Raw genomic sequence first — 258,886 nt, 5'->3', positions numbered from 1 at the left:
TGTGATGATAAATTGATTATTAATTTCTAAAATCAGGATACACTTCACAATAGTCTTTCCTATACACAAAAAAAATCATGGAAGGGTCTAGACATTATTTCCTTATATATCTCATTTACTCCTCAATATAAGTTCCACAAGAGTGCGTATTTTGCCTGTTAACTTACTGCTGTTTTCTTATTTCTTAGGATTGTGTCTGGAACACAGTAGGCACTCAAGAAAAGTTTGTTGAATGAGTGATGAATAGTCTTTGCCTCTAGGTCCTATAGGATTTCTGGGCACTTAGTATGTCCTAAAGAGACTAATGCCCAGCAGTGGCATGAAAGATGCCCAAGATCCTGAATAGTCAAGTCTAAGGGTTCAGGGACAGGACTCAGGCCCTGGCTTCCTGAGCCCACCACTCCTGAGAGTCACCTGGACTTGCTGCCTCCACCATGAAGTCTCCCAGCCATGATCTTTTTCCTTTACTGTATTCAGAGGGTATGTTAACACCATGGCTCCCCCTGTTAAGGTCACTTTTGTCCTTGTTCCCTCTTTTTTTCTGGTGGGCTGAAGAGTCCTGCATGTCCATACCACCCCAGTACCCTCAGAGGCCTTTCGAATGAATGAGTGAATGAATGAATGAATGAATCAACAAAGGCATGGTGCTTTCATAAAGCACACTTCTGTGCCCATTGCTGCCCATAAGGTTAAAGGCCCAGCTTGGAGTCAGACTGCATAGAATCAAGTTCTAAGTCCATGGCTGGGTGGTATGTGACCTCAGCCTATGTTTAAGAAATCTTGCAAATACTTTGGGCTTTAAAAATAAACACTCATCTCAATCTGCTTATGAGGCAAGATGAAAGGAAAAGCTAAACTCAGGATGCCAGTGGAAACATTTAAGATTGTTTGCTTAAGATATGTCAGTAGATACCTGCAGATGTAAAGGCTTACAGGGACATGCAGGTCTTTTGGGGAAGAGTTTCAATGTGGTTTACATTTCAGCTTCAGCATTTATAAATAGATCAAAATCCGGAGGGAAGGAGCCTAAGAAGATAAGCCTTTAGGTAAATAGTTCAGGGGGCACCAGAAGCTGTTTCCTGGGATGGGCCATTTAGGCTTAACAGTGGGGGTGGTGGGTACCACTGGAGAGCAGGGCAGGGAGGAGGGTGGACTAGACCAGGATCTGAAACCACTGCTGCTCAAATTTTAAAATGCATGTGAGTCACCTGGGCATCTTGTTAAACTGCTGCTTCAGATTCAGAAGATCTGGGGTGGGAGATGGGATTCTGCATTTTGAACAGTACTCTGGAGGATGCCAGTGCATCTGGTCTCTGCCCCACCCCCACTTTGAAAAGCAAGGGATTATAATATGAAAGCCGAAATATGAAATAAGTGCACACAGGGGCTAGGGCTTTGTTTTTATTCTCATCAGGCGGGTGTCTTAGAGACAGTATATTAATACAAACAGCTGTGAAAAATGCTCGTAAGGTTTGTTTATTTGCTCAAAAACTATATAATTGAGTGTCTGCAAGGGACCGTTCAGAGTTCTGTGGAACAGTGGTAAGTAACCACGATAAGGTCCCGAACCTTGAGGGACTTGTATTCTGGTGGGAACACAGACAATGAACTCATAAACCAGTTAAAAAGTCCATAGGCAAAAAAGATGAAATCACTTCCAGTTGTGGTAAATGTCAAAAGAAAATTAAACATGGTTATGGGTTAGAGTGTGGTTTGGGAAGAAGAGCTGTTTGGAAGGAGTGAGAAGTAACCAGCCATGCAAAGTTCTAGAGGGAGAGCATCCCAAACATTAAGTGCAAAGGTCCTAAGTTGAGAAAGAGATTGGCGAATTTGAGGGACAGTAACTCAGTATGGTTGAGGCATAGTGACCAGTGGGGGAGGAATTAGGAAGAGGCCAGATGATGATAAGGAGCTGGAATTTGATTTTATAATGAGTTAACCTTGGAGGGGCTTTAAGCAGGGAGTGATATGAACATGTGAAAAAGGCTACTCTGTGATTGGTCTGAAAATCATTAATAGTGGCACAACTAGCCACTATGTGCCTCCTAATCAAATAGGATATGAAGAACACAGCATTGCCTCAGAAATAAGTCTTGCTGAATATAGTTAAGCCTTTAGATCTAACTTCTAGTTGACAGATAACAAAGGAGTTAAAGGAACAAGATAAAGGATGCCACCAGGAAGCTCTCAAACAAATCCAGAAGGTGGGGCATTCTACAATGCCACTGGCCTCCTTTTTTTTCAAGTCATAGCATGAAAAAGGGAGAGGGTGCTCTAGATTAAAAGAGAGTTCAGAGATATAACAACCAAATTCATACAGTGTATGGGTCTTTTTTGGATCATGGTTCAAATAAACCATCTGTAATAGATATTTTGGGACAACAGGAAGCACTGTAAGATGTAAACAGGATCTCAGGTGAAAATAAGAAATTATGTTAGATGTCACAAAGGTATTGTGGTATTAGGGATGAATACAAGAGAATTTAGGTGAAAAGTTGATGTCTGAAATTTCCTGAGACTTGTTTCTAGTGAATACAATGCGGCAAAAGGGATGGGATGTCACTTCTAACATTAGGTAATAAAAGAACGTGACTTCCACCTTGCTGGCATGCCATTTTGAGCTCTTCCTGCTGGCTCACTCTGATGAAGCAAGTTGCCATATGGAGAGCAATATTACAGAGTCATGTGGCAAGGAACTGAATCCCATTGTGGTGGTTTGGAGCAATGTACCCCAGAAAACTGTGTTTTTAAACTTAACTCAATCCTGTGGGTATGAACCCATTGCAAGGAGGACCTTTTGATGAGGCTACTTTAGTTAAGGTGTGCCCCTCTCAATCTGGATGGGTCTTAATCCTATTACTGGTGCCCTTTATAATTGAATGAAATTCAGAGAGAAGAGGGAAAGCCATGGGAAGCAAGAGCTAAAGGTATTTGGAACTCAAGAGAAAGAAGCAAGAGGCCAGGAGAGGCTGCCATGTGCTATGTGACAGAGTTGCCCAGGACCAAGGATCCCTGGCAGCCAGCCCTAGAATGCCAGTCTTTAGGAAGAAAGCATCGCCTTGATGACACCTTGATTTGGACATTCTCTTAGTTTCAAAACTGTGAGCTAATAAATTCCCACAATTTAAACCAACCCTTTGCATGCATATTTGCTTGAGCTACCAAGGAAACTAAAACATTCGCCAACAACCAAGGGTGTGAATTTGGAAGCAGATCCCCCTTCACTCAGCACTAACCTGACTACAGCCCTGGACAAAATCTTGATTACATTCCTGTTAAGTCCTGGATAGGTCTCAGACCAGCTGTGCCAGCTTGAAAATATTATGTACCCAAGAAAAGCCATGTTGTAATCCTGATGCAATCTAGTAGTAGCCGCCATTTCTTTTAATCCTGATTCAGTACTATAGGTTGGAAACCTCTGATTAAACTATCACTATGGAGATGTGACTCACCCATAATTGGGTGTGACCTTTTGATTAGATGGAGATGTGACTCACCCATTCCAGGTGGGTCTCGATTAGTTTATTGGAGGGCTTTAAAAGAGGAAACATTCCGGCAAAACAACAGTTGACAGAAACCTTAGAGCAGAGCTGACAATGATGCTGACACTTGGAGAACAGAAACACAGATGTTTGGAGATGCTTGGAGCCCAACAGACGTCATGAGATGTCAAGTAAGCTAGAACTTGGAGAGAGCCAACAGAAGTCAAGATGAAAGCCAGGTCTGGAGAGGCAAAGTAAGGAGCTCCCACAGGAATAGAGGCTGAAGGTAATGGAGCCCAGAGCAAGGGACCAGCAGATGCCAGCCATGTGACTTCCCAGCTGACAGAGGTGTTTCACACACATTGGCCTTCCTTGAATTAAGTTATCTTTACCTGGGTGCCTTAGTTTGGACATTTTTATAGGCTTTGAACTATAAACTTGTAAGTATAAATTTCTAACTTGTAACTTATTAAATTTCCTTTTTAAAAGCTGATCCATTTCTGGTATATCACATTCTGGCAGCATTTAAGAAACTAATACACCAGTTAAACTGTGCATGGATTCCTGATCCACAGAAACTGTGAGATACATAATAAATGTGTGTTGTTTTAAGTTGCTAAATTTGGGGGTGATTTGTTAGAAAGCAATAGATAACTAATACACTATAATTACTATAATTATATAGATTTACTATAGTATATCTTTACTATAGTAAAGATTTACTATAGTATAGATTTACTATAATTCATTTAACCTGCACATTGTTAAGGGACATTTAGGTTAGTAAGAAGACTTTTGCTAGTACAGATACAGCAATAACCATCTATCAGTCCTGTCATACTTTTAGGACAATAGTCCTATGGTGAACTCCAAGTTTTGAGAATTACTGAATTGTCCTCCAGAAGTTTGCACCAATTTATATTCCCATCAACACTGCTTAAAGCACTGAAGTGAACACCTCTGCAAATATAGAGTTTTTCCTCACTTACTAGATGAAAAAATTTCTTATAAATTCAGGGAATGAGGCCTCAATTGGGCAAGTGGGTGGAAAATATTTTTCTCACAGTTGCAAGTTTATCTTTAGACTTTGTTTATGGGTTTGTTCATTATTCATATATGCACTTTTTTAACTAAATGGGTAATTTTTCTTCTTTAGGACTTCTGCATTTTATATCATTCCTAAAAAACTGATCTTACTCAAAGATATTGATGATGAGAATAATGATGGTGGTGATGGGGCTTGGGGAAAGGATGATAGACACTTACTTAGTTTTTTGTGTTCCAGTCACTGTTCTAGGAGACTTATGTACATAATTTCATTTAACCCTTGAATTACCTTATGAAGGTAGGTGGTATTATTACCCCAAATTCACAAATGAGGACACTGAGGCTTAGGGATGTCAGCAACTTGTCCAGACTTTAGAGTTTCAATCTGAACCACCTCACACTTGCAAAGACTTTTTGACGCCATTCCTCAATGATTTTATGCCAGGACTGAGCACTTGGGCTTTTGTGGCCACTAAGCCAACTCCATTTCTTGGGTGCTGGGGATAATTATAATGCTTTTTCATCACCAAGGAAACCTTTTATTCCAGAGAAAAATGGAGCCATCAATGATTTTGCACACACAAGGAGGCAGAAATGGAAATCGTTGCTGAAAATCAGCTCCTATCTGTGCAATGGATTGGGACAGGAACAGAAGTGTGGCCTTTCAGAATTGCTCACATCCTATACCAATTAAGTGTGTGGGGTGCTGACAATGGCTTCCTGATGTGGAAATCACTTTGAACCTGGTAGGCTGGTAGTTAAAGCCATTAGCCCCACTTGGGCTTCAAGGACAACTATAAAGAAAATAGTTTGAAAATTGCACAAGACGATGGCTTTGTCAACCCCTAGGTTAGCCCAAACCAGTCAAGAAATTGCTTTTAACATTTTATTTCCTAAGTGGACTAATCATACCTGAGGGAGATGGAAAACAAACCTCACTTCAGAAAGAAAACATATAGGGCTTCTTAAAAGCCACAAGTTTCTCTGAATCAGACAGCTTTCGAGTGAAGAGCTTGACTCTTTTCTTGAACAAAGAGTTTTTTGTTTCAGATCCAAGACTGAGGGGATGCAAATGAACCCAGAGCCTTTTACCTGACTTTTCCTCATTGGAACCACAGACAGCTGCTCCAGCAGAAGGCCAGATAGGACACTGCAGCAGACATTTCTGAGTGCTTCTAAGGCAAATTATAAATTGAGCTGCGAAGAGAAATGGAATAGGAGGAATGTCAAGTGCTATCTGGGAATTTACTTTTTCTTGACTTCTTGGGTGCAGTGGCTCTGACACACTGGTATCTAGGACAAAATATAGCTGAGCCATCACAGGGAGTGTTCCAGTTGGGACTGTTTTCTTCTTTTTCTTTTTGCTCATGTGTAGGGAAGCAGCTCCAAGATCTTGTGGTAGACAATGACTTCTTAGTCTTTACACCCAAAGCACAAGCATCAAAAGAAAATACAAAGGGACCTCATCAAAATGAAAAAGTTTTGTGTGTTAAAGGAATTTGTCAATACAATACCAATTAAAACCCCAACAACCTACTTTTCAGAAATAGAAAAGTGAAAAGACAACCTACTCATTGGGGGAAAATATTTGGAAACCACATATCCAATGAGTTTTAATATTAAGTTGCATTGGCTTGACCAATTTATCAAAGGTCAATTGTCTGTAGATGAGAGGGTCTCACATCTTTGACATTTGTTCCCCTATTATTTATATATAACACAATATATATACCATTGCTATGAATATCAAGGTGCAAATATCTGTTCAAGTCCCTACTTTCACTTCTTCTGGGTATACACCTAATAGCGGGATTGCCAGATCATATGGTAATTCTATACTTAGCTTCCTGAGGGACTACCCAAACTATCTTCCACAACAGCTGCACCATTTTATATTCAAACCAGCAATTAAATAAGCAATTAAATAACACAACTTTAATATTAAGAACATATAAAGAAATTCAACAACTCAACAATAAAAAGCCATTGAACCCAATTTAAAAATGGGCAAAACAACAAGACAAGCAAACTCACTGCCCTCCCCCTCTCTACGTGGGACATGACTCCCAGGGGTGTGGATCTTCCTGGCAACATGGGACATAAATTCTAGAATGAGCTGGGACTCAGCATCAAGGGATTGAGAAAGCCTTCTCAACCAAAAGGGGGAAGAGCAAAATGAGACAAAATAAAGTGTTAATGGCTGAGGGACTCCAAACAGAGTCGAGAGGTTATCCTGGAGGTTATTCTTGTGCATTAAATAGATATCACCTGTTTAGTTAAGGTGTAGTGAAGAGGCTGGAGGGAACTGCCTGAAAATGCAGAGCTGTGTTCCAGTAGCCATGTTTCTTGAAGATGATTGTATAATGATATAGCTTTTGCAAAGTGACTGTGAAAACCTCGTGTCTAATGCTCCTTTTATCTACCTTATCGACAGATGAGTAAAACATATGGATTAAAAATAAATAAATGATAGGGGGAACAAATGTTAAAATAAATTTAGTAGATTGAAATGCTAGTGATCAATGAAAGGGAGGGGTAAGGGGTTAAAAAAAATGGGCAAAAGACTTGAATAGATATTTCTCCAAAGAGGGAATACAAATAGCTAAAAAGCACATGAAAAGATGCTCAACATCACTAATGATTAGGGAAATGCAAATCAAAACCACAATGACAACAAACAAACAAACAACGAGATATTGTATCATACCCACTAGAATGGCCACTATTAAATAAACAGAAAGCTACAAGTGTCGGAGAGGATGTAGAGAAATAGGAACACTTATTTAATTGCTGGTTTGAATGTAAAATGGTGCAGCTGTTGTGGATATAGTTTGAGTTGTCCCTCAGGGGACTATATGTATAGAATTACCATATGATCTGCCAATCCCGCTATTAGGTGTATATCCAGAAGAAATGAAAGTAGGGACTTGAACAGATATTTGCACTCTGATGTTCATAGCAATGGTATTCACAAATGCCCAAAGATAGAAGCAACCTAAGTGTCAATTAATTGATAAACAGATACACAAAACGGTATATATATACATATATACACACACACTGGAATATGTTCAGCTATTAAAAGGAATGAAGTTCAACAAAGTACTCACAAATTAAATCCATTAGCACATTGAAAGAATTATATATTGTGACCAAGTAGGATTTATTCCAGGTATGCAATGCTAGTGCAACACAGGAAAATTAATTAATGTAATGTACCACATTAATAAATCAAAGCAGAAAAACCACATTAAGATCTTAATTGATGCAGAAAGGGCATTTGACAAACTTCAACATCCTTTCTTGATGAAAATACTTCAAAGAAAAGGAATAGAAGGGAACTTCTTCAACATGTTGAAGGAAATTGATGAAAAGAAAAAAAAACCACTGCTAACACCATACTCAATGTGGGGAGACTGAAAGCTTTCCCTCTAAGATCAAGAACAAGACAAAGATGCCCACTGTTACCACTACTATTCAACATTGTGCCAGAAGTTCTAGCTAGAGCAATTACTGGGCAAGAAAATAAATAAAAGGCATCCAGATTAGTAAGGAAGAAGTAAAACTTTCACTGTTTGCAAATGACATGATACTATATGTAGAATATCCTGAAAAATCTACAGCAAAACTACTAGAGCTGATAAATAAGTACAGCAAAGTGGCAGGGTACAAGATCAATGCACAAAAATCACTAGTGTTTCTATACACTAATAATGAACAATCTGAGGAGGAAATCAAGAAAAATTCCATTTACAATAGCAACCACAAGAATCAAATATTTAGGAATAAACTTAACCAAGGCAACAAACAACCTATACACAGAAAAACTACCAAAAAAATGCTACAAGAAATCAAAGAAGACCTAAATAAATGGAAAGACACACCATGTGCATGGATTGGAAAACTAACTATAGTTAAGATGTCAGTTCTACCCAAATTGATATATAAATTCAATACAATACCAATTAAAACCCCAACAACTTACTTTTCAGAAATAGAAAATGACCAAAAAATAAATTTACTTGGCAGGGCAGTGTGCCATGAATAGGTAAAAAAAACCTTGAGAAAGAGGAATGAAATTGGAGGTATCACACTACCTGACCTTAAAGCATATTACAAAGCTACAGTGGTCAAAACAGCATGGTACTGGGATAAAGATATATACTGAACAATGGAATTGAGTCGAATGTTCAGAAATAGACCCTCTCATCTACAGAGAATTGATCTTTGATAAGGTGGTCAAGCCAACACAACTGGGACACAGCAGCCTCTTCAATAAATGGTGCTTGGAGAACTGGATATCCATATCCAAAAAAATGAAAGAGAACTCCTGTCTCATATCTTATACAAAAATGAACACAAAGTGGATCAAAGACCTAAACATTAGAGCTAAGAACATAAAACTTTTAGAAGAAAATCTAGGGAAATATTTTAAAGATTTTGTGAGAGGAGGTGGCTCCTAAACTTTACACACAAAGCACAAGCAATGAAAGAAGAAATACATCTCCTCAAAATTGAACGTTTTGCATATCAAAGGACATGGTCAGGAAAATAAAAGGGCAGCCTACACAATGGGAGACAATATTTGGAAACCACATAACAGATAAGAGTTTAAAACCCAGATTTATAAAGAGATAATACAACTCAACAACAAAAAAACAAACAACCCAAATAAAAAATGGGCAAACAACACAGACATACACTTTGCTGAAAAGGCAACATATGAAAAGATGCTCAATTTCATTGGCTATTAGGGAAATGCAGATGAAAACCACAATGAGATATCATCTCATACCCACTAGAATGACCATTTTTAAACAACAACAACACAACAGGAAACTACAAGTGCTGGAGAGGAAGTAGAGAAGGAGGTACACATTTGCTTTTGGTGAGAGCGTAGAATGGTGCATCCACTCTGGAAGGCATTTTGGTGGTTCCACAGGAAGCTAAGTATAGAATTGTCAGATGATCTAGCAATCCCATTGCTAGATATATATTTGGAGGGCTCGAAGGCAGGGACACGAATGGAACTTTGTATACTGATGTTTATAGCGGCATTATTCACAGTTGCCAAGAAGTGGAAACAGCCCAAATGTCCATCAATGGATGAGTGGTATATACATGTGATGGATAATTTCACAGCTATAAGACAGAATAAAGTCATGTCACGTGCTACAATGTGGATGAACCTTGAGGACATTACGTTGAGTGAAATTAGCCAGAAACAAAAGGACAAATACTGTATGGTCTCACTAATATGAACTAACATTAATGGGCAAACTTTGAGAGTTGAAGTTGAGAACACAGGATATCGGGAGATAGAAAAAGGAGAGATTGTGCATTTGATGCTGAAGGAGTACAAAATGTACAACAGGATTGATTCTAAAGATCCAGAACTATCTGATGGTAGCACAATATTGTAAGTACACTGAACAGAGCTGAGTGTGAGCATGGATGAAAGAGGAAGGCTGAGGGCATGTATGACACCAGGAGGAAAGAGAGAAGATAAAGACTGGGACTGTATAACTTAGCAAAACCTAGAGTGGACAATGATGGTGATTAAATGTACAAATATAGGAATGTCTTTACATGCGGGAGAACACATAAAGGTCAACATTACAAGGTATTGAAAATGGGATGGTATATGGAAAAAATACAATCAATGCAAACTAGGGTCTATAATAACAGCAACATTGTAATATGCTTCCATTAAATGTAACCAAGCTAACTGTCAGTAAGTGGGGGACATAAGAGAGGGTATGGGGTTCTTGTTGCTTCTCCTTTTATTTTTTATTCTTCATTTTTCTTCTTCTTCTTTCTTTGTGGAAGAAATAGAAATGTCCCCATATAGAACATGGTGGTGAATGCAAAACTATGTGATTTACCAGGAACCATTGTTTGTTTACTTACAATGGATTGTATGAGATGTAAATAAAACTGTTTTTATTTGCGGGGGGAAATGTGGAGAGAGAGAGGTACCTATTCACTGTTGGCAGGGAGGCAGAATGGTGCAGCCCCTCTGGCAGGCAGCGTGGTGGTTCCATGGGAGTAAGAAAATAAAAACAAGCAATAAATAAATAATAGGGGAGAATAAGGGGTTTGGGATGTTTTGCATGTTCTTTTTCATTTTTATTCTTTTTTTTGGAGTTATGAAAATGTTCAAAAATTGATTGTGGGGATGAATGCACAACTATATGATGATACTGTGAACTACTAACTGTATACTTTGGATGAGTATATGGTATATGAATATAACTCAGTAAAATTTCATCAACAAATTAAAGCAACGCCACCAAAAGGAATGTAGTCCTGATGCATGCAACCATGTGGCTGAACCATGAGGACATTATGTTGAGTGACATAAACCAATCACTAACGCGCAAATATCACTGTTATTAACCTATTACAATAAGAAACTCAAAGAGTTAGACTCTAGAATATAGGTTACCAGCAGACCGACTGGGGTTAGAGAATGGGGAGCTGATGCTTAACTTGTATAGAATTTCTATTTAGGTTGATGATAAAGGCTTGGAAATGGATAATGGTGATGGGAGCACATCATCGTGAGTGATCACAATTCAGTGATCAGCAGCACTGAACTACAGAGGTGAATACGGTTAAAAGAGGAAACTTTAGGATGTATATGCTACTAGAATAAAAATGAAAAGATAAAACATAGGACTGTACAACACAGTGAACCCTATTGTGGATGATGAGCTACGGTTAATAGCACAAGCCTAAGAATGTTCTTTCATGGATTATAACAAATGTATACATAGCAAGGTGTTAATAATCGGGTCGTATATGGGGAAAATACACCTAATATAAATTATGGATGATAGATAATAGTATGATTTTAAGAACCTTTCATCAATTGTACAAAGGTACCTACTGTTAAAAATAATACACTTATTTTTTTAAAAGGCTGTCATCATTTGTGACAATCATTCCACACCAATGCAAGGTATTGAGGGTAGGGTGATATATGGGAATTTGACATTTTATGCATGATTGTTCGATAAACCCACAACTTCTCTAATTAAAAAAAAAAAAGTATCCTGGCCCATCAAGAAAGATGAAAAGGGTGGGCCCCGGTGGCTCAGCAGGCAGAGTTCTCGCCTGCCATGCCAGAGACTCGGGTTTGTTTTCTGGTGCCTGCCCATGCAAAAAAAAAAAAAAAAAAAAAAAAAAAGATGAAGAAGGCACTGCTGCCAAGCACACCCATGGAAGTTTCTGTACTTAATAGGGGCTCATATCCTAAAAGGTCATTGTGCCATCATTAGAGAGGCCCGACAGGCGTAGGACAGAACCACAGGAGAAATGCAGCATTCTGTGAGCCATCACTTTTGTACCCTAAGAACCCTGTTGTCCTAGGAAGCACAGGCACACTTTGGAGATGTTGTGGGTTTGGTTCCAGACCACCACAATAAAACAAGTATCGCCATAAAGCAAGTAGCATGAAATTTTTGCCCTCCTAGCACCTATAAAAGTTATGTTGACACTACACTGTTGCATATTTGTGGGCTATAGCATTATGTCTAAAGAAAAGCAATGCACATACCTTAATTAAAGAGTGACGTAGACATGAAATGAGCACATGCTGTTGGAAAATGGTGCCAATAAACTTGCTCTATGCAGGGTTGCCTCAAACCTTCACTTTGTAAAAAAACAGTTTCTGTGAAATACAATAGAGTGAAGTGCAATAAAGCAAGGTGTGTCTCTATGGGGAAAAAATACAAAATTCTTGACAAAGTCAAAGCAAAAAGACATTCATATATATTAATATTTCAGGATAAAACCAGTCAAGTGATCAAACTGTTGCAGCAAAAAAATTAGACGTGTGAAATTTGATTCCAGGAATGTAGGTATGGGAACAATCCCTCTTGAAGTTAAGGGTCATTAACACACACTCCACTGTGGCCCACTGAGGAATTGGACAATATGGTCAGCATCTGGTCAATATCTCTGGTCCTTAAGTGTGATGAAAAGCTATGGTAGAGAGATTAATGGCCCCCCCAAAGATGTCCAAATCCTAATCCCCCAAACCTGGAAATATGTTTACTTACAAGACAAAAGGGACTTTGTAGATGTCATTAAATTAAGGATCTCAACATAAAAAGGAAGTTCTCCTGGACTATTGAGCTAGGTCCAATGTACTCACAGCATCTTTAAAAGATGGAAGAGGGAGGCTCCTGAGTCAAAGAAGGAGATGTGATGAAGCAGAGGTCACAGAGCAAGAGAGATTTGAAGATGCTACACTGTTGGCTTTGAAAATAGAGGAAGGGGCCACAAGCCAACAAATGCAGGTGACCTCTAGAAGCTAGAAAAGGCAAGAAAACAATTCTCCCTTGATTCAGTAGATTCCATGTCAGACTTCTCAACTCCAGAACTGTAAGATAATAAATTTGTGTTTTAAGCCACTCAGTTTGTAGCAGTTTGTTATATCACCAAAAGGACACTAATTCTAATGGCATCCATCACATTTCCATGGGATGATCTAATAGTTTCCTTAGAATGAAAAGAATTGCCCTGGGTGTCTGCCCCTCCAGATCTTATACCAAAGAGGAATCTTGGAATCTACAACAAGTTGTACAAGTACATAATTTTTATTCATGCCAAGATTAAGACTCAAAGTATAAAGATGTTTAAATTAATACCATACAGAACCAGTGTATTAATACTTTTGTGTTAAAGAATACACGAAAACGTCATCATTTATGTATTGTCATATTTTTTAGAAGTGGCCGCTTTTTAGAAGTGGCAGCTTCTAATGCCAATTTAGAATGTCATAGAGAGGGCAGGCCATGGTGGCTCAGCAGGCAAGAATGCTCGCCTGCCATGCCAGAGGACCTGGGTTCAATTCCTGGTGCCTGCCCATGTAAAAACAAACAAATAAACTAGAATGTCATAGAGTACTTGATATGATCTTATGTTAAAACCTACTAAGTCAATTTTCCATTTTGGAACTCTTAAAAGAACTTTAGGGCCACTGACTTATATTCACATTATATTTGTGTATTTATAAAAATCATTTAAGTACTCAGGAAAGTTTAAGTCAAACAACTGAAGGACTTAAGACAAAAAAAATTCATAAATGTATAAATGCTGAAAAAAATATTTGAAGGTCTTTAATGAAGTAAGTTATGAATGGAACACAAATTATTGAAAGATTTTTTAAAAAGTAATTGCTAAAAACTAGGCTAAGTAGAATAATAGGATTTATAAGCTGAACTCAAAAGCCAAAGGAAGAACTAGGTTTTTGAATTGTAAATATGGTAAACTGGATGTTGTCTTCTCTACACACAAATACCAGCATTGTAACACTCATATCAACAGTCTGTAAGGCTATTGGATCCTAAATCCTAACAAAGTGACACAATACAGACTGCCTACAAATGTGCACATTTCTGCACAAAGTTATAGTTCATCTTCTTTCCCATCGTAATTGTATGCCTGTCTTATGAGCACTTTGAACATTTGATCCTTTTGTCTATCATTTATGATGTAAAACTAACTGGATCACCTACCAGACAAACAAAATATGTACCAGAGGCTACAGCAACGATGGTCCACAAAAGTTTTGGGGGGAAGATTTGATATTTAAAAAAAAAGTACACTTCATGTCAAAAAGACTAAAATCAATCTCTCATGTTATTTTTAATTTTCAGTTACATATTCGAGGGGAGTAGCATCATCTTTTCGGGGCTGAGAACCTCTCAAGGTCTGATGCACACCTCGCACAAACACCTGTAAAATAAGCAGAAGAAGCTGCAGACTTAATGTGAAGGTCTAGGCATGAGACTAAAAGACAGCAGGTGCTCTCTCGCCATCTGTTGGTGACAGGTAGAGTTTCCCACGTTGGGTTGTTAGTGCCAGACTTTTATGGTGACTCAGAGTTTTGTAGCTCAGGAAGTTTGCAAAGGAGAATTTTCTGACCACCCTATTTTAAACAGCAACACGCTCACCCCATAGCACCTGGCGCTGCCTAGCCCTCTTCCCTTCTTTATTTCTCATCATAGTGTGTATCGCTCTCTTGACAATCTGGGTCTTACTTGCGATTTCTTTTGTACCCATCGGAAGAGAAAAGTTCTCGGTGCTCATGGGATGACACGATGTGACATGTTGGCATTCGGATGTCCATTATGCTGCTCATGATTTTGTAGATTCACCATATCAACCCCAGATTGCCTGTCCCCAAGCTTCTTTTACACAGCAATGAAATAGACTTTTTTATGCGTAAGATACTGTTATTAGCAGTTGAGCACAATTCCTAACTGATACAGGCCTGTGCCTTCACTGATGTCAGCTTAAACTTGCCAATGCAAGTTAGAAGGGCAGCTATTTGGCCACCACTGGTGCAGGCCTTTAAAGGTTTCAGAGAACACTAATCTTGGAAGGTAGGTGGGAAAATTATCAATAGTCTCATTTTATAGATAAAGAAACTGAGGCTCAGGGACATATAGTTGCTAGCTGTCAGATGAAAGACTAGAACCTCAGGCTGAAGGATAAAAGGGGTGGGACGGTGGTGTGAGCTATGGGATTTGGAGATTAAACACAGACACATGTGCATGCACGCGCGCGCGCGCGCGCGCGCACACACACACACACACACACACACACACACACACACATACACACACACACACACACACACACACACACACACACACACACACACACACCATGGGGATCTATAGTAGATATCGGCTGCCTTTGCCTGCCTCTATCTCATCTTCCCTTTTCTGCTGACAAAACCTTCTTCCCCTTTGGGAACCATTCCTCTGCCAGCAGTAGCTGCCAATCACATGGCTTTAAGTAGAAACATAATCCCAGCCCTCTGGTCAATGTGTTTGACCCGGAAGTGGCCAGGTAGCCCAATCAGAGCCAAACAGAGTTCTCTGGGGACTGCCACTTACTCAGGGTGTGGGAACTTGGGCCTGTTCACACCTTTAAGACTCTGTTTCCTTAACCGTAAAATAACAGTAAGTCTATTTCCTGCTCTATTTGGGGGTTGTGAGGAGGAGAAAAAACAATGCAGATAAAGGGCCTGGAACACGGTAATGCCCGGTTGCAGTTGGCTCTGAGAGTTGTTTGGAAAGCTCTCATTCCCCTGAACACCATCAATCCATATTGTACAAACCGCTACTACATCAAATTAACAAGTCAGCCCAAAGACCTCCATTTAATTACATGTCCTTTTTTGTTTGCTCATTTGTTTCCTGTCACACAGAAAGGGGTTTATGCCCCTGATTTCTACTGATTTGGGTGGTGAAAAGACAGACCTTGGGACAGTCCCCATTTCTTACTTTGTCTCAAACTGGCAATTTTAGAAACTAGAAGCATCTTCATTCTAACTTGAATCAAGAGTCGAGAAACCATGTGCAAAACAAAATGTTTGGATGTGGTCATGGTATTTATTCATAATATATTTTCACAATGTATTAATAATGGAGATAACACTTTTTCATAAACTGAGTATAACTGTTCCTGGAAGATTCTGGAGTTAGATCCAGTTATAGGAGACTGCCAGGATTTTCCTACTCTCTTTGGTTTTTGGAAGTGGGCAGGGCTTCTCCAACCAAGCATCTTCCATGGGCCACTGGTGATGACTGCCCTTTCAATCAGGCTGGAAGGGCAGAAAGACTGTGGATTCAACAATTCCATTTTGGAAAGAAGTAGCAAAGAGTAGATTAATGGAAGATGAGGAAGACTCGGGGATCTCGTACTCCATAGTTCATTTCTTCTCAGAAATGCCAATTCCTATGGCAATCTTGAAACCTGGCAATGTCTTAGGCTCCTGGCCTTAAGAGAAGTCATGTCACCAACCAATGTTTTCCTGCAAAAGACCATCCTGATGACCTAGAACCTGGTTCTGAACTTCTCCGAGTGTGCTAGGCATGCCGAAGGCCACCTCCATCCTGGGCATCCTCTATCTTGATAATGGTAAACTCGGATGCCATTTTAGAAGGTTTGATAAGAACAGTGGAAGGACATCAGGTTCCCAGTGCCACACTGTAAGGCAGCTGCTTGCAGCAGTCTCCACTTAATCACAGGGAACCAAGGCACCATGGACTGAAGAGAGCATATTCATCACAATAACAACAATAAGAACAGAGTCCAACTCTCTTCCGAAAAAGGCATGTCCAAAAATAAGGGTAAACAGCTGGCTTAATTTATCCAAGTGATTCTGTCCATTGGAAACTGTCCTTCCATTCCTCCCTTTTATTAAAAGTGTTTACATTTCTAAGTCTGAAGATCACTTAAATGCATACAATATTAGCACCAAGGCATAATTTTTTTCCCAGAGATCACATGAAACTGAACAGTTAACATAATGAAGAGTTGTTAAGAGTTGTTACAATTTGCGACACCACTAACTCACTTATTGGCTAATGGTACTTTCCTAGAAATGCCAAAAATACCCTTAGACAACTCTCATAGCACCTTGATGGCGGCTAGGTTGTTTTCAAACACAAATGACAATTTAAAAAAAAGTATCAATGAAACATTTACAGAGGGAAAGTAAACAATAGTGTACCGTGATAATGAAGGATCACTTTTTGTCATAGTACTACATATAATGTAGAGTACGTAAAATGCAGTGGTCTGACTGCAACGGACAAAATAATGCAAAGGCAGTCGTAATAGAATCATTTTACGTACAAAAATATTACATCACAATAAATAATTTCAAACATAAATATTAAACTTTACATCATTAGGATATTTCACATACACACATACATATATGGATATGTATGTGTGTATATATATGTCTATATATGCATATGTACACACACACACACACACACACACACACACACCAGCATACAAATCTTCACACACACACATGCACCCAGATTTAAGGTGGAGGTATTGCATTATTATCCTTCATCCTTCCCATAATGGCTTTCTCTTCAGAGCACCTGGAAAAAAAAACAAACAAACTGGAAATATAAATCTTCTACCTCAAATGCCTTAAGTCAAGAGCAGGTAAACCATAAATTTTTACACATAGAACTTAAAAGTTACATTATTTTCTCTAGACTGTAAAAGCAATGCTTGTCTGCTGTATGGAACTTGGAAATTTCAGTGAGCTATAAAGAATTAAATAAAAAACCACTAGCCTGAACTCTATCCACACAAGACAATTGCTCACCAAATATTGGTATATTTCTTTCTAGTATTTTTCTATATAGGCAAATTTAGATATGTAACTACATCTATAAATATTACTACGTAGAACCTATGAATTTAAGTTTTTTTTTACTACATGTAAAATGCATGCAAAATTATTATGTATCAAGTTTACAAAATATATCTAAAAATGGGGATACATAGTGGCTATCTGATTTTGCCGGCTTCCATGCCACCTGCGCTTTTCTGACAACACAACCCTTCTTCTCCTTGGGAACTATTCCTCTGCCACCTGAAGCCATCCATCACCTGTCTCAAAACACGTGATATCAGCTGCCTGGACACTGATTAGTTCAGAAGTGGCCACATCACCAATCAGAGACCAACAGAGTTTTGTTTTGTTTTAGGGACTACAATGGATGCTGGGGGTGAAGAAACATTTCTTTGAGAACATTAGCCGATGCAATGATGCCAGCCCAGAGCTGCCAAGGACCAGGAACCACGATGAGGAAGAGATGGGCTCCTGGAGGATGAAGCTATTGGCAAGCTTCGCCAAGGGATGGACAACAGAAGGGACCCAATGACTCTTTTTGAACCTCTGCAGCCAGCCGTGCCTGAAGCTAGGACCACCTTCTGCACAGCTCAGTTATTTAAGACAATAAATTCTTTTCTTTGTCCCCACTGCCCCTCACAAGGGAAATAATCCTAACTTAGGACCATAATTTAGAATACGGGTATTTAATTAAACATGAAAACAATGGTAGGTAAATGTCAAATGGGTAATCCTGTTTCAGGATCTTGAAGATCACTTACAGGGTAACTGGGACTGCCAGAAGCTTGAGGGAAGCTGTAAAAAGTTACCCAAATTGTTTGAGCTGAAGGCACTGGGGTCAAGGAAAAGAGCTACCGATTCAGACTTTTGGCCAGCAGAGGGCGCGCTTGCTAGTGTAATGTCTCAGGGAATGTCAAACTTGAATGGCTCACCTAGGGATTTTGCTAAAATGAAGACTCTGACTCAGTAGGTCTAGGGTGATGACAGATTCTACATTTCTAACAAGCTCCCAGGTGAGGCTGCTGATTCTGGTCCTCAGGCTACACTGTGACTACAAGAATGTAGACGAGTGTGGTATGGAAAGCCCTGGCTTTGTTGTAGGACACTCCTGGGTTTCTGCCAAGGGACTTTATTGTGACCTCGGGCAAGCAACTTAATTGTCCTGGGCCTCATATATAAAATAAGGATGATGACAGTTCCAACTTGCAGCTTTGTCAGGAGGACTCAATGAAATAATGCTGGTAAAGTGTTCTCTGTGGTACCTGACAGTGAGGGCTCAATAAACGCCAATACTATTATTATAATGCCAATACTATTATTAAAATACTTCTGCGAAGTTCTCCAAAGATGATCTGTGAGTCACCCGCATCAGAATTCCCTTCAGAAAAATACAGATCCCTGGGTTCAGCAGAGATCTAATGCAGAAGAATCTTGGAAGACGAAGCCCAATAAGCATTATTTTTAATAAGCTCTGCAGAAGAACTGGATGCAGGAGACCTAGGGATCTCACCTGCAAGTCTGGAGAATGGATGGTTTCAGTTGTGTGAGGACAAATGAACAGGAGAGAAAAGGTAGTAAAGTACTGGGTCAGCTTCAAGATGCTTCACAGTCACTCTGTCTGGGGGAAAGTGATCCACCCATTTTGCTTCATCATTAAGCAACAGAGAGAATATGAGAGACAAGTAGGACTTACCTTAACTATAAAACTCGCACCTCCAGGCCAGTGCCAGAGGACGGAGTGCATTTTCCACAGTAACCACCGCATTTCCCTACCACTCGGGTCCCGTCCTGCAAGGAAATGCATCATCTTAGACCATCTGCTTAGTTAACATTTTCAGGTGTTTGCACTGGCTTCTTGGGAAATCATTCTTGTCTGCTGAGTAGGAGCTGCTGGGGATTGAACCATGTTCCCCACAAAACGCATGTTCTGGTCCCAACCCTTGCAGCTGTGGGCGTGAACCCATTTGTAAATAGGACCTTTGGAGACATTATTAGCTAAGATGTGTCCAACTGAATAAGGGTGGGTCTTAATCCAATATGGCTGAAATCTTATAAGCAAAGGAAACTGGCCATAGAAGTGGGAGCCATAGGGAGCAGTCAGCAACTGGAAGTCAACGGAACCCGGTAGAGGAAGAGAAGACTCTGCCATGTATATTGCTAGGTGACAGAAAAGCCAGGAACCAAGGATGGGCAGCAGCCATCCCCAGAATGTCAGTCTTCAGAGAGAAAGCCTCGCCTTGCCAATGTCCTATTTTAGACATCATAGCCTCAAAACTGTGAGCCAATAAATTTCTACTGTTTAAACCAACCACAGCTGGGAAACTAAAACAGAAGCAGAACCAACATCCTCACCAGGGTCTAAGCAGGGTGGGAAAACTGTGGCCTGTGAGCAAAATCCAGCTCATGACCTGTTTTATTTTGTTTTGTTTTTTTCACCAGGGCAGGCACCAGGAATCGAACCGGGGTCTCCGGCATGGCAGGCAAGAATTCTGCCACTGAGCCACCATCACGCCGCCCTATCACCTGTTTTTCTATGGTTCACATGCTAAGAATGGTTTTTACGTTTTTTAAAGGGTTGAGAAAATCCAAACAAGAAGAATATTTCTTGACAAGTGAAAATTACACGACATTCAAATTTCTGTGTCCATAAGTCAAGTTTTATTGGCGCATAGCCACCCTCATTCATTTACCTAATGTCTCTACGACTGCTTTCATGCTACAACAGAGCTGTTGAACTGCAACAGCTTTCTTCGCTTCCCACTGCCATTCAGTGGACCACAAATCACAGTGACAGTTTCACTTGACTGTGTTTTGAGTGCCATGTGTGTTGCTGTACCATAACATTTTATTTACATTTTTGTTATCAGTGTATATCCAGCATGTCAAAACAAGGAAAGTAGATTTCGAATGTCGTGCTTTTAAGGTACAATGTGTGGACTGTTTTGTCAAATGAGATGGCAAAGCACTATGTTTATTATGCAATGACACGATAGCTGCGCCCAAAGAATGTCCATCAACATTACCACACTAAGTCCTCATCACGACACTCCCAACTCACAACAAAGCAATGGTGAGAAATCTAGAATATTTAAATGGGAATAAAACACAAAGCAGAATTTCTTCACACACACACACACAAATAGAAAGACGCTGTAATGAAGTTGCCAAATGGCTCATTTGTTAGACAAGCAATGAACCCTGCTTAAGGTGAATTAACTGAATCATATCTAATTTCAACAACTGAAGAGATGCATCCAGAGAAGATAAACTTTTTAAAGACTATTACCCTTTTGGCAAGAACAATCACTCACAGAGTTGATGACATTGGGAACAGCATAAATAGTCTATTTAAAAACAAGGCAAAAGATTTTAAGTGGGGTTTTTTTTTTTTTTGGCTCTTGATAAGTCAACAGATATCACTGATACTGCTTAGTTGTTTATTCAAGGAGTCAATGCCAAGCTTGAAGTGAGTGAAGGGTGAGCCTCTTTGAATAGCCTTCAAGGAACAAGCACAGGTAGGGGATATTTTCAAAGATTTTGAGGAAACTAGTGAAACAAGTGAAGCAGAATCTGCTAAGACATGTTGCAACTGATGGTGGTATAATGTGTGTGGGGCACAAAAAGCCTTATTTGGAAAAATTTTCGAAACTTGTGAAAATGTAAGGTGTTTAAAGCTTATGGTTATTCACTGTATTATTCATTAGCAGATAATTTGTGGAAAATATTTGAACGTATCAGGTGGCATTGAACCAGAAGTGTCAATGATGAATGCCATTTGCTACCAAGGACTTAACCATCATCAGTCTTAGGATTTTTTTTTTTTGTCATAAATAGAAGCTGCAAACCCTGACTTGTCCAATCACACAACAATTCAGTAGCTTAGCAGTGGTAAGGTTTTATCGTGATTCTTTAGCTCAGGGCCAAATCTGAAATTTTTCTGAACAGGAAGAACTGCTCTCAATCACTATTATTGAGCATTTAATGGCTTTGGACATTAGCTTTTGCTAAAGACTATAATGTTTCTTAATAAATTCAGCCTAAAATTACCAAGCAAAACTGTACTTGTATGCAAAATTTATGGTAAAGCATAGTAAAACTTGTGGTAAAGGTATTTCAGTGACAATATTTTATGAATCCTAAGTAATGTTAAGCTCCTTTATATACTTCTCATGTTGCCAAAAGTTAAGAAGCCATATCTCCATTCCACACAAATTTACAGCAGATATATTTTATTTTCTGAGTCAAACTACATTTCTAGCAAAAGTTTTCAGACTTTGATGCAAGTGCAAAGGAGATTTCCATATTTCAAAATTCATATAACTATGCAATTGAAGGGCTTCTATTTCACTTTCAATTGGAAGTGATTTATGTGCAGTGCTAAAAGGCAAATATCAAGAGAAACATCTAGCAGAATTCTATTAACGCCCATCACACAATAAATATGTTCAATTAGATCTAGGTTTGTGGACTGATATCAGTATTTGGCAAAACCTATCTATGTAAAGAGACGTTTTCAATGATAAAATGCATAAAATTTCATTTTAGATCAGCATTAACAGATAACCATTTGCAATCAACTCTGATATTAGAGAACACTAAATAAGCAAAGGGTTATCCTCCTCTCTACATCCCATTCCTCTCATGGCAGACCTGTACTAGCCCTGTACAGAAAATGTTTGCCAACCTCCAACCTAAGGCCCTGCGTGGTCGTTCTTGGCCGGCCTGCTAGGCGCATCTCCTACCACTCTCCCCTCTGCCAATGCCCGTATTTCTTTGGGTTGCTTGTCTGACATGCCCCTTACAACACAAGGCCTTTGCACATGCCATTCCTTCTCACTGGAACACTCTTCCATCTGTCTCTCCAAAGGCATTCCAACATTTGCCTAGTATTCATTAGAATACAGCTCAAAGACCACTTCTGAGAAGCCTCTCTGATCGCGTTACCTGCTGCACAGCACTCTACGATTAACTATTTAATATCCGTCTTCCTGCAAGAATATGCTCCATGATGGCAGGACCAATATCTTGTTAAAATTCATGAGTATTCAAATCCTAATATCTGGTTCATAGTGGCCCTAGGTACATGCTTGTTGAAGAAATGAATACATGAGTAGATGATAAGGGCTGAAGTTGATGTCCACTCTTCTTTCTGAACTGCAATTCAGACTGCCCTCAGCGTTAGTTTCCCTAACGCATTACCACACTATGAAAACCCCCTGAATGGTGGCATCATATTCCACTGTGCAAATTCACCATGTCACATAATTGCACTCCTGATATTTGGCATTTGAGATGTTTCATATTTTTCACTATTGGTAATAACATTGTGATGAACTTATCTGTGCCGTCATTTTGGGTTTATATGTTTGGGCTACGTTCCCAGAACTGGGTCAAAGGGCATGATGATTTGGTCCATATGGAAATTTGGTCCATCTTGAAAGCCACAAGATACATTGTTACAGAAAGGAAGGGGGGGGGGAGAAAGGAAGGAAAAATGTTGCCAATTAAAAAAATAAGAAAAAATAGTTTCTTAGTTTTAAAATCTTTCATGCCTTTGCTTCTGAGTGAGTCTGAACCTGGAGAATTATTTCTGTCACACTGCTCGGTCCTAGTTTTAGGGGCCCACAGCAGTTCTGGTGCCAGCCCATAGCATCACAAACTGGTCTTCGAGCCAGGAGCCTTCCCCTCAGCTTAAGTCCAGAGCTGGTGGCCTTGCAAAGGCCGACAAGCTGGGAATGTTTTCTTTCTTGTCAAAGGTTATGCTTCACCCAAATTCTCTCTTGCCCCTGCAGAGGAGATACTTAGAGTCAAACTGTCTGAGTCATGTATTTTAACTTTTAATAAACTCTTTAAGCCTCAGTTTCCTCATTCATCTGCAAACTGGAGCTAACAGTCTCTATTCAAAGGTTTGCTATAAATGAGAGCATGCACGCCAAGTGCTCAGCACACTGCTTGGCCTAATGTCCATGCTCAGTACATATTAGTTGTTATTATCATAAAGGCATTTTTTTACATGAGCTCTCCAACACAGTCTGTTCTCAAGGAGATGAAGAAATTATAAAGTCTTAGATATTGTCTTTACAATGTTTGTGCTATCTCAGTAAAAAAACTGTCACAGAAAGTTATGTATTTCAGAGAAAAAAGGTGTTTTCTAGCATTTTAGAAATACCTACACACATACAGCAAAACACTAATTGTAAATAATTTTTATTTCTTCATTAAAGCAGGCCCACTCTTTTCAACGAATATTTTGTTGGCCTTATTTGGGCTGTTATATAAAATTAAAATAGACAAATCTCTGTTTCATGAAGAATAGTTTATATTTCATACTTTGCACGAATTCTGCTCTTTTTCTCAATCTGACTAGAAGAGTTTAGCTTATATGATTTAGGAAGATGAGCACATCTTATACTGAAATTATTTAATTTCTTTGGAGTGTGGTGGAAGGAAGCTGGCCTTGAGGGGGTGGGGGCTGTGCTAAGAAAATCCAATGAGATCATAATGAATGGAGAAATGACTTTAAGTCCTAAAATAAAATGTCAGGATGAAAATCATGGATGGTGAAATTTACCCTTGAATGTCCCTGAAACTACCCATAAATCACAGTCCATATATTTGTTTTCAAATACAACTTTAGACAGATACACATGTATGAACATATGTGTACATGTGTCTAATTTTTGTAGCTATGTACAGAATATAAAGCACACATTTACATAAAATGTAACTGTCCAATATTTTACTACACTAGTCTGTAACATGACTATTATAGCAGATGGTAAGTTGAATTTTCGTAAGTTAATTTGCATTTAGAAGGCAATTCATGGTGGATAAATGAGAGCTGTCTTTAACACACTCACGCGGGCACACACACACACACACACGAACACGTATGTATCTCAGGTTGTCTTAAGTCCAAGGGAATGTAAATGATTTGGGAGATGGAAGTTAACTACAACTTTCATTAATTTTTCATTTCCAAGTAAGTTTTTGATTTTCAACCCTTTCCCCAGCACAAGAATGCCCATTAAGCCCTTGGACCTGGTGGCTAGGCCTTAGGAAATCAGGTCCCCAGTTCCAGCCTGACCCCACATATCCCTCAGGGACACCAGGAAGGCAAAAAGACCGTTAGGCCGTCACACCCAGCCCAGCTGCCTGCGCTTCTGTCATCCTGGTTCCCGAAGGCGCTTCCGAACCTCCTCCCCGGACAGGGGCGGACGGGCGCGCATGGCTGGGGCGGGACCCTGCCTGGAGCTCCTGGGTGCTTTCTGCGCCCCAGAGCCTCCGTGAGCTGCGGGCACACAGAGCGCCTCGCGTCCCCGGCAGAGAAGCAGATTTCACACGAGGACCGCGGCCCCTATCTGTCTCTGCCTCTCACAGGGATCCGAGCAGAGTAGAAACGCAACAGACCTCGAGCCGGGCAGGTGCAGCCTCGCTGTTGGTCTCGGGATGAAAAAACGTCCCAAATGACGCACTCTCCAGGGCCGGAGGGCGGCTCGGCCTCGACCCAGACCGCAGCTCCACAGCCATCTCAAGCAAGTTCTCTTCATCACCTTGGTCAACTCCTGAAACCTGACGCCCAGCCTCAGTGCGATGAGAATGTTACAACGCTGAGAGCTAAAGCTTATATCGTGTTCATGCTATTTGCCAGATGATGTGCGTTCAACAGCTTTACGCCATTATTTCATTTCTGCTTCACAGGAACCCAGTGACATAAGGGCAACCCCGACATCCCCACTTTGTGGATGAGGAAACTGAGGCCCCCGAGTGCAATAACTTGCCCAGTTCAGGCAGTCCGACTTGGATCCTGTATGCTGAACCACTGTCCTCTGCGGCCACTGTGAGCTTTCACTTAGGCACCAGGGCTGTCTGCTGATGGCAGGTAAGACTGATCAAACCGAAGCAACCTTGCACTCTCACTGTCTATCCCCCTTCTCAATGTACTCTCCCAAGGCTTTTTATCTCATTCTCATTTTTACTGCCCAAATTCCCGGGTAATGGGGGAGCAGGGAGGAATTACAAGAATTTAATGCATTAAGCTGCTCAGTAAATAGTATTTTATTCATAACAATTATTATTTTTATTATTGTTAAAAGTAAGAGTAGGCTTCTTTCCATTGCATACAAGACAGCTAACAGTGAACCTAACACTGATACCTGTTTCTACCAGTTTTGCCCCTAGTACTGAGACAGTGTCTTATCCTCAAAGTGGTACTGGAGATACCATTTTACCCTAAATGACTACAGTTTTTCTTTAGTTTTGCCTGGGGAAAACACTTTATTGTCAAGCAGGTTTGGAAAATTGAGGTTTTCATGGAGTTTTCCTTCTGCAGCTCCCAAAAGAAAATGAGCGATTCTTTGAGGCCTGAATCAAAGCATGGCTGTTCAGATTAGAATTGATGAGGTTCTGAGGGTCTCACTGGACCTCTGTACCCCAGGGGTAAAATGAGGGCAGGTAGTAGGAGCAGGATACTGCACAATTTTCCAAAGCATCTTCCCTGAAACACTTGTTGTGCAGGAAATTTAAAAGGTATAACTTTGAAAAGTAGGTTCTGTGGTTGGTTTAATTTAGGCCAGTGGTTCGCAAAATGGGGTCCGCAGGGGCATCAGATCAGCTGGGGAACTGGCAGGAAAGTAAATTACCAGGCAACTCCCCACATCCACTGTGTTTTCACAAAACAGCAGCCAGTCTTGGCGGAGTAGTGATAATTCTCTTCAGAAGGTGGCACACTCAGCTTTAATTATCTTTAGTTTCTTGGTGAAAACTGCAATATTGACACTGGGGCTGAACAAACTCAACTGCAACTTATGTTACGCCATTTACATAAAGAGTTTGCCACATAATCATGCTTCAGGAATGACCACATTTTGGACAGTTAATTTTTTGTTCCTCTGAGCCACTGAAGCATAATATATGTATCCTGAATGGTAGGGGTGGGGGAAAACTTAATTTGAGGCACATTCCACAGCACACATTGCTCCTTCTCAACTATTTTTATTTCTTTTGCTGAAAGGACAATGATGATTAATTAACCAAGCATTAATATAACCATTTAGCTAGTCAGATCTGAGGTATCTGATTGGTTTAGACGGAGAAAAGTAGAACACATTTTTTTTTTTTGCAGACATTATCAAACCCTGGCAGCTAAGAAAAGGGAACAGAAAATACTGGGATATTCCTGGGAAGTCATATTGGATGTTTCCTCCTTCCCGGGGAAGCAGGATTGAACTTGTCCTTTATAGTCTAATTTTGCTTAGGTGGAAACATTTTTATAGAGTTGTCAAATAAAAATACATGATGTCTGGTTAAATTTGAATTTCAGATAAGCAACGAATAGTTTAAGTATATCCCATGCAATGTTTGAAAGCTACATAAAGTAAAAAAGAAGTTTCTTGTTTATTTGAAATTCATATTTAACTGGGTGTCTTGCATTATATCTGGCAACACTACTTTGAAATAATACCCCACTTTCCCAGTTCTCTTCTTCTTTTTCCCCCCTCAGCCCATATTTCTGAGAAGAACCAGTGGCAGGAGTCATGGCTGAGGCAGGCTAGGGAAATAGACCATATTTCCAGTAAGTTCCGTATTTGTCTGCAAGTCGCATCCTGTCCCTCCGTTCTCAGAACGAAGGAAAGACTGTAAAGGGCATTTTCTGCCTTAACTATTTTAGAATCACCTGAGGAGTTTTAAATTCCACCCCATCAGGGCCCCACCCCTTAGAGATGCCAATTCATTAAGCTGGGAGGGGGGTCAGAGTAAATGTATTTTTTAGTTTCCCAGGTGCTTCTCATGCACAGCTAGGCTGAGAAACAGTATACAGACCACGTGCTTCTCAAGCTGTACTGTGCACGAGTCACCTGGGCCCTTGTTAACGTCAGAGCCTGATTTAATAGGTCTGAGGCCCCCAGAGCCTGCATTTCCAACAAGCTCCCAGGTGATGCCCATGGTCTGAGTGGACCACACTTTGAGTAGCCAGGATTTTTAGAGTACAAAAACCGATTATTGTAGAGACAATGAGTGTTTCTAGAGCTCACTGGAATCTTCACCTGATAACTTTTCCTCTCTTCTAGACCCTTTGGTATTTCAAATTTTATTAAAAAAGAAAGAAAGATTACCTTCCCTAAATTTACAAAAGCAGATCACAGGTGAGCTGAGTGCAAGGTGTGTGAGCCATACACTTGCTATATACCTCTCACTGCGTTCAGCTTCCTGCCTAAGCAGTTCTAATTTCTTGCTGGGTCACAGCTCCACCTCTTGAGGTAAAATTCACCTGAGTTCACAGGTTTGTTCTCCCTGCTCCGCTCACATGCACACACTTCGGCCTCGATTTATTCCCTAAATTTTCTTCCTGACACTTTTCAAAATGGCTTGAGATGGTGGGCAATTCCCCTCGTTCCTTTCACATCACCACCAGTTATTAAAAGCAAAGCAAAGGGGGTGCAAAGAGAGCTCAGTGGTAGAATTCTCGCCTGCCCTGTGGGAGACACAGGCTCAATTCCCAGCCCATGCACTTCCCCAAAACGAACACGCAAACAGAAGAAAGAAAACAAACAAAAATTCAACAAATGATGCTGCAATCACAGGATACTCACATAGATAAAGAATGAAATGTCACCCCTGACATCCAGCATACCAAAAAATAAATAAATAAAAAAGCGAAAGAACAGAAAAGCAACCTTCAACCAAACTGGAACTTACCCGTGACTTCTTAATGTCCGAGACAGCATAATTCCCTTGTGATATCCACCTGGCAGATTCAGTTAAAGACAGGCCGGTTCCAAAAAGGTTGACGCTAAAACGACCCTGGAATACAGGACCCACGAGAACGAGTTTTAGTTCACTTGATATCCCAAGCAAAGGCAATACTGACACGATGAAAGATACCTTGGAAAGGATATGCATTACATCAATGCTACTCATATTGATGCGCTCTCCTACCTCTGCCCTGCCCTTTACAAGTATCCTAGCATTTATCTTCACAAACGCTCAACGAAGGGGGTATTCTTTACCAGTGGGGAAACTGAGGTCCAGCCCAGGTGGTTAATTTCTCCGGGACTACAGTAAGAGTCCATTTCACAGCTACCTGACTTCAAAGTCCTCGTTCTCAAGCGCAACTATTCTGTCTCCCTTAACACAGCCCTCCTGGTGTTTCTCACCATTATCAGATTCCTTCAGGACAAAAGGCTACAGTGTAATTTTTCTGAAAAGACCTCGCTGCCAAGGCCTCCTGCTTCCCAATTCTCTGTGGTGTCTACACCGGGCGCGCTAAGCACAGCAGGACGGGACTTCAAAAAGGCGCCTTCTCGGAAGCGGCCAGCAGAGGGCGCGCTTGGCTTGCTCAAGACACCTGAGGTGGGGAGGCGTGCTGGGGACAGCTTCTTCCAGGCCCGAGGACACCAGATCGCGGAAAAGACTCCAGCATTCCTTCCAAAAACATGGCCTCGGGTGTTTCAACGTCCTTTTTAAGGAGAGGGTGCAGCAGAGAGATCCTCTCTCGCTTTCTCTGTCTCTGTTCCTGTCTCTTTCATAAATGACTCCGCAGAGGCATCTGAAGGTTTTTTCTTGAGGCTTTCCCCGCACAGCCCTCTGTTTACAGCGTAAGGCGCTTCCACCGCCTCAGTGTCCTAACTACTCCCGAAGGAGCAGTTTCGGAGTTTAAAAGGTTCTGCAACACAAGGGCTTGGTGACTGCTTCCTCTGTGAAACTTACAATCCAAAACTTTCTCAAAACAGTCTTTCAATAAAATAAGGAGAGCAGGGAGGAGCCTCGGCGGATCAGACCTGGTGTGAATTCAGCTGTCACGTGATTTCATCCCGAAATAGATTGTTTTTTAGCCTCTCAGAACCTCAGTTTGCCCATCTGTAAAATGGGAGCTTATAAAAGTACCCCCCTCAAAAGTACTGCAGTGATGACCAAATGACATGAACCACGTCGCTTGCGGCTGGAGCTTAGAAGGTACTCAAACATATTGGATGTCTCGGGTTTGCTCACTGTTTTGTAAATGTTAGCTTTATTTCTCCAGTGTAATAGCTCATTGACAGCAGGGACTTGGCCTTGCTTTGTGTATCGGTTTTGGTTTATAACAAGGACTAGGCAGTTGCTAGATTCCCAACGCATATTATATCCCATCTAAGACTTTACAGTTGAGACTTCTCTGGCTAACTTGGTATGATTTGGGGGTTTCCTCTCCATCCATTTTTACTAACAGTTTATAAACCCTTTGGCAGCCTTGCAGCCCACATCTGTAAAGCAGGGACCAGCAGGATTCCCCCTCCTAGAGGAGACAGGAGGATTTAGTCAGTGGTTCTCAACACGGGCTGCTGCTTCCCACAGAGGACATTTAGCAATGTCTGGAGACGTTTTAGGTTGGCACAGCCCGAGCACCCCACACTGCCCAGCCAGCCCCCCACAACAGAGAGTCATCCAGCTCAGAGGTCAGCACTGCCGGGAGGGCCGAGCTCACCTGCGGGGTTGCGCAGCGCCTGGGCTGCGTCCCCCGCTGCTGCCCTTGACTGAGAGGGCCGCTGGCGTGGCCCCGCGTGCCCAGCTCAGCCCCTCCCGGCCCTGGCCGCCGCAGAGGACAGCTGCCACATCTGCCACCGGTGCAGGATGCCGGCTGTGGTGGGGATGGGTTGGCGCTGGCTCGCTGTGCTGGGCCGGCACATCTGCAGAGCCACCATCGAGCGCTTCTTGGCCTCCTCAGCTGCCCGCTGCTTCCCCAAGTCCCAGGGGCCTGGGGATGATGGTGTCCTGCTGGGACCCTCAGATTCACAGCGGCCAGGTGACCGTGAATCGGGTCACTGTCCGGCCCACATCTCCAGAAGTTCTCCCCGCGAGGGCCGACAGCATCTTGCTGCCGCTGCACCCGCCTGCAAACCTCTCTACCCACATCATCCCCGCTGCCCGCTCATGGGTCCTGCTGGAAACCTGGTTGGGGGCTGCTCGGGGAGGGCAAGTTCCCTGTCTTCACCGCTCTGCCCTTCAGGAGGGAGAGGTCGGCATCTTAGCTGGTCCTAGAAAAACTTTCCAGCTGCCAGCTGCCAGCCCCCAGCAGCCATGACACCTGTCTGCCGAGGAGATTCTGGGGGTCTCCGCATCTGCCAGCTGGACAATACCAGCTGCTGGTGAGAATGGCCAGCTGGAGGCTGAACTCAGCCAGATGCTGAGACCCAGGGTTGCCACAGGGCCACCTGCTCCTCCACCTGGATCCACGAGGTCGTGGATGGCCCCCAACCCTGCTCTGGCTCCTCTCCAGGGTAAACCACCTCCTCTGGGCCACCCACGCTCCACGGCCACCATCCCCCACTGTCACAGACCTTCCTCCTACTGCCCACCTCCCCCAGGACGCCGTGACAACACTGGGCTCCCAGCTTCCAGGAGAACTCTACACCCTCCCCACTGGGGTTCCTCTTCTGGGCGCCCTTGTCCATCTGAAGCCACCCCCACCCCCAGGCCTGGAAATATAGAAACATTTTTTTAAAAAGGTCCACAGTGCCAAGGAAGAGACACCGTGGTATAGAGGATGGATTTATGCTGAATCCTGACTCCTCTACTTTTGTGGTGACCTTAGGCAAGGGCCTTAACCTTTTTGAGCCCATCTGTAAAATGGGTTAGTGACACCTGATCTGTGCATAGAAGGGGGCCAAAGAGGCACAGTGCAACTCAGTCATTACCTGGAAAAGAGTGGGGTTTAATTATTTATTACCCTGGAAATCACTCTTATGGCGGTACTACACAGATGCTAGCGGCGATTACGGTTAGTGGCCTCAACACCCAGGGTTTGTAACTATGGCTACACTGAGGCCCAGAGGCCACCCTGCCTAGCTCTGCAGGGGCTGGATTCTGGGTGTGGTATGCTCCCACCTGGCCATTTTCTTATCTTACTGTCATCACTGCCACCCTTCTCACAATGCCCACGTCTCACAGCACTGCTGCCGAGCACTGCTCTCTTTCCTGCCTCACTGTCCTGCGTCCCTCTCAGCCTGCCTGCCCACTCCAGGACAAGCTGGGCTTAAGCTGCTTCAGCACCGACCTGGCTCCAGAGGGCCTCCAGCTGAGCCAGGTGCCCCGTGTCTGCCCAATAACTACTTCTAGGTGGGTGTGTGCTCTCAGAAGGGGCCATAAGCCCGAGTGGAATGGGTCTTCTTCCTCATTCTCTAGCTCAGGGGCATTTTTAGCCAGCATCGCAGCTGGTCATTAGCACTCTAAAAGTTGAGTGCTAGATCCTTTCTAGTTCTAGTCTGGGACACCTGTGCCCCTAAGGGCTCTTCTTCAGGGTCCAAAGGGCACAGACTTTTTATTTGCACAAGTAACCACTACCTCCTATTGCTAACTCAAAACAGTAAAAGTAATTGAGAGCTATGTATGCAATAGGTGCTCCATGAAGCTTTGCAGATGTGCCTTAGATCAAAGGGGGATCTTGTTTTCTTTTGGACAGTGGAAATGCTGGGGAAATCGGGCCTGGAAACAGGATTGGACAGACACCTCTACGCCATGGATTTGGACACAGACCCACTGGGGATTAAAACCATCCTCTACTGAGCACCAGTTGTGGTTTTGGGCAAGGAACCCAACATCTCTGTACCTCGGTTTCTCATCTATAAAGAGAGGGGCACTTTACTTCATCAGGAGAATTATTCCGGCTTAGAAATGCTGAGCTTAGTGCCTAAAGCATAGCCAGTGCTTGGTAAACACTAGCTATTGATAACAGTCAATAATAAGAACACAGCATCTCCTGTGATTAAGATTTAAAAAATACATTCCGGCTCTATCCTGAGGTGAGGGATATCCCCTGAAGCTCTGGGGAACCCACCTTTATGGATAAATAAATCCCCAAGGCAGCAGTAATGGACAAGAAGGAAGAAGCAGATTCTCAAACAGAGCATCCTCCGGTTTTGATTTCAGTGTCACCATTAGGTCAAAAGCCCTTCCCTACAACCATCTGGACCACGGTGCTTTCTACAAACCTTTTCCTGAAAGGTAGATGTGAAAAACTCACATTTCCCATCAACGTAGTTTTGCTCATTAAATGTCTAAGGAATTGAATTCCAAAAGTTTCCAATATAGTTTGAAGAATGGATTGGGGAAAAATTACAAATCAGCCTCTGGTTTTGGGTTTTCTCATTTAGCAGTTGCTTTGGTGTCAGGATTTAGCAAATCAATCAATTCGTTTGTCTCTGAATTATTAAAATAAATGAATGTAAATTACCTTTCATTTATTCACGCTTTCCTGAGGAAGCACATAAAGAAACAGAAAATCCCAAGACAGTTGAAAAAGGTAGGACAGGGCTAATCTATTAGCCATTAAAATGCAACTGATACCAGTGGCGTGTTTGAAGCCATCAACTGCTTTAAAGAAACTGCACTTCAAAAGTTTTCAGTTCCTGGGTAAAGGAGGAAAAGCCCCCTTTTATCATTATGTTCTTTGTTTATTTTCTTTCTCCCCGGAGAGCTTTCTTTTCAGTTCTCTAAAATGTTTAGCAATGCCCTGCTAAAGCTTGGGGCTGAGAAAACATTTTGTTAAAAGAAAATTCCGATGTTTGTCTCTGGATGGTCCCCATGTTTGGGAGTAAATCCATCCTGCCGAAGAAGGTACCTGGAATTCTGAATGCATCACCGGACTGGGATCCCCAGGACTTTGAAGGCACACAGGCAAAGAAGGAAAACTCATGGATGCAGACTTTTAAACAGCAGCTTTGTGGAGACCTTGTGCAAACCAAAGAAAAAAAACTGGAGCCAAGTTCTTGTGCCCACATTCACGTAACTTATTATGTTTGTCCTGCCTTCTAACTGCAGAAGCCTCTTGCAGACACCGATGTCTGCTTTGCACATTTAGCCCAGGCTGGTCTTTATTACAGTGTCTTTCTAAAAGGAAGTCAAACCTGCCTCAATTCTAAAGCTGTGGAATAGGCAGAAAGATTGTCGTTCAGTGCGCTTCGGGGAAGAGTGATCCAGGAGAAGATGACAAATTTGCATTTCTTGGTCTGAGCAGTGTGCAATTTTTTTATAGATCTAAAGTAGGGGTACTACATTGACTCAATTGCCTCTGGAAAGCCCTGATTCATTCCCAGATCTATACATTCCTCGGTTCTGCAGGACTTCTAGAACATATCACATCACGGTTATTTATTTATCCGTCTGTCTCCTCAGTAGGCTATAAATTCCTCAAGGCACTGACGTTCGTGCATCTCCAATAACAAGGATGGTGCCTGGTACCAAGTGAGCGCCAGGAAACGTTGGCTGATTTGTTAAAACTATTCTAAGAGCCATTTCTGGCTACAATTAAGGAATCTTGCATATTTCGGGATCTCAAAATCGGATGTTAATTTCTTTAAAATAAAAAAATCTGTTTCATGTTTATTTGGAAAAATTCAGAAAACCTAGCAAAGTTAAAAAATAATAAATAAATAAAAATAAAATGTATCAATATACCCCATTGATATTTTGGTGTTTCTCTTCCAGACTTTTTCTCTATTTGTACATTTAAAAAAAAAAAATGGAAAGGATCATGCTACATGCGTTGTTTTGCATCTCGTTTTTTTCTCCTTAATTTCATAAGCACTTTTCTGTAGCAGGCAATATTCAGAACTTGCAGTGGCTGGCCACGGTGAACTGGGGCTATCTTCTTCCAGCTGTCGGGAGCCAATTTTGAGCCTCTCGTTCCAACTCTGTGTTCAGTAACATCATGTTGACAGCCTGACATCAGTCATGGGGAGAGTATTTACACCACAGAAATCGGCAAATGCTACAAAAGCAGGGCGGTTTTTTTTTTTTTTGGTCTCTGTGAGCCAGTCACTAAAACATTTTACCAGCACTCTACCGACAGCGTGATACTTATTTTATTAACTAACCACCATCATTTGTTTAACAAAGCCCTCTCCTCAAAGTTGTTTTCTGAATTTTTACCATTATTAGAGATGTGTTTTACCAAATGCACACATTTTGCAGGTAGCTATGATCACTTCCTTAGGAAACACTCTTAGGCATGGAATTACTAGATTTAAGGCTGTGAACACTTGTAAGGGTCTTTATACATGTGTCCACATTGCCCTCCAGAGCAGCTGTTTTGTTCGCACCCCTAGGGATGGCTGCAGCCAGGGGTGCCACCGGGAGTAAGGTGGGAGGGAAGCTCCCAGAGCAGGGCAGGCCCCGGGACACACCTGTGGGCACTTGGCGGGCACATACCTGTGGGCACTTGACAGCGCTGTAGCAGTCCCCGGCTGTGGCAAAAGGGACAGGATGCCCTTCATTTGTCCTTGCAAACTGTAAGTCCGTGGCTATGGGGTGGAGAAAGGGGTAAAGAGAGGGGAAAGGTGAGAGTGCCAGAAAGAGGTCGGGAAGAGACAGAAGGATATTAACAAAGAGACAGAGGGGGGAAGGAGAACAGAAATAACAAGAGGGAAAGGGACAGAAAGAAACAATCCCAAGTATGATTAGTGTACGAATGGGTCCAGATGTGCACTTACTTGCTTTTTCCTCATTAGATTTGTGGTTCTGGGAGCTTCATGCCCCAGATTTTATCAACACTGACTGCCTCCTCACACTATGCAAGCCAAAAAGGGGGTTTACCATGACTTTGGAATCTATGCCTACATAAATAAACCTGTGAATCGCCTCCCTTAAATGTAGTATCATTGAATGGATTGTGACCCCCTGTTACACTGCACCAGAGGCTGAAGGACAGGGGAAAGAAACCAGAAGAGCATTTCCAACTACTTAGGAATAATTCCCTGAGGTTTCAGCTGTCCTCCCATGGCCTAGGCACTATTACTGCCAAAATGTGGAGCAATTAGAACCCACATCTTGAAATTATTAATGGTAGTCTCTCAAGTTTGGGGGCAGGCTTGTAGTATTAAAACAAAAATTCTAATAAAAATGCCAGCCCCAAACGTGGGTTTTTAACCCTGTTGTGCTCCTGAGACCAGCTTTGGAAATGGTTCAGGAGGAGGCAAACTGAGAATCCTGCAAAAGTTTCCTGCTAGTAGGACTGGAGCCTGGAATTTGTTTTTTTTGCCTTGGTGCCTTATCTTTGGGGAATGGCAGCAGCAGCCCTTCGCTTTCTGCAGTTAGCCGGGCCTTGGTGGGAGGGAAAGCGGACCCCCTATTATGTAAGGAAAGGGGCCCTTGCCCATGTCAGCATGCAGGAGCTCTGAGTCTGAGCTGGGGGGACTGCACGAGGTGGAGAGACTGCAGGTCCTCCTTCTCCAGACCTAATCAGTCTAGCTGAAGGCAATTAAAAATATCTTGGTACAATCAAGTTTAATCTACCTCGAGAGGAAAGCAATGCAATACTACGGGTGCAATGTTAATGAGGGAAAATTAATTATTCATTTTTCTGTTTTTCCTCTATCTCAGGGAACATGTTTTAGACATTTCAGCCGACTTTAACCACTCCTATGATTAATGTCCCTAAGAAAAATGCAGCGTTGGCCAGAGTACGAAATCAGCCCATACACAGGCTAGCTTAGAAAAGGTAATTCCGGGCTCCAGTTTTCTTCTGTAAATCAACAACTGGATAAAATGAGATTTACGCCTGCAGATGTGTGTATGCTGTGCCGGGTGGAGGTGAACGTCGCCACATGAATCTTTGAGCTTTGAGGTTTTGAAGCTGCTGTTTCTTCTACCTGAAAAACTTCCAAGACGACCCTTACTTTCTTCACACCGACACCCCAGGCCTGGCTAAGTCCCACTTGATAAGGTACTAATTTAGGGGCCATGTTTTCTGGGATGCTGCCCTGACTCCCCAACTGCAGTGGTACCCCTTTAATGGGCTTCCATTCCCTGCATTGATTTTCCCCACAAAAATGAGGGGGAGCCTCCCCTGTGCTAGGCACAAAACTCCTGCCCTCCTGGAGCCTAGGCCGGGATCCTTCTGTTCATCTCCGTATACTCAGCTCTTCGCCCCTTGCCAGCGTGCAGTGCACACGTGCTGACCTGGAGAGAACGGACGCACCACTCCACTTACTTATTATGTGCATGGAGGTCAGGTCTATTCTGATCTTGTGGAAGGTAGAAAACCCAGCCGCCGTGTAGTCCTTCCGACACGGACACTCATCCTGTCGGCTCCCGTTATACGGACATTCTGTGGGGTTGTGCAATCTAATAGAGAAAGAATGTTCTGGTAAGAATGGGAAGGTATTTCCGGGGATCTCCAGGCATCTGGACTCTTCTGACTCTGGGCTCTCATACCTGTGCCCGTATACCTCGGAAAAATTCTCAGAGTCGCCGTGAACCAGGGTAACATATTCTTTGGGGCGGTCAGACTGCATCCCTGCACAGAATATCTGAAAAGCACATCAGAAATAATTCTCAAAGAGCAGTTCAGAAAAGGGACAACGTGAACAACAGCCACTTGCTCGAAAACTGCTGTAGAATACTTGGCTCCTGACATTCACCTTTAGGAGCTTTCCTCTAATGATCAGGAGATATTCACCATCTTCATTGGCTCCTTTGAGTCTTTTAACCTCCTTACAGTTCTGGGGTAACTCACCTAGAAAACAGAAAACACAGACACAGTGTGATGCTTCACATTGTGTGATATCTGCCTACAGAATGAATTACACTGGCACAATAAAACTTTTTAGCAAGGGGAATGATCAGGGAAAAAAAATCTATTTCTAGAAAGGGCAGGCAAACAAACAAGGAAACCCTATTCTTCATGCTAAAGAAAAATGGCTTCAAGCTGGCCAACTCACAGTTATAGATGTTGTGGCAAGTTTTTCTTTCCTCTGGCTTTAAATTGACGGGGCATAAGTGGCTGGGCTGGTCCTCGTTGGTTAAACACTGCACGGATCTCTGCATCACTCCAACACCGCAGGACACTGAGCACTGCAAGGCAAGCCGGGCAGCGCTGCAGCTCGCACGCCTGGCAGGCAGGGGCTTCTAGTGGCGTGGGACCCCAGAACCCTGATTTTCCATACAGGGTTCCGTTCTGAACACTCTTTTGCTCAAAGCAAATAGTTGATGTTCACGAGACACTTATGAACCAGACTTTGTGCTAAGCCATATATATCTATTTATACATAGATCCATACAAGTGTATATATATATAGTTTTTTCTTTCATTTATGTCTCACAATAACCCTATGAGATAGTACAACCATTGTCCTACTTTTACAGATGAAAAACTGAGGCTCAGATGTTAAGTAATTTGTTCAAGGTCACGGTGGTACCAGGATTCAAACCCTAACCCTTTACAACTGCTCAGAGACTCCAGCCTGATCGCTTTTTAAGACTGAGAGCCTCATTAGTCAAGAGCCAGAATTGTGGCAATGTTCCCCGAAAGGCCAGACTTAAAATATTCTGCCTTGCTATGCCCCTAAAGCGGTGAAGTATTCCTGATAGAGAAGGACTAGAAGGTATAGACTTCTCAACAATAGCAGCAGCAGCAACTAACACTTCTAAATTCTTGTTACCTGCCAGACGGAGTTCTATTAATCCTCACAACCACCCGTTTTGCAGATGGAGAAACTGAGACAAAAAACTTATGTAATTTACTCAAGTCATTCTCCAAGGAAATGACAGAACCAGGATTCAGATCTAGGCTATCTGACTTCAGAGTCTGTGCTTGAAGCACCCACCCATACTGCCAGACAAGAAGCGGCCCCTTCCCTTCCCATTAGCCCATAACAAATTGCTAGCTCCTGCTTCTCACCAGGGTCTCATCTGGAAGTAGAGTTACTGAGCAGAGCAGGTCAGGTAGGACAAGCTTGCCTGTGGTTTGGCGCCCGAGAGCTTTCTGGTTTGATAACCCAATACTTACGCTCCCCCAGTTGCCCACTCTCCAGGTGGCTGAAACCGGGCACTCTCTCAGGTAGCAGGGGTGGACGCTGGGGGGCTGTGTGCCTGGGCAGTTGACAGTGGTTTGGTAGCTGTACTCATAGTTTTCCTTCCCCGTGTAAATCTCGCTACAGGAGACCAGCCTTTGTTTGTAGCCCTTCCCACAGGTCACTGAGCACTGAGAAAAGAGGGATTGAGAGGAGAGGTTCAATCGGCTCCCCGGGGCAGCCCCCAGCAGGTCCCTGACCTCCCCACCGAACGCTGACCCCATGACAATGCTGCGAAAGCTCCCTCTTTATTAGCTTATTTATTCATTTCAAACCACAGGTCCTGAGCACACAGGAGACATCAGCCCTGTCGGGGAGGGGTCTTCTCTGGCCTAGTGCTCTCATTACATAGCCTGGTCCCCTCTGGTGGTAGGGGCGGGGTACCTCGAGTTCTGTCTTTGGATTTCAAGGGTGGGGATGCCCCCATTGTCATCAGTTTGGTTTGCACCTGCAGTCCAACCACTCTGGCTGGCAAATCAGGCTTTTCCAAACCTTCAAAGACCACACCCAAAACAGTTCCCAAACAGAGAGGGGGAGAAGGGCCAGAAGCCAACCCATGGGTCAACGTTTTGAGTGTGACATTCAAGCACGCAGCCAAGGCTAGGGCAGTTTTCCCTCCCTACTTGATGCTTTTTGCATTGTCATCTGTCCTCCACTTAATTCCTTCTCTTTTCTCTCTCCCTGGCTAAACATCATCACTGAAATGGTGCCCATCTATCTAAATCACATAGTCATTTATCTCTTTTTTAACAATTAGACAGCATTCAAAAATACCCAATACAGAAAAAGCAAAGGAGCATGTATGTTACTAGCTCCCCAAAACCTTCCCTGATGGGACATCTCATTGGTCACAAGATTTTATAATATAATTATATATGTTTATATGCTACATAAATTATAAATTATACAAATTATAAAACTCTCTGGCTAAGTACTTTACACATAATTTATTAAAAAAAATAAAACGGAGTTGCAATAAATTTAGCTTTTATGATTTTTTACTATGCCCTGCAAAGGTGCTACTTAAATTTAGGGTGGAGTGTCAGTATTCTCTTGACCTTCAGGAAGGGTCAGATAAAAGACCTGAAAGAGTTTGCAAGCAGGTGATATGTTTATGCTTTTTGGGGGTGGTGGTGGTGGTGAGAGACCACGGCTTTCATTAATTCTCAAGAACCACAGTGTCTGCTCTTTCCTAACATCTCCTGGGCTACTGCTTTAAGTCATGTGGTTTCCTTCTCCAGTAATTTTTTCAGAGAGAAGGCATCCCTTGAAGAGATCCTGGAGGCAGGAGAGAAGAGGCCTGGCCAGAGGCACCCACACTGTCCCTAAACCTTCCCTCCCAGCTGGCTTGAGACCTGGAAACTCTCTGTGTTAACTTCTTCCATCTTCAGCTGCTATAGTTCAAGTGCCTATAGACCCCTGTGATGCCAGGCCAGGGCAGTGCAAGTAGCCCAAGTGCTGATAAAGGCTCTGTCCTTGTAACTGTGTGTATCCTTGGAGCATCTAACCCAGGGTTCATGCCCTGATCTCAGTCTGTATTAACTTAATAAAAGAGATTGCAAGTTTGAGAATGCACATGCCAAGACCGTTTGCTCCTATAAACCAGGAGAAAAAGCAGCCAGTGAGTGTTTATGTGGGGGACACAGTGGGAGAGAGGCATTTGCTGATGAATCTGAGGCTCAAATATGGTCAGATTTTATTCAGAGGACTTCTCTCGGCTAGCCATTAACTGCATTGAGGAAATATTGACTGCCTGTGGCTTCCCAAACATTTTCAACCAGAGTTTTGAAGCATAAGAGGTCACCTCTGGGGAGGAAAGGAGCAAGGGAAGTGGGAAAAGCTCTCACTGTAGATTTTACATGCTTCAGTGTTATAGTCTGGTTACCTAGTGAGTACTATTTGCTAACAGAAAAACAATGGAAAAGCAAAATAAAACAATGAGAATGAGGAGTTCTTGCATTACTGAGACACTTCAGACCCAACCAGGGCTACACATGCATCCATCAGGGATGATGGAGCTCATCTTTGTTGATGCTCCATTCAGATGGTGTGGATCTGAGAGAATGCAGAGAACTCTCCAGGTGATAGAGGTCCTAGAGGGAAGGCGTGTCTTGCTGTGGCTCTAGCTTCTTAGTAGAAGCTTTTCGAGAGGGAATTCTGGCATCTGTCCCTTTGCTGTCTCCCCCTCCCAGGTTCCCTTCCCTGTGGCCTTTGTATTTAGGGTGCAGTCCTATCTCTAACTCTCTGATCTTTGCCAATAATTTCCAATCCAAGATAAACCTGAGAACCTGTGGTAGGATGGAAGGCTTTTTAAAATTTCCTCCCCATCTTCTCTTTTGGGGGAGTAAGGTTAAGGTTAATTAAGGTTATAGAAGTAACATGACTCAAGTCTTAGAATGAGGCCAAAGCTCTTTCAGCAACGTCACACAACATAGGAGGTGGGCTATGATGAGAATATCAATTTTGGCCATGTGAAAGCATAGAAGAAACTCCAGCAAGACAAACAGCCAACAATCAAGCTAAAATAGGAGGCCTTCAGGAAGGAAGATCAACGGAGGGAAAGAGTGAGGGTAGAAGGGACAGCTTTTCCCTACTGAGAGCCAAGGAGCGGTCTTGTGAAGCAGCCCTGAAAACCAGGAGTTAGGACCCATATTTGGTGAGATGGCGAAGGGGTGAATTGAAGAGGAGAGAAAAGCCGTGTCCAATACCCCTTCCCACCCCCACCTCAGGATCCAAATGGGTTGGAACCTATGACTTAAGCCCAAAGTAAAGGGCTATTTTGGATACTCATCTAGATTCCACATGTTGTTAGCTGGTCAAAGTAAATCTATTTCCTAATGCCCTAGATCATGGCCGCCCTCCACTTTTTAAGGATATGTAGAATTATTCAGGACATACCGGGAACATGTAGTGTTGGGGTAGAGCAGGGTTTCTCAATCTTAGCTATGATGACATCTGGGGTAGATACCTCTTTGTCATGGTCACTGTCCTGTGCATGGTAGGATGTTTAGCAACATCCCTGCCCTCTACCTACTAGAGGCCAGTATCAACCCTCCTTACCCCTCGCCAATTGTGACAACCAAGAATGTCTCCCAACATTGCAAAATATCCTCTGGAGGGGGCAAAATCACTGGTTAGAGTGAAGGATAGGGAGACATAGTTAGAAAATACTTTAGGACCAACATTAGTGCAGATGCAATTCAACACCCAACACATATATCACCTAAACACAAATACTGACCCAGTTAAAATGCGAAATTGCTGCCCTGCCAAACTTTGAAATGATCCCAATGATAAACATGCAGCCTTAAAACCTTCAGCACTTTTGCTAAGAGCCCAGATACTTCCCTTTCACATCTCTAAATTCTTTCGGGAAAACAGTCAACTTGTTTTGATGTTCTAGGTCTTTTGGTAATTGAAAATATTATGAGATTTGAAATTAATGTAGTCGTGACATTACTACTATTGGTTCATTAATAATTAAAAACTGTTTAGGATTATACAGATATCCCTTTTTTAGTTTATGGTGTATTGGAGTGGCTGGAGGGAAGCACCTAAAACTGTTGAGCTGTGTTCCAGTAGCCTTGATTCTTGAAGATGACTATAATGATATAACTTTTACAATGTGACTGTGTAATTGTGAAAACCTTATGTCTGATGCTCCTTTTATCCAGCGTATGGACAGATGAGTAAAAAAAAATATGGATAAAAAAAGAAATAAACGATAGGGGGGCAAGGAATAAAATAAATTGGGTACATTGAAATACTAGTGGTCAATGAGAGGGAGGGGTAAGGGGTATGGAATGCATGAGTTTTTTCTTTTTTCTTTTTATTTCTTTTTCTCAAGCAAATGTTCTAAAAATGATCATAGTGATGAATACACAACTACGTGATATTGTGAGCCACTGATTACACACCATGTATGGGCTGTATGTGCGTGAATTTTATCTTTATTTGTCAATAAAGATATTTTAAAAAAGTGTTGAGGTAGGCATTGTATGTAGGAGGAGATAAGAAAGAAAAAGACATCTGAGATTCCTTAGATGTTATGGAAAATCATCTTGTTCCCCTAGGTTAGTGGTTCTAAATGAACAACCCATCTGGTTTGCTTAGTGTAACATTTCAAATAGAACATGTAAGCTCACATTTTAAAATTAGAAGATTTCACATTAAAGTCCAGATTTGTGGCCTCTTGTGAAAAATCAGATTTGGTATCACTGGGTAGCATCAGCTGAAGTGTAAGAGATTCTGCTCCCTCTATACAGCATGTGCTTGTTTACCATGGTCCCCACCTCTCCCTGTTGTCTCCCTGACAGTAAGACATTTTATCAAACTTAATCTTCTTCAGGCACCTACAGGAATCTTATGAATTTGCAGCCCTGTGATAATTCCTTCCTCATCATACCAACAGGACATCAAGGAGAATTACAGAACGTATGAGTTGAAGGGAGCCTAGAGTCTGTCTCCTGCATCTCCTTCAAACTGCAGAGGGGGAACTCTGGTCCAGTAGGGCTGAGGGACTTGTCTGAGAAGACACAGACACTCAGTGGCAGAAATGGCAGATGGTCCTGAGTCTCCCTGAGTCGGTTTGAAAGTATTATATACCCCCAAAAGCCATGTTTTAATCCTGATTCAATTTTGTGGGAGTAGCCATTTCTTTTAATCTGATTCAATAATGTATGTTGGAGACTTTTGATTAGATTATCTCCACAGAGATGTCACACACACAAATGTGGATGTGACAGTTTGATTAGATGGAGATGTGACTCCACCCATTCCAGATGGGGTTTGATTCGTTTACTAGAGTATTTAAAAAGGGGAAACATTTTGGAGAAATGACAGAAATGACAGAGCTGACAGAGAGAGAGCTGACACAAATGCCAACACTTGGACAACAGAGTCACAGATGTGTGGAGATGCTTGGAGGCCAGCAGGTGTCGCTATGAGACATTAAGCAAGCCAGAACCTGGCAAGAGCCAAGGTGAAAGCCAGCCCTGGAGAAGCAAGGTGAGGAACCCCTGCAGGAACAGAAGCTGAAAGCAATGGATCCCAGGAGCAAAGGACCAGCAGATGCTAGCCACGTGACTACCCAGCCGACAGAGATGTTCCTGACCCATCAACCTGCTTGAAATCAGGTACCTTTTACCTGGATGCCTTAGTTTGGACACTTTTATAGGCTTAGAACTGTAAACCTGTAGCTTATTAAATTCCCCCTTTAAAAAGTCATTTCAGTTCTGGTATATTACATCCCAGCAGCTTGCAAACTAATGCAACTCCCCATTCCTGCCCTTGTCACCCTGTGGCTCTCGGGCCAATGCTGCCAGAAGGCAGCCACAGATTCTCCAGGACGGTACCTCTGACCATTCTCCGGTGATCCAGACATACTCGCAGGGTTGCAGACTACAGCGCTGGTGGTCCGCAGGCTGCGTGCTCACATCGCAGTGTGTTCTGTGGACCTCACCCTCATCCCCATCCACGCACACCACCTTGCGGTACCTGGAGCCTTCACCACAGGTCTTGGTGCACTGCAAGAGACAAACAACAGGGGTTTGATATGGAAAAATACGAGGTGACTGATGACATCATACCATCGTAATTATTTGTTTGCCTCTTTATATATCCTTTTAGACCACAAGGGCCCCAAGGGTGGGGATTATGGAAGAACTCATTTCTCAATTCACTCAGTTAACACTGTTCCTTGCATAGGATAAGTATTCAATAAGGGGCTTTGTTATGTGAGTGAACGAATGAGTGAATGAATAAATTTCAGGTTTGGAAAGGCCCTTAAAGCCCATGGACTTCAAATACCCACTCAAATACTGAATCTTTAAAACTTGAGGCCAAAGGGTTATCAACCTGGTGTCTAAACACCTCCAGGGTCAGGAAGCTCATCACCTGCCCAGACAGCTCCTTTCACATAAACTTACATGCAGTGGAACCCAACATGTGTCTTTTCAGATTCCAGCCTCTTGTCCTAGTATCCTCTTCAGGGAGGTCACAGAGAACAAGTTTCATCTTTCACATATAGTACACTTTCAGGTACTTGAAGAGAGCTTTCCTTGGAGTAAGCTTGGCCTTCTACAGTCATTTCTTCTTCAGGGTAAACTACTGTCATTCCTTTATTGTTCCACAAATATTTAACAAGTTCGTAATAAGTTCTTAATAAGCGAGGCCCTACTATGGGTACTGGGTAAGCAAGAGTAGATGTGAAAACACAGTCCCTGCTCTCAGAGAGGAACTTTTATTTTAACAGCAAAGATAGGCAATAAATAAGTAGATAGCTAAGTAGTTAGATTTAGCAATGACTATAATCTATAATCTCCATTCTTCAGATGAAGAAACTGAGGCTTAGAGTGCCTGAGTAACTTGCTCTAGGTCATACAACTCTGCAAAGTCAGCGAGACAGATATTTTTATTCCTACAAGCCAGATGAGGAAAATGGGCAAGCGGTATGTTTCATTCTAGAATGATGATCTTTACGCAGTCCATAGATTCATTATCTTTTTTGCTTTAAGCATCAACAAACCCCATTTTAGGAGTTTTTCCTTAGTTACCTGTGTTGCTAAAGGTTACTCAAAGCCTCTTTTTTTCTAATGCATATGAGTCACCCAAGATTTTAAGAGGCTAGATGACATTGGAGAACCACAGTGACTTAAGCAAAATCTGTGCCAAAGATTGTTCCTAGCTCCTTTTTACCAAAATTTACAAACTCTGTTGCCCTTGGGCCTTTATGTAACTACTATGAGTTTTGTTGTTAGCATAATGCTTTTTAAAATTTCTGATTTTAGTTCTCTTTAGAGAGGGTCACAGATTTCATGTCTCTGTTTAGTCACACACGCCTTCTTCCCTTTCATTACCTGCTTCACCCCAAAGGCATATGAACTTGGGATCCTGCCTTAGAAGCTCCAGCTTTACTTGGAAATGTCTTCCCTGACGTACCTTTTAATTCTTTTTATTTTTGATGGTAAAATACATGTAACATAAAATTCACCATTTAAGCCATATTAATGAGTACAATCCAGCGACTTTTAGCACACTGATCATGCTGTGCCACCAATACCACTGTCTAGTTTCAGAATATTTTCATGACCCCAAAAGGAAACTTGGTACCCATTAGCAGTTACTACTCATCCTTCTCTCACCCGCCCAGGCCTTGGCAACCACTAGCCTACTTCTTGTCTCTATAGATTAGCCTATTTTGGGCATTTCATATAAATGGAATTGCAAAATATGTGGCCTTCTGTGTCTGGCATCTTTCACTTACCAAAGTTTTCAAGGTTCATCCATGTTCTACATGTATCAGGTACCTTATTCTGTTTTATGACTGAAAAATACTCCACTGTATGGATATACCAAGATTTGTTTATCCATTCATTATCTGATGGATACTTACATCATTTCTACCTATTGGCTATTGTGAATAGAATAGATATGAACATTGGCATCCAAGCTTTTGTCTGAACACTTGATTTGAATGCTTTTGGGTATATTTCTAGGAGCAGAACTGCTGGGTCATATAGATGTCTTTTGTGAGCTAATTTGTTCTTTTAGGAAGCAGATGGGATATGTTGGTATAACCTTCTCACTTGCAACTTAATTCAAGGTTTGTACTTCTTGGAAGCAAACCTCTGTATCTACAATGTGGAGTCATTTGCAGTTTGGGAGGACAGGAGTACCATGAGCTGTGTATGGAAGAGAAAATCACTTCAAACTTGTGCAGGAAGATGGCCTGGTACAGTTCTCTAGCTCAAGGTGGCTCTGGGGTTTTCAGTTTCCCTGGAGTATGCTGGGAATTACTGTGAAGGGGTAATTCTTTCATTTCTTCATCAAAAAAAGTTACTTGTGCTGGAGAACCACTGAATATAAAAATAAAACAACCCACTTAATCTGTGACGAGTGGATATATGCAGAAGAAATATTTAACAACCCTCAGAAAAGTAATTCATTAGAAAACTTGAGTGCGGTGGCTCAGAGAAGAGCATTATTATAGAGCAGCCAAATCTGGACTAAACGTTCCAGTGTCCTTTCTTGTTTTCATTAATCCACATGGCTTTAATCCGTGTCAATGATTAACAGTTTAGAGCAGAATAGCAATGATTCCTAAGTACTTTATGCTTGTTAAGTATTTTTTCCCTCAGTCCTAAAGAATGGTTAACTATTTAAAAAATATTTTTCCAGTGGTGTAAGAGGGAGTTGAAAACCCTTACCCTGAATATAACTTTCAGTAAATAAGTGACTTGTCCAGTGCTTTAGAATTAGTCAATAGCAGTTCTGAACATCACACTTTTGCCTAAACTTCTGAAAGTTAACTTAGATATATATGCGCATGTGTTATGTAATTTGAAAACAAATCCAAACCATGCTATGGTTATTATCAGTTTTTGTTATTATTATCTTCCCTAGCCCATTATGATTTATAACTCTTTCCCCTATGCTGGAATATGATCTAGAATGTCCTGATACAGGGACAGAAAGTTCAACTAGCCTCATTTTAATTCCAAAAGGTTTTCTAAGATTTCATTATGGCTTTTAGAAAAAAATTCTACCAAGTGCATAATCAAACCACTAGCCTACTTAAATTTTGTGCACACACTATTCAATCAGACAATACTTGCAGTGCTGGACTAAATTGAGTGGGTAGCTTGTCCGTTGTCCTGCAGGTTACTTGTGCCTTTAAATGTGCCGAAATTAATGATGGTAGTGGTGGTGGAGCAGGTAACTTTCCAAATTTGAGGGTGAGGGAGATATTAGCATGACCTCTTAAGGTCCCACTCCACTTAGCCAGTAGGGAGCACATGGTGAAGGGCTAAGAGGTATTTGATGCAATGGGTAGAAACTGCCTTTCCTTAAAGATTGCAATCAAGTTGGAATCTTAAAACTTTCAAGTACATTCTTGGAGCTTCTATAACCATGAGGGGAAGAAAATCACTTCATATTCACATGCTTTACCTTTTAACGTCTTTGATTTTCTCCATCAATGAAGGAATCTGTCAGATTGCTAATACCAGATTGTCATTGTTGGATAATATGTGGACCAAAAGTCACAAAAACAAATGGTTATTTGTGTTTTCCATGTGCTATGTTGGGTTCTTACGGGACAAGGAATAACAATTGCAAATCACTTCATCTAACAAAATAGTTATCAGATTACCAATGGGTTCTATCCCCAAAGATCATTTTAAAGTCAGGTATTTAGAGTTCAGAAACTTTTGCTCCAAAATAATATATCTGCAAGGGAAAAAGAAGGCAGAAATAATACTATGGAAATATTTTGTAACTTTAAAGTCATTCACTCACTCGATAAATGTAGACAACAAGCCAAGTTCTACACAGGGTCCTGGTATACAGCCTTTCTCTCTGTTATAATACCTGTGTGGCAGCTACTGCCAGTTTAGGGTCTTAGGTGTCAGCTCAGCTGGCTACATGGTGGTCACTGGGGTTTAACACCCAAGGCTACCTCATATGGTTCTGTTAGCAGACCTGGGTTTCATAACAGAGAGGGTGAATGAGTTAGAAGACATCTGGGCCTCTGCAACTGTCACAGGTAGAGAAGGGGCAGGAGAGGTAGCAGGGATTAACCCAGATCTAAGCAGCTGAAAGGTGTTCCCAGTGTAGTGACAGAGGAGGAGGAGGAAGGAAGGAAACAATGAGTTAACTAGGCAAGGAGAGAAGCATGCATGCTCAGAGAGGCACTCAGTGTGCTTTGAGGCATGGAGGCAAGAAATTTCATGGGCAGGCAGGGAGGGAAGGTCTGCAGGTGTGCAGGTAGGGAAAGGACCACAGCAGTTTGGGGTTTTGGAGCATATGATTTGAGACAGGGATTTGTGAGCGAACAGGCGGGCAGAGGTCAAGTCATGAAAGGGGCTTGTAAATCCCCACTCTGCTTCAGAGAAAAATCCAAATCCTTGCCATGGGCCACAGGGCTGCCCCTGCAGCCCCAGTCTCATTCACCCTGCTTGCCCCCTACTCACCCCCAGCTTACTCTGTTCCCTCCAGGCTGAGCTTTAGTTGGGCCAGACTCTATCTTCCCTTGGGTTGATGTTTCTTCTACCTATAATTATCTTCTTTTGTTCTTAACTCTCTGAGCCCCCTGGAAAAGGCAGACTGGCTTGTCATTCTCCATCACCATCTCAGCACCCCTCTTTTTTTTTTTTTTCCTTTGTAGCATTTTTCATAATCAGCAATTTCATTTATGTATAACAGGTTGGTGTGCTTGTTTTCCGTCTGCCTTTCCCACAGGACTACAAACCCCACAACAGCCATTTCATTGTCAATACTGCATCCTCTGTGCCTGGTCCTGGCACTGAGCAGTGCTCAATAATATTTGTTGAATAAATTAATGAGGGGATAAGAAATAAAGAGTTACTATCGAGCTCTTGTCCATATATCAAAATCTTCAGGAACATCTTTATAACAAAATGACCAATGACCTGCTCATTTATGTCTTTTCTATGCTAATGAAGGTGACGAACTTGAGAATCAATCTATAGTTGAGCTGGGTAAAAGTCCTTAGAATCCAAATATGTACTAGAATGGCCCAAGTCCTTGTGCGGGGACAAACAGAAATAGGGTTGGCAGTTCTGCAAAGGCTCGATGTATCTGAGCACAGTTTGTCCATGGCACTGTGACAAGAAAATAAAACAGCTGTTCTTACAAGAAAAACAGAGTTTCCTTGAATGTTCTAATAGATATTTTAGTGTCTATTCTAAAGAGCTAAAAAAGGCCATCAATTAGTAGGTACTGCTCAACTTTGTTTTTCCTTTCCATCTTTCTTTCTTCACTCTCTTTCTTCCATTCTTTCATCCTTTCATCCTTTTATCCATCGATCCATCATCCATCCATCCATTCATCAATCCATTTGTCCATCCATCCATCCATCTATCCTTTTGTCCCTCCATGCATTCACAGATCCATTCTTTCAACAGGTGTCTTCAATGTTCTAGATACTATGCTAAATTTTGGGGAAAACTCAGGTGAACAAATTCCCTGACCTCAGAGATCTGATACCATAGAAGAGGGAAAGAGGAAACTGTTGTTCAGGGTGTGGACTGCTAGAAGAGCATAGTTTCAGAGAACTATGAGAGCTGAGAGGAGAGGCATCTGACTCAGCAGTGCAGGATCACGACAGGCAAAGACTTATGGGAAGAAGGAACATCTCAGCTGGGGCCTTAAGGATGAGTGAGGCAGACTGAGGTAAGGGAAGGGGCCAGGATGCTTCATCGTAATGCAGAGGTGCTGAGGAGGAAAGAGAGTACAAAAGCTAGGAAGAGGGAAAAAAGAACAGTTGTGAGACCTGGAAAATAATATTCCTTACTGCTAAGAGATAACATACATACGAAGCATAACACACACACTAACAATTTTAATTTGACGAAATGTGAATTTTAATATCAGATTATAATTATCTTAATACTGATAACAAAAATTCCTTCATGACAGTAATTTGAAACAAATTAAAATGTCTTAACGGTCTCATGCATGAACATTTAATTCTAAAGTGGGTAAAACTGAGCAGTGAGAGACCAAATGACTTTCACAAAGTTGGCAGGTGATATTAAAAGCTCAGTGTTGTGATGTGCAGGCTAAGTGGAATTGGTGGTAGTCATCTGAACTCTCCATGAGGAGGCCACTGTACTAAAGAGAAGCAGGCCTTCTTTGTCCTAGGCACTGCACTGGCCCCTCACTTAACTTCACTTAAACCTCACTGTGACTCTTTGGCAAAGTCTACCATATAATTCCCATTTTAGGAGGCGATGTAACTGGAGCCTAGAGATTTGAAGTCAATCCCAAGACACCTGGGAAGCTCTGTTTGACATCAATTGCTCTTCTGATGATATGTTGCATCCAGAATGTAAACAAAATGAGATATGAATGTCTGGATGGAGCTTTTTTCTTTTTCCCCAATTATTTTGCCCTATAACTGCAAGTCCAGGTTTTCCCCTCCTGGTATCCTGAAGACACACCACTTTCCCTTCCCCTTACATGACCTACTGGGCTCACAATGAACAGACTTGGCTCTTGGAGGTGCTCCACCATCACCAAGATGTCCAGCAACACGGCTCAAGGTCTGATGGCCAACTAACCCGACCAAGGAAGCGGGGACAGAAACCCAGGAAATGGAGTGCTGCTTTGACTCCACATCTGCAGGAAGAGGCTTGAGGAACCATCAAGAGGGAAACAGGTTAATTCACTTTAAGTGTGTGTCAAATGGGAAGCAGCAGAATATAAGGGTTCAGAGCATGTGTTCCAGAGGTCTGAGAGCTGGGCTTCAGGTCCCAGACTTACTACTTACTAAATCCATGACTTTGGATGAACCAAGCTATCTAAGTTTCCTGAATGTTTATGTGGAGATAAAAATATAATTACCACATCAGAGAGTTGTTAAAAGGGCTAAATGTGGTACTCCATATAAAAATTCTCAATGTTGTACCTGGTTCATAGCTCTAACAAGCAATGAGCTCTATTTATTTATATTTTCATCAGTTTTAGGGCTGCTGAACTATGTATCTCTAGGGGCTACCACTCACACTGTAGCCAATGGGAATGGCATCGCCCCGTCCCCAGAGTTGTGCAGCACACAACCTGTGTAGCTGCCAAAACATCCCTGATGATCATGCCATGTTGGGTATGAGAACTTGTGCTTCTCAAGGTAGATGCCTAGATCAATTCTCAAAAACAAGAGCATCCCATATGCTATGGGCCCAGTATGAAATAAGTCGTGCTGACAAGCAGGTGGATTTTAATAGCCCACAAATGGGAAGGAAAAGGGAAAAATGAACTAGAAAAGCGAACAAGAGCCCTGAATGGTTGCTAAACACTGCAAGAAAGAAGGAAACGTCCTGTAATGGCTGGGCTCCAAGGCATTACATTCAGCTCTGGCATGCTGTCTGTGACATCAGGTCGCCATGTCAGTGGATGTGGGAGGAAAGTCAAGACATGTATTGTGCAAATTAGGTATCGAGTAAAATGGGAACTAAGTGGATGCAAGAGACATTGAGAGGAAATAGAGAGAACAAGAAAGGAGGCAAGGACGTGCCTTAGGGGAGCCTGATGGCTGCTGTATTATCAAGTGACCACACAATTTACTGTTCACTGAGGATACTGTTAAGCATGAAAGTGGAAGCATCAACCAGGAACCCCCAGCAAACAGGCCACGTGGTCAACCTACCCCTGATTTGGTCTATTAAGGTGGCTGTCCGCTGCTGTCAGCATCATTCTAGTCTCGTTGCTGTAGGGAGATTCTGAGAGGGCCACCAGCATGCTTTCCAGATGGGGAACATGAAAGCTTTTCACGGGGCTTCTCCCTCCTCCAGCAACCCCAAGGCCAATTCCGTCTCATTCGAGGGCCTCCTGCCATGCTCCGCCCACCCTCAACTTCTGCAAACATTCCCATTCAAGTTCAGGCATATGAGAGAGTATATTCATAGAAGGGCAACTATTAGAATCTGCTCTTCCCATTGCTTAACTTGTCTTTTCAGTGTGAATGGTGACCCTCTGCTAAACTTCTTAAACACGGGAATAGTCAGGCTTTCTTCTGTTCTTATACTGAGTTTGGTAAAAATATCTGAGTAAAGATTTTGAAAGGTCCATTTGCACGGCAAATGCAAAGACATGAATTTCGGGGCATATTTTATAGGATCAGAGAAGAGGAATTTCCTCAGTGCATGTGTTGCAAAAGTTGTCCCATTTGGGGGGATTCAGAAGGAGCTGTAACTGGAGTTCGCTTTTGCATGATTGGCTCTAGTATTTTTCAAAAGCTAGCTAAAGCATGAGAGTTGGCTAAGATACATTTCTGAACACTCTCTTACATCCTGCTGCTGGGAGCAGTAACGCAGGGTTGAGTTTGGCATGAGATAAAGAGGGAGTGGGAGATAGAGAAAGCAGGCCATGATACGTCTGAAACAAGAATTTCAAAGCGAATCAAGAGGTAACACTGAGACAAAAACACACACACGCACACAGAGAGAGATGAAGGAACCTCTTCTTCCTTCTACATCTGAAACTATCACTACCTCCTTGGCGAGGGAAGACCAACTCCTGCAGCATTACTCCTGTTGATCTTCCAGGACAGCCTCCTGTCACTCACCCATGGAGCAAGGGATGGGAAGCATGGGTGGCTGACATGCACAAGGGTATTTCAAAACCTCACTTTTGCTCTGGGACTACTTCGACCTCCTCCCCTATAAATATCTTATGAGAATTGTTGCGCATAATGAAAACATTAAAAGAACATTTTCCTTTATTATCTCTAATTTTCTCAGAATAAACGCTGCATGGTTATTTTTATCCCCATCTATAGACAGTGAACACAAGGCTCAGAGAAATTAAGACTCCTTGTTTAAAGAAGCAAAGGTAATCAATGTCACGCTGAGATATGAACCAGGTCTGTGGAATTCTACAGGCTATGAGGGCACCCGGTATCTGGTATGATTAAAATGCAATTAATTTGAAATTTTGCTGCATAAGCCATTATCCCTGGTGGAAGGGGGAAAAAATCTAGAAAGCAAGCAAGCAAAAGGATGGACTAACTAGAGAAGGTGAGATTCCTAAAGAAAGACGACTGCAGACAATGGAAAATGCCTGCGGGAGAGGGAAGGACTGGGTTGACAGCTGACTCCCCACTGGGGTAAATAAAACAATTGTCATCTCTAAATGGCTTATAGGAACTAAGTCTTGCTTCTTCCACTGGCTAGCTATGTAACACCGAGAGAAGTGACTGACTCAGTTTTCTCACCTGTAAAAATAATAATAACACCCACCCTGCATGGCGGTTATAAAGATTAAGAGAGGTGCTATACATAAATCACTTAGCATAGTGCCAGGTTCAATATAACTGTTCCAAATTCCTGTTCTGAAAGCCATTCCTTGGCCGGGGGTAGGGGCGGGAAGAGGTGGGAGGTTCTGTCTTACATGTTATTGCCCACACCTGTGCACTTTAACCAGCACACATTTTCCATTTCATTGCAAGGTGAATGGAAAGGGCTTTGCTTTTAATTCTCTTTTTTCCCCCTTTACACAAGTTACCTCCTACCTCCTACCTTCTGGATCAGACTTTCCCCCAAGGACACTTAGTCTTTTCTTTAACCAAACATTAACTTGGAGTGGCAGAAAAAAAAAAAAAAAAGCAAAAAACAAGATCAAGTCTGGTCTACTTTTGCATATACTAAGCAGTTTCTTCAGATGACATCGTTTTTTGTAAATACTGGAAATCCTTAGCTAGCTAATGAAAGCTTCACCTGAGTGTCTTCTAACTCGCAGCCAAAGTCAGCACAGGAGGGGAAAACACAGAGCAGCCCTACGTCACGTCTGCCTTGTGGCTATTCAAACACAGTGCGGGATAACCGTCTGGATGCACATATGAAAATATCCCTCCCATTTCCCTCTCCTTCCTGAAGGTTATCTATACGCATTTGGTGCAAGGCCTATTAAAGTTTTCTTGGAGGCAGCCAGACTTGGAACCTTCAAGAACAAAGTGGGATAAAAATGAGGCGCTCTCCCACCCGATGGAGTAAAGGCTTGCCACACTCGCCATCTGACAGCAAACGTTTTGGGAAATAGCCAGCGTTGTCATCCCGTACAGTGGCTTTGCCAGCTTCATAGGAGAACGTGCGTGATGATCTCAAGGGGGCTGAGCAAAATCCCTGGCAGGTGCCCCCTTCCTGCCCCTACTTACTTCTTGCCATTCCTCTGCTCTCCACGCGTAGAGAGGACACGGCGGGGCTTGGCAGGCGCGTTCCGACTCTGGTCTGGTGTACGGGTCGCACTCGGTCTCTTTGGCTATTTTGTGCGTTCCGATCTGACAGCCCACACTCCTCTGCTGGGTGCCTCGGCCGCAGGACGCAGAGCACTGCGGAGACACAGCTGGTAAGTGAGCGCTTCGGGCCACTCTGGGGGATGGTGGTGAGGGTGGAGAGGTCGCAGAGGAGGGGACTGCATGGCTAATCCAAGGGCTTTCACGGCCATCACAGCTATTTCTAAATTCCAATGAAAGGGACCCAAGATAATGCCTCAAATCTGGAAACTCGCTGCTCTTAATTGTTAGAGGGTAAGGAAAGTACTCGATCGAGTCTGGGGGAATCTCTAAAGTTGTTGAAGCTCTTAGAGGATTGAAGGGGTAGGGAAAGATCGCCGGGAAACATTTAGCAGAACTGAGAAATAGCACTGCCATGGGAAACAAAAATCCAAAATTGATTTCTATCCTGGACAATAGGAGGTTCTTGAAAATTGGAGATACAGTACTGTACAAGAAAAATTTCTTGGCAGATTAAAAGTATAGCCCAAGAAGATTAAAATGTGGAAGGTTTTACAGCCTTATACATAGAATTATTTTCTCCAGTCTCTTCCTTTTCTTGCTCCTTATTTCTGGAGACAGGGAAACCTTTTTTGAACCATGGAATTTACTGAAGTATTTGTGTCTATTTACAACCTCAGATGATATATGCAGAGTAAAAACTGATAAGGAAAGACTGTTTCCTAGGGCTGCAAAATGCTGAAACATTTTGTTGACCAACTTCCAAAACACCATATTAAATCTGCAATTAACTTTCCTCTAAATTAATGTTTTAATGGTTTCCTTATTGCTGCGTTACATAATCTCCCTTATGGGCAGACTAAGAACCGTTGTCTTTATTAAGATTTTGACAGTCAGAAACTAAAGTCCATGCTTGATGGGAAAGAATGGCACATTATTACATTTAGTTCTTTAAACTTATCACCAAAGTTTTGTGAGATCAGCTTCCATTAATTTGTCTGGTGGTAAGAAAATAAGTTTAACATACATTAAAGCTGCATTCCTAAGAGGAAGTCCTCTTAAAGAATTAGAATCTCACTCTTTTAATTTAGAAAGGAATTCCTGTTCAATGAACCTGCCGCAGCATTCATCTCTCTCTCTGAGGCTAATGGCAATTTTCTATCAAGAAGCACGCCCAAATGGAATTCTGCTGAATATTAATTCTCCCTCCCTTTCAGATTTCAAGAAAATAGGTGATACTATTTAGAAGGAAATTTGGAAAGTCATAATTGTTTCATATGAGTCAGTGCCAGAGATGGGGCTCAAAGGCTCACATCAAAGTAGGCTGAAGAGAAGAAAATATTTTGGATCAACATGGCTCCTCTTGTTTGGGTTTAATTGTATTAATTGAATTGAATGAGTCTGTGACCCACAAGAAACCTGGCTTTTATTGTCATTATGTCCTGAGTGTAGTGGGAGGGTGCCTGAACACAAATGAGGACCTTGTCTTTAGAGAATGGCCACATAATGTCCTTGGAAGCTCCATGTATAATATTTCCCATCGGTTACATTGAAAAAGAATGAATCCTACCACAGTCTTCCAGGTGAATGACAGAAATCCCCCAACAGCAGCAGCCACAACAAACCACCACCAAAAAAACCACTGGGCCATTTGAATTTTGAGTCTTAAATATAAAAGCACATTTCCAGAACAAGCGTCCCAATAGAAATGCAAAGAAAGAATAATAGAGACTTCATCAACAAATTTGAGTTTGACATTGGGCCATCGTATACTCGGAAACTCATAATTCCTCAATAATCTAAAGAAAACGGAAAAGAAGTTAAAGACTTTTATAGCGCCTCATGTTATTCAGGCTACCGAGTATATGAAACCTCTTTTTGGTTACTGAGCAAATTACTTATGGGAATGAGCATCCAACATTAAAAAGAAAAAAAAATCACTTCCTACAACACCCGGTCATTTGTCAAAAGACAAATTAAGACATGGGAAGGTTCAATTATATGTTCTGGCATCTGATTTTCATAATGTCAAAGCCAGCCTTGAAGTAGTGCACTTAAAATCTCAACACATGCACAGCACAGCAAAGGCCCTGCCTTCCTGAATGATGCATCCATAGCAATCTTTGTTCAAAATTAGATGTGCTGCGTCAGGGTTACTTCTCTGTTTTCAACTTTTCTGCTGCTGCTATCTGGAGGAAGGCAGCAATTTGCATACAGAGACAGCAAGGCTTGCTCTGTGAATTCGGAGAGATTTGTACAGAAATCCCATGAATAACACAGCATCACAAAGACCACTGCATGTCCTTGGAGAGCTGATGGTGGTGCTGTGTGTGAGAGTGCTTAAGCAGCCTCTATTTATGCACCCTGTCCCCCAACCCCCACTCCCATAGCTATTATCTTGGCATGGTAATCTATTTGTGCAGGTTTGCAAGTAGATGTTTTTACTTCTGAACTACTGAGCTGGGAGCTATGTTTCATCTCTGTACTCCTTGCTGTGCAATGCTAGTATGCAAACTCGCCAGTTTAAAGGGACTTGAGGCTTAAAAACTTGGAAGATAATTTTATATCCTTTGTTCCAGTATTTCTGCTGAAATTATGGTGGTGGCATTATTTTAAAGGAGGGGCAACCCTGAAATATAGCTCTTTAAACCAAAATTACAAATAATGATAATAACAATTACAGTACCAGGCTTTTGCTAAGCACCTACAGTATGCCAAGTGTTATGCCAGGATTTCTCAACTAGATAATTCTATGCTGTAGGGGGCTATCCTGTGCATTGTAGGATATTGAGCAACATCCCACTAGATGTCAGTAGCACCTGCCTCCCAAATTGTGACAGCATAAATGTCGCCAGACATTGCCAAATGTCCCATGGGGAGCAAGTTGTCCGACTGAGAGCTTAGCGCTATGCTAATCATTTTACATAAAATATCTTTTATATTTCCAAATCAACCTTTCAGATAGATACTCTGCCAATAAATAAGCCCATAACAAAGAAAATCACCCTAACTCAAACAAAAGCATAAAAACAGTCCAAGTAAACTCTGTCCTAGGCAATGTGTCATAGGTACTATGGACTAGTATTATGCTCCCAGTTTTAAAATATGTTTTTAATACGATGCAGTCTCGTGGACTGTATTACAAAGAGTGTGGGTGAGAAGGCTGTATTTAAACAATCAACATCAGTGCTCACAGTTCAATTGAAACCAATACGAACAGAGAGTACAAATCAGGAAAATAACTAGTTCTCATCCCTGACCATGTGCATATGGTTTCCCTAATTTCTCAAAGGACACAAGCTACCCATATGCCGCAGACTCTCCATTAAACACTTGAAGAATACTTCAGAAACACACACACAACCAAGCTGCTCTAAATGTAATTAAAAGCAAAAGTCCTAGCCAAAAATATTTGCTAGATTCATACTAGCAATTTTTTTGCCAGTTTTGTTTTTGATATCAGCATTGAAAATTTTAAAATTAATTTTCTTATGTCATTGGATCTAAGACACCACTTTGGATTTATAAGACACACCATTATATTTTATATCATTAAGGAAGAAAACAAAGGCTGTTAATTAAACCATTGGTATTCCATTAGTTGTAAAGTCTGTCTGGTTTCAGAGATGTTAAAGGGGACCTTAAGGCTTAAAAATCTGGAAATAATTTCATATCCTTTTCTATAGTCTACATATTCCTATTCTATGGGAATATCATAAGTTCAACATTTTTACTCTGGAATGCTTTGTATCATGGAAATATAGAGCTTCCTATTTGTCAAGCTGCATTAAGAAACAGATGCTGATTTTTGTTTTAAAATTTCAATTGCATCTCTAAGCTCTTGATCAAAATTGCCTAAAAAATTGGACATGATCTTTTTTTGGGGGGAGGACCCTTAAGATTTTAGAGGGGATGTTTTCCAATGAAAAGCTAATTTCCTTAACAAAGTCAAGATTTTCAAAAGATACAGAAATGAAACTTTAAACCTGAAAACACCAATTAAGGAGAGAGATTATGAAGACTAGGCTGGCAATAGCAGCTTCCTAGCCCACTATTCTACGTCTTACTATCTGCAGACATTCTGACATGGTGAGAAATGGGCTAATTTTTCTTCCTAACTATAAGACGGGATGACAGGAATACAGCTACAGCGGAAAACAGAAGGACCAGATATAAAATCTGCTAAATATTGTTGCAAACGGACAATCATTATTCTTGCTTTAATACTGCTGTCTTAGTATCGCTACCATGGAGATATTCCTGTTTACTATCAAATCCTCAGTAAGCCAATATATATATATATTTTTAGAATATTATACCCATTAAGAAAATTCTTTATTTAATTAAGCAATAGAACCTTTATAGTTCAGTTTGTGGAATAGCGGTACATAAATTAAGATTTACTGACTTAAACAATTATTGAAAATCTTTAAAGAGAAAGTTATCAGACAGGTATTTACTGTGTTTAAGGGGTGTTTTTTTTTCTTTTTCAACATTTTGCTCCTTTATTTGAAAAGAGAGCACTAACTTTTAAAAAAAATTTTTATTGTATAGTATAACATATATACAAAAGCAAAGAAATAAAAAAGCAATAGTTTTCAAAGCACTGTCCAAAAAGGGCTACCATATGATCCTCTCCTATTTTTCCTTCTAGCTGCTCCAGAATATAGAAGGCTTGAGGGCTTAAATACATTTTTATCATCACAATGGACTTTTTTCCTTCCAAGTCAATATTCTTTAATCATGCTAGCTGTTTCTTCCCATCAGTGACTGGACCTGGTTATCTTTCGGTATGTTTCTAAATTGCACAAATCTAATTTTACCCACGCAGCATATTTTCTTGCCACAAATCAACAAATCAGATTTTTTAAAGATGGCCACAGACAATTACATAATTGTGTTTACTTGTATTTTCTATGGAGGTGTCTTGACTTTTCTAAGCAATTATTTTGAACAAGTGTGGCCTTTTCTAAGGAGGCATTTTGCTAATCCTACTTTATGTTTGTAAACCCCCAGGATTCAAACTTAATCATCCCTGCTTTGTAAGCAATTTTAGGCTTCCCATTAAAATCACAGGATACTGGAGTAAAAGTTGCTGTGTTTACCAATAAAGCATGAAAGTTTCTTTTAATTGTCTTTTTATTGAATAAACTGGCCTTTAAAATGAGCATCATTTACATGCTCTAAACTTAATATTCAAAGAGAGATGTAAATAAATAGATAGGTAGAAGTCAAGGAACATAAAGAAAAGTAACAGAGTGTGAAACTGTACAAGTGGACAAGCTAATTGGTGTGATAATTTAAATAATGTTAGCTGTATGCTTCTACATGAATTCAATAACTTGAAAAATAAAATTTAAAAAAGCTGGAAGTTAACAGATGACAGTGGTCACTTAGAGAAACCATTAAGAAGGATGAACCAGTATGAAATGCAGCCTTGAGATTCGATCCCTTAAAGAAGCCAGAGGATAAGCTAGCTCCGGCTGGCCCAGGTTCTTGGATTGTTCAATTAAAAAGAACTATTGATGGTTTATTATGATAAAGGCCTTGAGAGAGATGAAGGCTGCTGGGCTGGGGAATGATCCAAACCAAGTGTAAAATTTCTGTGAAGTGGAATATGGCTGGGAGTTGAGGGATATGGTGGGTGGGTGCGGGCAATGATCCCAGCTCAGGGACATTTAAGAAAAATTTAGGTTTCTGGAGGTGTGTTCCATTAGTCATGTTGAAATGGAGGGTTTTCAAATCCCACCCATATTAACCCACAGATTCTCTGGACCTCATCATCAGCACCCAGGCTCTGAAAGAATAAATTCCAGAGGTTATCAAACTTGATAGTAGTTTCTAATTAATTCTCAGGAGTAATCTGCTTGATCTCCTACTGCGTGGGAGTACCAGAAACACAGTAAAACTTCTCTGAATCAGATTAATGGTGAGAAGAATCAGCATTAAATACAGGATATTTTAAAAGAAAGTGAGCCTCATTGCTTTTAAGTACCTTCAAACAAGATGAGAAAATGTCCAAGTGTAGATTTGCAAGATCTACTTTAAGGACTAGATAAGAATGACTCAAGTTCACATACTATTTGTTTATAGGCTAATAGAAGCTTCTACAGTTCCTTCTTGAAGTTCAACAGGGAAACCCACACTTCACTCCTGGCTAGGTTATCAAACGTTTAGACCTGATGGAGTCTAAGCGAATGATTTCCTGGTACTTAACACCCTCCACCCCTCCCCATCCATGCCCACATCACATTAATCCAATCAAACATAAGAGCACCCTTGAGGACCTATTAGATTCAAGACCCCTGAGTGAAGCACTTGGCATTCCTCATGCATTAAATTTTCCCGAGAACTATATGAAACAGGCATTATTATCTGGGGCTCAGGAAGGTTAAACAAATCACCCAAGATCATATAGCCAGGAAATGACACAAAGCACTCTCCCTCCTGCCCTCACGTCTGTTGTAAACAGAGAAACATCCTCTAATGCTCTATATCAACAGCCCTTCTTCAAGAAGCTCAAAGTAAATCCAGACTCAATTACTGCAGGTGATCACTATCAGCCTTAGTGCGATCTGAATTTGTGATGTCGAAGTGGTAAATAATAAAAATGCCAACAGCAGAGTATTGAGGGGCTACTCTGTATTAGATATCTGATATCTATTAATTTAGAATTAATTCATACTACTAAGGCCTGAAGCCACTTGTGCAAGTTGACATGGCTAGTAACTATCCTGACTTACAAAGTCTCTTTCCTCCCGGTCCCCAAGCTCCCCCTGTGAATAACCAAAACCTTGCAGAGAAACACAAACCAACCCGCTGGTGTCAGCCACGTGGGGGACGGACATAAGGAAGCAGTCGGTAGAGAAGCATCGCTCACCTGACTCCAGGCGCCAGCCTTCCATTTGGGGCATCGTCCTCCGCGGCACTTTCTGTGCCCACTGGGCTTAGCAAGATGTGTACAGTAATCACTTTCTAAATGGCTTCCATCTTTTGCCATGCAGTAAACATTTCGTTGTTTATGCCCTCGACCACAAGAGACAGAACACTGCAATATAAAGCAATGGCAAGGTTGTTGTTTTGTTTTTTTTTATCACATGGAGTTTGATAAAAACCTGTGATTTGAGATATTAAGATCATGCCTGACAAAAGCCATCACTAGCCCCCTTTTCCAGAGCCATTTTGAGTAATAGCTCAAGGCTAAACAGGGATGGAAGGTGGTACTGGGAAAAAAAAATGCCCATAGCATTACAGCAGCAAACCTGGATGGTATTTGGGGTACTCAAGAGTGTGGGTAAATCCAGATACTTTAGGTGAAAAATGAAGTCCATGACCTGAAATAACCATCAAATTCTGAATTAAAGAAATCCTACTGTGAAATGATAAGGATTCCTTTCGCATATCTCACTCTATGCAACCTCTGATCAAGATACTCCTTCAACAAAGTGATGCATGACTCATAGATTGGGATAAAGATAATTTCCAAAACACTACTGTGTCCAATTTCTCACTTAAATGATTTAGGGAAACTTTGCAACCATTTTCCAGAGGATAAGCTCTCATTTTCTCAGTCTACAGGGAAAGAGGTGAAAGAAAGCAAATTACAAACTGAAAGGTAAACTAGCAGGTAGTTCTGTGCCAATTTTAGGAGGGGGGCAATACCTTTCAACTTTGATCTGCAGGTTCACTGAACTGTTTTAATTGTGACCTTGTCTGACCACATCTAAGAAACTTGACTTTGATTTCAGATTAGTTGTCTCAGAAAGGTTTAGGAATCAAAGTGCCCGTAGAGCCAGGACAAAAATTTCATATGACAGCTTTTTGTAGAACAGGCAAGAGGCTGGCCTAAATGAATGCACTGAGATATTCAACCTCCATTGCCTCATTAGTGATTACAGGAGTCATTTCCATTTGGATCATAAGCTTGCTGGCTCAAGTTTTCAAGGCACATTATTTCTCAATATAATGTTTTTGCTTTTAAGAGGGAATGAGTTTAAGAATGAAGAACAAATGTGAAAATTCAATGAAAATCGATTTCAAGTGTCATTTCCTCCTAGTCAGTATTTCTTATTTCCCCCACTAGCTTTGTGATTTTGCTAAATTACCAAAGTGCCCTTTTATGCTTAACAGATAAATGGCACTATATAAACATGAAGCCTGATATTAATTTAACCACTCCCAAAAAGCATGCTCAAAGTTATACCATTCATAAATGTGTCAGGCAAGCTTTTTTTAGAAAACACAAACCACTATAAAAATTTCATTTGTAGCTGATAGAGTAATTTAAAATATGCATATTAATAGGTTTGGTTTTAACTTTTTACTTTAGGAAGTAGTAACACTGCTGCTTTCATCTGAGCTCTCATGTTAGGAGCATTATGATTTGGAGTAGTCATTCTGGAAATCTTAACAGAGTATACCATGCAAAAGGAGCCCAAGTGAAGGTCTATATCCCAGTAAAAATATCCACCGTTCAACTTATAGCATTTTGATGTATAAAAAGACTTTTCGAATATAATTCTAGAAGACTGACAGAGCCAAGTTCCAAGAAGTATCCCCACATTTTAAATGTGTCCTAGTGACTAGCTGGGGAGTATGCAGGTAATCCCTATTATTAAAGACCTATTTCAATATTTAAAAACACTACTTCCATACAAAAAATACACAATTAGTATTGGGGATGAATTCATTTGTTTATTGAACAAACAGGAATTACGAGCAGGCATTATTGAGTCCCTACTATGTCCTAGACATTATGCTAATAAGTACTGGGAATATAACGATGAATAAAAGCAACACATCCTTGCCCTCATGAAGCTTACGGACCAGGGAGGGAGATCGATATGAATCAAATGCTTACCAAAACAAACCTGCAATTACAAATTGAGATGACTGCTAGGAAGGAAACAGGCTAGAGTGGCTGGAAGAGGGCTCCCTGAGGTGCTCCCCATGGCCAGACCATGTACAGCGCATCAGATGTAATCGTAAGTTTCAATTTTACTCTGTGCATAATGGGAGATTACAGTAGAGCTTTAAGTTGATGTAAATTCTACTTTGGTTACTGCCTAAAGAATGGTTGGGAGTACAGAAGAGTGGAAACAAGAAAATGCTCAGGAGGCTACTGCATTTATCCAAGCAAAAGATGATAGTGGCTTACATTAGGGTAGGCAGATGGTAGATTTAAGAGAGGTAAATTTTTTTTTAGGTAAAAATAGTAGTACCTGACATTAGATATGGCCTGGAAGGGTGAGGGCAGGATCACAGATGACTTCCAGGTTTCTGGTTTGAGCAGCTGGATAGATAGGGATGACATTTCTGAGATGGAAAAGACTGGGAAAAACAGCTTCGAGAGTCAAAGATATATTTATTTTAGAAAATAGGCTGAGTTTAAAGAATATGGAATCATGGGTGGTAATATGTGTTTGCTGGGATGAAGAAACAGTTATTATAGTAATCAAATGTACATGGATCATTTCAATTTACAAACAGCCCAAACAAGTTGTGTTCCTTAATATGGAGGGGGAGACAGAGTTGATGGCAAGAATCTAGTAGAGGGAGAATCAGAAAAGGCACAGCTCTAGTTCTCTCTTAATATATATAATACCTTTTGAACATTTATTATGGGCCAGTCATTGCTCTAAGACTTTCTGTACATTATCTCATTTAATCATCCCCAACAACCATAAAGATAGAACTATTAATGGAGGCAACTGGTATTTTCACAAAGGCACAATCACAATGTTTTCTATACTGCTTCCCATATGACTGCAGAATAAGCAGATATATGTCTGTCAAGAACAATAACAGCACAAAATAATTAAATCACCAGCAACATCAGTGATAATTCATTTGAGGTATGTCACTGGTACAACTAATAACTACTGCTGAAGAAACGAAGAGAGCTGAACTAATTTCTAAATATGACGCCTTAAAAATCTTTTATATGTCTGGATTAGCTGCATTTTGACCATTCCTATGTGTGTTTTTCTTATTCAGGGAACCGATTTGGAAAAAAAAGTGGCACTTTTCTAGGACTTACTGTACATACTATTTGCCTAAAATTATTAAGATCTGAAAACGATTAGGAAATTCTTAAGGTATCTAATCCAATAGCAAACACTTTTCATTTAATGCTTTCTGACATACCATCAAAGAAATTATTTGAAATGGAGATTTTTATATCTATCAGGTTTATAAATGGGTCTATTATGTTTTCATAAAAAAGTTGTCATTGTAATTATCAAATAAACACAAGTTTTAGCTTTTATAGTCTGAAGAGGGAAGTTTCCCTCTGATTATTTGCAGTCATTTTTCAGGTATTAACTTTTGCATCAGTGTGTATCACTGAGATATGAAGAATTAATTCTGGTGTGTCATCCAGTACATGTTAGTCATTGGCCACATATCTGAGGGTGATTGCTCTAGGAAAACATTTCATTCCTTGAACTTCCACCAGGAATAGCCTCTTACACTTTGCCAACAGGATGCAGACCTTGTCCTCTCACAAGACAACTCAACTGGCTTAAGAGAATGATTTTTTTAACCCCAACTCTGAGAAAGTCTACCAAACAACGTAACCTCCACCTGTCACTTAGATACATTAAGGTCAGCGTCCTAAATGCCTGGGCTTTCAGGTTTTTGTTTCTGTGAGGCAATTCAAAGGAGATTTCAGAAGGTGGAGCTTTGTTCAGATGTTGTGTTACACTTTGCACTAATTAAGTCTAAGAGTTTGAAATTCTTGCATTTCCTATCACCTGGGGAGTAAGATGTGTGCAATCTTTCCATGACCTCAATTAAGGGCATCCTGTCTCTGGAGAGGCAGCTCCAGATTTGGTGCACGTTTGGGACCTTTGTGCTTTCCCTGATATTAGGGGCTCCGTGCACTGGTCTTTTCACTTATATTGAGCGAGAAGGTCTCCCAGTCATTGAGGAGCCAGCATACAACTGCAGTGTGTCTGCTGAAAGAGAAGGGCTGAAGACCTAGAAATGAGATCCCTCAGGCTGCCAGGGCTGGTGAGGACCTGGACCTCAGATTGAAGATGGAGAACTGGACAGAGCTGGTAAGTCGGCCCTAAGGAGTGAAGATAGAATGGGAAAGAGAGGGTGGGGTCAGGGGTGCTCTCCAATTGTGGCCAAAAGAAAGCTTCTGATTGGGATTGAAGATGCTGGGACTTAGAGGAAGCACTGGGGTTGGGTGTGGACCAGGACGGCCTCAGCTATAGCAGGTGCCTGAAAAATATGGATGGATGGATTGCCCAAGATGGCAGCCCTAAACGAGTGCCTGGGCAATCCACAGTTCTATACATCTAGACCACTCCCATCTCTCCAAGTGATTTAGAAACATGAGGTTATGTATATATGAAATGTGCTATGGGGGATGATGGCCCATTAACTCATATTTCCAACCATGTTTTTTCCTGACAACAGATGAGAAATAAGGAAGAACTGAAAGGCCAAGAGAAATATCATATACAAGAACCCATCACCAAGCTGAATCAAGACTCTCCTGGCTGAAGGATTTCTGACAATCAAGTGGCTAACCATCATTCTGAGATGAGTGGTCAGAGTTCAGTTTTTGAGACAGGAGACTGTAATAATTATTACTGAGGGTCTTTCTCTTATTATTATTATTATCATTATTTTTGAATGGGCAGGTACCAGGAAACGAACCCAGATCTCTGGCATGGCAGGCGAGAACACTGCCTGCTGAGCCACCGTGGCCCGCCCCCTCTTATGAGTATTTAAAATATGAAAATAACATCTAGATCATTTCATTTTAAAAATGTCCACTTACATATTTTTTCATAACCACAATGAGCTCTTTTCAAACCTACTTTTATTTTGACTTTAACAAAACATCAAGTCAAACCTATCTGGAAAGTACACTTTTGCAGAAGATGTAACGTTTGTGCCCAAGGTTCAGAGCTGCCTTTGCCAATTATGGTGATGAATGAAGTACATACCGAGTGAATGTCACAGCTCTGGGAAAGGCAAAGAGATGCTAGCCTGTACCTACCGTTCCACACAAACACCCACATACAAACATACACAAAAGCCTGGTACGTTCAAGAACATAGCTTTAGGGAAAAGAAGTTTCAAACAATGCTCAATGTATGGCCTAGAAAACCATATGGATTTATCACAAAGAGAAAAGATGACAGCTGCAGCTCATACATTTATTTACTGTCTTCCATATTACAGGCAGTCAGCAGACATTTCTGGAAATGAGTGAAGTCACAAAAGCTATTGCATCACAGAAGAAGCGGTGCTATAAACTGAATGTCTTGCTTTCCTAAAGGTCTGAGAGAAAGAACCACCTGGAATTTAAACCGATTTGGCACAACAGCTATAACAAGAGCACTCCTAGGGATGGAGCAGAATGACTGAGAATGATAATAGTTACCTTTTATTAAGCTCTTATGATGAATTGGACACTGGGCTGGTGGACCACTGGTTTTCTCATTTAATCCCAACAGCAACCCATGGCTCAGGTACTATGAAGATTCCTTTTTATAGAGCTGGGACCTAAGCTTTAAAGAAGTAAAATCACTTGCCCAGTGTCATAGTTCAGGTAGCATCTGTCTCCAAGTGCTACCCTTTCCATCCTTAAGCTAAACTGAGAGAAAGGGCTAAGAGAAGTCAAGCAGCTGCTTGCCTCCACTTACCCATGGCAAAAAACAGAAAACAGGGACCTCAAAGACATGCCTCTTAAGACTATATCGGAGTCCTCTGATTCCTAGTCACCCAGGAACAGAGTGGCTATGCAAAGTAGTAGCTTTGACTTTAATACATGTTTTAATAACACTGATACGGCTCTTCACTTAGTGCCTGGGGAAGATACAGCAAAAAACAAACACATACTATAAATAAAAAACCACTATGTCCCCTTGGTCTAAGCCATGCCCTAGTTTCTCTGGCTGTCTTTGAGGTTTTATTAACTCTTGAGGGTCTGCCGGATGCCAGGTAACGAGTCATTGTTTCCATTCTCTAGTGAAAGGGTCTTTGCATGCTTAGGAATGAGAAGCTGCAGGTTGCAAATTTTGACCTGCCAATTCCCCAAGGACTAACCTCTCAAATGTCTGAGGTGTAGGGGCTCTCAAAGGTTATTCCGTTCATCTATTTATTTTATAGAAAAGAAGACAATGGCATGCTCAAGGTCACAGGGGATCAAGGTCAGAGTAAGGAAGGAGTAAACATAGGTTTAGGACTATGAGTTCTTGTCTTGACCACAGGATACTTTCCAGTGCCAATCGCACTGGGAATTTGGGGCCAGTTTCTGCTGTGCTGCAGGTTGCTTGGGAAGCTCAGCAAACCAGACCCTTGACTACTTGCATTTCAGGTTGGTTATGCTCACACAGAACTAGCACGATGGGCAGGGAATACCCACGGCTGGCAGAGGTCCTACATTCTGCTTTGAGAGATTGCCGACACCAATACACACAAGTGGGAGTGTAATGACCTCTTGTTCCAAGGTTCCAGTTAAGAACAAATCCAAAAGGGGGGCTGTGCCCACATGGCAATGACAGCTCACCACAACTCCACCTTGCTCTAAAATGCAGCACTGCAAGGCACAGGTTTTGGAGTTAGACACACCTGGGCTGGCATCCTCTCTTCCATTTTATCATGGCACCATTTGGGCAAGTCACCTAACCTCTCTGAGCTCAGATTTCTTCTTTGTAAAATGGGGAAAATAGTAATATCTATATCTAATAGGGTTGTTATGATTAAATAGGATAAAACATCCAAAGCTCTTACTATTTTGGCCTGACAGTCTAAGAGCTCAAAACACATTCATTCTCACCATGGCTACTACCTCTATTCAGTGGAGTCTTGCAGAATATCTCATGATATGCAGGGGAAAAGGTGAGTATTTTAAAAATGTATGGTAACTAGTGGAGCTTAAGATTAACATTTTAGCCCAGGCATTGCTGTGCATGGGGGGGGGGGGTGTGTGTGTGTGGGGTGCACGTCGGGGCATGGTGCTCAGTCTGGCCAAATCTCACCCATGTGAATGGGTGAATGGCTTTCCTTTCCTATGATCTCTGAGAAATCCATACAGCAGACATAAATGTTGAATATTCCTTTTCTAAGGCCTCCTTTTCTCTTATAGACTATTATGTATTAACAAGAACTCTTTTAACTGAGGCAAGAAAAAGAGGTATCTGAACGTCACATCTCTCCTCTACTCTATTATTTCCCGGTCATACTTATCATCTCAAGATAAACTTATATCACTTGTTTGTTCTCTGCTATGTTATTTTTCTTAGTATCCTGACATACATTAATTAGGCACAGACTCAGCGAGCACTGTTTCCAGATGCACAACCACTCGCTTCCCTCTTCTCAGCTTGGCTGTGGGAGTAGTCCCAGGCCTTTGTGAAAAAAGCATCATCTCCTGATTGACTGATGTGAACACACTTAGAGGGTTTCTCACAACACAAGAATGGCTCTGAACTGGGGCATCAGGGAACCAAATGCCTGAGGGGAAGGGCGAGGAAGCTTTACCAGGAAACAGGCCTGTGACTTCAGGGCTTAAAACCAGTGTTGACAGCCCTGCCTGATGGCTGTTTATGTCTAGGACCACCCTGGCACTTATTACCATAAAAAGGAGCTGAGAATGCAGAAGATTGGCAGGGAACACCATGGATGAAAGCGGATGTGGGAGTCACAGCCATGCCAGCAGGACAGAGTATTAAGCTATCTTCCCCTTTCCAGTAACCCCAAATAGCCCCAGCCTTTGCATTGCCACAAAGGTCTAAGACGGCAGTGGCACAACAGGGAGCAAAGGAACTGAGATTCACACGTCAACTTTTGGCACACACTTGAAGGCTGCTGTTAATATTATGGCAAAGTAGGTGGCCCGGCATAAACCTAGCAAGGGGGATGGTGGGTGAAGCACACAAGGAGAGACAGGGAGAGGCGCTCATGCCCTCAATCCTCCATTACCATCAAGAATTACTGGGCACAAGGCTCCCCACAGGCCCCATCTCATAGTAGAGCAGGAAATACATTCTAACATGAAAGGTAGCAGTATATGAAATTAGCTATGCAGGTTGTGAAGCACATATTGGAGTTCTTTTTGTTCTGCAAGAGTGTAATGTTATTCTCCCCATCAAGAGAGAAAGCTAAAACAAAGAGAATCTGCAAGTACAGCATTTGGAATTCTAACATGGCCACAACTAAAGGTACCCCCAGTTATTTGAGGCATAAATACACTACCCTACCTGTTACTCCTAAATTGCACTCCTCCAATTCCTCAATCCCAAGTACACTGCTCGTTTTTGTAGGACTTTTTCCTTCAAGGTTTTCCCTGATGATAATTATCTGTAACCTGACTTCAGCTAGATGATGCTGCTGGCATTGCTCAGGAAAGAAGTGAAGGTGCGGCAAGGACTCACTCTGTGCCTGCCACAGAATTATTTATGAAGGCAGTCTGGAAGACAGGGAGGGTACTAGATGAGATATTTGTTCTGGGGTCCTTATTCGTGGTGGCTACAAAGATGAACAAAGAAAGTCTGAGAAAATAATTGATGGGAAGGCTAAGGCGAGTGCGAAGAGTCAGCAAAGTTTCTTAGCACTCTGAAGGTGGACTGTGATCAAAGTCCTGGTCTGGAGGGTTCAAGGCTCTCTGGAGATGTCGTTCTGCTAGAAGACGACATTTGCTCAGGCAGACCCACTTGACATGACTTATGCTACTGTCACCAAGCAGTCAGGAACAAATGTCAGAAGCTTAAGTGCTCTTGAAAATGCTTCAGTAGAAAAGCAATCCATGCAGTTTTCTCTAGACTTTCATGTACCTAACCAAAGGCTGTCCAGCCCTTCCACTCTTTCCTCTTCTCAAAGAGCTAATCTGTTTGTCAATCAGTCATTTAAAAGACCTCTGGACTGAGTTCCTTTAATTGCTTTATCCAGTCTTGCTTTCTCTGCACAACCGGCTGTTCCTCAATGAGCAGGGTGTGGAAGGAACATCTTTACATGCCAACATGTTACATATCTTACGCTGAAAATTTTACTCTTTTGGGGAAACAGTTTATGTAATTAATTTGCTTTTGTGTGGATATTAATGCCGCCCCAGATTGGAGACACATACATACATACATATAAGGCTTATCCAGATAAATAAATATCAACACAGAGAGAAGATCCTTTTAGCCATTAATCGATTGGACTTTCATCCTGGAATGTTGCATTGCTCTCCTGGGACTTCAGTCTCTCTCATAATGCACTATACAAACCCTTTATAGCTTTTCTCGTCTTCTACCTGCATTTTGGTAAAGAAATGGCTCAAATGACCCACTATTTCGGTAAGATGAAACAAAATTCAAACCAGGAATCATGTAAAAATAGCTACAACATGACGACTTGGCATGAGAAGTGGCTAACATTATGTTCGATGTTTTTTGTCTTTAAATTACTCCTGCACTACTTCTGAGATTTATTCAAATTGAAATACAAGGCTCGAGGCAGAAGAGGGTTATAGTTTTTAATCAGTCACACCTGGTGAGTCCCCATCCTACCTCTTGCTTTGTTATCTTAGGCAAGACACTTGACCCCTCCAAGCATCCCTTTCCAGTTCAATTCAACAGAGACGTGAAATGATGAGTAAGGATCTCAAACTTAACATGTCCCAAACCCAACTCCCGATCTTCCTCCACTAACCTGTTCTTCCCATAGTCTTCCCTATTTCAGTGGCAGCTCCATCCTTCCAGTGCTCCAGGCCACAAAGGCGGGAGTTATCCTGGCTCCTCTCTTTCCTCCTCTATCCTGTACATTAAAAGGTCAACTGCTGCTTCAACATTACCCTAAATAAATACTAGGATTCCCAACACTTCTCTCCACTTTCACTGTTAACACTCTCATCTGAGCCATTGTTGTCTGTCATGTGAGTTAACGTAGGAGCCCCCAGTGGTCTCCTTGCTTTCACCTTTGTGCGTCCCACAGCCCCCTCTAAGTTCAGAAGCCAGAGTCATTATTTTAAAATAAATTCATATTCTTCCTCTACTCAAACCCCACCAATGGCTTCCTGTCTCACTCAGAGTGAAAGCAAGAATCCCTCCTATGTTCTAGCCCATTTTCCCCCTCCCCTTCCATGACCTACCTCCACATTGCCCTCTCACAATGTCAATGTCATCTTCAACCTCATATCTTTCTGCTCTTCTTCCCTGGACCCCTTCTCTACTTCAGTCACACTGGCTTCCTTGCTCTCTAAAATATACCTAACATACTTCTGCCTCCGGGTCTTGGCCATATGGCTTGCTTTTTAATTTTCCCTTATCTTGGCTTAAATGCCTTAGTAGGGACTTCCTGACCCCCACTATATTAAAGTTCCCATCTCCTCTTTCCTGCTATTTCCTGCCCACTTTCCCTACTTTATTTTTATCTAGGGCACTTATCACCTTCCTATTTAATATACATTTTTTGTTTGGTTTGGTTTTTGTTTATAGGCTGTCTCCCCCTCCTCACTAGAGTGTAAGCTTGATGAGGTCAAGGAATTTTGTCAGTTTTGTTCACTGCAATATCCCCAACAACTAGAACAGTGCCTGGTTTACGGAAAACACTCCAACACTTGTGGAATGCATAAACAATGCATGGATGAATGGCAATAGTAGCTAATGGAGTTAGAGCCACTTATTTTACAGGAATATTTAAGGATTGACATTCTGCCCAATGTTAGGTCCATTGTAAGCATCAAATAAATAACTACTGCTCTCTCCTGTCTCCTATGTCCATTCATTCCCTATCTGACAGAGTATTCTTGTGGTTTAATGGTTAATTCATAGGCACAGAAGTAAATGTTGCACAGGGGACATCTAACAGGAAGGCTATCTGAAAATGTGATATAAAAGACAAACAGGTGACATGTGGCAGCAGCCAGGAACTGAGAATACTACCCTGGCCTGCCAGCACCAGACCAATATTTGAAGTTCAGCTCTAAGCTGCAGAAAACACCACCTACTATGAGTGTAACATAATTTTGTTTCACCCCACCTCAAAGATGTTGCCTTAGAATGACATTTTTGCCAGATGGATAAATGTAGATTTACAGAATGAAAACAGAATACTAACAAATGTAATGGATAAAAATGGACTATGATAAGGCCAGGTATTTTCTCTTTCCTTTCTGGCTGGAAGCATCTAAAATTAACAAGCTGAAGATTTCTACTTCTGCCTACAAGATATACAGGACAAAAACAACAACAACAAAAAAAACATACCCAACCCCAAATTTTATAACTGTATAGTGAATATGACAGAATTAAATCAATGCCTTTGGATACACTCCCTACCATCTAGCCACCACAAGCCTCTCTATTAAGCATAGCAGTTACCCAAATATAAGGATTAGGCCATGTTTTAAAGAACAAGTTCTTAGTTCAACAGACCCTTTCCTTATAAACATACTCATTCATTCACATTCTGTAAATGTCCAAGAGGAAGCCACCCACTAAAGAGCTCTGGTCTGAGAACACTGGGTGGTCAAACCCAATTTTTTTTAGTTCCTTTGAAGGCATTCAAAGCTAAATGAAGTGTATAACGGGCCTACTCTAAGTGCAAATATTCAGCTACCTCCAATTTGTGATAAGTAAAATAAATGAAACCAGAAACCTACCTGAAAACCCTTAGGAATCATTCAGATCCCAAGAGCTTAACTTCAGAGACTTAGAAAACCAGAGAGTATTAAAGTGGTTTCCACTTGGGCAAGGGCTTATTTATTTTGTGTATCACAAGTTAAAATCAGAATTTCTAAAGGTTTTGAAAGCCCTACAGGAGAGGCAGTGGGAAAAGCATGGGCTTTGGGAGTCAGTCTGTTCTGTATTCAAGAATAACAGATTGTATTTTCTGTCTCCCTGCATCTCAGCTTTATTCCCTGCACAACGAGATGATAAAATCCATGTTGCAAGGATCATATGAGGATTAGCAGTATGGATGCAAAGTATCTGGCCCAACACATGCTCAGAAATGTTATTTCTCCAATTCCAGTCAAATCCACCCAGCCAACAATTGCAGCACGTCAGGAAATGTAAGATAGTCAACCGATCATCAACTGGTGACTGTGAGGTGAAGAAACTCATCAGAGAGGCTAGTTTTTTAAAATTTTTTTATTTTTTTAATGGTGGCTGTGGCTTCTCATTCTTAGGGAAGATTTGCATGCACTCAGATTACAGACTCAAGTAGCTGGTAAGATTCTAATTAGGGAAAAGACAAAATCCAATTTCTAATTTTAAAGACTTTTGACCTAGTTAGTCCACTGGTAATTTCAGGTTCCGATTCATTTTAGAAGGTGGCACTCACTTCCCTTACTTGAAACCACAATCTCTAACATATTGGACAGGGTATGTCTTCTTTTTACAAAAAATTTCTGCGGTCTTCTATCAAATAAAGTTTAAGCATTATGGGAAAATCCAATATTTCATTAGATTTAAGGTACCACCATAAAACTTCTGAGGTTGATGACAGTGTCTTGGATCCATTTTGCTTGCCTTTCTCCTGCCAATAGATTTCTTCTCCAAAAGCTAGAGACTCACTACTAGTATTTATGGTTATTATTAGTGACCTTTTTAAAGGAGAAGAATTGAGATGGATTTTCTTTCTAGGGCCAAGAGATGCATCATTTAAAATGTTCTCTGACCTTGTGATCTCAGAGTTATGCTTGCCATTCTGAGTGTATGTACGTGTGTCTGTGTGGTAAGGGGGCTGAGGTTGGTAAATATATGGTATTTGCCATCTGCTGGAGTAGGAATGATTTGCAAATTGGAAAAGAGGAAGTATGGAGAGAAATAACTTCAAAAACTTTATTCCCCAGAAGTTCACGTCTTGAAAAGCCAAGATAATGCCGCATATCTGGAAATGCTCATCACTTATGTATAGCTTTCTCTGATCGGTTAACAGAAGAATTAGTAGGTAAATAAGTGACTATGAAAGCTTGGTGCTCTACACAACACAAAGCCAGATTCTTCATCTTCCCCGACAGGAGAAGGGGAAAGAACTCTTTAACCTTTATAATATACTTTATAACCTAATAGACATCTCTGACTTAAAAAGGGGGGATTTGGTAACCGCTGAAGAAAATACCCACCTAATGCTCATGAGAATATGGAAAGAGAAGTTCTGCTGTCAAGAAATACATACAACTACCAGAGGGTGATTCTGCCCTCCAGGAGACATCTGCCAATGTCTGGAGACATTTTTGGTTGTCATATCTGGGGGGTAGGTGTTACTGGCATCTAGTGGGTACAGTCTAGGGATGCTGTTAAACATCCCACAATGCCGAGGACAGACCCCCACAACACAGGATTAACCGGTCCCAAATGTCAAGGTTGAGAAATTGTGCTTTACACATTGTCACAACCCATGGAACACTTATGTTCTGCTGTCTTAGTCCCTAATCAGAAACATGGTCCTCTGCTTCCCAGATTAGTCCTAGTACTACTTTTATAAAAACACCCAAAGGAGAAACCTAAATACTGAAGTCTGTCACTCAAGTGTGACCAATTTCTAGATATTGCATATGTGCAAAGTCTATCATTTACTAAGGAAGCTCTATTTGATCGAAACTTAAAATCAAAAGGAACATATATCCGAAGTGCCAGTGCTATCAGAACATCTTAATCCTACGGCCATGTTGAGGAGAAACCCTTGTTTCCTTAGAAACACCTATCCACATCATATGCCTTTCTTTCCAAAGTTGACAGGTAGGATGTCTATTCATCAGATTGGGTGCATTTATACACCTTTGCAATGTATCTCCCCCTAAAATAAGTGCTGCTGCTTATTGGTTTTGCAAATTCACAGTCTGGTAACACAACTCTGAAGCCACATATTTTTAGCTCATCCTTGAAAATCTTGTTTGGATTTGACTGTCCTTGATGGCTTCCTGGTATGTCACATATTATTTTATGAGAACTTCAACTCCTCAGAGAGAAGTACTTTCTGATAGTCAACCAGCGTCATTTCATGGGGCTTCCAACAGTGATTTTGAACGTGACCACTCCTCTCTCCCTCATCAGATGTTTCCTCGGAGTTTCTTAACCTTGGCACTATCAACATTTTGGGTGAGATCAGTCACCGTGGTGTAAGGCTGTGTTGTGCACTGTAGGATATTTTGCAGCATTCCTGGCCTTTACTCACTAGAGGCCAGTAGCTGCCCTGCCATTGATTTGTGATAACCCAAAATGTCTCCAGACCAACTGCCAAATGTCCCCTGGGGATGAGGCAAGACAGCCTCCAGTTCAGAACTACTGAATTATCTCAAGGTTGTCAGAAAGTCTTTCAGGAAGTTCTAAAAGTCGAACTGATTTTAATTGACTTACTGGGGGAGCACACAGGGCTTCTCTGTGGATGGGAGCTGTAAAGGGCCTGCTGAGCACCAACCCAAGAAGGTCAGGATTGTAGGTTAAAGGGGTTGGGAAGCCCAGTCTATAGAAAATGTGACCTGTACAATGTGAACTCTATTCCCCCACGCCATTCCAATACTCCAGTTCCAATGGACAGACGTGCTTGTCTGGGCATGAGGGGTTTCCCAGATATCTCTTATCTGATTAAAAGAGAACCAATGAGAAGGAAATAATGATGCCACTAAGAAAGGGAATAGGTGCAGAAATAGGTGAGTTGGTCGGGCAAAGATTTTTTATTAAGCTTAAGGAAAACAAACAGCACACATTTTTTGGCAAAACTTTAGTTTTCAAAGGAATCTGGGTTTGACCGGGTAGCAGTGGATAAAAAAGAGGAGTCGGTATATGGCCAAATATTTCCTGGAATTTACTGGCAAGGCTTGCAATGAAAGTCTGGATTTCCCTGGGAAAAGAGAAACAACACTCCCAGGGGCCTTTAAGTTCAGCTGCTTGAGAGGGAGGAAGAGAGGAGACAAGGAGAAGAGAAAAGTCGTGAAAAAAGATAAACAACAATGGAAAACTAGAAAGATTTTGTTTCTGGTGAGCTCTGAATGCAGCAGCTATTCATTTTATGATGGTGCTATGTTGCAATTCTGGGATTAAAAACAGCTTCCTAAAATGTGTCAAAAATTTTAAGGTCCTCATATAATCCAAACTATGCTTTGCTTCTTTGTGAAGTAAACTATACTGTCCGAATATATTTAAGTTTGCCAAAAACATCTTTTAAAGAACATATTTTGAAAAAATTTCAAACACAGAAAAATTGCAACAGCATCACAAAAACTCTCATAACCCCTCATCCGGAAACCCCAACTGCCAACATATCACCACATTTGCACCCCTCTTCTATATATTCACCATTATCATTTAATCTTTTCCTGAATCATCTGAGAATAATTTGCAGATGTAGTATGCTATCACCTCCACAACTCTAGTTTCCCCAAATCAAGTACACTCTCCTACATAAATACTATACATCTCTCCAAGTTCTATCATTATTGATACAATAACACTGCCCAACCCTATGCATTTCTTTGTAATGATTCCCTCCTATAAGTTAGGTCCTTACTGCTGTATTTCTAGGCCCATGTGATAAGGAGTTCAGCTCCTGAGCACCAGGGCTCATTCATTCATTTTTTTATTTCAACACTGTTTACTGTGTGCCAACTTTGAGTAAGTTGCCAAGCTTGATCTATGGGCCTCTTCAGCCAGAAGGAAATCGGTTTGGGTAATTAAATAAATGTTTTGGTAAACAAATTTTCTGCTTGAAATGTGGTGGCTACTTCTGTATTTCTTCCTCTGTCTTAGCTAGGAAAAAGGAAGTAAACCACTCTAATGTTTGCTTCCCTCACTTCATCATAACCAGCTCCCAAACCAGAACCATGCCCTCTTATTCAGGTGCCATATAGTTGGGGGGAATACAGCAGTGGTTGGGAGAATGAGAGGTGAAGACTAGAAAAGAATGAAGACGGGATTCCAAGTGTTTGGCTGACCCACAGGGGAACGAATAAGTTAGCATTGTCAAATGAAGAGTATAACTCCGGTAGCTTAGTTTTATAATATATTTTTTAAAGTTTGGTAAATATAAATATTTCAATGCATTTAATGTGTTTCCTTCCAACCAGAGAGTTATTAGTGTGACATCACTTTTTAATAAATTTGAATTTCATCAATTTTTATAATTTCTTATAGTGCTACAGTATATTGCGTTCTACAAAAACTTACTGTAAAAACCTGCAAATCTCCCTGTAAAACTGGCCTTAACAAAATCTATCATCCTGTTTATCTATATATCTACCTGATAAAGGAGCACTGAAGATTTATTACCTCAAGTTATTCCATTTCTCTTTGTATATTAAAGTGTCAAAATTTCACCTGATATGTGTTTAATAAAAGTTGGTCACTTTTTATCCCAGAACATATGAAGAAATCCAAACCTTGCTCGGTTTAATTTTAAGGAAACCAATTTCCTCATATTCATTCCCTTAGAGCTCTGAGCAAAATTTTAAATGGCTCAATAATTCTAGAATGTTTAAAGTACTTAAAATCTGGGAGAAAAGAAGTTAACTTGTAGGCATCCCTTTTCCTCAGAGATTGCATTTCACCATTTCACCAAGTAAATGGTGATATAAGAGGATTATATCTTAGTAAAGTCCAGAAGCTTGAAAGTCAGAAAGCCCCAGGTTCAAAACCTGGGAAAGCCACTTTCTAAAGCACTGTGACCTGGTACTAACTCCTTAACTTATGGTGCTGACTTCATCAAGTTGAGAAGATTGAATTAGATTGTGTGGGTGAACTGCTTAACCCAATTGCTAGTACAAGGTAAATGCTCCAAAATATATGATTATTACAAAAAAAAAAATCAAATTCTTCCTTAGAATTATGGGAAGAAACACTGTGTAAAATTAAAAGAAACAGTTCTTCTGTTGGATACCTTAAGCTATTAATCCATCCGATTTGTGAGTATTTTACAAGAAGGTGGCTTAGGGAGACTTATAAAAATTATTTTCCATTTTAGTGCACAAACAACCAGAGGAGTAAGCATTGCAAATTAAGAAATGAATTCTAAACAACAGACCACCTGAATGGTTGGTTGATAGCTTAGTTCATAATGTTGCCCTAAAGAAAAACTAATATATCTGGGGAGTGGAAAAAGAACTGATGATCTTTTCACTTAATTTTCATCTAATATGCCTACATAAATTTTAATTTGTGGGGGTGCTTCAGTATGGTGTTTGAATGTGAATGAATCTGTAAGGGTTTCCTTAACTGTGTGAGCTGTGTTGCAAAGTCAAATGATGATAAGTACACCAATGGGGAGATACCACCTCAACTTTCATTCTTCTGATGTCTTTGAAACAGCCTGCCAAGCTAATCTGCTCAGCCTCCACCTGCTGGGGTCAGTGAATAGGGAAAGCTGCCTCCCTGAATGTTTCCTTCAAAGAGGGAAGGAGCTCTTAGAATTCAAGTTTTTACAAGATGGCTACTTGGTGTTTTCCATTTTTGCCTTCTCCTACAAAATACCAATCAAGTCTTGCCCTTTCCACCTACCTGAACACATAAACATGCTTTCTCCTTAACTGAACTTACAGCCACGATGAACTTGAACTCTGAGATGCACAAGAGGAGCATTTGTTTTAACAGCTGCTTTTACCTCAAGGCCCCGGAATTACAACTGTCAAGACAGCTGGTTCCGATAGCCTCTTTTTACTGTCCTCTTGTGTTTTTTCTAATACCCAGCTGTCAGAGAACACCCACCGAAGTTTTCCAAAACAATGGCACAAGACAGAAGAAGGACAAGAGTATGCTTATCATCAGAAGCAAGGTCGTCCTCCATAGGGACCCTGTACACACTGACATAGGGTTTTCCACCCCAATTTATTTTTACACATTTATTGATTCCTTGGCTTGTTCATTATTCATTGCTAAAGAAATGCTGTTGCTTCCAGTTGCCTGTCCAATATGGCAGCCACTAGACATGGGTGGCTATTTAAATTTAGATTAATAAAAAATAAATGAGGGCGGGCCGCGGTGGCTCAGCGGGCAAAGTGCTTGCCTGCCATGCCGGAGGACCTCGGTTCGATTCCCGGCCCCAGCCCATGTAAAAAACAAACAAAACAAACAAAATACAATAAAACAAGAAAATGTTTAAAGATGTTTCCCTTTCTTCCTCCCTTCCTTCCTTCTCTCTGTCTTTCCTTCCCTTCCTCCCTCTCTCTTAAAAAAAAAAAAAAAAAAAAAAATAAATAAATAAATAAATAAATAAATGAAATTAAAAATGCAGTTTCCTAGTCACACTTGCCACAAATCAAATGCTCAACAGTCACATGTGACTAGAGGCTTCCATACCAGAAAGCAAAGGTAGTGGACATTTCCATCATTGCAGAAAATTCTATTGGGCTGCGTTAGCCAAGGCATAAGATCTTTCTAATAGAAAAAAGGGGATGCAAATCTGGTTAAGAAGGAGAGATTCCTAAGTTTAGCCTCTATCAGTTATCTTCTATACTTCCTGGACACAATTTCTTGACTGCCAATTTTCTATTATATAAATAGGAAGAAAGGGAAATTGTGGCCATTAAAACCAGCCATGACAGGGATTCCACTTTAGAGAAAGAAAGGAAGACAACAGCAAAGGTGGTAGGGCAGCAGGCCATGCATTCCAGGTTTTTTCTTGGTGTCCAATAAACAACAAAGGGGAAAGGTACTCCTTGGGCCATATCTTGGTTTGGGTATTGAGGACCTCAGTGGGAAGAAGGCACAAAACAGGGTCCCCCACTTATCCTGGATCCCAGATCACTGACCCAGGTTTGGATTCTAGTGAAAAGGTGAGTAGAAGCATATTCTATGATCAGAGGATTTTAAATGTTCTGTGCCATCAGCCAGGGAGTATTTATCCCTGGAAATGATTGGGCAATCGCATGCTTAAAAAAGAAAGCAAGGACTGCTAATTTATATTCATTGAGCAAGCATTATCAGCAGCCTTGAAGATATACACCCTAATAGCCACCTTTATTTTTATTTTTATGGAGGGGCTGCCAGGAAAAAAAAAGTGTCACTTCTTTAATAGTGTTTACAACTAATGGTTGGTTTAATACCAAATTTACCCTTTTTCCACTAGAATGAGCAGATATGACTTGTCCATCACTATATCCTTAACACCAAGAACAGTGCTTGGCCCTCAGTAAGCACTTAAGAATTATTTGCTGAAAAATGAATGACTTTATTTTTCTTCAAAAGGAGTTATCTGGATTTTTTTTTGTTTGTTTACTCTCTTTTCCCCCCATAAAAGAAATCTTCCTCAATCGCTTTTACCAATCTCCAGTATTACCTCCCAGCCAATTAGGCCTGGACTCAGCCTCTTCCTCCCACTCCACATTCCAAAGATCCCATTCCTTTTGACTGCAGAAGCCAACTCCAAGGACGTAGGCCAGAGGGAGGCCCTACACCTCTCCTCACAGTCCAGTAACCCTCCGAGCCCTGCCCCCAGCCCTTGAACATTCCCAGTGAAAACAGAAGTCAGTCAAGCAACCATGAAATTTTAGCTGTCAAAAGGCAGGAACAAAATCTCTGATTGACATACCATCACTGTAAGCACTGAAAAATGAAAAATAAGTCTGTGAAATTTTGTTTCCAGTGAAACAGATGCAAGTGGGTGTTCTGATTGCTCTGAACACATTTGTTATTGAGTCTTATTTACACTGAATTCAAATACATTTAGTAATAACACGTCACAATCTTTTGATAAATCTTACTTTTTATAGTCTATAATGAGAGCCAAATAATGTGCCTCTTTATTTTAGAAGGTATTAGTATGTTTAAAATTTGCCTTGATGTTAGTAAAAATATCTTATACCTCTGGAAGTTATATATCTATGTATATTTATTTACTAAGATATTCCTTATGGTCAAAACTTTTATATCATCCTCCTAATTTGGCTAATATGGTACCTTTTAATGAGAAAGAGATACTTTGCTATTCTGTAAACTTAAACAGTCTGTCTGAATTGATCATAACTTCTTGCCTTAAATAATGGGAATTTACCAATAAATTTAATACAAATTTGGGTTTTCTGTTGTTGCAATCAAATGGACAAAATGGTTAGCTAAATAATCCTGAGGTTAGAGAGAGTTTGGGTTTTAGGCATCCCCCCCCCCCTTTTTTTTGTTTTGTATGGGCAGGCACCAGGAAACGAACCTGGGTCTATGGCATGGCAGGCAAGGACTCTGCCACTGAGCCACTGTCTTACCACCCTAGGTTTCCCTTTTCTTATATATAAACCAGGGCTTAAAAATTCAGCCCAGGGAGGGCCATGGTGGCTCAGCAGGCAAGAATGCTTGCCTGCCATACCAGAGGACCCGGGTTCGATTCCCGGTGCCTGCCCATGGGGGGAAAAAAATTCAGCCCAACCATGGGCCATTTATAGCAGGATTAATAGAAGCAACACACTGACATAGAGGTCTTTATCACTGAAGTCCATTACCACACAGTCCAATGGGTTTGCAGTAGCACCTATATGTGACGTGTATTTGCTTAGGTTGGCCTGGCACATGGGAAATGCTCAGTAAATGTTACTAGAACTTAAAGATACCCTGATTTTGGTTATTTCACCCTCCATTACCATAATAAACCACAGAGCCTATAAAAACGCAGGCTCAGAAGGGAATGAGGTACCTATAGGCGTTTGGGGTCATTTTTATGATTTATGTTTTGAAAAGGATAGACTGTCTCGAGACTTTCAAGTTTATCGTTACAGTATTTTCTTATTTTTCTTCAATAAGAAATACTTTTTGAAATACATTGCAGGTGAAACTTTTTGAAATACATTACAGGTGAACAAATAACAAAACTGATAAGTGTCGCAAGCATTCTGCAGTTATCTGAACACAAAGAACAAGGTCTAATCAAATTTATGCACATTAGCTTTTGCCTGTACCTAACTTCTCTTATGTATTCAGAACCATTTCTTCTAATCGCTCTTTTTTTTGTCTTCTGGCTATTTTTTATGATTATCTGCAAATTCGATAAATGGAGCACTCATATTTCATAGGCAAGACTCAGTGAATCGGGACAACAGGATTAGTAAAGAAAAAAACAACAAAAACTCAACCTTATATATTTTTGTTTATATCACTAAGTTTCACTTCCAATTCAGATATATTTCTTTGAATATCCCTTGAAAATATACATTTTTAAACTATCCAATTACACAAAGCTTGCCAATTGGCTACTCAGATTAAGGCGGTGGGGATGGGGGTGGATGGAAGAGAGTGGTACATGGTGAAGGAAATACACAGAACTAAAATGTATCTTTTCAAAACCAAAGAGACATATACATGCATTTCTAATTCATGCTGCCTATTTGCCTTTACAGTCTGTTCATCAAATACTGATTTTTTTAAACATTGTATGTAAAATTAAATAACATGGAAAAATAAATATGCTTTATTACATTAACACACAGAAATCTGTACTGCTCAAAATATTCAGATAACACTCGGCTTGGCTGCTCAAACTGTTCAGAAAATACAGTAGCAATATTTACAATCTTTATTTTTTCTAGAGATAGATGCAGCAGTGAGGTAATAAAATACTGATATCAAGTATTTTCTCTTACTACCAACAAAAGCCGCAAACTTGAATCTGAAAATGAGGTAGTGACAAATTCATAAATTGGCCAGGCAGAAACAAAAGCACAGTTTCTTGGTGAGCTCATAAATTCTCATTACTTGGGTCGACAAGCATTATTCCAAAGCACCTAAAGCAAGGCTCAGAGAACACTTTTAGGTTTGTCATGAAAAACCCAGACAAGCCATTTCTTCCAAGGAGAATCACAGTTCCCAAGCTGGCTGGCAAGTAGTTACACAGGGGCAGAATGCAAAAGAATTCACATAGCCCATTCAACAGAGAATCATGTGGGATTTATGGCATATCTAGCAACTGATTTTTACTTTAATTATCTAGGTGAATTAGCTCACTCTAGAAAGCTTTCGATTGTGAACCTACTTTTTTGCTGTGATCTGAAGTCAGAGGCCTCTTTCCGGTTATCTTGTCATGGGACATGTGCACCTATTACCCAGTCTTTCCTGGGACTCGCTACAGGAGCTGTTTGATAGTCAGATCAATTCAAGAACCATATTTCAAAAATAAAACATTACAAAAAAAATAAATAAATAAATCGGCCAAAACAAACGAAGGAAAATGGAACTACAATAAATTGAATAGGTCCCCAGATTTTGGTAACCAATAAAAATATTGTATTATTTAAAAAATAAAAAATAAAACATTACAAAAAGAGTCCAAGGATATTTTAAAAAGGGGACAGAGAGTTTTTCAAAATGGTGATTCTAATTCTGCAATGACTTGAGCCAGAAATAAAGGTCCAAAACAGGTACTTAGGTCCTAAGTTCCCAAAAGCTTTATTTTAGAGACTTGGAAGTCATATAAACAGGAATTTCCTCAATACTGCTCTTCGGTAATAAATGCTGAACTAGGCTATCTTCAGTCTGACCTTGGAGAAGGCCTACTCACAGCAGCAGTTGCTTCTCTGCATTATCTATAGTGTGGGAGAACTTGCGGAGGAAAAACAGCCAGGCTGAAGGGCTCATTGCCACCCTCTGTCTCTTAAGAAATCAAGTTTGCTTTCTATTGAAAGCAACATGGTAGCAACGCAAGTATAAATACCTGCAAGTTCACTGTCTGTGACAACCATGAAGCACCAGAGAAGTGGTTGTTATGGCTATTAGCGCAATTCACTGAGGTATGCTTACATTTACAATTACTAAGAGACTGTACCAAGACGATCCACGGAAATCAACATAAAATTAAAATACTAAAACAAGAATGTGAAAGGCTGACCTTTCACACATAGTTCAAAGAAATAATATATTACTAATGTATCTATTTAAATAAAATGCTTTTAAATTAAAAAAAAAAGAGAGAGAAAATCACCATAAAAACCTTGCAGAGATGGCCCTGCTCTTCAACTGCAGAGGCATTTAAATATAAATTTCAAATAATGATCACATTACAAAGGAAGCATATAAGCAACAAAAATATTTAAAATCCATGTATTTGTTTCTGTGTATATCAGAGCATTAGAACTTTTTCCTCTCTCTCTCCCTCCCTCCCTCTCTCTCTCTCATGTTTCAGAAACTGTGTCCAGGCCCTGTAAGAATAACTAAATTAAATAAACTTTAAGTCTTCAGTTAAAATAGGAAGCAGTTCATATTTTAAAATTTAAGCATTTAATGGAAACTGCTCTTATTTACTAAAATATCTGGCAGGGTGGGTAGAGGGTAGAGAGTCTGTGTGAAAAAAAAAGAGCTGTATTTATAAAGTGTTCAAGGAAGAGAATGCTGTGAGTATATATTATAAAGAATATGTATATATATATATATATATATATAAAATAAAGGATATTTATATCCTCCTAGCACTATATTTTATAATTCTCTAAGGCAATGTTTTCCCAAAGAATTCTTCCTAAAGTAAAATGGGGTGATGGGGGCGGGCCATGGTGGCTCAGTGGCAGAGTTCTTGCTTGCCATGCCAGAGACCCGGGTTCGATTTCTGGTGCCTGCCCATGCGGGGGGGAAAAAAAAAAGGGATGATGGCTACAGTTATAGAGCCTGGAGAGGGAAACATAATTTCTTTTTTCACCACACCACAGGAGATCACAGGAAGAAGCTTTTTTTTTCCCCCTGGGGCTTAAGAGAGGTCTTCTCATCAAAACTGAAGAAATACTATCATTTGGAGTGCTAGTGGACTTTTGAAAACTCGTAACTCTGAGGCTGATACTGCTATTGGGTAAATGAACTGGGTGAAAATATAATGGGTGCAAGAAGGAAAATTTCATGAAAAATACCATGTAATAGGTGCGTTAAGGAAGTGGGGAACACCTGCAGCTGTTCCTAGCATTCCAAGGTTATTTCCAATCTTCTCTGAAATGTTGACGGGAGATGGGGCAGGGTGTGTGTGTGGCATGCCAGCACTGCAGACAAAATACTCACAGTGAACCATACTTCTGACTGTCACTTCTTAAGGCCTTGAATCAAATCCTTACAGCTCCGTAACAGAGCCTGGTGACATAGTACTCTCGTACTTTTATGTAAGACCAAATAGGGTAGTTTTATAGACAATGCTATACCAGCAGGGACAGGCTCAGACCCTGAAACCCTTCACTCTTAGAAGGGACAAGTTATTAGCTGTGTCCTTCCAGTTAAGCTGCTCTTCAGCTGGTCTCAGGAATGGTAAAGGCCTTTCCCCAGAACCAACAGGCTCCTGGGTATGGTAATATGTACAATTTACTGAACTTAGGTTCAGTGCCGTTAGCATATTTATATGACCATCCACTCTATTTACATATAACAGCTCTAGTGGCCCCATAGCTCAGGATACAATTTAGCTGAAGCATTTTTTCTGACAGAGTCCATCCTTCTGTTTGACCAGAATTGTCCTACGAGTTAGTATAGTATGTGCAGGGGCAAGCCCACCTGGCAATGCCAGCTCTTAGCTAAGAAGACAGCAAAGGAAGCCCAGGACAAGGCAATAAATGGTTCCTAGAGGGTTTCCTGTCTTAGTGGCAGAGAGAGAACATTTCAGACCCCTTGAAAGGCCTCAGATCATGGATTCCAATAACGGTCTTTTGAATTGTCTGAATGATTTCTGTCCATTTTGTGGGTACAACCCTTTGTGGTGATTGTCTTGAAGAGTTGTACTGAACAGAAGCAAATTATGAAATCACTGACAGAAAAACTGCTTTGGCCTCAATAAGCAGGTATCTTCCCAAAGTAGTACCATAACTTAGAAAAGGAAAGACTGCCTGCTATTGAACTGTCTGGTTAAATCACTCTGGAGCTTAATAACTACATGAAGTTGTCATTTAGTTTCTAAAAATAAAAAATGAAAAAACCACATATATAAATACACACACAGTGCATGCATGGTAAGGGTTTTACATGGACTCTAGTTCCAGGAAAAGAAGCTATTTCTTGACTTCCTTTCCAGGCTCTGGATGAGGTATGCTTTTTTTCTGTAAAGTCACTTTGGGCAAAATCATTTAAAAAAATCATAAAAATCATAAAAAATCAGCTCTGCTGCTCATTACGGATGATTTATAGCACAGTTTCCAGGCTGCTCTTGTGAGCTTGTGAACATGACAATTCTCTGCCACAGAGGAGTGTCCCAGAATACCTGGGAATGGGTATGTTAGTGAGATAGTTTGGTTAACAAACATTAAGAGTTAGGGCCGTACCGAACTCCAAGGGCCAGTGCTCCACGCGGCATCTTGAGGACAAGCGTGCGTGTGACACTGCTCACGATCGGGAGGTTTATCAAGGATTTCACAGCTCAAATCCGGAAATCGTTCACCACTGGGACGTTGACAGACCACCAGTCTTGTCCGAATCCCTCCACCACACAGCTTAGTACACTGGAAGAAGGAAAAGGAAGGCTGCAGTCATTCACCGCTAATAACATATTTTCTTTTCCTGTAAGAGAAATTTCTTAATCGAATTGTATTAAGGGGGGGAAAAAAGAATGTATTATGGCACTGGGGAAGGTACGTCTCTGATAGAAACAAGCTCTCCTAGCTTAATGGTGGGTATCTATTTCACCTACACTAGGTATGTTTTCATTATCACACTAAACGGGAGGTATAATTATTATTTTTTAATTTTTTATTGTTACAACAACGTACAAGCACATATATTCTTTTTTTTTTTTCTTTTGCATGTGCAGGCACCGGGAATCGAACCCAGGTCTTCGGCATGGCAGGCGAGAACTCTGCCTGCTGAGCCACCGTGGCCCGCCCCACATACAATCTTAACATAAAACATCCCATACATGGGGTAATTATCGCCCCCATTTTATACATGGGTAGCTATGGTTAAGAGAGATTATTTAACTCGATCAGGGCCAATCCAATAGCAAGTGCCTGGGAAAAGATTACAGTCTTTCCTTTGAGTTATATAAAACCAAAGTGCTACCACCCAGTACCTAGTAAAGGAGATAATGACTTGGCTGGCTTTATTTTCTGGCAACATATAGGAAGTTGTCACCAACCTCTGGCCAATCTCTGGCTCTAATCTCCAGAGGCTTTCCTGACGTTACCGTCTCTTACGCTATCCCCACGTCTCAGGACAACTATGACTCGTTTTTCGGGTGAATAAACAACCAGTGTGGTGGGAACGCTGAACAAACTTCTGACTCCTGGCTAGACCCAAACTTCCCAAGCAGGAACAAGTTGTATTTCTTGGACGGTGCAGCGGTGCTCATATCCAGGAATACTGACCTTCAATTTCCCTGCCGTGTCAAGGGCCAGATCTCCCAGAGAATTTGGAATGTTCTGGTCCATGCTGACAGCAAAGCAAGCATCCCAGCAAACGCATGAACTCTCCCGGCTCGGATCCAATTAGGGAAGCTTAATCACGGCCCCACAGGACAGAACTTAGTGAGGAGTTTTGGGAAACTCACAGTAAACGAGTCTTGAAGCCTGACTCGCCTCCCTTCCCTTTAGCCAAGCCCTTCAAAATGACATAACCATCAGGGGAAGTCAACACAACTCTCCCTTATGATGCCTGTGATGGCTGTGACGTGATGAATCCGTGAAATGGGAGCCAGGATTTCAGTGGGCTGCTATGTGGACTAACATGCCCATCAATCGCACTGGGGTTTTTCCCCCTTTTAGCACTTGGTTTAGAAAATAAAACATGTTAACCCTCATGTTTTAGTTCACAAATCTTATAGTTGAGACAGAATAACTCAGTAAGTTTAAATATGGGCTCTCCTTATGGATTCAAGAGCAGTGAGATATATTTTTAGTTAAACATAAAACAATAAGTGTGTAAGTCCTATACAAAACAGAGGATCAAAACCATGCTTAATAATAAGAGTCACCATAATAATCATTAATCATTATTATCATTAGTAATTATATTATTAATTAGTAATTATATAGTATTATAGTAAGGTCATTATTATAACAGTTAATATTGATTGAGGCTATTTGGCATGTGCTAGTTCATATAATAGTTATGAATACTACGAAGTTGCTGCTATTATTAACCTCATTTGCAGTTGAGGATATGGACATTTGGCAAAGTTACATTATCTGCCAAGGTCGCAAAGCTTATATGAGTCAGAGCTGGTAATGGGATTGAGTTTTGTTTTCTTCAAATCCCTTCAACGGTCAAAGCAGCCACCCCTTAAAATGGTAAGAACTGAAGAATTTCATTTATCCATGAACATACAGATAATTATTCACTTGCACAATTAAAATGCATCACCTCTGATAGGAATAGTAACACCTAATCATTCATTCTGGCTTCATCAAGGATTTGGAATATTGGAAGACATTATTCTATATGAACAAGGGTTTATCACAAGCACCCAAAAAGTACACCAGCATTTATCTGCATTCTTTCCTCCCTCACACATTAAAGCTGGTTCCATTGGTAATTGTGCACTTTTAAAACAATCCAGCAATAAGATAGGTCCTCTAATTAATTATTCCCAAATGAAGAAGCTTTTACCAATGCTAGTTCTTCTTCCTTAAAATATGAACTGCAGTACAGTTTGGTTAGCAAAATTATTCTGTTTTTTTCCAGGGAAATATAAACGGACAGTTCCTTCTCACCTCTCCCCAGCTGCCATAAACCCACTGAGGACAAGGGCCGGATTCGCAGGCTCTTCGCTCGTCAGGTTTTATTCTTTCCACGCAGTCATTCGCGGTGTATCCGTTTTCATCCTGACACACGACAACACGCCGCTGGGACCCACCAGCACAGGTACTGGAACACTAAACACATCGATCAATAAGTCAATCCCCACATAAGCTCCATCTGAGAGGTGCAAAAAAGCAGCAGGTCAGGAGGTCAGAGACCAGTGTGGTGGAAACCATTCTAAAGTCATCCAAAATGGATAAAACGCAATCTTGAGAAAAAGGGAGCTTCCTTTTCCCTCAGATAGTTTAATGTGCACATCCTCCAAACACCTGGAGCACAGAAATGTGGCGTCTCCTCTGGCATGCTTCAGGTGCTCAAGAAATGCCTAAGAAGGGATAAGGCCTTGGGACTCCTAAAGCAGTCGTATTTGTTGTCCTCCTTGATCCTCTCTGCACTCAAGCGGTACAGAGGTGTTAAACGACATCACTTGGGTCGGTTACTTAGAAATTCTTTTCAAAACTTATTTAGAACAAATATTTGACTTCCCTTTCACCACAGGGGTCAAATTGTATGCTTAATGGCCTGACAGTTGTTGAGATTAAGCCTACACATGAATTCATTTGATTATTTGAATTGAATGGCATTTAGACATCATTTCCTAGCAGGTAATGCTCCCTTCTCTCCTTTTTCAACAGCTTCTACTTCCACGGCTAATGGCAGCCAGATTTATTTATTTTTTCCTCTTATTTCCCCGATGGAACTTAACTGAATTCCATACCAACAAACCTCTCTTCAGGTGGACTTCCTGGCGAACACCCCCCCTCATGGATGTCACAGCTGTTTGTTTGCATTTCAGCTAATTTCTCACACAAGCTTCTCATAGCTCTCTTACTTATCTACATCTTGAGTGCTTTTTTTCTTTATTTAATTTCCTTATCTTTTCAAGCCAATGTGTTTGCTCATATTTCTCTTTCAGACCCTTAAATTGTAAATCAGTTTGTCTATAAAATAACATATAGTCCTCAAAGCAATGTAATCCCTACAAATTATCGAGCTCCAAACTGCTTTTGCAACACTGTTCTCAGCTCCAGGTTCTGATGGCTCATCTATCTTTGTCTAACCCCAGCTCAAACCAGTGTTCTTTCAAAATATCTTTAAACGCTGCTTCTTGCTGATCAGCTTTGGCCATATCAAGATGTGAATATTTGGTTGCTCACTGCATTGAACTTCAGTTCAACTTCTCTGCCTTGTGCTGGTCAAGCTATAAATGATTTTAAAATGTTGCCTAGTTGGCATCTACCCTGTCAATTTATATTGGGTTGGGTTTTTAAAATGTAGAGCAGGATAATAAGATATATCCATTCTGTCTGAGAAAACAGTTAGATACTTTTTGATTTACAACAATTCTACCTTTATTCTCTGAAGGGTTCTGGCATATTTACTCTGAACTTGAAAATATTTTTATTCTTTAAATAGCTTAGTGCATAATAATAAACAAAGCACTATATAATCGTAATAAGCTCTTTGTGTGGGGCCCAGAATTTAAAATGTTATGAAGGGCTTTAAATATTGTAAATAGATTTGTAATATACATTTTGACCCTTGAGTTTTTCGTTTGATCATCTTGTACCATTTCTTTATTATTTCACTGGTGAATTTTATTGTCCCAATAAAATAGTAAGTTTCTTGAGGGAAGAGTTGATCTTGTGACTTTTGACTCTGTTATCTCCCAGAGTACTGATGGCAGGATTTACTGCCCAGCCCAATCACAGTTCCTGGAAGGAATAGCTCTGTAAACCTTACGCTATCCTCCCTCTAATACGGTTGTAGGGGACAAGGATGGACAGCTGATCCAAGGCCAACCAATCCACTGGCTGCTTAGGCATCAATCCAATGTTTTCTACTGAGAATCTGACCCAAGAGATGGACACTGTGCTCAGCTTGGGCCAAACAATTGCGCTGCACAGTCTTGAACAGGTCTGCCCCCAGGACCAATCAACTGGCTAGCGTCTATGCACCCCCACAGAAAGGTGAAGTGCTGTACATAAATCCTCTTTTCTCCAAGTCCATTTCTGCCATCACTTGATTTACTGGGATTTTCAGTTTCAATCCATGTTGCAGAATTTCACTTTGGACTTCTTTTATGGAAAAATTTCCAGTCCTTTTTAGGCGACAGGAATTTTCCCAGGCAAATATTTCTTTGAACAAACCCTGAACCTGTGAGCAAAATGTAAATGAGATGTGTCATCCACAATGAACAAAACAAGAAAGAATGGCCTGAAAGGAAGCAGGGGAGGTGGACATCCATTTTTCTTACCTGCCCAGCATACTTCCCCTTAAATCTGGCAACAGCAGCCCTACATCCCTTTGAAGAACTATTCCTCCCTCCCAGTGGATGCATCCTGGTGGGACAATCAAATGCTCTGCCTTACTCTGGCAAAGGGTGGGCAAGTGGCCCAGCTGAGCTAATCAGACTTTCCTGGGAATTGGACTCCTGAAGGGAACTGGAAAGATTCATTCAGACAAAAACTCCTAAAAGGAATCGTCCTTTAATTATCATTTCATCTAGATTAGGGTTCCAAATCTAATGCTGTCTGTTTTGATAAATAAAATTGTACTGGAACATAGCCATGCCCTTTCAATTGTGTTGCCTGTAGCTGCTTTTGTGCTACAACCACAAAGCTGAGTAATTGAGACAGAGACCACATGGCTCACAAAGCTGAAAATATTTACTATCTGGCTCTTTGTAGAAGAAAATTGCTGACCTCTGCTCTAGACCCCTGAAGGTGCCCTGGTCCTTGCCCTTTCTGGGGTTAAGTGAATAGTTCTGTTGTCTGTTTTGCTTTTACTTGAAGGAGTCGGTTTCTTTTCCTTTGTTTGCGTCCAGAGACCCCTACTTGGTACACATGAAAAACCTTGCACAGGGTTCAAGTTTTGCAGAGATGCCCTGCAAAATGAGGTTCTAACTCCAGAGTTCACTGAAAACTCTGGATTCCATTCTCTAGCAGTTGTAATACTTTTCTGACTTTTCTGCTGTGGAGGGGCAGGAAGGCCAAGTATAGGTTTGTAGTTTGTGTGCTACACAGTGCAAAGCTACTGTACATCCAGCACAGGCTTCCTCGGCATGGGCCAGGCACATCAAGCTGGGGCTGAAAAATCACACTGTCGGCCTTTAGCCTCACTTAATTTAGAAAAAAAAGGAACCCCAAAACGAAACACAGGCACATTGAAGAAAAGAACGGGATTGCCCACTGTTGCAAAAAGGCTACCTAATCCTTCCTAACTGGGAACATGGCCTGAGGGCAGAATCATTCATTCTTAAAGGAATCCATCATCTTCGAATGTCTTCCTAAGTAAAAACAGCTCCCAAATGTTAAAAAAAAAAAAAAAAAAAAATCCAGTGCCATGAGCAGAATGCATGTTGAGTTCTGAATTTTTTCAGCCAGGAAAAAACATGGGACATTGAGTGACTCCCTTACGACCCTTTAACTTTTTAGAAATAAAATCTGTCACATCATAGGCAGAGGACCTTAAAGCTGTGAGCAATTGAGGAGACAGAGATGACTGTAGCAACTGGCATGGATTCTGCATATAGCACCAACACTGAAAATCCTCAGTGGGTAATTAGTATTCACAGGACAGTAAATCTAATTTATTAAAACATAACAATGGTGGGAAACAGACAGCTTCCTTCTAATGCATTTTAGTCCAGAAATAATTAAACACAATTAGTGGTACTAGACAGAAGCTAAGAGTGCACAATTAAAAAGAAGCTACCTGAGTGATCAGTAAACACCTTCTAACTACAGCTACCTTTCCTGCAGTCCCAACGAACATTTCCTACGTTCCAAAGGAAATTATATTTGCGAAAATAATCTAGCAAAAAAATTTTAAACATTCAAAAGAATACTTTTTCCTTTGATATTAACTTTTTTTTAAAAGATCTTACTAATTTGAAGGCTAATGCTAATATAGTAATAAAGATATATGTGGGCACATATGCTCAGTGTATCAGAGTACAAAAGCACCTTACTTGAACCATTTCATTTACTTCTGATCACAACCCAGGAAAGTGGAAAGTATTGTTATTCCTGTTTTACAGGTGAGGAAACTGAAGCCCAGAGAGGGGACCTGCTTAAGACCCCAGAGTTTGAAAATGTAAGTTCTTAGATGAAACCCAGGTATCACCCATCAAAGCCTGTGCTGATAGCCATAAAGCTGTGGGGCTTCTCCCCTAAGCACATATCTTTCCTAAACTACTATCCTCCAACCTCTAATCCACCACCACAATTTACACAGTAACTGAGCCACTTGGAGACTGCACTCGTCTGGAAAACAGCAAGTAGGAAAATGGCTTTCATTAAGAACTCCCTTTCAGGGGGAAAAATTCAACTTCCCCAAGTTGAATTTTTGATATTCTCACAAGCAGTGGGGACAAGCAAAGCAATAGGCTGAGCCCCCAATCTTGGGTCTTGTTCATATGAAACTTAACCCCACAAAGGATAGGTCAAGCCTGCTTAAAATTAGGCCTAAGAGTCACCCCCAAGAGAACCTCTTTTGTTGCTCAGATGTGGCCTCTCTCTCCAGCCAACACAACTGCCCTCCCCCTGTCTATGTGGGACATGACTCCCAGGGGTGTGGACCTTCCTGGCAATGTGGGACAGAAATCCTAGAATGAGCTGGGACTCAGCATCAAGGGATTGAGAAAACCTTCTTGACCAAAAGGAGGAAGAGTGAAATGAGACAAAATAAAGTGTCAATGGCTCAGAGATTCCAAACAGAGTCGAGAGGTTATCCTGGAGGTTATTCTTACACATCAAATAGATATCTTATTAGTTAAGATGTAATGGAGAGGTTGGAGGGAACTGCCTGAAAATGTAGAGCTGTGTTCCAGTAGCCATGATTCTTGAAGATGATTGTATAATGATAAAGCTTTCACAGTGTAACTATATGATTGTGAAAACCTTGTGTCTGATGCTCCTTTTATCTACCTTATCAACAGATGAGTAAAATATATGGAATAAAAATAAATAATAGGGGTAACAAATGTTAAAATAAATTTAGATTGAAATGCTTGTGATCAATGAAAGGGAGGGGTAAGGGGTATGGTATGTATGAATTTTTTTCTGTTGACTTATTTCTTTTTCTGAATTAATGCAAATGTTCTAAGAAATGATCATGATGATGAATATGCAACCATGTGATAATATTGCGAATTCCTGATTATATATGTAGAATGGAAATGATCATAAGTTAAGAATGTTTGTGTTTGTCTGTTGTTATATTTTTTAAACAATTAATTAAAAAAAATAAAAAGGAACTCCCTTTCAGAAAAGCTTCTCTGTCCTCTTAATTCCACATATGAGTTTTCTGTGGCTTCAAGGATCAATCCCCAAAACTTTTGCAGTGCCTCCCAGAGGTCACCTGATTCCATGTGACAGCAGTGACACCTCTGCCCCCACCCCACCCCCGCAGGCATACAAACAGTACTGCATAGCATCTTTGCAGAGACTGCATTGTAACTGCATTATAGTTAACCCCAAAACAAATGAAAACGCACAATGTCAATCCCTCATGACAACAAGTGCTTCACAGTCATTTCTGGACTGCCTTCCTCCAAACCCTATACTCAAGTGAAAGAAAAGAAAGCAACTCAGAAAGAGGCTTCAGTGAATACTCACTGCTCCCCAGGGGCCGGTTCTCCACTGGTTTCCCCCAAGCACGTGGGTGCGGCTTGGGCTGGCGCTTCTGGGGCGATAATCCTTGTTCTGGAAAGGATGTTGAGCTGGGCCACTGTCTGGGGTCCACTGAGGGCATGGTGGCATGGAACAGTCCTGGTTGGTTTCTGGGACATAGTCTGGGTCGCACTCTCCATGATCAACCACGTGGTCACTGTAGTTGACACACACCACTTGCCGGGTGACCCTACCTTGTCCACAAGTTACAGAGCACTAGGTTGAGCATACAGAAAGATAAAGGGTTGGCATCTGGCAATCATTAATTCACGGATGTGCATTTCCAGTAAACAGCCCATCACCCACTTGCTCAGGTCTAAAAACCTTGGCATTATCCTGGTTTCCTCTCTTTTCTTCTCACCCAATATCCAATGCATTAAGAAATTCTGTTGGCTCAGTTTTCAAAATATATCCCCAATGCAGCCCTCTTTCGCAGTATCCACTCTCACCCTGGCAAGAGAGGATGGTCCAGGCCACCATCTACTCTCGCCTGGTCCACCAAAATGGCCTTTCAGTTGGGCTCTTGCAATTTGGAAAATTGTCACCCCCCTCCCAAGTCTGATGTCCACAGATCATGAAACATGACTCTTTTTTTTTTGAAACCTGACTCTTTTAAAACAAAAGTTAGACCATGTCATTCTCTCCAGGAGTCAACATGGCAGTCCTTGCATTTCAGACTGCAGTGCAGACCTTACAAGCTGTACATACACTGAACAGAATACTTTAAATCACTAACTAAACGCAACTCTGAAATGTTACCCATCAACATTTGGGACCCGCCACTATATAGCCCCAACTCGTTCCCAAATCCCCTCCCAATTCCAAAGAATCCACTCGCTTACAGAGCTCCAGTCCAAAGCCTTCCACTGCCCACAGGGGGCCACAGAACACTCCTCCTCTGCCAGGGGTCTAGGCAGGGTCGCACAAGCACTGTCATCGGCCACAGAGCTGTCCTCATCTCGGCAGCTGACATATCTCATCCGTGTACCTTTCCCACAAGTGGCCGAACACTAGATATTGGAATGAAGCAATGCAGATACGTTATTTGACATGATTGCTTACTGGATAACAACCCCGTCCCTAAGGTCACGCCTCCCCTCCCCAACCTCTCTGGTTCTTCCATTCTATTTCTTACAGGAGTCCAAGACCCAAATCGCCACTGGGTTCTAGGAACACTGGGTACAGCTCTCCTTGGTTCCGGTGCAGCTGGGGGAGGATGACAAGATGGTAATTCACACTCCTACATATAGAGGGGGAAGAAAAGCCCAAGTTATTACCATCAAGCCAATACCCATTTAAATGGTCATGGTGCATTAAAATATAAGGGCTAAGAAGCCTAAGAGAAGAGCTCCCGGGTCTGACTGATTCTGGGCATGTCAAGTAACATCGCTCATCCCCAATTTTCTTCACCATTAAATGATTGAGTTACTTTGCATGTGCCTTGATGCAGAGCAGTGGTCTACACTTAATGGTTTTTATGACCATATTTATCTGCCAGTTCTTGTGAAAAGAGAAAAAATATTGTAGAATAGCACATAAATTGGAGAAAAAGATACCATCATTATTAATTGTTAATTTTTTTTTAATCTTGACAGTCAAATTCTGTTCTCACAGAAGAATTTGCTAATCATGAACTTGCTTTCCCAGTTTATCAAAAGATAATTCCCAAAGCCCCAGAGGTCAAATACAGATATAAGAGGTGTATTCAGTATGTCAATGCCTGGAATTTATATAACACCCCTCGATGTCCCAGAGGTGATCTCTATAATGTACTGCAGTCATTCATGTGTAGATAATATTCCCATATTTACAGATGTGAAAACAGAGGTACAGTCCTGCTCATAATTATTGCTGGCCTCAGCAGTTCACCCCTATTCTTAGATTTAGAACACATTCATCACATGCCTGAGATGTAACAGGCACGGTGATGTGACCGACGTGCCCTTGCCTTATGGATCTCACAAACTGAACATGAGATTCCTTCATGGGCCTACGGACTCTGCCTGTTCCTCTGCCCAAAGTCCAAAGAAGCCACAGGGAACTTTTCACAAACTGAAGAAATTAGGTACTTATTGCAACTGTGAGAGCCGCCCTGTCATCAGATGGATGCTATACACTAACTTGAAGAGAAATCTATGTTTGAAATCTCTAAGGGAATTGCTAAGCCCTCACACCACAACTGTCTAAGATGGAATAGCTAACATTTCCCAGGCATTTGTTACCACATGGCTTGAAACAGTTTGATAAATGATTTCCAAAAAATCACACAAGTCATAAATGTTGTTTGGTTAATTGATCAGCTACAACAATATAAATGAGATTGCCGTACTCATTTATTCCTTTTTTTAAAATGTGTTTCCCTACATATATGTATTTCTATATCTATACATACAGAGGCAGATATGTGATATGTATATCATAGGGCATTTTGTTCACAACTGGCCTAGAGTTGAACCCCAGCCTCCCACGTGGCAGGTGAGAATTCTACCACGGAATTATCCGTGTGCCCCTCATTTACTCTTTTTGACACTCCTCATCCATCAACACCACTTGTTGAAATGAGGCAAATGGACAGTGCCTGGAATGGAACCGTACAAGGCCACAAAGGCCTCTGAGTTCTGAACACAGTCTGGGTTTAAATCCTGTCTTCAACACGCAGCAAAGCTGGGAGGTGGGCCTGAGTCTTCTCTGTACATATACTATGCCAAAATCGAAGGTCCACACCACACATACATAATCCTGTATGTGTTATTTATTCATTTTATTTGGGTTATTGTGTTTTATTTGTGCTTATATGTGTTGTTTATTTATGTAATAAGTTTATTATTATAAATCTTACTGTTCTAAAGTAATGTGTAGTATACTATTTGCAAATAAGAATAAAATATACAAGACTTTATTGTAAATTCCAGCCAATTGATTCTTACAGAATGCTTTTGCTAAATTCTTGCATCTGTTGGCTGACTATGGTTGTAACTGCCATACCAGCACAGATCTGACCTGAATATAAGTTGGTATTTCTGTACATATTTAAGAATAAATTGAAAGTGAAATAATGGTGTCAAAATTTCATTCAGTCATGAACAACATGTATGATTTCTTTACTGAACCAGATTATATTTTCAAATATTGGAAGAATAGGTCCCGAATTTTTTGTGCTATTCACAATGCAACAGCTACAGATAAAAAATTCTTTTATGTTTACTGTGCATTAACATGCTCTCTATCACTTTCTTAATGTTAAACAATCAACAGAACAATAAAGTAAGCCCAGAATTGTAGCTCTGGCTGCTATGTGTGCTGTAAAAACTCCCACTATATTGATTTGAAGCTACTAACTTGAGTGCACTGAACACAGAGTTGGGAAGAGTTGTGCAGTAACACACCCTTTTGTGCTATTTCCTGCACAATGATACAATAGATGTAACAAACCTCAAAAACATAGATAACAGTAAAATGTACTAAAATAATGAGGAAGCAATAAATTTGAGTATCAGCTTTGTTTTTTATATAATTAATTTAATTATAGATTTGTGCTCAGTGTCTAACAACAGCTATGTTTGGCAACCAGCTTGCAACATTCCTGAAGATTTACCAGTTGGCTCTTCCTAGTTGGTACAAGTTGGCTCCAACACACTGCTGCTTCAACAGAAGATAGTATTTATTAAACCCCAGGTTGAAATCATTAAAAAAAAAATCTAAGTTTAAGAGAGCAGAACAAAACAACCAACATTTGCCATCCAATAAGAATCAAACCTATGTGTAGTTAAAATAAGCACAAAAGAACGCACTGGACATCAAAACAGTAGATTCTAGATGCAACAAATACCTAAATCTGGACAATCTAGTCAATCAACGGGCTGACTTACTTGCATACTTACCCATAAAAGGATTTCAGTTTTGACTGAACCTCAGGGAAGTTTTGGCATCTTAGAGGCCAAAGGCAGTAGCTGAGTGGGATGAAGGAGACTCACCTGGTTATCAATAGGTCTGGATGCTGCGTTGCAGTCGTTGTCATCTACCACGGACATATACGACCCACTGATGCATTTCACGGCTCTTAGCTGGTATCCCTGACCACAAGTGACACTGCACTAGGGGAAGGAAATAAAAACACATACAATTCAGCTAATCTCTTTTCCCATATCATTATGGAAGAGGAAAACATTTCTTTCATAATGGGCCTGGAGGCTGGCACCTAAGAAATGTGGTAAGAGCAGGCAATCCTGCTCTGACCCATTATCATGATGACACCTGGGATTATCTCTGTAGACCACTGGAATTATTTCTGGAGGGGTTCAAGTCCTTGACTGAGAACTACTGGAAGGAAGAACATGCTTCTCTATCATCTTTGCATATTTCACAATATACGTAGAAGAGTGCCATGGCCGAAAGAGGTATTTATTATTATTTGATTCCTGGGAAATTATCCTGAGGAAATAATCAGAGTTTGCATCAATATTTCCGTACAAGGATGCTTCTTGCAATATTATTTATAAGGGTCAAAACAGTGGAAACCACCTAAATGTGCACAACCAGAAGTTAGTTTAATACCTCACGGCATACGGTTAGTAAAGAAAACAATGTAGTCACATGAAGTCATATCGTTTGATTTAAAAAGCAGTTTAAAAAGAAACAGATAGAATATTATTAGTTTTTAAAATAATGGAAGAAAATGCATAAACATGCTAACACAAATAACTTCTGCATCATAGGGATTAGGAGTGGTTTGGATTTCTTTTTGCTAAATTACATTTTCCAAAATTTCTCTTAATAAACACGCACTGTTCTTAAATCTTATTTTTAAAAACAGTTTCTCCCCCTGAATTGCATTTTCAATCAAAGGAAAAACAAAGCTCTGGATATAAAATGGGTAGAACTGGCCTAGTGTAGACATGGATTAAAAAAATAGGCCTGTCACTTCTAAGAGATGTTAGATCCCGAACCTTGACAGTGACCCTGAGCTATGCTCTCCTCCTTTTATTATCCCCTAAAAGTTATGTGGTTGTAGAAGAAAAAGAAGCAGGATTTAGAAGTGTCCTTGGACTCTCCCTATTTACTCAGAGCGACCAGACATGATCAGTCAATCTGACTGGGGATGTTGTGTAATAAAGGATTCTGACGAGAATCAATGTCAGTGGTAGAAATTGTAATGGTGTGGTAATAAAACTGCTTCTGGTTATTGCATGCACATTTGGAAAGGAAGGCATAGGCTAGAGAACCTAAGGGGGCTGTGGCTGGTGAGAGCTGGTGTGGACCCACCCTTCAAGAGATTATGTATTATGTAAATGACAGCAGACAGCTGCTCTGCTTTTCTTGGGAACTTGGAGTGCTACTAAAATAGTATGCAGAACGCTTTTGCTTCTATATTAGGAAAGACTTAATTCCCAGTGTGGCTTCTCAAATGCAAGCCTAAGCCCGGGACTTTCGCTCTTTCCTTTAAGAATGGTTCAAGTTAAGTCGGTGGCACCAACAGACTAGATGACTGAGAAAAGATTCTTTCAAAGCTTGATGATTCTGCAAACTTTCATCCAATTTTGAAGAGTTTGACGTATCTGATGGAGCCACAGAGGTGAACGTTTGAATTGAGTCACTGGGAGCCAAAACATCCCTTCTGAATCCATTCCAGACCCTCCTGCCAAAGACTCTGGCGCTGGATAACATTTTATGACAGACCCGTAGAGGCACGCTAGCAGATAACATCAGCCAGACATGAAATCTGTTGTGAATTTGTTTAAATCCTCGTGTGCTCAAGCTACAGTTTTAAGCCAAAGGGTGAAGACATGCACGTGAGACTGTAAAAAGAGTAATCAGCTCCAGGAGGGTAATTCCCCTTGGAGGTGGGGCAAAATGGTGCAAGGTTTTGCATGCTTGACCTGGCTCCATCGACAGTAGAAAGCATGCCCCGCGCTGCACCGCAGTAAAATCCCCAGGGCTGGAATGCCCCTCTGCAAGCCCTCTCCAGATAAGAAGGAAAGAATGTAGTTAAGAACCTTATCATTCAAAATACCTGTCCCCAGGGACCCGCTTGCCAGGATGCACATTCCGGCTGCTGACAAGTCTGCATGGTGGCTGGCTTGGTCTCAGGGTCACAGATTCTATCATTTAATCGATCTTCGCCAAACTGACACCAGACCTGGCGGTGCTTATGCCCTTTTCCGCAGGTGACCAAGCACTGTAATGAAAAGCAAGGCCAGACAGGGTCATTTCTGAACGAGGCTGTGGTTCCTGGGGGTTATGCAATGATTAACAGGAACAGGTGTGCCTTTTTCCCACGGCAATTCCTCTCTCCCTTAGCAACTCGTCAAAATAACATGGCTTTTTTGTTGTTATTGTTTATTCTTTCGTTCATTCTTTCAACCATTCTGCATTTATACAGACTCGGGCCAGTTCAAGCACAGAATAGGATCAACACAGCATCATGCTCTAAAATACTGAAAAGCTATGGTTTTCTAGGAGACGGGCCAAGTGCAGGGAATTACGAGTTAGATCAACCTTGTTTTTAACCCATCAGAGTTAACTATGGGATACTGTACAAGTTGCATGACCTCTCTGCACCTCAGTTTTCTCATCTGTAAAATGGGGATAACAAAGTGCCTCCTACAAACGGTTGTGAAAACTAAATGAGATTTCATTTACACAAGGGCTCAGCACAGTGTTCATTCAAAAAATTCATTCATGTTCACTGCAGAACATTTGAAAAATACAGAAAAACGTAAAAGAGAAAATTATAACTTATCCAAAATCTCACTGCTCATTACCTAACAGTAGCCCACTGTTAACATTTGCTGTTTTATTCCATTTTTATATCTAAGAAACATTGGATTATACTGAATTTACAATTGATCTCCCTCTCCCTGATTTTATCAAGTTTTCTTATAAATTTCTTACAAATGTTATTTAATTTAAAATGATACTTTAACTAATATTTGCTATCTGAGTAAAATTTAAACCCACTACCTCCTTTCATCTTTTGAACCAAACAATACTAGCATTTAAGCAAAGACAGTCTGTTAGCATTGAACTAAAGCACTAGGTTTGTGGTTAATTTGTCCAGGAATCAAACACTGATTGATCACATGTGCTGTTATCTGTCTACAATTTTGAGGGGGGCTGTTAAAGTCTTCTTAAGAGTCACACTTTGAGGTTGAAAGCAAACTGTTTCTATTGCCTTTATTTGGATGGGATAGGATATGGCTATGGATGTAGTAGCTGTGGCAGGGGAATACTCTTCATTTCCCCAGATTCCTGACTTGGCCCATGAGTAGGGGAATTTTTGTCCCACTTCCACTTGCTCCCCATTATGGACGGTGGAGCAAGTCACCCACTTGGTGAGAATCTCACTGGGCTATGTTAAATCTGGGCCATGCTCAGAGTCATCGTCTTACTACTAGGAAAGCAAGAAAGAGGCTATATCTTCTTTCGCTTGCTCTCCTGGGGTTACCTGTGCTAAGCAATGGTGGGTTTGCCTTGTGCATCAAGTAAGTGATCAGAAAGTCATAAAGCTGGAATACCTCACCTGGTCCTTTTCAATTTGTTCCAGCTTTTCCACTAGAAACTAGATGGGTAAGTCAGATAGGCCACTCACTGCAGCCTACTTCTTTTATTTCAAAGCCAAGGAAGTAGGAAACCTCATTTTTACTTCAGATCCAAGCCAGTGTGGCTTTACAATTAACAAAGCCACAATTTCCTGTTAGTGACTCAGGTAGGTCTCAAAAGGAGGGAAGCTGGGAGATTGGAACTCCAAAATCACCAAGAGACACTACCATGGTAGGTGATCAAACCAAGCCTATTGTGCCTCTGAGGTCAGCAGTGGACACTGTCTCTCAACACGTACAGGTGAGTATGGGGGCTGCTGCTTTCTCAAGGAGAGGTGGAAGAAAGGGGCAGCAGGTTTAGCCTAAAAGAAGGCCAACAGAATTAGAGTATCAGAGATGACCTAAAGGAAATAACAGCCCTCCTATCTTACCTCTGACCAGTCTCCCAATTTCCACTGTGGACAAGGGAACTCATTACACCTCTGGATGGTGACTTTCTCCTGATGAGTACATTTACTGTCATCCAGCATGTCATTTTGGGTGTTGACACAAATAGCTCTTCTCCTCTGGGTTCCACCATCACAGCTTTTAGAACACTATAGCAACAAAAAATAATAATAAGTAAAACTGTTACTGAGTTTCCTCTAAAGCATGCTCAAGATTCTGGAGATGCCAGCTTTTCCAGGCCACAAGAAACTAACAACCCTGGCCAACTCTAAGATTATTTTGGGGATGTCAGTTCATGTTATCAATTTATTTACTAGGTTTATGTTGAAGTTGACATTAGTTGATCTGTGAAAATAAAGCTAGAAATGGCCTTTAGGATATGGGAAAAATTACTGGTTCAGTGTTATTCCACCATTCCCAATTTTCCACATGCCATGCCCATGTCAGACATTATAAATCAATCATGATACTTTTATCTGCAGAGCTTGAATGGGGCCAGCCAGTATATATCAACCGTGGCACTGTTTACTGTATAGTAAAGAGTGTATAAATGGGGGGGTCTCATCACAGAGCAGCAAGCAGCCACCATCAACTGTTCAGACTTGGCATTTAAGAGGGAGACTCACTTTGAGTGAGAACCAACTTACTTCAGTCCAAGCAGAGTACCGCCAGCCACCCATGTTACATTCTCCTGAGCATTTTTCCTGGTTGCTTGGTCTAGGGTGACTGCTGCAGAAACTGTCATCAACCTTCTCAGTCTTGCCATCTACTCTGCTGAATTTGGCACAGTAGATGTCTAACGTGCGGTAACCCAAGCCACAGTGGGCACTACATTCGCTCCTGCTGACAACATGCCACCTGCGCATAAACAATGAGAAGAAACCACCATTTTCTGTTAAATACAGATGCCTAATCCAGACCTGAATAGGAGTTGAGTTCTTTTTTCTTCTTAAACTCAAACACCAGGAAACCAAACGCCACAGTCAGTTACTAAGATCCATTTTCAAACCAATGTGTTCATGTGTTTTTTATGGCTGCCAATGTATACAGTAGTCACGGAGTGACAGACAGAGGTTCTACCTTTGTGAAGATACTCCCTTGATACAGTCAATCTGAAATTCAAGCAGCCAAAAAGAAAAAAATTGAAAATCAATAGAGCAAAAAAAGTAATTTTGTATTTAAAGGCTTCGTGCAACCCAGCATTACATTTAGCAAGTGGGTTTTCTTCTTTCCAGTGCTCGTAACTCACCTCATGAAACCTCCTTTATGTGAGCCTTTGCTAGAAATGGCTAAAGAAACAATTCGTGAATGAATAATTTAGACTATGCTAATTATAAATTTCAAGTGTTAAGCCCTGTGTACATTATTGTCTACGAATAAACTTTAAGTTTCTTGAAGACATGGACCACATTCTATACTTCCAGATTATATACTTCAAAAATTAGATTTGAGTCCATAACTCTTTGTCACTTTTGTATTCCCAGTAACTATAAAGACCTTTTCTTGGCACATGGTAGATGCTCAGTATGTGTTGATAAATGACTGCTTCCTTTATTGTCCCAGGAACATGGTCAGTGCTTAAATTAAAAAAAGGAAAAAAATAATAAACTGCAAACTGCATAGAACAGTTTAAACAAATGAGCTTGAAACATATTTTGTTGACTAGATTTAGCAATTCCCAAAAGGATACCTTTTGTTCATTTGATTTTATTCTTGGTTGTTAATACTCTACTGCACAGAAACTGAATGGTTTCCTGATTACCAAAGCCCCCAAGAAGTCTTCCATCCACACCTGTCTGGGGGGAGAACACTTAGGAAAAAAAGGAAGAATATTGGCTGCATGCTTATCTTGGAATTTCTTAGTAGTGTCCCAAAGTAGGTCAGAGCTGACCATTTGGCAAGTGAAGTGGGCTACTGAGATTTTCCATTAGAGTGACATGGTATTTTGGGATTTTGCTCTAACCCAGAACATGTCAAATAAGGGGCTGTAAAACAATGTTTTATCTCATCCTGTCACAGTTTAATCAGGGCAGACTCTCACTTCCCTAAGGAAGTGAGGCAAAAATGTGGATTGATTCAACAGAGGCATCTGGAACTTTCATCTGCCCTTCGATTCTTGGCTACCTTCTCTTTGCCTACATCACCATTTCCTTGGGGAAAGGTTATTTTCCATCCTGGATAAAGGAGGGAGGTGTCTGTCACTACACAAAAAACACAGCTGGAGCTCAGGCTAGAAAAGTATAGCAGAGTCTCCTGAGAGGCAAACAATCCCTGGAATATGAGCAGAGTCTTGTAGAAAGTTCTGCCAGTGGAAAAGCAGAAAGTCTTCTTTAGGCTCAATTTGTCTTTATATGTTTTTCAGCTAACAACTTTACTTTCCCAACAATCTGTAGAAGTTAGAATGATACATGTTGACAAATAGCATCTTATATTTAATTTCAGGCATGAGCATGTACCTGTCTAGTTATGAGGTTTTATAAGCTAATTTTAAACTCCTCTTATTTTCTTTCTTAATTCCTACCTCTAAGTTCTGTAACTTCTACCATACCCTAAGACATGGCCATGATTTCTTCACCTTCGTTTCTTTAATCAGTTAGAAATACTATTATCATCCAACACTGTTCCCTTAGCTGTTGTCCTCGTTTGCTCTCAGTAGAGTTTAAATGCTTTTTTAAAGTTAAATATTTAAAAAGGTGACTTTCTCAAAACGAAGACTATAGAATAGCCCTTTTGACATATCTACTAAATGAAATGAAAATACTTTAAGCCCTGGCTTTTCCTAGGTCTTGTGAGATGATTTTCAATAAAAATCAGCTATAGAATAAGGAAGGCTTGGTTACAAATTCAAGCTCTAACACTTATTAGCTAAGTAACCTACCTCACTGAGCCTCAGCTTCCTTGTCTGTGAAATGGGGGGAGGGGATAGGATTCATTTTATAAAAATATGAGGAAGGTTAAGTGAGGTAAGGCACATAGTTCTTAAAACACATCACAGTCACTCAAGAAAAGTAGCTATTACTGTTATGATTGTATTATTATTATTATTATTACTATTATATTATCATCCTCAACGTATCATTCTCCAACCAAGCTCCAAGTATCATGCAATGCCACATAAACTAATAATACAAAACTTGCAGAGAAATCCACTTGCGATCGTGCATAAGCCTACATAAAAGCCTCATGAATTCAACACCATCTTTCAATGCATTAGCAGCCAAAACCACTTGATAGCCTATGCATGGTGATGTGAAGCCTGTAAAATGCTGAAGTGTTTACTTTGCTATTTATGAATGATGAGACCTCAACACATTCTCATACTACCCCATGCTGATAATTTCTCTTCCCTAAAAGGAAGATGATACACCAACTCATCTTAATTACATTCAATTCATGTGCAGACTGTATGATGCAATCCCCAAGGTCAATATTTACTTGGCAAGTTGTAAGGATGGAATAAGAACTAGCACTTTTTGCTAGCACTATACTCTATGACTATTTTTAATTCTTAAGAGAACAAAACATCTGCAGGCCTATATCCTGGATAACTGGTTCCAGAGGAAGGGAGAATTGGCTCACGCTTATTTCACTGAAATGCAAGGAAGAGAAGTAGAGACCAACATCCTCTGCTTTGGCTCTTCGCATGCAGAGGCCTCCCACAGCACCCTCACAGCCCAGCAGTAACCAAGAAGAGAACATGGCCTCACCTCAATTCACAGTCTGTGCCACAGGGTTCGGTGACAGGTCCTGGCTGGGGCAGCCGATCGCACCTTTGATCAGAAACTGGAAGCTGATCAAATTCCCTGGTGCAAACAGGTTTTCGTTTACGCTCCCCTAAGCAGGGAGAAAAAAAATACTCAGAGAAAGTAACCCATTCCATAAACTACTGAGACAAGGGATTGGCAAACTTTTCCCAGAAAAAGTAAATGTCTTCAGTTTTGGGGCCAGACGCTCACTGTTTCAACTCCTCAGTGCTGCTGTTACACGGCAAAAGCAGTTGCTCATAGACAAGGAGTAAATGTATGGGCGTGGCTGTGTTCTAATAAAACTTTATTTACAAAAGCATACAGTGGATTGGATTTAGGTCACTGGATGTAGTTTGCCAACCCTTCATTAGGACAGAAGGAAATGAAATGATATGTAATACGATTACTAAATCCATGTCTCTGGGGAAAGTAAAGTGGCAGAGATGATTCTGCACGTGTGCAGACCTTTTAGGATGGGGAAACGCAACACAAAATCTTAATCCTTTAAAAAAATCTAACTCATCAACAAAAAAATGACCAGATTGTTTCAGAAAAAAGAGATTAGAGAAAGCAGGCAGATAGAAAGATTTATAGGTTGCATCAATTTGGCAGTTTCTTAAAAAAATGAATTTAAAAAACCAAGATGTAACCTCAAAATAGATACCTTGGCAGGGCTTGCTGCATGCTTGCCAGGGTCCCTGGCTGTTCCAGTAAAATTGCTGAGGTTTGTCTTCAATTGGAATATTGAAAGAGTAGCGCACATCGGGGTTGTATAACTTTCCCACTGACAAAACCTGGAAGGTGCAGACAAAACGGAGTGACTGTTTGCATGCCTTGAGACACGCAAAGGAAAAGAGTCATAGACTCGTGACCAAGTTTTTACCTGAAGCAAAAGTTCTTGTTCAATGCGGTCTGTGGAATTAATTCTTTCCACGACGTTGTCGGATCCGCTGTACTCTAGCACAGCATTCCCAACGCGGATTTCCCTTTTGGACATTGTGACGACGAAGTCTCCATTTAGCAAGTATTCTCCTTTACTGCTTGATAAAGCTGCAGATAAGAAAAGGGATTTCATTTACTTGCTGCCAATTACTAGTTGTTTGAAATATGACAAACCTCAATAGGCAGAGTCATAGGGCAAAGAACACGGACTTCAGAGCCAGACAGGCACAGGCTCAAATGCTACTCATGCCTGTGCCAGCTATGTGTCCGTGGGAAATCATTTTCCCTCTCCCACTCGTCATTTCTTCACTTTAAAGTGGGGTAAAAACACTTACCTCTCATCATGTGTGCAGAAATGAAATGAAATGAAACATCATGGTCCTAAATAGCCTAAGGTTCATTACGCAAATCCTGAAGTTACAGGATTATATCAGGAAGCGAAGGCACTGATACTTGAAAATACATACTAGTGAACTGACCACTTATTAATCTGGATCCAATCTTTTGATTGGAGAATTTAAACCATTTAACATTCAGAGTAATTACTGATAAGGCAGGATTTACTTCAGCCATTTTTCCTTTGTTTCTTCTTTAAGTCCTATACCTTTTTGTCCAACTTTTCTCAGACTGTAGCTTTCTCTGCTATTTAAGCTGATCTTTTATGATGAAAAAGATTGATCCCCTTCTCATTTCCATGCCATATATACTTTAAATACTTTCTTTGTGGTTATCATGGGTTTGTTATGTAACAACCTAAATTCATAACCAATTAGTTTGAAATGATACCAATTTTTAAAAATTAATTTAAAAAATTTAACAAACTAAATAAAATATTAACATATATAATCAGTAATTCACAATATCATCGCTTAGTTGCATAGTCATCATTTCTTAGAACATTTGCATCAATTTAGAAAAAGAAATAAAAAGACAATAGAAAAAAATAAAATGAAAACAGAAAAAAAAAGATGATACCTACCATACCCCTTACCCCTCGCTTTCATTGATCATTAGCATTTCAAACTAAATTTATTTTAGCATTTGTTCCCCCTATTATTTATTTTTATTCCATATGTTCTACTCGTTTGTTATCAAGGTAGTTAAAAGGAGCATCAGACACAAGGTTTTCACAATCACACAGTCACACTGTGGAAGCTATATCATTATACAATCATCATTAAGAAACATGGCTACTGGAACACAGCTGTACATTTTCAGGCAGTTCCCTCCAGCCTCTCCACTACATCTTGAATAACAAGGTGATATCTACTTAATGCGTAAGAATAACCTCCAGGATAACCTCGCCACTCTGTTTGGAATCTCTCAGCCATTGACATTTTGTCTCATTTCACTCTTTCCCTTTTGGTGGAGAAGGTTTTCTCAATCCCTTGATGCTAAGTCTCAGCTCATTCTATGGTTTTTCTCAATCCCTTGATGTTGAGTCTCAGCTCATGAAATGATACCAAATTTTAACTTCCATAAGTAGAGTTACAGATCAAGGATAATACTGGATTTGTAATTACCCATGTGGTTACTTTTACCAGCTCCAAGCTATCTACTGTCCTTTCCTTTTAACCTGAAGAATTCCCTTTAGTGTTTCTCATAGGGCAGGCCTCATGCTGATGAACTCCCTCAGCTTCTGTTTATCTGTGAATGTCTTACACTCTCTCTCATTTGTGAAGGACGATTTTGCCAGATCTAGAATCTCTATCTGACAATTTTCTTCCTTCAGTATTTGAAATGTGTCCTACCACTACCTTCTAGCCTCCATGGTTTCTGATGAGAAATACGCACTTCATTTTACTGAGGATCCCTTGTTTTGTGAAAAAAATCGCTTCTCTCTTGCTTTTAGAAGTCTCTCTTTACCACTAGCACTTGACATTTTGATCATGAAATGTCTTGGAGTGAGTCTATTTGAGCTCATCTTATTCAGAGTTCACTGAGATTCCTGGGTGTGCATGTTCATGTCTTTTGTCAGATTTGGGAAGTTTTCAGCCAATATTTCCACAAATATATGTATATACTTTTTTTTTTCCAAAGAGAGAAAGAGTGTATTATTAGGTGCACAATAGGAGAGCAGATGGTCTAGAGGCCCAAAATCTGTCTCACTGAATTCAGGGGGTTCAAGTATTTTAAGGATTTTAGCAAAGGGTCCTCATATATTTTTTCTTCCCCTTTCCCTTCTCCTCTCCTGGGACTCCCATTATGCGTATAATGATAGGTTTCATGTTGTCCCACAGGTCCCTAAGGTTCTGTTCACTTTTTTTTTTTTTAACACAGGCAGGCACCGGGAATGGAACCCGGGTCTACGGCATGGCAGGCGAGAACTCTACCTGCTGAGCCACTGTGGCCCACCCTCTGTTCACTTTTAAAGATTGCTTTCTTTTGTGTTCTTCACACCATATGATTTCGAATATCCTGTCTTTTAGTTTGCCAGTTCTTTCTTCTGCCTGCTCAGGTCTGCTGTTGAATGCCTGTGGTTTATTCCTAATCTCCGTTATTGTGTTTTTCATCCCTCCAAAATTCTATTTGGTTCCCTTTAAATATTTCTAATTCCGCATTTTGTTCATGCATCACCTTCTTTAGTTCTATAGCCATGTTTTCTTTCAGTTCAGCGAACTTATTTAGAGTTGACTGAATGCCTTTGATTAGTTGCTCCAATGTCTGTGCTTCCTCTGTTGCTGAAATTTGTTCCTCTGAATGAGCCATCCCCCTTCCTGTTTCTTTATATGACTTCTGATCTTTGGTTGAAGTCTGGGCATTTGATTATTTTGATGTGCTAACCTTGGAAGTCAGTTTCTCCCTCTTCCCTAAGGTTTTAGGCTGTGTGGTCTCTTCTTCAATGCTAAATCCAGCTCATACGGAACTCTGAGAACAGCCTGTGATTAACAGTTCAGTTTTTCTCAGGGCTCTCTGAGCCTGCATCTTGCCCTGGGTGTGTGCAGTGACTTTCAAGAATTCCCACTATATGCATTGTTTCCCCTCCAAGAAAGAGTTCCTCTACACAGCTTCTCCTCCTGGGGCCTTGGGCTGTTCTCTTAGTTCTTATTACAGTTTTTCCTCTCCCAAAGCTGCGGTCAGCTCAGGTGACTCCCACATTCTGTTCTGCTTCTTCAATCCAGCTTTCACCCCTGGGTCTGTACTACTCTTCAATGGCTTTACCCCTCCTTCTGTGCAGTTTCCTGGTAACTTCTGGGTGAGGGGACCCAGACCTGCACCCTGAGTCTGTCTTCTGTGGAGCCAGATGAGATTAATGTATAAAGACAGGTAATATTTTTGTTTAGGATCACCAGTAATCAGACACCAAAGACCTGGACTGGTTGCCCAAGTGGCAATGCAGGCTGATCTGGCTTCAGGAAACCACAGTTGAATGCACATGCACACGTGGGTGGATCCATAGTCAGAGGCCTGCCGTGGGTTGCCTGCCATGAAGGGTACATTTAAGTGAGAAGGAGGGACTTGGCCATGTATATTTGTTCCATTGCTCTCTTACTTTTTTAAGTGTATTTCTCTCTCCTTTTCAGGTTCAGCATTTGTTGAGTTATTCTCTAGTTCTGATCACCTTCAAATTTTGAGAGAGTTGATTTTACCCTTTTCTTTAGCTGCTTCTGAGGTGGTGTGTTTAACAGGACTTCCTACGTTGCCCTTTTGATGATGTCACTCTATGTTCATACTTTTAAATTAATTTTCAAGAAAATCCCAATTGCACTTTTCCCCCTTAGTATTTATTATGAAGTTCCAGCTTCTTTGTAAGCTCCATTTTCTTCCCCTAATACCATTTTTTCCCTGAATAATGAATGCTTCTCAATATTGTGCCTGATATAAAACAAACACTCAGTAAATAAGAGCTATTAAAGTTTGAAGACTGAACAAAATACTAGAGAGATCCTTTTACCTTTTGTAATTTGTACATGATGAGCAAATCTCCAGTGCTGAAGGATGCCTTGGAATGCATAGATCATCTATTTAGGTGAATAAGTGGAACAAGGTGCTATGTCTCCTAGGCTGCTTAGGCAAATACCATAAAATGGTTTGGCTTAAGCAAGGGGAATTTATTCACTCACGGTTTTGAGGATGGGAAGACGTTCAAATCAAGGCATCATCAAAGCGATACATTCTGCCCAAAGACAGCTTGCCACCAATCCTTGGGCCCTCTGTCACATGGCAAAGAACATGGTGACATCTGCTGGTCTCTCTTCTCTTCTGGGTTTCGTTGATTTCAGCTTCTTGCTTCCATGGCCTTCTGTCTCTCTGTGTGAATGTCATTCTCTTATAAAGGACTCCAGTAAGAGGATTAAGACCCATTCTGATTGCGGTGGGTCGCACCTTAACTGATGTAGCCTCATCAAAAAGTTCCTACTTACGATACATATCACACCAAAAATAATGGATTGAATTTAAGAACATATTTTTCAAAGGTACATACTGTTCCAAACCAAAACACAAGAAAATTAACTCATAGATGGAAAATAGGTCCAATTTCAGGGACAAATGTCTATCAATTGGCGATAGCCACCCCCAAAACTATGTAGAGTGGGATTCATTGCCCAGCATCATGTGTCAACATCATATTAATAATGTCTATCATGGGTTTGTAAGAGGAGGGGCCAATATGTCTTAAGTATTTGTCCCAGAGATCCTAACTGGTCTTCATTGCTTTTTGCATTCACCATGCAGTCCACAGTCAATATGCGTGTAGAAGAAATTTAGATGATTCACTTAAAATTAGGTATAAGACCCTTATACGGAGATTAAGGGCTGAGATGCAGCTTAATATTCTTTGTGGGTCAGAAGCAGCTGGATCTCTGTTTTCCTGGATATGGAGTTTACTCATTTGGAAACTGTACCAGTGCAGGGCTATTTCTTTCCAGTGTCAGAAATTAGCTGCATTTAATTCCATTCTTAACGTAGCACTCCATGTGCCAGAATTCCCACCCACAGAAGCCCCATCTTGGACCCAATGGAAGAATAAGATGCTTTCATCTGAGATGGTTGGGAAGTATCTGGTGACACAAGAGAAAGTCTGGGTTAGTTTTTAAAACCATGACAAATCCTATAATTTCTTGCTGCAAAATCCTTTGAGAGTACCTACTACCCTAATATAGGTCGCACTGTTACAGAAGACAGGTCAAACTCCTTAGCATACCTTTCCAGTGACTTTACAAATCTTATCTTGACCTATCTTTCCAGCCTCACCATCATCTCCTACCAATAAACCTAAACTCCCACTCACGAGGTCAGCAATGCCTTTTTTTCTACATGGAGGTAGAGAGGTGAAGTGGATAAGGTTGCAGGGTCCTAAGTCAGACCAGTAAGGATTCCAACTTTGACTCCCTACCTTCTGTCTAGTTGATCCTGGGTAAGTTACTTAACCACTCTATACCTGTATTTCTTTCTCTGTATAATGGGTTTCTTCATAGGATTGTAATGAGGATTAAACAAGACAGTGCATGGAGGCTTTGGTTGCTGGCAGATCACAATGCCTTCATATACAGTGTCTCCTTGTCATACTTCTATGAGGTAGGGTCTATTAGTCATGCCTAATTAATGGGTGAGAAAAGTACAATTTAGAGATTATTAAACTAACTTCCCTCAGTTGTGTGGCTTCTAATCCAGGAAGCCAGTTAACCACTCAAGTTTTTTAAGAAGGAAATTAAAAAATGCCTGTTACATGTTTAGTAACAAATATGTTACAGATTTTTAAAAATTCAGTTGTTTGTTTTGCAAGATGGCATGAGCCCCTTTAGTAAAGCAACCCTTTAAAAATCTACTTTTATAAGCTCTCATAAAGATCTCAGCCCACAGTAGGTACTTAATCACTGATGCTTAAGGAACAAGTGATTGATTGAATCTGACATTCATGACAGGAAGACCAGGGTGCTTCCGGCTAAATAACGATTTCTTAGTGTAAAACTCTGCCAACCTGTCTCCCTTGCAGCTCCTGTGGCATGAGACCCACCAACTGTCATAGAGATGCAGGAGATCCACGGCTCACTGACTGGACATGCAGTCGCTTCCTTGGCACATCAGCGTCCTGAGGTTGCTCCCTAATGCGGGCCACTTACATTGTGACAGCATGATGTGCTGCCAGCAAAATCACCCAATTTTTTCAAGTTAAACCACACGTAGCAACCCAGCTGATGTTTCACCAAAAGAGGGGAAATGAAATGTCACAGTGCCAGTATCGTAAATTCTGCTGTAATTCAGTTTTGCTGTTAACGAAAAAGCAATTGTCAATTCTAGGTTAAGTCCGGAACTCCTTTCCAATGTTTCCAGATTTCTTCTTATGCTTATACTGACAGGAGCATTTCACCCTTCACTGCATGCTCCTTATCCCAGAATACAGTAAGTAGGGAATGAGAAAGGCAGTCAAATGATGTAAGACTCCTTCCATGATTTGCTCTGATAAGCAACTCGGCTCCAGAAATCTTAAAGTCATCAGTTGAAATGATGTTCCTGTTTTATCTTGAACTGAATTGGTTCCTGCCTTCCCACTGCCACATTTAATCAAGAGCTCAGGGTACTACTGGAGACAAATTAGTAACATAGAAATGGCCACTTTTCCTCCTAAAGAAAGAAAAACATAGTGGCATTGGCTGCAACTTGGCTTTAACTCAACAGGAGGGAGGGTCTATGCAAACAGACAACCTTTGACAAGAAGAGTTTCTGCTTCGGTACCTTGTGAAAGAAATAGTTTCCTGAAAACAACAGTCTACTGCCCAGCCTCCCACTAATGCGATTAGGGGAGCTAATTTCCTGGGTTAGTTTCCCCCCCATTTCACCCATCAGAGCTGGGTTGCTACAGAGGCCCTCTCTTCTGGAAACAGCTCCCTCACCAAAACATACAGAAAGAATATGGCTTCACTGACCTTTAAAAATATATGAGGGATCAGGATGAAAATTGCTTAACAGCATCATAGCTGTGACTGGACTTGTGCAAGACGAACTGTGGGTTTAAAAACCTTCCCAGTACATTTGTTGCACCCTCCTTCAAGCCAAGAATAAACATTTGCATGCCCCAGACTTGATGACAACATCAAATTCTTTCTAAATTGTTAAGTAACCACTATAAGGTTCAAAGGCTCTGAGGTCTTTGCTTTCACACTCAGTGAACTGTGACTTCTGATCTATGTGTGCATGCTTTCCATTCGCTTCCAGAGATGTTCTTATGCCAACAGGTGACTGTCCCATAATATTTCATTAAGGAGCCACGACTTGCACAGACTACCTGTCCCAGATCACGAATGTTCTTTAATTTTGCTTTCATTCTTCCCAAGGAGATTAAGAAACCATCAGTGAGGAAGAAAAGGTTATCAGGAGTCCCTCCCTGAATTCAGATGCCTGGCATGGGTTGATAAAGTTGAATTGAATCCAAGACTACTACTTGGAGGGAGTTTATTTTTCCAAGAAAGAGAAGAACAGAAGAGACTCCTTCTCCCTTTTGAAGAGAAGAGAGGAGCAGCTCAACGTGGCTTTCAGCTCTTAGGAAATTAATTTATACAGGAGGGTTCATGCAATGCTGCTTGATTTAATTAGGAAATAGGAGGGGCACAGCCCATCACATGCTCAAATTTATTGCCAAGAGCACAGAGAAAAATGCTTGACCATTTTTCACAGCAGTGGAAGGAGAAATGTAGATTCTCAAAAAAATTATTTGCAAAGGGTCCCTATGAACTTAGTTAATTGACTTATAAAGTCACTGCTCACTTGGATATTTAAGGTGAAGAAAAGTTGATGCAGCCAATGAGTAGTTAATTCTGAGTAAGGCTTTACGGGCTTTGAAAGAGGTAAGATTCTGCCCATATCCAAGGTAACCCCACCCACCACTTAGCACATAGTAGGTACTCAACAAAGGCAGCACAAGCCATAGTTTCTCAACAATTCAGCAATTGCTAACTGAGCACCTACCACATGCAGGTTTTATATCAGGAACTGAAGATACAAAATATGGCCCCTGACCTTAAAGACTGGAGGTCACGTGGATAAAACAGAAACAAGCCTTTTCATTTCAGCTGATAGCCACTCCATGCTTTCAATTGCTCGAATCAAAACCCTGGAGTTATCCTGAGCTCTTCTCTTTCTCTCTCAGACCATATTTAATCCATCAACAAATCCTGAGTGCTCTACCCTCAAAAGATATCCAGTGTTCAACCACCTATCACTACCACCACTGCTTCCACTGCAGGTCAACTCACCAGCATCTCTCTTGGATTACTGTGATAATTCTCTAACCGGTCCCTGGGCTTCTAGCCTGCCTTCCTTCTCTCATGATTTACTCTCAACATAATAGCCACAGTGAACCTTTTAAAACACAAATACAATAATATCCTATTGTTCTTCAGCTCAAAACCACCAGGAGCTCCCCATTTCTCTCAGAATACAAGTCAAATCCCTTACAATAGTTGCATGGCTTTATCTGCTCTACTTCTGTTTTCTCTTTAGCTTCTTCCCTAAGACTCTCCCCCAATCTCTCTCAGCTTCAGCCACAGTAGCCTATACTCTATTCATCAAACAATCCAGCCACGTTTCTACTTCAGGTACTTTGCACTGGTTGTTCCCTTTGCCTCTAATGCTCTTCCCTTGGATAGCCTGTTCTCTCTCTATACAATTCACACATTTCAACTCCACCGTCCATACTGCAAGCCCAGTGTCCCAAATTCCCTCATGCTGCTCTATTATTGTTATAGCACTTATCAACTTCTTAAAGCATGTAGTTTGCTTATCCATCAAGTTATTGTTTATTGTATATCTCCTTCCATTAAAAAAGTAAACCTTAAGAGGACAAGGATTTTCAATATTTCTTTGGTCTGTTTTGTTCATGGGGCCCAGAAAAGCACCTGGTACATATTGAATGAGTGAATGAATGATGATAGATGGTAGAAAGTGCTATATTAAATATTAGCATGCTGGGCTAAAGGAATGCTATCTATATACAGGTTTTCATACAGATATCCCAAAATACAGATATAGGTTCTAACTGAACAAATAAACACTTAATAGCTCAGTATGTTAAAATGTTTGGGGCAAGCCTCAATAGAGGCTATATTCAGATGGATAAAGTAAAATTCCTGACTGGACATCATAAAAGAGAAGGTACATTCATTTCTTTTTAAAATTGACTGCCCAGCAGGACTACTCTGATTTCTTTTAGATCTGAGTGCAAGCTGTGCTGGTTTTCTTGTGGCTTAGGAGTCTAATTGTGCAAGACGTGACAACACTTCAGTTGAATCCCTTTTAGTTATTCCCTTCTTCCAACGCCCTTCTTTTATTTAAGCCATGGGTGGGCAAATTTCAGAATTACTTATGGCCATTTACAGAATGATAAATTGAAGGGATCTGAGACTGGTTGAGCAAACAGTTGAAAATCAACACAGGGTCGTTGCTGAGTTGTGGTTCAAGTATAAGGAATGGATATGAATTAATCATATGCCCGGGCTCTGTGAGAAAAGGATAAAGGATTTATAAAGTAGTAATGACATGAGAAAAATATGTGCTGTTACAGAACCTTTTGGAATGACCAGCCATAATGAAATACTGAATATATTTACCAGTGATCTGCTACTAGTTGGAGGTGATAACACAGAAACTGTCAATTAATACTCCCAATAAAACATTTGCAAGTCAGTTACCCACAGGACAGAGTTTGAAAAAGACTGAACAAGAGCAATGATTTTAGGCTAAACTGATAAGGTAAGTACTTGCAAAATTTGATGTGGGACCTTTCTGTTTTCTAAGATCCAGAGTAAATCCCTTGATATTGATTACTATAACTACTCGACCCTTAGATCAATACTCTTGAGGAAGTACGCATGAGGAAGAAATAGAATAACAAATTTGAAAGATCAACTTCTTTCATGAAAATACATGACTTTGGAAATTTCTCCCTGTGAGATACAAGGAAGGAAGTGGAACCTGTCAACATCTCCAGAGACCCAGGACTCCTGCAGGGTGTGGAGTCCCCGGCTCACCTAAGTAGTTGTCATCCTCCGATTTCCCTGAGAGGCTGTGCTGCCGCACATCGATACTGGTAGCACCAGCTGGAATTCGGACCACAGTATTGTAACCTGGGAAGAAGTCGGCAGAAATTCAGTATTTCGTAGAATGGTTCACTTTCTCCAAGCATTCATTAAAAGGGGAGCAAGAAAGGAACAGAATATAATTCTCACTAACAGACGCCTTATAGCCAGATGGATAATGCGCCGTAACAAGACTGATTTTACGCTTGACATGAAGACTTTTACGTATTACATGTGGTTAACAATTTTTAAACTTTGACCATTTTCCTTCTCACGGTACTTAGGGGCAGATACTTACCATAATGTACTGTATTGAACGTTCCTGCCACCGTCTTGCATGAAGAATTATCGCCACCACAAATCCCGCATTTATCTCTTCGTGCTTTTGAGTTTAAAACATGATCACATCCAGCTTGCTTTTACAAAGAAAACATTTGAAATAAAGGATAAGCATTATGGAGACCATAACGTGGCAAAGAATGTGTTTTCCTGAACAATGTGCATTCAAAATGACCAGAAAGTTAAGGGCCCTTAAACCTGAAAGTGGGAAGAACTCAAATCGTCCACGACCTTGCTCTCTAAGATGTGGTCTTTAAACCTGTCACCTGGGCATCACAGTGGCTGTTAGAAATGCAGAGCATCTGGGCCCACCCAGACCTACCGAGTCAGAATTGGCATTTGAGCAAGCTTCTCAGGTGATTCATCTACAGATTTAAGTATGAGAATCACTGCTCTATGAATAAGTAAAATAAATGAGAAAAGTTCATGCAGAAATGCATAAAAAGGAGGAGGGGGTAGTGGGCAGGACTGTGTCCAATTAAAGAGCTCCTGCCTCACCTTAGGGAAGCAGCCGCTGTCCACTCCAGGCTATTGTTGCCATGGAGAAATAGGAGCCTAGTGTTGACGTTTTCCAATTTTTCAAGAGAAGCTGGATAATTCGATTTTATGTGAAATCTCCCTATGTTTAAATATTGGCTCCACATGCAGGCCAAAGCATGACCGCAGACTGCCAGTTTGAGGCCTTCGGGCCCCAAGGGGCTCCTGAATTGCCTCACGTATTAATCAAATGCAGCAGTGTGGACCAGACTCTGAGAAGACCACCAGGAACAACCAGCCGATCAGGAGAACATAGTTCACATTCTTGGCCATTTTGCTCCTTTGCATCGAGTCTTTGAGGAGAAGTGCAACGTGCTATAAAATGGATGGATGAGGAAATCGGGACTTCAACCGTGTGTTGGGAAGTAGGTGGAGCTTTACTACCAAGTAGTGACTCCAGTTTGCCTTTGGACCACACAAAAGGAACAAATATCTCAGAGCATGACTGTGTTAGGAACGATTTCTGTACTGGTAAAAAAAGTGAAATGGAGTCAAGCCCTCTAGAAGTCACTGTTCTTATGCTTTGCCATCTGCCAGAGGTTTCTCAATAGTCCCCCAAGAAAAATTAACAGGCATGTCTCACATAGAAGCTCTTGTGCTTAAAATCACAAAGAGAAACCTGAGTGAGGCCAGCTTTTCCTCATGACAGCCTTCTGAAGCAGAGCTATTTATTCAATCGAGAAAATCTGTTGTCAGGAAGCATTTGGGTTTAATCTTAAGCACTGAGGTTATAGTATAGGGTAATGCACATATAAACTTTTTATAATAAATCTTCAAGGGGTGGTTTTGTGTAGCCCCCTCACTGCCACCCCCAGAGACTGAGAATGTCAAGAAAATCTAAAGCGGTGGTTCTCAAACTTTGGCAAGCATCAGTCAGGTGATGTTGAGGATATGGTCCAAGGACCACACTTTGAGAACCACTACCCCAGAGCTACTGCACAGATATCAGCAGTTGTTCGTCCATCAAGGACACCACAAACCACAACCTGGCAGCAGGGCAACACAGTGGAGAAAATGCCATCTGGGACTTACCCGGCACAGGCCTTGGACGCAGATATCGTTTGTGTCCTGGCCACAAGGAGTTCCATCTATCACTCGGTCTCGGAGCTGATAGTAGGCTGTGCTCCCTGCCACCCTGCAGAACAACTTGCACCGGTCCTTCATCAGAACTAGAGAGGAGAAACATGATGCCATGTGACAGCCGTGCCGGGACCCGGTGCCAGCCAGCCAGCCGCAGTCTCCTTCCCCCGATGCACTTACTGCCGCTGTACTTGGGGAGCCAGCGCACGTTTGGAAGCAGCCCGATGATGTTAAAATGCTTCCCATCAAAGTGAGCACACTGCTCTTCTCGGAAGTCTCGCCTCTGCTTGAGACATGGTTCTGAGTTGCAAGATTTAAACTTCATTCGACGCCCCACACAGTATTTCCCGCCGTTTTTGGGCCTGAGAAAACAGAACACCCATCGTGTATGATAATGTAGCTCTCCCAACATCACTCCCTCTTCCATGACTTCTTGTCCTCTGGGGAAGCAGAGCTGTGTGGGCAGACGACATGGGAAAGGGCAAGGACTCTGAAATCTGGGCTGCTTACATTCTGCCTTCAGCATCATCGAGGGTACATCTTCTTGGGCAAGACATTCAATTTCTGAGCCTGTCTTTATTTACATCTATTGCATGGGTTGTGGCTACCTTGTAAAGTTGTCTGGAGGGTAGAAAGAAAGGTTGTAACTTAAGGATTGATGCAAGAAGCCTGCAATCTATTAGGCTATTTCCTGTCTTTCTCACGGAACGTTCCTGGTCCTTCAATTTTAAAAATGTAGAAGGTAAAGGTAGTGGTGGGTATTTGGACTGCTCCCCCCTCTGCCTTCTCTATCTTGATATCCTCATGGCAGACCAGCCTAAAACATGCTGTTTCACCGCCATTCATTCTGTCCCTCCCCACTCTTTCTCCAGATAACCACTGTTTGGGTTTGTTTTCTTTCATAAATAAAATGGATACCTTCAGTTTCAGGAAAGAGAATATGCCAATATTTTGACTCACTGAAGAGGAGAAGCAGGAGAGAGCGTACTGGTTTCATTAACATTCGTGAGACAATAATATGGAGTGTGCCTTGCAAAGCATCACGGTGCAAATTTAATCTCAGCATGCAACCCTGTACATGGATTTTCCAGATGTGACCCAGAGAGTAAATTATACAACACATCTACCAGCAGTCAACAGCTTGCCAAATTCATCATGGAAACGGGAAGATCACAGAATCATAGGATGTCAGGGCTCACCCACCCAGGCCTGGAATAGCTCAAATTTCACAGCTACCCTAGGATAGCCCTGAAACTGAAAGAAAGTCTGCCATCTTTTCCCTTCAGAATGAATCTTTCAGAGCAATTCTGATCATAAGGAATATTTTTCGGGATTTTTTTTTCATGTTTGTGTGGGTTTGGGGAGTGTGAAATATATCTATGCCATAATGCATGGTATGAGAGGCAGTTCTAGTAGCGCAAACAGAAAGGATCTGGGATCGGTGTTGGATCTGTGCCCCTCTCTTAGATCTTTCCTTGGACCTAAATTCCAATTTTGGCCCTATCCTCGCTGAGTGACCCTAAAGGAAGTTCTTAACCTTCTTGAACTTCAACTGTTCCCTTCTTTAAAATGAGTGCACACAGTAGGTGCCTGGGAGTGCTAGCTACTATGATGTTACATGTCAGCACTACCCAGAGAACCAACTCTGAGTGATGTGAGACCACCTAGGGGAGTGTGAGCTAACACGGATTTAAATGTGCTCCTTAGATTTATAAAGTGAGGTAAGAGCATAGTTTTGCACTTAAAAGAGCATGAATTTTGCACTGAATTACATATTTGACTATGGTTAAAAGGGGATATTTTAGAACGTATATATATGGCACTAGAAGACAATTTAAAGAAAACAATATAGGACTGACTATACAACACAAATAGTGAACCTTACTGTAAGGTAAGGACTATATGGACTATAGTTCATAGTAAAATTATAATAATATTCCTTCATCAGTTGTAACAATGTACCATACTCACGTAATAAGTTAATGGGAGGGGAGTATAAACGAGGACTTTGCAATTTCTGCATGATTTTTCTGTAAATCTACAACTTTTCTGACAAAACAAAAAAGGGGGGGGAATTTGCGCAAGCTAGATGGCTTCTATGAGCTGCATTCTTCTCAAGTAAAATATCGATGATGCTGCCCACCTCCAAAGGTTTGTTATTAAGCCTTTGAGGTGGACAATATCATCTGACAAGCTCAGCAGGGAGCCTGGTAAACATTTGCTGTTATTTATCATGAAGAAGACTGTGGCTTGGGATGCAAAATCTCCAGCAGTGTCTACATTTTATTGCTTCCTCATCAGATATAATTAAGCCTATAGGCTTTTTATCTGCATTGTTCACTTGACTTGCCAAACTCTTTGACAGTGTGTTCAAGCATAGGAGTTCAGAGAAGTTAAGAACCTAGTTCAAATTCACACAGCTAATAAAAGAACAGAGCCAGGACTGGAATTCTACTACATGATCCGGCTGCTATGGTCAAGTCTTCATTTTTTCTTTTTGGTGCCATCCATACAGGCAGCCTTGTCTCCTGGATACCAGGCCCTTCTCTCTGTACCAAGGCACCCTAGTCTCATGCATAAAATATCACAGATTAGTCATGAATAATAGATCAGGCTCAGGTAAAACCTATTTTACATTTGTTACAAGGAAGACCCCCTTCAGTTTTCCCTCAGGTCAAAATTATCTTTATAGAATTTGTTTTAATGCCCCAACTTACTCATGGATCAACAATTTATTTATTGCCTGAAAGTAATTCATATTTCTTTCCCTTTGAAAATAAAAATTTTTTAAAGTTGATTTTTCATCTTTTGGTTCTCATAGAACTGGTCTTAGAAATTTACCAAATTCAGCAGTTCTTTGAGCTGCAAATAGTTACTACTTGTAGGCAGCCTCATATCCATCAGATGGTGAGTTTCCAGCTTTGCTTGATTTGACCTCTACCTAAGGTCAAATAGCCTTTTGTGACATTTTTTAAAAACAACATGGTTTTTGTGAACAACCTGTAAAAAACATGATATGTAAGAGTGAATACTTCTAAGCAGTTCTAGACATGGACACTCCAGAGTGTTTGAATCCCAGCCCTGCCTCTCAATAACAGTGCAGCCTCAGGAAAGCTGCTTTTTCTCTCTAAGCCTCGGTTTTCTCATCTGTAGATGGGTGATGATGCTCATTACCTACTTCAGAGGGCTGCAGTGAGGGTTAACTAGGTTAACGCATTTCAACCACTTAGAACAAGGTCTGGCACACAATAAGTGATCAATAAACGCTTAACTATTACAGGGGTTGGCAAACTATGGCCTGTGGGCCAAATCTGGCCTGCTGCGCATTTTTTGCATGGTCTGTAAGCCAAAATGGTTTTTACAAGTGAAAATGATTGGGAAAAAAATCAAACAAGAATAACATTTTGTGATACATGAAATTCTATCTCAGTGTCCACAAATGAGGTTTTATTGGAATACAGCCATACCCATCATTTGCATATCATCAGTGGCTGCTTTCTTCCTGTCTCAGCAGGACTGAGTGATGACAGGACCTGCAAGGCCTCAAATATTTACTACCTGGCTCTTTATGGAAACAGCTTGCTGACCCCTGAGCTATCCTCATGTCAACGCCCAATGCTGTTTTCCACTCTGTGAGGCAGATAGTAACATCCTTGTTTTACAGACCGGGAAGCTGGGTTCAGAAATGTAAAGTCACCTGGGAAGATCACAGGCCTGTGAAGTGAGGGACACTGGTACACCGGCTAAGAGGCCAACCCAGGTGGTCCTGAGCCCAAAGCCACCATCCTGCCTCTCTCCCATGCTGGCTCTCTTAAGAAGAGCTTCTTTCCATATCAAGGCTCGGGTCTGTAAATCTATTTGCTTTTTACATTAAGGTAGACTGGAATTTCTCACTGAACTGTTTATATAACCGTAATACATGTAAATTTGCCCTTTCGAAATATATGGCTTTTCTGATTTCCTAGGGAAGGCTCTAGCCATCTGAATTTACCTTTAGACTTGGAAAAATTCATTTTAAAATTTGATAACTGAGCTGGATAGGAGTATTTTTGCCAGGTGGGTAAAATGTGAAAATTATAGGAAATGTAGCTTTTTAAAAATAATAACCACAGTTGCCCACTATTAAGAGCCTTTTAAAACATCACAGGTTGAATGGGGATGGAAAGGACTTAAGAAAATGCTAGATTAAATACTAGGAAAGTATATCCTTAGCATAGCCAAATTGGATCTTTCAAGCATGTATACACAACCATGCCTGTCAATACACACAAAGGAAATTTGGGATAATGTATTGCCACACCTATGAAGGAATTTTTGCAAAGATCATCACAGGTGCATTCTACCCTCGAGGAAAGCTAAATTTTGCTCTGCAAATAGGTTTGATCAGAAATCTCAACTTCTCTGTTTACTTACACTGAATTAGGGCAGGCAATTGAGGATTAACACAAGGAAGAGATTTCAAACAATCCAACAGGCAGCCCCAGGAGGTAGGTGCTTCCTGTGTTTGGAGGTTAAGAAGGGATCTGATGTCCAACTGGGGGGTGGTGGTGCTGGAAAGGCTATTCAGGGATTAGATGGGATGGGGCAGGGGGCTGTACTGATTGATTCTTTCAAGAGGGGGCTCTGTGGTACCAGGTGTCTTCATTCATTTATAATGACTCTCCCCCAACAAACACAGTTTAGCCAAACACACTGCCTCAAAAAAAGACCAAAAAACACCCAACTTTGCTGCAGTTCTTCACAGCCAAATGAAAGATTGGTTTTCTTGGATGAAACAGACATATATCTTTAATACTCACTTTAAAGAAGATTCCACAGGCAGTCGCTATGATGAAAGCCCAAGTGGGAAATATCTAGCTTGTGATTTTCTCTTTTTCTCAAATCCAAGAGTTTATTAATATTTTTACATTTAACCTATCTCCTAATTTTAAAGCATGTAGGAAAAACCAGAAGGGGGAAATGCTTTTGCTTTTCTAGGGATCTGGTAAGATTTTTTTTGATTGGTGTAGCAGGAAGCTCAGAGCCAAATTTAGATCACAAAATACTCTGTGTAGGACTTGATGATTTGATAATGCATCTTCTTTTCTGGCCTTTGGTTTTCTTTTGGTGTTCTAAGTTATGGTTTTAGTGGTCCTGTTTTAAATTTTACATTATTACACAGTTTTTTAAGTTGGGTGACCATATGATTTATGTATCTGTTTATATACAAACATATATATGGAATATGTGTGTGTGTGTGTGTGTGTGTGTGTATACATACATATACACATGTCTGCACACATTAATTTGATCTACTCTCCAGTCCAGGACAATGTGAGAATAAAAAGGAGGCAATAACTTCTCTAGGACAACAGATGTAAACTGAGATTATAATGGCAAATAAGGACACCTGATTTCCTTCACTATAGTGTCATGTCTATCTCTTGTGGATCAACATTGGTTTCAAAAAAAATAAAGCATCTGAAGAGAAAAAATATTTGGGCCCTACTTTCAGAATAGCTGCAGCACCATCTACCAACTGAGACCAACCTTTCTTGACCACACTTACGAAGCCTGCGGTTTCTGTAACTCGATTTATCTTTTTTTTGTGGGGGGGGGGGTTGCGCTTTCAGGGAAAAAGAAGAAAAACAAAAAATAGCTGAAAGTATCTGGATGTTAATTACATTCTTGAATTACATGAAGATTGAAAAAATAAAATAATCCAATGTCCTTAACAGAAGATATAATGGATTCTAAATATGGGGCTACCCACTATATTTCAAGCACCTGTCAAACTGAGAAAAGGCCTCTTCTCAGTGAAGGGGGGACTGTTCCCACAAACTCCTTGAGACTCATGAGAGCAGCCACTTCCATACTCTACTTATGAACCATCTGCTCTGTGAATCTCTCTGAACAAGCTTTCAAACTAAATTTTAGATCTGCTTTTCCCTTTTCTAAATCTCTTTCTTTTTTCAAATTTATTTCTCCAGTGCCATTGTAACTTCATTATTCAGTGGTTCAGACACAGTCTCCCTTCTCAATTAACAGGGGCATCTTAACTGCAAATAACTTGGAGGAGTTTTAATGAAATAATGTCAAGTGCTGACACCTGAATAGGTGGATTGTACTATTTTAAAACCTCCCATAGTAAGGGGGGAGGGAGCTGTTGGTGACCACATTTCAACATTTCAGCAGCCAACTGGGAAGGGTTCATTTACCTACATTCTGGAAGAAAATGCCCAATTCCTTTGTTTCCTCATGAAATTTATTTTATTGATATGCTCTCTCAAGCTCTAGGGGGCAATGAGATAGATGACTCCAAAAACTGGAAAACAAACCTACCAGCCCCAAAGTTTGTCTCTGGTAGACAAATTTTCAATAACAAAATATTGTGGGAGAAAAATTAATATGGAGGAGCGGAGTCTGGGGATGAGAGTTTGGATTCCACTGTTGTAGCCAGCCCACGAAGGCCCTTTTAACTTGGACAGTGTACTTCAGCTACAATAATCAGATTATTCCCTTTAGGGAGTTTTGCTCTTTATGCAACAGTAATCATAGCAATGAATTCTGGGACTTACTCTGGTCTGTTGCACTCTCGAACAGCTGTTCTGATGCCCCCGCCACATGTTCTTGAGCAGGTTCCAAAGTGTGTCCAACTCCCCCAGGATCCATCAGTCACAGGGACCTCCATTTCTTTGGGAACACAAAATCCAAACTTGCAGTGCTGTATTCAATAAGGGGAACAGTGAGGCAGAGCTTGGTGCTGAGAGTCATTGCAGGACCGGCTGTCCTTTACAATATAGCATACTTGAATTCTTTTCCATGCGCTCATTCAAGTCGCTGCAGATTCATCATCTACTTAACTAATGGAAATTGTGGGGATTTTAACCATGCACTCATTGATTTTAGGCTGTGGCTTCATCTACGGCTCTCGAGTGAAACTGGCCAGTGAGCAACTGGCCCCAGGCTGGTGGGGAACTCTGAATGGCCAGCTCCAGTCAATTAGCCTAACCTGGAACAATCAGGAGTAGGAATGGACAGACTTGTAGATACAGCCAAAATGAGTTATAGAATTTGCATGGCGACTCTCCATTACTATGCGCCTAGTAAAATATAATGTCTTATTGCTCCCCAAGGATTTAAAAACCCAATTTTAATTAAATAGGAAACAGGGCAGCAGAGCTACTTACATGATTCCCATAAACTCCCACAGGACAAGACTAAAGCAAAATAGACGTTTCAGAAAGCCCTAAAGTTTATTGCTTTTTTGTTACTAATGGTTTCAGATTCTTGGGCCTAGAGCAGGAAGAAGGCTAAGTGTTTACAAGAAGGTTAAAGAAAAAAAAAAAGGAAAGAAGAGCTCCTCAGCAGGACAAGGGAGTGGAGAAGCCCATCTCAGCCCTCTGGCATTGTTGGGGTGTGAGGCCCTGACGCCCGCCGAGGTCGCAGGGCAGTGGACAAAGGGAGAGTGGCGGCAGTGGCCGCAGGAGGGTGGCGCCCTGCAGCTCTCCCTCAGATCTCTGAAGCAGAGCTGGTGGCCGCTGCCATGATTTATCCGCTGGAGGATGCAGCAGTGGAGGAACAGAAAAGAGGGCTGAGTAGGATGGGGGCAAGTTAGGACTGAGCACACAGCCAGGGGGTGAAGTCGTTGAGGGGAAAGTGGCAAAATAAGAAGCAGGTGAAAAGTTGCAATTGGAATAGCCGCCCCACAAAAGGCTTGCTGAACAATTATTTAAAGGTGCAATTAAGCTTTCTCTCTTCTGCTGTGCCTTTTCCCTTGTAATTATCCTCTTACGGTATCTAAGGCCACATCCCTTTCCCTGGGCTGTTTGGCTGAGGCTTAAAAGGTTCAGCATTGAATCCTAGGCAACCCAGTACCCAAGAAATGTGGGCAGACGCTGGAGAAACCACACCACTCCTAGAAATCATTTTATATCTGTCTTTACAGTGGTCTTGAACATTTCCTGGAATATATCACATAAAACAAATAAAGGCATCTTAGTCTAGAGCACCACTATCCAACAGAAATGTGAGTCACAAATAATTAAAAAATTCTAGTAGCCACACAAAGAAAAGTAAAAAGTAAAATGAAATTAATTTGAATGATCTTTTTTATTTAGCCTAGTATATCTAAAGCACTGTTATTTCAACATGAAATTAATATAAAATTATGAGATTTTTTTCACACTTTTTTTACTACTACAGTCTTTAAAATCTGATGTGTGTTTTGCACTTACAGCACATCTCAGTTCAGAATGACATTTCAGGTATGGCTTCTGTGGCTTGTGGCTGTATTGGATAGCATGGGTCACTCGGTTTCTATAGCTGTAAAATGAGGAACTATGTGCCCAAATCGCTTGACTATAGCACAAGATAATATATCTGGTACACAGCTTAGCACACAGGGGACCCAACTTAAATAACAATTATAATGACAATGGCAAATATATGTATAACACTTAATATATGTCAGGCACTGTTCTAAGCATGTTGTGTATATTAACATACTTAATCCTCACAATAGCACTGTGAGGTAGGTGCTATATTATCCTCATTTCTACAGAAGAGAAAAGAAAGATACAGAGAGGTTAAAGCCAAGCATCAGTAAGAGGCAGAATTGAGATTTGCACATAGATGATGTGACTCAAGAGACCACACTCTCAACTCTTACACATGCTACTTTCCAATTCTGAGGAAACTGGATACTTTTTGACATTTAAATAAATACTGAAATTTAAAACAAAGGAAAAGTTAACAAAATGATTAAGTAAGGCTGAAACTCCCACCCAACATCCAATTCTCCCCTTCATTCTTGATAACCAAATCTATATTTTCCAAGATTCCTCTGAAGATAGAAGTGGTCAAAAAATATCAGCAGAATTCATCAGGTGGGACTGCCAGGAAAGTCATTTTGCCCCTTTGTTTCTTGCCTTTGGCTTCATTCTTCATAGAATTCAGACTTGAGGCTGGAGCTCCAGCAACCATTTTGTGACTTTGAGGATGGGGCCATTTGCATAGCATATTAGAGCAAAAATGAATCAGGAGCCTGGGCCCCTGATGATTTATGGAGGCACAATCACAGTCCTGACCTGCCTACCTCTGGTTCAGTATTTTTGTGTGCCAGACAAAGACCCAATTTACTTACACTACTGTAATCGGATGTCACCTGAACAAAAACCCTAACTGATATATAATAGCAGTCATAGCTCATACCCAAACTCAACCCTCAAATCTTGCTGTAATATACCCATTTTATATATTCAAGAAGTAAGGAGAAAAATTCTGTAACTATTCATGGATTTTAATAAGAAGTTGCCTGGAAATGCCTTTTGCTCCCCTTTCAACACTTCAGACTTCAGTCTCTTGATGTCTCTATTTTATAGACTCTAATTCCATCCATAAGTAAACTCCAAAGTAATGATAATTCTCATTAACATTACTATAAAACTCAGAACAAAGAAGAACATAGGTTTATCATAGTGCTACACTACTCAGCACTATATTGAAATGTCCTCCTATGGTCCCTTCTTTACAAAACTACTAATTAAAAACTGGCCTGCAAATTAAACATTTCTTACTGGTGTGACCACTGAGGGGTATCCAAAGGAGGGAAACAATCCAAAGGAATGAGAAAAGTGTCTGACACAACAGAAGCTGGAAATGAGGGCTGTTTGGCAAATACGTGCCAAGATCATCTATTTTACTAGGCAAACTAGGCAAACAATAATTACATTCTGGAAAAGCCATTACATCATAGAAAAGCATTAAATGGCTGATGAAACCAGAGCCAAAACACAGTCAGCCTTTCCTAAAAGTGTCCAAAGTCATTTAAATGATATTTTACATAAATGCTTCTTTTTAAGAGGTTGAAAGGGGACTTGGAGTTCCATTTTGCCTCAAGGAGGCTTAAAAAGAAAGAATTTTAAACCTTAGTCTCACAAACAGGGTTAAAATAAAAATCTTAATGGACCTACCAAGAGAATGAAGAAAAAAAGAGACATTAGTGAGTCATTCATCAAAATAACATTGTGTCAGGAGCCCAAGACAGATTATTGCTGAGGAAGCAGGGCAGAAAGAAGAGAAAGAAAAAAAAAAAATAGCCGTGGCAAAGAGGAATCAGAATCCACTAGTATGTTGAGAAAAGGCATGTGGTTTTACTGCCAATTCTCTCAAAACAACAACAACCAAAACACACAAAGAATTTCTCTGCCTACAAAGTTATACCACTGACATTTGTAAAATGCATGAAAACTCTTCAAGGGAATAAACACACATATATGCTCAACTTTAATAAGAGTTGCTAGAATTGGCTACTTGTCTAAAAAACATCTGAAAACTCAACCATCATTTTTTCTGCAGAGTTGCTTCTCTACAAGTGTTCTGAATCTTTGGAATGCCTGGAAGTCCCCTGCCCTTGCCGAACCCAAGTGCACAATGGAAAGGGTCTCCTGAAGGCTTTCCTAAAGTTCCCCATTCCTGGGAAGGTATATGATTACCTTTAATCCCTTATCTTTTGCTTCTGTTGCAAAAACAGATAGATAAAGACACAAGGGATACCCTCCAAGTCCTACTGTTTTTAAGGACTGTTTGGCAACCACCAAGACTTGAAAACAATATATGTTGGACACTTTGCGTACCCTTGTACTTTTGTTATGGATTGTTCTTTTATAACAATGTAAATGTTATAAAAGTTATAAATGATGCTCTTCATTGGTTATGTTGTCAAATCATGTAACAGACGTCAGTCCCATGGAAAGTCTAGTAGTACTCAAGATACAGATTTGAACAGATTCTGGTTTTACATCATATTTATAATATATATATTTTTATTTTTAAAAATGTTTTACAAGGGTAAATAAAATACGTGGAAGGGTAAATAAATGCAAATATGGTTAATCATGGGGTGGTATATGGGAATATTTTTTACATGATTTTTCTGTAAAGCTACAACTTCTCTAAAAAGTTTTTTTAAAATATGATTTTCCCATTTTATTACTCAGCTCTATTGTCTATATGGAGCTTGGTAACTGATTCATGATAATCCTACTCAACATAATTCACTTTATCATATTACTAAGAATTCTTCTTTGTTGTGTTTTTTGTCAGAAATGGGCACAGTGGGTGGTGCCACAGGTTGACTAAGAACCACAGCACAACCCCAGTGATTTTGCAGAGATCAAACAGTCAATTGAAGCATACAGTTGGCTGCTCTAACCCAGGTTGTCAGCTAGGTGCCTCTGACTGTCCTCTCCCATCAATCAAAAGCAGCTCTCTGGACCACTGTGCATAGAAGGGCTCTGGGGCCACATCCTGATTTTGTAAGAACAAGTGCCATATCCCATCCTCGATGGCTGCCATGGAAACCTGAGCACCATACTCCCATTCAAACCTCTGACCTCTGGCCATCAACATACTAAGCTAAAGCCACAGAAAATCCAAGATCTGCTCATTTGAATTTTGCTCATTTTAAGTCAATGAAAGCCCCAAATGTTGTTATGCCAATGTCCGTATGTATAGCTTTTGTTAGGTTGTTCACAAGAAAGCTGCCTGTCAATTTCTGAGATCCTAACCAGTGAGGAGATAGAACACGAGTGAGTTAGTCACCAGTTTAGATCAAGCACAAAATCATCTTCATCAGAACCTTTTATTTTTGTACTGGACTTAGTATTTTTCAAGTAACACTCATATCTACTAGCTCATTTAAGTTATTAAGGACCCTGTGAGATGGTGAAGAAACCACTCAACCTCCAATTTGGTGACTGGAAACTGAATGAGCTCAATGAGCTTGAGTTATGTCCACTGTACTAGATCCTCCTTTAGATCAGGGTATGAGGGCAGGGAGGGGCAGGGGTACAGGTAGCTCTGCCCCCAAATGATTTGACCTTAGGCAAATCACTTTCTCTTCCCCAGTTTCCCCATCTATAAAATTGGGTGAAGGAGCCCTAAATTCCATCATCTCTAAGGTACCCTTCCACTGAAGTATTCTGGCTGCCACTGAGTCTACAAGGCAAAGTGGAAGAGAAGAAAATGAGGCGATAGCAGGCCATTCTAAGTAAGAAAATGGACAATGGAAAGAAGAGAGAAAAAAGAAAAAACATATGCAAAGTTGATATGGGACCCTGAAGCACAGCCCAGAGCTGATACAATGGGTATGTGACACAACATCACTTTCCACATGGATTAAAAAAAAAAAATCAGGATTTATGTCTAACACAGTTTTTGGCCCAATTTTTGGGGTGATGATGATGATATCAGAAACATGCTACCATTTGTTTTTAGATGGAACCTAGGTACAGAAAGTTTAGTTAATCACACTCTTCAGTGTGTGGAGTGTTGTTACCATTGGGCCATACAAGTAATAACTTTGGTTTAGTTATTAACCAAGAAGGGGGAACATTTATGACCAGTTCATTAGAATGTGGATTTGGATATATTCCAGGTAACATCATAGCTCTTTGAAGGGAAGAACACAGGTTGATAATAACCTAGCATCACTTAGTAAACACACTAAGTATACCATATTTCTTTGATTCTAAAATGCTCCATCAACTTAGTAACAGTTTTCCAGTGCCACCCCCAAAAGAGAGAGAGAGAGAAAAGAAAAAGAAAAACTACTCCACATTAAATGTTCCCACAAACTGAAAAGCACATCAGGATTTCAGAAACATTAAAATGAGAAAAACATATGCCTTAAAACTGAGGTAGTATCAATTTCATGCTGTAATGGAAGTTTTTACAATTTTTAATAACCAGCTGACTCTCCCTCCCCTCAAAAAAATGTTATAATAGTTCACTAACACGCGCTACATTTATCTTATATCCAAAACAATGGCTACTGATCACAGTTGAAACCCCGCCCATTTGGATGGAGGGGCGGACAGGAGGGGTTGTTACTTGCCTTTCCCGGCTCACACTCGGTCCCATCCGCCCAGGGTGTGTGCTGGGTCCGGCAGCCTTTATGTGCTCCATCAATGTTATGGCACCAGAGTCTTCTACACTGCATCTGCTCGATTCAGTTGAACGACAAGTAAGAGACAATGTGATTCAAAAGGTATCGAATGCTTTTTACCTAATGTTTTGCCAACAGTAGAGTCCAAGTGAGAAAGGGAATCTTTTTTTTTTTTTTTTGTACGATAAAGGGTAAGAAATTCCACGGAATATAGTGAGCAGCTCACAAGACCCATATCTGTGGCTAGCAGTGATTACTGTTGTGTAAAAAGGAAACTGCCATGCATCAGAAACATTTATGAAGTCACTTAGTCCTCAGCAGCACCAGCCTCCCCAACTCTGCCCCCCACCCCACCTGCCCTCCAATATTATAGACAAGGAAACTGAGGCTCGCAGAAGCTAATGAGCACTCCTCATGGCACACTGGACCAGGAAAGCTAGCATTTGAGTTCACGTCTGGCTTGACCACCACTCCAGTGGTTTTCCCCTACTAAGCTGTATAATAACACGATCATGTTATACATCATTCTAGAGCCTTCTTGAGGGGTTGTTAGAAAAAGAAGTGATAAAATATGATGAAATATTTCAAATCCAAAGAATATAAAAGAAAAGACAAATCATAACGGGTTCCATGTCCCAACAACCCAATTAATAAAAATAAAGCTAAAGGGATAGCTGAAGGCCCCAGTGTACTCATCCTCGGATTCCATCCCCTCCCCTTTTCTTAAGAGGTGACTATTGTCCTAAATGATGTTCACCATTTCATCATTCCGATTACTGTGATTACAAATGAATAAAAATTTACCAACAATATACCGCATTGTATTGTATGCATCTAGGCATTTTACAGCTGGTATCATACTGATATATCCTTGTACAACTTACTTGTCCCCCCTCTAAACACCATGTTTTTGAGATTTATCCAAGTTGATACATTTAACTCTATTTCAGGATGTACTTTTTCAATGTAATTTAAAAAATTCCTCTGATTATTAAAATAAGCTATGCTCACGACAGGAAATTCAGACGATACTAAAAATGTATTTTAAAAAGACAGGGAAAAAGAACCTCAAACCAGCCTGTCTTTTCTGTAGCCTTTTCTCCATTTTATAGTTGAGAACATACTCTACAAAACAATAGTTTATCCTGTTAACTTAAATTTATATTAGGAGCACGTCCCCATGTGAAAATCATTTTTAATAGCTGTGTAATTTTCTACCAAACAGAGATACCATAATTTGCTTAACTATTCTATTGTTGGGCATTCGGATTACTTTTAATTTTTTTTATCATGAGAAATTCTGCAATGAAAATCATAATGGATAAATATTTATTCAAATGTTGTGGATACTTCCACAGAATCTCTGTAGTTCCCAACTCACTATGCTAACTCTGATGTCTCTCCCGGCAATAAACACACACACACCCAAAGGGATGGAATGGGGCAGTCCCCATAATCAGTTCTACATGCATACAACCAGAAAACCACTGGTTCATGGCATTGGTCTAAATGCCCACGATAACATGCAGCAAAATATTACATGCCCACCCATGCTGAGCTACCACCAGAAATTATTTCAAGCTCCAGATGGGTCACAGGTTATAGCCTTGACAAGTTGATTCAGAGAAACAGGTTTGTTTCATGAATTACCTTTATTGAATCTAGTAGAGTTCCTACAATACAGGTCACCTGGACAAGTCAAAGGGAATCAAATGAGACAAGGAGAGGAGATGACTGAGTTTTGCCATTACCAGCTCTGTAACCTTGTCCTCTCTGAGCCTGGCTTTTTCACTTGTAAAATGAAAATGATAATGGCATCTCCCTTTTGGGCTGCCATGAGAATGATGTGAGAAAGCGCAGTTAAAGAACCATTTAACACAGAACAACATTATCGTTTACCATCATCATCAATAATAATAGTGTTAATTTTCAACAGACCATTCTCAACATTTGCTTGGGTAGTTCATGTTCTAGTGAGAATCTGATGTAAAAGTATGAATAAAAAGAAGTCCAGAATTAATTCATGAAGGCAAAAACAGTCCCGACCACTTACCATGTATGGGCACACCTGAGAACCTGGTCCAAAAATCAATTCACATTGTTTGTTCACGTTGTAAAGGAGGCCTGGCAGTTGGGGAGGCAAGGAGTAGGGTCTGGATTCAGGTTCATTAAGCAAACACTCGCCATAACCAGTGCTACGGGAAGCAGGAAAACAAAGAGGGTAAGAGCAGTGGGCTAGCCTGGGTCTGTCAAAGACCCTACGGGGATGAGAAGACCACCCCACAATTTTAATAGTAGAGAGGACAGTTTTTTTTATGTATTTATTTTATTCTTTTTGTCCAAGGTTAAATCTAGAAACTGAAGTTCTATCTTCTAGTGTATATCTTCTTGTAGAACCACATGCTATGCATACAACCTAGTCAACACGAAATCCTTATCTGTTACAGCAGTTATTGCATGTCAAGGCAATTATCAGGTTTTTTTTTTATTTTTTATATGTTGTGTGGTGGAGGTCACATTTCATTCTTTTTCCACATGAGTTTTCCATTATTGCAGCACCATTTGTTGATTTTTTTTTTTTGGGGGGGTGGTTCGGAGGTGGGGGGAGTACACAGGCCAGGAATCGAACCCTGGGCCTCCCACATGGCAGGAGAGAATTTTGCCACAGAACTACCCTTGCACCCCCTCTCTGCTTATTTTTGACCACCTTCTCCACCAGACTGTAAGCTTCTTGGGGACAAAGATGGCGTCTCTATCATCTGAGCACTGGGCTTTATCTATAGCAACTGGTATTTAGTAAATGTCTGCTGAATGGATGAGTGAGTGAACCAATGGCTTGTAGAAAGAAAACACCATAGCAATCTGGTTAAAAAGAAAAACTGCAACCCTCTAGTTCTTTCACTTTTCGGGAAACACCTCTACTGGAAAATTCACACCCGGTGACTTCTGATTAAGAAAGTCCCCACTTCCCTGTGGTTGCAGAAATATACACCCTGTGACCTTGGGAAAATCACTTAACCTTTCGTACTTCTGGGAGAGAAGAGCAATAAATCTGTGACAACAGGGACACTATATAAGGTAATTGGATCTTTGAACAGCCTGGCAGGAAGTTTAAAAAAACAAAACAAGAGAACGAAAAGCAAGGGGAAGGAAGAGAAAGGGAGAGAAAAATGCTCTCAATTCAACAACAACATGGGAAACTGTTAGAACTTTCACGTACCCACATAACGTGATTTGGGATCATCCCACTACCCCACTCTTTCCCAAAGCAAAATGATTACGTGAGAAGCGCATAAACACTGGCGGCTTTCCTCATGGAATCTCATTCATCGTCCCTCCCCCGAGTCCTGAACAAATTCCAAACATTTATCAAAATTGAGGCAAAATTTGTACATATGCTCTTTAAGATTCCAACCTTTGCATGAACTCAGTCTGTTATCTTCTAAACTCTGGCCAAGATATGAACCGCCCAGATGTCAGAGAGTCCTTTTTTTTTTTTAACTCCACCAAGGAATGTCAACAAAAATAACAACTCAAAAGGAATGCTTAACTCTACATTTTTCCCCTCACAATTAGTTCACTCTATGTAGGCCAGAACTACAAGTTTGTGTTAAAAAAGAAGTTCATCTTACTCTAAAAACTCAGTGACATATTTTCGACTACACTTTGACCACATCCAGGGATTGGTGTAGAAGTTCAATGTTGGAGCCATGACATGCTGGGGACTCTTAACTCCTTCTTCTTTGCACTTATTGCTGTCATCATGAGGCATGTTAAACCTACGGCCAACGAGACAATGATGGAAATGTCAATAAACACCAAGGGATCGTGCTGTTAAAATTGCTTCAAGAGAGCATCTGTCTACAAGAAAAAATCTAACTGGTTGCAGCATTGGGCATAAGAACCTGCATCCTGGTGAGCAGAATAAAACTTACAACACAATTAAAGATGAAACACAATTCTCACCTAATTTTATATAAAGTGCCATTAAAGTATTTTTAAAAAGGCACGGGTTGGGTTACTATTTCGTTTAAATTTGTGATTTGCAGAACTCTGACTGTGCTGTAGTTTGGTGCTAGAATACAGCAGTTGGAATGCCTAATAAATTGTTAATAAAGGCCAATTTGCAGAGTCAAGAATTTGGCAGGTTATGGTAATGTGAATATAAAGAGTCTTTGAGTGTCAAAAAATGCAGCAAAATGCTTTCTAATAAAAGGCTCACTATGGGTCTTGGCATTTCCCCCTTTTTGGGGTGAGGTTGACAAATGATATACCCGTGTAGGTATATCATTATAAAGGTATGCAAAATTTGTGCACAAAACCCATTAAAGAAAGCTGCAAGCCTAGAAATTAGTGGCATGCCAGTTCAACTGGCTTAACAGAGAGATGACAAATAGTTTCATGTTTCATGCCAATGTCGATTGATTGGTACTGGCTTCCTGAAAAGCAAGCACAAAAAGATTCTTAAACTAATCCAGGTTCTGCCTGAGAGATGTCTGTGCTGGATTGCCAACGTCCTTTTGGGCCTGGGAGGGAATGGGGCAGCTGCGTTAACACATACTTGCCATTTCTGGCTTAGCTAGAGGAAGCGAGAAAAGAAATAATAGGAAGTATTTCTCAATCCAGAAACATAAATTGTATGACCCACATGGACCATTCTTAGCTCAGCTAATTATCCACAGGGTGAGCAGCTCAGGTCAGAGGAGTTGTTCTCTTGGGACAACTGTCTCCAATCACAAAATTGATGCATGTGATTAATTTAGCATTTAGGAAGGAATTCCCTTCCTTAGTTCATCTTGAATACAGGAATAAGTATACTTGCTTCAAATAAAAGTAAAAGCTGGAGTGAAATCCTGTGATGTCCATTGCTTTAACTTCTCTTGTGTTGTGTTTTCTTTTTCTTCAGAAAATTTAGGCCCCCTCAATAATTGCCAAAGATGAAAAAACTAAATCTGCTTTGGTTGAATTTAGTGTTAATTGTTCTTAATGCTTGAGTCCTTTTGCTTAAAAGAATGACTGCCTGGAATTTCAGCTCCTCACCAAGTAATCAATGTAATAACCACATCAACAAACACAACACAAGTAAATCATTCAAATCTTAGCTGTGTCTTTCTTTCCCCATGGTGCAAAGGGACTGGTGTTTATCCCCCACTTCCATCATGACTTGATAAAAATAAAGTTCATTTCATCATGTAAATAGAAAATTTATTTTCATTCAAATGCTAGGCATATGTGCTGGTTTGAAATGATGTATGTACCTAGAAAAGTCATGTTTTAATCCTAATCCCATTTTGTAAAGGCAGCCATTTCTTCTAATTCCTATTCAGCATTGTATGCTTGAAACTGTAATTAGGTCATCTCCCTGGAGATGTGATTTAATCAAGAGTGGTTGTTCAGCTGGATTAAGTGGAGGTGTGTCTCCACCCATTTGGGTGGGTCTTGATTAGTTTCTGGAGTCCTATAAAAGAGGAAACATTTTGGAGAATGAAGAAGATTCAGAGAGAGCAGAGCAGAATGACATAGCCATGAGAAGCAGAGTTCACCAGCCAGCGACCTTTGGAGATAAAGAAGGAAAATGCCTCCCAGGGAGCTTCATGAAACCAGAAGCCAGGAGAAAAAGCCAGGAGAAGACACCATGTTCACCACATGCCTTTACAGATGAGAAAGAAACTCTGACTGTGTTCACCATGTGCCCTTTCACTTGAGAGAGTAATCCTGAACTTCATTAGCCTTCTTGAACCAAGGTATCTTTCCCTAGATGCCTTAGATTGGACATTTCTACAGACTTGTTTTAATTGAACATTCTCTCAACCTTAGAACTTGTGTAAATTAGCAATTTATTAAATTCCCCTTTATAAAAGCCATTCTGTTTCTGGTATATTGCACTCCAGCAGCTAGCAAACTAGAACAGCATATCTGCTTATAGCAGGACTAGACAATAATACATGTTTATTGAGCACTTACTAAATAATAATAATAACCCAATTTTTTTTTTGCTATTTGCAATGTACCAGGCAATATGCTAAATGATTTAGATGCTTCACTTCATTTAATCACCTATTTAAGCCAATGAGTACTATTATTATTATCCACATTTTGCAGATGACATAACTGAGCCTTATTTAGGTTTAAGTACTTGATCAAGGTCTCATGGCTACTACATGGAGCCCTGGGAATCCACTTCAGTCTGATTCTAAAACGTCTTTGTTTACTAAGCCACATTCCCTCCCATTAGATACAATGTAGAAGATTTGCCCTGAATACACTGTAAGTATATCTTTATCCAGTAGAGATTCAATTATCTCCAGATTCTTCTTAATGCTTAGACCTAGATGTCTTTGAAGCTGGTAAGGGAAGGAACAATCTGCTTTTGCAGCATCCAATTAAGCTCAATAAGTGCATTAAGATGAATTGCTTTATTGTATTCTAACAGCTCCTGGGTTTCATATTATCATAAAGACATGACTGTAATACTTTCACATTTAATCTTAAAAAATTAGGAAATCTACTGCACAAGTAGCAAATTTTTAAAAAATAAGATCTTCATTTTCCTTAAAAAAAAAAAATGAACAAAGCTAGCTATTTGAGACAGCATCCCCGAGAAAAATAATTCATTATTGAGTTTAAAATATACTTTTTGTTTAACCTAACAACAGGTACATCATTCAACTATTATTTACTTGTTTACCTCCTAATTCTTAAGATGGAGTGTATAAGTTATTTTTATCCTATAAGTAGAGAAACAGCATGCATTGTTGAGAGGTGGACTTGCTAGAAGTTAAGGTGATATGTGAAAATTCAGTCCAGAACCTGGTGTCTGCCTCTCCAGCTCGGAGCTTCTTGATAAGATGATAAAGTTTCATCCACTGGTACCCAACATCTGCCACAATACTTTGTGTCATTTGTTTTATGTCACTAAGCTAAACGTAGGACAACGATAATGTCTACCTTGTGGGTTTGTTATGAAGAGTAAAGGGATAATGTAAATGAAAGCTCCTAGGACAAAGCCAGCTACATCGTTTTTAATCAGGAGAGTTTGTTAACTGCGAATTGATGTTTCTCTATAGCTGAAAATATTTGCTTTTTGTGGCTCCAATTCTCACTTTCCTTAAAATGTCAACTTTATAAATTGGCTGGCTAAAAGAGGAGTGTATAAGCTCCTGTGGGAAAGAAGCTAACAGAAAATTAATTATATTTCTTTAAACAGTGTATTTGTCTTAACCACATATTGGGGGAAATGTTAATCTGTTAATCACACAGACTCTCCGCCTGTTGAATACATTCCTATCTCTTTAACTTTTCACATTCCATTCCCAGAGACAGGAATAGCTGTTCTTTTCTTCATGATCAAATCTCACCTGACTTAAAGTTCTAAAGGAACTTATTAGACTTTATGCAAAACAAACACACAAAAAATCCCCCAAAGATTCTGTGTTTTAGTGTGATATATATTTTAGATGCGTTTTAGAAACACTGGATTAAACAAAATCAAGCATTTTACATCAATGCCAGACTTGTCAGATATACGATTGAGCAGGGCTGGGTATGAAATAATTTTTTTAAATCACTTGACTACAAAACATTTTTTCACAGACCATTATTTAGTGGAATTAGTGTTAGACCCCTCATGCTTTGGGAAATGCTGGTGAAGCCAGTAGTTTTCAAACTGAGTTGTGAGTAGTCCTTGAGTTCCATAAACAGCCTCCAACCAAAAGGGTAGGGAGCTGATAAAGCAGGGCTCTGGGCTATCAGCACTGCTTAATTGAAAGACGTGCCTTTTGTTTTCTAAATACTGGGCACTACCCTTAAAATATGTTTGAAAGGTACCTGCCTGCATATGTTGAACTGAACTGGAGATATATATGCATCTGACTTGATGACTAGAATAGAACACTACATACAAGGTGACTTTAAAAAATATTTGCTAAATGAAAGTATTGCTTAATAAGTGATGTAGACTCTACATAATGTTAACACCTGACACTCAGATTGATATAAACTACATTATACTAATGACATCTTTTGAGGAAATCTTTCCAAAAATCACTTCTAGGAAGTAATTTAATCGTTCTAGGGCAAAAATAATGCAGGTCAAAAACCAGAATAATTTCTAGTATAAATTTATATCATTTCACCCCATGCTATAAACATGCTCTGTCTCTGAAGAACAAAAGAGAAAAGTCAATTTCATAATGACCTGACACTTAGTAGCCACAATTAGGAAATTACATGGCTACTTTACAAATCATGAAAACTAATTCCATCATGAAAACTAATTCCCTTGAGCACACTGCTTCCTGTAACTTTGTTCATTCTCCTCCCTGAAAGAGGAATATCAGAGTTCCCAGATGCTAAATGTGTGAACTATAGTCCTGTATACCTAGAATCAGGAATGATCTGGAGTTTTAAAAATCTCATGGGCTAGGGCAATGTTAGAGGACTCCTCCCGTCCTGGATGAAGATGTTAAGTCAGGAAAGTTCTTCAAGCTCATGTATCGTCTCTGTTTCAGTGGAGAAGCTGGAAGGGCCCCATTTCTCCAGTTTCCAGTGTGCAAAGAGAACATTAGACATTTTAGAGAAAACTTGAGCAATTAAACCAAAGACACATATGAGCTATGGAAGACTGCATACACTCAACTTCCTGCAGTCAACCCATTGTCTCCCTATTAGCTTCACAGCTATTCAACACTGCAAACTCTACAGTGACTCAGGAAATGTCCTGTATCCTCTAAAGTTAAGTAACTGATCACCAGTGGGAAGAAACAAAGTTTGGATCAAACTGAAATGAAGGAAAATATCAAAAGGAAACATACACATGGCCCAGCTCGTGTGCTATCGTAAAAGCTGTACTCAATCCACTATCTTCAGTAATAGAACAGCTTCTATAGGGATCACAAATGGTTCCCAGTTCAGCAAGACCTAATAGAAGAAAAGAAACAAAGATTTACTTTAAAAAGCAAGTGCACCTTGGAATAAAAATATGTGGGAAACTGTTTTAGCCAATACAGGATGCACAACGTGGACTCACCTAAGGTGTCACATTTGTCCTGAGCTCTGCAGATATCCTGCCTGAAAGCAAAACAGACTTAGGGTTGTGATGACACCAGAGAGGAAATGTCAATACAAACACTAGCTTCTTCTAGGCATTCGCAACAACACATATTTTAGGAAGGGGGGCTATAAAAACTTACTAAGGCCAGGGTTTCACAGCTCACAAAGACTTGGAGGAATTGCTGATTTAAGGACTAAAAACTATGTGAAGAGACGTTCTTCAGCCACAGGGGCAGCCATAGGGCAAGTACATGGACTATATTATTCAGAAACACAGTGACTTTTCCTAATGCCCTGGAGTACATGGTTGTAATTTCTTAACACCTTTTGAGACCATTCTTTTAGTTAAGCTCCATTTAAGAGGAACTGTTGGTGAGCACATCAGAGGTGGCACAATGAGGCCAGCACACCTCTTGGTTGTCTGGCACAATCAATTAAACATCTTCAAGCTAGTTGGTGCCATTTTAAAGTGGGAGATCTCACGCTGTAAAAAAAAATTCTACCTCTCTGGTCTCTGCAAAATCACAAAAGTTACCAACACTGCTCTCTGATCACACAGAGCAACAACCAGCTAAATCTGCATAGCAGCTGCCCCCTTTATAAGGTACTTGTAACTTGAGGCCTACATAACATATTTACCACCTGCCTGGGGCCTACAGGTTAGTCGTTCTCAGCCAGCCATGAATTCTGTTCTGGGGACTTTTGGCAATCTCTGGAGACCTTGCTGGTTATCACAATTGAGAGGAGGGAACGCTAATGTTAAATAGGGGATAGAGGCCTGGGATGTGCTGCTAAACACCTGACAAGGCAGTTCCTGACAACAAAGAACTACCCAAGCCAAAATATCAATAGTGCCAAGAGTGAGAAGGAGCTCAACCCATTCTCAACCCTTCAACATAACCAGAAACAGAGATTGTAAGAATCAGAAATCTGTATACCTCGTTACAAGAACAGCAGTGTCATGGTGGATTCCACCTGGAGAATTCTTTGAATGCTGCCACTGGCAAAAGTTTCTTAATGTTGTCTGGGCATTAAAAGATATGGAAGGTCCTTCCTAAATACAGAAAAGAATTAGAGTTGATTGGTTGTACCAACACCAAGGAGATATGCCATTTCAGATTCAGATAGAAGAAAGAAGAAAAAAACTTTATTACCTGTTCATTATGAATCACAACTAAGTTCACAATAACAATATTAATTAAATTTCCAATACTTGGGTCTTTATAGATAGAGGCTACCTGCAACCGAGATAAATTTTGCAAAGTTAATTGTGAACTCTGTGCAATCAATAAGCAATTCACTTCTTACGTTGGGCTCCACCTCTTTTCACATTTCATTAACATATGCATTTTGTAGTTTTGAATTTGCATTCACTCAGCAAACACTCATTTAAAGTTTCTTTGTAAAATTCACAGATGGCAGTTTTTAGGTTACACATTTTAATTCCAAGCTGCTTTCCTCTGAAATTGCATTGCCACGTGACTTAATGTGTCTCTGTACCAAAACACTGGCTATTAATTTTCAGTCAAGCTCCTTCCTCCCATTTAAAGGCCCAGATGGCCAATTTACGAAATCTCACTTTTACCCTGTGTTTGTTAGTATTGCTTATTCTTTATGTGTAGCACCCATTTGTGTCCTCTACAACCTGGCACTCCAGGATAGTCTTTTCTTTGCATCAGCAATAATTACGGAACTTGAAAATACACTGTGACCTAGATCCTATTTTAAAAACTGCAGGTGCATTTGCATTTAATCCCCACATCAAAACTCTGAACTAGGTACTATTATAATCTCTGCTGAAACAAATGAGGAAACTAAGACTCAGAGAAATTAAGAAACTTGTCCAAAGCTGCACAGCTGATGTTCAGCAGAGATGGAACTCAACCTAGGTCATTCTGACCCAGCATCCATGTTCATAACCAAAATTCTTATGGCGGCTCTGGAGTTATGGAGAAGAGATGGGGCCAAGTCTGTGAAAGGCTTGATTAGAATTTCCTTTTCCTCCTCCTGGACACAAATGGGCTGGGCACAGGGGAAGGAGCACGGAGGGTGGTGTGAGGGGAACGGGATGGGGGAATGGTTTGCAGCAGTGCAGGAAGAGACAAGGAACACCAGCAGCATGGGGGTGGGGGAGAAGAAATCCTAAAGCAAAGTTCCCAAATCTGGTTGCTTTCCACATTCATCTGGGGAATTTATTAAAAATAGATTCCCATTCAAATAAATTAGGGTCAATCAATAAAAAGGAATGCTATGCTGAAGCTACAATGAGTAAGGGTAGATCTATATGGGTTTGTTATGCAACAATGTCCAATTTTTCAGAAAACAGCAACGTATAAAACAGTATTATAATAATGCCCCATTTGTACTTGAGAAAGAGTTGTATATGCATACATGTTTGCTAAATAAATGTCCAGAGTTGTACTTTCCAGTACAGCTGTGCCTCACCAATTGTGGCTACTGAAAACTTGAAATGTGGTTGGTCCAAACTGAGATGTGTCATAAGTGTGAAACACATACTGGATTTTGAAGACTTAGTACGAACACAAAAAATAAAATATCTCAATAATTTTTATATTGATTACATGTTGAAAAATTAATATCTGGTGTCGGTAAAGATACTTATTTTTCACCTACATTCTTCGATTTGGCTTGATTATTTAAAAATCATCCAATGTTGCTGTATTTCCATTCAAAATGAAATAGAACAGTAGAGTGAGAAATTCCTAGGCCTCATCCCAGGGTTACTTAATGAGAATCCTGGGGAAGGGGATAGGAGCAGATATCTGCATTTTAAAAAGCTCCATTGGAGATTCTGATTCACAAACAGCATCTAAAAGCAGCATAATTCAAGTCCCACTCCTGGCTATGCTTTTTCCTAGGTCAGATACAGGGCCCTGGTTTTGGGAACTGGATAAGCTCAAGGTCACATGCTGTGTCTAAGCTGCGTACTATCTTTACATGACTATGGCCAGGTGACTAACTCCTCTGAGGCTCAGTTTTCTCATCCATAAATTGGGGCTAATGATCCTATCCACTAGAGTCTCCAGGGGGATTAGAAATAATGCCTTTAAAGTAAGAAGCACATTGTCTAACACAGAATAAGCACTCAATATTGATAGCCAAGTTGTCATTATAAAAAGGCAACCAATGAATAATCTGCTCGCTTCAGTCACTTGCCTGAATCGGTTGCAATGCTAGCCCAATGATTTCCAGAGCACTCAGTGGAAACCCATTCCCAAATGGCTCATTTAGAGACCTAATAAATCACCTCCTTTTGAATGTACTTACAATTGCCATTAAAGTTAAAATATAGTGTTGAAGGTTTGCTCCATGGTATGTCACCATTCTGTTGTCTGCCACCACCATCACTTCTACAAACCGTGGATAGGATAAAAAACGCTTTGTTCTTCGGGAGGTCCTCTTTTCCCCTGTGCTGTCCGTCTTGTTGCGATAGGCAGAAAAAGCTTTTGTTGCTAAGCTGCTTTTTAATACAGCCACATCGTCTGCCAGGTTGTTCCTTCCGCCCCATTTTCTTGTTCTGGTTTTCCTCATGTCCTTACTGTGACTATTTTTGTGCTCTGTAACAAATCAGATGGCGGATATTATATCTCAAGTCACGTCTATTTCATAATAAGAATTTAATTGGACACATCTTAAAATGATGCCCTTGTAGTCAAATGACATAGAAAATCAAATCCTACACACTGCGGACTCTACAGGTGAAACTCAATCTTCACTCTCATCTAAATGACTAAGGGCTTGAAATTAGCTTCCCTAGGAAGTTTCCATAAATGATCACTTAAGGTATTAGAAAATTGGACTTGAGTGTAAGGGGAACAATTGCATATGACTCTCCATTTGGTAACAAAAGCCTTGCTGGGATTTAAGCAGTTCCCACTCTCACCGTTATTTGCTGTAGCTATAGAAAGTGCCTATTATAACACAGCTACAGGGCTCTACAGAACGAAACCCGAGATGCCTCATATACCCCACTTTTCATATTCAATGAGATGTAGTATAAAGAGGCTAACAGACTATACAACCAAACTACAAAGCAAAGTTCCCAAATCTGGTTGCTTTCCACATTCATCTGGGGAATTTATTAAAAATAGATTCCCGTTCAAATAAATTAGAGTCAATCAATAAAAAAGGAATGTTATGCTGAGGCTGCAGTGAGTAAGGGCAGATCTATATGGGTTTGTTATGCAACAATACCCAAACATCCAAACAGGATGTTTGCTTACCTTATCAGACCACTGGAATACTTGAACTATAAGGACAGAATCATTGCTCCAGAGCTAGATTTTCGTTAACTTATTTCTGTGTGCAGTTAAGGAAGCAGATTAAACTCAGAGAGAGTAATGGGTTAGGGCCATAATTTATAATGCTAGATCAGCTCTACTTATTTCCAGCTCTTGCCTAGGCCTCTTGGGTTCTACCCAATCTTGGTGTTTAGTGTGGTCCCTGCACCAGAAGCTCTGCCAACACCTGGGGGCTGGTTACAACTGCAGCCTCTCAGGCCCCTCCCCAAACCTGAGGCATCAGATCTGTACTTTGCTGACAAGTGTTCCAGGTGATTCATATTCATGTTAAAGGTTTGAGAAGTACCGGTCTGGAACTTGGCTTAAAGCTTGTACTCAGGTGAAATAACTCAATTTCCATATCATCAACCTCAGATTAAACCCGGTAAACATAAAAGTGGCTGCCAAAGTGTGTTCTGAGTAAAAACACAATTTAATCCCTTATCTTGCTTATCACTTTAGAATGTGCTTTAGAGCTTTAATGCCACTAGCTTGTGGTCTGAAGTAGGCAGCAGAATCGTACAACTAAGGAGTATGTTTACCTAAGACACAGGAACAGAATTTATTACATCAAACCAAACTGAACCAATAAAATAAAGTTAAATTTAAGTGGTATCATATGTGAAGGGTCCAAATATTTGACCATTATTAACTAATTTCTAAAACAATCGATTTAGGCCAGGATGTGCATTTTGCCCAAGTTGAGTGTTTTAGCAATTATGAAAATAGTGAAATCAGTCCAGATATCAAATAAATTCTACATAGTCCAGCTATAGGTAACGTGATTAGCCAAAGTTGGTACAGAGTAGGATTAAAGTTTCTTTTTCTTGTAGTCTCTCTTTCAAGCATATTCATATATGTAAACCTATGCCATATGGGCATTTAGACAGACATTCAATTTGTTAATCATCAAGTGATTATCAAATAGATACTAATGAAAAACCAACCTCATACTAGGCATTGAACAAGTCTCTTTTATATATATTATCTCACATATTACTCTCAAACCAAGAAATTACCCCCACTTTACAGACGAGGAAAATAAATTTCAAAGAGGTTGGAAAACTTGTCCGAAGTCATACAGCAGGGAGTGGGGGCACAAAGAATCAGGCATGGATTTGATCAACACCCTAAACAGTTTTTTTTTTTTTATTATTAGGCAAGATTTCTTAAGACCTTAGGATTGAAATGGACCCATAGTCTACTTGACAGTTTTCAAACTGAATCTGAATTGAGAAAAAATCAGTGCCTGCAAGATATTTTCAAGGATCTTGCTTTTCACAACAGGTATATGTAAGCCAAATTGCTGAAAACTCAGATTTTTTTTTAGTACATGAAGAAAATGTCACTAAGTCCACGAAAGTAAATAATCTTTGCTAATGTCTTCTGAAAATATTTTGATTTAATTTATTGTATCGGTAAAGTTTTAAAAGTTTTGAAGCCTCTTTTCTTTCTATTCTCTATTTCATTAATTTCTGCTCTATTATCTATCACCAAGCTTGCTTTCAGTGTAATTTGTTATTTTTTCCCCAGTATCTTAAGGTGAAAGATTAGATTGATTTAAGAGCATTCTTCTTTCTTAACACAGGCATTTACAGCCATAAATTTCCCTCTAAATGCTGCTTTACCTGCATTTCATAAGTTTAAGTATACTGTTTCTTCATTTTCATTTTTCTCAAAATATTTATTGATTTCCCTTTTGAATTCTCCTTTGACCCAACAAGTTATTTAGAACTGTGATAAATTTCCGCATAATTGTGTTCCCCAATTTTTCTGCTATTGATTTTTAAATTTCACTTCATTGTGGACAGAGTACATACTTTTCATTCTTTCTATCCTTTTAAATGTATTGAAGTTTGTTTATGGCCCAGCATACGGTCTATCCTGAAGCATGTTCCATATGTACCTGAGAAGAATGAATATTTTGCTGTTGTTGGGTGGAGGGTTCTATAGGCATCTGTACGGTTTAGTTGGTATATAGTGTTGTTCAAGTTTTCTATTCCCTTGTTGATCTTCTCCTTAGATTTTCTATCCATTGTTGAAAGTGGGGTATAAAATATCCAATGGTTACTATTGAATTACCTAGTTTTCCCTTCATTTTTAACTCTTTTTGCTGTGTATTATTGGTGCTCTATTACTGGGTGCATGTATGTTTATAATTGTTACATCTTCCTGATGAATTGAACCTTCCATCATTATACAGCACTCTGATAAACTTTATGTATCAGTAAAGTGAAAGAAGCTAGTCACAAAAATCTACATATATGATTCCATTCATATGAAATGTCCAGAACAGGGAAATCTATAGAGACAGAAAATTCAAAGTGCTTGCTTAGGGTTGAGAATATGAGGGATGGGACTGGGGACAGGGATAGGCTAAAGCGTACAGGGTTTCTTTTCAATATGGTGAAGAGGTTCTAAAATTGTGGCAATGTCTGTACATGTCTGTGAATATACTAAAAACCATTGAATTGTATGCATGAAAAGGGTGAATAGTATGATATGAATTATATACCAATAAATCTATGTTAAAAGAGGAAAATATGCCATTTAGTTTGTGAAAAGTAAATAAACTTTATTTCATGTCTTCTGTAAATATTTTTATTTAATTTACTGTGCTTACTTAGAGAAAAGTATACCTGCATCGAGAAAATCATTAAGAAATGCTGTACAGAATTCATTCTTGACCAGTAAGGGGAAAAAATTTACCCTCAGAATTGTTAGAAGGGACTTGGGCATAATGATAAAGCCAGGCATTAATTGGAAATAAGGTGCACTTACTGAAATTAAAAATAATAATAATAATAATAAGGCATTGCACACAAAAAGACTCCAATTTCTAACAGAACAACCCATGTGATAGACTTGGATAATGTACCTGAAAGGCATTTTTATCACAAAAGTAATTTGTGTATTGAAGAAATAATTCAACACACTTTAGGTGGCAAAAAAGCACAGAAAATAAATTGCTTCTTCAGCGTCAAAAGCAATATTTTCTAATACACAATACTTCCCAGTCTTATATCCATCTGACCTTTTCTCCTAATGAGTTAAAATCACACATATCTAATTAGCCAAACTAATTTATAGCACTTTAACCACTTCAGCAAGTGCTTTTGAATTTACAATTAAAAATAGCGTAAGCGTCACAGATTCAAATATTCACAAGGGCTATAAATGCATGAAAAGTTTTACTGAGAATCAAAAAACTCAACGTTTTAACTGATACACTTACTCAACATCGTAACTGATACACCTATTCGACTCACTTGCCTCTAATAGAAAATTGTATGAGCAGAGAATGACCCACCATGGGCACACACATTGTTAGGGTAAAAGGAAAGTCATCCACATTTCTCTTTGGTGACCTTTCAGTATAATGGAAACCAGGCTAGTATTTCAAGAATTTGCATTGTCACTTTGCTAAGACTTTTATAAAAATGGGCTACATAATGAACGCAGAGTAGAAATGGTTTATGCATTTTTGCTCTTTACTTCCCTACACGTAGCCCTGCAGTTCTTTCTTTCTTAACAATAGTTTCACTGAACTCAATTTACATACCATAAAATACACTTTTAAAGTCACAGAATTGTACAACACCAATCTCCAATATCTAATTTTAGAATATTTTCCTCACGTCCAAAAGAAATCCCATATCCATTAGCAGTCACTTGCCATTTCCCTCTGTGCAGGTTTGAAAGGATGTATGTTCCCTAGAAAAGCCATGTTTTAATCAAAATCCCGTTTTGTAAAGGTAGAATAATCCCTATTCAATACTGTATGTTAGAAACTGTAATCAGATCATCTCCCTGGGGATGTGATTTAATCAAGAGTGGCTGCTAAACTGGATTAGGTGACAACATGTCTCCACCCATTTGGGTGGGTCTTGAGAAGCTTCTGGAGTCCTAGAAAAGAGGAAACATTTTAGAGAATGAAGGAGATTCTGAGAGAGAAAAGAACGTTGCAGCACCACAAAGCAGAGTCCATCAGGCAGCGACCTTTGGAGATGAAGAAGGAAAACGCCTCCCAGGGAACTTCATGAAACAGGAAGCCAGGAGAGAAAGCTACCAGATGACGCCATGCTCGCCATGTGCCCTTCCAGCCAAGAGAGAAACTGTGACTGTGTTCGCCATGTGCCTTCTCACTTGAGAGAGAAGCCCTGAACTTCATCGCCTTCTTGAACCAAGGTATCTTTCTTTGGATGCCTTTGATTGGACATTTCTATAGACTTGTTTTAATTGGGACATTTTCTCAGCCTTAAAACTGTAAACTATCAACTTACTAAATTCCCCTTTTTAAAGCCCATTCCATTTCTGGTGTATTGCATTCTGGCAGCTAGCAAACTAGAACACTCTCTCTCCCCAACCTCTGGCAACAACTATTCTGTGTTTTCTATCTATGGATTTGCCTATTCTGGCATTTCACAGAAATGGAATAATATACTATATGACCTTTTGTGTCTGGCTTCTTCTGTTTAGCATAATGCTTATCCATGTGGCAGGAGGTACCAGTACTTCTTTCTTTTTTATAGCCAAATACTATTCCATTGTATGGATATACCACATTTTGCTTGTCCATTCATCAGCTGATGGACTTTTTTCCACTTTTGGGCTTTTATAAGATATGCTGATATGTACATTCATGTACAGGATTTTGTGTGGACATATGTTTTTATTTCTCTTGAGTGTATACCTCAGAGTAGAATTGCTGGGTCATTCTGCAACTCTGTGCTTAACATTTTGGGGAGCTTCCCAAAGTAGTTACACTATTTTTTTGCTTCTCTTTAAATTCAGATATGGCACTCAAAAATAGGAAATAGTTTTTCTCATGGTTCTTCTTCTTTGAGGAATCTTCAGAAATAAATCATCTTTATTTAATTAAACAGCTTATGAGCAACCTGGTCTAGTTCAAATCTTAAAACAGCATGTTGATATCTCCAAGAATCAAATGCACATTTGCATTCAGAGAATAGGGGATAATATTTTACTATTTGAATCTGTATGTGAGCCCGTAATTACCCTTAGGCATAGGAGAAAGCTCTGACTGGGGCTGCGGTGCTTCCCAAGGCCACATCACAGGCACTGCAGTCTTCACATTGCATTCTAAGAACTGTGCACCAATGTTGGCTTTTACAAGTGTTTTCGCCTTGATGACTTCAAAGGGACAGGGGACACTTATACTGCAAACAGCCAGTGTTCTCAAAGTCTGTGCTTTGATGTAAGCAGGATCTGATTCAGGTTCTATCTGGTCTTGGACAAACCAAAAACCTGGGCTCGCTGTTTTCCACACACAGAGCTAAAGTAAGAACAGTACCTATTTCACAGAGACACTTTGAAGAATAAGTGGAAATCATGTACATAAAGTGCTAGCACAAGACCTAGCACATAGGAGGGAACCAATAAATATTGTGGTGGTGGTGATTATTACTGTTATTATTTTACTGTTTTTACCAATCATAAAAAAATGAGTTAGAACTGAAAGGAACCATTTAAGGGAGAGTGACGGATATTAAAACAATTTCCTGGCCTACAAGAACTATGTCAAAGACATAAGTGGTTTATACTAGTAAATAGAGTGAATAGTGTATCTAATTTCATGTCTGAAACTCAATCTTAGGATACTGTGAAGAGTGGTAACTACAAAGATGGATGTTCTGTGGCCTGGATTTCAATATGCCATTTAACCAGCCAAAGGATCTTTTCTGAGTCACTTCTCTGAGCTTCAGTTTTCCACCCTATTAAATGGGCATAGAAATACCTGTTTCCATCTTAAGGCTATGGTGAGATTAAAAGAGACAGTATATCTAAAAAATTCCTTGAAAATTATAAATTGAACTTAACAATTACTTCTTAAGTTCCTGTTTTGTGCTAGATACTGGGCTAGGTGAACTGAAATAAACAATAACAATGACACCAACAAACAAGAATAAGACTTAGGACCAATCCTTAAAAAGAAAGTATTATAAAAATGTAAGATGGTATCATTATTAAAAGATATCACAGCCAAAAACATTAACAACATGTATCGGCAAAACTGTTTTAGATGAGCTTCACATTGCAATGCAAAAAAAAAAATGCTCATTATATTGCTAAGTAACTGGAATTATTTTTAAAGATAACAGGCCTTGTTATTCAGCTATTCTCATCAGAGATTCAAATGTTAACTTTAACAGCTGGGAAGTTAATTATTGCTCTCTATTTTCGTAAGGTTTATCACAATTTAACTGGATTTCCTTAAGGCACTGAACTACAGTGTGACCTCATGGTCCAAGCGGGGCAAGGAATCGCAGGTCTGAAGGAAGGAGCTAAGAGCAAGGTTTTACAAGTTCCCTTTCTGCTTCTCCGGGCTTGACAGCGAGGAGGGCTGGGCAGGAATCCCCAGTGGTTCTCATCTGAATTCATGAGTTGACCCAACCCTGGCTGCATTCTTGTTCTAACACTACCCTAGCTGCCCCTTGGCATTCTTCCCTTCTCAAAGCCTCAGTTTCCTCTCCTGTAAAATGAGGCTAAAACAACTCCCATCTTAAGGGGTTTCTGTGAGGATTAAAAGAGGTTATGCCCTTAGCACACATGGGCTAGGAATCATGAAATTCCTTAAGGAAGGAATCATGAAATATTTAACGTGATCATAATTACCAGCTATTGTTGTTTTACTAATACATATATATACTATATATCCCCTTCTTTATATATTAGGGTATGGCCTTAAAATTTCTCCAACATAACAGTTCTATATTAGAAGGAATCTTCATTCTCTCTTGCTTTGTTTTATGCGTTTATGGAAAATTCATTTACTTTTATCCCATTCTCCCTTTCTTCCCCCTCCACAGACTCAGGCAGTTGTTCTAAAGTCTTGATGGACACCATTCTGTTTGTACATGCTTTTAAAAATAAGTCTTGGTTGTTTATGCATGCATTTTTAATTAATTGCTTAAAAATTAATTTTTAAAATACACAATTTTTATTACAGTATTTATTACTGAGTACCCACATGCCAGGCCCTGTGTTAGATGCAGAATTGGCCTGAAACCACTGGATCAACTCTTTGAGGTCGGTGCCATTATTTTTCCACATTACAGATGAGGGGACTGAGGCACTGAGAGGTTCCGTAGCCTCACAAAGACCCCATGGCAAGTAAAAATCAAAAAAAGAAACAGACCCCAAAGCTCCTGCTTTCAACCACTTCGCATCCAAATGTGGTCCATTTTATTTTCCTTTTTTTCATATGAAAGAGGGAACCTTAGTAAACACCCTCCATCCAATCACAGAATAAGCAGGTGGGGGAAACTGTTCTGTATTTCCTAGCATGCCTTAACCTTGACCCCAAGATGTCATGCCCACTAGTGAGGTCTTCTACTCTGCTAGGGGCAGAAAATCTGCTAAACAGAGTAAGCATCACCATCACAGTGTGCTAAAAGGAAGGAGCATGGGAAACTGAGGGCCAGCAACAGATCCACCTGCCCTCCGTCCCATTCCTCCCACCACCACTGACAGAACAGGGGGTTCTGGCCTTTCCCGACCTGATAAGAAGCCAAAACAATAGATAACAGAGAGATGATGGGTAGACAGTAGATAGATGATAATGGATAGCTAAATGAGTGCATGGAATTGCTATAGGACAGTGGTCCTCAAAGTGTGTCTGGGAACTTGGTAGAAAATCAGATCCTCAAGCTAACTCAGACTTGGTGAATCAGCAACTCCAGAGATCTGTATTTCAACAAGCATTCTGAAGGCTACAGTTTGAGAACCGCTGCCCAAGTATATGACACTGTACGCAATGGCTACTTTCCCTATACCTCTCCTTTCAGCTTCCTAATTACCCAAGGACCACTTCAACATAATAAGAACATATTTATTAAAGGTATACTGCATCAAGCTAATAATTACAAAAAAGCATCTTTAATGGCAGCATGGCCTAATGGTTTAGAGTCAAATTCTGATTCCAGCCCATACTAGCTGGGGGCAAATTATTCAACCAAAGCAACTACCATCTCCTCATTCCTTAAAAGGAGATAGGAATATTTACCTCATAGAGAGGGATAGAGATTAAATGAACTGTTCTTGCAGGCACCAAGCCCAGCATTCTGCTGAGCATGGAGGAAAAGCTCAATAGGATCAGACTGAATGATTTCTTAATTAACCCTCTTACAAATTCATTCATTCATTCTTTACTGCCATTTTTACTGAGCACTTACTGTATGTCACACACAGAGCTGAGAGCAATGAGACATCTCACCCTTCAGGTCTTGCAGGACCTCCTCTGCAGACCTCCTTGGGAACCAGTCTCAAGTGCTACACCCCAGTTATGCTGGGGCATCACCTTCTTTCTTCATGGCCCCTTTGGGTTTGCTCATCTATGCCCAAAGCAATGTCTGGTATATTGTGCACTAAATAAAAAATTATGGCAAGAGGTAAGAAAGGAGAGAGGGAGGAAGTAAATGAATGAAAGGCCTTAGTCCCTGCTCCCAGAGAAGTTCCAATCTAGATTAACAAACACACGCTGAGAGCTAGTGAGAAGACATAGTTCAGGATGCAATTAGAGTAAACACTTCCACCTCTCCACTGCCTCCAGTAGCTGATGACCTACAGAGAGCAAAAAGTGGAAGTCCTGCCATCTCCTGGCTCTCACTGTTCCAGTCAGATCTACACCGCACTAATTGGGAATATCCACACAGTTACGAAATGAAGCCTTCAGAAACTCAGAAGAACAAGAGAAACACAGTCAAGTGGGATGGGACGAAGAGGGTAAACATGGACAATGCGCCCAAATAGATAAACCAAAAATCCAAAACAACCATAAAACCAGTGAATGTTCCTTAATAAAGAAACTGGGTGGGGAAGGAATACAGGGGATTGTTCAGCATGTCTCACGCCCTACTGTGTCAATTTCCAGCTTTAAAAACAACAGTGAACTCTGGCTACTCTCTAAGAGCATGTTCCCAAACCCACCTCTGTGGAAAAACTGGGTCTTACTGTTAAAAAAAAGAGAAGGAAAGCGAGATGATGACCACAGGCTGGAGTACTGCTCCATACACCGTGGTGATATAAATAGAGGCAGGAGGCAGGAGCTGAAGAGATATTTGCTAAGACCCCTTTTTGGCTGGCTTGAACCTTTATGAACAAAATGGATGAGGCTTCTCCAAAAATGGTTGACAGACATTATTTCCGTAAAATACTTCCAGCAACAGATCAAGTAGATTTGCAAAACACTTTATAGGGCATTGACATTTGGGACTTCTTCTAGGCACAAGGGCATTTTAAAAGCACTTTGCGAAATCTTACCGTTAAGAGACCCGCTTATATTTGTTTAACTATGTAATTGCCAAATTTAGGGGATTTTTGCCAGATTAAGGAATAAGTGAAGGGGCCTGAAACATCCCTGGAAATAAATATACCAGATGTAGAGCAGGACACGCCACTGGCAGAAAGTATCTGAGGAGCTTCTTGAGGCTCAAGGGGAAAGGGCGGGAGATGGTGATGAGAACAATCAGCTAACCGGGGAGTTAAATGTGCTGACTCAGGCAGGCACGCTGGAGCTCTGCTTGCTCCTTCAACTAAATACCATAACAGCAATGACGACGACCACAGTAACAGTGGCTAACATTTTTTGGGGGCTTGCTTACCTATATGCCAGGCACTCTACTATGCACTTTATGAGGATTAACTCAGGTTATAACTCACAGAAGGGCCGTGTGGTAGCAACCACTATCTTCATTTCACAAAGAGGAAATTGAGGGACACTTAAAATAACTCAAGAAAATATGTAAAGAATATCTATTTAAAGTAACATCAAATGGTAAATGTATCCTGGCCTGTATTTTACTAAGCCACTGTTTATTTTTGCTATTAATATCCTGCAAAAGACTCTTCAGGAAATGTTGTCTTTGACTCATTCCCTTTCCTAACAGAAAGCGGAGCTGGCATTTCTGCCACATGGCACTTGTCTGCCACCTGCCTCCAATGGCCTCTTCTCAGGCCCCTTGGCTACATGGTCAGCACTCTCCAGGAGAAGCAAAATGAAAACCAAGCATGGGATTTAAAATTTTCTAGTAGCCATGTTAAAAAAAAGGTAAAAAAGAAACAGGCAGAATTAATTTTAATAACAATCTTATTTAACCCAATATATCTAAACTATTACTAACATGGGGCACTAGTCACATTTTAGGGCTCAGTAGCCACATAGGCCTACTATCTACTGTATGCAGCTATACATTCTAGGTATTAGGTGTCTAATAAGTGAATTCAGAAGGCAGCATGATGTGGTAGATAAGAACTTGGACTCAGGTGTCAAAGAAATCTGTGTTCAAATGCCAGCCTTCCCACATCCAAGCTGCGTGACCTTGGGCAAGTCACTTAAGCCCTCAGGTGGCTCAATAGTAAAATCAGAGTAAGAATCGCAATGTGCATCATGATTGTAAGGACTATTAACAGTACATGTAATGTGCTTGGGCTCATAGGAAGTGCTCAATGAATTCCTGGACTTGAATTTGATCCTATTAGCTGTGTGCCCTTGGGCAGGTTACTTAACCTCTCTGTGCCTCAGTTTCCTCATCTGCTTAATAGGGACAATAACAGTTGCTCCTTAATAAGGTGGCTGGGAGGATTAATGACTTAATATCCATAAAGTACGGACACAGTCTTGGTACATAGTAGCACTCTAGAGGTATTAGCTGTGGTGACTATTATTACTAGGGATAAGCACTAGCTATTTTAAGGGTTCTAGAATAAATGGCTCCTGGGCTTGCTGCTGGTGGTCTCCCCTACTATCTGACATTTCACTGCAGCTCGTGAGTGGCCCTGAGGCTGAATATGATGCCTGTGATTGGGTCCAGGTATCACTCCCATATCAGGGATGAAAGAGTGGTTGGGTTGGAGCTCTTAAAAAGGCTTCTAAGCAGCTCCTAGGGAGAAGATCTCCCACATTCCACTGATAGAGACGTCTCCCAGTTTATAGGCAAGCAAGGACTGCAATATGCATCAGAGTCTGCAACAGAAAACCCTTTATCATCCCTGTGCCCATGTTCCAGTGACCGTCTGAGTGAGTGGTCTGGGAGCATGCTGCTCTCTGACCACATTCCCTGGGAATCTTCCTCAACCACGGCCACCTTCCCTCAGCACCGAGGCTCAGCTTAGAAGAGCCTGCTTTATTTATTTTTTTACTTTTTTTTGCATGGGCAGGTACCAAGAATTGAACCCGGTTCTCTGGCATGGCAGGTGAGAATTCTGCCACTGAGCAACCCTGCGTTATATATTTTTAACTCATATTTTGTTGCTGTAAATTCAGCTCTTGCTGTGACAACCTGGTCCCCTAAATAAATCAAAAACTTAAAATCTTTCTCTAGAGCCTTGGGGCAAGTTCCTGAGCAAGCATTAGTTTATCCTTAATTATCCTTACATTTAAAGTAAATTCAAAGGCACTCCCCAAACTGCACTGGGTCACACTTTTGAACACCCCCTTTCCAGTCACGGTTGACAGAAGTTTTTGCTTGTGTCATATCCTGGAAGGAACACAGGCCTGGGAAGTGAGAGATCGGTATTCAGGGCGCACTTTTGCCCTTCTTCCTAGTCTAAGACTATGAGTTTCATCGAAGTTGTTCTGAGCCTTGACCCTCATGTCCAGAAGGAGAAAGACTGGAAATGAAGTTTTCTTTAAGTTCCTTCCAGTATGAAAATGCTATGAGTTCTTACATTTTATAAGATAAAGTGAATAATTATTAAAAAATGAAGTCCTGCAATTCAAAAGGGGCAAAATCTAGCAGAGAAATAACCAAACAGTTCACAAGTGCTGGGATGGGTAAGAGAAGACAATAAGGTAACTCCAAAGGAGAGGGGCCAACAGAAGAGAGCTGCACTTTGGCTGATGTTACATAATATCAAGGAGGTACAATATATATTTCTCCATTACACACTGGGAGCATTTTGTTCTGAACCTGCTATAACAGAACAATAATTTTCTGAAAACCACTGCTAGTCTCTCTAATCTGATTTGTTACTATGGAATAGCACCCAATGTGAAGATTAGAAAGTTGGCTTGAATGAAAAAAAAGCATGCATAATCAAAATTGCCTTTGGAGAACTTTAAATTGCCCTGGAACCACAACACGGAAGCTTGAGAAATAATAGGATATGTTGCACCAGAGAATGTGTTCAGAGATGGGTGCATCAGGGATAATTCTGTCACTGTCTTTGTTTCACTATCTCTCTGGCCCTCTCCGTCTTTCTCTCCTTGTGCACACGCATTCTTAGGTATGGAGGGCTCCTTCATTACTGTCCACCCATCAGCCTGAAGAACACATTCTCATCAGCTGGCACCTTGACTTGACAATGGAAGTTGTGTTTCTGAATGACAATTAAAAAGAAAAATAACATGCCTTCTCTGTTGGTATATAAGCCACGGCTTCAAATGAAAAGTCCTAAATAAGCCTTTCCCATTCCACCTCTCTGTGGCTTGGTCAAAAACTCTATGCTGCCCTCTCTACTATGCTTTCCTGCTGTGGGGTCCCAGGAAATCAACAGTGCATGAAGTGTTCGCTGTACAATAAGGAACTCATGTATGAAGTCAAGTGTCTGTAAATAAAAAGAATAAAAGACAAGCTACAGACCAGCAGAAAATATTTGCACGTTACATACCTGATAGAGGTCTTATATTCAGAATACACAAAAGACTCTTGGATTAAAATCATCAGAATTTAAAAAATGGGCAAAATATCTGAACAGTCATTTCACCAATGAAGATGTATGAATAAGCACAAGAAAAGATGCTCAATGCTATCAGTCATTAGGGGAATGCAAATTAATCACAATGAGATACCACTCCACACCTATCTGAATTACTAAATTAAAAAACCAAAAATCCCACAAAAAGCAAGCAAACAAAATATAAACAATACCAAGTACTGGCGATGATACAGAGGAATAGAAACTTTCATATCCTGCTGGTGGAACTGCAAAATGGTGCAGCCACTTTGAAAAATAGTTTGACAGCTTCTTATAAATTTAAACATTCACCTACCATATGACCCAGTAATTCCAGTTCTAGATATTTACCAACATGAATAGAAAATGAATGTTCACTCACAAACCTGCATACAAATGTTTATAGTAGCTTTATTTGTGAGTGCCCCAAACTGGAAACAATTCAAATGTTCCACAAACTAACTGTGGTATATCCATTCAGTGGAATACTACTTAGCAATAAAAGAGATAAATTACCGATACAAGCAGCAATACGGATGAATCTCAAACACACTGTGCTTCATAATCCTATGTATATGAGATTTTGCAAAGGCAAAACTATCGGTAAAATAAGAGGTCAGTGGTTACCAGAGGTGAGGGCCAGGGAAAGGGACCAGCTACAAAGGAGCACTGGAAACAGTTCCATATCTTAATTGTCATGATGGTGGCACAACCGTATGCATTTGCCAAACCGTGTGGAACTATACACTAAAAAGGACGAATGTTAGTGTGTGGAAATTATATCTTAACACAAACAATGGAAAGAACACATTAGAAAATATCATGGGAAAATAAAAAGATTTACAAAAAAAAAAAACAAAACACAAAAGTCTTAGCAGAGCAATTCTGAGGGCAAGCACAGCAACTTGAACTTTTTCCACACGCTGCAAGCCAAATGGATTTTCAAAATCCCACTCTAATTTCATATGAAATAGTTATCAATGAAAAAAGGCAACATTTTGCCAACATTCGCCCTTCGTTGTTTCTTCTCAAACCCAAATGTACATAAATCACCACCTCTTCCATTTATCCATGCTCCTTTTAAAATATTCAAGATACTTGAACATTCATTAATGATTTTCATTCACACAGAATGTCCATGCAAATCTGTTTACATCTGGGCCAGATGTAAACAGAACTTCAATCACACATAAATGGCCACAATAGTGACGCTGTAATGATCTGATTATTGCAAAGGACACAAGTTTGTTGGATACAATGTGTGAAATTACAAACCTCAACTGCATGATAAAAAAATGCTTTATATAAGAATGGGCTTATTCCCTTAAAAAAAAAAGAAACAGTCCAATCAAGTGAAGGGTGTGCTATACTATCAGATGAACCCCAAATATCTCCTGCTTCTGTCGGCTTTAACAGCTGACTCAAGCCCTCTGTCATTTATGTTCTTTCTAAAGGACATGCATCTTGACTGGTTTCAGGGGCTTACTGGAAAGCTGAACAGATGAGCTATTACCAGTATCACCCTTTTTCTTTAGCAGAGAGTGGGTTTCTAAAGAAAATAATATAAATTTCTAAGTTTTGATGAGCAGTAGTCCAGGAAAGGTCCTGGAGTTGAGGCTGAAGGTGGGAAGCAACTGCATTTCTGGTTGTCTCTGGATCCAGAAGCTTATCGAAAGTTTGGGGTGTGTGTGTGTGCAAGGGTAGCTCAGTAGTAGAATTCTCGTCTGCCATGTGGGAGACCAGAGTTCAGTTTCCGATCGATGCACTTCCCAAAAAACAAACAAGCAAAACAAACAACAAAACAAACAAAAATTCAACAAAATGGTGCTGTAATAGCAGGATACTCACACGGTAAAATAATGAAATGTGACCCTGCCAAACAGCATACAAAAAAAAAGTTTAGGGAAGGGGCAGGAAAATATTTCATACTTAAACCAACCCTCATTTCAGGTCCAAACTTACATTGCCACTTTACATTCCCAACTGCAAACTGGCTCTTCTAGACTTTAAAACACTGTTGAATGAAAGTCTTGTATGTTAGAAAAGTTAGTTCAAGTAAAAACTGTAAACTGAAGCCCTTTCCAATGGAAGGAAGAAAAAAGGTGGGGGGGAGGGCGCTACGGCAGGAAAAGAAAAAAAAGTGGGCTATCAGGGTACTTCAGACAAAGGGTCAAAAAAACACAACCTGACCACACTGCTTTTTGTGCTCAACTCAGTTGCCCTGATAAGTCGCTCAATTTCTTGGTGATTTTGTTCTTGTGCCTATTCTGAGTTTGGGGCCGGCCCTACTCATCGCAACTGCAGCCTTACCTAATGATGAGAAAGATGAAGCAAAAAGCTAAGGAAGTGAAAAGGAAAAAAAGGCTCAAATGGATCAAAGCTAAATTTAGAACAAAAATAGCAATTTTAACAACTATAAGAACATACCAAAAAGTTATTTAAGAGAACACACCCAATTCCAATGTGCAGATCTTGTTTGGACCACAGCTAAATAAGCAGACTACCAAGAGGCATTTTGGGGACAATTAGGGAAATAAGATAGGAATTATTTAGGCAATACAGATGAATTATTGTTAATTTTGTTTACATTGATAAATGACATTATACTTATATAACAAAATGTCCTTATTTTTCAGAGATATATATTGAAGTATTTAGAAGTGAAATGTCAAGATTTCCTGGGTTTGCTTTAAAATACTAGCAAAAACACTTTTTTTCTTATTGAAAAATAGAAGCAAATTTGGAAAAATTTTAGTAATTGTTAAATGATGATGTATTGTTGGATGTTCATTTTCCTATTGCCTCTACTTTTATGTATGTTTGAAGATGTTTGTAATGAATTTTTTTTACAAAGCAAAATGAAAAGTAAAAAAAAAATGAATAAACTGTTTATATTGACTTTTATTAAACACAGACATCGAAATTTTAAAAAATATATATGTTATAAAGACTGTTTAAGACAATTAAAATGAGGAACAAAAAGGGAAAAATGAAAGAAAATTAAGAAAAAAAAGATAAACTCCAAACGAAGGACACAATATCTTCAAAAAATTCAGTATCAGTTCTGGTTTGGAATGCCAGTTGTTTCCTTAACATACTGTGCACAGGTTCATTCATCTCTCTAAGATCAGTTTTTTCATGTGTAAAATGGGAATAATAAGAGCAGCTTTCTTCCAGGGAGCTGTTAAGGAGAAATGAAATAATCCATAGAAAGTGCTTCCACATGGGTAGCAGGAGCTAAGGCCTTCTTAAATGTTGCCTTTTCTTATCTTCTCAAGGCTGAAAGACTAGGAGGAAAGGGTCCAGGCAGGTTCCTTCCATCAGGGAACAACCACTCACCTGCCGGGGCTCAGGCAGGACTGTGAAGCCAGCGAAGCTTCTGTCACTGCCTGGAACCCTCCAGCTGTCCCAGGCTTGGTTACTTAAAGCCCTCTCGGAGCTAGCCCCCTTAGCGCTGTCTCTTACTCCATTTGGGTCCAACTCTCAGGGCAGTTAATCTAATCAGCTAATCTATGCTAAATTATTAATGGAGCCTGGAAGGTTAATGTGTAACAGTTAATGCTCCAACAGAGATCTGCTGGAGACCCAAAACTTTCATTTAAAAAGAAAGAATCCAGAGGTTTATAATACAGAATACAGGGAACCTAGAGATATACAGAAACTAGAGATGGGTGAACGGTTAGCTAACGAGGTTGAACATGAATGTAAGGGAATGGATACAAGTGAAAGCTGTTCATTAGTGTGTTTAGAAGTAATGTTGCCATTTTGAAGGTGAACATGATTGAAAGGGGCTGTTGAGACTCCTATGTCCCACCAATGAACACTATAAATATAAATAAGTTCTTGCATGAACTACCTCAAAGGTATGAATTTTGTACAGTCAATAATAGAGCCGTATGGAGGTAAACTGCTATTGCATGCTATGGCCTACCTTTAACAGGAAGACACCGACATTACCACAGCAATAGCAGGGGTAAATAATTGGAGGAGTGGGGGGACAAGAGTAAGGTGAGGTTTGGATTTTCTATTTGGTGAGGGTGCATTTCTCTGATATTTTTTCCCTTTGGAGGGAAAAACTGTCTAAAATTGAGAAATTGAGAGTGCTGATGATTGTACAACGAAGTGAGGAAAACGTGAGACACGAATTGTTTATTTTGGATATTACCCATGATGCCTAATGGATGGAGGTGGGTGAAGGGCACATTAACTGAGAAGTAGAAAGGTGAACTGTGGTGTATACATATGATGGAATATTGTGCAGCTACAAAACAGAACGAAGTCATGAGGCCTGCAATGGGAATGAACCCTGGGAATGTTGTGGTGCAAAATTAGCCAGAAATCAAAGAACAAATATTGTATGGTCTCTTTTAGAAAATACTTTATAAGAAAATTGGGGCCTATATGGTAACCCATACCAAACATTAAAATCTGTTCTATAACTAATTGTTAAAAAAAAAAAAAATCACATCAAGTCCCAGCCCAATAGAAAGCAGCCAAGGGAGAAGTATTCTGGACAAACTCTAAAAGCTGTTCTATAACTACTTGTCACAATGTACTTCAAAATTTATTGCTTTTTAAAAAAAATATGTTATATTTTACAATAAAATATATTTTAAAAAAAGTGTCATTGTGAGAATTTTGGTTAACAGCTACCCTCCTAAAATCAAATCAAATTCCAGGCAGGTGTCATTAAAAATCAACAAGGGACAGGCTAAGATATCTTCTAACTAGATAATGGCACAGGGATTGTGGCAAAATCTATGTTTATGAACTTTGGGACCTTGGGCAAGTTAACCTTATGGATCCCTCTGTGCTTCAGTTTTCCCATGTACAAAATGGAGGTTAAGGAAAGGATTAAAGTATAACAATCTATGTATAACTCTTGGAACAATGTCTGCTGCAAAATACATGGTCACGAAATGTCAGCCATTATTAATATTATTTAAGGATTGGAAGTTAGATGGAAGTCAAAGTAGATGCTCTGAAAACTTAAGTAAAGGAGAGTTTTGTAGATGGCATCTTTGACTTGTTTTTTCAATGCAATTTAGCCCACAGGGTAGCACACTGGTGTCAGAAGCAGGCAAGTGTTGGGCATTTCCTACTAGCTGAGTGGCTTTGGACAAGCTACTCAGCCTCTCTGAGCTGTAATTTTCTCAACTGTAAAATATGGATAATAATACTTACCCCAAAGTGTTGGTGAATGGATTACATATGATAACGTATGTAAAGTACTAAGCACAGTGTGATCCCTGTAAATAGCAAGTTCCCAACAAATGACGGCTTTAGTTTGGATTTTGCAGCCATTACGATGACAGCCTTGGGAGACCAATCAGGAAGTAACACTACATTCTAAAGGGGGTGATGGACAGAATGAATCCTCAGTACCTAATGGAGAATAAATTGTGGTAATTCCTGGGTCAGTTCAACAACAGGCTTCAGGAATGAGGCTATTTAGCTGGGTTGAGAGAAAGCCTCAGCTTTGACCAGCCATGTGCTCCCTGAAGCAGCAACTACAAAGCAAGATTTTTATCTCTCTGGAAAATGAGACTATCTCATTGCAAAAACAAAACAAAACAAAAAGATTTCAGGTGTCATAAAAGGCCTGCCAATCTCCAGTCTAAGGGACCAGATCCAATGAGTACTTGGGTGTTCATTGCCTATGATAAGTTCCATGGGGCTGCAAAATAACTACATGCCACTACCCTCATATCCTTATTAACCATATTTTCTGATTATGAAACGCTTACAGAATTGTGGCAAAAAATTACAAAAAGTACAAGCATATCAGATAAAAATATAAAGACTCTTATGTTCCTGTCAACCAGAAATAATGACAAATAATATTTTAACACATATTGCATAAAAATTCTTTATATATACACACACACAGTTACACATACTTTATCATTAAAAAAAGTGGGATCATACTCTACAGACTAGTTCATCACCTGCTTGCTCACTTAATATATATTTCTATTTCTGTTTAAAAAAATCAATGTCTTCCTTTTCAATGGCCGCATAGGAATCCAACGTATACATGCCCTGTAATTTGCTTATCTATCCCCTATTGGTGGACACCAAGGTTGTGTCCAGTCTTTTGCTATAATAAATAACACTTTGCTAAGTTTTCTTGCATAAACACCTTTCCATAATTGCCCAATTATTTCCTTAGAAGTGGCAGTGATGGGTCAAGAAGTATACAATTCTTAAATGCCTCAAGAAACAACTGCTAGGTTTACTGAGATGGAGGGTAAGGGAGGACTTTTAGTAACAGAGGAAAAACACTGTCTTTTAGGACCAAACAAACAAAGCAGCCTTCTGTTGACCTTCTCCCCTGTGTTTTTCTCATTCACCTACCAGGAAGCTCGTCTATTTCATTGAAAGAACAGCTAAATGCTCTTGAACAAAAATTCAGGGTCACACAGAGAGTGTCTGTGAGTAGAATTTGGGTTTCATCTGGAAATGCAATGTGACGATCAGCAGGAAGTGGCTTACAAAAGCAACAAACTCCACTGAATGGCTTCCATAAGCCCACCACTTGGCCTCCTGGTGTGTGGGTCGGTCAATCAGGCTGTCAGCTAAATGAGCTGCACTGAGGACCCATCGTGCAAAGGGAACTGTTGTCGCTAGGCCTTGCTATGGGAGAAGACGCCTCCCACCATCAAAACCCTGAGAAACTTACAGATGGGATGAAAAGACAAACTCAGATACAGTCAAGTGGCCAAAATGTATACTCGGAGACATAACCAATGATGGCAACACGGAGACGATCTAGCAAGGGTAGCCACTGGGCCAAGAGAAACTTGTGAGAAATACAATTGTAAAATGCTGCAGTGGGTACAGAGGAAAGCTAAGAGGTCAGAAAGGTCTCCCAGCCCAGCTACCAGCTGGCAGACTAACCTTTTTTTATTACCTAGTACCAAGAAGCTCTAAGCTTAATCCCAGGAATCCTATTAACTTTGGATTTTAGTATTTTGAGTTTCTCCTACTTCACCATAGTGTTTCCTATTTTAATGATCTTAATCTTTTTTTGTTGTTGTTAATCTACCATTCAGTGATAGTCTACCATCTGCTAAACACTATCTTGGGAGCTTTCATAATTTCATGCTCATTTAGTCCTGACAACAACCTTGGAAGGTATGCATTATTCCTGCTTTATGCTTTAAAATGTGCTTGAGGTTACACTAGTAACTGGAACAAGGATGGGTCCTGATTTTATACTCCTAACACAGAGGATTTGTTCAATAAATACTTGATGGTTGAATGAATAAATGCATGCATGAATGAATAAATGAAGTCCTTTCTACATGTCTTTTTAATATGTTATCTCAGAATATTTTTCTGGAAATTAATCAGACATACATCAAGAATCAGAAATGAGCAAGGCATATTCCATTTGTATGAGGCAGTGTGACAGCCATAGTGCCCTGCTCTGTGCAGGCTCCCATAACCAAACAACTAAAGGATTACATCTGAGGGCTCCCAGGTACCTTCTCCAGTGATTCAGCCAGCATAAATTCTGATGTATTGAACAGATAGGGTATCATTCCTGGCATAAGAAACAACACCCGTGATTTCAGTTTCTCATCTGTACAGAATTAGAATGCTGGATGCGAGGGTAATGCTAAGGTTTCCTCCAGCTCAAATATTCTATCATACCATCAAAAGAGGAGATGTAGAAAGTATGGACCTAGAAAGCCAAGTATGCAAGCAGCAAGTGATGGATAGTGGCTATCGCCTTAAATCTAATTATAGCAAAGACTCTCAAATTTAGCTGAAAATATGAATCACTTGGAGAACTTGATAACCACAGATTTTAGCTCTCTTCTATTTTCCTGGGAACGGGCAGGGTTTTTTCTTCTTCTCTTTCTTTCCTTTTTTTTTTTTTTTTAAGAATCTGCATTTATTTGAGGCTCCCAGAGTATTTCTAAAGTTCATTCACTGCTCTCAGGGTTGAAATCCCTGAAGTCAAATGAATTGATATTCACAGGCAGCTCTCTCTATTCATTTCTGGCAAGAGGGACCACTCCCACCGCCCATCTACTTTTACTCCCTGTGCAAAGGCTACCTGGTTGCAGAGGTTTCCGTGACCTGCTGGTCCATCCCTCTAATAGCTGCTGGTGAATTGTGCCATATTCCAAAGTTCTTTCCAACTGTTCTGAGCCTCCTGCATCTGAATTCAAAGAAGGGGTGCAGAAGCAGCTGGAAGAGAGAAACCAGAGTGGCATAGTCCAGCAGCAACCTTTGGATGAGCCAATCAAAACTGCTGGACTCCTGATTCATCACACAGAGTGAATGAAGGGCATGCCATATTGGTAATTAGCAGGCAAAAACCAGAGGGAAAACTTAAAAAAAAATGGCTTTGGAGATTTGGAAATTTGGAAGATGGTACTTAAAGGCCCCAATATCAATAATGACTAGAACCCAAATGAGCTTCTTCAAATAATTAAGGCATTTTACACTGCCTTCAATCTTCACCTTTTTAAAGATTCTCTTTTTTTTGAGTTTTAACAGGACTTGACCATGACTTGTCCTCCAACTCAGGAAGTCATATGTCCAATGACTTGGGTACTTAATTTTTAAAAATGAGCCCTGAGAATTTTTTGAATGACAGTATTAAAACACACACTCTCTGTTACACATGTGTGCGCACACATACACACATATCGCATCACCTCTACACAGAGAAAGTGAGTCCTGGAATAAGAAAGACAAACATGCGTTGGAATGGTGGACTAGCTGTGAGATCATGGGCAAGTTACTTCATCTCTTTCAGCTAGAATGGTACCAACTGCACACATTTGTGGTAATGATTAAATGAAGTAGTGCTGGCAAAGTGCTTTGCATAATGCCAGTAGAAAATAAGACTATAACAAACACTAGTTTTTAAAAAAGTTGGTTGAGAGCCACTTCAGGACAGAAGAATGTCACAAAGTGCCACTGTTCAATTTATTAATCACTGAAAATATTAACTGAATATCTTTCGAAGATGTATTTATAAGACAGAAGGGAGCTGGAATCACATATGCTATATATATATATATGTTATACACATGTATAAAATTGTACTTGCTGGTACAGATTTGGGAAGTCAAGAAGTAAAGATTGATAGTCTTACAAACATGGTTAAACATAACATGATATAATGTCTTCTCCATTAAAAGTTGCTAGTGGCTGGCACACTTTACACCATGTAAGTGCCAGAACCTTTATTTCTGAGTTCACTACCATCTCAAGTCCATTCCCTCACCCTTCCATCCTGCGCTTTAGAAAATCTAACTGACAGAATATTTCAGTTATATTCCATCCGGCCCTGGGGGTAAGAACAAAACACTGAATGGGATAAAGCCTAAAGATGGATGATGCTACACTGTGAGACTTAGCTACTTTCAGGTGATAAGTTGCCAATATCATATATTATTAAAGAAAAATAATTCAAGGAGGAAATAGGACACTGTCACAGGGAACAATCTCTTACAGATATGATAGAAATGATCACTTCGGTAGCACTTTAGGAAATCTCCTGTTGGTCTTCAAATATAGTCTTTATTTATTTATTTATATTTTTTTACATGGGCAGGCACCAGGAATCGAACCCGGGTCCTCGGCCTCGCAGGCAAGCATTCTTACCTGCTGAGCCACCGTGGCCCATCCTCAAATGTAGTCTTGTTTGGAGATGTTAGAAAGACCATGAGAGGCTATTTAATTTGTGGAAGCAATTTTCAAAAATAAGGGAATACAGTTTTAGAAACAAGTCCAAAAGAAATTTTTTTAAGGAGAATTTTTAGCAAGTACCCTAAAAGATAGGGCTAAATTGAGTGACAATTTCTAATGATAAGCTATCACCAAGTAGAAAACAATCAGGCTTCAAGATAGTGAAGGGTTGCTGCAAGACTACAGATTGAGAAACACAGATAGATATAAGCATATAAAGGTGTCCGGACATCTCCCAGACAATGGCCAAACATGTCAGCATAAAGCATCAAAATATCTGACCAGATCGAAGGAAATGTAGTGGTGGACATGTGAGAACTTGACTGAAAACTAAATACAATGCACAGAGCCATATCCACATGTCCTGATGCCATAGAACATTAGTTAAACCAAGACCTGCTAATAAAGTCAGACACATAGAATTTTTTGTAAGTTCCATTTGTAAGACTTTTTCAAAAGCTTAATTTCCAAAATGAAGGAAAAGCAAGCAATTGATAGTTGAAGACACTATTATACCAGCCTCAAGAGATTACCCAAATTTAATCCTAAAAATTAGAAATTTCAATAAAAAGAAGCAACTCTGTCCACAGTGAGCTTGGAAACACTGCTTTTCGAGTTCATGTCCCATCTTTGTTACTTACTACCCGTGTAACTTTGAACAAGTTACAACATCTGTACAATGAGGTTAAACCTACCTTACCTGAAGATTTAAGACAATGTATATGGTACTGCTTTGTAGACTGTGAAGAGGTTACATCTTTGTAGCATGACAATTAACCCATCTCATAGAGCTGGGATATCTGCTTAGGCAAGAAGCAAATACCTGAGGTGTCACATGCATGATTGCCTGATGAGGCCTCTCTCTGGGGGGTGCTGCGCCTATAAATAATGTGGAGTTTGTTTTGTTCCTCTTCATCCTCTTGTTCATCAATGGACAGAAGCGGTTCAATAAAATAATCCCCATCATGGGACCGGAATGTGCCCAGCTGCAAAAGAAAAGAGATAAGAGGTTGATTTAATATAGCTCTGAGATTAGGAGGGAAAAAACAATGGAATACTGCCAAGTAGAGAAGGTAACACTTAAACCAAACCCTTTCCCATGAGGGCTGCTTAAACTGAAAATACTGCTGACATAAGTCGAAAAGTGGTTTATTTTCACTTCCTGTTGTAAGAGTACCTTACACTTGATTTGATTCTAGTTGATTGCACCTGCTATCCAAATCCAATGCTAAGAAACATTTCCTTGGCATTCAAGTTCTAATCATTTTAACTCCTACAGGCTGTTGAAAAAAAAGTGTTAAAACAGCTAGGACTTAGAGACAAGTATGAGCTCCAGAGGGAAGTGCTGGCACATAGATGCCTTCTCACTGATTCAAATTCAGGGAGCAAATGCACTCGAGGTAGTGCCACCTGCAACGTGGGCACATGATTGGCTCAGCATCCCTCCCCTTTGCAATAGGGAAGTGGTACTGTGTAACGCTTTACAACCAGACAGCCCAGAGTTCTAGGCCCAGCATCACCACTTGCCCACCCACTTTGGGCAAGTTCCTTAAGGTCCCTGAGCCTCAGCTTTCTCATTCGTCAACTGGTGATAAATATACTTATTGTTAAGGCATGTTGTGCAGATTGAATGAGGCAATCCGTGTAAAGTCATGTAAAGTACCTGACACCAAATAAGGGCCTTGAACACTTCAGTGGGCTTTGGTGTTGCTTTTGTTGTGGGAAAAGTGACCGGGTCTAGCCAATGAGAAGGGTGTGGGGTCAGCATGGCGTGGAGGCTTCCCCATGCCTGCTCCTACCTCTGCCTCTCACCACCAGGACATAACTGACTTTTACAATCATCCCAAGCACTTTGAAAGCAGTAGCCCTTTCTCCTCTCCTCCCTATATCCATGTAAGTTGGTTTTTTTTGTTTGTTTGTTTGTTTTTACATTTTTTTCAATTTTAAAGTTTTTTAAAAAAATTATTAGAGAAGTTGAGGGTTCACAGAATGATTGTACATAAAATTCAAGATTCCCAGTTACCAATCTATAATTAACACCTTGCATTTGTGTGGAAAATTTGTTACCATTGATGAAAGCACATTCTTATAATTGTACTATTAACTATAGTCTATAGATCAACGCAGGATGCCCTATAGCGCGGATTCACGGATTTTTTAAAAAATTATTTTGTTACCATCTACACATTTCCCTTTTAACCACATTCAAATACACATCTCAGTGCTGTTCATTACATCACAATGTTGTGCTACCATCACCACCATTCATGACCAACCCCACGACAAACACTACAAAACACTGAGGAGTTCCCTATCCCTTGCTGGCGGGGCTGTGTATAAGGGAAGAAATCAAGCTCTTCTCTCTTCCATTGTCCTCTCTCCACGTGGGAAATCAGAGACCTTTTGCCCTCCACTGGGTACAAGGGAAATGACTATCCTTGGACTTTAGTGGCAGCACCAGCATCATTTTGCTAGAAATTCAAATGATTAAGCCCTACCCCACATCTGTTCTATTTACTGCATCAAAATCTCCTGAGGGTAAGGCTCACGAACAGCAATTTTAATGAGCTCCCCAGAGAATTCCTACGCATGATAAAGTATGAGAAGCACTAAGCTAAGACACTGGTTCACAAACCCACCTAGCATTAGAATTGCCTGTGAAGTTTTTGCTGTTGTTGTCTTAAATGACTTTTTTCTTTTTGTCACTTTGTCAAAATGATTTGGAGGAGCCACTCTACAACCTCATATTTGGTATTTCTACTGGTGAGAGTCTGGAATCTGTTATTTTAAAAAGCTCCTCCTCCCATGATTCATGAGTAACTGATTTAAGACGATATCAGCTCCAGAGTGGTCAGACATAGGAACAATACCTAGATACCAGCGGAAGCAATTTTCTTATTTTCACCCAGGCACCTCTGCCTATTTTCAATACACAACTCTGCTGTTCTCTTGGCACTGAGTATGGAACATACTGCAAACGTGTGAAGCCTATCAGAGACAGGCTGTAAATACTGGGAAAGGGTCTCACTTTGTGAAGATCTGGCACAAAGGTGCTAGAGGGATGAAGTGGCTTGTCCACAGTTCCCTTCAGTGGCATAAAAGCACCTGGATATTGCCACTGCTGAATTCAGAACAGGTATCCTGTCTTTAGCTCAGCAGCTTTTTAAAAAAGAGGTATGACATTCTTTTTAGGAGCACAGACTCAAAAGTCTGTGCTTCTGGACTGTGGTTAAAAAAAAGCATAGGTCAGAAAGGCTGGGTTTGAACCCCAGCTCAGCACTAGCTGTGAGAACTCAGGCAAGTTTCAAACTTCCAAAACCTCAGCGTCCTCATCTGTAAGATGGGGACCACAAAATACTCATGTCACTGGGTTGCTGTGAGGGTTTGAATGAGATAATGCATATGTAAAGTACACATTACTGTGTCAGACATATAGTAAGAACTTCATAAATGGTATCACTATAAGGCAAAAATTAGTTTTGTTTTGGGTTCACAAAACAGCTGCTGGGCCCAAGAACTCACTTAAGAATTGGTTAAGGAGATCATTTATCCAAACCTATCTACCTATAATATACATGGCTCCAATAGGGGAGAGAAATGATCGATGCTGACCCTGCCTGCCAAGAAGGGATAGGACTTGTACAAGAACCATTCTACAAAGCAGAACATATTAAGCATCACAACAGAGATACAGACAAGGGTCTATGAAGGTGGACAGAGAAAAGATTTCACTAGTCTGAAGGACAGGACAAGTTCTCCTAAGGAAGAAATGTTACACTTAAAAAAAGAAGAGTATGGCTTGAACATGTGAAGCTGGGTGTGAAAACCAAGTAAATCCAAAAGTGCAAAGTCAATGTGGAAGTCAACATTGACAAAAGGGAGGGGAATTCAGAGAAAGGGGCTATAGTGTTTGGAGCTATGTACACCCCCCAAAACGTATTCTTAAACTTAATCCATTCCTGTGGGTGCGACCTCATTGTAAGTAGGACCTTCGATGAGGTTGCTTCAGTTACTATGGCCCACCTCAATCAGGATGGACCTTAATCCTATTACTGGAGGTCTTTATAAGCAGAACGAAATTCAGACACAAAGAGAGAGAACACAACAGAGGGAACAGCAGGAAGGAGGGGCCCAGGACCAAGGACCACTGGCAGCCAGTCTTAGAACACCTGTCTTCAGGAAGAAAGCACTTGATGAGGCCTTGATCTGGACATTTCCTAGCTTCCAAAACCTGAGCCAATCAAGTCCCATTATTTAAGCCCACTCACTGCACGATATTTGCTTTAGCAAGGAGGAAAACTAAAGCATGGACATAGAGCAGTTTATCTGAAATACAAGATTTGTGGAGAAAGCAGTGAGTGGTGTGAGGGGATACATTACAAATGGTCTTAAGTGCCAGAAGAAGGTGTGTGTAATTATTCACTCAGCAAGGGGGAGCGGTGTAAAGTATGTGAACAAGATAGTGATGTGATCTTGTTCTTTGTCATCATTAATATGTCAACAATGTGTGGCATGGATAGAAGAGAAAAGATTAGAGGAGAAGAAGTCAGGTGGAAGTAAGTAACACAGCCACGTTAAGAAGAGAAGAGGTGAGTGATAACGGCTGAGATGGAATCCACGGTGGGGAAAGGGCTGGCTCGCTCCACTTCTAAAAGTGAAAGATACCCTGTTAGAAATCTTTCCTGGGTGGGCCACTAGGTAACTCATGATGCTGCTGTTACAGAAATGGTCAGCGGATGTTTGGGGAGAAAAGATAAATTCCTGAAGGAAGACAAAAGGGTGGGAGTTTGGGAGCGACATTCATGGATAAGGAGACAAACAGCTAGCGCACATACGTAAAATGTATACCGGTGGCAAAAAAAAGATGTATCCACGGGACCTTTATCCCCACAGAAGCAGATTGCAAATGAAATGCAATGTAAATGGCGCTATCACGGTCCAGGCAGTGGTTTCTGAAGCCCCAGCCCTCGGTTCCCAACTAGACCACGTGCGCGTTACCACCTAAAAATCGCCAATAGAAATTAAGGTCCTGTGCAGCAAAATATTTATACAAGTGCTGGGGCCACTAGGATTCAGCGGGATGTGGAGGCGGGGAGGGAGGAGGAGTAAAGACTGTTTACAAACTTGACGTACACACGCAGCCCTACCCGTACGTTCCTGGAATTGGGGGTCATTATCTTGGGGGCTCTCTGATGGATCGGATTCAGACTCTATACACTACTGACCACCCCGGAGATAACCTTCCAAAGAACAGAGGGAATTTCTGCGCTCTAGCCCTAAGTCTTGGGACAGCGATGACTCAACGCAGCACCCCCTCCGCCTGCGCCAAACTGCCGTCTCCGCCCACCCCCAAATAATTCCAACGACGCACTCTGGGCGCCACCGCTCCGAGGGCTTTGCTGGGGGTTAAGGGGGCTTACTCCCTTTCGCGTATCCCAGCTGGCTAGACCTCCCCCTTCCCAGCCTTCAGGTTCGCCTCGCTCCCCACCGACCCCTAGACTGCGCGGTACGGACACAGGTCTTCAGCACCCACGCGAGGAACTCGGAAGACCCACGAATGGTAATACTCCCGGTAAGTATCCAAGTCCCCACCTGGAAAAGGTGACGGGAGCAGAACGGGTGGTCGGGCGAGGGTAAACGCATCACCGGCGCGCAGAGTCTGAGAAAGCACCATGGTGCGCAGCTAGAGCCTGACCCGGTAAAGTTTCTGCGTCATAGCTGCGTTGCAGGAACGCACGTCGCTTAGGAAAGTCAAGGACCACCATTCACTCACGCCAGAACCTTACAGTGGGCCTCAAATATCCTGGAAGGAGGGGATGCATGCTCTGTACCAATATTGGAGGATAAATGGGGGGAAGACAGGGGCAAGCAAGGGCCCGGAGTACCAGCTGAGTTCCTCTGCTAAGTGCCTATTTAGCAGAGCAGGGAGGTGGCCGCCTTGCCTTCTCGCCCTCCTTCCTCCAGGGAAAGGTGCGTCGCAGACACCCCATCCAGATTCTCTGTAACCCCCATGGATGGAAAGAAACCCCACGAGAATCGAAATAATGCCCGGGCAGCCTCTCCAGGCTCCCTCCGTCTATTTTTCCTTCTCCAGACCACCCTGCCAGCAGGGTGCAGAGTCGAACTGCGCCGCACCCCCGCCGGGGATTCCGCCTTAATTCAATACGGCAGACAGGCCCCGCCCTCACCCCGCCCACAGAGCCCTCGGCCCGCCTTTGCATTCGCTGTACTGGACGGGCTCGTGGTCAATCCTGTTTAGCCTCAGGGTTTCTGGCGCGTGAAGAAAAGCCCCGAGAGAACGCGGAGACTCTAGATTACGCGCCGCCCTCAACAACGTACACTGAAGGAACTCTCCGTACCCGGGAACTGGGAGTCTCAACCCACACCTCAACTCAAGACGCGCCAATGAGGAGCCGGGTGCTCCCAGTGCTCAGCCGCTCTGCCAAGATTGCTGCAAGGAACGGCAGTTCCAACAACTTTCTCAGAATGTGGAAGCCGAGTTCCAGGCCACTCCGCAGCATTGAGCCTGCCCAGCTGAGCCGATTTGGAACTCTGGAGAACCCGAAACAGCCGGGAACCCTTTGCGGGCGGACATGCGCGCTCCTCGCGAGTGTAAAGCGCTCGCACAGGGCTAGCCACCCAAACCGAGGAACGCAAACGAGCTGCACGCTGCCATTTAACGCCGGAGAGGAGACTGGGCCCTGGAAGGGGTCTCCAGGGTAGATAACAATTAAGTCTTCCAGAAGCAGATGCATCTGAGGGGCGAGGAGGCGGGAGGGCTGGGGCGGGAGAGGAGGTGCGCGCCCACTTACCATTCCCGAGCAGAGGCTGATGACCGCCGTGTGCTCGGACTTGGTATTGACATGGCCTTTGTAGAAACAGTGCTTGAGTTCCGCTTCCTCCTCGGAATAAAACTTGGTCTGGTTCACCCCAGGCTCCCCGAGGAGGGTGACAGTGAACAGTGGAGCGATAAATCCGGCATGGGCGGTGAGATTAAATAGGAACTGCTGGCCGAAGGCGGAGAGGCGGTAATGCTCCTGGGAGGAGGAGGTAGAGGAGGAAGAGGTGGAGGCGAAGACAGGCCAGGGGTCAGAGGCAGAGTTAATGCTCCGTCGCCTTCTTTTGAAGTGCACGTTCGTGGGAAAGGGTTCTCCGAGAGCGTTCACTCGCGTGGGAGACGCGATTTCGTATTCGCTCAGGGTCTCTAATAATTTCACTGCAGAGAGAAGCATAGGCACGTGAATCAATAATTCCGTTTTCCGCAAGTTTTCATTTAAAATGAAGGTGTCCTGGCTTATTTCCAGCGTTTTCTGCCTATTCAATCCCTTCACCTCTAGTCAGTGGACACATATTTATTGAGCACCTACTGTGTGCCAGTAACAGCCAGGAACTGTGCTAGGCGCTGAGAATACACCATTTGGAGGCAATGAACAAGTCACAATACACGAGGTAATTTTAGAACCTGACAAATATCCTGAATAAAATAAAATATGCCACTATCTGGTACCTCCCAGTTACTGAGTAACTTTGGTTTGTAGTGTGGGGGTGGGGAAGGGAAAAATTAGGCTAAAAGCAAGGGGGGTGACTAAGTTCGTTCCCTAGCAATTGGCTGGGAATGACCCAAAGAAGGGAGAGGCTGCAAAGCGGTAGATGATTCTTTCGAGGAAAAGGATAAAGGCCTCCACTGCGGGGTGCCCCAGCCCGGGCGCAGAGACGGGGGGGCTGGAGGCCGAGGCGGAGGGGTCCCGGGGTCAGGAGCCTCATTACCTTGCCTCGGGTGCAGCCTGTCCTTGCGCACGGCCGCCGCGGCGTCTGGACTCCCCATCTCGGCCAGGTCCCGCACCAGGAACGTTAGCAGTGTGGCCCAGGATACAAACTGCATGGTGCTCCCCACCCCTCCCCCCGTCGCTCCCACCCCCCTCCCTGCTCCCCTTGGCTGCTGCGAGCGCGGCGGCTAAACCAGGCAGCGGCCGCGGAGAGCGCGCGGAGTCGGGCGCCCGCCGCCAACTTTTGACTTTAGGAGTAGCTGAGGTCTCGCCGGGAGGGTCCCGTCTGCGCTCGGCTGAACAACGCCGCCGCCTGCCGAGAGCTGAGCCACTCGGGCCGCAGGAGGAGCCGGAGGAGCAGCAGGACGAGGAGGACTGGGGCTCGGCTGCTCGGCCGCATAATGTCCAGGGAGCGGGCAAGAGAAGGAGCGGATAGTGCGCTCCGAGGCGCGCCGGGCGCCCTGTGCTGGCGGGGATAGCGGAGCGGCTTCTTGAATGGGGGGCTGGTGTGGGGGGGGGAGGCGGAGGCGGGGGGACTGCGGGTCCTCGGCTGCTCAAATACCCCCGGTGCACGCCTCTAGGAGGAGGAGAGGGGAGGAGAAAGCGAAGCGAGCGGGCACCGCCTCCTTCCAGTTGGTGTCCCCTCCTCGGCCGGCCCGTGTGTGACTCGCAGCCCAAGGCCCGCTGGCTGCAGAGGCGGAGGCCAGGACTGCGGGTCGCTGTCTCCGCCACCTCGTCGAGATGGGGTTTTCTGAGATTTCCTGCCCTGGGGACCGAGTGCAAAGTTGTTTCCCTTTCCTGGAGCTCTCAGTCTTTTCTTTCTTTTTCTCTCTCCTCTTTCGTCTCTGTTCTGCAACTCTTTCTTTCCTTCCCTTCCCTTCTCTTTCCTCTCTCCCTCTGGGTATCTTTTCTCTTGCCAGCCACCCCCCCCTTGTGTGTATTTCTCCACACCCCCCCCCCAACTCCACACCCCCGTCTCCTTTTTCCCTTCTGGTGCCTCTCTTCTTCCACTCCCACTGTCCCCCTATTTTCCATATTCCTCCCTCCTTTTCTCTTTCTCTCCTCTCCTCTGTCCCTATCGCTTTCATCTTTTACAACCAGCCCTTGTCCTCTTCTCTCGGTCCCCCTTTATAAATTTCTGTCCCCGTGTGTGAGTGTGCTTGTTCTGTTTTTACAAGTGAAAGTGGCCAAGGGCAGACGAACCTTCCCTTTCCACAGTTTCTTAGCCGACATGAGGTTTGGCACCTGAGATTCTCTTAACTTAATTGCCCCAAGTCATGAGTTTTAGCGATGGGTTTCTTAATTGAGCAATTTGGGGCATTTTAAATCCATGATTCCTTCCTGAAAGTTTCGTAAAGCTTTTAGCTATGCTTTCCCCAACTCCAACCCCCATCCCGAAAGGGTCCATAGCTTTTGGAGGTCCCCAGCCCAAAAAAGGTTAAGAAACCGCTCTTGGCAGCGACAGGGGGCGGGGCCATCGGAGCCCCTGACTGCCCCGGGGAGGAAGAGGGAGTCGGGACGGGGGAAGGATCTAGCGGGAGTGGGGGTTGGGAAGTGCGAAGGAAGGGTCGTGGACCCCAATGGGAAGCCCCATTCCTCCGAGGGACATGTCAATCACTTCCTCTTGCTTTCAGAGAGATGCTTGGAGCGGCTCAAAGCAGTCACTTAGATTACACTTACCTCCGCGTTAGGATGCAAATTTGAAAGTCAGAAATTATGCCAAAGAGGAAGGGAGGGTGTGTGTGTGCGTGTGTAGGAAATTGATATTCGTTGGTTCACAAGCACTTTTTCCTTTTCCTTTGTTCATCAGCAGTCAGGAAGTTGGGTGTGCTAATTTCAAGAAAAAAGAAATGGCAATTTTGGTAAAAGAAGTTCCTAATTAATGTATATTTGCCCAAGTGTCTCAGAACTTGGACTCTCCGTTGCTCGTTAGGCTGGCAGTCAGGGTTGAAAATACCAAAGATGGCCAACACCAGGGACCCAGTAGAAGTATGGTGAAAGTGTTAATATATGTGTTTCTCCTGGTGGAGGGAAAAATGAATTGTCAAGACTGGAATTTTCTAAAGAAATTATTAACCCAAATGGATCCACATTACCATTGTTGAGCTGTATTACTGGAATTTCATAGTGGGCATTTCTGATATAAAGAGGGTGAAATAGAAACACCTGTGATGTGCACACTTAGCAATTTTTGAAAGGTGTCATTTAATTTTTTCTGAAACCTTCAAAATAATTCATTAAAATACGTTTCTTTTTTTAAATTTTTTTTATTAATTAAAAAAATTAACAAACAAAACATTTAAATATCATTCCATTCTACATATACAGTCAGTAATTCTTAATATCATCACATAGTTGCATATTCATCATTTCTTAGTACATAAAATACATTTCTTATAATACACAATCTTTCTTTTCATTATATAATAAAATTCCTCACAAGTCACAGTGTCTGGGGGTCACTGAGACTTTATTGAGAAACAGAAAAAAAATCAAAAATCAAGAGATCAGCTGATTCCTATGGAAAATATCCTATACTTCCACTGCAAAACTTACCGAAAAATATAGCACTTCTCAAAATTTCCTATCAAGCAGTTTTTCCTTCTTTCTATCCAGATCCCCTGATACAGAAAAGCTAACTATATAGAAATTATTACATGCAGGGACAGAAGCCTCCTTTGAGTACTCTCTCTCCTTACTTCTTTTCTAGGCCTTACAGGATGAACCTTGTTCTTTGAAATTGCTCCTGATACAACCTATTTATTGGTGACCTACTGAGGTAACTAAGAGCCTGGGTTTCTGAAGTTTTCATCCTTAGTCTAGGCATTCTTTCTTCAGTGTTTTAGCTCACATCTTAATTTACATCTGTAAATAAGCCTTAAAGAATCTTAGGGAGAAATGAAAGGGTCAGTTGAGTTTTCTAAATAAGTCAGGTCAAAATTCTTAGAATAATACTAATAATAATGACAATAAACTTTTATCAATTACTTACTTTGTGCCGTACCATGTGCTAATTGTGTTTAATGTAATTCTCACAATAGCACTATGAGGCAGGCAGTATTTGTAAGTTCATTTTATCACTAAGGATACAGAAATCTAAAGCGGTAAAGCAATTTACTAGGATCCCCCAGCTAGCAAGTAAGAGATAGGATTCAAATTCTGTTCCAGCAGTTTAGTCCATGTTAATGCTTATTATCATATATACTGAATATGATTGATCAGAAGGGTTGCTAGGTTTGGGGAGGGTAGCTAGAATCATCCAGAGAATTGCCTGGATTCTACATAGAAATAGACAAAAATTGTATGTATAATTTTTCTTTGGCTCCCTAAATCCTTTTTCTAATGCTGAGTACATTATGGTAATAATCTCTGCTCTCTCACTGATATTTCACAACTTTTTCCCCAGCACGTAGACCAGATCTGGCACATAGTAGGTGCTCAAGAAAATTTGTCAAGTGAATGAATAAATATAACTCGTCTACTTTGGTCCAAGTGTGCTAAAATGGCTTCTTTATCATATATAAAAGGCCCTTTGGTGATTGGTCCTATAAAAAATATAGAGAGAGTTATGAGACCAGCTAAAAGTGGGTTCTATAATAAATTGGTCCATCATAAAATTTTGCTCTGAAAAAAAGCAGAACTACTTGAGGTCAGCTGGAGTTATCTTCTTCTGGGCTTTGCTGGAATTGAACATGACTGTACATTTTGGAGAAGTTTTCTTTGGCTGGTCCAGTTCTTTCATGAAACATGGATCCCAAAGGAGTGGTGATTTTGATATCAGTCACTAGGGAGAGATAATCTGGTCAATGGAAATGAGGAGACACGTCACAAATGACTGTTTGCTGAACACCACTGGAAACAGCAGGAAGAAGGTTTGAAGCAAAGCTTCTATTTCCACAGAAACGGAAATCCCACACCCAAATGAGGGAGGGACCAGGAACCAGAGTTAAAGTGAATAGTTTCCTGAGTGGTAAGCAGCCAGTAATTTCTGGAATCCTGTGGTACTCGGTAGCACTGTATTCTGGGGAGTGAGGCACCAAGCAGAGAATTCAAGGTGGCCAAGCTCTGTGACCTTGGGCAGTGCCCTCTCTGAACCAGTTTCTTATTTGCAGAGTGGGGATGGGGAGAAACTGCATCTTCTTTTCTTGCTGTGTGTATGAATGTCCTTAGTGTATTGTTAAAATAATAAAGTAATTTATATCATTAACTGATTGTAATGCTAGATTTTCTTCATTGGGTTCTTACCCATTTAATCCTCATAGCAGTCCTGCCATCTGCACTTTACTCCTCCAGTGTACAGATGATGATATGAAGACTCAGCAAAATCTTTTCTGGGGTGACAGAACTAGAATATGCCGAGTGGAGATTTGAACTAAGGGTGGTCCAGCTCCAAAGCTTGCAACCACCATTATTCAGAGCAGATATTCACCTAACTGTCCTTGGAAATTCAGTCTCTATACGCTATGTGAATGGTTTTTTTGCTTCTAAAGTGAAATTTAAAGATATAAATAATATCTCTTGACCCTATTTGGAAAGTCAGAATTCCGCTTTTTGAGGTGGTTCTTCTGTGTAGCTCATGACTTAGTTTATGCCAGTTCTACAGAGTTGTTCGCACTGTTCAGTCTGTTAGGTCACCAGGCACTCCCTGCTCATCTGTCATTCCAGAAATATCATGCGTCTCCTTCCACCCGGGTCATGGAGCCTCAGATGAATCTACCAATAATCACTTTGATCCCCTTCCCTGTAGGGCCTCACTTTATTCTGCCCCATCCGGTATCCTGTGCAATGAGACCTTGAGACCTGGAGCCCAACATCATAACTATAAATGGAAATCAGAAGTGTTGGACTTCAAGCTCAGTTCAAAATGACTCTTAAATTGAAGCCAGATTTGGTGGCAATACAATGTGTATAAATAAAATGTCATTATGTACTAAAAGTGCAACATTAGACATAGATGGTGGTTATAGATATACTAACATGATACAACTCTTGAAGTATTCTGAGATGCGCTGGGATAGTATATGCCCCTCTGAGCACTAAGCCTCTCCTGTGCCTGTTTGTTTCACATTTTGTTATTGCTGTTGCTTGATTTCCTTAGTTAGACTTTAAGCAGCATGAGGGTAAGGACTAAATCTGTTTCTCATACCATTGTATAGTGGCACATAGTAGGCACTTAATAAATAATTCTATAAAGAAAGAGTTAACTATTGCCATAATTTGTGTTCTTGTTTTCAGAGACAGTGTTTCATTTATTTATAAGAGTCATCCTTCTCTCTCCTTCTGTCTCTCACACACACACATACACAGAAACCACAGGAAAGATCGAGGTCATCTCTGCTTCTCACGGCATCATTACTCTTGGGGAGGCAAGTTCTACTTTAATCAGAATCTTATCCTGATTTCTTTTCTCCGGAGTCAAAGATTTCTAGAGCTAAGTTCTCCCCTCTGCTTACTTTAGGATCACAGACTAACCAGGCACCTGGGGTACTGCCCAGCACGACCAGCAAGAGGTAGACCAGTGCTTTGGGCAGTTTCCATATCTTTTCCATATCTTTACAATATGATAATAATTACTTGCTTCATAGGGATGTTGTGAAAATGAATTCATCCATGAAGTGTTGGCATAGCGCCCAACAGAGTAAGCAATATCACTTTATCCCACCTGGTAGCTCTGGAAGGCTATTCCTGATTCTCATTGACTAGGGCACTAGCCGACTGGGATCTCCTTCCTAGTTACGAGTGAAAATAAAATCTCCAAAGGAAAAAAATGGGTCTTGATGCTGCCCCATCTTCCTTTTTTTTTAATTTAAAAATTTTTAGGAGCTTTACTCCTTAAAATCTGCCTAAATTAGCAGTATATTTAAACCCAATTTACATCTTTCCAAGCATTGGGATTTTTTCCTAGCAGAACTTTTATAGTAGTCAAAGCACAGTTTTCCCCCTGAACATTGAAAATAAATTCTATTTTTCACATGGTAAACAATTTTTAACCAAGTAGAAAAAGTAATTTCCTTTGCCAGCTGGTTGTCTCTCCTTAATGGTATTTATTATAATAGTGGTGAACATTTAGTGTTGCTTACTTTTTCCAGGCACTTCAGATAATACTGTATTTAAACCTCCTGACACACCAATGAAATAGGCAGTACCATTAGCTCCATTTTGCAGACAAAGAAACTAAGGCAGGGAGAGGATAAGTAACTGGCCTGGGGTTGCTAATAAGTAGCTGGTGAGGATTTAAAGCCAGGCTCTCTTCAGGGCCTGAATTCTATTATACTGTTTCTCATATGTATTTATGCTTTATCAGGTTCGATACAGGATACATTCTGAAGTTAAAGGTGCAATCTCAATTAGTGGATATCCAGACATTAGAAATTAGACAGGGAATTGCTGATATCAGACCAGTTGGGGGCAAAGAGACCAACTGGGAGTCTAGTTTAGGGATTCAGTCACAACTAGGAACTGCTAGACCTTAGGCCAACTGGGGTTGAGTAGGAGAATGTCTTTCCAGCACCTCAAACCACTCATCCACCTACCTGTAAGATCAGCCCTTTGGTCTTCTTCAGTGGATCTGGATCATTCTTATAAACTTCTGGTGCCCTCTGCTCAGCCCAGCATTGGCATGGTTTCATGTTGTGCTGTGGTCCTTGCTATAAAACATTATGTAGTTTAAGGGCTGCCTTGTCATTGTCAAAGGGAGCAGGATTTGAACTCCCCCTGATGAGCTATTTTGGGGGCCCGCTCCAAAGAAGGTTTCCCAAGACCTTTTCAAAATAGCTACTGTGACCACCAAGGACAATGGGGAGGGGCTGGTGGCAGGTAGTAATGTCCTCATTTTCCAAATATACGTGTATGAATTTGAAATGTGCAAAAACCTAGATGTATCACATGTACCAGCTTGACCTGGTAATGAGATTATGCGACATCAAATCAATGCCAGTTGCAAATGGTGTATTTACCAGGCATCTACCTTTGTATTAATTGGCACCAATAACCCAAAGTAGGTTGCTTCCTGAAATGTAAGCCTAGCAATTAGTGCCTTGTGAAGTCCCTATCAGATGTTGGCAAAATAATTGGTTTTGCAGTGTTTTAAAACTCAGAAACAGGTCTGACAGAGAACACCAGTGGCATTTATGGCAAGCATGCCTGGGATAAACTTTAGCTACTTTTGGCCTTTCTGTTCAAGAGGTGCAGTTATAAAAATCAAGAGTTTGGAGTTATAATTTTCTTTCTAGCACTCTTACCACTGGAGGTCAAACAATTTCACCCATTAAAAAAATATTACTAGGCACTCTTACAGCCCAGTTCAGCTCATCAATTCTGAACAGAAATCCGTATCTCACTGAACTTGCATTTATTTTAGTACCTTTTCCAACAAGACAGAGCATGAGGTAGAGCAATGATTCCTGATCAATGGCTTCATCCTTGCGTCCAGAGCAGAAGAAGTTTTAAAAATTGAAAACTAATAACATTCAAGACCCTCCCCTACCCCACAAGCTCAGCCTGCAGGGTTTGTTTTGGTTTTGTCACCTACCAGGTAAACAGGGATGAGAACTGTCAGGAGATAGAAAATACAATGAAATACTAGGAAATTGTCAAAAAACTGAGAAAAAGACATTTTTTGTTAGCATATAAACATGTCCAAGATATATTACTAATCAAGCAAGTGATGGTGTCATTGTCTCATTGGGTCCTATTGTAATAAAAACAAAACAATGAAACCCCAGCCTGTGCTTGACTATCATACACATTAAAAGAAGACTAGAAAGATGGATATACATCAGTCTATGAACAGCAGCTTTCTCTAGGACTGGGAATTATGGAGGTCTTTCATGCTTTCTACATTTCTATGACACTCATTCCCATACTGATTACTTTTACGAGAATATATGGCTCTTGTAATGAGAAAAATCATGCTTTCCTTTATAAAGAGAATACATAAAGAAATATGATGGTACCACCACCCTTAGAGAAAAATATTTTCATAAATTATGTATAACTTTAGCTTTTTCTGTGACATTCAATATGTGTCTCATTATTTGAAAACAGCCTTATATATTTTGTGTATAGGAGAAAGAAAACTAGGAAGAGATTTACAATGAGCTATGCTGGACTTTTGAAGGGAGCTGGTGACTGAGATAGAAGCATAAACATTTGATATACAGTGATCAGGGTTTTAAATATGAATGGGGTATAATAGCTGAGAAGCAGAAAAAATATCTGAGCCTTCCCAACCTCCTGACTATATAGGGTGGGAATTCATTCATTCATTCGTTTGGTAAATATATCTTGAACACCTGCTGTGTGCCACGCACTGTGCAGATGGCAGAGGAGTTCACAATCTAGTGGGGAAGAGAGACACAAAATAAGCAAATACATGAACATGTGTAGAATTAAGACTATTTCTAACTATTGTAAAAAAGGTTTAAAGAGAGCTGTTTTCGAATATGTGAACAGAAAAAGCTTCTTTCAGGTGTGACGTAAATTGAAACCCAGAAATCAAAAAGGAGGCAGTCCCTTAAGAATGGAAGGAAAGCAAGGTCTAAAGATAGTAAAAAAATATAAATAAATAAATAAATAAAATATGGGGGCGTTTCAGAAGCCAAGGAAGGTGCTTGTGACTAACTAGAGTTCAGTGAATGAGGAGACAGCTGGGAACGGGGCTGGCAGTGAGCCAGGTGCCCTGTGATGAGGGACATTTAAGGTGAGCAGTTTGCATCTTTCTGAGTTGGTGAGGGAAGCCACAGAAATATTTCAGTCAAGGGGATCGCAAGACACTCATCTTGTTTTCAAAATGTCGCTGGGGCTGCTATGTGGAGAAGTCAAGGGGGCTTTTATGTCCTACAGAAGAGAAGCCAAAGCAGCTTGAGCTAGGGTGGCGCTGGTTGAAATGGCAAGAAGTGGACACATCCAAAATATTTTAAAGACAGAATCAACAGGACATGGTGAAGACGAAAAATAACTGGAATCTTTAATTTCATTACAAAACAAACAAAAACATATTCTGCATAAAACTAAATGCCATAATCAAAGTTGAAAGTCAAATGGCAAATTAAGAAAAAATATTTTCCATTCATATCACAAAGTAGATCTCTACTTCAATCCGAGACAAAATTGGGCAAAATGTATCCATCAGCAACTAACAAGAAAGGAAACACAAATGGTACAAACTTGTGAAAAGGTACTCAATTTTATTGTCATTAGAAAAATCCAAAGTAAAGCTATACCTTGGAACAGTTTTTCACCTATCAGATAGGCAAAAATCCAAAGTTTGATAAACAGTCAATTGCTAAGACTTTGGGCAACTTTTATACATAGTTGTGGAGTGTGAAAATCGTTAATAGTCCTTTAAAAGGCAATTTGACTACACCTCTCGAAGCTGCAAATTCATGTGCCTTTTGACCTAGGAGTTCTACTTTTTATACACCAGATATGCTTGCATATGTGGAAAATGACGTGCACGTGGCTGTTCATTGCAGTATCATTTCTAACAGCAAAAACATAGCAAATGCAATAGGAAATGGGTTTAAAAAAGATTCATGCATACAATGACATACAAGGCACCTGTAAAAATAATGGTGCTACCTTCTGTGTAAAAGATGGAGAAAAACAAGATTACATGTTCTTATTTGCTTATATATTATAAAGAAGTTCTGAAAGAATATCTAAGAAAATAAGCATAGCAGGAAGAAGTTTGGGAGCTGGCCAGATGGGGAACAAGAGTGTGGGGGAGACTTTTCATGTTTATCTTTTTTATGCTTTCTTTGTTTTGAGCCACCTGAATGTATTATCTATTCAGAAATACTTAAATGAACTTTAGGTTTCTGGCTCCAGCAACTTGGTGGATATTAGTGTCATATACAGAGATGGGGAAGGCTGAGGAAAAACAAATGTTTGGCAAGGTGGGAGTGGGGTGGGGATTGTATATGTTCATTGAGATTGTGTTTGCAGTGCCTGGAGACACTGTAGTGGAATGTCAGTGAGGTCACTGGTATTCAGGGGAGGAGTATGGAGACGGAGAAAGGAAAGTCTTCTGCATACTTATGGAGTCAGGGGAATGCATGAGAATATCCGGGAGAGTGGTTCTCAAACTTTCGTGTGCTTCGCAATCATCTGGAGGGCTTGCTAAAACATACATTGCTGCACTCAACCCCCGGAGCTTCTGGTTCAGTATGTCAGAGATAGGGCCCAAGAACTGCATTTCTCATGATTCCCTGGGGAGGGGCCCCACCTTGACAACCACTCACTTTGGACTACGATTCTCCATTCTAACCTTCCATTAGTATCAGGTGGAGAGCCTGGAGAAAGAATACCATCACCTGGGACCCATGCACTGCAGAGCAGCTAAATCAAAATCTCTGGGGATCAGGGTCTGGGTTCTGGTTATTTTTAAAAGTTCCCCAATTGATTCTACAACTAGGGATGAGAACTCTGACCAAGGGCAAGGCTTGAGAGAAAGAAGAGAAGGCCAACAACAGAGACCTTAGGCTGTCCACCTTTTCAATGACCAGGAGGCAAGGAGGAACCAGCAAAGAGCTTGAGAAGTGAAGACATAAAAGGAAACCATGAGGGAGAGATTTGTGTCTTGGAAGGCAATTATTATCCGGCAGGCTAGGTGCTGGGTTCTGGTGATAACAGATACAAATAAGACCACTGCAACTTCAAGAAGCTTCCTCAGTGCTAAGGACAAAGAGGTTCTTTTAAAGAAGCAATGATATGATCTATCTGTTCTTGATGTCTATCCCAGAGAAATACATGCCTAAAGGAACATGCCAAGGATGTTCCCAGCAGCACGGCTTGTAACAGTAGAAGTCTGGAAATGGTATACATGTCCTCAGCAGAATGGCTATATAAAATGGAGTTCATGTGGTGGAGTACTATACAGCAGTTCAAAGAAACGAACCAGGTATACATCAGTTGGTGAGCTCTCAAAAAAATATTGCTGAACAAACAAAAGCAAATTGCAGTATGATTTGTTATTATTTATTTGAAAAACAACTCATATGTACATGTATTTTTATATGCCTAAAGTTATTAAAAGAGGTCTGGAAGGATGTACTCCAAAATCACATCAAGGGAAAGGTAGAGGAGACATGTCTGAGGATGATGAATGGGCCTTAGCTCCATTTGGAATGCTCATCAGGTTTTAAAGGCCCTCAGATGAATGGACATATTTATTACCTCAATATAGTAATTTAAATTTCTAAAAGCCAATTACAAATGTCAATAATTACTATCAAATCTAAATTTAAAATATTCATGAACTATTTTGGCTTTGTGTGGGGTCTTGAAATAATATCCATATCCTCTCCTGATTTCGTGATACATGAAATATATCTCTCAAATCATTTTCTAAAATGAGAAAAGGACTGAATCTGTACCTCAAAGAATAAAACATTGGTTGGCCATTACTTTCAGTGAATTTTTCTGCAAAACAAGAGTGTTTGAAACAGCATTTCAAAGATACAGATGGCTTTGTTCCCCAGACTCTAGCCTGGCAGACATGTTATAGTTATTCAATCAGGGGGCTGTGCTGGAATGCAGCTCTGAAAAGGCAACCAAGATTTTACTTCCCAGGTCTCTGTCTTTAACATAATATAGCAGGTAATGTTACTGGGAGATTCTGTAGGTAAAGATAGATAAATACACTAAAGCACATGTCATCCTCCCATACCCTGTGAATTTATAGAGAAATGGATACCCTGAACTACCCGTGCAGGCAAACCTTATTTGTCTCCCTGGAAAGCAGTGGCTTTTAAATGCTCAGATGCTCATTTTTGAAGCCAGATGACAATTTCCCTGTACCTAAGTTCAAGGAGAGCTGCTGCCTTGTCTGAATTATTAACATTGTATCCCCAGTGCCTCACATGGTGGCTGGTATATAGTAGCTGCTCAGCAAATACTCGTGGAATGAATGAAGCCATGAAAAGAAAGATAAAAATAAAATCATGGATGAATTCTACGTAATGTTGAGTGGATAAAACCAGACACAGAAAGTATATCCTGCATATTCTGTTTATATAATGTTAAAATTAAAAAACAGACAAGGTTGATCAGCGGTGATTGACAAAGGTTATTTTTTTTGGGGGGGGGTACATACAATTGGGAGAGGCACGATGGAGACTTCTGGGATTCTGGTCATGTTCCATTGTGGGATGTGGGTTGTAGTTACACAGATGTGTTCACTTTGTGGAAATTCATTAAGCTATATAATTATGATTTGTGCCCTTTTGCTGTTTGCATGCTTTTTAAAAAAAGTTTATTTATAAAGAATAAAATCAACCTTTTCGAGAAAAAAATTGACTGTTAAAAAAAAGGGATAACATTGAGGTTTTCACATTTTAATCCTTTATACTTCAGATGACATCACCTTTGGAAAGTCACTTTCCATCCCTAAACATAGTTTGCTTTTGTATTTTTGAAAAGAAATGTGTAACATCACCTTCAGGGCTTGAAGGCTTTAGCTCTCCCTGTTTGCTGTTCCTTTTAGACTTTAGCTGAGGGTAAAACAGCTGTTTTAGAATCAGAAGCAGCTCTGCTAGTGAATTTTTAGCAACCATTCTTTTTTCTGCCCCTAATCTTTTGAAATTTCTAAACACTTCAACACACTAGGGAGACTATTGAAAGAAAACCAGAAACTTCAGAGATAGGCAATCTGGAAAAAATATGCGACATGTCCCACCATTTAATAACCAACAGACTCACTAAATTTCTGTTTTGCTTGTTTCTGTTTCCTTCTCTCCCTTATTCCTTACTTTTTTTTTTGATAAAATCCTATCAACAAAAACATTTTAAAATTCCTTAAACCAAATGACCCAGAAATTTAATTTCTAAGAATTTATCCTACACCTATATATATCCATCCATGTACAGAGTGATATATTTACAAGGTAACTCTCTGCTACGTTGTAAGAGCCAAAAGGTTGAAGGCAACCTAAGTGCCCATTTAACCAGGGACTGGTTAAATATATAATAATCATATAGTAGAAAAGTTTGCAATCACTAAAAGAATGAGGGAAAAGGAAGAGGAAGCTATGTGCTGATATGTGACTTCTCTAATAGAAATAAGTAGAGCGTACAAGGGACATAACAGTGTGTTCAGACAACTGCCATTTACAAATACATAAATTGCTTTGAGAAGGATACACAAGAAGCCACTCTACTGGTGGCCGCCAGAGTGGGATGGTACACATGGGCAGGAGATTCCCCTATAGACCCTTTTCTTTGATATTCAAACCATGTTGTAGATTACCAGCTGAAACCAAATGATTTTTATATGTATAAAATAATACTTGTGGCAATGGTTATTAAAGAAAACCCCCTTTTCACCACGGAGGTGGAACAGTGGTGCAGTCTCACCCATTGCTGGTGGAACGGGAAATTGCCATAACCTAGCTGAAGGCAATTTGTGAAAACATTATCAGAAGATTTCAAGTTTCCTTTTTGACTAGATAATCCCAGTTCTAGGCATTTGTTTTTAGGAATGTAACCACACAAGGAACAGCTATAACAGAGCACACTGAAGAGCTTGATTTAAGAAATATTGGAAATTACCTAGGAATTTGAAATACAGGACACTTACATAAATTATGGTACAGTTATACATTAAAAATACTATTTCAGAAGAATCTTAAATGGCAGAGAAGATTGTTCATAAAATTAGTAAGTATAAAATATGCATTATGTATAACATGTTACTATTTGTTGCCAAAAATACACCTATGAGCCAGTATATATGTGTGAGGTGTGTCAATGTGTGTGTATAAAATCAAAACTTAAGGTAGTGGAATGATGGGTATGTCTGTTTTCTATTTCCACATATGGATTTTCTGAAGGTATTGTATTTTGCTTCTGCTTTATAAGAGAACAGGTTTTTTGTTGTTGTTGTTTTTGCACGGGCAGGCACCGGGATACGAACCCGGGTCTCCAGCATGGCAGGTGAGAATTCTGCCACTGAGCCATCATCACACTGCCCGATAGAACAGTTTTAATAAAGGAATCAATGAGGATACTTTTAAAAGTTGCTACATGGAAACTCTACCAAGACAACATAGTGTGGTTCAGAAAGTTCAGTTGCATAAAATGCAGCACTGCATTAAATAGAGATTAATGAGACGATGGAGCTGAGCCTGCTGAAAAGGGCAAGAACTAGCTGCCAAACACTTCATAGCCTAAGTTATATGATTGAAGGGTACATGTTCATGGGGTACCATCTCTATATGGAACATGTTCATCACTTATATTCTGAAGATTCTCTCTCTCATCCTAAACTATTTTAATTCTTTTAGGATGCACATGAATGTTTACACTAAAGCAAAAAGAATGTAATGATGTATGTGCTCATTTATATATTGCTGTAGAGATGAAATGGTGAGATAATGCTTTTGAAAACTGCTTCTAATCATAGAACCCCACAATATTATCTTTTTTTTTTTTTTTTTTACTTTTAATGACATTTATAGTTATAGAAATAGCATTTTCTGTTTTGCTAATTTTACCTAAAATTATATCTTGGATATATTTTTGTGTGTTTGCACATTATCATCAATTTGGTGACTGCATGCTATTCTGTCATATTCATAATGGTCCTTGGATTGTTGACAAATTGTTAAAGGTTCTTTGGTAACAGAAACCAATTCAATTCAAGGAATAACTAAAGAACCAGGTCTCAAGAAGGACAGGAAGCAGGTGGCTTGAGGATCACATGAGTTTGTAGAATTTGCCTCAAACACTACAGTGAACTTCCTTCCCACTTGAGTTGCCTTGTGTCTCATTTTAAGCTCTTACATGACAGCATCCCTTTCGCTGAGGTGGATCAGGCTGACCCCTGTAGCAGACACGCTCAGTGCTGCCCAGATCCCCCCTTCAGGATGGAGGTGCATGTGCCCCCAGAGGCTGGCAGCATTGGCTGCTGACCGCTCACAGCTGAGTTTCTCCCTGGGGAAGACAGCCTCTTCATCCAAAGTCATGTCCTTTCCCCAAGGGCAGCCACATTCCAGGACGAGTTGATGAGGGATAATCTGAAGAGTCATTCCAGATCTAGAGTTCTTCGTGGGATTTGCCTGAGGCCTTATGATTGCACATAGTTTAATTCTCCTTCGGCCCAATTCTGCTTACCTCACTCCAGCCCCAGGTATTGATTCTGAATATCCTTCCTGCCTGTTCATATCTGCCCCAGGCCTGTTCCCCTGTGAACCCAGCCTGGAACAACCAGTCAGCATTGCCGAAGGCATTGGGATAACATCATGGTATCTGGGACTGATATCTGAGGATTAGGAGCTCCATGACCTCAGAAATAGAAGGATGGTTTATGTCTACCACTGTGGAATGACAAGGCTATTTACTACTGCACCCTTCCAGTTAATGCTGGAGTGAATACCTCCTACTTTTGTATTATTTCATTTGGGTAAATTCCTGAGAATTGGTTTATCATGACTCCTATGTATTTTCAGGCTGCTTTGCAGAAGGATTTTTCCAGTTAACAAACCCACCACCAATGAGTGAATGCCTTTCAGAATTTTCAGTACACCCATAACCAGAAAGGGGCTGGAAAGAGATAACATCAGGTGTGCCAGGAAATCTCCCAGGTGACTTAAATCCTATGTTGTCCCCTAATACCAACTTCCCCCTTTATCTCTAATACAAATAACAACAAAGCATGATTTGAGTCATTGCTGCTGAGAATGAGCACTATATCCTAATTCTCCCACAGCCAGATGTGGTAACATAATAGGCATGTGACCTAAGTTCTGTCCTCTAGGATGTGAGCAATCAATGTGGAAAACTGCCATTGTACCCTTGAAGGGTCCTTTCCCCTGTGCCAGCTGGAATGAGATGATGGTGATAAGCATCTTGGACAGTTAGGGCTGTGATAACCTGCTGAGGAGAGCAGAGTCAGAAAATGGAAGGAGCCTGGGTCCCTAACACTGAGAAGCTACCATACAAACTCCAGACAGCTTGTGCCTTATTTATTACATGAGGGAGAAGTAAAAATCCTTCTTGCTTAAACCACCGATATTATGGGTCTCTGGGGGGTAGCAGCTGGACCAATATACTAACCAATGCACAACACTCCATCTTCACAGCAATTCTTTGGTGATGAGTATTTGTGTCATTTTAGAGATCAAGAAATGAGGATCAGGGGGTGCAAGGGTAGTTCAGTGGTAGAATTCTCACCTGCCATATGGGAGGCCCAGGTTCGATTCCCAGCCCTTGCACTTCCCAAAACAAGCAAGCAAACAAACAAACAAAAATTCAGTGGTGCTGCAGTAATGGGATACTCACATGGAAAAAGAATGAAATGTGACCCCCGCCAAACAGCATACAAAAAAAAAATAATAATAAATGAGGATGGCAGATAATAAGCAATTCATCCCTGGGTCACACAACAGGGAAATACACACTGAACCCGGGTATCTCTGGTTGGAAAGCCCTGTGTTTTCTCATTGTTCTATTCCTGAAGAATGTATACTCCTTTGCAGACCTAAATTTCAGATTTCTGCCTTGCTGACAATATAAGATTTTTAAACATGTTATAAATCAATGGTAATTGCATTAACAATACAGAAGTAGACATATTTCTGCTTTTTCTTGCCATCACTGGTAGTAATACCTATTTTCTAGTGATCATAAGTTGTTTTTTGTTTTGTTTTAATTTTCTATTGCAAAGTCAATTTGATTTAGCGAAAGTCACAAATGGATAGCAACACTCACTATGTACAAGACAGTGAAGAGAGCAAAAACAAATGAGAACCCAGTCCCAGTTTTCAAGGTGTTTGTAGTCTTATGGGATTGATATATAATATTAACCCAAAATAGATCATGAAAAGTATCACAAGAGAAGCATGGAGTACTAGGAGATTTTTGAAGTAAAAAGGATCATCCCTTCTTTAAGGTCAGAAAAACTTGAGGAAATTGATAACATTTGAAATGTAACTATATGTATGAGTAGGGTTTTCAGTACAGAAGCCCAGTCCATACTACTTCAAGGAAAAACAGAAAAATGTGCTGATTTAGATAAATGAAAAGTCTAGAGGTGTCCTGCTTCAGGCATGTTTGGACCCAGGATATTTAATCCTGCCATCAGAGAGCTGTCTCTCCATCTCTTGGTTGTTTTACCCTCTATTGGCTTTGTTTTCAGACAGGCTTATTCCTTATACCTTCTTACTAGCTCAGTCACTCCAGCAAAAAGAGATGACCTCTATTCTGATAACTCTGGCTCAGCTCCACTGATCAATATGCAGATAGTGGTTTGGATTTTCATCCATTTCTGGAGTCCAGAGCTTAAGCTCCCCTGAACAAATGGATTGCAGTGGGGCAGGTATGGCTCCCCAAAGAAAAAAGAGGGTGCTATAAACTGAAAGAGATGTGATAGATACTGGGTAGCCAAAAAGAACAGATGTCCCTTCCAAGTTTCACAGGTAGAGATAAGAATAGGGCGAGAGTTTCTGATGGACTGAACAGCCTGGATAAAGGCAGGGAGGCAAAGTAGTGTAGGACTTCCAGTTTGGCAAGAAGACTGGGAAACAGAAAATATAAAGCTGGATATATTATTGTAGAAAAGCTTGACTATCAAGAGAAGGTGTTTATTTCAATTTTTTAAGACAATAGGGAGCAAAAGAGGTGTCCAAATATCATCACACATTATAAGAATAGTGTGTCATCAGATATAATTAAAAATCAATTCGTTTCATATATTTCCTTCAATGGTCTCAGGTGGTTGCATGCTTCATTTGTAAGGCGTTTATTTTCAGTTACAATATATAAACTTGACCTACCACAGGGAAAGGTTTTATTACATTTGTTGAATGTATCTGTCTCCCCTACCTTATTAAATTTCCTCTTGCCTATAACTTTAGAATTTGGCTAAATTAAGACATACATATTAGTATGGGCAATCTCAGAAGGATGATCAGGGAACTCTCAGATAAATAGAAAGGATACAACTTATCATGAATCCTTTAGACCTGTTGGGCAATTTATAAGCTCACCACTTTAAGGCACTCATTTCTTCTCGATTTAAGGCTGTCCTATCAACTTAAGTACACACTTTGGAAAAAGAAATGTGTTTCATTATACTAATGATTAAAAAGTCCTTTTGGAGGAAATAATTTGTTGATAAAGACTGACTTCTCTCTCCCTTCTCTTCTGTTTTCTCGGTGTCTTCTCTAAAAATAGAAGTTAGAATATGACTGGCTGGAGCCCAGTGTAATGGGCCATGAAATTCCCAGTAGAGGGTCAATGAAAGTTGACTCTAGCTTGGTTTTAATGCCTTCCTTAACAGTAGGATGAGAAAATGGTGTACATTAATTAACTATCATCTCAGTAACCACGGGGGAAGTCCAAGAGGTTGGGGTGACTATCATTCTCATTTTCTCGATGTGAAACAGTGTAACATCATGATAGCTAAGTCTTAGGCTCAGAAACAAGACGATCCTGGGTTTTGTTACTTTAAATGCCTGAGATTCCATAGCCTCATCTGTGAAATGGGGTAGATAACAGTAACCACCTATCTAATATTGCTTTGGTGAGGTTTAAATGAGATAAAAATGAATATAAAGGGTGGTGTGATGTGGCTCAGTGGCAGAATTCTCACCTGTCATGCCGGAGACCCAGATTCGATTCCCAGTGCCTGCCCATGCAAAAAAAAGAAAAAGGATAAAATGAATATAAAGCAATTCAGGCTGCATCACAGCATGACCAACTTCTTCTAGACTGCCTGGGGCTTTCCCAGTTTTAGCAGCAAAAGTTCCACATCCTGGGAACCCCGTGAGTCCCAGGTAAACTGGGATGGGTGGTCCCTTAAATGTGAGGAACTCAGAAAACTCAGGAAACAGCCATTATTATTTTAGAGGAGAAAAGTGAAAATTAAAATATTTGGTCTGATGTAAGGGACACTGTCATTATTTTTTAAAAATCCTTTATGATTACTGAATTAAACCTGTCAGGATTCATGTTTCTAAATCCAAATCTTGAACTGTCGCTATGATGCTTTTATTCCTGCTTTCAGTCAGTTCATTCATTCATTCAATCAACCTCTGCCTTCATTGAATTTAGAGTTTACAGGACAAAGCCATTCAAAAAAGAGGTATCTTAAAAATTATTCTTATTGCTATGGTGTGAAGTGAATTTTAGTGACCCATACTAGCCGTGCATTTGTTTGTGAGTCTTTTTCCTCGAGATGGCCCCTGATCCGTCCACTCTCCAATGTTTCTACTTGTCATGGTGTTTTCTTGCAAAGCGGGCACCTTGGGATTGAAAGGAGAAGAAATTTAATGAGCCTGCAGTGACTTCATTTGCTGTGGTTCGTGGTGTTTCTCTTTCTATAATTTAATGGCATGAGTAGACTAAAATTGAAGGACTACCGTGTCTGACCTCCTCTCTGTTTCCCAGGTTAACTATAGCTGGATGCACCTCCTATGGCTCTGAGATCCATGCAGGTGGACCTGGTCTGCATTTGCTGTCCAAGGGAACAAATACAAGGAAAGACCGAGAGTCTTGTATTTCAACCCATATGATCACCATCCACAGGAAAGGGCAAAATCAGCTTTCCTAATGTGTTCCCATTACAGTAGTGAGTGGTCTTTTATTTTCATTTCAGTAGAGCCAGGAAATTCAGAGTCAGTCACCTAGTCCAAAATATAATTGTCTTTCAGTATTATATTTACTATAATTTATCATAGGGAAAGTGGATATTTCATCTGGGAGCACAGGCAGTCACTGGGGGACTGACTTTCATCAGCAGTGCTGTGTTAATTAGCTAGAGAGCCCTGTGCTGGTTTAAAATGCAACTTTTCACCCCCACTGGCATGGCAAGCTGAACAGGGGAGGCAACCTCTAGCAAAACAGGGTTTGATTTCACAAAAAGATATGGAAAGGGATACAAAATCTCTTACCGTGTCTCCTGAAAAAATAAAAGAACAAAAGAGCCAGTGGCCATTTCATCAAAGAAGAGCCTTCCCTGGACTGCTGGACTGTTTCCACTTAAAAGCTACTTCTTTCTTACATTTAAGTTTAGGTGTCTGGCGTTTAACAAAAATCTTTGCATAGCTAGGTGTTTTCTTTATGTATTTTCTTTATTTAGAATACATTTCAGGGAAGAGTATTAGGTGTTAGGGTTTAGGTGAAAATGCTGTCATCAGGTACCTAGATGAAAACAGGATTTCTTTTTGAGTTGAGGGTCAATTGGGACAGGCAATTAGGAGATTGTCTAAGAACAGTGGATTTGTGGCACTGAATAGTAGGAGATTGGCTTGAGAGCATGGCTTCAGGGGTGTGTCAGCAGTAGCATTATTAAAGCATTTTCTTTTCTTGAAATTTCAACCAGTGTATGACTGTTTCTTAAAGGAATTTAGTGCAAAAGTTGTGCCCCTTGAGACTCTGCAATCTTGTCCTAGATTTGAAAACATGCCCAATGCAGATGTGATCGGAGACTTCAAATGAAGAAAATAACTTAAAAAAAAAATGTTTGGGTGGTGGTATGGGGTGAGGGAGTGTAGGGAGATGTGGCATCTGTTCTGCTTTTCTTCTTTCTTTTTTTCCTTTCTAAAGGAAGTTTTTTTGTTAATCAGACATCCTAGAAGGAAAGGAGAAAGCAGAGATATTGTAGTTGCCAATCTTACTAAGCCAAATTACTAACTCTAAATGGACATTGTCAGTGGGGGGGTGATGGCCCCTTGTGTGAGGAAAGGAGCAGAGGCTTGGTTTCCTTATCTCTTCTCTCTATATTTTTTAAGTATCTTTTAAAAGTATATACAGAAATCAGAGAATTTAGGTTTGGGTAGAGCTATATTTGGGGGGAGAGACAAGGAAAGTATTTCTGTCACATTTATTAATTTGTATGTATTTTGATATGCTTAACAAAACTCTGAATTATGCGTGGCCTACAGAATGATTTTTAATGGAAGAATATTAACATATTTTAAGAGGTTTTGATTTATTTTGTATGGCCTAACACAGACTTCTTTTTTTTTTAGCTTAAAAGACAGTTCAAGCTTTTTAAATTTAGATCTGTGTAATTTGCTTAAAATCTCCATATTCAACCTTAGAATGCTTAAAACAAATATGATACTGATATAGAGGGAATACATGCAGCTATTTAAAGAGTGTAACAATACTGTATCAAAAAGCATTTTAATGTTAATTGAAATGGTAATTTTGAATCACTGTATATATATTATTACTTCATTTAGGCACAATTATATGTAGACTATTATAGTTTAATTGATACCCATCAAAAGCAGGGGCTGGGGGTTCTCTGCCTGATGCACTCAAATGTTCAGTTTCTGAAACAACAGGGTTTTAAAGAGAGAAAGAGTTATATGCTAAGAGTAAAACAGATCATATAACTTACCGGCCTAAAAATCTCTCTCTCCAAACTGCAGTAACTCCGATAGTTTTGTAGTATCAAAAGATAGGCAGGTTTTAGAATAATGAGTAATGAGTAGGGCTCAAGATGACAAAGTTAGAGATGATCCAAATATTGAACAATTACAGATTGAATACATACTCAGTCACAGAATGTATGTAGGAAAATGTCGGTCTAAATATGATGATGGGCATGATTTTTAGTATTATAATGAAGTATAGGTCACTTGTAGATTAACATTTAAGCTACTGTGCATGTTAGACAGGCCACTTTTTTTTTTTTTTTTTTGCATGGGCAGGCACTATGAATAGAACCCGGATCTCCGGCATGGCAAGTGAGAAGTCTGCCACTGAGCCATCATCAGTAGTAGAGCATTTGATTGCACATGGGCCACTTTTGGTTGGATACAGCTTCATCTAGTAAGATAGTTTAGGAATTAGGGTGGTTTAGTACGAGGCTGACTCAAGTTCTTTCACATTAATAAACATTAGGGACTATCTTTGGTGATCATAAGACTCTAAAGTTGAAAAACAGGATAAAGGGGTACAAATGGAGCCAGTCACAAGGTTTTACAATTACAGGATAAAGGTTATGTAGTTATATACTTATTATTAAAGATTGAGGGAGCTGGGTTGCAGTTCAGTAATTTCACGTATTTCCCTCTGGCTATTCTAATATACCAAAAAGTAAAAAGAAATATCTACATAATGATTCAGTAATCATAATTATTTGTTCATTCTTAATTTCTCAGTTATAATTCCCCCCTTTTGTTTTTGTTCATTCCTCAATCTTAAGGGATAGCTGAGCAATGACCATTCTGACATTTACGTGCTGGAAGGGGTTATTGGCATAATGGAGTAGAGGCATGAAACTGGTTGTCATTCTTAGAGAGACTCTGGGTTTCAGGGATTAACTGGCATAGAAACAACACAGAGGCTTTAAGTCTCTGTAAAATAAGTAAAACTTTTATAGAGTTTATAGAAGCTGGGGTATTCTTTAGGGTTTTCAGGAACACTTTTGCTCAGTGCTTGGCATGCTGTGACAGCATGAAAGGTTTGGCTGAAACCTGCATAAGAGTAATGTCCAGAAAACCTCTCAACTCTACTTGAACTGTCTTACCCACCAAAACTTTATTTTATTTCTTTTCCCCTTTTTGGTCCATGGTGCCAGCACAGGGCTCATCCCTGGTGCTCATGTCCCATGTTACCAGAAACTTATACCACTTGAAGTCATGTCCCACAGAAGGGGGAAAATAGTGAGCTTATTTGCAGAGTTTGGCTTAGAGAGAGGTCTCCCTTGAGCAACAGAAGAGGTTTTCAGGGAATGACTCTTAGGCATTTATATTATAAGTAGGCTTAATTTAGCCATAGAAAATTTAAATTGTGGACAAAATAAATCTCTCCTCCTTTCGTCTCACACAGAAATCAAAGTCTTAAAATATAGACATTATCATTTTTATCCTGTATCCTGTATTTACTCTTAATCAGATCAGCCTCATTCACATCTGTAATTGAAATCTCATCTCTTTTTCAGATTTTAAAACAGTTGCTATATGGTGTAATGTTGCTCCCTTAGTACTTCCAGAGCTGTAGAACTCAGATACCCAAAATACCAACGACCTACCAGGCTATACACAAAGAGCAAAGCATCTCAGAATTTAGAAATAATAGTTAAAGTTTAGGAATACATGTGACTACTGTAAGAGCTTATATTCCAGGCTCTGATTTTCTTATAAGCATTTTCTAAATGAAGCTGTTTTCAGAATTGAAAACATTTGGAAATTGACTTATATTGGGGCCATCAACAACAAACTGTACAATGTAGCAGAAGTTTTGTTATTTCACATTTATCAAGGTTATGTTAATTGGCAGTTAGAACATAATTTATACACTTGCCTTGCTTCTCTTTTAAAGTTCCTTTTTGTTAAAAATGAAGTTCTGGCTTGTAGCTGACCATATGTATTTTTAGAGAAACATTAGAGCAAAGTAGTGTAACCAACAAGGAAATTTGCTCATTTCCATGATTTGTAACATTCATCTAAGAATAACTAAAATCATGACTAACGACATCAAGATATAACATGTTCAGTGAGAACTCTGCCAAGACTTTAAGAATTTTATATACTCTCTCTTTATGTGAATAATGTATCAGCTATACAAATTTAACTAACAGAAGGTTAGAAAATCCTTTCTAGTTTTTGTAATGCTTTCCAAACACTTCCTCTGTAGTATATTAAATTATTTTTAGCATCTCACTTTTGTAAGGTGAAAGAAAAAAATCCTTTGCAATAGCTTGAAATAAAACCATACCCTTTAGGGTTTGATTTTGGGAGGGCAAAAGTTATTAGATTTAACCATTATCCTAGATGGGAAAATGGGTTGCTGTGAAACAATGTTTGATTCCTTATTTAACCAAAGTGACAACAAAGAGCAAAATATGAGTTAGTTTGACTGTAAGGAAAATACTTAGTTCCTTTAAAAGTGAGACTTCTCTTCTAAAATGAAGAAGGTCAACCTAAGTGTCAACTAAGATATTATTCTGATATGACATGGAATCTTTGTCTTCTAGACAGAATACTCAGATGATTAAGAAAACCTTTTATAACCTTTCATTAAAGCAGACCAACAATTTGCATCATTTTAGCACAGAGAATATTTAACTCTGGGTTTGTATGAATACACAGTTTGACACAAAAGCTCTTAAAAATATAAACAAGCCTATTAAATTTTTGGTTGGCAACAAACAGAATTTTCTTTCACAAACCTTGCACAACTTTCCATATCCATTCAGGTCTTGTCTTATATATTAAAACTAGAAATTTTACTTTGGGACAAAACCATCCTCCCTTAAATACGTTTATTGAATTTTAGTTTGCATGGACAATAAACAGAATTCACTCCTACAGACTTCCACAACTTTCTTTTTCATCCAGGCTTTGTCCTACATATTTTAACAAAATCCATCCTGTATACTTTACATATCCTCATACTTTAAATTACTAAAAGATCTTTCATACTGTCTTTAAACACCCTACAAAAACATGCTTATTCTTACAATAAAGTCTATCAAAATAACAATTTCTTTAAACACAAATTTATATTTTTGACCAACTTAAAAATCTAATAGATATAATGCTAGTTTATTTTATCAGTACACCTGTATATATTTAGGATGAATACACCCAAGTAGAATAAAATTGTGCTTTTTTGATTCAAAAGTCATCATAAAAATAGTACTAGGCTTTGTCATTGCATTTCTGCAACTATATTTTCTCTCCCCCACCCCCTATTGGAGGTTAAAAAAAATCCTTGTTTTTATAAAATCTTAAAATTAAGAACAACTGCAAGAGTATACCGACTATCAAGCTCTGCAAAATATACTACAATTATCTAATTTGTCCCAAGCATAAATACAAGACATTTTTCTTTACTTAGTGGAAGTTTTAAATTCAGTAATGGAATCTTTATTCAATTCGCTTCATCCTAAATTTAACAATGATTTGTTTTCTGTGGCTAAGTTTTAAATTAGGGTGGTGGGATTTAAGACCTATGAGGTAGCCTTAGAACTGAGGTGAGTTCCTATGCCCCTCTTTTAATTATTTCTAATTATTAGATCAATTTTACCTAAACCTGTGACCTAGACAATTGGAAAAGTCTTTGTCGTGTCCTGAGGCAGCCCTCTGCTCCCTTCGGGAAATTATATGTGATGGTTCCTTTCGAATGTCCAGGTTTACTTACAATGATTACAAATACTAAGTCCTTGAAGCCTGTTGCCCAAGGTTTTTTTTTAATCCTTTTTATCTGGGACCTAGGAGTACCAATATAAATTATACACATACACACAGAAACTCACACACACTTATTTATCTTTAAACAATTCAAATAGAGCTCTTTAAGAATTTTTTGTTAGTTTGCTATACCATCCAGAGGTATGAAAATATACATTGAACAAGCAAACAAGCACAAATAGAAAGTTAGACACACACGAAAAAAAGAAACATAGAAATACACTTTTGAGAGACGAAGGATTGAATGTACACTATCTCATCCTATTTCTGCTCTCTTTGGCAGAATAACTCTAACACAGTGTCCTTTTGTACAGAACCATTTCTTTCCTAATTCTAAATCATACTGAGATCAGACTGTGTAATAGAAATAAACCACTTTTTGTTTTTTAATAGACTTATAACCAAAATCTTTCAATTTTTTTTCAAAATACAGCCCAAGGTCTGCATTCAGGAATGCTGAATTAGAGTAGAATTAGAGTTTCCTACTTTAAAGAATTCCAGTAATCAGTAAACAATTAGGAACACTTGAACGATACAAATGCAGTAACACACCATCTAATGATTTAAACCAACACTGAACACTTAATTTCATTAAATCCCAATTAAATGATGGATTTCTTATTTTTAGGAGTATATGCAACAGATAGAAAACGGAAAAGGTGTAGCGGTCAGAGCAAAGGGGAATTGTTCTGCAAGTGGGATCCCAGGTTTTCAAACCCAGGTCCCGGGGACTCAAACCTCTGTATTGAATTCCTAGTCCACTTCTACCTTGGTGAACCACTGTGCCAGTTTGAAACTATTATGTACCCCAGAAAAGCCAAGTTTTAATCCTGTTTCAATGTTGTGGGGCCAGACCCTAGGGTGGGAAACTTTGATTGTATTGTTTCCATGGAGATGTGACACACCCAGTTGTGGGTGTGACCTTTACATTAGATGGAGCTGTGACTCTACCCATTCAAGGTGGATCTTGGTTAGTTTACTAGAGACCTTTGAAAGGTGAAATATTTTGGAGAAAGATCAGAGGCAGATGCTTGGAGAGTAGTTGCTTCTGAGGTGACAGAGACGTGGATGTTTGGAGATGTTTGGAGTGCCAACAGAGAGCACAGATGCCTAGACACGGGCAGAGTCCAGCAGATGTCTCCATGTTCTTTCCCACGATCTGTGAAGCAAGCCAGAACCCAGAATTGTGTCCCAAAGCAGCTAGGTGAAGGCCCACAGACACTTAGAGGGGAATCCACTGGTATCAGAAGCTGGAAGCGATGGAATCAGGAATAAGGACCAGCAGACGCCATCCACATACCATCCCATGTGACAGATATTGGCCTTTCTTTGGAGTTAAGGTATGTTTTTCTGGATGCCTTAGTTTGGACATTTCTATGGTGTCTGACCTGTAAACTTGTAATAAATTCGCCTTATAAAAGCCATTCCATTCCTGATATATTGCATTCCAGCAGCTTTAGCAAACCAAAATACCCACGCACAAAGTCAGATGTCCAGACTTGAAACTGAAAACTGTTTCTCTTTTTGAAACTTTAAAGTCCTGGCGGCCTGGAGTGCCAGCAGGGCAGAAGAAAACCTGCTAGACTAAAAGAGTAGCAGCTGCAAAAGGTCCCATCACTATGCTTACCTGCCCTGCTGGGGCTTGAGAATTTGGGACAGTTGGACACCTTACTTCTGAGAGACCTTGTCCCGTCTGGGTCACCAAACTGATACCAACAAAAGCAAGAGGTTCTCTGCCCAATGCACTCAAGTGACCAATTCCTGAGACAACAGGCTTTCAAAGAGACAAAAGGCTTTCCAAGCGTGAAATAGGAGATCACATGGCCTATTGGCCTAAAAATCTGTCTCCTTGAATTTTAGTAACTCATAGTTTTGTAGTATCAAAAGATGGGAAAATTTTAGGATAATGAGTACAATGGCTTGAGATAACAAAGTTAGAGATAATCTAATTAGTGTGCGAGTACAGATTGATCACATACTTAGTCATAGAACATATGTAAAAAAATGGTGGCCTTATATGATAAAGGGCATGCTTTTTAGTATTATAATGAGGTCATATACAAGTTAAAGTTTGAGCTACTGTGCATGTCAGGTGGGTCACTTTTGGTGAGATATAGCTTCCTCTAGTAAGATAGTTTAGGAATTGGGATGACTCGGGTTCTTTCACATCAGTAAACACTGGGGGCTGTCCTTTGTAATCATAAGACTCTGAAGTTGAAAAACAAGATAAGGGTGTACAAATGGGGCCAGTTGCAAGGTTTTTACAATTACAAGATAAAGGTTATGTGGTTATAAAATCATTATGGAAGATCAATGCAGTTGGGCTATGGTTCAGTAATTTCAGGCATTTTCCTGTGGCTATTCTAATATGCTGGAAAGTAAAAAGAAATATCTACACAATGATTCAGTAATCATAATTATTTGTTAATTCTTAACTTCTTGAACATACAATTGTATGGAGAGTGTCATTACAACTATGCTTTTAAAAAAATGCTTAACCATAGAAAAATTACTGAGGAAATACACAAAATGGTATATATGTGCTTTTAGGGAGTGAAATTATGACTGCTCCCCCAAACTTGTTTCAGCTTTTACCTACACTTCGTAAAAAGCTTGTAATACTTTTATGATTAAAGAAAATTCTCCACTGTGAATTTGTGTGAATTCTCCATGTGTGAAAATGTATATGAGTTCATTTTACATTAATGATTAAATGAGCTAGCCAGCAGATGTGAAAACCTGGCACAGTGCTGTCTCGAGAGTGCACATTCAGTCAAGGATTGTTCCCTTTCTATACACACGAATCAGACTTCCCAACTATAAAATAAAAGTCAGGTGGCCCAGGGACAATTAATGCTAGCTACTCAATTGTGACTACCAAAGACAGAGAACTGGAAGTCAAAACAATTTAAAAAGCTGAATATGAGGTGGGAGGAGAGGGAATTCTTAAAATTAGTAGAATTTTAACTTTTAAGTGAATTAGTGTTTTATATTCCTTAATGGTAGACGTGCATATTGTTTATAAAAGTTTTCTAGTTGTTGTGGATGCCTCACTCCCTTTGATGTTTTCTCCAGAAAGATGGATGGAAAGGTTAGAACATTATATTACCTTGAAACATCATTAAAAAAATTCTATAGACCTTTTATAGTCTTTATTTGAAATATTTTTTTGGGACTACTGCGATGAGCAAGAATATCCCCTCTTCTACCAGAAGCCCTTGCTAGTTAACACAAGACACTGAAGGAGTGTACCTGGGTGCTATGGAACCATTCAGAAAGTGGCTAATTTTAAAGTAGAGGGATTGAAACGAGGATCAGCAGGCAGAGAACTGTACTTTTTTATCTTGCTACTCTGCTTCCTGACCCTCCTTCTTCCCTGGGGAAAAAAATCCCTAAGCCACTTTTAGAACGACTAAGGAAGTTGTGTAATGAGGGGCAGGAAAGGCTGTTGACTCTAAGGAAGGGATTTTTCAGTATGTTGTAGCTAACTACAGAATTTAGAGATTCTAGAAGGTTTTCTGCTGAAGGCACCAAAAATAAAAACAAACATAAAATCTATTGCAATGTGCAATTTGAGAACTCATTTGTCATCCTTGCAGCTGGATGAGTGCCTTCGGTCACGAGAGGGAGGATTCAGGTTTGTCAGTCCCATTTCCCATCTGATAGAATTCTGCCAGTTTCTCTGTGAAACGGTGACAGGAGACCCTGGAGAAAATCTCTGAAAGACTGTCCCAAGACGTGTGAGCATCACAAATCATTTGTGTTCCTAGATTCCGAGCCGAGTGTCGTTCCTTCTCAACTGAACAAAGTACTTTAATTTCAGCTTTAGTGTGAGTTGACCTGAAACTTTAGGCCTGGCCAAGTTACAAATGCACCCTATCAGGAATTGGCCTTGTGAGCAAATTCCTAACTGGAGTCCCATTTTTACTGAGGTCTTGCTGAACCTTACAACTGCAGTAGGACTCACGGTAACAATATGAGCTTTCATGGACTCTGCTGTTTAAGATTCTTTCTCTCAGACTAAATAAGCAAGACTGCTCCCAGACCCCATCGGGAATATCACAGACTGTCTTACATATCACATAACTTACAACTGGGTTGTAGGAATCCTTCCGGCATGCTGACTTCAGTTAGCTGCCTCTGCTAATGTTGGAACTGTATTCTGAAGAAACCGTGTCATTTGGCTGAGGAAACAGAGGGCCAGATGGCTTTGAAAGAATATGACATGGCAGAAGGCTCTCGTAGAATGCTTACTTTCTAGGTTTCTAGAGATCATGTTTATACTTCTTAAATAGTGTCCTCTTTGGAGTGAAACTTGGCTATTTATCCAACCCAGAGACAGTAAAGAAGATAGATAATTTCAGGATATTTTCTAACATAAAAATAATGAAAGCATTTTTTTTGAAAAATGATAAATATAAATTGCCATTCACTTTTGAATATTTTTGATGGCATGTTGGTTAGGATGTTTTATCTTGTTGGCATACTCTGTTTTATTAGGATAAGTATAGTATTTATTCTTAGCTTTCAGTACTGTGTTCCTTTGTTGAAGGAAAATTTTTGAAGACAAGAATGACATTCATAGTTCGTAATTTAGAAACCTAGGTATACGTCAAAAGATTTCAGAGAGGGAATGAATGTTAACTTTCACTATAGGTAGAATTAATAAAATAATATACACAAATTCTTAGAATGATGCCTCGCACATTATAACTGCTTAATAAATTTAGTTATCATTATGATTATGATTGAGCTCTAGTCTCTGAAAGTCAACTTCTTATTTGACTTGGCTATTTTACAGGCATCTCAAAGTTAACATATCTAAAGTTGAGTTATTTATTTCATATCTGTTGCAACCAGGCTCCTGGCACAGTTCTCTCTCTTAGTAAATGACACCCAACATTTATTCAAGCCAGAAATCTGGGAAGTCATTCCTGACACTTCCTCTCTCTCATCACCCTATACTCATCTATCACGAAGTTCTATTCCTTCCACAGTTAAAACGTTTTTATTTTATCTACTTATCTCTATCCCTATTGCCAAATCTCTAGCCTAGGGTTTTTAACCTCTGCACTACTGACATATAGGGCCAGATAATTTTTTGTTATGGAAGGCTGTCCTGTACACTGTAGACTGTTTAGCAAGATCCCTGATCTCTACCCATTAGATGCCAGTAGGAATCACTCTGCAACTGGGACAATGAAAAATCTCTCCAGATACTGCCAGATCTTCCCTGTGGACACTACATCCCCTGGTTAAGAAATTACCTTTCTCCACAAGGCAACCAGAGAGCTCTGTGAATCTGATCTGTTCACTGCCCAGCTCAAACCCTGTACATGTTTCCCTTCATGCTTAGAGACATTACCAACTATGTTTGTTTGCACTGAATCCTGGTTCTCTCTCTCTGGCTTAATCTTATTCATCTCACTCACTATGCTCCAGTCACACTAGACTTCTCAGATATACCAAGCATTCGCCAACCTCAGTGCCTTCGCCCATGCTGTTCCCTGCCTTGATCCCACCTCACTATTCACCCACGAGGGATCTCTTCTACTTCTGATCAAGGATCCTAGTTTTTTTGTCAGTGGCCTCAACACAATTTGCAATTGCATCCTTTTGGTCTTAGTTTTGTTATTCATCTCATACTAGACAATAAATTATTTGAAGACAGAAGCAGATCTGTTTGATTCTATACCCTATACTACCACCCATCAGGGAATCTTGCACATAATAAGGAATGAATGAATGATGAACGAGTAGAATATAAAAGGAGTTTGATTGGGAATTGCTTTCCCCATTTTTCACACTAGGGGGTGCCAAATGAAATAGATAATGACGTACAGTAATGGGGAGGTTTGGGTGTTCCTTTCTCCTAATGCCATTTCAACTTGGGTGCCAAACAAATCCTTCATCTCATCTCATAGTAGTAATCAAGTTCAAAGAGTTGTGCTAATTAAATAAGCTACTGCAGAGTGCTTGGCACAACAGTGCCAGGCAACTGGACGTGTTCAACAAGCGTTAATTATTATTTTAGCCTATGAAATAAACAGCCTTCCCACCAAAATTCTTACGGGTAGTTAAAAGCTAAGAAGCACTACAGGCTTATACTTCCTTTAAATAACTTCATTTACATTTCCCAGCGTTTTCACTATTTGTGTCGAGACTTACAGCTACCAACCCTGAAATGTGTTGGTATGTGTGTGAAAAATGTGTTCATGTTCAAAACATGAAGCAGCTAAGATTTGAAGGATAGAGTGCTTGGTAAAAATACTAGCTTAACTTCATTTTAAGTCAACCCTAGAATTCTAACTCCTAAATAAAAATGCTGTGTGATGAGACACTTATCTGAAAATTCAGTCTTGACTCCATTTTAATTTATTAGGGTTTTTGAAAGCCCTGGTGCTGAATAAGGATTTTATGACACAGTTCACTAGATTAGAATAACTAAGGGTTAAATATATCCCTTTGCCAAGTTAGCAGCCAAGTCTTGACAGCAGTGTCAAATGCCAGCACGTTGCTTTGATTCTTTTCAGCATATTCCAAGCTGCATGCTCCTCACTTCTTTCACTTCAGCCAGTATGCTGAAATTCTACCATCTTAGGGCATGAAAACCTCTTGGATAGAGAGGGTAAATGGAAAAATAGAGTATCTTTTAGATATCTGTTTCTTATATATAGCGTAATGGATAGTTTTTACCCTTCAAAGAAGATGCAGTTACAAAGTAAAGTTGTAATGTCACTGTTTGCTACTCTCCTTTAAGATGAAAAAATTGCTCTGATTTCTTCATTTTCCCATAATATTGGTATTTTTGTGCCCATTGGATCATCAGAAAGAAATGCAATGGTTATCATTAAGTCCCAGGAAAGCATGGTGCCTCCTTCCCCAGCCTTCACCCAAGGAGTCATTAAAATTGAAAGAAAAATATTCCAAAGGGAAATTCATGAGAATAAAAAAGGACCCAAATAATGAAAGTATTTCTTGCAGTCAGTTCTGTGGTGGAGCCAAAGAAAATCGTGCAGGGAGACTAGTTTGAGATTTTATTTTTCCTTCATGTCAGAGGTCCTCAGACCAGCTAGCTCAATTGGTTACATTTGCAGTCCTGGTGAAACCAAGATGTTATCCAAGTTGCATCCCCATCTGGACCTATTAGCTTTGTGAAAGCAAACAACCATCTTACAAGCACAAGTTCTTGTTCACAGGGGAGTCTGACCTGTGAATAATTTCAGGTTTGTCTGCAGCAGTAGAAACACCATTTGGAGAACTTGCCCTGTGATGATAGAGTTCAATTATTTTTCAAGGTAGTATATACATGTATAGCATCATTTGCTTAGAAGTGGGGGGTGGGTGGGAGGGAGAAAGAGAATCATTGTGCTGGTCAAAATCATGCTCATCAACATCCTCATTCATCTTGGTTGTCTTCTGCTTCTTCATCATCATCATCATCACCTTTATCATCAACTTCATCAACCTCATCACAGCTCTCATGTTCTTATTATGAGCTAGGTGCTGGGCTAAGTGCCTTGTCTATGTTATTTAGTTCCATCTTCTAAACCATTTCGTGAGGCAGGTTTGATTACCCTCCTTTTATTTATTTATTTATTTATTTATTTATTTTTATACATGGGCAGGCACCAGGAATCGAACCCGGGTCCTCTGGCATTCCAGGCAAGCGTTCTTGCCTGCTGAGCCACCATGGCCCGCCCTACCCTCCTTTTATAGGTGAGGAAACCACGGCTCTGAGAGGTTATCTACCTCATGCAAAAATACCTCATTAGTAAATTTCAGAGCCAGGATTCAAATCCAGGTCTCTGTGAATTCCAAGTTCATGACCTCAGCATCTGTACACTTATGCTAACCCTGGAGCAAAGAGGCTGCCAGCCTCTGCTCTATGATGACCTTGTGTCCAAAAGTTGGGTTGTATGTTTCTAACAAAAGCTCTATTGTGGGAAAGTTTAAAACTCTTTTCAGGGAAAACTTTATAATGACCCAATTTCTTATGACCTCAATTTTCCCTATTAGGCTACAGCCGATACTTATTCTTTAAAAAAACCTTTATTATGAAGCATACTCTGTTCAGTTCCCCTAAAGAGTACATAGTGCTCAGTATATGTATTTGACATCCAGCAACGCTGTGGAGAGAAATAATCCTGCCTTTTTACAAGGAAAACCAAGCCTTTAGGAATTTTTAAGAGTATGCCCCCTTTGTTTTGGCATATTAAAGGAGGGGAGCGGGAATCAGTGGCTCCATTTTAAATACTCTGTGATGACAGTGTGCTTAATTATAACTCTAGCTAATGTTATTGAGTTGTTTATTCATTCTCTTAACAGAATGTCAATAATCAATTATTTAAATATTTTATGCACACATATATACATAACAATTTGGGGGGTTTACCTATTGCTTCCTAGTCTATACAGCAGTGTGAGGACTCTAAGGGCAGGAATGGGATTTTACCCTTGTATACCCTACAGTCCTTTGTACATAAGTACTTAAATAATATTGACTTATGACTATGACAATAGACTTAGTATAGCTTCTAGTTTATGAGGTTTTTAGATGATGTCTGTCTTAATTGTTGCTGGATCCCCAACACCTAGAACAGGACCAGAACTTACTGATATATTCTTTGTAACCACTCACTGCATCTGGCCTTGGTTGGACACCTAGCCTGTACTCAAATATGTCCTAGAAAGTTTATAATGGCCTTTCACTAAAAGAGTGAGATTTGACCCGACTTGGCAATTTATGCCTTAGCTACGTGATAGTGGATTTGCACTGATCTATCCACCCAATTCCATTCTGTAACTTGAAATGGGGCTGTCCATGGAATGGGGCAATCATGGCAATAACATATTAGAACTTGAATAAAGGGTACCACCCCCTACACAGATCAAAACCATGACCTTCACCTTTTAAACTATTGCTACAGTAATAGAAAGAAGCTGTTTCATATAGCAAAAGAATAACTCTAGGAGCAAGTGAATACCATCTGGTGAGAAACTATATTAAAACGCTGGATGCATCCCAAGCTTGCTTTCTAGCACCCCATTAACTTAGGTTGTCTTTCTTAAAGTGATGTCTGGGCTGCCAGGTGGCATGTAAGGCTACTTTGTGGGGAAAGGTGTTTTTTTTATTGCTAAGATGCTAATCTAGAAAGTGCATGGGCTGGAAAAAAAAAGCCCTTTTCTATGAGTAGTAAAGGAAAAACTTCTGTCTCTAATGACTTAGACTAGCAAAGCTGATAATCAAAGAAGGTGGGAAATGAGCTTGTTACATTTTGGAATGTCATTTTGCAGGTGGTATGGTGGAAAGATTCAGGACTTGCTGTTCGAAGACTTGTGCTTTTTTGGTTTGTTTTTGTTTTTGAAGGCTCATTCAGTGAATGTATCTCACATACTGTATTTTTTATTTAGAAATTCCATCTGGATCTGCTTCAAATCTTTCATTTCTCTCCTTGTTAGGTTCACATTTTCATTTTTAAGAGCAGTTTTATTGCGAACTATTCACATGCTATAAAAGTATCCAAAGTATACAATCACTGGTTCACAATATCATCACTTAGTTGTGCATAGTCAGTTCTAGAACATTTTGAAGACCTGTTTTGCTACTACTCCCTGTGGTGTTGCACCCTGAGCAAATGACAATCTTTCTGAGGCTCAGTTTCCCTATCTGTAAATTAGGGATACATCTCTTGGCCTAGCATAGTGTGGTTATAAGGGCCATTTGGCCAAGTTCATGGAGAGTCTCAAGTGTAGATGTTTGACATAATCTCCAAATGAAATTATGCATGAGGCTCCTTAGATACACTGCATTATAGAATGAAGTTAATTATGTTACTTTGAATTTGTATTTCATTACTGCACCCACACTACTTATGGTGCATTCTAAATCAATGTATGGTTTTATGCAAATTCTGTAATTATCTTGAGTTAGCACAAGTATAGGACATTGCATTTTCCTTCTTCTGTTAAAAGCATTAATCTGGTTAATGTAAATATTTGAGAACGTAGCATGACTTTTTGGATCAGGGCAGCACTATAATGTCTTTAACTGATGTAGAAGCAGTACAATGGGAAGGCTCGGTTCTGGGGCCTCCTTTTGAAGGTGCATTTGCATAGAAGTCCATTGTTTTTACTTATATTGTTATGTATTTGGAAGGGTTTGCAGACAGACTGATGGAAATCATAAGAGCGTTAAAGACCATGACCTCTGCCCTGGATACAGCTACCTCTCTGCTCCTGCCCCACTGTGTAATCCAGATTGGCATTTCTTCATTTTTAAAAGACTGGGGTCCTTAAGGAAAATGGCTGGGGTCCTTTTTGACTTCTGAAATATTCTGTGGAATTCCTTTGATGATTGAATACAATCAAGATATTGTTCCTCTTGGAAATTCTTTGTGATCCAGAAAGGACATTATATATGTCAGAGGTCATATTTATGATTGCTTATTTTAACCAATTATTTGCCCAGTGTAAACCAGTCAGTGGAAAGAACTTAAAACCATGGTGCCAATTTAGGATTTTAAATGCAGAGATGGAGATTTCAGTTCTTCTCTCTGTCCCTTCCTGCCATCTTCCTCCTTCCTTTCCCTCTACAAGTATTTATTGAGCTTCCACTTATTTGCTGCCACTCTTCAAAGATCTGAGAATTGGGAAGAGAACAAAGTTCCAGCACTTAAGGATCTTATATTCTACTGCGGAGTGGCCAACAACCAGGGAAACAAATATTGTCAACTAGAGATAAATGCTACAAAGAAAACTATGCAGGAAATATCAGATAGAGACTAAAGGGAAGGATTGGTGCTGCTTCTTTGGACAGAGGACCCAAAGAGTCCTCCCTGTGAAAGGGCCACTGGAGTAGAGATCTGACAGAAGCTAGGGAGTGAGCCTTGCAAATATCGGAGGGAAGAGCTTGGCTAGGCAGAGCAGACAGCACGTGCAAAGGCTGTGAGGCGGGAACACGCTCAGCATGTTCAGGAGAAATATTGTTGGCCTTTGTGGCAAAAGAGGAGCGAGAAAGGGACAAAGAGGAGAAAAATATGACTGGAGATACAGCCTGAGGCTAGATTAGCTTAGTCCTTGTGGGTCATTTCACAATGAAGTAACTGAGGCCTAGAGAAAATAAGTAACTTAGCCCAATCTCAAGACACTTTTCTTCTTCTCTGGAAGCCACTCAAGATGATTAAAGTCCTTTCTGGTTTGTTCCACTTGGAATTTCTCTTGACTGCAGAACTATGTTATAAACCTGGCCTAATCCTCTTTTGGCTTAATTGCTGAAATCCAAAATCCAAGATGTTAATTATGCCATATGTTAAAGATATTTAATTATCTATCTCCTCAAATGTGTGATTCTATAGGTATGCTTTGGAGAAGGTGCAAAAAAGGGAGCTGAAAGTGAAGGACATTCTCTTGTAATTCAAAGAATCTGTGCTATATAGTCATTTTGGAATGTTTTTTAAACTAAATCCAAGCACAATAATCTGTGCAATTAAGAAAGTTTAAATTCTACATCTGACTCTGTTTTAAAAGCAGTGCATTAGATGCATGAAATTATAGTCCTTTCCATCATATCCTTTTTAATTTTGCAAAGCAGATCCCTAGCTAGCAGACCTCTGGTTTTCAGGTATGCTGTGTGTGTCTTTGTACTAGTTAATTCTTTTGTTTTTGAACCCAGCATTTTTTGAGATTATTAATTAGCATTGATTTCTACTCATGGATATTGAATTTTTTTTCCAGGGTTCTAAATATGCTTCATCCTCTAGCCACACAAATCAAATTCTAATCTTAAATGGGGCAAAGCTAGAAGGCAATTACTCTAACTGGAAATTGCTCTGTGATTGTAGCTAGGTAAAGATGCTTTTCCATGTGTGAATAGAGATAATTTCACTTAGCCCTCCTCCCCGGATTGTTGTTTGATGAACTAAAAGGGAAATTTTTAAATGTAAAAGGACAGATACCAGTGCTGGGCATAGTTACTCTTGATCTGCATTGGATGGACAAGGTCCCCAGTTCTAAAAAGCTCTTTGTGACTGTCTCCAATGCTGGGACCATAGTCTTCAAATACTGCAACAAGAGAGCCCCCCTCTCTTTCTCTGGCACTGCTGCCACAGCAATCTTGAGAAAACAAATCTTGATCCTACCACTTAATTCTGAAGTCTCTCCATTGACTCTGCGGTGCTTCAAGGACAAAACCCAAGCTCCTTAGTGTAAGTGAAGAGGCTGTCTACAATCCTTTGTCTCTCTCCCCACCATGCACGCTCAAGCCATGCCTAATGACCAAATGCTGCTCTATGTTTCGACCTCCAATTTCCATCCTCCTCCATTGATCCCAGCAACTCCCAAACTATCTATGCTATTGGACAGAGTAACTGGTGTTAAATAAATGTGTGTTTTGGCAGCAGTGTTATTTTTTTAAGCAGATATTTTAAGAAAATTACTGCAGTATGACTTGGGGATGTATCGTACATCCTAATTCCTCCCGTCCAGCAGATTTCTTAGTTTATGTCTTCTTAGGTTATTGTTAACCTTCATCTGGATGACTTCAGCACACATCAGTCAAGAGGATAGAACTGCTCAGCAGTGTGTGAGATGCCCAGTGGCTTTCTTGAGATGAAGCGTTTCCTCCCAGTTACTTTCTCAGGTGTGTATGGGCATACCATTAGTGGATGACTGGAGTCCCTTAAAATCATTTCTACTAAAAAACAGAATACAGCAAATGTAGCTGTATCATTCAGTGAATCGATGCATGTTAATCAAATGTGTAAAGCCACAGATTGTATAACCACTCATCATCAGCTTTTGCATGTTAGAGTTTCTAAATCCTTTCACTGGGTGTACTTTATACTTTTACCTATTAAATTGCTTCCTAATTGTGATCAACCAAGGAATTGACTTCTTATTACTCTACAGGTTTCTCAGCACTTTCAGGCTTCCTTAGAATTTTCCTAGGCCAGGAAGGAAACTACGACTGAAGTTTCCAAATCTGTTCTGCTAGTTAGGGCATTCCCAAAATACTGTCTTGAACATCAATAAAACACCACATTCCTGATTTTCCCGGGGTTGGGTTCTGATCCCCAGATGTCACTTACCAGTATATGACCATGAGCATGTTACTTAACCACCTTAAGCTTTAGTCATCTCATCTGTAAAACGAGCACAATAACGGTACCCATTCTCCTTGTATCAAATGAGATAACACTAGTAAGGCAGATGAGTTTCAAATAAAAAACAGATATGTAAATGCAGGTAATGTATATGGCATGAATGCATAGTAAACATCATCTACTCTCCTATCATTATTATTTATCATTACATTAACACAGGATTTTGGGAAGTTTCAGATGTGACCCACCCCTTTATCTCCTCCTCAAAGAAACAATTTAAAATGCAAATAAATGAGAGTGTGCTTGGTCTGGGGATAACCTTGTTTCTGACCCAATGCTTTTTTTTTTTTTTTAACTTTTTATTGTAGTAACATATATACAATTTAAAATTTCCCTGTTTTAACTCTTTCTAAGTGTTCAATTTAGTAATTTTAATTACATTACCAATATTCATTACCCCAACCTCCTTGCCATCTCAAACAGAAACTCTGTATACATTAAAAGCAATAACTCCTTCTTTCCCTCCCCCATCCTGGCTCCTGTTAAGCTAAAATCTACTGTCTCTATGAAATCTGCCTTTTCTAATTATCTCATATAAGCAAGATCATACAATATTTGTCTTTTTTTGCCTTGTTCTTTCACGCAACATGATGTCCTCAAGTTTCGTCTATGTTGCATGCATCAGAATGCCATTCCTTTTTTGTACTTCTTTTTGTTGTTGTCAGTTTATCCTAGAATGCCACTCCTTTTTATGGCTGTTTAATATTCCATCATGTGTATGTACCACATTTTGTTTATCTACTGATCTGCTGATGGGCACTTGGGTTGCTTCAACTTTTTGGCAACTGTGGGTAATACTGCTATGAACATTGATGTACAAATATTTGTTCAAATCTCTGTTCTCAATTCTTTGGGGTATATACCAAGAAGTGGGATTGCCAAGTCATATGATAATTCTATTTTCAATTTTCTGAAGAACCGACAAACGGATTTCTATTTTAAATTCCCACCAGCAATGTATAAAGGTTCCTATTTCTTTGTATCCTTGTCAACACTTATTCTTTTCTTTTTTTTTTTTTTTAAATAGTAGCCACTCTAGTGGGTGTGAAATGGTATGTTGTTGGGGTTTTGATTTGCAGTTCCCTGATGACCAATGAGGTGGATCAATGCTTATTGATCTGGTTCAATTTTAACAGAAGCTTTCATATGTTGATACCTTAACTGAAAATTAGTAACCTACTTCTTCCGTCAGGCCTCACACAGCTGTTTGGGCCCACCAGGTGTTATGGGACCAGGCCTGCCCAGGGGTGAGATTAGTGTGGAACATTGTGCCTTCCCGAAGTCACGAGATTGCTGCCAAGTGCCTTGTGCCCTTTTGAGTGGTGGCTACATGCCTGCTTCACAGTGACTGACTAAGTTCCTAGGCATGGAAAACCCTGGTCTCCAATAATAATAATTTAAAAATAGTTATTATATGAATACGAGCAGCCACCCACTCCTGAGGGCTTACTGTGTAGATGCTGCTGCGTTTTGCGTGAATTTTCTCATCTAATCCTAAAGTAGTCCTCTGAAGCAGGCCTTGGTACTGTTTTACAGTTGGGGAAACTGAGATGGGTGAGATGAAGTAAGCTGTTCCTAGTCAGACACTCCTAGGTGGTAGCAAAGCCAATATTCAAATCTAGGCATTCTAATGCCATGGCCTGTGCTTAACCACCAGGCTATATTTGCTTTCCCATTCTTTTTCCTTCAAATTTTCCTTTTCTTACAAGTTGAAGAACCTCAAGAGATGCTGTACTGGGAACGCATGTTCCTTGAGTACCTATGTGCAGGAGTTGTTTTTAAATGTTTTTTTCCTCCTTGAACTCACTTAAAAGCCTAGGAAGGGAGGAAGGAAGCTCCCCCCAGTAACTAACAGATGAGGAAATCATCAGTAGAGGCTGTATAACCTGTCTCAGGTCAGGTAGGCACACAGAAGTCTCTGGCTCAATATCACAAGCCCCTTCTATTTGCCATAACACATATTCCTGAGCATCCAATAATTACAAGGCCTTGAATGAGATGTTCTGCTAAGACTTGATGCTCCGTGCCTCAAGCACACTTGCCCACAAACTATCCTTCCCTGCAGGGACCTGGCAAACATAAGCATGAACAGATTTTCGACCTGAATCCATGCTTGTAAACCACGGCATCCCTTTGTGCTTCTCCAAGGGCTTTGTGGAGCTCTAGGTGGTTTTCTGGTAGGAAATATCCCCGACACTGACATCCTATCGCATGACAAGAAGACAACAGCAGTAAAAGGGGTTTTCCCGATGTGACTCCAAGATGCTGTTGAGATCTCTCCAGGATCTAAAATAGTCACTTCCATACAAAGTCCTACAGGGTAATTATAGTTTTGCCATTATTCTTAGTCTGGCTGTGTTCCAGAATTGTGCTCTCATCATCTCACACTGCCTCATCTCAGGTCGAACAGAGCCCTTTTATTTGGATGTGGGGACCAGCTGAGCACGCAGAAGATTCTCTGCAGTCCAGTTCTCTCCGAAACATTCCTTGAGGTGACTTGGAGCAGGTCACGAGAGGAGCATCAGGAGTCACCTCTGAAAGGGCGCAGAAGGAACTAGAGCAAAGGGATATGCTCGTGAGATGGAAACATGCTGTTAATTTTTTCTTCAGGTTTGGGTGTGTATTTATAGACTGTTGGAAGGAGTACAGGGTTTGGGGTAGTCAGAATTCTCTCCTAAATAAGAAAAGCAAAACACCCTTTCCCCTCCCTTCCCCCCACCCCCCGCCCCCTTTTTCTTTTTTTAAGGCCACAGTTGAAGTCATGCTCACCTTCCACTGTGAGGCTAGTGCCTGATGATGTTTTTCTAATTGTCTGGAGTCAGGTCTGCCTCACTTCCTTGACTGCATTCCCCCTTCCTGTCGGGAACCAGCTCCTGGGGCCCGGCACACAGCACACTCCAGCCCAGCATGCCAACTCAGAAGTCAGGAGCCGCTGGGGTCTCCAGACGGGACCTGCCTGGGGGGCTTGGGCTTCTGAACTGGGATGTGAGTAGGCAGTCTGATCTCATGACATCCTTAGCAGTGGTATCTAATGGTTCTTAAATAGAACCCTGGGTTATTAGGGAGGGCTTGGCCAATCACCAGAGTCCAGTGCAGAGTGGAAGCAGGGTCAGCCAAGGTGCCTCACCACCTCTTTCCATGGTAGACACGCTCTCCTGATGCCCGCTTTACAGATATCTGAAACTAAGGTTCGGAGAGATAGAGAAACTAGTCTAAGGTAAGAGTCTGTATTCGGCCACGAAGCAGACCCTGTCAAAAGGTTCAAGTGAAAGTGGTGCATTTGGAGTATTCAGGAGACACCAGTAGGATCATGGGAAAGTTAGGCCCAGATGGAAGGCCACTAATAAAGGGTATAGCTTTGAGCCAGCGACTGCCGTGGGAGACCAGAGTGTCACCCTGCAGGGAAACTCTGGAAAACAGGGCATCATACAGGCCTCAGAGTTATCCCCTCCAGAGGATGAGACCTGGAGTACTTTTACTTGTCTCGGTTATTAGTTAGGGGTGGGTGGAAAATGGAGTGTTAATTCCCCAGTTTGGAACAGAGCCTCTGCCAGAGCTTCCAAGAAAGCCCCCAGGCAAAGAGATTCAGGTACTAGTAGCTGGAAGCCAGCCAGCCTGCACTCAAGTGGTGAGCCCCAAGCAATATGAGCCGGCAGCAATGTCTGCTATATATATTAAGTGTCCGAGCCAGGCCTCTCACCCTCTGTTACCTCTTGTCACAGAGCAAACCACTCCCCAAAACGTAGTGACTTCAGACAGCCGCCATTCTATTTGCTTATGTGTCTATGAGTGAGCAACTTGAGCTGGGTTCAGCAGGACGGTTCTTTTGCTGGTCTTGCCTGGGGTCACTCATGTGATTGTGTTTATCTGGTCATTGGATTACTGTCAGTCATGATTTTCTAAGATGGTGAACACCTTCTGGCAAAGTTCTGAAGAAAACGAATAATCCAACTTTAGTCTATATAGTAGCATTCTTTTTTCTGGAAAATTCAGTGTATATTATTGATGATAGATGTATACTGGGGTATATTTTGGTTTCCATGAATTTTGAGGTAATTATAAACAGGTTTTTCACTGACACGAATGTCATGCGGGGTTTTTTGTTTTTTGTTTTTTTTTTTAATTATTTGAAATGTGGAATTATTCTTTATAGTGAGTACTGAACTGGGCACTGTAAAGAATTTTGCCCCCTCCCTACCTGTAGCCCCTGCCCACTAAATGACCATTGTGCTCCCCAGGCTTTGAGATCCCCCTACCAACTTCTTAAATGCTCCCCTTTGGGCAGTACCATCCCTTATAGAAAACCACAGTTTTACACAGATCCCTCAACCCCACCACCTAATCAAATCTTTTCATCCTACCCGTTTTTTAGGGCCTGTGGGAAACCGACCTCTCGACATAGCCTTCCTGGTTTATGGTATGATCATAATGAAGCACACAGCTTTATGCATCACCTTACATTTTACAGAATGGTTTTACATAAATAGCCAAGTATTTCTTGAAATAGTCTGTTTCTTTTTTTCAGAAAATTTTTTAGAGTGCAAAACATTTTAAATACATAGAAAAATACAGAGAATTATTTAGCAAAGACCCACGTATTCACCACTTGAATTTAACTAATGTTAAGACTTTTTGCTATATCTGTTTCATATTACTTTAAGGAAATAAAACACTACAGGTTCAGCTGAAGTAACTTCTCTGCTACTTACCAATTTCATGCTGTTCCTCTCGTCCCTGAAATTGATGTGTTTCCTTTATATTCATGTTTCCACACTTTCAGTATATGTGCATATTTCTGTAAAATATATAGGATTGTTCTATGGGTTTAAAAAAATAGTTGTAAGTGGTATTGTACTGTATACATGCCATTCAACAAATTTCCTTTCTTACTTTACATTATGGTTTTAAGAGTTAGCTAGGTTGATATGTGTCAATCTTTTCCACTCCTTTTTAATTGCTATATGGTGTACTATTGTTCAAATATGCCACAATTTACTATTCACTTCCTTATTGATGGACGTTAAGTTTTTTTTTTTTTGCAAATCTTCATATTACACGTTTTTGTGTATGCTACTTTGTGTGCATTTAAAAATGGAGTCTCTAGAGAAATGAAAAGAAATGCAAACAACAGTGGATTAAAGACACAGGGGTTTGTGCTTTCTAATACAGCAATAAGCCTAGAGGTAGGCTTTCCAAGACTGCCTTCACAGTTGGGTGATGCCAATGGGATAAAGGTTTAATGAATCTCTCTGCCCTGCTCTCCTTAGCAGTTTCATGCTTATCCTCAGGCTTCTTTGTTTCATGATCACAAAATAGTTACAGTACTTCCAGGCATCTGGCCCTTTTTCTAGTCAGGAAGAACAGAAAGGGGGAAAAGGCCAGAAAAGCAAGTAATCATATTGTCCCTAGAAATAAGTTTTCCTAGAAACTCTACCCAATGATATTCTCTTATACTCCACTGGCTAGAGCAGGGTCACATGTGTCATGCCCTCAGCCAATTACTGGAAAAGTTCTAGAAGAGTATTGGGTCAGTTGACCAATTGAATCTGCCATAGTCTCTCAGGTCTCACTGGGCATAGAAACTCAAGCCACTAGGTATTACCAGAGTCATCTCCAAAGTGGTTGAGCCAATTTATTGCCTTGCTGGCAAAATATGAAAGTTCCTGCTTTCCTACATGAAAATCAAATATTTTTGATGAAGCTACTGTTAGCATGATGCTGGATCAGGTCATTTAAGAAAAGACAAACAGACAAACAAAAACCAATAATCGATCCTCCCAGAATCTTAAGCCTAGAGGTTGGAGTTCCCCATTGGACAGACTTGCTGGATTCCCAATCTGCCAACTACTGGCTGGGTGATTCCAGTCAATTTCCTTGTCTATAAAATGAGATGAAAATGACATTGCTCTTATAAAAATGTTTTAATGATTGAAAGAGATAATGCCTCTGAAATGAGTAGCATGGCACCAGCCACACAGAGGGAGGCTGCAACACAACGTTTCCTACTGGTGTCAAGATCATCACCTAGAGATTATAGGCAATTTGTAGTTTGACCATATTTTCCGACCCCAGCCCCAAATTATGAAGTAGGTCAGGTCAGAATATTTGAAATGGAGCCATTCTGAAAAATATAGTATGAATTCTAATGTCATAACCAGCTGGAGATCAAATCTCTGGTCCAAACAGAGAGTACTTTTCAAAATATGAACATCAAGTAACTAAAAAAAAAAAATAGACTGTCTGAGACCTCATGATCATTAAGAAAGCCATTTTCTTACTCTTCATTTGTAAATGTAACAGTTGAAAGTGATTTGTTTCGTTTTGTTTTGAAGACTTAAGAGAACAAAAATTAGAATATAAACATCAAACTTGTTTTCTTTCTTTATGAGATTTAACAGTAAGAGTTCAGATATGAGTATTATGGAGAAAAGGAAAGCAATGAAAATTAATAGATTTTTATAGGGAATTTTTTTAAAGAAGCTGGGGTAATTAAACCAAGGGAAGAGAGATCTGAAGGAATATGTTATAATTATCATGAAGCCTTTGAGCATTATCTTCACAGGGAACCAAGTGAAGTGAAATGAGTTTACATGACAGAAGAAGGGACTTGAGGCCCTTTTAGGAAAGTTCCAGAAGCAAGATTTAAACATTCTCCAGGTTTTCAGATTATTATAGTTAGTGACCTAAGAAAATGGACAGACGGCTATTTTTCTGCAATTGTTTATATCCCTTTCAGGTCAAGAAAAACTTAATGGTTAAGAATTTTATTGTGTGTTTCTGAACCTTATAAGAAAGTTGACAAAGGTACCATTTAACGTGTATTTTCTGAGACATCAACTGAAGTATCAGGCATAACGCTAGACTGTGGGGATACAGAATACACACTGGATCTAGATCCTGTCCTCGTGGAGATTACAGATCTTTGAGAGGTACAGAAAGGGCAGTAGGCATGTATGAACGTGTGGTGGATGTGCTACAGGAGTCCAGGGGCAGCTACCTAATCCTGATGGAGTGAGCTGGGCATGGGTGCCGAGGGATACTTTCTGGAAGAGGTAAGACTAGGCTGAAATCTGATGTATGAGTAGGAATTAGGTGGGTGAAACTAGAGGCTTGTGGGAGGTTAGTGATCAGAGGTGAGAAGGGGATGGGGCAGAGGTGTAGTCGGTTCTCATATCGGGGTATTGAATCTGGGGAATTGGAGAAAATGCAAGGCCAAAGCCATTGCTTGTTATGGGTAACACTTTTTCCTTTATAGACGTTCTCTGTTGTTTTTCATGGTTGTCTTCATAACCATTACACCATCGTATTACCTTAAATGTTGTTGAAGTGGCCCCACTTTTGGAGAATAAGCTCTATTGGAACAAATCTCTTTTCCCTTATCTCTTTAGCTATACCTTGGCAAAACAAAAACCATATAATAGGTTTGGGGGAAGGAGGAAGGTGGGGCAGGAGGAGGCATGTAGGGCTCTGGAGGCTATCCCTCTTCTTTTGGTTTCTATAGTTAATGTCAGGCATCCACTGTATTTTGGTCACTATTTCCCCTGTAGCATGAGGGTTAAGAAATTGTGCCCTGGAGCTAAAATGCCTGCTTCTAATGGAGGCCGTGAGAATGACTGGCTATGTGACCTTGGGCAAATAAGTTAACCTCTCTGGATCTCAGTGTACCTATTTGCAAACTGGGAATAACAGCAGCGCCTCTTCGTAGAGCTGTTGCAGACATTAAATGAGTTAAGGTATATAAGATGCTTAGAACAGTGCCTTGAAAATAATTAATCTTCAATAAATTGCTAGCCACAATCTTCATTATCATTTATTTTATACAGAACCTAAGGCATGGATCAATAATAATAGTAGCTTTTACTTATTGATCAAGTATAACATGACAGTCTTCATGCGCATTACTTTTCTTTTATTATCTCATTTAATACTCTCATCCGCTTTATAAGTTAAACACTTTTTACCAGATAAAGAGACTGAAGTTCAGAGAGGGTAACTGACGTGCCCAAGAACAGTAGCGGTGTGGGGATTTGAACCCAAGCCTTCCACAAAACCCAATCTTGCACTCCCTTGCTGAGGAATATTGGATCTTGGTTCCTTTTACTTTCTGCTCAAAGAGCCTTGTTTTCTCTACCACTGTGTTAATAGACTCTTTTTAGAAATGTGTGGTCAGTCTGGAAGTATGATCAGTTCTTCAAAAACCTCCTGGCAGTTATATTAATAAACACGGCTTAGAAAAGTGTGAGAGAACTGGCCACCATGACTAAGAACAGCCAAAGGAAAAATACCAGCCCAACTTGTTTGTTGACTCTAACTATCAACAAACATGTCCGGGGCACTGGATGTGTGTAACTTGCCAACAAGGACATAGATGGTGATGGAGCTCAGGAAGAAAGTTTATTCACAACCCTCCGCTGGTAACAGTGGGGCCCAAGTGCCCCACCTCCAAGAAGCAGAACTGAGCCACATCGGCACAGCATTTGTGGATGCAGTGTGGCACAGGAGTGGAGAGGACTGAGTTCCAACCCACCTGGGTAGGAAGCTGGTCCCAGCCCTTCCAGCTAGGTAGACAAGGCCAACATTTTCAGTTTCTCTGAAACCCAGTGTCCCTTACCTGTGAGATGGAGATACAAATGCTTACTCCCAGACTCCTTGCCGACTTATGAATATTGATTGAAATAAAGGGCACAAAGCATGCAACACTCTATGCTGCATATGGTTAGCTATTATGTTTCAGACCCAGGACTCAGTGCATAATTCATGTTTTGTTTTTGGAAAGCGTACATTACTTCCCAAAGATTTTTGGAGAGTGTGATCTATTGCAAAAGGAAGGTATTAAAAATAAAGACAGAGAAAGAAATTCAGAGAAGGCAGACACGTTTTTAAGAGGGCTGAGCTTGGATGCAGCTCTCAGTTGCACTACTTGTATGCTGACCCATCTTGATCCCTTCCCAATCTTTAAAGGAGCGTGGAAATTAGGGGAAAGAACACTAGTGTAGGGAAGTGAGAGAAGATGGCTTCTCAGATGGGGAGTAGGGTGGTCCTGTCTCTCTATCCAGACATGGATTAACAATGACTTAATTCCAGAAATATTGTCAGTAAGTAAAATAAATAGACTAATCACTCTGGGCAAATTGTATGTTAATGCATCTAGGCATTGTTTCTAGTCTGACCCTTAAATATACATTTAATCAATCCAGATGGATGAGTCACCCTGCTCTTAATTAATCTTTTCGGACATTTATAGCACAAAAGCAAAGTCTTTACAAAGACCTTATAAATGTGTTTAAATTTCATATGGGTTTTTATTTATGTGCTTAGCACGAGCAGTCGTTACTTCTAAATGATGGCTTGTTTTGAATGTTCTCAGACTTTCAAAATGTTTTATTTCCATCCTTGGGGAGGGAAGCAAGGAGTGGGTTGAGAAAAAACACATGATGGCTATTTTCCATGGCACGAGTTGGCTAACCTTTCTGAAACATACACGTTTGTTTGGATTTGATAGCATTATAAGGAAAGGGATGGAGAGAAAGAGATGTGTGCAGTCACTCCTCAGGAGGCCTTCGTTTGGAAAGGGTGTCACATTCAGAGATTCATTTTAGTTGTGGTGACCCTAAGCTCAATCTTCTTTGCCACAGAAATAATTAAGATCGCAAAAACATTTCTCTGGAGTCTGATGTCTGGCTCTTATATAAATGTCATTGGCTTTTGTTGTGTTAGGCTTTGCTGGGACTGTACCATTTGCTGTGACACTTGGAGTCTGGGTCTGGTGCTGTTTACTATAGGGATTTAACTTATACTGTAGTCAATCCTTCTAGAATACTAGGCTGTGTGTTTATGTGTGCTGGGGGGAGGGTGTTACAAAGGACAGCATTATCCTTCTGTTTTCAGGCTTCCTTCCACCAGAGTTTTGTGCCCCTGGATCAGTTCTTTTTGAAATTTGTAGTCCAATTTTAGCTGCTGACATTCTTGTACCACGAACACCACTGTGTAGGAGACACTGGGCTAGATGTTGAGAATACGTCATACGTACTGAGTTCCAGGAGCTTGCATTCACAGGTTTAGAACATGTTGCAATTCCACATGTTGATAAGTGCCATTAAAAACATGAAACAAAAATACTGAGGTAAGGGTGATGTGCTTGACAGACAGAAATAGGTCCATGTGGCTAGAGGAGGATGGGCAAGGCAGGGAGTGGTTAGAATTGAGGTCAGTGAAGTGAGCAGGGACCAGATCACAGAGAACCTGGTGGGCCATGCAAAGGAATTTGGGTTTTACCGTAATTGCTGTGGCAAGCCGTTGGGGGGAGGGGAGATTTAAGCAGGGGGCTGACATGATCTGATTTAGGCTTTAAAGAGATCTCTGGCAATTTTGTGTAGCCTTCCTACTCAAAGCATGGTCCGCACATGGACCAAACATCATCCGGGAGCTTGTTGGAAAGGCAGAATTTCAGGCTAACGCCATTGTTGTCTGAATCAATATCTGCATTTTTAAGAAGATCCCCAGTTTGAAAAATGCTCTTATAGAGAAGTGACAGTGTAGGGCAAAGGAGAATCATTTTCCAAGCCCCCAAACTCGCTCTTTTCTCAGGTTCAGGAAATGAGTTGCTCTAGACAGATCTCAAAAGGCTAGCCCAAAGAAAGGAGGAAATATTCACCTTCTGCATTTGGAGGATTTCTAATATTCTTGCAAAGAGTGGGGTCAACCAAATCAATAGGCTGAGCCCTCAATTTTGGGATCTTGGAACTTATTCCTGCAAAGAATAGGCTAAGCCTACTTAAAATAATGCCTGAGTCATCCCCAGAGAACCTCTTTTGTTGCTCAGATGTGGCCTCTCTCTCTCTAAACAAACTTGGCAGGTGAACTCACTGCCCTCTCCTCCTCCTCCTCCCCCCATGTGGGACATGACTCCCAGGGGTGTAAATTTCCTTAGCAATGTGGTTCACAACTCCCAGTAAGAGCTGGGACCTGGCATCAAGCCTCCTTGACCAAAAAGGAGAAGAGAGAAATGAGACAAAATCGAGTTTTGGTGGCTGAGAGATTTCAAGCAGAGTCGAGAGGTTATCCTGGAGGTTTATTCTTATGCATTTATACAGATATCCCTTTTTTTAGTTTCATGTGTATTGGAGTGGCTGGTAGGAAGTACCTGAAACTGTTGAGCTGTGTTCTGGTAGCCTTGATTCTTAGAGACAATTGTATAAAGATATAACTTTTACAATGTGACTATGGGATTGTGAAAATCTTGTGTTTGTTGCTCCTTTTATCCAGGTTATAGACAGATGAGTAAAAAATATATATACAGATATAAATAAATAAATAATAGGAGGAATAAGGGTTAAAATAAATTGGGTATATTGAAATACTTGTGGTCAATGAGAGGAAGGGGTGAAGGGTATGGGATGTATTTTTTCTTTTTCTTTCTTTTTCTGGAGTGATGCAAATGTTCTAAAAATGATCCTGGTGATGAATACACAATTATATGATGACATTGTGAGCCACTGATTGTATACCATGCATGGACTGTATATATGTGAAGATTTGCAGGTAAAATGTTTTTTTTAAAAAAAGACAACCCAAGCTTGCTTCCAAATTCCATTTCTGATTTGACTGTATAATGTGAATGTTTATTTATTCATTTATTTCTTAGGTGACTTCCTAAGGTGACTGTCTTCCTTGTCTTTGACTCAGCAACTGAATAATCTATTGGATTCTTCTCCTTCTCCTTCATTTTACTTCATCTTTCTTTTTTTCTAATTAGCTCCCCAGAAATGACCATTTCCATCCTGATTCCAAGTGGCAGTTGCATAACATGTCCAAATCTTAATAGAAATATAACTGGATCCCTTTATGAAGTTGGTATGGGTGAAAAAAACTGGCATTCCTAATTGTGGGCTAACCATCTTTACCAGTGTGTTACTATCAGGGTCTTATGGAATGTTATTGGCATGTGGCCCAGTTAAGAGTAGATCTGCCTTAAACTAATAAACTCATCACAGTGGCTTATACAAGACGGAAGTTTATTTTTCTCACGATACAATTTTGAGGTAAGTAGGTTGGGGTCATTATGAAGGCTCTATTTCAGGAACACCTCAGGGATCCAGGCTTGTTCTATCTCGTTGTCTCTCTGTGTGGGGACCCCATTCCCAAAGTCACCTCATAGGCCAGCATGGTTACATTACCTCCAGCCAGCAGGTTTGAATTGCAGCCCCCGGGAAGGAGGAAGAGATGAAGATGGTACAAAGATGCAGCAGACTTTTAGGGAAGGTTTCTAGAGCTGCCACTTGACACTTCACTTACAGATTATTGGCCAGAATTTAGACAGATGGCCCCAACAGTGTACAAGGGAGGCTGAGAGTAATCCTTGTTTTGAGAGGCCAGGTGCCCAGCTAAAAATCAGGGATTTCTAAACTGCTGAGGAAGGGGAGAACAAATATTAGGAAACCAGCAGTTTCTAACACAGCATGTTCCAGAAAATGTGATATTACATATACTCTAAATATCTACTGGTCTCTCCCCACTAAATTTAACCTTGGCTAAATATTTTATATCATCATCTCATTAGAGTGTCTAGTAACTCTTTCCAAAGAAAAAGAGATATCTGATTTAGCAAGCATGCATTTCTGCATTTGAAGTTGAAATGTGAAGATAAACTTCACTTACTTAACAGAGGATAAAAAAACACACACTTAAAACCCTGGATAGAGAGAAATATGCAAACAGTTCTGCTAACATGTGTATCTTTCCCTGAGTTGGAACTTTATGCAATAAAGGAATCAGAAGTAATCCAAGCTTTACCCTAGAGTGTTCTAACTCAGCACCCACATCTCATCCTTACTTCCAAAGAATAGAAAATGGGTGCAAGACCAGTCATTCAAAGGGACCTATTGCTTAATTTCAACATTTAGGCCTGAAATGGGTGTGTTTGAAATGTTTCAATGGAGTGGATAGGAGTTAGATAGGCCTGGGTTGAGAAATGGCATTTCTATTTATAAGCTAGCCCATTTGGGGCAATTAATTGCTGAATCTCAGTATCTTTAGTTTTTAAATGGAGAGACCCATTACCAACAATTGAGGGTTCATTTGAAAATTAAATGAGACATTGCATGTAAACCTCTTAGCACAGAGCTTGGGACATTTTAAGACTTCAAAAATATCAGGTATTACAGATTCAGCCCAGAACAGAGAAAAATAAATGTAAGCTTTTATTTAAAGGACCTGTCAGGGACATCTTTGAGTCATATTGGTATTACTATTGATTTACTCACTTAATGGTTCATTCATTTATTTAACAAATTGCGACACCTACTAATGTGCCAGGTTTTCTGATAGGTACTGGTTGCTGCAGAGAGATGAGTAATACACCAACGTGAATAAAACGGTTTTTGTTTGTAAGGAGCTCGCTGCCTAATAGAAAAGAACGAAACAACTAATTATATGCCAGTGAGAAAAGAGAGAAATATAAAATGCTATTAAAGTAAAAAGAGAGAGTCACAAACCAAAGCATCAAATCTGTGGCTATTCCTTGATGATAAGATGTGAGTCATTGGGTTTTTGGGTGTGGGGTGGGGGAGGAGCCACCAAATAAAAGAAAAAAGAAATGTTACATTAAATGTATACAGTGATTTTTAGGATTTATCTTAATTTCAGAAATGTAACTCTTTAAATAAAAATAAAAGCTAGTGTTAAAATTGAGGAAACCTAGTCATTCAAAGTAGTCCAACAAATCACTGGGTTATTGGTAGTTGACAGCTTTGAGTTGGGGAGCTGGCTGCAGGCCTCAGGGCCTGCAGAGGGGAAATTCCAGTTGGTAACTGTCTTTCCCATCAGATAGGGAGAGACTTGATACTGCTGGCAGCAGTAGCACACCTCCTTGGCACCGGTAGCATCGAGTTTGTGAGTTGGAGGTTCTGATTTGGCCTTCTTGTGCCTGGAAAATCGTTCATCTCTTATCTTCTAAGCTACAGTTGGCCTGCAGATTCACACACACACCGCAAAACCCCTCGGGCCCTGTAAAGTTTTCACCCTTTCCTGATAGGCCGTGCTACCTTGAGTGATGAGAACTAGGCCCTTAACTCGTCTCCCTGCAAAACTCATCATGATACCACCTCTAAGCCTCAACTTGCAGCTCTCCTCTGCTTTAGGGTAGATGACCAAAACTTTTAACAAGGTCCGAAAGGCTGTGTGATTTAGTCCCCACCTACCCCTCTAGCTTCGTCTTCTACCATGTTTCTTCTTGCTTTCTTTGTTCCAAGCACACTGGCTTTTTCTCTCAGTTTTTTTTTAATCCAACATGTTTCCACCTGCTGTAGGATACTATGCACATGCATAGAAGGTTCTTTCTTCCCACTCTTGGCCTAGATTATTTGGATATTGGCTCAAGAGTGTCACATGCTCTTGAAGCCTTACTGACTGCCACCCTTCCCCAACCCCCATCTAACTTCCTTATTATGCACTCTCAATGCGCTTCCAGCACTGTGCACCTCTCCCTAATTCTTATCAGAGTTGCAGTTGTACATTCCTCTATTGTTTCTGCTATTGGACTGCAGATTCCGCAGGGGCAGGGGGCTCAGCATTGCCTGCATAAGACCCAGTAGTGTGGGAATTTTATGAAAGAAAGAATGGATCAATGAATGAACACCCAAACAAAAAATGCAGCCCAGGAATCTTTGACTGTTACGACCATAGATATTTACTTTATCTACCAGTAGCCAAACTGGGATTATTTCCCAATCAAGTTAGTAAACATGGTGAAGCCAGACCTTGGGAAAGAAGAAATACAAAAGAAGGAGGAGGGATAGGCTTGGGATATTTTTGTCTTAAAACAAGCTTATATATATAATACATATATATTATATGTAATAAGTTATTGATATATATATATATTTCAAGTTATGTGTATGGCATATGAATTATTTTTGAGTAAATATCTCCAAGTTTTTATTTTTATTTATTTAGCCTAGTATACTGTGAGACTTATAGATAATAGATAATAATTTCCTAATAATTTTTCTTCTTGATTGTTCTTCTTGGAAATTCTTGAGTGTTTCCCTATCTCTGGTCTCTGTGGCATGTTATTTCTTCTTTCTAGTGTGCCCTGGTCACAAAACTCTTACATATATCTTCTTCTCTAAAGAACTTGATAGATGAGGAAAGGGAGTATGATATTGATTTTATAATAGTTAATGTTTGTGGCTCTGTGTGTCACATTTTTCCACAGATGACCATCCTACATGGGGGCAAAACGGCTACCAACCCTCTTCCCCCCCAACACACACACACACACACACACAAACTGCTCTAATAAAGAAAAAAACAGAAGCTTCTATGTCTTAACAAAAATCCCCCTGCTTGGACTCCTGATCCGGCGTAATGTCCATTCTAATTGGCCAGGCTGGATTTCCTAACCAATCACTCTGCTAAGGGGAGAGAAGTACCTTGGGTTTAGATGAACGGGCTGTCCCTGGAGCCAACATGACCCCGTGGCTGCTGCCCAGTGGAGAGGGGTGGGACTGCTAAGGACAGAGGGAGCATGCCCACCGCACACATGTTCTTAGGTATCTCTTTAACAAATCTAGTGGGTGCGCTTGCTGAAGACACTGCAAAACTTTTGGCTTGAGTGCTCATCTCAGGCAGAGTAAGCAGATGGACACCTTTCACTTCAGGATCTTTTATTCTTGGTACAGTTGGCTACTAGTTTTGAAACCTTCTTTGAGAACAGTTGTTTCTAACATGGAGTCATATTCAACTCTGCTTATATCTAATCTGAAAACTCTGTACCAAGCATGTCTTCGTCTCATCCCACCAACTCCAGGATTAGAGAAATAAGGATTTTTTAATTTTCTTTTCTTTTTCTTTGGTAAGTGGTTCTCCAACTTTGATGTGGACTAGATTCACCTGAAGGCTTTGCTAAGCCCACAATAGCCAGGCTCCACCCCCCAAAATTTCTGATTTATTAGGGTAGAGGTAGGGGCCTAAGAGTCTGCATTTCTAACAAGTTTCCAGGTGCTGCTGCAGACCCAGGGACCTCACTTTGAGATGCACCGAGCTATACTTATCTGGTTGGACAATTTGGGGTTGGGGATGGGGGAACAGAATTTTTCAAGGCCTTGTCATGCTTCCTTTTGACTACCTGACCCCCACACTGTAGAAACCATCAGCAGCTCAGTCCAGGCGAATAATCCCATTATCTTTAGATTTTTGGTGCCCAAACACTTTCCTAATGGTGCCTGTGTTGAAACCTAAAAATGCCTCATCCTTTTTTAGCGGTTGGGAATTCCCTGTCCTCTTGTTAGTGTCCTGTTAGCCACCACTGGACTGAAGGGTTCACTTTGGAATCCTAGTAATTATCCTGGTAGCCTTCGATGAGCAGAGAGGCCCACAGCGGGCAGGAGCTTTGCTGGAGGCTTCTCTGGCTTTATGGCACCGAAACCCCCTTGCTGCGGGATGGGCGCTGAAACTCCTCCCTCCTCCCAGAGAAGGGTCTGAGCCTGAGAAGAGGTTCAGTGGCTTTCCCTCTTAGCAGAGCAGGGAGGCAGCCCAGGCCAGTCTGACCTGAGCCCATGCTCTCCGGAGCTATGTTGTACTGCTTCTCTCACACGTCAACATCGGGTGGAACCCCAAGGTGAGAGTAAACTACCGCGATGCTGCCGGCCCTGACCCGAAAGCCCCTCCTTCCCCCTCGGACTCCAACCCCATCCACCCAGATTTCCCCCTAATCTAAAGAAAACAGCGAAAGGGCTCTGATTCCTGAATTCCTATTAATCAGAGAAACAAAAAATCCCCACGACAGCATGTTACTATTCCTACTGGCGTCACTTAGAGAGAAGTTACACCATCCATTATTTTGATGGGTGCTGGAGGGAGGACGGGGATGAGATCAGCCCCAGGCAGATCCAGGATTTACTGGCAAGAACAAATGTGGAGGGTGTGTTTTGTACTTTTCTCACCCCTTCACCGGGGATAAATAGTAGTTATCTGTTTGAAAACACAACCAAAGTTAAAAAAAAAAATCTTACAGGGTAAAAAAACGAAGAGTATCAGAAATAGAGAAAGAAGATCATAAAAGGCTGTAGTTTTCTCCTAATCAGAGATATCAATTGTTGTGTTGTATTTCTGGTCCATGAAATGACTGGTGGTCAAATTATTTCTGAACTTCTCACCCCAGGTTTGTCCATGTGCAGTGGAAAACAACCCAAGGTTTGTTTTCGTGCATTGGAAATATGTTATTATAAATCATAAATTTAAATAATCACAAATAATATCTATTATTTCCAAATAGGAACTAGAGATCTGCGTGAAAATGAGCTAGAATGGAACCTTGCCTAGTGAAGTGTTTATAAATAGTTGGGATGGGAAGAGCAGGGCTTGGCTTTTCTCTGCATTTGCTCCTTTAGAAGGCAGCATGTTGAGATCTGCTCTGCATCCTGCTAGGCAGGCCTGTGTGGGTTTGGACTTGACTCCTGCATCGTTTGTATTTATTGTTTTAGAATCCCTGGCCCCAGTAAGTCTTACCGTTTAACGTGGGTTTCCAGTAAATGACCGAGTCCCCTTGAATCTATTTGTCATTTTAGAACTGACTGGCTCAAAGCCTCCATAATACTCATGGGTGGGCATTCGTCGATGGGTTTACTGTCAAGTTTATTTACTCAGCATTCAGAGGCAGGAGCTGGCCCTCCAGCTCCATGAACGAACACAGATGCTGTGAACCTGAGCAGTTGAAAGCCAGGGAAAGCTAAATGGCCGGGCTTGAAGGAAGTGGCTGGACACATACTCCAAGGTCAGAGTGGAGTGCTGTTATTACTGCATAACTAGCATTATCATCATCACCATTATTTCCCCAATTATCCTTTAATAGTTCCAATTTACCTTCCAGTCTGTAACTAAGACACAGATCACTTATCTTATGTTTAGCAGTCATTAGAAATGCTTACTTAGTCCAAAGCAGATTTCAGCCCTTCCAACTCTAAATCCAATCGTAATCTTTTCCAACAGTTTCTCTATTCTTATTTATGTGTCTGCTTAGGATTGCCCATTAAACTTTGACTCATAGAGTAGTAAGCCACAGTTGTTGATAAATATTTGGATTGCTCATTGCTTTTATGTTTAAGGATGGAGATTCTTAAAAAAATATATTTTCAGTATCATTTCTGGTATAGGTGGTTCTACTATGCTTAGATAAGTAAAAAAATCAACTGGAATTCCTAAGAATACCACTCCTGAGGCAGTTAGATTTTCCTCCCCCTGCCTTTAGCTCTTAGACTTGGCTTTTCTTGGACAACTTCTGCCTGGAGTGATTTTGAGTACTAAAGGAGGATGGAAGTAAAGTACTTGATAGTAGGTTATCTGTGCATTTAAATGATCTTCCCACTTTTGCAGTTCAGCTGTATGTTCATTTTTCTGATCTCAGAACATTTAGAATTCTTCCAGATTCATGCATGAAGGTTAAAATGAGAAACAGAGTTGATGCATAGCCAGCTCCCATACTTAATGGGTCCAGTGTCTTTTATTTGCTAATTATAAAGACGTGACACTGAAGTTTTATCAGCTGGGAAGCTTTTTGAGGTCGTGGGCTATTACAGGCCCATTTCTATGTCCTTATCACCCAGCACTAGGCTTGGCACATGGAAGGTGAGTATAATAAGTGGTTATTGAATTAAATTGCCTCATTTCACTTAGCAATTCAGTATAGTGCCATTCTTGGCACATTTGTGGAGGCCTAGGAAAGCAGGATGATAGAAAATATATAATAATAAATAATACCTCAAAAATACAAATACAAAAACACTATGTATATTATAATAAATGTAATAAAATGATAATTGAGTGTTAGGAGGGATACTGTTTTACAGATGTGGAAACTGAGGTATAGGGAGGTGATATGGCTTATCCAAGGTACTGGAATCAGAACTGTTGGGAATGGAAGATATGACTCATCTCTGTCCCCAGAGTGCCCCTGCTCAGGTGGCACACATAGGCCAGCAAACCAACACATGAGAGTCCCTGTTTCAGCTACTGTGATATATACAAATGATATGATGTTGGGGGTGGTCAAAACTCTTGGGAGTGGAAGATCAAAAAGGTCTTCATAGAAGACCATGCCTTGAGAGCTGATAGGTTCATGGATTTCATATTGACTCAGTCAGTCCTTTGAATGGGAGTACTAATGTGAGATTTTTAAAAGTGAATTGAAGACTGGTCTATAAGATTGGGGGTTTTGCTATAGATATGGCAACCCTTGACACCCACTCTCAAACAACGCTTTCACATTGTTACTTAAGACCGCACAAAGAAGAAAGAAATAGAATTAAATATCTAAGATTTCTTCTTTGACCCCAGCTTCTCTCTGGTTACAAATCTGTTCAAATAGAGACAGTGGTACATGGTGTTCACTCATTCATTTAACGAATGTATTCTATCTTCATAAATACCAGATATCTCATCTTTGTCTTCCTGCTCATAGCCCTTCTTAAGAGACTCTCTCCCTGCCCCAGGAACCAAGAGACCTCACCTATGGCCACAGTTAAATGAATGGCAGAGCCCTTCAGAATTTCTTCCTTGGAAAGTTGCAGTGTAGAGATAGAATTTGAGTCTTTGATACGGAAAAGGACGTTATTACCACAGGACACACAGATTCAGGGTTTGGCTCTTCCCTAAGTTCTACCGTAGTGGGGTTCATTGAGATCCTCTTCATCTGTACTCTGAGTCCCACCAACTCTGTGCCTAGCCATCTGTGCAGGGGTTGGGGAAAAGAGGAAAGCACAAAAGACATGGCTTCTGTCATTCGGACCCTTACACTATAATGGGGAGATAGAGTATGATGTGTGCTGTGATGCGAAGTCTGGAGTGTGATATGTGCTATGATGGGAAGTCCTTGGACTGGAACTAATGCACAGATGCAATTTTTGAAAGTTTAGAAAATCTTAAAAATTGGGGAGATTTGGACATAAAAATTTGACATTTCTGTGTCGTGGTCTATGTGTTTAACCTGTAATTCCTTGGAACTTTGGGTACTTGTGTGACACCTAAGACTCAGAGTTAGAGCTCTGCAGCTATGAAAGCCAGCCTTACCCCACACTGCAACTGTAAAAGAAGCTGAGAAAAGAGATCAGACTTCAATTTGAGATGTGAATGAAGTTGATCTGGTTAGGACTAAGTTAAAGCAGAATTCAGGGTAAAGGATGATATTGTCTATGTTTTAAATCTTCAACTTCTGTGAGAGAGCAAAGGAAGAGCTGTTTATGTTGTTAAAAATTTAAGTTTTATGTGACATACTATCTAACTTAACCTGTCTGGTTAGGTTATTTAAATATATTAAATACATGGAGCCTAGAGCAGGGAATGAGATCTTGTTATTCTTTAGAGCTTGATGTAATGCTATGATACATTCCAGAGTATTTGGGGCAGAAAATAAAAAAGTATTTGCAAAATCCTTTGAGGACCTGGAGAAAAAGTATAAAACTATTAAAATTCCCCAACTGGGAAATTCGTGATATTCTCATAAGCATTAGGGACTCCCAATTTGGTAAATCAAGCCCTTGATCTTGAAGCTTGCCCTTATGAAACTTATTTCTGTAATGGCAAAGCTAAGCCTTTCTATAGATATACCTGTGTCACCCCCAGAGAATCTCTTTTGTTGCTCAGATGTGGCCTCTCTCTTTCTCTAAGACAAACTTTGCAAATAAACTCACTACCCTCCCCACTTCATGGGATATGGCTCCCAAGGGTGTGAGTCTCCTTGGCAACATGGGACATGACTCCCAGCGATAAGCCGAGCCCTAGAACTGTGGGATTGCAATGCCTTCTTGACCAAAAGGGTGTGAAAAAAATGAAACAAAATAGGGGTTCAGTGTCTAAGAGATCTCAAATAGAGTTGAAAGATCATTCTGAAGGTTACTCTTATGCACGCTTCAGCCAGATATTGCAAATCACCATTGTACTCCAAGCACCAACCAACAATATTTCTGAAACCCCTAAAGATTACAGTGGGTTCTAAGACTCTACAAAAGTTTTACTTATTAAGTTTACTTTTTTCAGAAAGTTAAAATCTCCAGATTGTTCCTATTCCAGATAATCCCTGAAACCCAGAGGTACCACTTTCTTCAAGAACATTAACCAGTTGCATTCCTCACCCACCCGCCCACCCCCACATAATGCTGACACCCCTTTTCAGCATGAAGAACCCCTGAAGATTGAGAGATAGATCAAATGAGAGGGAGGAGCTGTATCTGAGAAGTTAGGACTTAACAAATGATCATCACTACTAAATCATGAAGATACTTATTTTTAGTTTCTAGTGTATTTCAACAGCGAGAAGGAAATACCTGAAATTGTTGAACTACAACCCAGTAGCCTTGATCTTTGATAATGATTGTACAACTGTATAGATTTTATCTTGTGACTTGAACCCCCATTACCCAGTCTGTAGTTAGATGAGTAATATAATGAAGACATACATGGAAAAATGATGTGAAATATAGGGTATCTAGAGAGAGACAGAGGCTAGAGAAAGGAGAGTGGTAACCTAATATCATTGTTAATGAGATTAAATTTAAATGTTTGGAAATGGATATAGAGGATGGTATCTCGTTCCTGGGATTATAAGAAATAGTAATATGTTTGGGGTGAACTTGATTGAAAGTGGTTGTTTAACGTTACATATGTAAACAAATTCTTCCATGAACCACTACAAATGTAAAAAAAAAATAATAGAGGAATATCTGGGAAAAACGAAACTGTTGCAAACTATGGATTATAGGTAACAGTAATATTTTAATATTCTTTCACCAAAATAACAAATATACTACACCAATACTATGGGTCAGTAACATGGGGGGGAGGGTTTTATTTTTTTATTCTTATTTTTGTTTTGGAGTAATGAAAATGATCTAAAATTGATCATGGGGATGTATACACAAATAAGTGATGATACTATGAGCCAGTAATTGTATACTTTGGATGGTTTCTGTGGTGTGTGACTATATCTCAATAAAATTGAAAAAAAAAATTTGATATCTCTAAAAAAAGTCAGAATGTCTCTCACTAATGGGCCTGCCTTTCCACAAATGACTGGCAATGACCAGTGGCAGTTCCTTTAGACAGCGGGCATGTCCCCTAACTCTACCTATCTCACCCTGCATTTGCATCCACTGTGTTGGGAGAGAGTTGCAGGGTGAGAAAGATTAGTCAGGAATTTTGGTACAAGATAAACTAGGGTAAGTTTAGAGAATAACAGACAGTGAAACTAATAAGAATACTATTATACTCCACTTCTTTTTTCCAAAGATATATTTTCTTTAGGTTTTTATAAATTCTGTTTTCCAGGGAAAGTTGATTAACTACTCTCACTTCATCCAAACTCAATTTCTTTTGGTTCCTGAGCAAATCATGTGCTCTTCTCCCCATTACCCCTTCATAGGTGTTCCTATGCTTGGAAGCCTTATCCCATTCTTGGCAAAGTCCAACTTGTTCTTATTTGTCTGATAGGCTACCCACTGAATCCTCAGCTTTTAAGACAATGTTTAATAAATTTTAGTTGAATGGTTGAATAAATGAGTAGAAGGAACCTTATGTATAATTTAACCCAGTGTCTCCTAAACTTTAGTCATATCTCAGTGCCAAACACTGTATTCTTTCAAAAAATTTATTGTGGTAGCATATATAAATATTTCCCATTTTAACCATTTTCATGTATACAGTTCATAATACTCATGATATCATGCAACTATTGCCACCATCCTTCACCAAAATATTTTCGTCATCACAACAGAAATCTGCACCCATTAGGCAATAACCCCTATTCCCCTCATCCCAGTCATCTTGTGTTCTACTTTCTATCTCCATGCATTTGCACATTCTAGGTATTTCATAAAAGTGAAATCATACAGCAGCCATCTTTCTGTGTCTGGCTTATATCACACAACATGATACCCTTAAGGTTCATCTGCATTGTAGCATTTATCAGAACTTCATTCCTTTTTTATTACTGATTAAAATACCACTGTGTGAATATACCATGATTTGTTTAGCCATTCATCTCTTCACTTCTTTTTTTTTTTTTTTTTTTTACATGGGCAGGCACGGGGAATCGAACCTGGGTCCTCTGGCATGGCAGGCAAGCATTCTTGCCTGCTGAGCCACTGTGGCCCGCCCCATTCATCTCTTGATGGACATGGCACCTGGGTTACTTCCACCTTTTGGCTTTTGTGAATCATGTCATGAGCATTGATGTACAAATATCTGTTCAAATCCCTGTTTTCAATTCTTTTTGGATATAAATCTAGAACTGGAACTGTGGATCATGTTGTAATTCTATGTTTAACTTTCTGAGGGACTGCCAAACTCTTTTCCATAGTGGCTACACCATTTTACCATTCCTGCCAGCAATGTATGAGGGTTCATATTTCTCCATATATTTGCCAATACTTGTTATTTTGTTTTCTTTCTTTCTTTTTTTTTTTGCATGAGCAGGCACTGGGAATCGAACCCAGGTCTCCGGCATGGCAGGTGAGAGCTCTGTCAGCTGAGCCACCATGGCCAACCGTATTTTGTTTTTTTTCTTTGATAATAGCCATCCTTATGGATTTGAAGTAGCATCTCATGTGGTTTTGATTTACATTTCCAGTGTATGTTGAGCATCTTGTCATGTGCTTATTGGATTTGTGTATCTTCTTTGGAGAAATCTCTATTCAATCCCTTTGCTCATGTTTACACTGGGTTGTTCATCTTTTTGTTGTTAAGTTTTAGTTCTGTATGATTTCTAAATATTAAACCCTATTCAGATATATGATGTCTAAATATTTTCTTCCATTCTGTAGGTTATGTTATTATTTTTTAATTGTGAAATATACAAAAAAATTTTCTATGGACATTTTAGCAAGAAGTTGTAGAACAGATTTCAAAGTTTGGTATGTGTCACAGATCCACAATTTCAAGTTTTTCCTTCTAGCTGCTCCAAGGCACTGGAGACTAAAAGGAACATCAATATAATGATTCAGTAGTAATAATCTTTTTTTAAATCCTAAATTCTCTAACACTTCCTCCTCCTTTGATCCTTCTCCCAATCTTGAGGGGTATTTGGGTTATGCCCATTCTAACTTTTTCATGTTGAAAAGGGCTATTGATAATATGGAATAAAGGGATGGAACTGGTTGATGTTCTTAGAGGTACTGGCACCTCTGGGTTTCATAACTTTCTGGCCTATGAACATCTGAAGGCTTTAAGTTTCTGAAAAGTAAAGTTGGTGTGTGAAACTTTTGTAGGATCTCAGATAGAGCCTTAGGTGTTCTTTAGGGTTCACAGAAATGATGTTGGTTGGAATTTGGCAAACCACAGCAATTAGCTGCATAACAGTAGCCTCCAAAATAGTCTCTCTACTCTATTTGAAATCTTCTAGCCACTGATAACTTACTTTGTTTTGTTTCTTTACCCTCTTTTGGTCAAGATGGTATTGTCAGTCCCATGGTTCATCCCTGAGAGTCATGACCCACATAGTGGGGAGGGCAATGATTTTACTTGCAGAGTTGGGCTTAGAGAGAGTGGGGCCACATCTGAGCAATGAAAGAGTTTCTTTGGAAGTAACTCTTAGGCATAATTATAGGTAGGCTTAGCTTCTCCACTACAAATACATTTCATAAGAGTAAGCCTCAAGATCAGGGGCTTCATCTATTAACATGGGAGTCCCTAATGTATGAAAGAGTATTAGGGGTTTCCCAGGTAGGAAAGTTTAATAGATCCATATTTTTTCTCCAGTCCCTCAAGGGACTTTGCCTATACTTTTTAATTATCTGCCTAACCTACTCTGAGATACATCCGGGTATTTCATTAAGCTATACAGAATTACAAGCCCTCGTACTCTTTGTGTTTGGGTTGTTTAAGTGAACTAGCCAGACAGATTGAATTAGGTTGTATGCTACAGAAAATTTAGGTTTTGGACAAAATAAAGCTCTCTTCCTTTATTCTCATACAGTAAGTGAAGTTTTAAAATGCAAACACTGTCATCCTTTACCTTGTGTTCTGATTTACCTTTGTCCCAACCAGATCAGCTTCATTCTTATCCCTAATTGACATAGGCTGTCTTTTAATTTGCTGATATTGTCATTTGATGTACTTTTAATTAAAAGCTTTTAATTTTGGGAACATTCAGTTTATCAAGGTTTTCTTTCATTGCTCATGTTCTTGGTGAAAGGGTAGGAGTCTATTGCCTAATACAAATTCCTGAGGAGTCTCCCCTATCTTTTAAGAGTTCTGTAGTTATAGCTCTTATGTTTAGGTTGACGACCTATTTTCAGTTAATTTTTGTACATGGTGTGAGATTGGGGACCATTTCATTCTTTTGCATGTGGATATCCAGTTTTCCCAGCACCATTTATTGAAAAAACTATACATTTTTTTTTCTGATTGAGTGTCTTTAGTAACCTTGTCAAAAATCAGTTGGCAATAGCTGTGTAGGTTTATTTCTGGATTTTCAATTCTATCCCATTGGTCTACTTGTCTATACTTATGCCAGTCCCATACTGTTTTGGGAACTATATCTTTGTAGTAAGTTTTGAAATTGGGAAGTAAGAGTCCTCCAACTTTGTCCTTCTTTTTCAAGATGATTTTGGCTATTCAAGGCCCCCTGCCCTCCCAAATGAATTTGATGATTGGATTTTCCATTTCTGCCCCCCAAAAAACTAATAGAATTTTGATTGGGATAGCGCTGAACCTATAAATAATTTGGGGTAGTATGGCCATCTTAATACTACATCTTCCAAATTCATGAACTTGGGATGTCTTCTTTAATTTCTTTCAGCAGTGTTTTATTCTAGCTAGTTTTATTTTATTATTAATCATATCAGTTCTTTAAAGTTAAGTACATTTTAAAAGGAAATTTTATATTACCTAGTGAACTAGCCAGACAGGTTGAATTAGGTTGTGTGCTACAGAAAATTTAGGTTTTGGACAAAATAAAGCTCTCTTCCTTTAGTCTCATACAGTAAGTGAGGTTTTAAAATGCAGACACTGTCATCCCAGACACTGGGATTGCACTGAACCCAATCAAAATTCTATTAGCTTTTTTTTGGGCAGAAATGGAAAATCATAATATACAAAATCATGTATGTATTACCAAAATCATAAATATACATTGAAAACAAAACAATGCCATTAAGTTCTGGCTAACTATTGTTACCCATGCAAGGGTTTAAGGTTGAGGTTTCTCTATGTGAAAACAAATAAATAAATAAATTGAAGCATGTCAAAGAGGAGTTAATGACCTTTTAGGACCAAATGAATATTCTCTCTTTGCCACAGCTTGGAAGGAGAAATAAGAAATCATCTTTTCCATCCTGTAACCTGATTTTATCTCATACTAGTAGTTGAGTGCCCCACTTGGAGAAATACTGATCTAATCTAATCTTACACATTATGGTGAAGGAATTTAAAGCAAAGGAAAGGTGGCTTATGAGAGATCTCCCCATTAGTCACACAACTGATGGTCATATTCTTTCACCAGTTGAGATACAAAGCAAGAAAATAAGATGGCATTGATTAGCAGTGGCACTCAAATATCGGTGGAAATTGGGCAGGCCAAATAATGGTCTTTGAGCATTATTTCCAAGGTCTTATCCAGTGCTGTCCAATAGAACTTTCTGTGATGAAAGAAATGTTTTATATCTGTACTGTCCATATGGTGATCACCATATTGTGCACAGTACTAGAAAACATGCATTTGAAGTGCTTCATTCTCTTGTTTTGAAAACTTTACTACTTACTCTTCTACTCCTTGCCTTCTAAATGTATTTTATGAACCTATTCTAGTTCTGTACTGAACAATATGAAAGCCAGTATTTTATCCAATATCTGAGTTATTTCCTTACGTAACTTAAATCTTCTGTGATTAGTTTCTGGTATCAATGTAAACATACTGCACACCAAACAGATTTTTAGAGGTGGAATCCCAAAGCCAAACAATTTATTTTAAACAAGCTTAAAAGGGTTATCAGACTTAGAAGCATACCAAGGAGTGGAAAATGATTAGTTAAATCACCTTATTTTAATCCCGTGTCTGGGTGTTCCAAGCAAAGTCTCTCCTGCCATTTGAAGAAAGTTGCCAACATTTGCCCTCCTGTCCTTTGTAGAAACATGCTGAATATGCTTTAGTTTCATCCTGTTTAGACAGTTGTTTAATGCCTTTTTTCAGATGTTATCCATGAGCATACAATTAAAAGATTTCTACTAAGATTTCCAGCTGTAATGAGAGTGGTCTGTCTGTCACTTGTATGTTGCTTCAACCCTAGCTCGCTTACATTGCTTGGCAATCAGTTTCCATAATAACTTTAAATCTGCCCAAACAATAGAGTTCCATGAAATTTCAGTACAGCCATTTTTTTTTCTCAGGCAAGTTTACCTCTTCTTTTCTTAACCTCCACCAAGTCTGTCATGCCACTCATTAGGCTATGAAAGTTTTCTGGGTTTTTGACCATTTTGCCTCTCTCAGGATATTTTGATGCCAAAGATATTAGAGATATATTTCCATTTCCTTTAGCCAACAGCTTGTCTTTGCCGGCTGCCTTATTAAATAAGGGTATATCATTGGGAAGCAGTCCTGAGATTTTCTGCTGTGATAAGATGGACTGTGTACTGAAGTTATTGTTTCGGATTTTAGCCATCGGCCTCTCAAATTCTGCAGCCCAATAAGAATGTGTCCTTTGGACATGGTACCATGAAAAACCCAGCACATGGCCCCTTCCCTTTGAGGGTCAAATGAACAATAATTGAACTTAAGGAGGATTTTTGAAAGGATATACCGTGGGCTCTCCAGTCCCATTTTAAAGTAACTTACTTTTTGTTCCCCTTTAAACTTTTGATTTTGGAATTTTTTCAACCACATAGGACAATTGCAAAAATAATACAGACTCCATACAGAGAAGTCCAACATCTACCCAATATTCATACCCATCAATTTTAACATTTTGCTACATTTGCTCTGTCTTCTGCCTTCCTACCTACCTACCTACTATCTGTCTAGTAACTTACTTTAAAGGATATGCATGTAACATGTCATTTTAGAAGTGCTAAGTATAAGAATGTGCAACGAAGATAATACATATATCCTATAATCTAGCAATTCCATTTTCAGGCATTGATCCTAAAAACATTTATACATGTCCCCAAATTGGCAAGTCAAAGAAGCATTGTTTGAGACATGCAAAAGATTTAAGATAATCTAAATGTTCCTTAGCAGGTGACTGGTTAAATGAATTATAAGCCATCCCTACAATGAAATAATTTGAATCATTCGAAAAGATGGCATAAATCTATTTATATGTTCTGATATTGAATGATATTCATGATATCAGTGATATTCAGTATAATTTTCTTCTATTTGTGTTCTCAAAACTTATTTACACCAAGAAAAACCCAGATACCTACATATGTGCTGTGATGCCTAGAAAATTATACCCAAGAAACTGCAAAATAGTGGTTATTTGGAGGAGCTACACTTATTCTAATTTGTATTCCATTCAAACTGTGATGGTTTTGAAAACCAGGAGCATGTTTTAATTTTTCCACTAAAATCAGTTAAGAAAGAAGAAAATAGTAGAAATCATCTGTAAGCTCCACTACTGAGAAAATGTTTTTAATATTTTGAGGTATAGTCTTCCAGACTTTATTTTTGTACATGTAAGGTATAAAATTAGATAATGTTGTGATAGATAATATTTTGTGATAGGTAAAAATCTTTCATGTCAATAAATACATTTTCATCTTACCTTTTTGTTTTCTTTTTAAAACTTTATGGACAATAAAATGCAAAATCAAGTATACTCATTTTAACCATTAAGACAATAAAATGCACCTGTCTGAAGTGCATAGCATTTTGATAAATTATGGACAATGTGTGCAGTATCATTTTTAATGTCCTCATAGAACTGCTCCTTACCAACCGTGAATTCTGTTTTCCTGGTCCTAGAGACTAGTATGGGGCTAGGTCCATGAACCAAATCAACCCAAACTGAGGCATTCTTGGAATTTCTGGTGGAAATGCCATACTTTATTGCCAATTCCACACAGGTGGATGGTTAAAATGTTTCAAATTTTGAATTGTTATAAATAATGTTGAAGTAAATTAACATTTTTGTAGCCAAGACATTGCACACTCTTAATTACAGCATTTTCTTTGTGTAAGTGCCTAGAACTTCTGGATGGCACTTACACATCCAGAAGTGCCATGTGTATGCACTGCTACAGTAGTCTTGAGACATTGCTACAGTAGTCTTGAGACAGAATATGCTAATTCCCGCACCTCCCCGTTTTTTGTTTGCCCCTATTATTTTTTTGCCACTTGGTAAGTGCAACCAGACATATACTCAACAAAGCTAACTAGTTGACCAAGTGTATATTGCAGGTTCAATGGCATTTGAAGAAACTATAGTTGTATAGAAGGAAAGTTTTCTTTAATAAAGCAGGGCCCTATGGCTTGTGCCTCAGCACTCATAGGATTGCTTTCCTCTGCTTGGATATGGTACCCCCATTTGCAGGACTGACTTTTCTCCCACCTTTAAGTATTGTTGCTGAGATATAACACCTTCTCAGTGATGCCTTCCTGCCCAACCTATTATATCTGCACCCCTGTGCCTCTTCTTTGCTTTACTTTTCTCCATCATATTTCTCCCCACTGACTTCCCGAACATTTTTCTGTTTCTCCGTGCTACAATATAAGCTTCATGTGAGCATGAATTAATGTTTTGTTAACTGTTATATGTGTACCAAGAACAGAGTCAGGCCTCCAATAAAAATGTTTTTTAAATGAATCATACATTACAACGTAAAAAGTGCTTTCACGTGTATTTTATCATTTGATCATTGTGACATCTCTGGGTGATCAAAAAGGCTGATTCTGTCCCTCTTCTCCAAAGGAGGAAACTGAGTCCTCAAAGGATCAGTGACTTGCCCAAGGTTGTGCATAGCACTCCAGATCCAACTTTCTTTCTCACTATGCTACCTTTTTACATACAGTTACAGGATCTATCAATTTTCTTTAAGAAAAATATTATATTCCCCCATCAGTAGAGACATAGTTATAGGTTATGACAAATGGACTAGGGACTGGGTGAAGGAATGGGAAGAGAGTCTGGAGACCTGCATTCTATTGTTGGCTTAGACACTCAGTCACATATGCAGCTTTAGCAATCTCCTTTCCATGGGACTTGGGTACCTCCTCTATCAAATGAGGAGGCCAGACCAGATTATTCTAAGGCCTCTTTTCGGCTTTACTAGTCAATGACACTAAAAGGAACTCGCCATAATGGATGAATAGGTGCTATCCATCAGTGAAGTCCACCCTATTGCATTTAAATTTTTGGACCCAAATTCTCTTCAGTTCATCTTTGACTCCAAACAAGCGTCATGTAAGAAGGTGGGTTATCACCTATGTGATTATAAGAGAAGGTGTCAAGATGAAGTACTAGCTAAATGTGATGGCAGAAAATCCCATCCCAGGAATGTGGAATCTCAAGATTTTGTGAGTTAAAACATTCTGTCCTCATTACTTCGTCTGATTGTGTAAACACTCCTTCTACCAGTCAGGATTCTTTTAGTTGTAAGTGCCAGAAACCTAGTTGAAATGGATATAAGCCAAAAAGGGAATTTCTTGGTTTAGATTCCTGAAAATTTCAGGGTGCTGTTAAACTTCAGGCAAGGTTGGATCTAGGGGCTCCAATAGTTATCATTAGGGCTCTGCCTCTGCCTCTCAGTCCTACATCCCCCTCTGTGGCCAAAGTGGCTGCCAGTTGCTCCTGACTTATATAGTATTCTCTTAACTAACCTAAGTCCTCCCGGTATTTCTACCAGAAGTACCAGGAATGGGTCTGATTAGCCTTGCCTGGGTCACAGGCCCATCCCTCTGCAAGAGTTTCTATGGTCAGGGAGATGGAACACACAGATTGGTAAAGCCTGGAATAGGCACCACCCCTGACTCCCAGCGCTAGGTCTTATCTCACACAGAATAGAAAAAGGGGAGATGCCCTACATGAAAGCCAAGCTACTAAAAGCTGAGGGAATCAGGATGGGCACTGGGCAGGATAAAAGAACAGAAGTCCACTGCCCTTTTGCCAATCCCTCTCTCCTTCCCTTTCCAAACTTCCAAACCTGCAGGACATGGTTGAGTTTTTGTTGTTGTAGAATTAGGGCATTTAAAAAAACATTTCATTGTTGTGCTGGTTTGAAAGATCTTATGTACCCTGGAAAAGCCATGTTTTGATCCTGATCAGTCTTGTGGAAGCAATGGTTTCTTCTAATCCCTATTCAGTACTATAGGTTGGAAACTTGATTAGGTTACTCCACAGAGATATGACTCAATTAATTGTGGATATTAAACTTCATTAGATGGAGATGTGTCTCTACTCAGTCTATGTGAGTCTTGATTAGTTTACTGGGATCCTATAACAGAGGAGACATTTTTGGAGAGAATGCCTTTTGAGTACAATGAGAAAGCCACAGCAGAGTTCACCAGCCAGCGATCTTTGCAGATTCTGAGAGCAGAGAATGCTGCAGAACCATGAAGCAGAGAGTCCACCAGCCAGTAAACTTTTGAGAATGAAGAGAGAGCCACAGACCATGACAGAAGGATGAGAGAATCACAGAGTCCACCAGCCTTGGAGATGAAGAAGGAAAATGCTTCCTGGGGAGCTTCATGAAACAAGAGGCCTGGAGAGAAAGCTAGCAGACGCTGCCATGTTCGTCATGTGCCCTTCCAGATGAGAGAGAAATGCTGAACATCATCGGCCTTCTTGAGCCAAGGTATCTTTCCTTGGATGCCTTAGATTGGACATTTCTATAGAATTGTTTTAATTTGGACAATTTCATAGCCTTAGAACTGTAAACCAGTAATTTCTTAAATTCCCCCTTTTAAAGGTCATTCCATTTCTGATATGTTGCATTCCAGCAGCCAGCAAACTAGAACAATTGTGAACTACTGAGGGAGGGCAGGGGATTCCCTCACTCCCCAAAAGGTCCCTGGAGATACCCAGGGCTGTCCAAACACCACATCTATTTATCACGGCTTTAGCAAAACAGCCAGAAAAATGTTTGCCCAGAAGCTGGGCAAGCCAATCAGGCAGAGTGGCAACCTGAGGCTTGCTAGAAATTCAGCAGGATACAATGGACACAAATGTGTCTCAGCAAGAGATTAGAGGGGTCAGACTGCTGACGGCCCCAGTGTGCAGGCCCAAGGGATGATGCTCACCAGACCCTGCCAGCGTTCTGGGAACCGTAAGGCCTACCAATTATAATCTGGACTCTTTAGAGGAGCCAGATATTTTGGGCCTGGAGAGTTGAAGGGAAGAAATTTCCTGTGTCCTCATTTCCCCCTCAGAGGACACAAAAAGACACTCATGCCCTCTTACTAATTAATCTATTTTCCATCTATAATCCAAAAACAGTTTTCGTGTCTTAGAAAATACATTGTGCCATGTCTTATGGAGAAAGGAATGATTATGGACACATGCAGTAGTCATAGAAGATTGCTTGCTTGATTGATTGAACTTCTCCTATTCTGTTATCCACGTACACGTGCGCCCAGCTGCCGGTGGGCACTGTACATGCCTTAGGCCTGTGTCAGCACTGGGAACACTGAGATGAGAGACCTAGGCCCTGACCCCAAAGAGGGCCTGGTCTCTGGTTAGGTCTTGACAAACTGAAGCTTAAGAAGGTATGGAATATAGATTAGATGTTGGCAGACTCCACCCTATGGGCCAAAGCCAGCTATCTGGGCTTGATGATAAAGTTTTAGTAGAATGCAGATATGCTCATTTGCCTGTGCTTTCAGGCTTCAATGGTAGCATTGAGTAGGTGCCATGCAAAGCCTAAAGTGTTTTCCTATTTGAATCTTTAGAGAAAGTTTTCCAGTCCTTTATATAGACCAAACTACCTATCCCAGAATCCGGGAAGGATGGAGGTGGCATTTAGAAAGGTATCCCAGAGGCGGCAGTACCAGTGCTGAGACACAAGGGGTGCCATGGAGGTTATCAAACAAGACCAAGAAGTCGAGGGAGGAACAAGGTAGAACAGAGCATGTTGAGTCCTGCTCTCAGGTACGCGGAGCTGCAGGGGTGGCCGGATCAGAGAGAGGCTGTGGCCAACTCTCATTATTCAGGCCTTGAATGTTTTAAGCAGGGAAATAGCCTGGTCAGGTTTGGTGTTTTGGAAGGTCACTCTGACAGTAGAGTGGAGGATAGGTTGAAATGGGACCGCTTCTTGTCCCTTTCATTCACCCATCCTCCACCTCTCAAAATATTCAGCCCCTTGGAAGCAGGCCAGTATCAATGGCCAGAACTAACTAGCGTCTGCCCTGGAAGCCTTGGCAGCTCCACGTAGCCGCGGGGCCCCACCTCTTGGCCATGGCCTGGGCCTTCTTTCCTCAGGACTGGGTTTCTGTAATGCAGGAACAGTGTGCATGGGAGGAGGGAGAGGAGACTTCTCCTTGGGTGCTTGCGGTCCTCTCAGTCTCCCAGCAGAAATCTGAGTGGCAGTAATTGGATAAACAGTTTAATTTAATAGTACCAGAAAAACTGGGCCCAGTGCAAGGAATCTCATTGCCCTTTTTCAGAGTGACTTTCCTCTCTACATTTTATGAAGTAGCAAGGCTGCTGTGGATGCAGAGAAATACACAGCACTGATTTTGCCCAGCAAGGGGTCAGACTGAAAGAAGCAGTTTTAATAGTCATGCTATGAAAGGGGCATGGGAAAACATAGAGATAGACCAGACCTGGGCAGGCAGCGGGAGCCAGGGAGGGAGCAAAGAAGGGAACAAATAAAAACAAAAGATATACTTTCTATTTATTTCAGAAAATGTAGCGTATCTTTTTGAAATTATCAATAGCTATCTCCCATTTTCCAGTTAGAATTAGATAATTCCTTAAATGCATGGGGCTTTATTTTTTCTTCTTTATTTAAAGGAACAAAACATTCTTGCCAGAAGCATAGGTCCCTTCACTTACAAGGTTACTAAATGTAAAATTTACTAAAATTTTCCCAAGCTTAAATTAATGAAAATTCCTTCCTGGGGACTTTTAAAATTCTTATCTCCTCAGACAAAAGCTCCAACCTCAAATATTACAGCTTCTAATTTACAGACAGGCCTTCAGAGCAAAGCTGGATGGAGACAGGTATGTAGCACCTTCCTGTCTCTCCTTCTTTCCCTCTTAGTTACAAACCAAGCCTTCTGTCCAGCCATCTGGTCCAGGTCGTCCCTGTCATATGTTCCAGAATAACCAAGGTATGGATTGGAACCCTGTCCTGAAGACGAAAGATGGCCCAGATTCCAAATGGGCGGAAGGAGCAAAAAATGTCCTCCTTTCCTCAAAGATGGCTGTGTACCTGGCTGAGACTCGAGACCAACTCTTGTTATTCACAAAGCCTGTTCTCACAGCACTGTTGGGGGTACCACTACCTTATAAGAAGCTGAGAGAGGGAAGGTATTTACAGACAGTTCTCAGTTATCTGTTGGAAGGAGACTTGAACTGGCAGGAATAAAACTGCACACAGCAGATCAGCAGCAAGCCCTTCAGAGATGGCTCTGTAATACATTCCCCAGCAGCTTTGGCCTTCCCATTTAGATTTCACTTAACTCACATTTCCTAGGCTGTTTTAGTCACTGAAGTAACTGCAAGTGTAGGCAAGCAATTCAAGAAGGAACAAAAAACCGTTCAGAGAAAATGTATGTATGTGTGAACCAAATTTGGCACTCGAATGAAGATTACACTCCGTTACCCCCTGTTTTGGTTTGCTAAAGCTGCCAGAATGTAATACACCAGAGATGGGTTGGCTTTTATAATGGGGATTTATTAACTTACAATTTTCAGTTCTTTAGGCTGTGATAATGTCCAGCTGAAGGCATCAACAGGACGATACCTGGACTCTGAAGATAGGCTGCTGGCATCTGCGACAGCTCTGTCATATGGGAAGGCCCATGGCGATGTCTGCTAGTCCTTTGCTCCTGGGTTTCATAGCTTCCAGGGGCTTCCTCTCTGAGCTTCTGTGGGTCCTCTCTTAGCTCTCCGGGGTAGTTTTTATGAGCGTTTCTTTATTTTCTCTCTCTGCTTCTGTATGTGTTTTATCCTCTCATTAATCCAGTAAAAGGATTAAGACCCACATTGAATGGATTGGGTCACATCTCAATTAAAATAACCTAACCAAAAGGTCCCACCTACAACAGGTCTGTACCCACAGGAATGGATTAAAATAACATAATAACTTCAAACCACTACTCCCTCTTTCCTTCTATCTTCTTTCTTTTGACCCTTTTTTCCTATATTGCAAAAATACAGAAAATGGAGAGTGTCTCTAAGGAGAGGTCTCCTTCTGTGCTTCTATAAATAGTGCTTTGCTGTTTACTATGGAATAAAATGGAAATCTTATAATAATGGCTCCATTGTGGAACAGACTTAAGAACTCAGGGTCTGAGTGAGAGGCATGGAGGTGCCACTCCTGAATCCCCTGCTCATGATCTCAGGGAATGTTGTGCAAGCAGTTTCACCTCTCTGAGCTTCCCTTTTGTTGCTTGCAACATGGTGAGGGTGGCGGGCCTGACATCATAGGGTTGTTGAGATGCTTCACTCAGATAAAGCACAGGAAGTGCTCAACCCTGTGCCTGGGTATTTTAATTCTATCCCAAGGGTCAAATATCCTGCACATGACAATACTTGACATAACAACGCAAGTATATTTACAGAGCTGTGGGCACGGTTTCCTGCCACCAGTGTCACTCAGTTGCCCCATCCATTCCGCCACCAAATGTTGGCAGATCACTTCTCATGGATGAGAGTCTGTGAATGACACTGCATCAAAAGCAAATTAGAACAGTTTATAGGGTGGCCACAGAAAGGAGGTGGAAGGACAGAGAAGTAGACTTTAGGCTGAATTGTAATTTAATCAATATTTCCTGAGGGCGTGCCACAGTGGCTCAGTGGCCGAGTTCCCGCCTGCCATGCGGGAGACCCGGGTTCGATTCCTGGTGCCTGCCTATGCAAAAGAAAAAAAAAAAAAATTCCTGAGCTTTTACCATACTACAGCCCCAGTGACAGAGTGTGAAGTGTGATGGGGGGATAAATAAGATCCCTGCTTACAAGGACAGAACTCCTATATTTAGGGGCTAGGAAGGATGTGAGCATGTGGGGAGAATATTAAAGTATAGAAAAAATAGGAAAAGCCAGAAAAAAAAAACTAGGGAAGAACAGATGCAGAAGCAGGCATATAAATTACATACAATTACACGTAGAAGCTTTGACTTTTAAATGTCCTGCCTGAAGTGTTCTTTCTCTCATCCATGCCTAGGGATATACTACCCAATATCAACCTTCAATGCCGAGTCCTCTGAATCTTTTAACATGTGAGGCAGGCAGAAGCGGTCTCTAGCTCTCTTTTCTAAGTGTTAATACATTGTCTGTATAGGCTTCCTATGGCACTTAACATAAAGTGCTTTGATTATTTACATCGGCTGTCTATATTGATCAAATTTCACGTGCAGTTTGTCTTGTGGACACAGTGCTTCTTGAGTGATGGCAGCTGCACAATTGAGCCAAAGCAGCTCACATGGTTTCTCCTACCCAAACAACCGCACGCTTAGAAACACAGCTGTATATAAATTATGAAATCAACAACTATTTACCTTTTCTTCCCAACACATTACTGCTACATGATTTTGATGGAGACCAAACAAGGGAAATTCAACATGACACTGGGAGGTGCAGCTGTGTTTCTAAACACACTGTGTTTGAATAATTCAGAGTTTACATTAAATACCTCTCAGTATTAACAAGTGCAGAGTAAACTGTTTACTGATGAAACCTGAGGCCTCAGATAGGATGAACTCTTCTCAGTAGCTTACATTTTACACTGGCAAAGCAAGCCATCATAGTGAGCACCGCTGCAGGCCTGGAGTCTGTTTATCCTTCCAGAAGCGAGGTAAAGACAGGCATCTGAAGCTGTTAAATGCAGTCCAGAAACAGTAGAATCTCCACTCTCAAAATGCAAGTGCTAAGGATGTTTGTTTTCAGCTTCATTACCAGAAAGTTTACTGTTTGCAGAGAATCATTTAGAGCTACCCACTTCCCTTGACTTCAAATAGAAATAACAGAGAGGGAATGATTTTTTTAAAAAATGGATCCATTTTGCTAGTAAGCAGTCTTAAGACCAAGTACTAATGTTGTCAGGTGTTAATGAGGATTCCCAGGTTCTAATCCAGAAGCGAGGTGGGGCACCGGGAAATGCCCACATTTACTGAGGAAACATCAGCTCAGTGGATTCATTTCTGGGTCCAGAAAAAGACATTTTGTTTTAGTCTTCTCCAACTTTATCCCATAGACTTGGGTGGACCATTAAATAATTTAGAGAGAGCTAAGAAAACCACACAGGCAATATAACTTTCACTTTTCCTGTTTTTTGGTTTTGTTTCTAGTTTTTATTTTTAATTCAGCAAGATAAAGGCAAAAGGATCTAGAATTTATGCGTGGTCCCTTAAACTACCCTGGTGGTATTTACATATAATTGAAAATTGCTATAAATCCTTCTTAATCTTTTTGCTGGTGAATTGCTAGAAAATGCTAGAATACTTTATTTTGGCCTGGTCCCAGTTCCATTTAAAACACCAGACAGAGCAGGGCTGCATGTGTTCATATTCTTTTGAGGACAGGGAAGCGGAGGAAGTTGTGTAAGTGGTTTGGAAATGGATGGGGTGAGGAGGTGGGGAATGGGGGAGGACCACAACAAATCACTAAAAAAAGGTAGCTTATTTGTGCTACCAATAAGCCTTTCAGGAAAAGATCATTTCTAACCTGCAGCAAGTTACAACTGAGAGGAGATTGCAAAGATATGGAATTGCTTTGAATTTCAAATGAAGCGAACTTGGAGCATCTGATCTTATTGTTAAATTCAGCCAGGAAAAAGAAATACACCTATCCATAGCCAAGGTAATGGAAGGGGAAAGAAAGGATGAAGAGGGCATGAAAGCTGAATTCAAAAGGGAGTAATATGAGAGAAAACTTTGAAATGAAATTCATATTTATATGTCTGTATGTATATATATATGAAATATATAAAAGGCTCAGGTTCAAATCTTGGTTCTACCACCTACTAGCTATGTGACGTTGAACAAACTACATAATCTCTCTGAATTTCAGTTTCCTTACATACAATAGTGCTAGTGGTTTTAGTGAGGTTGAAATTAAATACTGTGTGTACTATACTTGGTATATACTAGGCGCCCAGTAGTAATCAGCAGTTTTAAAATTTATATTCAGCACTTTAATATCATGCATGGTATGCTAGGGCTGCCATCAAGTACCACAAACTGCAGACTTCACAAGAATTGAAATTTATTTGCTCACAGGTTTGCAGGCTCGAAGTCTGAAACCAAGATTCCAACACAGTCATGCTCTCTCCAAAGGCTCCAGGGAGAGGATGCTTCCTTGCCTCTTCCTAGCTTCTGGCAGTTACTGGCTTTCCTTGGTTTATAGATGCATCACTCTAATCTTGACCTTTGTCTCAGATGATGCATCACTCTAATCTCGACCTTTGTCTCAGATGCTGTTCTCCTCCTCTGTGTCCAAATTTCCTTCCTATCACCAGTCAGATTGGATTAGCATCTGCTATGTATCTGACCTCATCTTATACTCAACTAACCACATCCGCAAAGACCTATTTCCAAATGAGGTCACCTTCATAGGTGCGCAGGGGTGGGAGGGGATGGGGGTAGGAGTTAGGGCTTGAACCTACCTTTTTGATAGAGCCAGTCAACCTACAACAGATAACGAATAGGCTTTATTTCTAGTGTCAACTCCGAGTGTTATGGCACCTGGATTTTGAAAACGACTGTGAAACTGTGGCTGGGCTGGGCAGAAAAGAAGACTGTGCTCGATTACCGATGTCTGCAAGGGGCACCAAATATGGTGGTGTATTTGCCACCATAAGTCTGGTAGAAAGGTCACAAAATATCAGAAGACCTGGACTCTATGCTGTCAATTAGCTGGATAACTTGGGAACATCTTTGACTCCCTTTGGACCTCATTTTCTCCAAGGTAAAATGAATGAGCAGGATTTTATGATCCCTGAGGTCTCTGACTCTGAAAATTCTGATTCTAATCACTGGAAGATATTGCTACTGCTTCATAGGTTTGGAATGCTTGTAAATTTTTTTTTAAAGTTTTCCCTTAAGTATATTTACATGTGTGAAACTGTTCTGTGGCCCTATTTTGAGGTGCATCCACCATCACCTAGGTGAAAGGGTATGTAGGTGAGTACACAGAGTGATGTCGGAGTTCCCCTTCTTCACCCGCTGTGTGCCCTATTTCAGACAAAACTTCTCTGGGCCTCAGTTTTATCATCTGCAAAATGGAAGAAAAATTATCCCTTTTCCCTCTGGACTCTGCGATGTGGTGCAAATTAATGAGATCATGTTTCAACAGTGCTTTGAACTTGTCAGAAGACAGATCTTCTGTGACAATGAAGTATGGCTATTCAAATAAAAATGTGGCCAAGAAATGGCTCCCTGGATGTGATGCACATTATTCTCCATTTGATGTGCTACAGCTTTATTACAACAGAATAATGCTTCCAGAAGGAAAAAGAGATCAGTAAGAAATCCAGACTTCATCATTTCCCTTTTAAGTTGAGATTTGCCTTTTCCTTAGTGTAAATCATATGGTCTCCACTGAGGTTAAAAACACGATCAAAGCTGGGAATAAACTTGATGGTGAAGTAGTCCCCTTGGCAAAAAAATGGCCTCAAGAAAGAATATATACAGTTTTTACTTAAGTATATGTAAGGCCAATGTGCTGCTTAAAATGTGTGAACAGTCCAGATGAAGTTGAAATATCTTAGCCCAATAAATAGCTATGACAATTTATCCTGTGCCATGTTCTGTTGCAGCGGATGAAGTCGGAACTTGAAAAATATCACATTATTCCCAAAGCCAACATTCCAAAGAATGACTGAATTGGCAATGGGGAAAAATGCCCCAGACTCCTACTGAGGACATAGTTCTGGAAGAATATAAGCCGAGATAGGTAAGTAGAATAATTTTGTTTTTTCTTGATCACTTTGAATCAACAACTTTAGCCACATCTGCATAAAGCAGAATTTGCCACCCCTTGTTCCGTTTGACTTTCTTTGCTTGCCTCTTACCCATAGATTGTAATGACCAAAATGACAGTTCTGGCTACTGCAATGAGACTTCAGTATGGAAATCTTTCTACCTTGGTTTCAACTGAAGTGTCGATATGACAAATCTGAAATAACTAAGTGAGACAAATTCACATGCACATTAGACTGTCCCAGTCACCCACTCTGAGTTTTTTCTGCTCTCTAGCCCACCTTTGAGAATGTAAAAAAAGACCAGAGTATGGAAAGTAGGGTTATGTGAACAGAATGGTGAAGATGTTCTTTGTATGGGAGCTGATGTGTGCTGTCAACACTCTCATTTTGATTTTGGTGGGGAGGGACTGAGATATTATCTTCTAACCTAGGGGTCAGTAAACCATAGCCTGTGGGCCAAAATCTGTCCCACTGTCTGTTTTGGTAAGTCCTGTGAGCTAAGAATGTTTTTTTCTTTTTTGCACGGGCAGGCACTGGGAATCGAACCCAGGTCTCTGGCATGGCAGGCAAGAGCTCTGCCTGCTGAGCTATCGTGGCCCACCCCTAAGAATTTTTTTACAGTTGTAAATGGTTGGGGATAAAAAGTCTGGTGAATATTTCCTAACATGAAAAATTAATGGACTCAAATTTCAGCAGTTATAAATAAAATATTGTTGGAACATGGCCATACCTATTTGTTTACCTATTATCTGTGAGTGCTTTGGTTCTACAATGGCTGAGTTGTGTCATTGCCAAAGAGCTGTCTGGCTGGCAAAGCCTGACACATTCACAGAAAAAGTTTGCCGACCCATGGTGTTACCGCAAGCCTGATGAAGGGATGCATCCAGGGGTGCTTGGAGAGCTTTGAAATGTGCCCCTTGTGTTTGTGAGACTTACACTACTGGTGGCTGACTGAGGCCTGAAAGAGTGTGACTGAAGTCTCTGTGCCCAGGGACCTCCTTCCTCCAGGGAAACCTCAGCCAGCTGCTCTGGTGCTAGTGCTGGGGTGGTGCTTCTGTGCTGGGATGGGCCTGCATTTCCATAGTGTGTCGGGGAAGAGATGCAGGAGTGTTTCCCAAGGGATGTGTGTAAGGGAGCTGGGGTGGGGTCTCCTTGGCCACCTGGAAGGGCAAGGGCTCCTCAGCAGAAAAAGGTGGGGGTACCCCAGCTGAAGACTAGGGATTGAGGATGGGTTCTCAAGTGATCACCTGGAATGGCCAGTGCTTTGCTCTTGCTAGCCCTGAAGTTGCCCAGCCAAGTATATGAGACAGCAAAGACAACGTGAGAAGGAAGATGGGACAAAAGCCAGCCATGTCTAATCCATTCTCCTCAGCTTTCCCAAGATAACCTTCACGGATTCAAGTTTAAAGAGATGGTGGAAAAGAGAAATAGACTTTATTATTAGTGTCAGAAGCTATGCTTATCCAGGGTACTGCTTACACAATGTATTGAGCCATTCCAGTATGCCAGAGCTCTACAATCTCTGTATTCTCATTTAATTTATTACAACACAAGATTGGCATTAATGCATTAATTTTATAAGTGAAGAAACCAAGGTTCAAATGGTTTAAATGACATGTTCTCGATTACATGCTAGTGAGTGGCAGAGCCAGGATTTGGTCTATCGGATGCCCCAATACACACCCTTTTCATTGTACCCTGGGAAGTTTTCTTAGGAATACTTTTGATGTTTTATCTGTGTCAAGAGCCCATTTGCCCTGTAATGGCCACGCTCACTGGATACTTCTGTCGTCAAGGACAAACATTCACTTAGGAGGTGGAAGCTTGTAGCAAGGACACATAATACCCGCAGACACCAGCAGTGGAATGCAAACTTTGGAGCAGCTGTTTGAAAATTTGAAGTTCTGAGCACCCGTGTAGTATTGCCTCACAGTAATAGTAAATGTGTGTGCGGGGGCGGGGTGGGGCCGGGAATGACAGTTTATAGTCAACCGAGTGATTTCAAACACGGTTTCCTTAATCTGATCCGTGCCACAGCCTGGCTAAGCAGACAAGAGAATTATTTACTTTATTTTTCAGAGGAGTAAACACAGGCTGAAACGCTCAAAAAAAGTGAGTGTTCAAAGGCCATTTGTTGCATGAACAAATGAATGAGTGAATGAGTACACACCATTCTTGATGTGGATGTGGATGCCCAGCCACCGTCTATGATTATTTCATTCTCTGAATAAATCACGAGCCACAGAGGATCAGGACTGTGCTTCTCCCCTCCCCCACCTCGGCCCCCATTATTCTAAGCACAAGTCTGTGCACAGTGGGAGCCATAGGTTTTAGTGGGGACAATAATCTGTCTTGTTCGAAGCAAATATTTTGTATTAAGTAGCATCTTGAAGGGACTCAGAGTTGCTAAGGTGTTTATTTCCTTCAGGGAACAGGTTCTGGGGTAAAAAAGACATAGATCTAAATCTTTTTGCTCTCACTGCCTTAATATTGTTTCCAGAAATTTAGCAGACTTGGTTGTCAATCCTCTTCTGTCATTTACTGGCCATGGGACTTGAGCAAGTCGTTATCTTTTTGTGTAAAATGGACCACATTGTTTTACTTTCAGAAATAAATGAAAATTTAAATAAAGTTTCTAAACACCACACCTATTTAGAAAAGAACACGTTGCTATTAAAATGACCAGCGAAAGTTTGATTTCCTGAGGTTTGTTATGATTTCTTCAGATCATAAAACACAACATTCATGGGAACTATGTACTTCACAGGGAAGAAACTGGGTCCTGCTACTTGATCCAAGCAAAAGGAAGCAAGCTCTGAGAGTGTGTGATTAAACTGTCCCCAGACCTCTCCAAACCATTCTAGGGCCCGAGTTGAAAACGGCACAGTCAGGAAACAGGCAGAATCAATGAAGGGCTAGGCGCACAGGGAGCTTTGCTTCCAGTTCCTTGTCTAAACCTGGAATTGGTAGATTTCTTTTTAAATTTCTAAGCCTGTCTTGTCCACTAATTCATTACTGAAAATGTGCTTGGCATATTAAACTAACAGACTATTCTTTTACTACATGCATGATTTTCTCACTTATCAACTAATTAATCACTGATGCAAAGGGTAAGGAAAAGTGATTTTACAGCAGAGATATAAATTACTATTGAGCAAGTGAAAAGTACAATTTCTTTTAGAACAACTGATGAGAATCTCTGTGAAAATGCCTCAACATCTTTTTTTTTCTGGCATGGGCAGGCACTGGGAATCGAACCTGGGTCTCTGGTATGGCAGGTGAGAATTCTGTCACTGAGCCACCATTGCAGCACCGCCTCTCAATATCATTTTATTAAGCAAATAGGATTCTGCTCTATTTCTAAAATTTCTTTGTGTCATGAAATCATCACTCTAAATTTAATATAACTAGCATGCAAATTCATGTTTCATTTTCTCTTTCTTTCCTATTGTTCATCACCAGGCAGGATTATATTAACATTGCTTGTAGAGTACATAGTTCCCATTTTGCAATAATTTCTTTTTTTTTCTGACTTTTTGTTGTTGTTATCCTATTCCGAGCCCTTTATCTACCACATAGTAAGTAAGCAGTAAGTGCACTTTCAAATGGAATTGAATGGCTTGGATATTTCCTGCAGAGAAAGGTCAGCCTTGCCAGGCATTGGGAAGCAGCAGATCAGGTGAGCGGGAAGGAGAAGTAAACAGCGTCATCCCACATGTGGTTCATTTGGACACAGTGCGACACATCTGAGAAATTCACTTCCCACTAGTTAGCAGTACCTGATCTGTTCTAAGTAGGAAGCCCAGTTACAATACTCTGCACTCCTACTATTTGGTCTCAACATCCCCCTTATTTTCTTTAATGTCACATTCTGCTTTGAGTGTTTCGTGCCATAAAACACATGGTTGGGGTGCCTAGGAGGAACTGAAAGTTCTCCAGACTCTCCTTCCTTAGACTTGTCCCATCATTGCCAATGGTTTTGTGGTTACACATCTCCGGCCTGAACTGAAGCATCCCTCATTTAGGCAACATTTACTCCCTCAGGCTGCGAGGCAGGCCAATTGCCTCACAGCCAAACAAACAGAGATAGAGCTTCTCTCCTCTGCGAATTAGTCTTTAAAATAACAGCAGCATGTTGATCTCTGTGTAATCCCAATCTAAACAACCAATATGTAAAATGACATAAACCTTTTCTTTGGGAGCCTGGGAACTTGCAGAAGACCTCACATGGCCCCGTATGCAGGCTTCTTCTATACTTCCCTTCATTCGGGGTCACAGATGCTGTTCGTTTTCAAGAGCTGGCTGGGAGATCATTTGGACTTGATCCTGCTGGACTGATATTGCATAGTTGGCTGGCCTGAACTTCCTGCTGGTGATACTGTACAGCAGGAGCAAAGAACGAGCCTTGGTAAATCAGGCACCCTGTGCTTGGGCAAATTAGATAGTCCGTTGGGGAATACACATACATACATACATATATATACATTTTATGTATTTATTTTATATTCTCTCTATATATAAATATTTTTGTCTTGCTACCTGTTATTCTTACATATCACAATTGTACGGTTGTCTTTCACACTATAGTCTAACTGGCTCCCCCGAGAGTTGTGCAGTGCACAGCCTAGATGACTGTACTCAGCAGCCCTGATCATATTCATCTTACATTCATGGAGCATCTTTGCGTCAGATACTGTGCCAGGCACTTTCTATAAAGGATCCCAGGAATTCTCAAAGTAAGCTTGTGAAGTTTTACTGTGTGTCTACCTCTGAGGGAACTTAGGTTCAGAAACTTGAGATTCAAAAAATAGCTTGAAGTTA

At 40.4% G+C, this 258,886-nt stretch overlaps 1 protein-coding gene, 1 long non-coding RNA gene and 1 other non-coding gene across 6 annotated transcripts in view; 1 reads left to right on the top strand and 2 right to left on the bottom strand.

Annotated features, from left to right (window-relative positions):
- LOC143658161 (U2 spliceosomal RNA) overlaps window positions 1-6 on the bottom strand; it is a 191-nt gene extending 185 nt beyond the window's left edge. Inside the window, exon 1 of the small nuclear RNA XR_013163171.1 lies at window positions 1-6. This exon is cut by the window's left edge and continues 185 nt beyond it. This is a non-coding gene — a small nuclear RNA (U2 spliceosomal RNA).
- A 15,923-nt stretch (window positions 7-15,929) lies between these two features.
- Window positions 15,930-175,804, bottom strand: ADAMTS9 (ADAM metallopeptidase with thrombospondin type 1 motif 9). 4 transcript variants are annotated; one of them, XM_077128775.1, is made up of 40 exons: window positions 175,688-175,804; window positions 174,733-175,136; window positions 168,744-168,906; window positions 144,498-144,787; window positions 142,364-142,447; window positions 142,148-142,263; window positions 141,187-141,227; window positions 140,972-141,077; window positions 135,791-135,937; window positions 134,212-134,353; window positions 132,108-132,212; window positions 125,788-125,933; window positions 119,411-119,592; window positions 119,183-119,319; window positions 117,573-117,690; window positions 117,227-117,322; window positions 107,200-107,366; window positions 106,981-107,110; window positions 106,278-106,404; window positions 103,218-103,428; window positions 102,555-102,719; window positions 100,596-100,760; window positions 98,560-98,679; window positions 95,721-95,825; window positions 95,428-95,595; window positions 94,532-94,801; window positions 88,823-88,984; window positions 86,441-86,617; window positions 61,175-61,342; window positions 54,217-54,390; window positions 43,898-44,068; window positions 38,480-38,674; window positions 37,413-37,545; window positions 37,113-37,207; window positions 36,907-37,001; window positions 36,683-36,816; window positions 34,903-34,994; window positions 28,417-28,521; window positions 19,412-19,506; window positions 15,930-17,455 (listed from the first exon to the last, which is right to left on the bottom strand). In XM_077128775.1, the coding sequence occupies exons 1-39, from the start codon at window positions 175,800-175,802 to the stop codon at window positions 19,417-19,419; spliced, it is 5,811 nt and encodes a 1,936-aa protein (XP_076984890.1). In that variant the 5' UTR covers window positions 175,803-175,804; the 3' UTR covers window positions 15,930-17,455; window positions 19,412-19,416. The 4 variants fall into 4 exon arrangements, with proteins under 4 accessions (XP_076984890.1, XP_076984892.1, XP_076984891.1 ...); XM_077128777.1 differs by lacking the exon at window positions 61,175-61,342; XM_077128776.1 differs by lacking the exon at window positions 142,364-142,447.
- LOC143656960 (uncharacterized) lies at window positions 64,999-73,300 on the top strand. The gene is made up of 3 exons (XR_013162653.1): window positions 64,999-65,354; window positions 65,722-66,785; window positions 73,154-73,300. It is a non-coding gene; the product is annotated as an uncharacterized LOC143656960 (long non-coding RNA).
- Window positions 175,805-258,886: the final 83,082 nt, after the last annotated feature.

Source organism: Tamandua tetradactyla, chromosome 15, assembly GCF_023851605.1.
Source record: "Tamandua tetradactyla isolate mTamTet1 chromosome 15, mTamTet1.pri, whole genome shotgun sequence".
NCBI classification, from domain to species: Eukaryota; Metazoa; Chordata; class Mammalia; order Pilosa; family Myrmecophagidae; genus Tamandua; species Tamandua tetradactyla.
The sequence above is the reverse complement of the archived record's forward strand: the minus strand, read 5'-3'. Positions and strand labels throughout refer to the sequence as shown.

What these genes read in the sequence shown, in the direction of transcription:
- ADAMTS9 (XM_077128775.1), bottom strand. Translation starts at nt 175,802, where the DNA reads ATGCAGTTTGTATCCTGGGCCACACTGCTAACGTTCCTGGTGCGGGAC. An exon ending in GTTCAATACAGTACATTATG is followed by an intron (nt 117,323 to 117,572) that starts GTAAGTATCTGC and finishes ACTTCTTCCCAG; the next exon opens with GTTACAATACTGTGGTCCGA. An exon ending in GATTTGGGTCTTGGACTCCT is followed by an intron (nt 95,596 to 95,720) that starts GTAAGAAATAGA and finishes TCCAATATCTAG; the next exon opens with TGTTCGGCCACTTGTGGGAA.